General features: G+C 34.6%; 35 protein-coding genes, 2 long non-coding RNA genes and 5 pseudogenes across 67 annotated transcripts; 19 read left to right on the top strand and 23 right to left on the bottom strand.

Moving 5' to 3' along the window:
• Positions 1–1,052: 1,052 nt before the first annotated feature.
• Positions 1,053–1,406, bottom strand: LOC140823970 (LOB domain-containing protein 27-like). Its single transcript, XM_073185576.1, has one exon. It carries the CDS (start codon positions 1,404–1,406, stop codon positions 1,053–1,055), a length of 354 nt encoding a protein of 117 aa, XP_073041677.1.
• Positions 1,407–9,651: 8,245 nt separating this feature from the next.
• Positions 9,652–90,136, bottom strand: LOC140816594 (uncharacterized). Of its 4 annotated transcripts, none has more exons than XM_073175982.1 (5): positions 90,127–90,136; positions 11,230–11,248; positions 10,643–10,895; positions 10,496–10,548; positions 9,652–10,069 (listed from the first exon to the last, which is right to left on the bottom strand). In XM_073175982.1, the coding sequence occupies exons 2-5, from the start codon at positions 11,240–11,242 to the stop codon at positions 9,780–9,782; spliced, it is 609 nt and encodes a 202-aa protein (XP_073032083.1). In that variant the 5' UTR covers positions 11,243–11,248; positions 90,127–90,136; the 3' UTR covers positions 9,652–9,779. The 4 variants fall into 4 exon arrangements, with proteins under 4 accessions (XP_073032083.1, XP_073032073.1, XP_073032065.1 ...); XM_073175972.1 differs by having other exon boundaries at positions 10,643–10,898; XM_073175964.1 differs by lacking the exon at positions 90,127–90,136 and having other exon boundaries at positions 10,643–10,898; positions 11,230–11,398.
• On the top strand, positions 12,478–16,483 carry LOC140816538 (IQ domain-containing protein IQM1-like). Of its 2 annotated transcripts, none has more exons than XM_073175882.1 (9): positions 12,478–12,887; positions 13,788–14,164; positions 14,269–14,383; positions 14,628–14,693; positions 14,870–14,958; positions 15,057–15,144; positions 15,233–15,463; positions 15,564–15,665; positions 15,762–16,483. In XM_073175882.1, the coding sequence occupies exons 2-9, from the start codon at positions 13,791–13,793 to the stop codon at positions 16,146–16,148; spliced, it is 1,452 nt and encodes a 483-aa protein (XP_073031983.1). In that variant the 5' UTR covers positions 12,478–12,887; positions 13,788–13,790; the 3' UTR covers positions 16,149–16,483. The 2 variants fall into 2 exon arrangements, with proteins under 2 accessions (XP_073031983.1, XP_073031974.1); XM_073175873.1 differs by having other exon boundaries at positions 12,479–13,062.
• Positions 17,095–22,597, top strand: LOC140816552 (casein kinase 1-like protein 1). Its single transcript, XM_073175895.1, has 14 exons — positions 17,095–17,437; positions 17,517–17,557; positions 18,911–18,980; positions 19,086–19,234; positions 19,357–19,452; positions 19,543–19,613; positions 20,185–20,246; positions 20,342–20,405; positions 20,482–20,566; positions 20,647–20,773; positions 20,883–20,965; positions 21,041–21,104; positions 21,284–21,426; positions 21,921–22,597. The coding sequence occupies exons 1-14, from the start codon at positions 17,362–17,364 to the stop codon at positions 22,221–22,223; spliced, it is 1,434 nt and encodes a 477-aa protein (XP_073031996.1). The 5' UTR covers positions 17,095–17,361; the 3' UTR covers positions 22,224–22,597.
• On the top strand, positions 22,814–26,002 carry LOC140816500 (uncharacterized). The gene is made up of 2 exons (XM_073175826.1): positions 22,814–22,967; positions 23,505–26,002. The coding sequence occupies exon 2, from the start codon at positions 23,600–23,602 to the stop codon at positions 25,394–25,396; it is 1,797 nt and encodes a 598-aa protein (XP_073031927.1). The 5' UTR covers positions 22,814–22,967; positions 23,505–23,599; the 3' UTR covers positions 25,397–26,002.
• On the bottom strand, positions 26,036–29,597 carry LOC140816482 (uncharacterized). 4 transcript variants are annotated; one of them, XM_073175815.1, is made up of 3 exons: positions 29,474–29,597; positions 28,934–29,042; positions 26,036–28,634 (listed from the first exon to the last, which is right to left on the bottom strand). In XM_073175815.1, the coding sequence occupies exon 3, from the start codon at positions 28,588–28,590 to the stop codon at positions 26,347–26,349; it is 2,244 nt and encodes a 747-aa protein (XP_073031916.1). In that variant the 5' UTR covers positions 28,591–28,634; positions 28,934–29,042; positions 29,474–29,597; the 3' UTR covers positions 26,036–26,346. The 4 variants fall into 4 exon arrangements, with proteins under 4 accessions (XP_073031916.1, XP_073031888.1, XP_073031899.1 ...); XM_073175787.1 differs by having other exon boundaries at positions 26,036–28,731; XM_073175798.1 differs by having other exon boundaries at positions 26,036–28,731; positions 29,470–29,597.
• Positions 31,747–33,883, top strand: LOC140823971 (mechanosensitive ion channel protein 10-like; annotated as a pseudogene).
• On the bottom strand, positions 35,701–37,493 carry LOC140816636 (protein ELF4-LIKE 4-like). 2 transcript variants are annotated; one of them, XM_073176020.1, is made up of 2 exons: positions 37,341–37,493; positions 35,701–36,114 (listed from the first exon to the last, which is right to left on the bottom strand). In XM_073176020.1, the coding sequence occupies exon 2, from the start codon at positions 36,083–36,085 to the stop codon at positions 35,750–35,752; it is 336 nt and encodes a 111-aa protein (XP_073032121.1). In that variant the 5' UTR covers positions 36,086–36,114; positions 37,341–37,493; the 3' UTR covers positions 35,701–35,749. The 2 variants fall into 2 exon arrangements, with proteins under 2 accessions (XP_073032121.1, XP_073032130.1); XM_073176029.1 differs by lacking the exon at positions 37,341–37,493 and adding an exon at positions 37,020–37,321.
• On the bottom strand, positions 40,204–43,490 carry LOC140816626 (bet1-like SNARE 1-1). Its single transcript, XM_073176007.1, has 6 exons — positions 43,369–43,490; positions 43,123–43,207; positions 41,621–41,765; positions 40,785–40,841; positions 40,631–40,690; positions 40,204–40,550 (listed from the first exon to the last, which is right to left on the bottom strand). Exons 2-6 carry the CDS (start codon positions 43,134–43,136, stop codon positions 40,461–40,463), a joined length of 366 nt encoding a protein of 121 aa, XP_073032108.1. The 5' UTR covers positions 43,137–43,207; positions 43,369–43,490; the 3' UTR covers positions 40,204–40,460.
• Positions 49,022–50,310, bottom strand: LOC140816589 (protein OXIDATIVE STRESS 3 LIKE 1-like). The gene is made up of 2 exons (XM_073175950.1): positions 49,941–50,310; positions 49,022–49,710 (listed from the first exon to the last, which is right to left on the bottom strand). Exons 1-2 carry the CDS (start codon positions 50,231–50,233, stop codon positions 49,248–49,250), a joined length of 756 nt encoding a protein of 251 aa, XP_073032051.1. The 5' UTR covers positions 50,234–50,310; the 3' UTR covers positions 49,022–49,247.
• On the top strand, positions 53,900–56,214 carry LOC140816557 (serine/threonine-protein kinase RIPK-like). Its single transcript, XM_073175907.1, has 5 exons — positions 53,900–54,502; positions 54,631–54,766; positions 55,089–55,225; positions 55,331–55,454; positions 55,540–56,214. The coding sequence occupies exons 1-5, from the start codon at positions 54,122–54,124 to the stop codon at positions 56,049–56,051; spliced, it is 1,290 nt and encodes a 429-aa protein (XP_073032008.1). The 5' UTR covers positions 53,900–54,121; the 3' UTR covers positions 56,052–56,214.
• On the top strand, positions 60,836–62,532 carry LOC140816582 (protein NEGATIVE GRAVITROPIC RESPONSE OF ROOTS). Its single transcript, XM_073175937.1, has 5 exons — positions 60,836–60,945; positions 61,024–61,087; positions 61,225–61,766; positions 61,925–62,087; positions 62,215–62,532. Exons 1-5 carry the CDS (start codon positions 60,940–60,942, stop codon positions 62,232–62,234), a joined length of 795 nt encoding a protein of 264 aa, XP_073032038.1. The 5' UTR covers positions 60,836–60,939; the 3' UTR covers positions 62,235–62,532.
• Positions 64,066–66,388, bottom strand: LOC140816468 (uncharacterized; annotated as a pseudogene).
• Positions 66,746–69,425, bottom strand: LOC140816474 (pollen receptor-like kinase 3). The gene is made up of 2 exons (XM_073175774.1): positions 67,830–69,425; positions 66,746–67,589 (listed from the first exon to the last, which is right to left on the bottom strand). Exons 1-2 carry the CDS (start codon positions 69,127–69,129, stop codon positions 67,033–67,035), a joined length of 1,857 nt encoding a protein of 618 aa, XP_073031875.1. The 5' UTR covers positions 69,130–69,425; the 3' UTR covers positions 66,746–67,032.
• LOC140824429 (protein TIFY 10B-like) lies at positions 74,076–75,318 on the top strand. The gene is made up of 5 exons (XM_073186020.1): positions 74,076–74,315; positions 74,398–74,530; positions 74,626–74,858; positions 74,947–75,004; positions 75,089–75,318. Exons 1-5 carry the CDS (start codon positions 74,177–74,179, stop codon positions 75,204–75,206), a joined length of 681 nt encoding a protein of 226 aa, XP_073042121.1. The 5' UTR covers positions 74,076–74,176; the 3' UTR covers positions 75,207–75,318.
• LOC140824430 (ethylene-responsive transcription factor ERF017-like) lies at positions 78,857–79,816 on the bottom strand. The gene has a single exon (XM_073186021.1). The coding sequence runs from the start codon at positions 79,740–79,742 to the stop codon at positions 79,047–79,049; it is 696 nt and encodes a 231-aa protein (XP_073042122.1). The 5' UTR covers positions 79,743–79,816; the 3' UTR covers positions 78,857–79,046.
• On the top strand, positions 81,854–85,240 carry LOC140816645 (20 kDa chaperonin, chloroplastic-like; annotated as a pseudogene).
• LOC140816509 (3-oxoacyl-[acyl-carrier-protein] synthase II, chloroplastic-like) lies at positions 85,390–92,527 on the top strand. 3 transcript variants are annotated; one of them, XM_073175838.1, is made up of 14 exons: positions 85,390–85,894; positions 86,540–86,742; positions 86,821–87,024; positions 87,436–87,546; positions 87,641–87,736; positions 87,861–87,906; positions 87,978–88,057; positions 88,612–88,680; positions 89,033–89,117; positions 90,246–90,400; positions 90,494–90,574; positions 91,130–91,189; positions 91,651–91,808; positions 92,171–92,527. In XM_073175838.1, exons 1-13 carry the CDS (start codon positions 85,663–85,665, stop codon positions 91,765–91,767), a joined length of 1,539 nt encoding a protein of 512 aa, XP_073031939.1. In that variant the 5' UTR covers positions 85,390–85,662; the 3' UTR covers positions 91,768–91,808; positions 92,171–92,527. The 3 variants fall into 3 exon arrangements, with proteins under 3 accessions (XP_073031939.1, XP_073031946.1, XP_073031954.1); XM_073175845.1 differs by having other exon boundaries at positions 85,390–85,846; XM_073175853.1 differs by lacking the exon at positions 85,390–85,894 and adding an exon at positions 86,000–86,201.
• A 510-nt stretch (positions 92,528–93,037) lies between these two features.
• On the bottom strand, positions 93,038–103,589 carry LOC140816662 (uncharacterized). The gene is made up of 18 exons (XM_073176056.1): positions 103,014–103,589; positions 100,830–101,361; positions 100,412–100,672; positions 99,998–100,089; positions 99,194–99,403; positions 98,710–99,114; positions 98,278–98,456; positions 98,085–98,178; positions 97,934–97,990; positions 96,994–97,128; positions 96,808–96,879; positions 96,069–96,182; positions 95,829–95,990; positions 95,611–95,739; positions 95,315–95,416; positions 95,153–95,232; positions 94,331–94,474; positions 93,038–94,227 (listed from the first exon to the last, which is right to left on the bottom strand). The coding sequence occupies exons 1-18, from the start codon at positions 103,500–103,502 to the stop codon at positions 93,624–93,626; spliced, it is 3,861 nt and encodes a 1,286-aa protein (XP_073032157.1). The 5' UTR covers positions 103,503–103,589; the 3' UTR covers positions 93,038–93,623.
• A 1,470-nt stretch (positions 103,590–105,059) lies between these two features.
• On the bottom strand, positions 105,060–105,930 carry LOC140824432 (uncharacterized). Its single transcript, XM_073186022.1, has one exon. It carries the CDS (start codon positions 105,734–105,736, stop codon positions 105,188–105,190), a length of 549 nt encoding a protein of 182 aa, XP_073042123.1. The 5' UTR covers positions 105,737–105,930; the 3' UTR covers positions 105,060–105,187.
• A 392-nt stretch (positions 105,931–106,322) lies between these two features.
• Positions 106,323–109,068, bottom strand: LOC140816672 (peroxiredoxin Q, chloroplastic-like). Its single transcript, XM_073176067.1, has 4 exons — positions 108,705–109,068; positions 108,043–108,180; positions 107,189–107,278; positions 106,323–106,716 (listed from the first exon to the last, which is right to left on the bottom strand). The coding sequence occupies exons 1-4, from the start codon at positions 108,900–108,902 to the stop codon at positions 106,498–106,500; spliced, it is 645 nt and encodes a 214-aa protein (XP_073032168.1). The 5' UTR covers positions 108,903–109,068; the 3' UTR covers positions 106,323–106,497.
• A 1,189-nt stretch (positions 109,069–110,257) lies between these two features.
• On the top strand, positions 110,258–112,222 carry LOC140824433 (protein SMALL AUXIN UP-REGULATED RNA 10-like). The gene is made up of 3 exons (XM_073186023.1): positions 110,258–110,448; positions 110,921–111,507; positions 111,966–112,222. Exons 2-3 carry the CDS (start codon positions 111,042–111,044, stop codon positions 111,992–111,994), a joined length of 495 nt encoding a protein of 164 aa, XP_073042124.1. The 5' UTR covers positions 110,258–110,448; positions 110,921–111,041; the 3' UTR covers positions 111,995–112,222.
• Positions 112,223–114,181: 1,959 nt separating this feature from the next.
• On the bottom strand, positions 114,182–115,004 carry LOC140824434 (auxin-responsive protein SAUR76-like). Its single transcript, XM_073186024.1, has one exon. It carries the CDS (start codon positions 114,808–114,810, stop codon positions 114,439–114,441), a length of 372 nt encoding a protein of 123 aa, XP_073042125.1. The 5' UTR covers positions 114,811–115,004; the 3' UTR covers positions 114,182–114,438.
• Positions 115,005–115,992: 988 nt separating this feature from the next.
• LOC140816679 (sucrose synthase-like) lies at positions 115,993–120,610 on the bottom strand. The gene is made up of 14 exons (XM_073176079.1): positions 120,454–120,610; positions 120,040–120,181; positions 119,697–119,823; positions 119,458–119,609; positions 119,172–119,364; positions 118,722–119,057; positions 118,550–118,645; positions 118,282–118,455; positions 117,859–117,975; positions 117,584–117,750; positions 117,263–117,487; positions 116,595–117,158; positions 116,375–116,513; positions 115,993–116,290 (listed from the first exon to the last, which is right to left on the bottom strand). Exons 2-14 carry the CDS (start codon positions 120,135–120,137, stop codon positions 116,261–116,263), a joined length of 2,418 nt encoding a protein of 805 aa, XP_073032180.1. The 5' UTR covers positions 120,138–120,181; positions 120,454–120,610; the 3' UTR covers positions 115,993–116,260.
• A 2,426-nt stretch (positions 120,611–123,036) lies between these two features.
• LOC140816688 (putative pectinesterase/pectinesterase inhibitor 45) lies at positions 123,037–125,205 on the bottom strand. Its single transcript, XM_073176092.1, has 3 exons — positions 124,119–125,205; positions 123,869–124,029; positions 123,037–123,776 (listed from the first exon to the last, which is right to left on the bottom strand). The coding sequence occupies exons 1-3, from the start codon at positions 125,012–125,014 to the stop codon at positions 123,082–123,084; spliced, it is 1,752 nt and encodes a 583-aa protein (XP_073032193.1). The 5' UTR covers positions 125,015–125,205; the 3' UTR covers positions 123,037–123,081.
• Positions 125,206–125,787: 582 nt separating this feature from the next.
• Positions 125,788–129,326, bottom strand: LOC140816694 (pectinesterase/pectinesterase inhibitor PPE8B-like). Its single transcript, XM_073176104.1, has 3 exons — positions 128,819–129,326; positions 127,538–128,119; positions 125,788–126,589 (listed from the first exon to the last, which is right to left on the bottom strand). Exons 1-3 carry the CDS (start codon positions 129,117–129,119, stop codon positions 125,892–125,894), a joined length of 1,581 nt encoding a protein of 526 aa, XP_073032205.1. The 5' UTR covers positions 129,120–129,326; the 3' UTR covers positions 125,788–125,891.
• A 7,827-nt stretch (positions 129,327–137,153) lies between these two features.
• LOC140816736 (uncharacterized) lies at positions 137,154–138,140 on the top strand. Of its 2 annotated transcripts, XR_012114634.1 has the most exons (3): positions 137,157–137,380; positions 137,468–137,645; positions 137,733–138,140. It is a non-coding gene; the product is annotated as an uncharacterized lncRNA (long non-coding RNA). The 2 variants fall into 2 exon arrangements; XR_012114633.1 differs by having other exon boundaries at positions 137,154–137,645.
• A 3,705-nt stretch (positions 138,141–141,845) lies between these two features.
• On the top strand, positions 141,846–155,192 carry LOC140816727 (alpha-aminoadipic semialdehyde synthase-like; annotated as a pseudogene).
• Positions 148,584–170,240, top strand: LOC140816702 (cycloartenol synthase-like; annotated as a pseudogene).
• On the bottom strand, positions 160,152–160,878 carry LOC140816746 (uncharacterized). Its single transcript, XR_012114635.1, has 3 exons — positions 160,585–160,878; positions 160,295–160,511; positions 160,152–160,177 (listed from the first exon to the last, which is right to left on the bottom strand). It is a non-coding gene; the product is annotated as an uncharacterized lncRNA (long non-coding RNA).
• Positions 170,241–170,780: 540 nt separating the features above from the next.
• Positions 170,781–175,147, bottom strand: LOC140816708 (26S proteasome regulatory subunit RPN13). 4 transcript variants are annotated; one of them, XM_073176129.1, is made up of 14 exons: positions 175,023–175,147; positions 174,496–174,550; positions 173,830–173,922; positions 173,577–173,636; positions 173,398–173,436; positions 173,220–173,294; positions 173,066–173,132; positions 172,814–172,895; positions 172,470–172,585; positions 172,359–172,382; positions 171,726–171,820; positions 171,571–171,648; positions 171,425–171,479; positions 170,781–171,101 (listed from the first exon to the last, which is right to left on the bottom strand). In XM_073176129.1, the coding sequence occupies exons 2-14, from the start codon at positions 174,532–174,534 to the stop codon at positions 170,962–170,964; spliced, it is 963 nt and encodes a 320-aa protein (XP_073032230.1). In that variant the 5' UTR covers positions 174,535–174,550; positions 175,023–175,147; the 3' UTR covers positions 170,781–170,961. The 4 variants fall into 4 exon arrangements, with proteins under 4 accessions (XP_073032230.1, XP_073032238.1, XP_073032243.1 ...); XM_073176137.1 differs by lacking the exon at positions 172,359–172,382 and having other exon boundaries at positions 171,726–171,844; XM_073176142.1 differs by lacking the exons at positions 174,496–174,550; positions 175,023–175,147 and having other exon boundaries at positions 173,385–173,436; positions 173,830–173,909.
• Positions 175,148–178,407: 3,260 nt separating this feature from the next.
• Positions 178,408–186,054, bottom strand: LOC140816753 (auxin response factor 19-like). The gene is made up of 14 exons (XM_073176180.1): positions 185,166–186,054; positions 184,733–184,845; positions 183,656–183,754; positions 183,508–183,564; positions 183,241–183,396; positions 183,076–183,160; positions 182,430–182,520; positions 182,149–182,313; positions 181,916–182,038; positions 181,708–181,783; positions 181,452–181,593; positions 179,332–181,184; positions 179,018–179,208; positions 178,408–178,940 (listed from the first exon to the last, which is right to left on the bottom strand). Exons 1-14 carry the CDS (start codon positions 185,221–185,223, stop codon positions 178,814–178,816), a joined length of 3,336 nt encoding a protein of 1,111 aa, XP_073032281.1. The 5' UTR covers positions 185,224–186,054; the 3' UTR covers positions 178,408–178,813.
• Positions 186,055–201,124: 15,070 nt separating this feature from the next.
• LOC140823972 (protein SMALL AUXIN UP-REGULATED RNA 51-like) lies at positions 201,125–201,628 on the top strand. The gene has a single exon (XM_073185578.1). It carries the CDS (start codon positions 201,125–201,127, stop codon positions 201,626–201,628), a length of 504 nt encoding a protein of 167 aa, XP_073041679.1.
• A 3,826-nt stretch (positions 201,629–205,454) lies between these two features.
• On the top strand, positions 205,455–210,322 carry LOC140816761 (uncharacterized). Of its 2 annotated transcripts, XR_012114637.1 has the most exons (4): positions 205,455–205,780; positions 205,944–206,178; positions 206,421–208,156; positions 208,817–210,322. XR_012114637.1 is itself a non-coding variant. In XM_073176198.1 (3 exons), exons 1-3 carry the CDS (start codon positions 205,682–205,684, stop codon positions 206,768–206,770), a joined length of 684 nt encoding a protein of 227 aa, XP_073032299.1. In that variant the 5' UTR covers positions 205,455–205,681; the 3' UTR covers positions 206,771–208,157. The 2 variants fall into 2 exon arrangements, 1 of the variants encoding a protein (XP_073032299.1); XM_073176198.1 differs by lacking the exon at positions 208,817–210,322 and having other exon boundaries at positions 206,421–208,157.
• On the top strand, positions 210,087–211,084 carry LOC140816771 (large ribosomal subunit protein P3-like). Its single transcript, XM_073176211.1, has 2 exons — positions 210,087–210,362; positions 210,729–211,084. Exons 1-2 carry the CDS (start codon positions 210,165–210,167, stop codon positions 210,900–210,902), a joined length of 372 nt encoding a protein of 123 aa, XP_073032312.1. The 5' UTR covers positions 210,087–210,164; the 3' UTR covers positions 210,903–211,084.
• Positions 211,085–213,199: 2,115 nt separating this feature from the next.
• Positions 213,200–218,268, bottom strand: LOC140816778 (uncharacterized). Of its 6 annotated transcripts, XM_073176259.1 has the most exons (6): positions 218,175–218,268; positions 215,044–216,322; positions 214,760–214,862; positions 214,648–214,687; positions 214,318–214,541; positions 213,200–214,203 (listed from the first exon to the last, which is right to left on the bottom strand). In XM_073176259.1, exons 2-6 carry the CDS (start codon positions 216,062–216,064, stop codon positions 213,483–213,485), a joined length of 2,109 nt encoding a protein of 702 aa, XP_073032360.1. In that variant the 5' UTR covers positions 216,065–216,322; positions 218,175–218,268; the 3' UTR covers positions 213,200–213,482. The 6 variants fall into 6 exon arrangements, with proteins under 6 accessions (XP_073032360.1, XP_073032323.1, XP_073032351.1 ...); XM_073176222.1 differs by having other exon boundaries at positions 214,648–214,862; XM_073176250.1 differs by having other exon boundaries at positions 214,648–214,862; positions 215,044–216,177; positions 218,175–218,230.
• A 2,188-nt stretch (positions 218,269–220,456) lies between these two features.
• LOC140816808 (putative pentatricopeptide repeat-containing protein At2g01510) lies at positions 220,457–223,364 on the top strand. 5 transcript variants are annotated; one of them, XM_073176284.1, is made up of 4 exons: positions 220,457–220,721; positions 220,807–222,760; positions 222,863–222,899; positions 222,949–223,109. In XM_073176284.1, exon 2 carries the CDS (start codon positions 220,972–220,974, stop codon positions 222,751–222,753), a length of 1,782 nt encoding a protein of 593 aa, XP_073032385.1. In that variant the 5' UTR covers positions 220,457–220,721; positions 220,807–220,971; the 3' UTR covers positions 222,754–222,760; positions 222,863–222,899; positions 222,949–223,109. The 5 variants fall into 5 exon arrangements, 4 of the variants coding, with proteins under 4 accessions (XP_073032385.1, XP_073032372.1, XP_073032401.1 ...); XM_073176300.1 differs by having other exon boundaries at positions 220,460–220,721; positions 220,807–220,862; positions 221,008–221,092; positions 221,170–223,109; XR_012114649.1 differs by adding an exon at positions 223,226–223,364 and having other exon boundaries at positions 220,458–220,721; positions 220,807–222,988.
• Positions 223,365–223,909: 545 nt separating this feature from the next.
• On the top strand, positions 223,910–228,462 carry LOC140816832 (uncharacterized). The gene is made up of 5 exons (XM_073176313.1): positions 223,910–224,551; positions 224,865–224,968; positions 225,191–225,367; positions 225,628–227,465; positions 227,797–228,462. Exons 1-5 carry the CDS (start codon positions 224,376–224,378, stop codon positions 227,941–227,943), a joined length of 2,442 nt encoding a protein of 813 aa, XP_073032414.1. The 5' UTR covers positions 223,910–224,375; the 3' UTR covers positions 227,944–228,462.
• A 449-nt stretch (positions 228,463–228,911) lies between these two features.
• On the bottom strand, positions 228,912–233,163 carry LOC140816840 (putative clathrin assembly protein At5g57200). Its single transcript, XM_073176325.1, is given in 16 exon segments — positions 228,912–229,514; positions 229,591–229,715; positions 229,841–229,916; positions 230,014–230,190; positions 230,426–230,506; positions 230,600–230,680; positions 230,882–230,947; positions 231,043–231,108; positions 231,196–231,246; positions 231,338–231,403; positions 231,405–231,431; positions 231,531–231,658; positions 231,737–231,875; positions 232,132–232,229; positions 232,456–232,525; positions 232,633–233,163. Coding segments are annotated over 16 exon segments (1,764 nt in total). The 5' UTR covers positions 232,714–233,163; the 3' UTR covers positions 228,912–229,082.
• A 2,748-nt stretch (positions 233,164–235,911) lies between these two features.
• Positions 235,912–240,217, top strand: LOC140823973 (pathogenesis-related homeodomain protein-like). The gene is given in 12 exon segments (XM_073185579.1): positions 235,912–236,076; positions 236,135–236,400; positions 236,890–237,055; positions 237,327–237,450; positions 237,577–237,689; positions 237,776–238,129; positions 238,470–238,643; positions 238,645–238,689; positions 238,766–238,855; positions 239,030–239,158; positions 239,342–239,575; positions 239,931–240,217. Coding segments are annotated over 12 exon segments (2,094 nt in total). The 5' UTR covers positions 235,912–235,953; the 3' UTR covers positions 240,207–240,217.
• A 1,474-nt stretch (positions 240,218–241,691) lies between these two features.
• On the bottom strand, positions 241,692–248,419 carry LOC140816851 (uncharacterized). Of its 7 annotated transcripts, none has more exons than XM_073176359.1 (7): positions 248,271–248,419; positions 245,426–246,594; positions 244,404–244,464; positions 244,197–244,315; positions 243,154–243,196; positions 242,564–242,611; positions 241,692–242,222 (listed from the first exon to the last, which is right to left on the bottom strand). In XM_073176359.1, the coding sequence occupies exons 2-7, from the start codon at positions 245,515–245,517 to the stop codon at positions 242,148–242,150; spliced, it is 438 nt and encodes a 145-aa protein (XP_073032460.1). In that variant the 5' UTR covers positions 245,518–246,594; positions 248,271–248,419; the 3' UTR covers positions 241,692–242,147. The 7 variants fall into 7 exon arrangements, 3 of the variants coding, with proteins under 3 accessions (XP_073032460.1, XP_073032444.1, XP_073032452.1); XM_073176343.1 differs by having other exon boundaries at positions 241,723–242,222; positions 243,154–243,244; XM_073176351.1 differs by having other exon boundaries at positions 241,723–242,222; positions 243,154–243,244; positions 245,426–246,300; positions 248,271–248,413.
• Positions 248,420–250,719: 2,300 nt separating this feature from the next.
• On the bottom strand, positions 250,720–254,385 carry LOC140816877 (protein CHLOROPLAST IMPORT APPARATUS 2-like). Its single transcript, XM_073176371.1, has 3 exons — positions 252,526–254,385; positions 251,011–251,157; positions 250,720–250,913 (listed from the first exon to the last, which is right to left on the bottom strand). The coding sequence occupies exons 1-3, from the start codon at positions 253,561–253,563 to the stop codon at positions 250,884–250,886; spliced, it is 1,215 nt and encodes a 404-aa protein (XP_073032472.1). The 5' UTR covers positions 253,564–254,385; the 3' UTR covers positions 250,720–250,883.
• Positions 254,386–260,607: the final 6,222 nt, after the last annotated feature.

Consider the following 260,607-nt stretch of genomic DNA (forward strand, 5'->3'; position numbering starts at 1 on the left):
GATAATCTTTAAAAAAAATCTACCGAATCATTCATCAATTTTTAAAGTTTGTTTTTTTATTTTTTTTAAAAAAAAACAAATTTGAATGTTGACATTGTCCTCTTGTCGGTAGGCACAATGAATTAGTTATTTATTTTTTTGGAGAATCTATATATAGAAGTTTATTTGTTGATTCATTTGTTTATATTAAGAGTGAGCTCATGTGAGATCGTCTCACGGATCATAATATGTGAGACGGGTCAATCCTATCTATATTCACAATAAAAAGTAATACACTTAGCATAAAAAGTAATACTTTTTCATTGGTGACCCAAATAAGAGATCCTGTCTCACAAATACGACCTGTGAAATCGTCTCACACAAGTTTTTGTCTTATATTAATGCATCGAGCTCATTATAATATTGAGGAGGAATATTGGATATATACTGAAATCTACTTTCGAAAATAACTAGTTTGGCTAATTGTGATTTCAATTTTTTTAACTTATAATCGATAATATTCCTTTGATATATAACTATATATATTCTTTTGTACAATCTTGTTTATTTCATTTGACAGAGATCAATGTGATGTTTTATATGTCTAATATCTCACGTTAGCAATGACTAACTTCATAGCAGCAATAGTCGATGACGTGCTAAAGTACTAAAATTATAGAAAGAGCTAATTAATTAGATGAAAATGAAATTTGATTAATTGGAGAGAACCAAGATCACAGTCAAACCAAGTAATTATAAGACAAAATCTACAAATTTCTTCAATTTTATTTAATTCAAAATAACAGATACTATTATATGAGAATGATGTTTTTAGTCGACTGACTTGTTAAATTTAGGTTTTGATCTATTAAAATTTTAAATTTTGGTTTCGGTATAATAACTTTTTTATTTTCGATTGTTTTGGTTCAATCAGTTATATGTGATAAATCGACAGTTTTCAATGTCATGACATCATTTTTCGTTGTCAATTAGACAAAAATAGTCTGGTTTTAAAACCCAAATTTAAAAATTTATTAGATTAAAACCAAAATCGAAAATTAGAGAAAATGGTCTCAACCAACTTTGTCTTTCCCCTTGGATTTGTTGAGATCAAGTTGTTCTTGAACCACTTTCATCTCCTTCTGAACCATCTCAATTTCATCCCGGAGCTTTTTCTCTATTGCAAGTGGACCATGGACCGGGTTCTCTCTCCTGATCCTGGCCTCAATCATCATGGTCTCGGCCGTCTTACTTCTCTCATCTTCTGTGACGGACGTCAGTATGTTAATGGTGTTTTGAACCCCAAAAAGCCAGTTCACATTCTCGAAGTCTTCGGCCTTTTCAGCTGGAAAATATGGCGCCAATATACAATCTGCCCCGCACCTCTTCCGTCGGTAGGTACAAGCTGCACATTTTTGATGAGACATTTTGTTAAAATTGATTCAATATTGCATTAACCTGACTCTATATATGGTATTGGGAGTTTGCTTGAATTGGTGATTATTAATTTGTGTTTTACTATCGATATCTATTCACACGATTTTCACATGTAATTCTGGCTAATGGATTTAATTGAAACATCTACATTTTTACTGATTTTGAGTGCATTTATTATCAGACTTTTTTTTAGAAAAATATTTATTATTAGATTTTGATAAAGATTTAATGAAATTCTCAGATACATAATACATTTTCATTTTAAAAAATCTAAATACTTGGAACACTATCAAATAATACTATATTTTCCATGATTTCATGCAAAGATTGACGTATTGCGATGTGAAATAACAAAAAAAAAAAATTGTTCGAATTTCTAAAATGAGATATATGGTTTGTAAGATAATAGAAAGTATTCCATGTGGTTATTTTGATATGAATTTATTTTAAAACTCAGTCGTCTAACGAGAATTTCACATGCTTCATCTATCCTATAAGACTCGAAAACTTATACCGTTAACCTTTGGTTTTGAGAATAAGTTTCTTCTAATTTTTTGTAACTAATTTCTTGAATATTTCAAATATAATACAAGCAAGAAAAATAGTAAAACATGTAACACTATTTGATTTGATTTTTGGTATCGAAAGAAAAATATTTATCCCTATATCCTCTTTCCCTTCTATCAATTTAGAGGAAAAGATTTGATTTGGGAGAGAAATTCAGAGATTTTGAACGAAGCTCACTTGAGGTATATTTCACATCAATCACAATTAAAATTATATTTATATAATAATTTGAAAAATATGTGGATTTGAAATTAACCTAACATATATAGCAAAAACTTGTGTGAGACGGTCTCACAGGTCGTATTTTGTGAGACAGATATCTTTTTTGGGCCATCTATGAAAAAATATTACTTTTTATTATGAATATCGGTAGGGTTGACCCGTCTCACATAGAAAGATTCGTAACACCGTCTCACAAGAGATCTACTCAACATATATTCATCCAAGCAATCAAATTGATTTGAAATCCATAACTTCAAATCCTTCGGTCCAAGTGCACACTTGTCTTTCCAAGGTTGAACGAGGAACATTTTTCAGACGGGACTCGTTCTCGCTTTGTCAGCTTGGTTTTGGTGATTCAAAACTGAAAATTTAGATTTGATTTGTTATGTGGCTAACTAGGGTGATTTTATAAGAAGGGTGTAAGATCCAACAACCCTGGATCTCACTGCCTCGAATGGAACTGAGGTCCACGTGTTCATATATAGATTTTACTATCCCAAATATGTTAGAGTCGTTGTATCTGACATAAAGATAATTTTCTCACGACGAAAAGTGCAAATTTTCCCTTATTATTAATGTTAATGAAAAGTTACTTAGAATAAAATTTTGATTTCCTAGCATTGAGCAGGTGACATATGCAATAAATCGTGGTCGAAGCGATGGAAATTTGGTCACTCTTTTTCAAATGGAATGTATTGTTCAACTCCATCTTATTCACTGCCCCGAATGGGATAGGGATCCACGTGTTCAAATATGGATCTCACTGTCCCAAATATGTTAAAGTTGTTGGATCTGACATAAAGATAATTTTCTCACAACGACAAGTGCAAATTTTCCCTTATTATTAATGTTAATTAAAGTTTCTTAGAATAAAATTTTGATTTTCTAGCATCGAGTGGGGGACATATGCAATAAATCATGGTCGAAGCAATGTAAATTTGGTCACTATTTTTCAAATGGAATGTAATGTTCAACTCCATCTCATTCACTGCCCTGAATGGGACTGGAATCCACGTGTCCAAATATGGATCTCAATGTCCCAAATACGTTAGAGTTGTTGGATCTGACATAAAGAGAATTTTCTGATGATGAAAAGTGCAAATTTTCCCGTATTATTAATGTTAATGAAAAGTTTCTTAGAATAAAATTTTGATTTCCTAGCATTGATTAGGTGACATTTGCAATAAATCTCGGTCGAAACAATGGAAATTTGGTCACTCTTTTACAAACGGAATGTGATGTTCAACTCCATCTTATGTTGCATTTTTTGTTACACCAAATATATGCGATGTAATTGACTCTTAATTGTTATTGTTTGGTAAATAAATCTTCACATAATTGAAATTATTATGCCATGTCTATTTATAAAGCTGAAAATGTAGGACAAAATGAAGCAGATAATTTCATTCGTCTCTAAATAAATAATTTATATATGTCGCACATGACTCATAGTCCATCCGATACTAGGACTATCAAAACTGGCAGGTAGAGCAGGTCGGGGCAGTGCATGCCTCACTTCCAAGTCAAGATTTCACCAACTCAACTAATCTATTTTAGTTGACCGACCTGACAGGACAAACTTGTTAGACAGCTCCATCTGATATCAAGATCCGAGTTTAGGAATTAGAAAAAGTTGTTGATTTCGAGATCAAACAATTACAAATCCTTCCCCAACTCGAAAAAAAAATCCTTTGAAATATCCCTAATTGTTGTGGCATCTATAATTAGTAATTACATATAATCAAATACTTCATTTTTTTTAATATCGAATTCGGATATAATTCCCTAGATTGTTTAATCAGAGTTCATAACTGGATTTTAGATTATAGAACTTAAGGCATATATATAGAGAAAATGGTATTTCAACAAACAAACAAACAAACAAAAAAATTCACGATCGATTAGGTAATCTTGCATAAATCTTTCTAGACAATAAAAATGAAATTTTGTGTAAATTCATATATCCCCCATCTTTGCAATACAAAATATTTTTCTACACAAACCACAATAGTCTATAAATCATTGATATTTCAACCGTCGCTTTTGAATCAAGGAGAAGCTTCGGTTGCGAGATTTCATTCAGCTCAAGATCAAAGGCTAAATGTTGAGATCAACCAAATTTCAAAGCGGACATCAGAAGCAAGAATCTGGGAATGGAGAGTTGGTTATCTTCTTGCAATTTTAATTCGTTATATAGTCAAATCACAGTTTTTTATCTACCATGTTTAAATATTTGACAACTTTGATCCAATTTTTGTGTGAAAAATTATTGTTCATCGAAATTTGGCATCGGACTTACGTACCTATATGATATAAAAATTAGGGATCTTTTCAAAAATAACCAGTTTGGCTAATTGTGATTTCAATCTTTTTAACTTATAATCGATAGTACTCCTTTTACATATAACTCAATTCTTTTGTACAATCTTGCTTATTTCATTTGACGAAGTACAATGTGACATTTTATATGTCTAAGATCTCACGTTAGAAATGACGGACTTCATATCAGCAATATGTGATGACATGCTAAAGTACTAAAATTATAAAAGAGCTAATTAATTAGATGAAAAATGAACTTTGATTAATTGGAGAGAACCAAGATCACAGTCAAACCAAGTTATAAGACAGAATCCACAAATTTCTTCCATTTTTTTTAATTCGAAAAACACATACCATTATATTATTAATATATGAGATAATGATTTTTTTATTCCACTGACTTGTTAAATTTTAGGTTTTGATCTATTAAATTTTTAAATTTTGGTTTTGGTGCACTAATTTTTTATTTTCGATTGTTTTGGTTCAATAAGTGACATGCGATAAATCGGCAATTTTCAATGCCAAGCCTGCAACTCAGTAATTAGACCAAAATAGTCGAGTATTAAAAGATAGTGTACCAAAACCACAATTTGAAAATTTAATAGATAAAAACCTAAAATGGAAAGAGTTAGAGAAAATGGTCTCAACCAACTTTGTCTTTCCCCTTGGATTTATGGAGATCAAGTTGTTCTTGAACCACTTTCATCTCCTCCCGAAGCATCTCAATTTCATCCTGGAGCTTTTTCTCTATTGCAAGTGGACCATGGACCGGGTTCTCTCTCCTGATCCTGGCCTCAATCATCAAGGTCTCGGCCGTCTTACTCCTCTCATCTTCTGTGACGGACGTCAGTATGTTAATGGCGTTTTGAACCCCAAAAAGCCAGTTCACATTCTCGAAGTCTTCTGCCTTTTCAGCTGGAAAATATGGCGCAAATATACAATCTGCGCCGCACCTCTTCCGTCGGTAGGTGCATGCTGCACATTTTTTATGAGACATTTTGTTAAAATTGATTCAATATTGCATTAGCCTGAATCTATATATAGTATTAGGAGTTTGCTTGATTTGGTGATTATTAATTTGTGTTTTACTATCGATATCTGCTCACACGATTTTCACATGTAATTCTGGCTAATGGATTTAAATGAAACATCTACTTTTTTACTGATTTTGAGTGCATTTATTATCAAACTTTTTTTTAGAAAAACATTTATTATTAGATTTTGATAAAGATGAAATTACGTTCTCTTATATATAATACATTTTCATCTTAAAAAATCTAATACTATCAAATAATACTATATTTTCCATGATTTCATGCAAAGATAATTGACGTATTGCATTGTGAAATAACAAGAAAAAATTGTTCGAATTTCTATAATGAGATTTATGGTTTGTAAGATAATAGGAAGTATTTCATGTGGTTACTTTGATATGAATTTATTTCAAAACACAGTCGTCTAACGAGAATTTCACATGCTTCATCTATACTATTGGACTCGAAAACTTATATCGTATAACCTTTAATTGGTTTTGAGAATAAGTTTCTTCTATTTTTTGTAACTAATTTCTTGAATATTTCAATTATAAGACAAGAAAGAAAATTAGTAGAACATGTAACACTATTTGATTTGATTTTTGGCATCGAAAGAAAAATATTTATCCCTATATCCTCTTTCTCTTCTATCAATTTAGAGAAAAAGATTTGATTTGGGAGAAAAATTCAAAGAATTTGAACGAAGCTCACTTGAGGTATATTTCAAATCAATCACAATTAAAATTATATTTATATAATAATTTAAAAAGTATGTGGATTTGAAATTAACCTAACATGTATAGCAAAAACTTATGTGAGACGGTTTCACAGATCGTATTTTGTGAGACGAATCTCTTATTTGGGTCATCTATGAAAAAGTATTACTTTTTATGCTAAGAGTATTACTTTTTATTGTGAATATCGGTAGGGTTGACCGTCTCACATATAAAGATTCGTGAGACTGTCTCACAAGAGACCTACTCAACATATATTCATCCAAGCAATCAAATTGATTTGAAATCCATAACTTCAAATCCTCCGGTCCAAGCACGCACGTATCTTTCCAAGGTTGAACGAAGAACATTTTTCAGATGGGACTCGTTCTCGCTTTGTCGCCTTAGTTTTGGTGATTCAAAACTGAAAATTTAGATTTGATTTGTTATGCGGCTAACTAGGGTGATTTTATAAGAAGAGTGCAAGATCCAACAACCCCGGATCTCACTGCATCGAATGGGACTGAGGTCCACGTGTTCATATATAGATTTTACTGTCTCAAATACGTTAGAGTCGTTGGATCTGACATAAAGATACTTTTCTCACAATAAGTGCATATTTTCTCTTATTATTAATGTTAATGAAAAGTTTCTTAGAATAAAATTTTGATTTGCTAATATTGAGTAGGCGACATATGCAATAAATCGTGGTCGAAGCAATGGAAATTTGGTCACACTTTTTCAAATGGAATGTAATATTCAACTCCATCTTATTCACTGCCCCGAATGGGATTGGGTCCACGTGTTCAGATATGAATCTCACTGCTCCAAATACGTTAGAGTCATTGGATATGACGTAAAGATAATTTTCTCACTACAAGTGCAAATTTTCCCTTATTATTAATGATAATGAAAAGTTTCTTAGATTAAAATTTTGATTTTCTAGCATTGAGTAGGTGACATATGCAATCAATCGTGTTCGAAGCAATGGAAATTTGGTCGATTTTTTTCAAATAGAATGTATTGTTCAGCTCCATCTCATTAACTACCTCGAATGAGACTGGTATCCATGTGTTCATATGAAATTCACTGTCCCAAATACGTTAGAGTTGTTGGATCTGACATAAAGATAATTTTTTTACGACTTATTATTAATGTTAATGAAAAGTTTCTTAGAATAAAATTTTGATTTACTAGCATTGAGTATGTGATATATTCAATAAGTCATGGTTGAAGCAATGGAAATTTGGTCACTCTTTTTCAAATGGAATGTAATGTTCAACTCCATCTTATGTTGCATTTCTTGTTACACCCAATATATGTGATGCAATTGACTCTTAATTTTTATTTTTTGGTAAATAATTTTTCACATAATTGAAATTATTATGCCATGTATATTTATGTAGCAGGAAATGTAGGACAAAATGAAGCAGATAATTTCATTCCTCTCTAAATTTAATAATATATATATATGTCGCACATGACTCATAGTCCATCCGATACTAGGACTATCAAAACTATCAGGCAGATGGAATAGCTCGGGACAGTTCATGCCTCACGTCCAAGTCAAGATTTCGCCAACTCAGCTCATTTATTTTAGTTGGCCGACCTGACGGGACTAACCTGTTAGACGGCTCCATCTGATATCAAGATCCGAGTTTAGGAATTAGAAAAAGTTGTTGATTTCGATATACAATTATTACGAATCACTCTCCAACTCGAAAAAAAGTTCTTTTGATAGCTAATTATTGTGGCATCTATAATTAGCAATTACAGATAATCATATCCTTCATGTTTTTGATATCATTTTCTGATATAATTCCCTATATTGTTTAATCAGAATTCGTCACTAGATTTTAGATTATAGAACATGGCATATATAGAAAATGGTAATGCAACAAAAAATTTCACTATCAATTACGTACTCTTGCATAAATCGATCTAGACAATAAAAATGAAATTTTGTATAAATTCATCCCCCCATCCTTGCAATACAAAAAATTTTTCTACACAAACCACAATAGTCTATAAATTTTTGCCGGAAAAACCATTGTTCGTCTGAATTTGATGGTTTAGCGTAGGAGCTTGCCCCATAAAAATTGGGGATCTTTCAAAATAGAGAGGAAATTATCCTACATCACACAAAAATTACTTTATAAATTACTATTTTCCAAATCATCAAATCCCTTAAAATAATAAATGAAATTTCCAAAAAAAAAATTGTTGTTTTTGAATCCCTTGAACGATTGCTTGCATTACCTTGCATGTTAATTGACTTTAATTATTATTATTATTATTTTAGAGTGTTCGATGATTTGGAAGACAATAATTTTTAAATGAGGCAAAATTCAATGTAAAAATCACCTAATTCCGTCGAAAAGGTTTTATCGACAAAAAAAAGTCCAAAATTGTCGAAAGTTGTTGACCCGTCTCACAGATTAAGATCCGTGAGACGGTCTCACTATGAGACTCACTCTTTGATTAAATAACTGAATAAAATCACAATATGATAAACACAACGGACTAAAAAACCAATTTTATCTTATTATTATTGTTTTCTGATGATGAATTCCGTAACCAATCTGGTTCGATGCGGACCCTGAATTCTTACCGTGTTGCTGCTTCTTGGAGCGTGAAGAATCTGACGAGTCTCGTTGGCTCTTGATACGTGGCCCGTTGACTAATTAAACCAAATGAACACCCGAAAGTCTTATCCATATATTTTTCTCAATAATCATACCATGAACTACTCTAGGTAATTAAAGAATTTTAGAGATACTTTAATTTACTCTTAGCAATAACGTTGTGCTCCTTATAAATTTAATTCTGGTTCATGGAAATGTTGTACTTGCGCAGTTATAATTTAGGAAATCTATGGTATTCTTAATCAATGTCAACAGCAGAAATATACATGCAGTAACTTGTTTCCAGTCGTGAGTCATCTCCATTTATTTTACTTCTCTCACACTTTGATCACGGTTTTATGCCCTTTTTTAAACTGATTTTTGGTGGAAAAATACCCTCTTATATTTCGCTATTGTATTGCATTAATCACGTGGGTACCGTATGCGCTTCGACGGCTCTCTCTGGAAAGAATATCTTAGCTTGATTGTTGTGGTTTCTAATAAATATATAGATTGATTGGAAGTTTGTGATGAATTAAAATGCAGCTATTTAGAAAGAAAAATCGGGTACCAATGAAGTTTTTCAGCAAGGCAAGAAGCATTTGCTGAAGTACATCTAAAAAAGGAAGCACAACTCTCAAATGATGCATCGACAAGGAGAACTTCAAATTCCATCGGATTCCACCAAGGACGGAGTGGATGAAGAGCTCGAGAAAATTACGACTGATCAAAAGTGCTTAAACAGAAGTTTTCATGTTGAGTCAGCAACAACAATGTTTTAGAATAAAATGCAGTTTTTACAAAATGAGGTCTTCACTGCATAAAATGTCAGCAAATAACAGAGAGCTCGAAAAGCTCAAATAAATTCGATTTATTCATCCTTGTTACGGCTTTGAGGCAGAGGATAACTTTTCCAACCCACTTCCTGAAGTTATTGGTAATCCACCTTCTTTCTTTGACGAGGAAACAACATTCCCGGTGTCCCTTTTAGGATGGATTGTTTGAATAAGGGCTTCGATTTCCTCCTTTGCTCGTTCAAACACATTTGGACCTTTGACTTGACTGATTGGGATATTCTCATCAATATCATCACTTCGTCCATGAGTTTCTTTCCGATGGTGGTGTGCTGATTTCTCTGCCTGCTTTAGTGATTCGATATCTTCCTTGGATTTCTCTGCGAGGTTTGGTGAAATGAGAATTCTTTTGTTATGCAGAAACAGAGCATTCTGATGGAAAATACTGATTTTAAACTATTCAAAGTTAGAGTATGAAAGGAAAGATTACAAGAACCCATAGCAATGATTTAGAAACAAGTTCCACGCCCCAAATTCAGAATTATATGAGAGTTTCTCCCAACCGATAACCTCGTATTTTAGGTTGAGGTTGATGTTTGACTTTGTGTGCACTAGTAGAGAACTCGTGCACAATGTAAAAGGTTCCGTAGCGGCTCCAAAAATAAGTAAGTACACGAGTGGTGCTAAAACGCAAGAATTTTTACACCTAATAGACTAATCCTTGGAGTCATGATCATCAAACCTAATGTCTATTCAGGTAGACCCTTGAGTTTCTAAATCTGATGAGAATTTTCACTGATCCATACCTGAACGTAACTCTACCACCTGGCACTTGGAATCATCATCCGCATCACAATGCCTACAAATGATCCCAATTTATTAATAACTGAAGCACGGGTTATCACACTTTCTCGCTGAGAAATCACCTCAAACAAAGGAGAGCATTTCCTCACCTAGTTTCATCATTCAAAGGCGAATGTTGACTTCTCAATCCCTTCTTTGCATGAATTGCTTCTGCTAGAGCCTCAAATTCCTCCTTCGCTCTTTCAAATACATTTGGAGCCTTAACATCACTCATAGATGTATTCTCATCAATGCCATAATTCAATCCATGAGTTTCCTTATGATGATGTTTGTCACTTTGAAAAACTGTCTCCATCTCTTCTTTTAATCTCTCGAATACATTAGGTGCTTTCACATCTTTTCCTGCTAACACGGGATTTTAAAAAAATCAGAATCTGATTAAAAATATCAAGTGTTCTATCCCTGGTACCGAAAATTGAGAAATTCTATTAAAAAAAAAAAGGAGAAGCACATTTCATTTCAAATTACATTGATTTCCCCACTTCCTTCGCGCCCGTGACAATTCTCTACGATGGGGGTATAAATTCCAAGGAAATAAAAATAGTTTATGCACAAAAGGGTTTATTTGCTTCACTTAATTTCTCGGAAACCAACATGATCCGCAATCAACCAATAATTCGTCAGGGAAAATTGATGCAGAAGCACGAATCAGAAGAGATATGAAGAGAGGGAATACCTGATTCAGCCATGGAAGGATTGTTTATATTTCTGTCTCCCAGGTAGCGGACATATATAGGGGTGCGATGGCAGTTTCTGTGATTTGGGGAGAATTAACGATTGCGGGATGCCACCATTGAAAAGGTAGCGTTTGAGCCAAGCAATTGTGCCACGTACTGTCCCCCTCCGTACGCGTGCGTGTTCACACACACACATATATATATATACTAGTAACCGGGCACACGCGTTGCATGTGTCCTGAATATATATGACTAATATATTAAATATTCATGATATTACAACATAATGACATCACAACATAAAGAAAAGAGTTTATTTTTCACTGGTGGCTAGTTTGGAGAAGAAATAATATTATTTTTCACGTTAGCAGTTTCCTTATGACGATTAATATAATATTATTTGTTAAGAAAAAATATAATATAAAAAATGAGAAAGGGTAAAATAAAAAAGAAAATTGGTGTTCTCATAGAGCAGTTATTATTAGAGGCTCAACTATAATAAAATAGTAAATAGTAAATATAAAAATTAAAAAGGTAAAACAGGAAAGAAAGTTGGTGTCCTCATAGAGCGATTATTATTAAGATCTCATACTTAATATAATAGTATAGATATATGTTGAAAAAAATAAAAAGAGAAATTAATGGAAATACAATTTACAAAATATATTTTGCGCCAAAAAATCCGTTTGACATTGTTTTCCTAATAAATAGCGTATAACCGACTGAATAGAAATGTAGAATTTTGAAAAATATTTGTCATGAAAATAAAAATAATATTTTTATCGTAAAAAACAATATTCGAGTTAGATAAAATATATATCACACTTGTTTTCTTTGGAGTTTTTGTGTTTGACAACTACTAATAGTTTGACTTTATTATTCAATTAAGAATTAACTCATATTTTAAAAAAAACTTTTCATGGAATAGAGAAATAAAAGAAGCAAAAAATATAAAATAATAGGCATGTGATGTAATCGATGACACACATAGTACAACCAGACGACGACGAATGCCATGCAACTCACTTGACTTGACCAAGAACGTGTTGGCGCGTTTTCGTGTGTACCATCGCCTTTGACTATTCATTTCCACAACAAACAACCAAAGCTTTGTTCGTTGACCACCCAAAATGCACCTGCCCCCATTTCAAATGTTAAAAAACTAAATACATCACAGACTTCAAAGTTGAAATTTGACTACTATTCATTGGTTGTAATCCCTTGAAATCACATACATGATTTGTAAAATTATAAAAATGCGTTTTATCGGCTATTTGACCTCTAATAAAAGGAAAACCCTTTTTCCCACGGCAAAGTTTTCAGCATATTAGCTAGCTAGTTTTCTTGACAGCTGGGTTCTTTGTGTATGTTCTGATTCTTCATGGAAACTGCGATCTGAAGCACACTTTCTTTGACTGACTAGAAATTTTGCACTCTTTGCTTTTCATATTAATTCCAGGTGATTGTTGAGGGATTTAGCTTAATTCCAAAAGCTAAGCATATACCCATTTCAAGAAAAAGTGTCGAGCTTTGAATTCCATTAATCGGGCTCGTGCTTTGAAATTGAGTGTGAAGCTTTGAAAAGTCCCGACTAGACATTTCCTTTTATTTGGGTACGAGAAAGCAAGCGAAGACCACTGCGAAGCCGTCTTTGAAGGTCCATTAATTAGTCGCCTATTTTTTAAATTCATTTCAAGATTCCCACAATCCCACTTGAAGGCACGCATATTTAAGGAGGCAGGCGGTGGCAGTTTTAGGAACACACACATATATTTCCAGAACATTAAAAAAGAAACTGGGAATTTAATCTGATCCACGGTCTTTCAATTCAGGTGAATTATTTTTAATCTTTATTTAAAAAACCTTTCACTGGTTCGATCGAGTTTCCCCGTTTGTACTTGAGTTTTCAACCCCTAAAATGAGCCACATAGGGGTATTTTATTTTATCTGGTATTATTAGTTGGAAGGATTTATTGCCGTGTGAATAGAATTTAACGAATTTATCGTCAGAAATCACGCCAAGAACGTGACTTTAAGAGTCGGGACTTTTGCTACGTACAAGCTGATTCGATTATGTTTTTGCATGTCTTGGTTTCAATATATGTCTTAATCCCAGATTTAAGGACGCTGTCAATCATCCACTATCAAGCTTTATTCAGCAGTTTGATAATGACGCTGAATTAGACAGGGTTGACACTTTGGAAAAGAGTTGTTATTTTTTATATTTTCAATTACGATGGGGTGGGCAGTTTTTGCTTTTAACATGTTATCGAACCATGTTTCTCCCAAAGTTGAATCGAACCCATGTATCTCCGCACCGAAAAAGGTTTATGCCGCTGCACCACTGGGTGGTTGGTATTCGAAAGAGTTTTTGTCTGCGCCTTTTCCAGAATTTTGTAATCGACTTGGAGTTTTATTACAAACTGCATGAGTAAATTGAAAGCCTTGAAAAAAATTATTACTTTATAAATATATCTATCTGGTTGTTTCAGTTATTTAAGATTTATTGGAACGCAAATTTTCTGCTATCGAAATTGATTTTTCTATCCTAATTCAGGCAATGACATTACGAACGGACAGCTTTGGCAAAGCAGATTCCATAGCCTTCACCATGGCAAAAGGGCGCTACCAGATGAGAAGAAATAATTCTATCAAGTTGAAGAATTGTGAACCTGCAAACCTAGTACTCGAAACCTCACTTTCATTCAAGGATCTAGTTCAAGATATCAAAAAACTGGGATCTGATTGTGTTAATTTGGAAAGTAGCACACAAAAGACACTAAGTCCGTCTTCTTTCCCTGAACCGGCCATAATGTTTTCTCCACACTCCGGTAGCGAGCTTGATGCAGCTGCTGTGAAGCTGCAAAAGGTCTACAAGAGCTATCGGACTCGAAGAAACCTTGCGGATTGTGCAGTTGTTGTAGAGGAGTTGTGGTATGTCCATAGAAACTAATAAAAAAACTCGGCATGGTTATATTCCTGGTTTATCTCTTTGTAATGCTTGATACATGTTAATTGGTAATATTTGACATTTGTAGGTGGAAGGCCTTGGACTTTGCGGCTCTCAAACGGAGCTCTGTTTCATTCTTCAATGTTGAGAAGCCAGAAACGGCTATTTCACGTTGGGCTAGAGCGGGTACCAGAGCAGCCAAGGTACTTGTCCTGAAACTGATTCAACTCTTCAAAATAGTTTTTTCTTTTCTGAAAGTTTATTATATTTTGTGTCTGTTTGCATTCATGGTGTGGGGACTGAATGATTGGGTCACAGTCATAGCATGATGTATAAGCTGTTACAAAGCATCAAATTTCGACTAGGCCAATTGCTGCCCCCTTGCACTAAATATTGGTCTTACAGTATCTAACTCTAAAATAAATATGAAATATCTTTAAATTTCAGGTCGGAAAGGGATTGTCCAAGGATGAGAAGGCTCAGAAACTCGCCCTACAGCATTGGCTTGAAGCAGTAAGCCCTGAAATCCTTTAAGATCATCAGTCCTATAAAATCATCCCTCGAAAACATCCATATGAATTTTTACTTGCTGCAGTCCATGTTTTGGCTACCTTGTATTTATAGTTTTTTGCTTCAGTTTGTTTGGCTTCTGATCTAGTACTCATGCATGCTGCAATAAATTTCTGTAGATTGATCCACGCCATCGATACGGGCACAATCTACATCTCTATTATGATGTCTGGTTCCAAAGTGAGAGTACACAACCTTTCTTCTACTGGTAAGTACTCGTTTGATAAAACTACCTTTCTTGCATGGTACGAGATTTCTGTTTGAATCCCTCAATTAGTCAATTGACATTTGACATGTGACTTGAAGGTTGGACATTGGAGATGGAAAAGAATTAAATCTAGAGAAGTGCTCAAGGACCAATTTGCAACGTCAATGCATCAAATATCTTGGACCAGTAAGTTTCAAACCATCTTTTGTGCGTGTTTTGCATAGCATGACAGGGCTGTTTAATTGATTTGTACTTCAATTCTCGACTTTTTCAGAAAGAGAGAGAATCATACGAGGTTGTGATTGAAAACGGGAAACTTTTGTATAAAGAAAATGGGGCCTTGATCGACACCATTGAGGGCTCGAAATGGATATTTGTTCTGAGCACTACAAGAACTTTGTACGTAGGGCAGAAGAAAAAAGGGTTGTTCCAGCACTCGAGTTTCCTTGCTGGTGGAGCCATTACCGCGGCCGGAAGAATGGTTGCTCATTCTGGTATTCTGGAGGTAAATTATTAACCATTTCAAGGTTGCACAAGATTTTACCATATAATCAACTGGAGTATAATTCTATGCACGAGTCTGATAATGTTTGTTGAATCAACAGGCTATTTGGCCATACAGTGGCCACTATCTCCCCACCGAAGAGAATTTTCAAGAATTCCTAAGCTTCCTCGAGGAACACAATGTCGACCTTGTAAATGTAAAGGTAACAGGAAGTTCACTAAGCTTGTAGTCTCGTATTCTTGATTTCATCAACAATTTTAAACTGCAAAATGAAATCCTCACCCTCGATTTTGTTCAGAGATGTGCAACGGATGACGACCGCCCTCCTCTTGGGAAGGATTCATACGAAGACTCGATTCCAAGACAAGTTTCTGCCGACGATATCACGACGATTAAGGAGAGTCCAAAGAAAGAACAACCAATCCCATCGGCCTACAACTTGGCCAAGCGTATGTCCTGCAAATGGAGCACGGGAGCTGGACCCCGTATCGGATGTGTTCGAGAGTACCCTGCAGAGTTACAATTCCGTGCCCTTGAAAAAGTTAACCTTTCGCCCCGAGTGGCATATGGACCTCCTATCAACGACTATGGTCCAATTCCTTCTCCCCGGCCTAGTCCTAAGTTTCGACTGTCTCCGAGGGTGGCGTACATGGGACTTCCAAGTCCAAGAACCCCTTCTTATTGATCATGCAGCTAACTTATCAAGAAAATGAATCGGCATTTTTTTGCATCTGCATAGATGAACAGATCTCGTGTTTCAAATGTATGTGGTTCAAATGCATGCCAAATCTTTGTTTTTCCTGAAGTTTTGGCTGTGTATATTAGTTGGGGTGTAGGTTTTTATTTATTTATTTATTTATTTTTTTGCAAACTTGCCTTCATCTTAACATTGCCGAAGAATAATGGCAATCCCGTTTATTCATTCGTTTTTATCTGGTTTGACCGGTTCAAATATTGTAATGTTTAATACTCTGTGTTGGAAAATTTGTACCAAATTCATTATGATATGTCAACAATAAATTTTCAAGAAGAAATAATAAATTCATGCCTCAAGAAAGATTGACTTATATAAAATTTATTTAGGGAGTAATCATAGAACAGAAGGATCTAAACAACCAAGTAAAACAATTACAATTGTTATTATGTTACATGATATAAAATTATAATAAGTTTATTTATATTAAAACGAGTAGTCTAACCTTGAGTAGCATAAAACAAGTTTATATAAAATCACGTGACATATCGAGTTTCGCCAGGTTGGACAAAGACAACACGTGAACGTGAATTCGAACCTTGAACACGCTTGTTGAAACGCGTGATATACACGCAGGTTTTTCTTTTTCGCGGATAATTTTGAACTTTCAACGGCTTGCAAGTTTGCAGCCTTCAATATACGCTGCGGTAAGAGAATTTGCGCGCTGCCAAAATCCATTTTTGTTGTAGTTAATATTGTGGGTGTTCAACCGAAATGGATTTTTATCCATTTTATCCGAAGTTTGAACACCCACAATATTCACTACAACAAAAATAGATTTTCGCAGCGTGCAAATTCTCTTACCGCAGCGTATATTGAAGACTGCAAACTTGCAAGTCGTTGAAAGTTCAAAATTATCTGCGGTTGTGATCGAAGCTAGAAAGAAAACTTTATCACACACACACAACACACAGTAGGTGCTTCTTTCTTCCGTTTCCCCCCTCACCGGCTTTGAAACCTAACCCTACTTATGGCAGTGATGAGGAACAAACCAATAATTTGTTGTCAGTTTGTTTAATTATTCCAATTCGAAAAAGGAGTCAGAAAATCTTGGTTACCTTCTCTAGTGGGTCGATCAGAAGTCAGATTGCGAATGAATTTCATGTAGCTGGAGGAAAACTTAAAAATTAGGGTTCTCAATCATATGGAGCCGCGAGTGGGGAATAAGTATCGACTCGGTCGGAAAATAGGCAGCGGATCTTTTGGGGAGATATACCTAGGTGTAGTTTCTAAGATTTTGTTTTCAAAAGTTTCTGTCTTTGGTTCGTTGTTGATCGATTGTTTCTTTGTCTGACGCAGGGACGAATTTTCAGACTAATGAGGAGGTGGCAATTAAGCTCGTGAGTTCTTAAAATTTTTAAGTCGAAATTTATTTATTTTTGTTAAAGTAAAAGCTAGAGGTGAGTTTGGAATCATGGTGTTTAATTGCTTTTGTGAGTCGTAATCTGCTTAATTTATTGTGCAATTTCTAACATGTTATAGATAATTAAGATTATATTTCAAGGAAATTTTCAGAGAACATGTTCTGGCTCACATTTCCTCTTGGTTTCCTTTTAGTGTTTTTCCTAGGGAATCTGATATGCAAACATTTCGTTGGAAATTCATATTCTCTAAAATTGAGCAGGAAAAGATATTATTATTGAGATCTCTGTCATTCTTTTGGCAATTTTGTTCCTGAAAACTATCATATATTCTTAATAATATCTTTTTTGAGTAAAATTTTTCGTTTTTTTCCCGGGTGTTGACACCCAATACATCAAGCTAATGTGTAAAACATAATCATATATTTTCTTTGGAATGGCAAAGAAAATTATGCTCTGGAATGGCATGTGGTTCGTGATTTCATCTTATTGAAGAATTTAGTTGGGCTTAGTACAATTTTCTCTGTGTTATGAGTTTCAGATTTATCGTACATGGTCTTTCTATTTTCTACCGGGCACTAGTTTGGTGTGAACCCATAGGAGTTTTTTTATCAAACTGGTTTGAGCTAAACTAACAACATACCCTTGATCCCAAATTCCCAATATACATATTGCTATACGTGTAGATCCACCGACTTTAGTATCCAGGGATCATGTTCTATTTGAAACTAGCTAGAATTTATTTACCCATAGATCATTTTGTGCAGGCGCAAAAGCTTTTTGCTTTAGAAATTAATCGTCATACCATATTTCCCAAAAGAAATGTATATATATATATATATATATATATATGTGTGTGTGTGTGTGTGTGTTATGCTGCAAGTATAAGTTATAAAAAGCGTATAGGTTAACTCCTGAGTTGAACAAACTGTTTATTGTGTCTAATTAAGATTTTATATGTTGATGGCGGATAATGAAAAGTGTTTCTTAGTTCTTTTCAATAGTAGTAATTCAACTATATTCTGTGCAAGCACATTTGCGTAGGGGAAAAGATTGAGTGTGTCTCTTGAAATCTTGATCATTATGGGCCTGTTGACTCAATAAGTGTATGTCAGAAATGGGATATGCATAGCTATTGTTGGTTTGTTGAGAATAAACGAATAAAATGTGATACCAATCTTTCAACTATTTGTTCTTAAGAAAACCATTTACACTGTTTGTTTTAAGTTGCCTTATTCCCACTTGTTTTCCTTTTTGTCATTGTTTTTTAAGGAGTGGTTGTATATCTTGAAATCTCTCTTTTTGATGAGATCTGTTTTCTGACATCTGCAGGAAAATGTGAAGACAAAACATCCTCAATTGCTCTATGAGTCAAAGTTGTACAGAATTCTACAGGGCGGAAGTATTGCTTTATTAACAATTTTCTTATTGTTGTTGCTCGAATCGTGGCCTTCTCTCACTGACTATATTTGATGGTTCTAACTCCATGATATTCATCAATTTTCAGCCGGGATACCAAATGTAAAATGGTTTGGCGTGGAAGGTGATTACAATGTTTTAGTTATGGACTTGCTTGGACCCAGCCTTGAGGATCTATTCAATTTTTGTAGTAGGAAACTTTCTCTGAAGACTGTTCTCATGCTTGCAGATCAAATGGTTAATCCTTTATTACATGTTGTTTTGGACCACATTACTAATTTATGAATAAATTAAGATTTTTAGCAATGTTTTAATAAAATTGTTGACCTGTAATAAGTTATGTCATATATTAATGTCAGATCAATCGCATTGAGTTTGTCCATTCTAAGTCATTCCTACATCGGGATATCAAACCAGATAATTTCCTCATGGGGTTGGGACGACGTGCAAATCAGGCAACTGCTTGCATCTATTCTTCATTTTATTTGGACATTTCTATTAGAACATATGTCTGATGTATTATGCTAATTTGACAATGATGTCAGGTATACGTCATTGATTTTGGTCTGGCTAAGAAATACAGAGACAGTTCAACCCACCAACATATTCCTTACAGGTTAGATGAAAATCAGTTTCTTTTTGTTGGTAACTTTTGCGAAAATGCCACTTGTTGCATCTGTGCTGCAAATTTGAAAAGGTTGATATTCCTTTTCTGTTTCGCTTTCACATTGTGTTAAGTTGGTTTTAGAGGATTTTTAGCTCTTTGAGATATCTTGAGGCACATAGATCCATCGTCCTACATGATTTGTTGGCCCTTGAATTGATGTTGTACGCTAATCACCAGCTCATATTCCAACATTTTTTTATACGTAGAAATTATACTCAAAACTGCAAAGTGAAAATTACTTGGCCAAATTTGTTTACTACAATTGTTTTCATTGATTAAATTTTCCTCCTTCAGTGTCTTATCGACCGAACATACCAATAATTGCACAAAAATGTATTCTGACGCTAATCTAGAAAATAGATACATGTGATACAAATCAACTTGTTTGCTTCTCAGTTTTCATTTGCATGCCATGTCATATGCAATTCTATGATGGATATTGTTTTCTGAAATCTGTATTTCTGAATATTTGATTGTTTTTCAATCTTTATATTTTGAGTTACATCAATCTTGACTGCAGGGAGAACAAAAACTTAACTGGAACTGCACGATATGCCAGCATGAATACTCACCTGGGCATTGGTAAGTGATTTTTTTCTACCCTTTTATCTTTTTGATTCATAAATTCGTGTTATTCAAATTTCCCACTTGTTGAATTTTTGTTCATGTGCTCTTAGAACAAAGTAGGAGAGATGATTTGGAATCACTTGGATATGTCCTTATGTACTTTTTGAGAGGAACGTAAGTATTACTTAAAATCGTGTCATCTTGGTTCTTAAATTGCACTGAGCTATTCTGTGACATATGTACTGCATAGTCTTCCTTGGCAGGGATTAAAAGCTGGCACTAAGAAGCAGAAGTATGAAAAAATTAGCGAGAAAAAGGTTTCAACTTCTATTGAGGTAATTTGCGATGAACATTATAGTCGATGCACTCTTAAATAGTTATATGCCGGTTTAACAATTGAGTTACTTTTGTCCAGTCGCTTTGTCGGGGTTATCCAACTGAGTTTGCATCTTATTTTCATTATTGTCGTGCACTGCGTTTTGAGGACAAACCTGATTATGCATATCTGAAGAGAATATTCCGTGATCTTTTCATTCGTGAAGGTTGGAATATCCTCTCTTAAAAAGTTTTGCCTTTACTCAACTTATTGACTATGTTTCCAGTTGTGCTACTTAGAAAGCTGATATTAGGTTACTCTTCCATTTTTTGCAGGTTTTCAATTTGATTATGTTTTTGATTGGACTATCTTGAAGTATCAGCAATCACAGATGGCTGCTCCTCCAACCCGAGCTCTTGTAGGTGAAAGAGGCTGAGATTTCATTGAGTCAGTGATTTCCATTTTATGACTTTTTGATGTATTCTTGTTTCAGGGGCCAAGTGCTGGAACGAGCTTTGGACTCCCCCCTGCAATTCCTAATGTTGAACGTCACCTAGGTTTATATACTTGGATTTGTCCTTTTGTCATCTTTCTTTGACTTCGATCATCGTGATGGATTGATTGATCTTAGACAGTTTTAAGTTCGAAACAATTTACCCTTTCTGCATATTGTTTATTATTCACCTTTCTTTTGGTATACGACTATATGTTGCATCCACGTCATGGGTTGCTGTAGGTGAGGAGGAGGGGAGACAAGGTGCCACCACTTCTTCAGCAGATCCTGCTAGAAGGAGAAGTTCTGGACAGATTATTAATGCTGGAAGCTTGTCCAGACAGAAGAGCCCAGTGGCAAATGATTCAACAAGCAAGGATGCTATGGTATAAATTCACTTCCCACGATTGAGCTGTAGATTACAGCTCTGTTCTTGTTATTGTACTTGTAGAGGGCTATAGGCGTTGCAGGCCAGGTAGAATACCTGGTGTTGAACTTTGGAAATGCATCTAGAGTTCTTTGTTTTGTTTATTCATCATCTTTTTGGCACTTTTTTTAATGTGTTCGATATATTTTCTTTATACTTTGTACAGCAGTGTTAAACAATTTGAAGATATGCTGGGTATACCACTTTTGGGGTTTAAGCAGCCGAGTCTAGTATTTATGATGGACCAATGAAATTTGTACCAATTCTCCAACTTATCCTGATTCTAACATGTCAATTTCCTGGTTCATAGCTTGAGTAATGAATGATTGCATCATGTATATAAATTTAGATAGTCATGCATTTTCAAATTTCTGTCATATCACCTAGTCATGCTGTCTTATATTAGTCTAACTTTTATCACCTAGTCATGCTGACTTCTTGGGTGGTTTACAGTTGTCAAGCTCCACTTTCTTCGGAAGGTCCAGTGGATCACTGAGACGGGGAGCTATATCCGGAAGCCGAGACACTTTCGCTATGGGAAATGAATCTGATCCTCCCCGTTCTCGTACCCCTGAGGCTAGTACAGCCCCTGTAAACAAAATATCAATTGGCCAGAGAAGTTCACCCCTTGTTATGCCATCTGAACCAAAATATGCTTCGTATGGGAGGAATAATTATGACTCTGCAATAAAGGGTATGGAGAGCCTGCGTTTTGAGGATGAAGGAAGGGATGATGATGATAGAAATCATCATTGATGTAATCTATCAATATCGAATGGTGTGATAGTCACGAGGTAAATTTTAAGACATGGTGATTCTCCTAGGAACAGAGTTCAAAAATCTCAAGGCTGTCCATATTTGTGCTTGTGAGGATATATAGAGCTGATATACACATGAGAGAAATGCACAACAGAGTTTTTAGTTTATTGCATTTGGGTGTTACTGGAGTTGTAAAATCGACCACTGTAAATTTATTTTTTCCTTTCACAAAATTAATCCAGATAAATGGTATGATATAAGTTTCGAATGTAACCTTATTTTAGATATTCGACAAGGAGGGGGTGCGTTATGTACTTCCTCCTCGTCTCGTGATGGACTTGATTTTATGTGGAGCTTGTCTTTGCTGCTTCGATAGGCTACAAAATCCTTGATTTTGAGGTGCTCGAAAATCCTTTTCTCTACTTGGTGTTGCAAAACAAATCTCATGTGTATGAATTAATAAATATAAAAAATAAATAAATACATCAATAATATATTGAAATAAAATATAATTAAATCTTCATATAATATTGGTACTAGTATTCATTATTATTATTATTTAAAATATATTTTTTTTTAAAAGATAATTGAGAATTTCAGATGAGCCCTTTTATCTAATCACCACCCGGCGGCGGACATAACAATTCGATAGATTCCATAAACCCTAACTGCTTCCTGGAAACAGAGAGTACACAACATCGGACGTCAGTCACTTGAAGGTTCGATTTCGATTATATGAAAGTAAGTCTTGAAATCCATAGGATAAGGGCTGCTGGTCTCTCTTCTTCTACCTTGTTTTTACCATTTCTATTTTGAAAGTCGTGGGGAGGGATTAAGTAAATCTCGAGCTGCAAATGTGGAAATGAAGAGTTTTTTGCTTAGTTTTCTCAATACCTTAACCTCAATTGTTTTTATATTCCTTATATTTATCATTTGAACTGGAAATTTTATCACTTTGTGAAGCTCGTATGTTGATTACTTGATCATTTGCCGTGGTATTGACTGAGTTCTAAATGAATCTGATGAGAAAATTTCATTTTCTTTCCAAGGAGGAAAGTATTATTTCATGGTGTTTTTGTGCTGGAGCTATTTATTTGTTTCTCTATAGCTAATTGAATGCGAAAAGATTGGACGAGGAAATAGTTTGTGTGTGTGTGTGTGTGTGTGGGAATTTTCCTGCTATTGTAGAATATCATCGTTATTTGCATTTGTTTTGATACCGCTGATTCTTTTTTCTTTTTTTTACTTTTCGCCTGAAATATAATTTTTTGACTGCAGATCGATTTTCCTTATTTTATGCTCTCCACAAAAGAAAATTTTGGATTAACAATGCTGTAAAAATTGATTAGATTTGGATTAATTGAGGAGCAAGAATGGCTTACACAGTTGCACCACATACATCAATGACTGAGTCTCATAATTCGCAAGGACTGAAATCATCCTCTTGTCAAGCAGATCTCAATTATGGAACTAGCTATCATTCACGTATGAGTGCTCGGATTCCAATTAGTTGTCCAGTTAAGTGTAATGACAAAACTCTATCTCATATGAGGCAGAATGAAATCTATGGCTCTGGAGCAACTGCTTCTCTATTGACATTTAGAGGGAAGCAAACTAGTGTCTCTCTGGAAGGAGTGAGCAAAGGAAACCAAAAAGAGGGGAGCTTGAATGGATATAAGATGGGCGTCGAGACAAAATTCAATGGGAAAAACAATTCTAGTCAACATTCTTATTCTTCAAAGTTTTATTCAGATGGACCTTATGTTAAAAATGATGAAATCACTAACAATGAGATTCTTCAGAGTTTCTGCTATCGTGGGAAATTTCTTGATGCAACAAGGCTATTAGATGTGATGACACGTAGAAACCAAATTCCAGATTTTCCTTCCTGCATAAAGTTGATTAGGGGCCTAATCAATGTGGAGCAGACAGACAAAGCTGCTAAGGTTCTTCAACTCATGGTTATGTCTGGCGGGGTTCCTGATATTATCACACACAACTTGCTTATTGGTGGTTTGTGTAGAAAGGGGCAGCTTATTGCTGCTATTGATGTCTTGGAGGACATGAGCTTGAGTGGTTGCCCTCCTGATGTTATTACTTTTAACACAATAATAAGAAGCATGTTTGATCGTGGTAAGATTGGTCAGGCCATCCAATTCTGGAAGGACCAGCTCAGTAAGGGTTGCCCTCCTTATGTAATAACCTGCACAATCCTCATTGAGTTGGTGTGCAAATATAGTGGTGTTGCACGTGCTTTGGAAACTGTGGAAGATCTGATAGTTGAGGGATGTTATCCTGATCTGGTGACATATAATTCAATGATCAATTTTTCCTGTAAACAAGGGAAATATGAAGATGCCATGTTGGTTGTCCAGAATATGTTGTCACATGGAATGGTACCCAATTCGGTAACTTACAACACTATTCTCCATTCACTTTGTACCTATGGATGTTGGGATGAAGTGGATGAGATCCTACGATTTATGAATGATCCATCAAACCGTCCTACAGTTGTGACATATAATATTTTAATAAATGGTTTGTGCAAGCATGGCCTTCTAACTCGTGCCATTGACTTTTTTGATCAGATGGTTTTACATGATTTATCTCCCGATATAGTCACCTATAATACACTTTTACGTGCTCTTTGCAAGGAGAGAATGATGGATGAAGTTATTGAAACTCTTTACTGCTTGGGAAATACTACATGTCCACCAACTTTAATTACTTACAATATTGTAATTGATGGATTGGCGAGGGAAGGGTTCATGGAGAAAGCAATGGAAGTTTACAGTAACATGGTACGATGTAAGCTTGATCCCGACGATGTTACCTATCGATGCCTACTTTGGGGGTTCTGTCGATCAGATTTGGTTGAAGAAGCTGTACAATTGCTTAGGGTGATGGATGATAACAAGCACATAGTAAGAGACAACTGCTACAGATTCATTATTCATAGATTGTGTCAGCAGAAGAAAGTGGATACGGCCATTGAAGTTATACATATGTTTACTTCAAGTAGAAGGAAGAATGATCCTGATGTCTATTCCTATATAATTCTAGGAGTACGTTCAGCCGGCATGGCTGATGAAGCTACAGAATTGCGGCAGAAGCTGATAGAGCAGAAGCTTTTGGAAGAACAACCCTTGTTGGATCAAACAAATGGATGAATGATTTGAACATCAAGTCAATATGGGTTGGGAAAACTAAGTGATCTTTTCAAGCCCGAATCCAAAATAACCTGCTTTTGTCTGATTTCGAATTTGGATAACCTTGTCTTAAACTCGGATTGCTTAATCAAGCCAAGTTGAGCTGTTGGTTGTGTTCATGGTATGATCTGCATTGTTAAGGAGATCGTGTTCTTTCCCAGTTCCAAAACAAGAATGTAGATGAACGATGAGTTGCTGATTTTGCGTGAGACAAATTTTGCCGTGTTAGGAATTGTCTTCTTGATCGTAGCATAAGAAAATGAGAAAGGTTGATTTAGAAACAGGGCAACTAATTATTCATTGGATAAATTGATTTTGTTATACGTGTATACTTCAGCTGCCCTTGATTCCAAATTATACGTCTCATTTCCTGGGAAAGACATTTTTCCTAGTTTCAGATTACTTGATTTTGAAATCAATCATAGGTGATGGGCAAAAAAAAATTAATATATGTATATCTAGCAGATTTAGTTCTCCACAGAAATGTTTTGCTTTAGAGCGATAAAGTTATATTTTGAAACTAAGCTTATGGATGCTTGATTAACTAAATAATATCATAATTTTTCACAGGAGCATTTCATGCGAAAGCTGAAGGTAAATTGCCTGCCACTCTCTTTTTGGGAATCTTGGCAGCTGCTTGGCTCGGCCAAAAAAAATAATCTTTAACCTTCCAAACATTGTCTATTTCACAAGAATCATCACTACTGTGATTCTCAGTTGCAATAACATGTAAAAAGAAGAGCATATTCCAGAACGGAACATGCTCAAGACAAACTTTCCATTTTCAGAAATCTGCATATGCATATACCTAGCGGTTCATCCTATAACCTCGGTATTGGGTCATAACCCTGACTAACGTCAGGGATTTGCTATGTCCCAATGATTGGAGAAACCGACTACAAAAAATTGCATCAATTTCCTTTCTTCCCACTAAATTTCATTTTTCTAGGAGATCTCCGGAGTTTTAGAGACTCGCCGTCTGTACCCTCGAAATAATCTTTTGGAGTACTCTTACCCTCGGATATCATAGGTTCACTCCTTTGTTTAGCTGATTCAGCAGAAGAACCATTAACTCCGTGTTCTAAGTCTTCTCGTTCCATCGTTGCTTTGCCAGGGTAATATAAGTTCTCGGGATTCAGTGGTAGGGAAGCAGGATCAAGTTCAAAAGAGCCTTCTGGCACTCCCGCTGTTTCATGGCCAGTCATTTTGAAACAGGGAACACGATGAGAGAACCTGTAAAGTTCCTTCGGCCCTACATAAAATGATTTGCTTTGACTAGTTCTCTGGAAAAGGCTCACAAACCCTCTAATTTTATCCAAGTGACAAACTTCTATGCCGGAACCTGCAACAAAATCTGAGAGCACCTCCACAATTTCGTATTTGAACTCGTGCTTATCCGGCACTGAATTCCAGGTTATACTCCAGTCCTTGAAAATAAGCCAAGTTTCCCCCTCTCCTGGGTGTATCACAAAAGAACCTCTCTTCTGCCCTCTTTTACAACACATTTTATGTGATAATGAAAGAAGGCACCTAGTTTCTTCAGTTCTTCCAAGCTCAAAACGGCCACAACCAGCAGGTAACCCCTCATCTACCCATTTCTTGTCAGATTCATCTTTGGGATCAGCTTCAAACCATGTAAACCTCAATCCAAATGGAGACTTTAGTATCTTCTTCACCTTGGCGTAGAACCTTGGCATGCCATCTACTGTATCATAACAAGCCCATATTTGATCAACAGCAAAAAGACTTTCATCTCTATCTTTATCAAAATCACCAAATTCCGGATCAGGAACTTCATACATGCCTCCATCTGAATTAACGGTATAATACGAATCTTTGCCAGAATCACTTTTGATTTCAGCTGCATCAGCACCAGTTTTTCCTCTTAAATCACCATCACTTCCATTGTATATGACATGCTGCCTTTTACTACTTGATCTCGGAGGGGAAAGGACTCGAGGTCCAGAATCCATCTCAGTTGCAGTATTATCACAACCTACCCCAGCAGCCATATTTCTTGCATCAGCTCCTCTCAACTCATCTAAACTTTCACCAGATTCTGCAGCCCTCTTCCTGCCCCTATTATCTAAATCTTTAGCACCTGCATCCACATTGGACGTTTTGCCTTCCATATGACCATTTGACAAATTCACTGTACAGAAACCTCTTGCTTTAGCTTTTGAATCCCTACTGCTTCTGGCAACACTTTCTGTCTTGGCAGCCCCAGAACAACTTCGTTTCTGGATCCCTTGTTCTTGTTGAACTGGTTTCATGTTGATCCCTTGTTCTTGTTGAACTGGTTTCATGTTGGCATTATCATGTGTATCAGTAAATGATGATGGATTTCTATTTTCATTTTGAGTGTCCATCTTAAAGTCGGCCTGATTCTCTTTTACTGTAAAAGCAGCTGGTTGACTGAAGCTGGGTTTTGAAGTCATGGGTTGAGCATCGTGCTGGCCCTGTTTGGATTCTGATGAAACACCCTCAGCACTCTCTTCATAAGCCATGAAATGCACTAAGCATTTCTGGCAGCGCAAAAGCCTGTTCACAAACTGTATCTGATATTGGTATTTTATTCTGCAGAATGGACATGCCGTCCAGAATGCATCCAGTCTTGCAGAGGAACTGGACTGTGCTGCTTGATTCCGATTCAAATTGCCACGAACACTGTTCTGAGATCTAGGTTTGATGGGAAATTGAGATTTTTTTTTATTTTTGTTCACAGTAGGTACATTTGCTGGAGCATATCTAGAGGAAACTTTAATCTTTTTGTCGTACAAAGACTTCTTTACAGGATCTGAAAGTACAGCATTGGCTTCACAAATCAACTTGAAAGCAGACTCCGCACCTGGAAATCTGTTCTTGTCAGGGTGGAGAAAGAGGGCAAGTCGTCGGTATTGCTTTTTGATGGTCAACTGATCGGCCAAACAATCAACTTTGAGAATCGCATACCAGTCTTTGTCAGACCCCAATAACCTTTTTTCAGATGAACAGTGAACATCACAAATGGTTATGAGCTGCATAATATTCTCGAGTTCAGGATAAATACTTTGTGCTCTCTTTGCCATCTTTTGAGCCCCTTCAAAGTCATTATTCTCCAACTTCTTCTCAGCAATATCCTTGGCCCGAATGGCCTCATCTTTGTTGCATTCCATGGCTGTATGGAAGCAGGAGTAGAAATGCCGAGTAATCAAGTTACCTAAGCAAAATAAATTAAATTAGATTGTTCCCTTGCTAACCCCAAACAACTTTGCTCTTCTTGTCGTAGGCTACAAACATTCCGATCTATGCAAACTCTGCAACCAAATTGCAAACATTTTAAGCATAAAATTTAATTTTATAAGCCTAAAGTTATAGTTTGAGCAAGCACGTCTTTATTGCATTATATATAAAAAAAAGCCAATCAATCACCACCAGACATTAAACATAATTAAGAGTTGCATTCAGATGCCTCAATAAGAGAGAAACTTGGAAGTTTCATGCAACCAATTACTCTACCTGCCTTGAGACACACATAGCTGCTTCACAGAGTCAATTTCCCCTCCCAGAGAAGAATGATGTGGTCCTGGAACCACCAATGTCCAAAACTTCACATTGATTCAAAAACCTGAAACAGCGACAAGAAGGGTCAATCAACATTAAATAATTAGGATGTAGAACACAGAGCATTTTGTCCCTTGGGGGACATCCGATAAAATTGGAACAATACAGAGAACACAAGCATTTCCACTCGTATCTAACCAGAGAGAAAGAGAGAGATGCTACAACGCAAAAACTCCAGATGCCAAATAGTACAGTCTCAACAAAAAAGGGAAAATTAGCAACAATCCTACTCAAGAATATTTTCCTCTTTTTTCTTTTTTGGAAAACCCACATAAATAACAAAACTCATTCATTTTTACAAACTCTCAGGCTAAAAAAGCCAACGTGTAGAAAGTCGAACACTTTTTCCCTAAAAATACTCCCAGAACGTCCCTTTTTTAGTTTAATCACTTGTAACTGAAAGGCAAACGATCAAGAAATCAAAGAGATACGCACCTTCCTTTCTGTCAGTCAATTCAGAGAGAGGAATGGAAAGCTGGAGAGGAACGATTCCAATAAATAAGTATTCGAACGAAATTCGCAGGCGAAAGAGAGGGAAGTCCAAAATTTGAGTGATGCGGAAGAAGTAGGGAAACATGGGTTTTTATTCAACAGCTTACGACTACAATATAATGGGCCATGGCCCAGGTTTCAATCTCAATGGGCCTTTTTATATAAAATAAATTTGTTACGAATTGCACGTTGATTGGGCTTTCAAATTTTTTTAAAGAGAAATAAATAAATTTTTGGTGCTTGGGCCTCAAACTACTATTTAATCTATGTTATTTATTTATTTTATATTTATTATTATTAAATTTATATTTTAATCGAATTGAAAAATATTTAGAGACATGTATATAAGATTTTAATATAATATGATATATACGAAAATTGAATTTTATATTATTTTTATTTTTATTAACTTTAATTTTCTAACCTAATTTATTCTTGAGTTAATGGATCAATGACCATTAATGTTGAACATTAATCACGATTTAAATTCTATAACCATTATTTCTCAATTTAATTTTTTTGAAACTCACAAAAGTTCCACTTTATTATATGGTTGTTTGGAGTATTTGTAATTTGGCAAGGGTTTAAAATTGAAATGTTTGATATTTCTTGAAATTACATTTGAGATCATAGTTTTGGCATCTAATTTCTCTCAAAGAACTATATACGGGTAAGTGCAAAAGGGATAAAGAGTAATTCATTTAATTTACTTGTTTGGTTGTTGTTTTCTTTTTATTTTTCAAGTGCTATGTCACCTATTTTTTTCCATATTATGTTCACTATGTATTTTATCCATATTATGTTCACTATGTATTTTATGATATCTATTTAGTGAGATATTACTATGATAGTATATTTGGGATCAAACTATAAATTTGAATTGACACTTAGGGTGTGTTTGGTTGAGTTGATTAAATAAGAATAGATTAATAGTCAAATATTTATCGTTAAAATTTTAAGTTATTTTAATAATCATTTTGATCCGGTTTAAGATCCAATTTTATGGATAACTATTTGATTAATAAAATTGGATCTTAAAACGGGTCAAAATGATTATTAAAACATCTTAAAATTTTAACGATAAATATTTGACTATTAATCTATACTTAGTTAATCCACTCAACCAAACACACCCCTAATGTATTATATATACTAGTAAAAGATGCATATGCATTGCATGTGCTATTATTATTTTTAATTTGATCAAATAATACTAAATAATTAACACGAAATTATTTTCGATTTAGAAAAGTTGTTCGATTTAAAAGAGAAGTTTTATTTTGAATTTTTTCTATTTAAAATATGGAGTGACTTGAAAAGGTTTTAAGTATAGTAAGAAGGGTAATTATGGAATTAAATATTTTGGTGTCATCAAAGGTAGTTATTCTAAGGGACTCACACTTATATAATAGTATAGATATTCTGCATTTCATATTAATCTAAATTGTTTTTTTTCCTCGTTATTTTCTTAAAATTTTGCGACGGTAATGCTCTCATTATTTATGTTTTTGAAGTATTTTTAATAAGGCTCTCATTATTTATGTTTTCGAAGTATTTTTCGCTGTCGATTCCAATTTATTGCCAGTCCATTCAAATATTTTTTCTAATTCAGTTTATCGTTTAGTTAATATTTATAACTTAAAAACAAATTTTATCATTGATTGAACATGTTTAAAATACACTAGAGCAGGGGAAAGAAAACAAATATTGAAACACTTTATTTTCCAAATTTACTTATTTGGGACATTAGAGATATCTGATTTAGAGAGACTCCAAAATGAAAAGTCTATGATTGGATTCATGAACTATGTTGTTAAATCCTATGAACTTTAATTCACTCCTGGTAAATGATGATCCAAATGAGAATTGTTTATAATTTAATATATACTAGTGCTTGCAAATCGGTAGCTGCCTTACTTCCTCACTTTCTTCGACCACAGACAGGCAGGCAGCGCGTTCAGAATCATTTCTCATATCTTGCGCCGCCACCCCGTTCTTGTACTCGAAGCTGAAAACCAATTCTAAATTAAGATTATGATAACTCCGACTCGAGCCCGGATCATTTATCATTTCCCGGTTGTGGGAGTACCTGTTGGTGCTGAAATCTGTGCACCATTTCAAGACTAGGAGATTATAAAGCGCAAGCACAACGGCAGCCTTTCCGGCCACGACTAGGCCATAGTACAAAATTGGCATGTTTGATCGTGACAAGGAAAATGGTGGTGGCGGCATTAGAAGAGGGCGGTCTCCCATGGCAACTATTTCCCCGGAAGTTCGGTTTTGTTTATTCTATGAAACAGAGGATTTAATCATCTTATGCTAGACTACTTATAATAGTAGTGAGAATAGAAAGAAATGATCGAAAAACTCCTAAGCTCAATAAGAGTAGGAAGTTCCGAGGCAACTTTAACATTTGACTCTAAATTATTATTGATATGAAGATAAGCTTTGGATGGTTACTCATAATTTTGATAAACCAATTATATTTTCAACCAAATATTGAATAAGTGGTTCCGAGAATCCAAAAGGTGAGTATTTTATGTGCTGCGAACTGTGAGTGCCGATAGAGACAAATTGGAGTTGATACGGCTGAGTTAGAGAAAGGGATGAAGATAATATCTGTCGTTTCTTCTCTCAATTACACCATAGGTAGAGGTTGTAAATTGATTTGTTATGCTATATCTAGCAATCTTTGAATTATCTGCTGAACAACCTGATTTCTTATATTCAGGTCCATTCTCCCCGACGCAGCTTGACTTCTATTTCGTAAGTTCCAACCCGATACTACATAAATAAATATGGTTTCACTCTGTAAGCATCAAATCTAATTATGTTGATATTGAGAGTTGTCAAAACAGGTAAGCCCGCCACGGTGGCGGGTTAAAAGGGGGAGGTGATTAATGTGGATAAACTTTACAACATTAGGCGCGAGAAGGTGTCGCTTGGACAATGGGAGGGTTGATTAAAGTTATGAGGAATTCAGGATTGACAACTATCTTGATGACAGTGTTGATGAAGAACAGGGAGAACAGAGAGAATTTATGAGTGAGGTTGAGGCAAAGACTGCAGCTAAGGGAATATTTAGAAATGTTGTAAAACATTGTCTGAAGGAAAGCATATAATGAACGGAAATGCTTAGCAGTCTCCCTAAACGATGCCAGAACAGCTATCGAGGAGCTTAATAAGATTGCTTCAGGAATTATACTTCTTGTGAAATTATAGTCTGGTTACTTCTGATGGAAATCACAACCAACAAAGTCTTGGTTTTTGTTACATCTCAGATGTTACTTGTTGTTTTCGTGTTTGGTAACACTGCTAAAATAGTTTTGAAGCCATGATATTCGTATTTGTGATGCACCCTTTTGATGTCGGTGATCGCTGTGAGTTGATGGCATGCATGAACCTCTCTTTGGATATGTATACATATGCAAAGACATTTCGGTCCATTTAAAGCCATCATATATTTTCTTTCTTGAAAATTTCGCAGATGGTGGCTGATGAGATGAACGTTTTGACCACAATCTTTCTGAAACCTGAGAATGTAAAGATATACTATCCTAATTCAGTATTGGCCACCAAACCAATCAGCAATTTCAATCGAAGTCCAGAAATGGGTGATTCAGTGGACTTCAGTAGAGAAAATAGCAGATGTGAAGGCTAAAATAGAAGCGTATGTTGTCTCAATCTTTTCACCTATGATATATTGTTTTTTCGCCAGTGAATGTAGCTTCAAACAACATTAAGTCAATTCCACAGAACACGTTACTCAATTGTTGACAAGACAATATGAGTTGTACCTTCAGTTCTGATTCTAACTATGATCTTGTTTCTTAATTTTGTTTTGTTCTTCTGTTGCGTATTTCGATGCCCCACATCAGTCACCTAATTGTTTGTGCCTTTGATCATCAGATACTTGGAGAGTAAGTCTCAACAGTGGCGTCCCAATCACAGCGTGCAGCTTACAGAAATTGTTGATGTTCACAAGATGAACATGGCAGTAGTATGTGTTAATCATACTATGAACTTTCAAAATTCCGGAGAAAGAGGCAATCGCAAATCTGATCTCGTTTTCGAACTTAAGAGAATACTCGAGGAGCTCGGTATTATGTACAGACTTCTCCCTCAGGAAGTACAGATCAGCTATGTCTGAGCAGCAACGGCAACACCAGACTTGATTGATACAGGGATGAATTTTGATAGTTGGATACTGACTATGGTCTATATTCTTATTTACCTTTCACTTTTCTTTCTCATTCTTCACATTTTGAACCTGTCCGTATATTTTAACTTCATGAAACAGTTTTTGACCATATTGACGCATTTGCTGCCACTCGAAAAGTAGCATACTAATAAATAACATGGAGTTGGGTATTATTTCATTGTACAATTTTTGTTATTGTTTTACATCTATTTGGTCGTTGCATGTATTGGCGCTTCTTTGGACTTATTTAAATAATGCACCCAAAGAATCCAGGCAAGAAAAAAGACAATGAAGAATTGAAGAAGTCTACTAAAAGAACCAGGAGACCATCTCCTGAAATTGTGATTAGAGTTGTTCTAAGCCTGAGGTTAAGGCCAAATAATGAGATTTCTCACACTTTCTTTTCTGACTTTTATTTCCATCTCTTTGGATTATTCCTTGTGGTTTATGCTTTGAATATGTTTTTCTTACTATCAAATCATCTGTGCTGTTTAATTTGTTGTTTGATAATTTATTAAAATTATGGGAGATATCTAACTTAGTTTGGATGGTTTTTAGAAATTTGGATTTTTCAACAAATTAGAATAATAAACATATGTATATATAAATTTTACCAACAAAGGTAAAACAATGAAAGAGGGAATGAATGAATAAGGACAAACGACCATCTTATCATCCCCCAAGTGTAAACTCAGTGGTCCCCCTACCAATCAATTGACACTGAAAAATGTAGTCTAGGAGCATCATCAACGTCCCGGGAGCCACTCCATATCCACAAGGAAAAAAAAAAGAAAAAAAAAGTTATCATTTATTGCATAAATATTTAAAAAGTACTACATAACATCGTGATTTTAATTCATTTTAATTTATATAGTATTTTATTAGAATGATGAAACTTACACCATTATTTTATAGTAATCTAAAAATTGATATCTGAAATTGGGAATTTTTTTATTAGGAAATGCAAGGAGCCAAATAAGTAAAGAAAGGATAAGCATGTACTGAATAAAACTGAGTTACATTTTAAAAAGGTTCCCTTGTAAAGTTGCTTCGGGTCACTTTCATCTGCATCTTTCCGTCTCTTAGAACTGTATGCTTTTGTTATTTCTTGATTTATTCTCCTCAATCCACTCAGATTTTTTTAAAAAAATTGAATATTTGGAGGAGAATGCTTCAATCGTACAAAATGTAGGCCATGCAACATGGTGTTGCAGAGAAATACAAGGATATTCCTTGAAAAAGCAGGTATTTTAACTTGTATCCTGATTTCAATTTAAACTGGAGTAATTTCTATGTATAATAAACAAATAAATGTCTGAGATTCTGTTCCTGTGAGTGGGAGAGAGACTGGAAACTGAAAAGATACTCCAAAGCTGCAGCTTTCTTTGAATTGTGTTCAGAGGGGTTTCTTGTCGTATTTGTTAATTTCCAACACATACAAAATGCCTCTAACTGAATGATTCCTCCAACCAAATGATCAATAAATTTATGCTAAGCAGATTTACACAATGATGAATCCTTTTATACATTTAAAATTAGAATGGATGAACAAACAAATCGAAGGTGTGAAAACTTTATCCACCGCTTCCCTTTAGCAAAATTGAGCTTTTGAGTTCTGAACAAAGAATACTCAGTTGGAAAGGAAGGCCAAATGGGTGTCAATAAAGTTGGTATCTCGAGGAGAAATTATATTAAAGAACAGACACACAGAAAATTTGTAAACTTGCATAAATGAATGGCTAAAAGCCCACAAATCTGGCGTTACATGAGATTTACCAGCTCTTTGAAGCAGGAATTAGAATAAGCAAGTGAATAACAAATCAATAGACCAGGGAAAATGAGAAGAAAATACAAATATCTTAATTGAATTAGATGAGGAGTTGCACAATTACAATGTGGGAGTAACAATTAAAAAACTAGAGAAAATTCAACTTACATAATTGACAATTTTTTGTCTCTCCACGATGCAAAAAGAATCAAGAACGGAAGAGGACCTTATCCTTCCGTTCCTTTGTTCATCAAGAAGGCCTAAGCCTTTTGTGTCCACCAGATTTAAAAACACCACTTGAATCTCCTTCAGATGAGGCATCCACGGATTTCGTAAAGGAACTCGACAGGTCGGCGTAAAGATCGACCACCCTTCTGATATTATTGTTCAGTTCTTTAATCAATCCCACATTTCTGCTCAAATTGTCAGGTATCTTGGACTCGTGATTCTGATTAATCTCATTGATTAGTAGCCTATTCTGATCTAATATGTTTTGAACTTGGACAAAACTCTTTTGAAAAGTCTGCAAGATCTTGCCGTCCAACTGTGGCACATTACCGAGGCCAGAGAATGTCTCCCCCTCCATCTTTCGATCCAATCAAAGCAAAAACAATGCTGCATAGGAGAAAAATAAAAGGGAAAACAAACAATGAATTTAATAGTGTTGCATTTTAATAATGGTATTTTAAGGAAACCCCATCATATATTCTTACCTGAACTTGCTTATGTTAGCAAAAAGTACAGACAAACATGTAAGGTTTCGAATTTTTTAAAGATAAATTTGGGCAAAAGAGACAAGATCTGAACTTGATATCATCACGCACACATTCTCTATGATGGGTTCTTCTTTTCAGGAAAGAATCAAGAAACAAACTTAGATTTCTGATATCATACAGTTGACCATTTCATTATACCCTAAGAACTGATGTGCAATAATCACTATAATTATAACCATAATTGTTCTCAATATCAATTAGAATCTTGATTATTAGTTCAATTATTATTTTATGAGGTATGATGAGATGTGAAAAAGCAGATCCCATTGCCATAAAAGGAACCTTTTTACGATGTGTACCAAAAAAAACCCATCCAAATTTTAAGCCCAGAATTTCAGAAAAGGACCCAGAAACCATTGAACTTAATCATAACCAAGTAAAAAATATGTTGGAACAAATCCAGTTTAATATTAGCCATCGCAATTCTTGAAGCAATTTCTGCAGTAGTCATAAAGAAAAAGGATTTTTAACCACTTGAAGTAACCTATGGGTTGTGATATAAAATTCTGAAAAAGCAGAAAACAAGGACGAAATGGGGAATTCAAATGTTGGAACCGTACACCAAAAGATTGCAGTTGCAGAGGGGATTATATAGATAATATAAAATAAAATTCTAAAATGGAAAAAAACCAGAAAAAGGAACAAAGTAGCTGAAACCCATCAAACAGAACAATAAATCGAACCAAAGAACAGCATAAAGATCTGAAATTGAGGGACGAAAATTCAACAAGAATAAAATCTCACTCTTTTTCACACAGGCAGGCAACCAACCAAAACAACAAATATTAAGAACATATCGAACTCCCAAGCATCAAGGGTCGGGATGATGAAGATTTCAGACAACCCAAGAACCTCGGAGCTCGAAAAATCTCAGATTTTAATTTTAAAGACCACTACGTGATCAGTCCACTTTCAAGAATCTTGTGGGGATGATGAATACTTGGACACAACAGGAAAACTTATACATCACTCGTATAAACATATATATTATATATATAAATACATGTATGTATCGGTATTATACATTTATTTAATTTCACAGAGTGTGTGTATCTGTTTACGCACCTGGAAAAGCTGGGAACATTTTGGATTGAAAGAAAGAGAAGACAGAGATGGCAAGACTTGGGGAAAGATCCGCGATTTAATCGAATTTCGCAGCAAGAGAGAGAAGATGTAGATTTAACAGTCGCCCTTCTTCCAACCCCTTGTTTCACATTTATTTATTATTTCAATTTTATATTTATACTACATTTTTTGGGTCGTGGAAAACATAAATAAATAATATAATATGTTAATATATATAAGGTTAATGATATTAGATAATATGTATATATTTTATAGAGTATGACTTTTGTAAGACGGTCTCATGAATTTTTTTCTGTGAGACGGGTCAAATCTACCGATATTCACAATAAAAAATATTACTCTTAGCATAAAAAGTAATACTTTTCATAGATGACCCAAATACAATATCTGTCTTACAAAATATGACTCGTGAGATCGTCTCACACAAGTTTTTGCTTATTTTTAATAACTAGGTAAAGTACTTTAGAATTTGAAAACAAAATTAATATGTTGCTCAGTTGAAATAAAATATAATGATATCGTATCATTTTGGATGAGATAAAACAGATTTGTATTAAAAAATTGTGTGAGACAGTCTCACAGTCGTATTTTGTGAGACGCATCACTTAATTGAGTCATCTATAAAAAAAATATTATTTTTTATGCTAAGAGTATTAGTTTTTATTGTGAATATCGATAGGATTGATCTGTCTTACAGATAAAGATTCGTGAGATCGTCTCACAAAAAACTTACTCATATTTTAATTCCATAAGTCCCCTTATATAGTTGGCAATTTATTTTTCTTCATTCAGTTTTTATCTTACATTATTTCCTAGTTATTATTGGGTAATAATGAGATACTTCAATCTCTCAAAGTGAGAATGAATGACATATATGTCTTAAAACCAAAGTTGCAAGTTTCATGCGAACTTGCTGTAATGAATGTCCACCAAATTGATATACGATCATCCATCTTTTGCCTCACGAATTTTTCATTCATATATTATTTATTTATTAATGAAACTCAAAAAAAAATGCAAAAATCCATAGAACAGATTCACACAGTTGTCCTTGTTAAAATATGCGACGAGCAAATTTAGTGCAAACAGCTTCAGATTGGGAATTTATGGGCAATGAATAGTTAATTAAATTTCACTTAAGTACAGACAGCCTGATACAGCTACCGAGTCGTTTATTTTATATTAATATTAATTAAGTAATCAGCCCACACAAAATTAAGAACATTGATCATATAAGTAGGGGAGTCACATGTTAATTGAGGGTGATTAATTGCCTTCTGAATTGAAAAAACCCTCTTAATATTTCAAAATATTTTTAAGATAAAAATTACCACACAACAAGAAATTTACTTGCAAATATAATTCACTAAAAATGGACAAAAAATAATATTAAAAACACTTTAATTATATAACATTTTTTTATGTCTTTTCTTCTCTTTTATGATAATTTAAACCTTATATAGTGTAGATAGACGTGGTAATACAATTGTTGATAGAGTAGGTTTTTTGTGAGACGGTCTCACGAACCTTTTATCTGTGAGACGGGTCAATTATACTGATATTCACATTAAAAAATAATACTCTTAGGCTGCGTTTGGTTTGAAGGATAAAATAAACTAATGATTAGTAAGAAAATGATTGTGGTAGGAATGCAATATATGATGTTATGTTTGGTATGATTTTTAAGTGTAGGATAATTTTGATTTTTTTGATGAAAAGACAAAATTGTCCTTTCTTATTTTTTTTTTCTTCTTCCACTCCGGACGGCGACGACGACGGCGGTCCGTCGGCGGCCGGTGGTGGCGGCGACAGTCGGTGGCAGCGGCGGTCCGGCGACAGGCGGTTCGGCGACGGCGGTGGGTCGGCGACGGCGACGGCGGTCGGTGGTCGGTGGCGGCGGTCGTGGCGGGAAGTGGTGGTGAGTTTGGATATAAGAGAAGGGTAAAATTGAAAAATAGGAAGGATTAAGAGTTGGATAAATGATCCTAGGGGGTGAGAATGTATTATTTTAACCTATCTAATATAACATAATCATTCATAAGAGGGATAGACTTGGTTAAATAATCATCCGTCAAACATATGACTAAGTGGGTTAAAAAAAATAAACTCACCTAATCACTCCAACCAAACGCCCCCTTGGCATAAAAAGTAATCACACAAGTTTTATCTTGTTGATAAGGGTTTCTCTCCAATATTTTCATAGGATATGCAGCCTGAAGATAAAAGAAGTCGTGTTAACAAATTCGAAATCGAGACAAGATATAAATGCTTGTCTTAAAACGAATTTACAAAGCACATGATTCTATTATTTTAACCCCAAATATTATTACTCTTGAATTTTGGAAAAAAGAAAAAAAATCCAGGTGTACTGGGGGAAACCAGATTCCCAAGCTTGCTAATTGGCCGGAAAGATGGGACCCAATGTCCGACGACAGATTCTTAATGCTACTAACGTCATCCTAGTAGGCTTCACCTACCCCCCAACTTTATTATTATTTACACTTACATCGCATACACGCCTCCAAATTTAGATATTATTCTTATCCAATTCCAATTAATAATTTCCAACTTTTTTCTTTTTTGACGACAATTTTACTAATGAAAATAATAATAATAATAATGTGATGGCAAAATAACATTTTTAACCCGATACTCTGTATATCTATATACCCGATAAGTAAATAAATAATTAAAGAAATTAGGAGTTTAATTAGATTGAAACTCACCCATTTTTATAAATATAATATAATATAATAAATAAATAAATAATCATTTTGGCTCAATAAAGTTGGTATTATGGTTTATGAAAGAAACACGGAGATTTCCGATTGAACTCAAGGTGTCCAAATAAAGATATATATAAATATACTGAGCCCGTCAATACCAAACTCGGCCCATATTTCAGTTGGAGTTAACAATTAAACCAATATATATGAAACAAGAAAGTAGGTGTTGCAACTGCACATTTTATACAAAAGATACCATGTAATTCCATTATATCTGCAGAAACTTGTAAATACTGTTTTGATGTTTAACAAATTGAATATTCCACAAGTTTGCTGATCCTCCCTCATTGGCCATCACAGGAAGTAACATCATTCACCTCGTAAGATAATATATGAGGAGGAAAATGACCACAAAAGATGCTACGAGTGTGAACATACTCCGACTTGATTTCTTCTCAAACACCTAAGCCAAGAGGAAGGAACATTCACATGCAAAGAGCGAAAAAAGGGGGAAATGATATTGAAAAAAGTAGAGGTAAATACCATCTTAAATTTATCCATGGTCCCAGATAGAACTCCTCTTGAGGTATCCATGTCGTTGCCCTAAATCAAAAGTTCGAATTAGGAGCGAATAACTGATGTTCGTAATATCAAGTAAAATTTCAAGTTGTGGGATCGGTCACAACGATATACACACCATTCTGTCAAGCATACGGTTATGAGTCTCGACTTCTTCGTTGATATCACCTGACAGCTGTTCATGTAATTCACTGTTAATACTGGGACAGTAATGCATAAGATGATAATTTAGTACAAACCATGTAATATAAATCATGCATTGAAACAAGTTGAACAAATTCATGATGCGGACTCAAATATCATCGAATGTTGCGGAAACACATGAAAGAATGCAAATTCTGGCTAAAGAATGACTTTCATACGTATTAAAACCTATTTATCCAAGCTAACTGTTGCTGTTTCAAACAAATGTTTCAAGGATATCAGTAGCAAAATAATTCCTTTTATTTTATTCTATGTGCTGATGATAACATAGGTTAAAGTTAAATGCTTCAAACTTTCTATTACAGAAGTTTTTTTCAAGAAAATAATTATTCGCCTCAACATCAAGTTTCTACGTGTAGGATAAGAGAAAATACGTGATTGAGAGGATACAAATGGAAGCTGTTGAATCTGACACCAAAAGCAAAACTGCAAAAAAGCATTCACATGCGCTGTCATCCAAGAAAATTCACTTGGGCACAACTACAAGTTTTTGGAAACACAGTCACTCAACATGCACAAGAAACAATGCTACAAATGAGCGGGCATAACTACTCTTATCTATGATAGTTAAACTTCAATGCAAACATATACCCAGCGCCTTCACATCATCTGATCATCATAAGAGGAGTAAAAGCCTTAACTTCGTATATATCAATATGTGAAAGCACTATTCCTGAAATTACCATTTGCCAAAATCTGGAATGATGTCAACCTTAAAGTAGAAGACATACAATCAAAGAATCAGCATACCCTTTTCAATATAGCAACTCGATCTTGCAGTCCATCAATTGCTCTTTCATTCTCTTGCTCATCAATTTCATGAGAGTAAGATGATGAAGACCTTATACCTCCTTCCTCAATACCATCAAAAAGAGCAGTTCTTGTATTGCGATCCCTAAACCCAAAATAAAATTTTAGTTACCAAGTTTAAAATAAGGATATCACTGAGCCAGTAGTTCCTTAAACTTTAAAAAGATTACTGATGATATCAGGATGTTCTACACGCAATCTTTAATTTTATTACGAGGGGAACTCAATTCAGTAGCTTACATTTCTACACTTGTTACATCGATATTCCAGTATCTAATAGTGTATACATTGTAGGCACAAATGCATTTAATCATATGTACTGGCAACACTATACAATAGCAATTTACCAGTGTATCAGGAAGTTACAGTTGCAAGTTCCTAGAGGGAATAGCCATATAACACCTAAAATGCGAATTATACGGCGAGCTTTTTACAGAATAACAGCATACAAGCAATCTTTCAATATCTGTTGTTTCCTTGCCCATACTGATTACTGATTGTGGATGAGAAATAGTAGAACTACCAATTGTACCACTGACAAGAATCATTTTACTGAAGAGAAGTTAGGCAGCTTAGCAGCACCATCTTGTGCAATTTCATCAAGCAATTTATAAACATCAATTGGAAAGCAACGCCAAAACCAACCTCATCTACAACGGCTAGTTCACTCTCCATACACAAAAGAAAATATTACTGAATTTGCCGGTATTATTTTTTTTTCTTTTTTCTTTTTTCGTTTATAGTTAACTTCTTATTTTTAATAGGTAATAGGTAATACAATCTTATATCTTATAAGTTGTCTTAGGAGTTCATAATATGTAAAATCTAATTTTAAAATATAAGTTGTTAATATGATTCGATAAAATTAAATAAAACAATGGAGCTTACACATATTAATATAGGATTCTTTCATCATAATTCCCAAAAGAACAAATAATGCAAATGAGTATTTTTGCATGTATTTTGGAATCTGCATCATCGGAGTGGCAAAGTATATCGGGGATAATAAATTTTGTTGGGATATTTTGTTATATAATTTAATATATGCTATAAAAAATCACAAAAAATATGTGGAGGTGACCCAATCTTTTCTTTCTAAATAGCTGACTTTGATATCTTACAAACTCTTTTAATTTTTTTTATCAAACCCTTTTTCAAGGCCCTTCAGACCAGCTAACCTCAGCCGAAAACCCTCTTCTTAATAACAAAGAGACTATCTTCTGTGGGGGCTTAATACTTCACACCCTACAGACTACAGTGTCAACAGTTAACCATTTAAATCAAAACAAAACTTGATCAAAACCACATGCAAGGCTCTTCGTTCTGAAAACATCAATTCATATATCAGTACTATTTTCTGACCAGCTCAACAATTTGGAAGAATTAGACAAGGGCAAGAAAATACGAAACTAAAGGACAGAAATAGGAAAAAAACGACAGGCCTTCTTGAATTCATAATTTCGGAGATTGAAACGTCTGGAGACGACTCTCTGGACGAAAAATCAAAGCGCAGATCGGAACCGTGTCCTGATAAACAAATTAAAGGCAGCAGACAAAAATCACATTAGTTTGAAAACGCAACCGATCGATAACGTAGGAAATCTGAATTGAATTAATTTTCAGTGAATCAAATGAATCAAGAATCACAAAAAAAGGGTTCAGTCAGGACAGTAGAAATTCCAACTTACAATTTTGAATCTGAAGAAAAGAAATCGACGATAGTTAGGTTTCCCTTAATCAGCAAATTGAGGAATATAAAATGAAACCTGACTTTGGAACTTTTGTTTGGGCGAACAATAAATTTAATTTTAAAAATAAAATAGGAAGACGAAAATTGCCTTTTTTAGTGGGCCGTGTAATTGAAAATTTCTTGGGCTCATTATGGAGTTATTGGCCTGCAATTCAACTGTTGGGTCAGCCAGAGGGTTTGCAAGTTCTGGAAATTTATTTCTTGTGATTTTTTTTTTCTCAAGTAAAGTTGAAAAATATTTGTTTGTGTTAACAATAATTTTTTGGCTCGATATGATAAGCCCGTTGAATTTTTCACCAGAAACTCAATTAAATTGGTTCTAGTTCTATAGGAAATATTAAAGAGAGGTATATCATTTATTCTAATTTGTATGATGTGGGACAAGGTTTAGTTCTGGAATTCGATTTTTTTTAAGACAAAAATTATGTGAAACGATCTCACGGGTCTTATTTTATTATACAGATCTCTTATTTGAATCATCCATGAAAAAATATTATATTAATAATTGTTAAACCGTTAACCACCATTGGTGGGAAAACTAGAAATCTATTGAATTGAATCAATCAAAACCGTCAATACACTAGCTTCTATATATAGAAGCTGGAACAAGTGAAAAGCGTGTTAAATCCTAAGACTAAAATGCGATTTACATGACATTGATGTATGGACTTGGGCCGATACTCTTGGGCCAATACATTGGGCCATTGGGCCAATACATCATACTAACACGCCCCCTTCAAGCTTGGAACGGGTTCTGAACACCAAGCTTGGACAGTAGAAAGCTGTGTTGATCAGCACCCAAGCCTTTGGTGAAGAGGTCAGCAAGCTGATTGGAGGAAGAAACATATGCAGTCTTAAAGCAACCAGCTTTGATCTTGTCTCGGATGAGGTGGCAATCAATGTCTATGTGCTTCGTACGTTCATGGAACATGGGATTTGCAGCGATGTGTAATGCGGCATTATTATCACAATACATCATAGCAGTCTTGGCGAACAATATCCCCATATCCGATAACAGTCCTTGTATCCAAATTAGTTCGCATGAAGTGGTAGCCATGGCACGATATTCCGCTTCAGCTGAGGAGCGTGATACGGTGCTTTGTTTCTTGGTACGCCATGACACCAGTGAATCACCCAACTTAATGCAGAAGCCTGTGAGTGATCGACGAGTCATGGGGCATGATGCCCAATCCGAATCACAATAGGCCGATAACTGCAAGGCACTGTGAGCGGAAAGAAGTACTCCCATTCCAGGAGAACCTTTGATGTACTTAACAACCCGTATGGCAGCATCCATATGTGATTGTTTAGGAGAATGCATAAACTAACTCAAGTGTTGTACTGCATAACATATATCAGGCCGAGTGATGGTGAGATATATCAACCGGCCGACCAATCGTTTATAAGAGCTTGGATCAACGAGTAGGCTGTCTGAAGCATTACCAGATTGAGAAGAAAGTGAGAGATCAAAGTCATGAGAAGTAAGCTTCTGATGTTGTTCGGTTGGGGTGTCAAAAGGCTTTGCACCCAGAATTCCTGTATCCGTAAGAAGATCCAACGCGTATTTTCGTTGATTGAGAAAAATACCATTGGTAGAACGTGCTACCTCAATCCCTAAGAAATACTTCAAAAGGCCAAGATCACGAAGCTCAAGTTTGGAGTGTAAGAATTTCTTTAAAACAGCAATGGCATTATGATCATTTCCAGTGATTACAATATCATCAACGTAAACCACTAAAAGAGTAGTGGTGTGCGTAGTATGCTGAATGAACAAGGAATGATCATGATGAGATTGCAAGAAGCCTGCTTCAATCATTACAGCAGCAAATTTTTGATTCCATTGTCTAGAGGCTTGCTTAAGTCCATACAAGGATTTGCGAAGGCGACACACTTTGTTTTCCCCTTGAACATGGTAACCAAGGGGTAAATGCATAAAGATCTCCTCATCTAAATCTCCTTGAAGAAAAGCATTAGCAACATCCATTTGAAACAAACTCCAACCCCGGATGGCTGCCACGCTGAAGAAGCAACGGATGGTAGTAATTTTTGCTGTGGGGGAGAAAGTGTCATGGAAATCAACCCCAGCTTGTTGTGTATAGCCTTTTGCGACTAACCGAGCTTTAAACTTATCCACATTCCCATTGGGCAGAAACTTCAGTTTATAGACCCAACGGCACCCGATCGGCTTAGCATAAGGAGGTAGATTAACCACATCCCAAGTATGGTTAGAATCCAAGGCTGCCAGTTCTAAAGCCATCGCACGCTGCCACCTAGGATCTGTGATTGCCTCATGGTAAAATCGTGGTTCGGTGATAGAAGAAAGAGCCGTTAGGAAACTCTGATGAGATGGAGAAAAAGTGGCGTAATTGATATGATTTGAGATGGGATATCGGCAATAAGTAGCAGAGGAATGAGATATAGTAGGACAAGAAAAATCCTTTGTCCAAGGAGGTGGTTGAGCAATTCGGGATGATCTCCTCAAAGGAATGGGAGGAGATGTATGTACTGGTGTTGAGGATACTTCATCTATGGACTGGAATAGACGAGGCATTAGGATCAGCTGGCAAGTCATGATCGTCCAGTAGGGAAGAATCAAGAAATGAGGGGGATTGCGGAAAAATGGGATTGGTTTGAGACTTGACAGCGAATGGAAAATGAGTCTCGTGAAAGACAACATCTCTTGAGATAAAAAAACGTTTGGTATCAAGATCCATTACTTTGTACCCTTTTTGGAGAATGGAATAACCCAAAAACACACGAGCATTGGCTCTAGGAGAAAATTTGTGAGAAGTATGCAAAGAAGTAGCATAACAAAGGCATCCAAAAACCTTCAAATGGTCATAGGAAGGTGTTTTGCCAAAAATAACTTCAAAAGGCGTTTTATTAGTGAGAAGTGGACTGGGAGTGCGATTTATAAGGTATACGGAGGTAAGGATACAATCTCCCCAAAACTGAAGTGGAATAGATGATTGGAAGTGTAAGGCTCGGGCCAAATCAAGGATGTGACGATGTTTTCTTTCCACCACTCCATTTTGTTGAGGAGTGTATGGGCAGGAACTCTGATGTATGATCCCAAGGGACAGAAACAGGGAGCCACACTCAAGTTTAAAAAAATAAGAGGCATTATCAGTTCTAATTGTTTTGACTTTCGAAGAGAATTGGGTTGCAACCATGGCAAAGAACTGGTTCAGAAGTCTTAGAATGTCTAATTTAGATTGCATAAGGTATGCCCAAGTCCCTCTAGAATAATCATCTACTACTGTCAAGAAGTATTTCTCTCCACTATAGGTTGGTATTCTAAAAGGACCCCAAATATCCATGTGAACTAATTCAAATAGAGAAGAAGTTTTGGATAAACTCAATTTAGGGAAACTCAACCTTGTTTGTTTAGACTTAGGGCAAATTCCACAATGAGACATATCAATATTTTTTGACAAAAAAGGCAACAAATACATTCTAGAGATGGACATGTGTCCAAGTCTTTGATGCCACAAATCATGAGTAATAGATGTGCACGAAATGAACTTGTTACATTGAGGTAGACTAGGAATTGTATGGTGTGTAACTTGGGCTTCAGAAGGCTGGGAGATTGTTGTTGATAAATGGTAAAGTCCATGTCTTTCCCTACCAGTCCAAATTATCTTCCCACTTTTGCGGTCCTGAAATGTACAACAATGAGGATAGAATGTGACACAACAATTATTGGATTCAGTGAATTTGGAAACGGATAGGAGGTTAAAACGAAAGTTGGGAACATATAGCACATCAGGGAGGACAATGTCTTTTAGAACATTCACTGACCCTTTCGCACTAACTAAAAGCTGAACACCATTTGGCAATCTCACAGAACTAGGGGAAGAGCACAATGAAGTGGTACCACGCAGCAATGAAAAATTACCAGTCATGTGCTCATTTGCCCCGGTATCAATGATCCAATTCTCCTGAGCATTTTCATTGAATTGTCCAGCCATGTTCACTACATTTGTGTTTATCCCCTGCATAGATTTAGTAGTTGTGTTAGCACGGGATGAAGATAAGGTGGTACCTTCCAACAATTTCAGTATCTCAGCATATTGGTCCGGGGTGAAGATTGATCCACCCCTTGCAGCAGTCGTTGAGGATGGTTCAGGAATGTGTCCAGCAACAGTGGCACCTTCTCCAATAGCATTGTGAGCCGTTGGCCTCATCTTGGTCTTATCAAACCCCCTATTGCTATTGAAACGTGCTGAACTGCCTGTGCCTTGCTGTGGCTTAAACAGCCTGTGACCTGGAGGGAAACCTACCAACTTAAAACAATGGGCCTTGGTATGACCATTCCAACCACAATGATCGCATATAAGCACTTCCCTCTTTTTGTCATCACCCCTCCCTTGTCTGGTGTAAAAAACGGAAGCTGGTTGATCAACTGAGGATAACATGCGATGGGACTCCTCTTGAGACAATAATGAAAACGCTTGGCTAACTGTTGGTAGAGGCATCATCATCAAAATTTGGCTTCTAACATGCATATAACTATCATTGAGTCCCATCAGAAACTGTAATAACCTATGTTGCTGATCATGCTCGACATACTTTCTAGCAGTAGCACACTCACATGAAGGCAATACAACTAATGAACTATATTCATCCCACAGCTGCTTCAATCTACAAAAATACACTGAAATTGTGTCGTTCCCTTGGCTTAATCTTCCCATTTCTCTGTGAAGAGAAAAAATTCGCGATCCATTTACCTTATCAAACTGATCCTTCAAATCTGACCACACCACAGAGGCATCACTCGAATACACAATGCCTCCAAAAATATTTTTTGAAACAGAATTCATTATCCAAGACAAAACGAGGGCATTACATCGTTCCCACTGATTGAAGGTGGTACTGCCAACAGCTGGTCGTGTACAAGTTCCGTCGATAAACGCAGTCTTATTCTTAGCACGAAGACCGATTAACATAGCACGGCTCCAGATTCCGTAATTCTCGACCCCTGTCAATTGCTCACTAACAATAGTCATACCTGGAGTATCCGATGAGTGTAAGAACAAAGGATCATTGAAATTGTTGTTTGACGCCATGGATCTGTTGCTTCGAAGGAAAAAAAAATGAAATGCTCAACAATCTCAATTGATTGAGCTAAAACTCAGCTGCTGCGCAAATCTTCAATCAGATGCTCAACAAATGCTCAACGATCTCAATCGCTTGAGCTCTGTACGACACTTGGACTATGGCCAGGAAGAATGGCGTAGGCTCTGATACCATGTTAAACCGTTAACCACCATTGGTGGGAAAACTAGAAATCTATTGAATTGAATCAATCAAAACCGTCAATACACTAGCTTCTATATAGAAGCTGGAACAAGTGAAAAGCGTGTTAAATCCTAAGACTAAAATGCGATTTACATGACATTGATGTATGGACTTGGGCCGATACTCTTGGGCCAATACATTGGGCCATTGGGCCAATACATCATACTAACAATAATATTACTTTTTACGGTTAATATCGGTAAAGATCGTCTCACAGATAAAGATTTGTGAGACAATCTTATAAGACACATACTTTTTTTAATTACATTCGAATTATGCACAAAAAAAGAAAATAGAAATCTTCTAATAACTTATTCCAGTATTACGTTACGATTTTGCCCAAGCTGAATGCTTAAAATGTAACTAAAACGGACAGGGGCAGAAGCATGTCAGAACAAAACAAGAACATACAAATTTCTCCACCTCCAAGGATATGTATCGCGATGTCAGAGTTAACAGGGTGACAAATGCAAAAGAAAACTCCACGTAGCAGTTTTGTTTGCCTCTGTTATTGATCTATGAGCCAGGAATGCTAGGACTTGAAGCATCAGTGGCAGCACCTTGCAGATCCGACAAGGAAAACGATCTCCAAGAAGAAAACTTATCAGCAGGAGGTGACGATGGCAGCTCACTACATATAGTTCTTCTCGCATTCGGTGGTAGAGGAGGAAGGCTGAAACCAAGGGATGATGAAGTGGAGTTTGAAGTTTCACAATTACTGCTCTCACCGCAGATGGAAATTGCTGCCAGAGCTAACATACTCCTAGAATTGTTGGGTCTTTTTGATATCCCACCACGGCTGTTCCTTGTGGGATTTGAAGTCCTCTCCCACAAGTGTTTATGTGCCATTAAGTTCTTATGTTTCCTAGTGTATGCATTTTCCGGTTTCGTAATGTCGTTCATAGAGGAGCAAAATGCAGAATCTGATAGACTGGTAAAAGATTTCGATTTGCCACTGTAGAACTTTGATATGCTTTTCCTGTATTAAATAAATTACACAGAGCCCATCAGCAACTAGCCGCATAAAGCAAAAACAGTATAAACCGATCGATCGACATCTTCACGCAATTCGCTAACATACCCAACACCACTCTCCCAAAACAATATAAATCCATAAATCCGAAAAAATACCTCTCAATCCAAATTCAAAGGAATAAATTTATTTCCAAATTAAATAAAAAGAGACCTATTACGAAAAAAAAAACATACTTTACAGGTAGAACCTGCTCCAAAGCATCTAAAGCCCATTCTTGATTATATTTACTCTGCACCTCTTCCCCTTCTCCACCCCCTCTCCCTCCAGAAGATTCCTCGTCGCTATTCTTTCCAATTGATGACGTGGACGACGAAGACAGCAAAGCACTCCGATCCTCCTCCTCCACCAGGGAAAAATCCGACGAGTTATAGATCGAAGCTGAGCAGGTCATGTTTCGGTTTACAAAACCCGGCCTCTCCATCGATTTATCCGAGCCAGAGTTGTTCCGCTCCAACGCAATCGACATCGCCGCGAAGGAATCTCTGTACGTATAGGTGTGGAGAGAAGACTGATGGCCGCCTTCGAATAAAAGATATTATCTTTTCCAAATTATTTATTCGAAATGATGTTTTCGAGTTTCATCTCAGCCGTTCATTGTAAATTGATCCCATCGAAATGTGACGTGTACTGTTTTTAGGAATATTCCTTTCGGATTTTTTGTCAAAGTACTCATTTTGGATAAATCTATACGATATTATCTTTGCTCTATCCATTATCATATCCATTAATCATATAATCACAAAATAAACCATATTATTTACAATTTAAAAAAATTAAAAATCATTATAAAATATATTAAATCTAAAAAATAAAAAATATACTGCTTGAATAATAATTTTAACTTATTATAAGAAAAATAATGCTAATTAATCCATAAAATTATACATTTTAATACAATCTTTGAATTTTTTTAACATAAATAAATATAGTCCCTAAAAAATTATTTTTTTATAACATACACTGTGGGTACATGATTACTGATACTAGCCATTAGGTAGCCCCGCACCTGGTCATTCGTATATCTTGATTTTTAGTATAATTAATTTTTTTTTTTCCTACAAATTTTATCTTATAATATAATTTATCCTATATTTTCTGGATTTAAGATATAGATAATAATATGTTATTTATAAATTGATTATTATTTTAATGAATAACACGTCTATTGTGAAACAATATTATGAATCTGTTTTCGTTAGACGGATCAAATCTGATTCATACTTAAAGTGAAAAATAATATTTCTAATATAAAAATTAATATTTTCATGAGTTAGATCGGATTGGATAATTGTTTCGTAACATTAACACGTGAGACTGTGTCACATGAATTTTTGTGTTTATTAAAATAAAATAAATTTGTGTTATTTTTATTAGATGAAAGAAAGGGTATTCTTGATACTAATTCCTTTTAGAAAAATTTGAAAGTGGTTTCAAGTTAATTATATTACGATTGATATTAAAAACATATATTATTGCATATGATATAAGCAAATTTACAAGCCAAAATTAGAAAATTGAATTGTTTTTTTGTAGCATATACATGAAAGATTTTGATAAATTCAAGATAAAGATTGTGTGAAGGTAAAACATTTGTGTACGAGAGTCAATATGGAATAAATATTTCTCCTTAAATTAAAAACATTAATATAATTAATTATTATGATAATAGTCAAAATGGTATTATAAGTTTGTCTATATTTTGTACTTCAGTGATATAAATATTCAAATTTAGGTTTTGATCGTGTAAGTTAGGTCATATTTCGGTTTTTAGTTATTTTATGTGGAGTGCTCACATGATGCTAGATGTATCATCATTTATCGATGTTACATCAATATTTTCTGGATTTATGTCGTCACTCCATGAAGAAAGACTAAAAATCAAAACATAACGTAATTCATATGATCAAAACTCAAAATTAAATATTTTTAAGACCGAAACCCAAAATGAATAAATTTTCCGGATCATTGTGGTTATCTTTCTTTATCATAATATACGATACTGTTTGAATTAATTAATACACCCCTTTAAACATTTATACCGAAAACCTAATGAAAAAAACATAAACTCGATACTTTGTCTTATTTTTAAGAACAATATTTAGAAGGCAAAAATTTGTGTGAGACGGTCTCACGAGTCGTATTTTGTGAGACGAATCTTTATTTGAATAATTCATGAAAAAGTATTACTTTTTATGCTAAGAGTATTACTTTTTATTGTGAATATGGGTAGGGTTGATCCGTCTCACGGATTGTGATCCGTGAGACGGTCTCACATGAGACCTACTCTATTTAGAAACCTAATTCGCTGGATGATTTTGAATAGAATCTTATCTTTTTTTTAAAAAAAAATAATCAGTAATTGTTGAAAGGACAATCATAAATTAAAAACTGGAATATGTATAGTCAAGCAGTCAAATTAAATAGTGGATTTACGGTATTTAAGACATGGTGATAATTACTTCTTAGCCAAGCAATAATGATGATTAATCTACGAAGGTTCTTTACAAAATTTAATACATCGCAATTAAGTAAGTAATTAACATAGCCTCTAAGGATGTCCACTATATGAGTGTTTTGACCAATTATCAAGAATTTAAGTATTTTTATTAACGAATAAAGTTTGTCCAGTATGATTTTATATAACTAACGTGATTTGTAAACTTTTGTGTTTAACGTTAATCTTGGATTTTTCTCAGTACGCACCGAAAAGTAACGACTACAACTTCTTACATCATAAAAATGAAAGTAATTAACACATTTGGTTAGTTTTCTTCATTTTCTTGTGTGAATACTGAATAAGGTCCTTCGGGTGATTCTAAAATCAAAATTTTACGAAGGATATGATAGATATACATCCGGCGTGAAATCGCACCGCTTCGGACATATATTGCTCCCTAATCTGAAGTAATTCATTACAAAATTAAAATTTTATACATGAGAAATAATATTTTTACCCAAAAATGGTTGTGAGATCTTCTTACATTTTGTTAGACATATTTGCGATCGATATAACTCATGAAAAAAATATTAGTTTTACGGTGAATTTAGATCAAGTCTCCCTATCTTACATATATAATTACATGCAATTGTGTCACAAAAACCTTACTCAGTATTGTTTCGACCGAACAAGGGAAGATACAATTTACGTAATTTAGTTAATTTGTTCGAAAAAGTCGAGTGAAACTTCTGAATGATTTGGTCAAATTCCATGATAGTTACCGTAAAATTAAAGTCGTGTGGTTAGATTGATTTGTTGCTCCTAATTTTCGACTTTTACGAATTCAAAAAGAAAACTAATAGATTTGCTGTCAATTTGTTTGGTAACGATGCGACTGGGAAGAAAAATTAACATTATCAGATTAATTCTAAAAATTATATTTTTCAATTGCCATGTCTTCGGAAAGTTCCTCACCTGACCTTGCAATTTGCTACACTTGACCAAATCATGATTAACGTGTGAAGGAAGACAAACAGTTTTCTTTACATATTTTTTTATGATCCATTGTTTCAACGCTATGTACTACTAATTCCCACTCCTTCACCAAAATTGTTAACTTTAGTTCCATCTATATTTCAAATATCTTGATGGTATTTTAAAATCCAGTTCCATATATTACAAATCAATCTTCGCAAATTCACGCGCGAGTCCAAAATAAACATCGACAAAAGATGATATATTGATATGTTGCTCACTCATCGTACTCATCAATGAGATAACGACATTCATATATTATGTATATAGATTTTGATTGTGGATTGATTATCTTGTATTAAAACATGCTGACATGGAGTAACATAATTTCAAATGTAAGCATAGAATGAACCTATTTTTCGACATTAAAAAACTTGAGAGTACGTAGTAGAATGAATCGCCAATATCAGGCATCTGCGAGAACATGCACGCACTGTTTGCAAATCAACTACGTGTAGCAATTTCTTCTCAAATTACATTGAGAGTGTGTTGAACAATCTGTTCAATTCTCCGCGTGGCGAAACACGCAAGAGAAATGGCCCAGATTATACCATAATCGTTAGTTAATAGACAGCTTTTTCTTTATTATTATTATTATTTAATTAGGATCTACTTGGTAAATTTAATTTATATATACAGTGGAAGGAAGATATAATATAAACGGTGGTATGTTGTGTGCCAAGTTTGAATTAGTATAATATAAAAGGAGTTGTAACCCATTAACCCATTATATCTCCTTTGTTTTCATTTCATTTCATCATATAAACCTTCCAAAGTTGTAATTTTTTTCTTTGCCTTTAGAATTACACTCAACCACACATACCAGAAATCGATCTTGATCCAATTTCCAGATCACTCACTGCACGTACGGTCTTTTTCTGAATGATGGCTGTCAAGAAGAAGATGACATGGCAAGAATATTTCCCGAGTTGTTTCAAGCCGGAGAGCCCGAGGCCGGATAAGAAGAAACCGATCTCGAAGTCATCTTCATTTCATAGGATCTCATTAGCGGACTTGAGTGGATCCACCCTTTCGGAGGATCTCTCTACATCTTTGGCGGGCTCTAACATTCATGCGTTTACTTTACAAGAGCTGAGGGTGATCACACAGAACTTTTCATCGAGTAATTTTCTTGGTGAAGGCGGGTTCGGGCCGGTGCACAAGGGTTTCATCGATGACAAGCTGAGGCCCGGTTTGGAGGCTCAGCCCGTGGCGGTCAAGCTCCTGGATTTAGATGGCGCACAAGGCCATAGAGAGTGGCTGGTAAGATGCACGAAAGCGAAACCAAATGCAATTTAAATTTGATGTATTGTATTTTAGTTTATTTTTAGATAGCATTTGTATTTATTATGTATAAATGATTTATGTTATTTTTGGAATCTGATGCAAAGACGGAAGTGATATTTCTTGGTCAACTAAGACATCCACATCTGGTGAAGTTGATTGGTTATTGCTGTGAAGAAGAACACAGGCTGCTGGTATATGAATATTTGCCTCGTGGAAGCCTGGAAAACCAACTCTTTAGAAGTAAGTGCGGTTATATATATATATATATATATATATATATATATATATATATATATATATATATATATATATATATATATATATATATCCTTTTGAAAATATTGTATTTCTAAATATTTTGTCAATAGATCGAAATTTTCATGTAATAAAATTATAAAATCAGGTAAATTTCTTCAAAATTTAAATCAAGTTTTGTGTATTAATTAATGATCAGAGCTACTGGCGCAGATCACCAATCACGTACGCAAACATTTTTGTTCAAAAGCTTCACTCTCTGAACATGAATAATATTAAAGTGTGTATTAATTTTATCTGTACGCAGGATATGCAGTCACACTTCCATGGTCAGCAAGATTGAAAATTGCTCTTGGAGCCGCAAAAGGACTAGCTTTTCTCCATGAAGCCAAAAAGCCCATCATATACCGTGATTTTAAGGCTTCGAACATTTTGCTAGACTCGGTGAGTCGATTTTCTGCTTTATATACATTTCTATATTATAAATTTCTGTAAAAAAACAATATGATGCTCGTATATATGAATCTAACATTCCAAACTCTGTTCCAGGACTACACCGCAAAGCTCTCGGATTTCGGGCTTGCAACGGATGGTCCCGAAGGCGATAACTCGCACGTTTCCACCCGTGTTATGGGCACACAAGGTTATGCTGCACCCGAATACATCATGACTGGTAATTTACATTTTATGGCTTGTACACACGATCCAACAAAATTAAAGTATATACAGAAAATAAGTTGCTATGATGTTTTGTGTAGGTCATTTGACAGCAGCAAGTGATGTATACAGTTTTGGAGTGGCGTTGTTGGAGCTTCTCACGGGTCGAAAATCAGTAGATAAAAGCCGTCCTTCGAGAGAACAGAACCTCGCGGCCTGGGCAAGGCCGTTGCTCAAAAACCCTCGAAGACTAAGCCGCCTAATGGATCCGAGACTTGAAGGTCAGTACTCCGAAACCGGCACACAAAAGGCTGCGGCATTGGCTTACGAATGCTTGAGATATCGGCCTAAACTCAGGCCCACAATGAGTGAGGTGATCAAAGTTTTGGAGCCATTGACGAATCTTGATGACATTCAAGTGGGGACATTTGTTTTTGCAGTGTCAACGGACAGCTATTCACATAATTGTTCGAATGAGAGTGATTCGGAGGTGGAGAAGAAAAAGGAGAATGGCCAGTATCATCGTAGGCACAAACTGCATCAGGAACATAAGAAAAGGATCAGATCTCCTAAGTCTCCCCTTGTCTTCGCAGGAGGAGATCATTCAAATTAGTACATAATATTCTTTGATCACGTTGTATTTCCTTTCAAATTATCTCAGAATCTCATGGGATTCTGGAAAACAAACCGGGTGTCGTGAAATTCAAATATATATTCAATCTGTATATAAAGACAGGGAGGAATAATTGCCTATAAATTCATTCGGCCACACACAATTTTTAGGCCGATCTAGTTTGAGCACACAGTTGCCTCTGGGGGTATAGGTCCGTGTGGTAAGGGCATGGAGTGAAGGATATTTTAATTCATGTTAGTGAAGGATTGAGTCTCGACTCCCTTTTTAATGGAGATTTTCTACTGCCAATCTCTCATCTCGGTACCTGCTGTTGGTGCATAACTCTGATTTATCCTCCTTCACGTCGAGGGCTTGGGACGGCTATTGTGGGGCCCTCAGGGGTGGGGTTCAACCTTTTTTTAGTTTGAGCACACAGTTTTTGTTTTGATAAATCAAAAGAATTTGTATTCATTTGTTTATTTGCTTCCCAATTGAAATGAAGAGATCAAAGAAACAGAAAAGAGATTCCATCAAGATGTAATACACACACATATGTATCAATAATAGGGTTCATTTCATCCTACCTTGTGAGGCACTGTCCCCATGAGGTGATCAAAGCTCAGATTTACACACACATACACCTACATGAAGTGAATCAAAGGCCTAAATTTAATCACCATGTAAAATCAATGGCTGAGATCCTGTGAGGACACTGCTCCCACAGGTAGCATCGACATTACCCAATAATAGATAGTATGTATTGTAACTTTGTTCTTGACTTGGTTGTTTGGGTTGTCGGAAAAGTGAACCATTTCGAATCCCTTGTTTTGGATGGTGGTAGTTTTGACTTAGTGAATTCACGCTGTCCAAGTTTGTGCCTAAAGGTTATTTTGATATTAAAAACCAAAATTTATTCCAAATCGATCGTGTGAATAAGTGTAAATTATATTATAATTAAAAGTTTGCGTGCCCCACAGAGTTGGTGGATCGATTATTTGCATTTGTTAAACTTGGTCCTTCGAAAATTAAACGGCTTACCCTTATTAGAAAAATATTAATTTTAAACCCAACACCAATCCATATATATTTAAATTTTAATGATCATGATTAAATTAAACACAAGTGGCTGAGGCTTTTGGGCACTTACAGCGACAGGAAACATATGCATTAATTAAAAAAATATATTCACATTTGGCTGATTAATTAACCATAAATAACTATTTTAAAGCGTGTTTTTTTTATTTATTAAAAAAAATACATTTTGGGTATCCAATAAAATATTTATTTCAAATAATTATCATGAAGTTTGACAAAATCAACATAACATAATTAGTTATTTAAATCCAGTTCAAATTAAATTGGCCTCAATTAATAATATGTAAGCTTTCGTTGTAGCTCTAGTTTGACTCATCACGTTGCCTCCCCACAAAACGAATACTTCTTCTAAAACTTTGTATGATAATATATTACAGATTAAGCCTTAGGAAGGATTCTTGTAGACACAAAGATTTGACACTTGACCTTAATTCCCTCTCTTGGAAAACAACAAGAAGTTGTTAGATTAATTAGATTGGTACAAAAAATTAGGTCGACTCACGCGTATTTACAGATCGGATATTTCTCTTAAGTTATATTTGGATTGATGGATTTCAAATGTATTTTCGTATAGTTAGAGAAGAAATGTCATAAACTTCAAATTCACTCACGTCTGTTTATATAGTATTTCATGTTAATTATGATAAATTTCAAATTTACATAATTATAGATACATTTGAAATTCATTTTGTTTTGTGTAACTAATGTAAAATAAGCAATATATGAATTTAATTAATCTATTTTTTCATTATTAATTAACAGTAAAACTATAACCGAAACCATGCATTTCATATCGATTGATCTAAATGCAACCTAATTTCTCGATTACCACGACATTGGAGATTTCCACATATATATATTTTTTTGTATTTTTAAATTTAATTAGCGTCGATTTTAAAATAGATGTAAAAATTTATTTGATATGATATATCCTTCTCCACGACTGGATTTAGATTTCTTATCTATCAATATTTGCAAACGATCATTCTTAATTTTAACTGAGGATAGTAAGTAATGCATTATTCATGAGAACAATGGGAAACTGGATGGATTTTAATCAGACAAGCAAGCAAATATATTTATATGAAAATGATTTGACGTCATTTCTTTTGATTTCCTGATTTAGACAGCATTATTGATGGACAAGTTTACATAAATTCCAAACATGATATAACAGGGAAAGATGGATCAGACATAACCAAAAAATAAATCCAATAATCACATTATTATTTTATTTTTCTATCGAAATCATATTTTTTTTTAATCAGAAAGTTGACATATGATTATAGAACTGATACATGTACACTACTCCTGCTTCAAATTGGAAGATGGTATTTTCCGTAAACTTTTTTGTGATGAACACTTTGAACCTAAGGCACTAGTGTAGATTTATAAAGCGACAGCAATGGCGTGATTTGTGATTTTTTTATTTTATTTTAGACATAAAAATGCTAACATATTGAAAACCCGGCCCGACATTAATTTTAGTATTAAATATCATTATAAAAAATGTATGACAAAATAGTCATGACTTTGATTCTTAAAGTGAATATTTACACAAAAATTGAAATAATATATAGTTTGAAGATCAGAATATTCTACACATCTCCACGATTTATTTGTTGGCCGAACTACAAACCAGGCCCATTGGTAATTTCTATCATGGCTAGGGTCATTCATATATTATATAGCTTTTATAAAAGTGATTTTTTTATAAAAAAAAAACTTAAAAGTTGTTTTACGAACAAATACGTTTTAGACAACTATTTTATAAAAATAATTTTACATTTAAAAAATAATATATTTTAATTTTCATCGTTGCCTTCGTTTTTTAAAAACATTTAAAAAAAAAAAACAACTCTCAGTTACACTTTTAAAACATTTTTTCAAAAACGTTTTACAAAAATTATAACGAAATTCTCTTAAAGTAATTTTAAACAAAAGTGGACCGTCTCACGGATCTTAATCAGTGGGACGAGTCAATTCTATCTATATTCACAATAAAAGTAATACTCTTAGCATAAAAAAAATATTTTTTTATGGATGACCCAAATAAGATATGATAATATGTGGACGCCACGGGTCAAACTCTTGATGAAATATATAATTTTATGTAATTATGAATATGCAAGTTTCACTTAATTTAATTTTAAGGGGATTTTAAATAATTACGACACGTATATATATAATAATAATAATATTAAAGATATTTTTGGAGATTGGGAAAATGGGGGTAGGTGGATTGGGGACAGAATTTGAACATGTGGAGTGTTTGCTTTGCTAAGGTTGTATGTATTGTTTCGTTTGTTGGATTCTGCAAAAGTCGAGCGAGCATTACAAAACAATTAATAGGATTTCTCATTTTACATCTTTCAAATCATACATTTTCATTTTAGAACCGGCTAGAAATTGTTGTTAATTAAAATGCATGCTTGAGATATGATTTTATGTCGATTTATATATCTAAGGTAAAAACTTGTTTGAGACGGTCTCACGCGTCGTATTTTGTGAGACAGATCTCTTATTTGGGTTATTAATGAAAAAATATTACTTTTTATTGTGAATATCAGTCAAGTTGACCTCCATCTCTCGCAAATAAATATTCGTGAGATCGTCTCACAGGAGATATACTCTATATCTAATGACTTAACCGAGTAAATTATTTTTTCAAAGGCAAATTATTTTCTAGAATAGTGATCTAGCTCGGAGAAACAAATCAATCGCCGACATCATATGATCTTCTCTCAAATAGTCAATTTATTCTATTTATAGGTTTCGTTTGGGCAGCCAACTTATAAGACTCCTTGTATATATGTAGCAGGTTTAGTGCCCATAATTATATACCTATCTGCAACCTTGTATTGTCCTTCCTTCTCAAATGCTATCCCGAATCCCGATTTCCCATTTCACGACTATATTTTTTCTATGTATTCAAAATATATGTATTAATATATATATATATATATATATATAATATATAAAAAAATATGAATTGTTCATCTGCTTCCTCAAAATAACAGATAAGCAAGAAAGTGGGACTGGTGTAACATAGTTTTCAGTCCCCATTTCAGAACATGGTTAGGTAATAATGAGTACAGAATTTCTCTGCTAAAATTGGATGATTCAACCCAGAAAAAATTATATGATTAGGACACGCCCAATCTCGCCACCCCATTTACTTTCAATCATGTCAGCAGCTTACAAACATCAAATCGTGAGTTAGTTGGACACTACTTTTGGAATAATATTCAAATATAGATCCAATGGATCATTAGGCTTGGTAGATATCATGTATATGGTTCGTCCAGCACATGACACGTACGTTATGTTAAATAAGCGATAATGATTTATCTATTTAACATTATACGTATTGAATAGATAAAAGCATTATTCATATGGATAACATGAACAAATTTCATAAAAAGACAACATCAATTGGATCTACCCTCGAGTATTATCCCAAGAATAGGGTTGAATAAATCTGGATCATGTTACCAAAATATTTGATCAATTTACCTCTCTAAAAAATTATTGATCAATTTCAAATTATTGTTTTCATAAAGTTTAGATAAAATCTTATCATTTTTTTGATATACTATTTAATTTGATGGCGTATTCCCGTTGAAGCTCTACCCCACCAACACCTTTTCCGTATATAAAACGTACGAAGCTCACTTTACTCATAGCCAAGGTATTTGAGCAGAATGCAGAATATCTCTCCAAATATAACTTGAACTATATATACCCATCATTCTCAAGTTCTTGAAAGAGTTCTTGTAGTTCTCGTGGACAAATGAAGGTATCTTTGATTCTAATTTGTTTCTTGGTGAATCAGTCTTTTTCATGGATTGATATATAGTTGTGTTTATTGATTTAGATCTTCGGTTTGCTGAGAAACAAAGGGGACCGTCATCAAACCAATCGAGAATCAGGGACGAATCGTAAGTTTTTGTTAAACAAGAAAGCAAAATAAATGTCAAGTGTTCTTCGAATCAGGCTTCAATGCATACCATTTCAAATAATTAATGAACATTGAAAAATGTGTTATTTAAACTATTCCAATGTCTCGTCAACACAGATCATATGATACATCAACCGTGCAGAGAAGAATTCAGTGATTGGCCAAATGCTTTACTTGCTATTGGGACTTTTGGAAATAACAATCTTAAAGATTCAGACAAGTCTAAGATTCAAGGGAGCTTAACTTTACCCAGAAGTCCAGGTCACCTGGAACATATTACACCAGAAGATTCCCGAGAAACTGATAAAGATTTGAGAACAATACTCAATCAACATATTTCCACGGATTCCAGTTTTTCTGGGGAGTTGAAAAGGCATTATGTATCGCTGGAGAAATTCTTGGAAGGTGACAAGATTATCAACCAGTCGATGAATATCGTGCCAGAAAATGAAAATTATCGCCTCCATCGAACGTCGAGCTCAGATCATGACAGGGAAGGAAACAGTATTAGGTTGGAAAACAAAAGAAACGACATTCGTAAAAGGTCGTTGTCTTTTCTTCTTAAGAAGGCATTCCTATGTAGAGGTGGATCTGTGCTCACACCCCGTTTGAGGGATCCAATTACAGGGACTGGATTGGCTAATTCAAGAATGGATAAGGTACATTCTAAAACTAAATAATAAGCCAATGTTCACAGAAAAACCAAAACACATTCTAGCATCATAATCTTGCACTATTAATTCTCTTCCAGATTTTAAGTGTCTACTCTGTTTGAAGTACAAAAAAACTGGTCAATCTTTTTCCTATCTACGAACAGATTTTAAGGGCCATCCTGAATAGAAGGGTCTACCCTCAAAGGCCTATTCCAAAGGCAAAGCCAAAGAAATACCTAAATATGCACGGGGAAGATAATGATAGTGATGATGAAGAGCCAAAAGAGGCCACTGATGGAAGCAAATGGGTCAAAACAGATAGAGAATGTAAGCATACCACATGTTTTTTGCGAAGGATATTGTGAAAAATACATATGAACTATAAATTATTACATTTTCAGTCCTTTCATATCTTGCTGCTGTAAGTTAATTCCACGGTTTCTATGGATTGTAGATATTATTCTGGAGATGTAATCTGTGTTATCTCGTACTATAAGGAACATTCGGGATACCATCTGGAAATGCAATTTGTGTTGTCTCCACCAATAAGGGGTTACCAAGATGCTTCAACATTATCTATTTATTCTACAGCTGTACTACACACTAAAATGGTGAATTGTATTTTATTCTCATGAACGATGACATTGAGGTGTTTCACATAGGAATAAGATACAATTCACACCGTACTTGAATGTAAATAAGATATCATTTGAATTTCCGTCACAGTTTCAGAAGTTGATGTATAGTCCTCTAGGGGACACACGTATTTCTTGTCATGAAGCAAACGAGTGTTTCTATTTACCATGCTTGCCTTATTCTTTGATCTGTATTTCTTCATAGTCAACAACAATTAAGAACACTTCGGATTCATCTCATCAAGTTTCATCGCATTAGTACCTAGAGAAATAAATATTAACCACATAACTAACTTCATTGTTCCTAGTCCATTCTTGTAATGTAACTAACTTCATTGTTCCTAGTCCATTCTAAGTAATTTCTTCTTGCATCTGTTCCCAACTCTAAAGGAAACAAACCGACCAAGAAAATCTAATGCCCAATGCAGTAGAGTTTACAATCTTGATTCCTAGTCGAATACAATTACGGTTTTTTCATCCAACTGATATAGTTGAAATTTATGTTTCGGCAACTTGCATGCAATTCCATTCAGGAAGCATTACTTAGAATTTGTTTGACGTGAATCATCAGTTATACTACATCAATAAATTTTAACCAAGTAGATCAAGAAATGGTAACCAATCCACTGCATAACAAAACATCAATGGTAACTCTATGCCATCTGTAATTGCCGCCAAGCACTGCATTGCGTCATGCTTTAAAGAATCGTAAAATAGTTGCAAAGTTATCTATTTCTTTTGTTTTCAATTATTTACAAATCTATTAAAAAGGTTTATACTTGCAAGATAAAAGATACACAAATAACATCATGCATCCAAGGCATAGGACAAGGGTTTAGATTATACAAGTACACTATTATGCATCCAAGGTTTATACTTGCAAGATAAAAGATGCACAAATCGATTATCCTAGCTTTTGAACTGGAGAAAAAATAAGTTGGAAATGACGGCCCTTTTGTTGCTAATTTAACTTTACTTTTTTTCTAAAAAAAAAATTACAAAATAATTGCTTAGAAATTTAAGAAAGGGGGATGATTTTTGTGAGATGCAAAAATCCCGCATTTGTTGCACGGATAAGTAGAAATTGAGATCACTCATGGCCGTTTGCTTCGATGCGAAAATAAGTTGGAAATGACGGCCCTTTTGTTGCTAATTTTTCCGTATTTTAAGAAGAAAAAAATTGGTGTGTTCTTGAAGAGGAATAATGACATGAAACCAAAAACTTAATTTAGGGCTTAACTTCTATTTTGTCAGATTTGATAGTTTAATTGATGCCTTTAACTTTATTCCAGATACAGATTGCTTCGCTTGTTTATGAATACTAGAACCGTTTCATCAAAAAGCTAGGCTAAGAAAAGTGTTTTTTTTTATAAAAAAAAAGAGATCTGCTTTTATAATTTTATGTGTTTGGATAGGCTTCTTAGTGATGTACAAAACACTTCATTAAGCTGAAATTTCAAATTTAGAGCTTTTAAAGATTTTTTCAAGTTAAAAAACACTTATTCCATTAAATTTTATGAATTAACAAAATGTTTTTTTTATCCATTTATCTAAACACAAACCTGAATCACTTTTAAAAGTTCAACTTAGAAAAGCACTTTTTGAAGCAAAATAATTTTGTAACCAAACACACTCTAAGGTTGTGTTTGCATGGGTTTGTATGAAATCACTTAAAATAAACTCTTTACAAATACTACTTATACCAAACGTGTGTCAAGTACAAATAGCATTTTCAGTTATGTCCAGTCCCCATTCGAAAAAGAACAAGAAACCCGCAACAACTTGGAGAAAATTTATAACTATAGATGACATGATAATGTCGTAATCATTCTTATTTCACCCTGCCAAGAACTCAAGACTGGAACACTCTCTTCACAAATCCTTGCACGGAGCTGCCCATTCCAGCTCCCACCGCTTCAGCCAGATACTTAACCTGCAAGTTCGCAAGTCTCTAATCGCGTTGGGATGAAATTTTCATATCATGGAAATTCAGTGATAGATCATTTCATTGGCATACCGCATATCTATTAGCAACTTATGTACATGTAAAAAGTACAAGTGACCAAAGAAGCAATGAAAGACAAAATGGTTACCTCCTGAACAGTGTTTTTCATATCAAATGCATCTTTAATTCGTCCATCTAAGAAAGCCCATGTATTCTGAAAATCTACATACGTAGCATGACAAGTGAGCAAGTCTTTTACACAAAAAAGAGAGGAACAACACTACTTATATGATATTATCTGCCAATCAAGCTGTACTAATGTAGCTATGCTGATAGTGCATTAACATGTTAGGCCCACGTGGTAAGCTTCTTGACAGCTGGGCCTCTACACGGCAAAATGCATCTCAACGAGAAAAGGGAATTGTATTGACAAAGAAAAAAGTATAATGAACCACATTGTGCAACAAGAAAGCTTGATCGAGTGCATAGAATGTTCATGCCAAGTACAACATGGAATTAACACGTGAGAACAGAAGGAAAAAAATATCACAAGCTTCAGCAAGACCCGAAAAATATAATCTCAATCAAGCAAGGAAAAAAAATCAAATCACAATGCTAACCTGGGGAAGTATCGGTAAGCATGTATAATTCAGTTGTGGAGTATATCCCACCAAGGATCGTGCGCTTCACATACCGATCAATGTCGACAGCCTTATCCCCAGCAGCATGCCAAATTTCATCAACAAGCATTGCTCGCTGCTTGAAGCTCGCAGAAATATTCAAGGGTTGTGCCTACAATTCATCTTATAAAGGATTTACTTGGACAAGCATCTCGATGAAAGCCTAAGCTTGGAGAGACAACAATGTTCACCTGTATGCTAAGTGCTTGGGGCCATTTTGAAATATAGGGAGCCTGCATCTCTAATCGAATTCTGACGAGCTTTGAAACACGCTGACTGAGAGTTAAGCTTTCCAATTCGGCGTCTGTCCTCAACTATGTTAATTAGCCTTTGCAGACAATCATCCATGAAAAACTGAAGCAAATAAATAAAAGAGCATTGATCAACCAGTGTATATAAAAGCCTGTCCACAGAACACGTGTGTCTCCATGACTAAGAACTATGAACATTGAATATATATAAATATTACAGATCCAGTATCCTGGTAACAAATCCATTCTGTTTTGGTGTTGATCTAACACAAAATTAAACATAAATATAAAGGTTAAAAAAGCAGACCTCTACTAAAGAAGCTTCTTTCCGAGGAAAAGAACCGACAATAGAAGGTGACACAGCAACATCTCTTGCTCCAGCGATCATGGCCGCATCAGTCCATCCTAATCTAATCTGCTAAAACATCGCAAGTCACTATTACAATTTGCATAAAGTAGTTTCGCTTACGCTCTCACTCCAACTCTCCCAAGAAAAAGGACTATTTTAAAGACTCAGGAAAAAGCTTTAAAACATTGCGCTTCGTTAGGCCGCGTTGATATAAAATATTAAAATCAGAGATGGCAATGAATACAATTCCATTCATAAACAGTTATTTCGGTCCAAAGTTAATTTAATGCACTAAAATCACCACCCAAAATAATCCACTCACAAAACACACAATTAACAAAGAAAAAAGAAAAAGAAAGAAGAATCGAAGGAAAGGAATGGACCACGTGGCCAAGGGAGGCATGAAGAACACGAGCCTGCTCATCCTGCCAGTGATCTTTAGGACTCGAAGGTTTCCTCGCACCACTCTCCCGCGCGCCGGCCGACGTCGATGATGATGTGAATGGGTTAGGGTTTTGATTGGGAACGGTTTCAGATCCTGCTGCAGTAGAAAACAGCGTTGGATTTGTGAGTATAGGTGCTGAATTTTGAAAGCGGTTGATCCGCTGACCAAACGCCGGAAGCAGCCGTTTCGCCACCGCGAATCGATTCATTTCTGTACAGTATCAGTATGAATGGGAAATAATCAAGCAGAAATTTTGGTGAACTTGGATGGCCACTCCAATCTCAGCCCAGAAGTCAGAAGCCAGCAACCAAAAATATATAACAAGATTATCTTTATTTATAAATAAAAAATAAAATTAAGAAAACTGTAAAATTTTATGTATACCAATGAATTATGTTGTAAAATTATAATCATAGTCTATATAAATTTTTTATTTTATTTTATTATATATATATATATATATATATATATATATATATATATATATATATATATCATTGGCTAAATAAATATATATTTATCATTTTCATTTGCAAGTCATCATTACAAAGTGGAAAAACAACCAAAACTGGAAAGCAATCAGCGCAAAAATGATGGCAACAATGGCAAACATGTCGAACTCCCTAAAGTTCACATTGATCAATTAAAAGCCAAATCAAGCTACAATTACAATATTCACAAAATGAATGTCCATTCTATTTTCTGTGCTTTCTTTAAAATAAAATTAAAAAATCTACAAAAATGGGGTTCAACCACCAATCCTATAGATTGCTTTCCTAATCTAGAAAAATCATTAACATTTCTACACAAAAAACTACATTTACCGTGGATAACTTAGGAACATTCTATCAGTTAATTATCGTCGGATCATGTAAGAAGTTTCATCTGAATCTCGTATATGTTGTAGACATTTCGCAGTGTGTTCGATCCATCCCGGTGAGACGACCAATCTGGAGGAAAAAAAGCCTCAAACTTGTACCTCTCCTATATTCCTTGCAGCTTCCCTCATTTCAATCCTCTTGGTATGATCATTTTCTGTGCATGCTGCTGCAATGTACAGCATCTTCTCCATCTGGTCGACTGAATTTGATGTATTTCCAATCTCAGGGTAGATCAATTCCCTGATTCTGTCCTCAGAAATGGCTTGATTCACCCATTGCACCACATCAGTACCACCCTTTGGATTGTACTGAGAAGGAAATTTCCCTGTCATAATTTCGAGAATAACGATTCCTAGACAGTAGACGTCGCTTTTGGGGGATACTTGTTGATATTGTACGGCCTCAGGGGAGTTGTAGGCAAAGAGGGCTTGCGCAGATTGGGTGTTGCTGATTAAAGCATTCAGCCCGTAATCTGTTAGCAGCGGCTCGTAACTGGATGACAGAAGTATGTTGTTGGACTTCAGATTCCCGTGTGGCAAGTCCTGGTTTGCGAATTCCGTGTGAAGGAATTCTAGCCCCTCAGCTATTCCCTTGATTATTCTCAGTCGCGTTGGCCAATTCAGCTCGTCGCTGCTACGATTGCCTGAAATTTGACACTCGAATGTTAAAGCATTTTCATGTCAGAAAACGGCAAGGGTTCGTGGAAAGATGTGAACAATACAAGAAATGGTGAATAACATATTTAGTTTATGCTTATTGATGTCACAATTTATTCAAAATCTGGGAATATCTTTTGCTGGATTTCGGGTTAAATTAGAAGCATATATTTCAGGGAGACCTATGATCAAAATTCGAGAATGAACCATATATTAAAAGGCATTACCATGCAACAGAAACATCAAGCTGCCTTTGGGGACAAATTCAGACACTAAAAGTTTCTCTTCTTTCCTGTAATGATACGCCAATGGTGGTAAAATATTGGGGTGCCTCGGACTTCCAAGCTTTCTGATCTCCGCGTCAAATTCGTCTCTACTGAACTTATTCATTTCTCTCAATCGTTTCACCACAACAGACAATCCGTTGGCCATTACGGCTTTGTATGCTGACCCCATGCCACCATTTCCAAGAACCTCTGCCGAAGCCTTCATCAAATCAGACAATCCGAATATCCCTCTCTCGTCATTAATCACCACAAGATCGCTTGCAGATTTCCCACTATGTGAGTGTATTCTGGAGGAACGGCCACTGGAGGTATCCGTGTTTCTTCCTTTCCGGCTAGAGCTCAGACTCCTGATATTGCTGATGGGTGTGTGGATCTGCACTTCTTCATCGAGATTCTCTTTTCCAAGGACCCTGAAATTGTTGTCCTTTCTCCGGGCTCTGAAAATGACTGTCACTAACAAAAGAGCAGCCACTATGCCCAAGATGATCCATTTGGCACTTGAGCCCGATTCTTTGGATTCACCAGTGGCCAATGAATCTTGAACTTTGCATTGCTTCGAAACTACAGCGCCACAGAGGTCGGGATTTCCTTCAAAGGCCGTGGCTTTAAATTTTGACATGCTTTGAGGGACCTCCCCTTGTAGTTTGTTGTAGGACAGATCAAGTATCTGCAAGGATTTTTGTGCTAATTCAGGGACAGGCCCTGAAAACTCATTGTTATTTAGCGTTAGAGCTATGAGAGACTCCAGTTTTCCTAAAGAATCGGGGATTTTACCCGATAACTTGTTTCGCGCAAGCTCCACTTTCTTGAGATTCCCGGATTTTATAAAGAAATCTGAAGCTATCTCCCCAGAAAACTCATTCCCTGCCAAGAAAATCGCCTTCAATTTATTCAGTCGATTGAATTGAGGCATTGGACCTGAGAAACTATTGTTCTCCAAACTGATAGCTCGAAGCTCTTGAAGATTCCACAAAGATCCAAGATCAATATTCCCAGCATCACCCGAGAGACCAAGATTCATAAGAAACAAACCCGATACACTCGTATGACCAGCCTCGCTACAATCTACTCCGAGCCATTTTTTCTTATTGTCACACGGATTGGTCCCTTTGATCCAGGTCGAATCCAGGGCGGAAGAATTCTTCAACTTCTTTTTGAATTCGATGAGGTAGTCATCATCATCTATAGCAAAAGAAACAGAGAAGACGAGAAACGAAACGAGGAGGCGAACAGCGGCCATTTCAGTGGGAAGATATGGGGAAAACGCTGTAGGCACCTCCGGGCTTGATGACACAGCTGATCTTTGAAGAGACCGCAAAATTTCGAGCCCTGAATTTTGAGGGGGTCTCTGATTTGTGTGGCTTTGTTTGGTTTGAACTTGGAATGGTAGTGTGTCATGATTCTGTGATGTAGTGTACTGATGGTTCGAGTTGAATAAAGATTGGTGATGGAAAATTTTAGTTAGTTTTCTATGAGAAACAAATGTCGAGGATTTTTCAGGTGGAAAAGAGAGGTGAATCTAGGCTTGACATGAGACATTTCCGGTGTATCGTCCATTCTTGCAAAAAAAATATAACATGTAAAATCAAGTACAAATTTCTCTAGAGTACATGGTTTCGTATGGCATATATTTAATAGTTTTGATTATGAGCTAAAAGTGGAGAACGCACATTGTTTAAACTAGATTCATTCCCATTTGAATCTATGTATGCACCTAGAGTTGATCTTCACGTGTGTCATGACCATGTTCGGGACACATATCGTGTATCAAGAATGTTAGTTGAAATAACGATTAGAATATGAATTTTGAAATATACATCATTTGATTATGTCCATAGCGATGAATAATGATATAAACAAGAAGAGAGATTCGAATTTGAAAAGTCCAAATATTTATATGGCTCTACTTTTTTTAGCAACACATTAATGTCCTGCATGATCTTTTTATGGATAATAATGGATATATGAACAAATATTTAAAAATTACAAACCCATCACAAATTTTGTTTGAGTAGTGATACTCATTCGAAATATAGGATTCGATTTCATTAGGTGAGATTTGCCTCGTACCTACTCTGGACCTGAAACCATAGAGGAGATCGTTAGAAGAGGGCCGTGAACATGTCCCGATGTAGTCTTTCCGACGCTCAAGTCAGGTACAAAGGACAAAAATGAGAGAGCGGCTAAAGATGTTGTTGAAGGTCAATATAATGAATGAATCAATTAAGTTCTCAAACTGATATTTATAGGAGAGCACACAATATTCATTATGAGCCTCCTACCTTGGTTAGGAATGGTCAGGGATCCAAAGTCTTGTTTGGATTTGATCTTAATATGTATATTCAAAGGACATCAAGTAGATGATATACTATTTGAACTCAATTACACTAGATAATTAACTCGATATAGTGTGTGTCTTTGAATGAAAATAATTATAACTGATTCATAAATATTTTATCGATATAATAATTTTATTTTTAAATACATCAGATAATTATCGATTTTTTTAAAAGCATAAACAACGTGAAACAAAAACACTAAATTTTATTTGAATAAAGTGATGCCACCTGTTCCTCGACTAGTAGTGGAGCTAATGGGTCGGATAGTCCGATCATTCCGGTAAGTAGCTAGGATGGCAATTTCCCAATGAATTCAAGGTCTCGTGAGGAAAATCCGGAAAAAAGACAGGAATTGTAGTACCGAGCGCTTGTCGTTTTACCAAAAGATATAGCTATCAAGCAGGGACAATTATTGCACCCAACAATCTCCTTTCCAAGGATTTTACTTCTTGCAATCAATGGAAATCGAACTCGTGACATTGACTCTGATACCAATTGTAGGACCGAGCGCTTGCCGTTTTACCAAAAGTTATAGCTTGAGGTAATGGTGCAACTCAAATCTTTTAAACCGCACTGCAGCTCAAGAACCACGATTCGATCGCTCTACCAAACAGGGACAATTATTGCACCCAACAAGAATCTCTGCTTTTTTCGCGCTCGGAGATTTCTATTTGAACTTCTAAGATGATTCAGGACGAATATGAGAGTACTATGTTTATCCTCAAACTCGTCCTAATAAAAATAAGACAAAAACTTATGTGAGACGATCTTACGGGTCGTATTTTGTGGGACGGATCTCTTATTTGGGTCATCCATGAAAAATTATTTTTTATTGTGAATATCGGTAGAATTGGTCCGTCTCACAGATAAAAATTCGTGAAACTATCTCACAAGAGACCTACTCTAAAAATAATTATTATTATTATTGTTAGCAATATTAAAAATAATTAAAATAAGTTCGTGTTAGGGAAATCCTCGAATCCGTCCCGTCACCGTCCCATTAATATTTTTGAAACAAAAATGAATATCTGTTTTCACAAGTCCGGAATCCACCAAACCCGAAAAAATAGGGATGAGAGTTATGTGGGATGGGATAAAATTCGATGATGGATATAAAAATGACAAAAATTCGACTCCCATTCTATTGTCATATCTACGGGTGATCACGGTGCGGTTTTGCGATTTTTTTAAAATTAAAATCGAATTACCATATGCGATCGGTTAATATTTTAAAAAAATAATCGCGGTTTTACATATAGAATTAGTTTTACGGTTTTGAGCGGTTTCAGACGGTTGCGGTCGGTTGACGGTTTTTTTTAATGAAAATAATTAAAACATATATTCTATTTTTTTTAAAACAACAACTATAATGTCTTCAAATATAAAATATAGTTCAAATCAAACAAAAATTTTGTTATAAAAGAATAAATAATCTAATAAAAAGACTAATATGAAGAATAATGAAGATGAAGATAAGTTTTTTTTGTAAGAGTAATAATTTTGAAGAGATTTGAAATAGAATGAATGATGATTTCTTTAATTGAATATGTTGTTTACGAATTATTATAATCCTAAGCCAAATATTATGACAAACATTTCAGGCGGTACGGTTCTTGGCAAAAAAAATAACCGCATCGTATATATGCGATGCGGTTTGTGATTATTATTTTTAATCGCGATTTTTATAAAATATTAAGAAAATAAAATGGTATAATACGATTCAGACGGTTAATAAAAAAATTTGATCATTCTTCCTCATCTCTATAAGTAGTTTTGGAGAAAGACCAAGTCCAAGAAATTAGGTAAGAATTTTATTCATACATGATAATGAAGTCAAATTTATTTTAGCAATTGAACTTTTCAACAATCCTTTTTAAACGTGATGATTTAGAATATTGTGGACTTGGGCTAGGTTTTTCGTGGAAAGAGTCGACTGACCCTTCGAGTCAGATTTGACCCAAAAACCAAAAAAATAAAAATATGTCAAAAAATAATTTAAAATTGAAACTAAAATCAAAAGAAGATTCTGTAAGAGATTTTGTATGATATGAACCAAAAAACGTAGTATATATTAGATATTAGATATTAATGTTGTCTCAAATATTATTACATATAATATGAATTAATAAAATAACAAATAACTAAAAATAACTCAGAGATAATTATACACAAATATAAATATTTGTGCGATACTCGTGACAAAATAGTCACTAGAAGAACATATCGAGTTTACAAAACCAACACTAGTAATTTTATAAAAAAAAAAAATTATCTTCCCTTACAACTTAAGAAATCAAATAACATTTTAAAAACAACAATAACATAACCAAAAGAATACAAAAACTATGTGCCAAAAACTGGAACAAGAAAAAAAAATATTCAATCAACACTTCAAAAGTATTGTTTTCAGATGTCTCCAACAACCACGACAACATAATTGTAAATAACTATATTAGTCAAACGACGACGGTCTAATACTTAATTCTTCTCAGCTTTGTGAATATTTATCTTTATCTCTCCGCTTTTGTGCGTAGCATATGATTCTCAAATTTATAGACATGTTTTTCCCTATAATTGTTTATTGATAGATACCTACAAATCATACTAAAATAGAGTTTATGACAGAGATAAACAATTTTAAATATATCAAATTACATATAGAGTTGATCCTTATAAACGTCTAGAAAGACAAAAGTTTTAATCAAATATTTAACAAAATCTTATCAATTAAAAAAAAGATAATTCAATGAATAAATTATATCTTGACACACAAGAATTTTTTTTTGCTTTCATTATCAAATGAGGATTTAAGTCACTAATAATTTTTCCATCAATGTAGTTTTATCAACAAGTCATTTGGTATGTATTTCTTTTCCGAAAGTGTCACACTTCATTCATGTACAATTAATCCACTGGATAATATAAAGTCAGTTAATAATCTATTTTAAAAAAAAAAGAGTTAATAAACCAACAACTATGTTAACTATGGAACGAAGGATATATAGCTTTCAGATTTATTACTAATTAAGAAATATATCTAAAAATGTAATTTGAAATTTTTTATATTCATATATAGAAAAAAGTACTAGACGTTCTGTTAACATAACGTGACTTCAAGGGGAAGCTAGATTAGTAAGGTTGGTGTGCACTAATCCAGAGCTCTTGTATTTGAATTTTTCTGTCTCGGTTTTTTTAGTTGAGCATGCTACACGAAATTTGTCTACTTTAGTTACTTGATCACCGTGATTTGTAGACTAATGAGTTGGCTCGTAAATGTAGCGAATACACACAAAAAAAAAATAACGGTAATAGAAAATAAATAAATAAGTAACAAAAGAGCGACCAGAAATTAAAATGTACGGCTATTGCTCACATTTTAGAGTAGGGTCTTATGTGAGACCGTCCCACGGATCCTAATCTGTGAGACGGGCCAACCATACCGATATTCACAATAAAAAGTAATTTCTTAGCATAAAAAATAATATTTTTTCATGGATAATCAAAATAAAATATCCGCCTCACAAATACAACTCATAAAACCATCTCATACAAGTTTTTATCCACGTTTTATTGTCCTATAAACAAATTATTTGTCGTTTATGCTTTTAAATGTAGTAACGAATATCAACTTTTAGATGTTTGGTAAAAATCGAGACAGCAGCACGCATGCCTCTCAGAAGAAAAAAGAAAAAAAAGAAGACAAACACATGTTTTAAAAGGGTGATATCCGATCCATTAACAATACCTTAGGTCAACAGGGTCGGTCGGTGGGTCGGCCAACCCATAATAATAAGTCCACATATTCCTCGTGCCTAAAATATAATCCACCTTTTTATATATAATAATAAAGCCCTATTTTTGTAACACACCATTCATTGTCTGAAAACAATTCAAATTTCAATTTAATTTCTTTGAAGATTAGTCACCAATTTGTCTTCCGGAAGAAAAATGGGCTCGCCGGAATTATTGGACTCCGGGAAGAGGTCTAATTTCACTCAGACGTGTAGCTTGTTGAGCCAGTACTTGAAAGAGGGGGGTAATTTTGAAGACCTAGGTCTGGTGTTGTCCACGAGGTCAGAGCACAAAGGTACGGTATCGTTTCCTTTTTCTGTTGGGGCTCCTAGATTTGCTGTTGTATGTCTTAGATTTGTTTCTTTTTCGGCTAACAGGGATTCCAACTAGAACGATGGATTTGTTGCCCATGATCGAGAAATCAGATCAGAGTTCGGGTGCTGCAAAGCCTGATTCGTATCCCCTCAATGGCGGAAGGACAGAAATCATAAAGAAATCTCATGATCTCAGGTAAATTCTATATTACTATTCTACCCCAACCCCAACTCCTCTTGCGTTGGCCTAGGGAATTGTCATCTTACACAGCTTTGTTCGAATCGTAACAGTGGTATGAAATCCGGGGCTGATCAAAGTGCCCAGATGACCATATTCTACGCCGGTCAGGTGTTTGTGTTTGACGATTTGCCGGCGGACAAGGCGAACCGGATCATTATGTTAGCCAGAACCGCCGCCTTATCACCTCCGAACACAGCTCAGAGACCGGCGGAACCCGCCGCCAGCTTCCCCGAGTTTACTTCAGCTCGAGAACTATGCACTCCTCACCAGCTTCTTGGTTCTGGTATGCTCATTTCCCTCATCTCCGTTTCAATTTTTCCACAAAAGGTTGATGTTTAGTTGACCGATCAGTTTTACTTACGGCGTTGTAGATTTACCAATCAAGAGGAAAAATTCTTTGGCCAGATTCTTGGAGAGGAGGAAAGACAGGTGAATTGGTATTTTCCAATAATTATTTAACTTCAACTTATTTGTGTATTGGCTGTCGTTAATTTTGGGGTATGAAATTTACAGAATTGTTGCTACTGAACCGTACGGAGCAAGAAAACCGACTACTGTGCCATCTAAAAGAGAAGCATGGCTGGAATTGGCTCCTCAGTGTTCTTCACCAAACATTCAGCGCCGCCATTGAAATTTTTCGTCTTTCAATTTAGAAAATATTGTATAATTTTTGTATTTTTTTGGAATGGGTAAGTTTTGTGATTGATGTTACCTGCTCATTTAATTAATTAGTTAATTATTGTAATTTTTATAGTGTCTCTTATTCATGTATAAAAACCGCATAACATTGTTTACTTTTTATCATAAGCTTTTCTGTTATTAAAAAAAATCACTCCAACAAAGTTTATAGATTCAAAAAATTTCCCTTAGTAAATAAATTTTTACGCATTCAATTTTAATATAAAAATTAATTGAACCTATATTTGATATCTTGAACAACGGATGGTGGAAAAGGTGTTGGGATATTTCTGCGATTTTCCACGATGATGCGACATCTTCGGCTAGTACAGCCCGCTCCCTAATGATGCCAACATAAAAACGCGTTTTTTAGTATATTTGAATGCATATGAAAAAATAAATGGAAAAAAAACGAAACCAAGCGAGTTGACAAAAAATATATCGCATTAAAGGCGCGAGTTTTCGGATTTAGATCAAATTGGGGTGGACACATAACATGACCCGAAATAGTATGTCGGTTCAAGTCATATCGAGTTGGCAAAAACTTATGTGAGACGGTCTCACGAGTCGTATTTGTGAGACAAATATCTTATTTGGATCAACCATAAAAAAAATATTTTTTTTTATGCTAAGAGTATTATTTTTTAATGTTACCAAATATTAGAAATAATTATAATGTACTATTGATATATACATTGACAAAATAAGTTAATTAAAATTGATTTATTAAAGTTTATAAAAACTTTCAATTTTACTTATTTATTATTTCATACAATGTTTCAAGATAAGAATAGTACAAAAAATTATAAAAATATCAAGAAGCATTGTGATATTCACAGGAAATTTAAGGTCCGCTCCCAGTAAGTGTCACTAGTACAGACGCAGAGTTTTGAAATGATCCTGAGCCTGAAATCACGAAAAAGACCGTTAAGAGGAGGGGGCCAGGAGGGTGTCCTGGCGTAGCCCTTCCGACGCTCAAGTCAGTGACTGAGGATATAAGGGGGAGCAGCTAATGGTGCTGCTGAAAACAATATAGTGAATGAATTAACTGAACACTCAAACCTGTTATTTATAGGAGAATACCTAGGCCCTTGATGGGCTTGTTTTCCACTTGGGCTAGGGATGAGCCAAAGATAATGGGGCCCTTGATGAGCCTGTCTTCCATGGGGTATCACCAGTCTCTCCCTCCCAAGTCGAACTGAATCGTAGGTTCAGAGTTCGATTAGCTGTGTTGTCCTTGGTTCATCGACGATGAGGACTTACCGTACTACAAAAATTTATTCAGCTTGTCGTTAACGAACGATGTTTGCCGCTGCGAACGGGGATCGACCTGACCGGGCAGGTCTGGTGATACCCCATGGAAGACAGGTCCATCAAGGACCCCATTATCATATTAATATCATAAGTTTAAATTTTTAAACATACAATAATTATTTTTTGAATAATTTAGACAATTAATTGTGCTACTAAATTAAAAAATTTAAAAAAATGAAATAATTATCATATTTAGATTAAAAATTTATTATCACTTGTTTAAATGAAAATATTTTTATTATGATGATATGTTTTGACCTTTTAATTTAATTTTATTATTTATTATTATGTATTTAAATTAAAATATTTTTATTACGATTATATGTTTTGAATTTTTTTAATTTTATTTTGTTAAATAATAAAATAATAATGATAAAAAAATCGGGTTGACAAGTTGATCTTATTAGTCGGTTGGTTTGGATTCAAGTTTAGAGTTTTTGGGTCGGGTTCGAGTTGTGAATTTTTTTGTAATCCTTGCTACAACTAAACTTGAACTCATTCGACTCATCCAAATTTACACCCCTAATTATTCACAAGTTTTCGATCGCATATGGTCTTATATAATTTTTTTTGAATTGACTTAATTTAGGAAATTATATATTCTCTGCTATATTTTGTTCCATATATGGTTTCATGTTTTGGCTGACTTCATACTGTTTATATAGTAAATATATTACTTTAAACATTAAATTTAATTCATGTACATTTCGTTTTTTAAAATAAGATATTTTTTGAAAATATATTACGAACAAATTCATAAACATTTCATTGAATAACTCTTCATTTTAAATAAAATGCTATTAGCCTTCGTTTTTTTTAACAAGTTATCGTAAGTTATTATTACTCTAATGAATGATTTTCAAATTTTATTTTCACACACACACACACCCCTAAAAATAAAAGATATGTTTTAATAACATATCCAATTTTTTCCCCTTTAAATTCGTGTCTTGAATGCAAAATTTTGTCAGAGCAAATGAAGACATAATCTGAAAAATACAATTTAACAACTAAAATTTGAAGTCTCGTCCCAAACGTAATAAAATTAAAAAAGGGAAAGACAAAAGTAATAATAATAATAATAATAATATAATAATAATAATAATAATAATAATAATAATAATAATAATAATAATAATAATATTTATTAGTAATAAAAAAAAGTGAGATGATTGGGGACGCATATTGTTGGACTCAAAAGTAATTGAACCTGGAAAACTATTATTATTATTATTTGGAAATTAATATACAGTTTATTTTATTTTACGGAATATTATTACTTTTTACTGTAAATTTCGTATCTGTGAAAATCTGTGTACGATATATTATAAATATAGTGCTTATATTTAAAACGAGAAACAAAATTTGGGGTGCGTACTTTAATTTAATTTTCCACAGTAAAAATATGTGTTATAGAGATCACATCAGATATATGTTTTATACAAATTACAAAATTTGTAATGAGTTGATGGAACAATGTCACGAGCGACAAAGAGAAAATGCTCTGTATTTATCCTATAATTAATGATATTTTGCAACTTTTGTGAAGTGAAAGTAGTTGATCCACTTGGGTTGGTATTTTTAGATTTTGCTTCAAGCCAATACAACTCATTGGTCCATACTGTTTGGTTGGATGGATGGATCTGCGTAAATAAATATTAACTCTATTTTATTTTTTAAACTCTATTTTATTTTTTAAAAAATAAATAATATTTATACCCAGCAATAATTTTGGTTAATAAAAATAATTTACATGTGAATTAATAATAATTTAATTTTTCAATAAAAAGAATCATAATTCCTATTTTACAAATGCAAAATAAAAACAATATATATATATCTATATATATATAATTCATTTGATTTATATATAAATATGGATTAAAATATAATTATAAAAAATAATAAAATACTGACCTGTAATTTTGATGTATTAAACTTAATAATATAGTATAGATTCAAAAACCTACAAATAGAAAAAAACGGAGATTGTAATTTGAAATTGGCCACGTCGAATAGACAATTTCAGTTGTATGATTGCATCTTGCTTGACAAAATAGAATACCAAATAGAAAATAAATAATACGTAATTTCTATTTCCTGTCTAGGTATATCAGTGTCACTGAAAATCTCGACTCCACTTACGTGCGTTCTCGTTTTCATATTTATTTCAAGTTTGTGTAGGAATTTTGTTATATCACGTGCATTCAAGAATATTTATAAAGGCACGTGATGTTTAAAAAAGTAAAACAATATTTATTATGTAAAAGATCGAGATTTATAGAACTAACTCACAAAGCCATGAGGGAAACAATACATGAACATCCGAAATTAACCTAAAGTAAACGAATAATAGAATAAATGAGTCGATGGTTGCCCGAACATTGGTCCATCGACTTAATAAAAATAAAATATAAATGAAATTTTTGATCAGTGATTCCAGCAACTAAAATAGCCAGATTTCCTGAAATGTGTGGTTTTAAAAATTCCACAGAAATGAACTCTCGGAAGATATTTCTTCCGTATTGTTTGCCCAACAATCAACGTCGGGCAAAGGTGGCACAAAAAATTCACCCGAGAAATCTCCATATCCCGGGAATACCCCGAAATCGTGGACGTTATTCTCGTGACCCATGGCTAAAAACTGGTTCAAGAATGCATTGTCCAGGGGCATATCCGCAAATTCGTTTTCCGGCGGAGCTGTCCCATATGACACCGATGGGCATGGGGACTCTGCATGAGGAAAAGGTATTAACTCAGACGATGACTGCGTGTCCGAATTCTCGACCCGGCCAGCGGCGCGTGGGCCCTGGTCTCCGGAATTGGCGTACCGTGCCGCCGCCTCCTGGATCTCTCCCGGTGTCATGGACATGCCGTTGGTGATCTCCGGCGGGTTATCGGGGAAATTGAACTTCACGTTCTTGCCGCGGAGGCAGAAGAGAGCGGCGTCGAATGCACGAGCCGCCTTCTCCGCCGTGTCGTAGGAACCCAACCAGATCCTCTCCCTGCTGTTGGGCAACCTGATCTCCGACACAAACTTACCCCACTTCCGCAGCCTCACACCCTTATACTTGCTCGAAGCAGAAGCAGATGCAGAAGAAGAAGCAGAAGCAGAAGCAGAAGCAGAAGCAGAAGCTTCAGTGCTCTCTGAAGTAAAACTCGTTGATTTTGCCATATTAAGTAAACGATAATATATAAGTCGTCCGATATCCCTGCAGGTGTTTCTTTGCTGATGGGTTTTGGGTGCTGGGAAGAAACGGCGGCCCGCGTATAAATATATGTAGATAACGAGTACTGTGTAGCAAACTAGTGGTGGGGTCAAAATAAAGACTCCGTGTTGATTGAGATTGACAAAAAGAAAACAATACAAACATTGAATTAAATATTAATAACCAAGGGAATCTGGTTGTTTGTCCTTAGGAGCTACGCGCTGCGGATAAGAGCACGTTGGACTCGAGCTCCAATTCAGATGGATCCACGAAGCACGCTCTAATTTCCTTGTATTCATTTTAAAGTTCATTCTCTAAAATATAATTGATAATATATATAATAGTTTGCATCAGGAACATCACCATCCTACCATATTAGATGACGTACGTTGCCTTGACTCACTTAAGCGCACATTCTCCACACCAAGTATACGGACGTACGTCTCCCTTTGGTTGGCACGTCTTCGCCATTCGTGAAATTGATCCGAGTGCTTGGGATCTTGCAAGCCGCTTTTCAGTCATTATCAATTCAATCTGTTATCATAATTGGCGATCTAACATAGGCGTTGAGGAAGCTACTGAAAATTGACAACAAATATTTGTCTGTAAATAGACATCACATCATGTTTTTCAAACAAGAGCAGCTTGAATCGTCATCAATTACATGCGATTGAGGTTGTTTTCACCGCGTCTGCCTGCCGAGTGTTCCATTCAAACGAGACGGGGTTAACTATTATGATTTTCAAGTGTCTGCGCTGCCAGTCTACCTGATTGCTTTTAATTTTGAAACCTCATTTCAACTACTTACTAAATTAAATCCCTTAATTCACTTTTAAGTTCAAAATATATAAATTCAACTTTCCAAAACTGTATGTATAATAATCGAGATCAACGATTTTAATGTGTTCATTATGGGATATTTACAGATCAAATTTGAGGAAGTTTCCAATTTTTTCTCTCAATCATCAAACAGTTAATATAATAAATAGAATAAGATATAAAAAAAATAAAACAAGTCATAGAAGTTTTTTGTGAAAAGTAAAAAGATTGAAACATATATTTTATTATATATTATAATAAATGTGACAACTAAAGAGTACAAAGAGAGTGGATATATATTCTGAAATATATATGTGTTTCAAATACAAACTAAATCACTTTTGAAAATTTGAGTCGAACTTAAAAAATCGAACCCCTCGAATAATTGATCATTGTTCATCAAATGACAAATTGTTTATTTTCTCGTTGCTTTCATTGTTTTGGATGAAGTATTTTTTCATTGTATTAGGTGTGGCTTTGATATAACATTTTTTTTTTGTTTCTACAAATTTGTTGACATCCTCATGATTAAATGTTTTAAAAACGAATATTTATTTTCTATCATAACTATAAGTTATATGAATTGGAGCTTTATTATAAAATTATTTGAAAAATTAATTTGTAAATATTAATAGCTCAATTATGTGTTTTTAGCATTCATTCATCGAAATCTTAAAAATTGTTGGAATAATATAATATAATAAACAATATTTTATCGTTATGTGAAACGAATTGAATAAAATATCATGCTAATACATATACAAACTCATTTGGACACCCTTCGATATGGAATCTAGACACTCGACTCAATTACCTTACTCCAGTTACGATATTGAGAGAAAGTCGTTTATGTATTTAACTTTCAACATATACGGTACACAAACCATAAATTTTTCCTTTTTGACACAAACTTATGTGAGACAGTCTCATGGATCGTATTTTGTGATATAGATTTTTTATTTGGATCATCCATAAAAAAATATTACGTTTTCTGCTAAGAGTATTATTTTTTATTATGAATATCAATAGAGTTGATCCGTCTCATAGATAAAGTGTGAGACTATTTCACAAGAGACTTAGTTTTTTTTTTTGTTATTTATTTCCTCATGATTGAAAAATTCAGATGAAATAATCTAGATTGACATAAAATCTTCTATTAAATCTAATAGGATCAATATGGTATCTTGAAATAAACTTAATTTAAAATATATTTCTGAAAGGAAATGCCTGATTAAAAACCTAATCCTGCCAAATCGAAGTGGGCCTTTGGGTGTCAAACCAGCCTCGGTGCTGCTGCTCACTCACAGGCGACGGCTTCAAGCATAATTCTAGAATCCTTTACTCTTCGGCCTTTAGCTAAGAACTTTCTAGGGTTTCGTTATCCTCATTGCCAACAATTCTTTCATTTTGATACCAGCCCACCATTTCACTTTATCAAAGATTTCATTTCAGGTCTAATATTATTGTTTTTCCTTCTTCATTTTGTTGTGTACCATGACTTGATGAGTCTTGGTTTATACGTGTCAGATTTTCTGATTTTGGAGTTTATGAGAAAGCAAGAAATGGCGACTACACAGCTGACTTCCGCTACATCTTCTATCTCAGCCAAAGGGTTCACCTCATTTGAAGGGCTCAGAGCTTCAAATGCAGTGAGAATCCCATCTTTTTCATCTCTCCAGCGAAATGGTCTCTTTTCGAAGCCACACCGTGGCCTTGTTATTAATGGTGCCACTACCGTTGCCCGAAGGTATAGTATATTTTCGACGTTCACGCCTTTTCATGCCGTCTATAATGTTATTTCAGTTTCGTATTTTAAGGGGGCAAATAAAAAGTTATGTTCTTGGACTGCTGGTGCTGAGTGTTTTCATTCTAAATTTGACAATGTAGCCAGTTAATTTTTATTTGAGTGTTGTGATCCCAAGGAACTTTCATTTACCCTTATGATTCCAGTAGCACAAGGAATGTTGGAAAAATATTTAAAATAAAATTTCTACATCATTTAATTACTTAATTGATTGTGTTGATCTTTGGATGGTGGAATATGAGTTGCCCTTGTATGTAAAATGATCATCTCGCAACTTGTCGACTTAAATTTTTTTTTACTGCTGCTTAAGTAATATGTTTGCTGCATTTTGTTGAAACTTGAAATCTTTTAGAATTTGACTTCTCTGTCCATTGGTAATCAATGGTTTATAGCGATCTAAGTTTGCAGCAGACCCTTATTTTCTATCCATTATTTTATCTTTTCTAGTGAGTGACAGCAATACAGCATCTGAATTTGTTTGCCTATGTTTCTGATACAACTGAGTTTGTTTGTTTGTTGTTTTTTTTGCGTTAATCTGTCTATGCTTCTTGACCTACTCTTCAACCGCCCAGTATACAACTCTCAAGCCATTGGGAGACACGGGTGTTGGTGAAAATCAAGTCATAAAGGAAAAGACTTCAGGTGGTACCTTACTACCAACCACTGCCCAACCAAAACCTTAAGGAGCCGAGGTAGTTGCAGTTGGAACAGGTCTCATGATAGAGAAGAAACCAGTTGTCATTAGTCGAAAGGTAATGTTAAAGTTAGATTCTATTTTGGTGGTTATGATTTATTCGGATTACTTTGATGCACTGCCTTGTACGGATGTTTCCCATCTCAGACTGGCTCCCAAGTTGTGTACTCAAAGTATGCTGGGACGGGAGTGGAGTTGAATGAATCAAATCATCTCATTTTGAAGGAAGACGACATTGTTGGTATTCTTGAAACCGATGATGTAAAAGATTTAAAGTCTCAGAATGACAGAGTTGTCATTAAGGTTATCTTCCCTGTCTATTTTTGCTATGTCGACTTCAAGAATCTTGATAAATTTATTTACGCTGCCTTTCTCACAAGTGTGCTGAAAATTGAATCAAAATGGACCCATCAATTTGTTCTGGGACTGAGACCTATTTTTTTACTTGTCAAATTAGCGAAATGGACAAGTTATCGATAATCATGTGGACATCAACTCAGTGTACATGTATATGATGCTGAACGTGTGCCATATTGTGGTTATCAACTCGGTTTGCATGTGTATGGTGCTGAATGTGTGTGATATCTTTTGTTCTTTCATAGGTTGCCGTGGCTGAAGAGAAAACGGCAGGTGGTATGTACCTAACAGATGCAAGCAAGGAGAAACCTTCAATTGGCACGGTAGGTTTATATTTTTGCAAAATATGTGGGAAAGTCTCTGGTACATACTATTTTCCTTATATGTCCAAATCTTGGATTTGGCATCTGCTGTGTGCAATGTTCTCTTTGCCATCCTGGCTGTCAATAGTTATTTTCTTGAACTACAGGTTGTTGCAGTTGGGCCTGGTTCCCTGGATAATGAAGGCAATAATATGCCATTGTCAATTATCCCGGGAAATTCAGTTCTGTACTCCAAATATGCCGGTAATGATTTTAAGGGTAGTGATGGTTCCGACTACATAGCACTACGGTCTTCGGATGTGATGGCTATCCTTTCCTAATTGGCCAATTCCCTTATCTTGGTATCTTAATTTCCGGTAAAAATATAGATGAGAACACTGTTGTGAATGCGAGTTTTTTTTTTGTAGCTCAATGAGTTTAGGCTTGGTGTTTTTCTTGATTTATTGATGAATAGTGATGTGGGTGAGGGGGTTTGAGGTCTTATGGTTTCTGGAATTCCGAAGCATGTTTTGATTTTTGATTCCTAAGCTCCAACTCTTTCTAAAGTTCCAGTTTAAAAAGAACGTATTCTTAAATTGTCACTTGAATTGAGTGGGAACGATTGTAAATGCATTTGCGTGTGTGAAATTCAAAGTTCTTTTTTTTTAGTCCAAACTTCTTTTTTGAAAAAAAACATATATTTGAAAGTGTGATTCTTTCCTCAAATCAATAAGAGACAAGACTATGAGAACTTCAAGGTTTTGAAGAAATAAGCAAGACTCTGTTGTTGATGAAGCCCAAGTAATGGAAAATTTGAATTGAAGTTGCTATCAAATTCGTCGCGCTCATAATTGAACTATAATAGTACGTAGCGTTGATAATATCCAGCCTTGAGAAATCAAGATTTTGTAATGAACAACACATGTAGTGGCCAGGGCTTCAAGGAAGATGCATTATTACACTGTCAAAAGAAAATGGCATACCTCTGAAGAAATACAGGATTCTAATGCTCTCTGCAAGGTTATCAGCCACGGGTGCATGTCATTAATATTGTATGAAGGGACGCTGCCAAGCAGTTTGAGAAGGGAATGCTCTGTTAGCATTACCCCGTGCATCTCCAGGTCCTTCAGGTTTCTCTATCTCAACTGGTTGTAAACAAAGCAGTGAATTACCTTTCTCGCCCAAACTGGCACTCCTACCAACCTCCCTGTATGGGGCAGTGAAATATCATATCAATTAAATGCTTGACCTTTTCAGTTTTCACCACTCCACCAAAGTACACACAAGTACCTGGTAAATCAAAAGTAATGGCTCGAAATAAGAATTAAATAATATTTAATTACGATTTCAAAAGTCAACATTTCTCGATTGGTTTCTTACGTTATTCCACTTTATTGGACCCTTATTTATTATGTCTTGAAATATATGTAACTCTATTCAATAAAGTTATGAGATTCAAACTCAAACTTTGGTCCCTCTTTGATCAATAATTAATTATAACCAATGGAAAGATTGTGTAAGTTATCAACCATTTTTTATGGTGAAGGATCGCTGAGCTGCTCATTTATATATTATATATATATATATATATATATATATGTGTGTGTGTGTGTGTGTGTGTGTGTGTGTGGGCTGAGGAAAAAGACCGAGTGACATTACAATATATACAGATGTCGCATCCTATTCCATTTCCTCAGATTTCTCTCTCTCCGCTCAGATTCAATCAATTGAAACTGGCTTTCTCGTTAATTTCACCCACGGTAATGTGAGGCCGCGGATGGATGGACAAACTCCACTCTAGCTGATTTGAATTTTATTTGCGAGGAAATCGATTGTTGTTGGGTTTCGTATCTGTGGTTGTAGATACGGATATACGTGTGTTTGTACTGTGTGAAGGTGAGCTGTTGAGGATGGTGGCTGCTTCATCGGCGGTGTGTTCGTGTATAATGGCGGCATGCATGTCAGTTGCTTCTGAAAATGACTCTTCCGTTTCGATGATCTCTACGGCGCCGCATTCGCGTCTCAGCAGATGGGCGTCCCGTAAGAGGAAGATGGTCCTCGCCAAGTGCGCGCCGCAGTTCTATGGCATTCGAGGTATCATGACTTCTTGCTTAGCTTTCGAGCCCTGCGATTCCCATTCCGGTGAGTTTTATGTTATGTTATATTTTGCCTGGGTGTGTAGATTGGCTGTTGATGCGGTGCGTAATATTTGTTTAGGCGGCTATTTTTTTAATTTAATTTAATTAATTTAGGTGAGTCGATTGATTACTTTCAATTTTAATTTAGGCGTGCTGGTGATTGGTTTCATTAGATTAATGTTTTTCTTGCCCTTTTTTCCCTGTAAACTTGTTCACAATCGCAAGTAAGTCTGTAACTTCCTAGGACTTGGTAATTCGTGGAATCTTCATAGCACGAGGAAACTGATTGAATCGTTGTTTTTCAATGATATGTGAGTACTTTTGATCGTTCGATTTTCAAATCACAAACGCCCGACCCATGCTTTTCTTGTACTTCGTTTTCTGAATGTGGGTAATTCGTGTAGCTTTGTCTAGTTTTTCTATGGTCGGTGAGGTTGGGTAAGGTTAGGTTTGTCGCTATTCAATTTTAATGGTTGTTACTTACCGAACTGACGAGGTACCAAAAGGTATTTCATATTGTTTGGCCTGATATATGAGAATCATGCATGTGACAAAAATTTCCTGTGGATTTCAATTTATTTCATAATTTTGATACCTTTGATTGGTCCCACGGTAGATTATTGATCTTTTTTTGTTATGTAAATTATAGAAGTAATGGCTGTAGCCATGCAACCTGCCAATGAAGTTGTGCCCAACAAGAAGCCTTCAACCAAGCATAGGCGAGTGGTAGTGACAGGTTTGGGTTTGGAGACACCACTTGGTAATGACCCAGATGTGTTCTACAATAACCTGCTTGAGGGTGTCAGCGGCGTTAGTGAGATAGAAGCTTTTGATTGTTCCCAGTTTCCAACAGTATGGTTTTATCGTGATCTCATCTTTAGTCTTCTGGGTTCGCCATATATCTTTTGACTGTATGCATTTTAACTGCAGAAAATTGCTGGAGAGATCAAGGATTTCTCCACAGATGGCTGGGTTGCACCTAAACTTTCCAAAAGAATGGACAAGTTCATGCTTTACATGCTAACAGCGGGAAAGAAAGCCTTGGCTGATGGAGGAATTACGGAAGATGTCATGGATGAAATAAATAAAGCAAGGTGTGGCGTATTGATTGGCTCTGCCATGGGTGGGATGAAGGTGAGCCTATAGTGTTGCTTTGGACAAATATGAAATTAGTGGAGGAATGGAGTTCTGCATTTGCAGCCACAGATTTGATGATTCTGCTTTCATGCTTTTACTCGTTACTCAGATTTCTTCAGAATTTAACTTATGTTCATATAACACATGGCTCCTTTTTCTTTTGAAATTTGTTTCCAATCCATGCGTGACAGCTCATATGCCTTGAATGAATATGAGATTGTTTGTAGCGATCACCTAGATCATATCTGGTTTATGTTGGAAGTCTTACAGTGGGTTGAAGCATGCACTGTATGATTCTATATACTCCGAAATATGCAATACATTTTTTAATTGTTTTAATGCAATCAAGAAAATTTTGGCTCTCGACTCCAACATACTATCTTCGTTGTTCCTTTTTGTATTGGGCAGGTTTTTAATGATGCAATTGAAGCTTTGCGGATCTCATACAGGAAGATGAATCCATTTTGTGTACCTTTTGCAACCACAAACATGGGTTCTGCCATGCTCGCTATGGATCTGGTCAAACGAGTTTTTTTTCCTGTTTACTACAATTGCAAGTTCAGCTAGTGATGTGTATGCTGGTATTCTAAGCCTAATTTACTATGTATTGCAGGGATGGATGGGCCCTAATTACTCAATATCCACTGCCTGTGCAACAAGCAATTTCTGCATACTGAATGCTGCTAATCACATCATCCGGGGTGAAGCTGTAAGTCTATTTGGGGTTTTTCAAGCTTTGAAAATGAAGCTTCATATTCTGTTCTTGGAAAATCAGCTAAAAAAATATCACTCATAAATGCTCCAGCTGTTTGCTGAAACTTGTTCTTTTACAGGACATGATGCTTTGTGGTGGTTCAGATGCGGCGATAATACCAATCGGTAACATTCTTTTGATTTGCATTTTTCAAACTCTTGTTTCTTCAGTTTCTTGATCATAAACTTTGGTGCAGGATTGGGAGGCTTTGTTGCCTGCAGAGCACTGTCTCAGAGGAACACTGATCCTTCTAAAGCCTCACGTCCCTGGGATAGTGTAATTTCCTAAATATTTGTTCTTAACCATATGTGCTGGAATTTGGCGTGGAAAACTGCTGACAATGATGAATCTATCGTGTTAAGTTTTATGTTTCTCTTTCAAATATGTTCCTTTGTTCCATACTTTGTTACTTTTGCTACAGCCTGCCAAGTGAAAGCTGATGACTTCGTTAATTCATATATTTCATTAACTAATTATTTATTAATCACAAATGTTTTAATGCTGGTTTTTATATATATGGACATTCATCAACCAGTGCACATGAAAATCTTACAGCTATCAGTAACAAGAATTGTAAGAATTATAGCTTGAAAACGATTATTTAAACAATTATTCATACTTGAGAACTGGACCTGCTTGTCTGCGTGATTTAAATGTTCCTCAATGATAAAACAGTTTATTTTCTTACATTAACAAGAATGGAAAAGTTATCCTATTCATGTAAATCCATCGGTCTTCTGACTACTAGCGATGAAAAGGGAACTAGAAAAAGCCTTCTAGTTCTTTATGTGGTGTATTGATTTACCGATAACTCCTTTTATCTTGGACAGAATCGTGATGGATTTGTTATGGGAGAAGGGGCTGGAGTATTGCTTCTCGAAGAACTTGAGCATGCTAAGGTATCCGGAAACTCCAATCTTGTAAAAAATTCGGGGCTTTGTATTCACTGCAAAAACTGTAGTTGCGAATTTTGTTTTTGAAACTTTAGGATATGTTTGGTTTTGTTTCGATGATTTCAGAGATGATTTGTTGTTTTGAAAATTTATCAGGGGAATGAAGTGTGTTTAGTGTTATTATTTTTTTTTTGGCAAAAAAAAAAAAAGAATTTCGGCTATTGGTATTTTTAAAAGTGCGTGGTTTTTCGGTGGTGGTTTACAATTCTGTGTTTTTGTTTAAATGATAACGATGAGAAATTTTTTCCTGAAAATGAAAATAAGTTCCCTTAGATTTCAATCATTTTCGAATGATCAGAAAAGAGGTGCCACTATCTATGCTGAGTTTCTTGGTGGAAGCTTCACATGTGATGCTTATCATATGACCGAGCCTCATCCAGAAGGTACCTTTGTAATCAATTTTATGCCCTTCATATTCTTGTGTAATGTGTGGAGATGTCAAGTTTCTTAGCGTGTGTTATTGGGATTATATTTCATATTTAATTAGAAAGAGGTAGGTACTAATATTTGTGAAGTGCTGAAGATAAAATGATAGTATTTTCATTTAAATACTTGACAGATTTACCCAAATTGAGCCCAACGTTTTCACTAAACTATGTTTATTATGCTCTCAATCCAATCTCACAGAAAGAGAACAATTAATAAACGAACAAAAATTGATGCTCTTTGTTACTCGATTTTCTCAAGTCTTATGATAAGTGTGAGGAAATATTCATGCAAATATGTTATATGTCATAAATCGAAAAGGGAATAAATCCACTCATTCCTTGCTTTTTCTCTAGCTACCAGTGAAAGACAACAGTTAACACTGACAGTGTCTGGAATTTAATTGTAATCTTCAAATGAATGACATCCAGGCACTACCTTCTGAGACTATCACCCTTGACTGGGCTCCTAGCCTTCGTAAAGTTCATTGTTAGAACCAAACCCATTAAATTAAAGGACGATTGCTAGAACTTGCAACATAGTTTGACTAGTTTGTGAAACAATCAAACATGGCAAAATTTTATAATTTTGCTGCACGTTGATGTCAACATTGAACTTGGGTTGAACAATTGTTTCATTGATTAGTTCATAGCTGACTATGGTTTTCATTATTTCATTGGACCTAGGTTGTTCAGCAAGTACTCAAGCCTGGTTTCTATGCCTATGTGTTGCATCTTTCTTAATGATACAGTTTAGACTTATTCGCCTCGTAACTTTACTACTCCATGATGTTTGATGGAGAACTTGACCTTTTCCCTCGCATGAACTGATGCTAGATTTTTGTTTTATCTATTAATTAAGGGATTGAGCTCTTTTTCCCGTTAGGCTTTCGTGCTTATTTTTAGTATTGTATCATTGCTTAATTGAAACATAATTTGGACTTGTTGGCTTAGTGATAAAGCAGGAATTGTTATATTTCTGTGCAAAGACAAGATTCCATTGTTTAAACCTGCAAACAAGTATACCTTTCTGTTGTTATTAAACTCTGATATAATTTGGGCTTCTCAATCCTGTTTTATGAGTAGGAACTGGTGTCATTCTGTGCATAGAGAAGGCTCTAGCTCAGTCAGGAATACCTAGGGAAGATGTGAATTATATAAATGCGCATGCGACATCTACTCCAGCTGGTGATCTCAAGGAGTATCAAGCCCTCATTCATTGCTTTGGCCATAATCCTGAGGTTTTTAAATGAAAATTAGTTCGCTTTCATCCCAGTCATAATTTTTATGAAAGTTTTTGTGTGCAACTCACACCTACATTTGCTTATATGCAGTTGAGGGTGAACTCGACAAAATCAATGGTCGGGCACCTTCTTGGAGCAGCTGGTGCTGTGGAGGCTATTGCAACTGTAAAGGTGCATTGCAGATTTATATAATTTGCCGATCTAGGAAATTGTAGTGCGAGCATATTTTATTTGATTGAGTTATTTGAGTGAAATATCTTAGGATCTCTCTCTATTAGGAATAACTTCGACATGAAGTAGCAAAATTCTTTACCCACTGGATTAACAGCTGAAGTCATGGATATCTGGTGTAACATATGGAATGATAGAAGTGAAAGTACAGTGGACATTTTCATCCTTTCTATATCTATTCTAAGCTACGTAGACTTGTCAAAATAAGTGGCATGGATTTCCTACTGGATGGTTTATCCTTTCACTTGTTTCAACTTTCAACTAAGCTCCTTGGTTCTCATTTACTAATGCGTGTAGCAATGCAGTTAGATTTTTAATCGGTATCTGTAATAGATACTTCATCCATTTTTTTAAATCGAAAAATAGAACAAAGTTCCTTTTTTATGTCCTTGTAACCATTATGTACCCTCATAGCAAGGGTGTGAGTTTTTGATGAATGTTATTGATGTTTACATGGAACAGTAATCCGTTATTGAAGTGAGCTTTATTCTACAGGCGATTCGGACTGGCTGGGTTCATCCAAATATAAATCTTGAAAATCCAGATGATGGGGTGGTAATGTTTCTTTCATTGCATGCTTTCTTAGTAGTTCTACCTGTGAATGGGATAATGATTAACAATTGCAAACCTTGTCAGTTGTTCACTTGGCTGACAAATATTTTAGCGTCAGCTATTAGATGTATCCAATGTTCAATTTCTGTTGTCATTATGATAGTAGCTATGACACTTTATTGAAGACGAGCATCTGGAAAAATAACTCTTGACCCTAAATATATTGAAGTAGATGAAAGCATGCATACTAAGTGGCTGGGCTATGAGACCAGTCAGGCATTTCTAATGAATTCTTTTACTTCCAATGCGAGTGACCAAGATGCTCGCTTTCTATTTAAGATTTGTTTCACACATGGGTATAGTATTGATCGACCAATAATGTGTTTTCGCAAGCTAATTCTGCTGAGGCAATTTGTTTACTAAGGATGTATAGTGTATTGATGAAGAACCACATATTGATCCAGGATACAAATGTGCTGGTGGGACCAACCAAAGAAAAACTGGACATTAAGGTGGCATTGTCCAATTCATTTGGGTTTGGAGGCCAGAACTCATCGATATTATTTTCACCATACAAGTAGATTTTGCCATGCTTGTGTTGGACGAGCAAATTATGCCGGAGGTATGTAATTGTGTTCAATTGAACAAGCCTTTCTAGATAATACTAAAGTCTTGAACGTCATGTCTTTGCAACAACTGCTAAAACGTCAGAAATAACTTAGGTTGTGGATTTTGTGAGCTCAACATAAAACTTTATCGAAATAAACAGAAAGCTAGATGCATCACACTTTTTTGTGCTGTGGCAAAATGGTTAGTTTTGTGGATTTCTTAACGTTTATCAGGCCCTTCAGTGACATGGGTGTTACAGCAATTTCATATAGTGTTTCGTAGTCAATCTATTACGAAGTCCTGATTTTATTGCACTTATTGTCACCTTTCTTACAATTCAAACGGTTTTGATGTCTCTGCAATGGCTTTTTTTAGTAATCGCACATCAAAGGGATTATGGCAGCGGCAAAGAAAAGGAGTGGCCTTTGAAATGCATTGGCAATCAATCAAATCTCTATAATTTCGCTGAGATTGTTGTTGTGATACTCTTTTCATCTATGCCGGAGATCTAATATGATCTCTATGTAATCCCTAACCCTTGTTTTTAGATCCAATATTTTGGATGTTCAAACGGTACGATGATCCGGATCTGTACATGTGAAATTTTGATTGATTTTTATGTAGCAAGTCACTGTGAACATGTATTGCTGCGCGCCTTCGTATATGCTTGTTCCAAGGCTGCTTACTTTCTAGGCATGAATGCTGAAGTTTCTTTAAATGCTTTTTGCGTTATCCAATTGTCGGGACTTTATACACGTGGATGAGGTTTTAATCAATTTCTCTTGCCAATGTCTGGCTAGCCAGTATTAGCATGTGGCAGAAAAGTTGTTTGTTCACTTCTCAGGAATGCTGATAGGTTATACACAGAGGCTTATCCGTCGATTGGAGATGATAACAGAACATTCACATTAAAAAATTTGTTAAAGAATAAATAAAAGATCGTTATTCATGACTAATATCCATGAACCAGAGAGAATCGTGATCTATAGAAGAGGTTTAGTAGAAATTTAGACACGTGGTCTTGTAAAAGTTATCGATCTATAAAGTTAAATCAAGAAAGTAATCAATCTATAAAGTTAAATAACCGAGATAATCAATATTTAATAATATACTTGTGTATCTACATTTCTATACTATGTTGTCATGTATGAGATGTCTATTAAAATTATTTTAGGATCATATTTAATTTTTTATAAATGAAAAAAATCTCTATAAGATCATAAAAATAACGAAAGGAAAAAAGAAAAAAAATATGTGATGGTTATTTAATTTAAGGTAAGAAACATAGCAGAATGGATAAATACCGAAAAAGAAGGGAAAAATGAAAAACAAAAATAAAATGTCTGAGCCCGGTTCGAACCGGGGACCTCTAGTGTGTGAGATTTTGGGCCTTGTTTTTAATTATATATAAATATATTTCAATCTCCAATGCGAAAAGGAAACATTTCAAGCGGGCAACACCACGTAAATAGAGGTACCCGTGCCGCGAGACATTGTCCCCCGATTGGAAATAATCATTGCAGCTTCGTTCGTATGCAAATGCACAGGGCGGACAATATCCACAATGGCGTCGAGAGTCTAGACTAGTTTCTGTCCACGGCTCGATGACGTTTGAGTTTCATCATAAAAAGAAAATCCATTGCGCCAAGCTCACAAGACTTGCGATAACATTTGGCATACATGCACACCCAAAGGTATAAATCCCCCAAAAAAGAGTGGCCAAACATAATTCTCATGGTGCTGACATTTTATATCATCGGAATTGACATGACGGGCCAGGCTCGGTACGGTTACTATCTAATGTCCAATGCTATGCCTATTGCTCCTTTCAAGCTTTCTTCTGATTGCCTTTCCTTTTGCCCTTATTGAACACAGTTCTTCTAATGGAAAGCGCATTAACAACACTTCTGCCTTCTAGCTTCTTGGTTAACTTAACTACACTTGCCATTCCTTTCCTGGCAGCTGCCCGATGCTCGGGTCTTCGGCTCACCATTTTACGGTCAAGTGGCCAGTATGCGTAAGGTTCCAGCTTGTCCTTCCTCTTTAAATCACCACCTGCCTTTTTGCTGGCATACTCCTTACCCGTGTATGACCACCCAGAATCCAATGTCTTCCTCCGCTTTTGAGCTTTGCTCGAGCTTCCAGACAAAAGACTTCCAGCTTCACTCCTACCATCTACCTCAATGTCAGAGGACAACCCTCGTTTCTGTTCCCTATTTCCCTCTTCTTTCTTTCCATTCTCGTGAATGATTAGACGCCCTTCAGAGTCTATGTCTGGTTCACCATCTGACTCAGACTTCTTCTCCACTACCTTAGATGATCTAAGAGCAGACCTTGTCTTTTGACGATCAAGCAAGTCAAGGGGATCTTCATCTAATTGGTCGAAAAAGTCTTCTTGCAAGCTCTTTGATGCTTTACGTTTTCTCTTGGATCTGATCAAGTTATGTTGCTTGTCAAACTCAAAACAAATCCAGACCATTGGTCCTATATAATTATGCGTTAGATAAAGAATGATACAAATATCCACCAACTTACTGAAAAGAAGCTTTGGATTGCAACATTGATGAATACCCACTCTGACGACTGGAGAAACTTCTTTTATCAGCAAATTCATCACCACTGCTCCCTGTTTCCTCGTCAAAATCAGAAAATATTTTTGTATGATTCCATCCACTTTTCCTGCACACATGGTTAATGAAATAATAAATGAGAACGTAAATAAATGGTGACAGTGTGAACCAACAGAATGCTTAATTCCTTTTTCAAGTGAAATTTAAAGGTTTTTGTAGCCAGTCATCTTAGCAACTAATTACGTATTTGTTCCAAGTAGAAAATCTCAGCGTTGACAAAGAAAATCATCTTTGAAAAATGTGGGGTAATTATTTATCTCCCCGAGTCGACTCCTATTCTCCTGTGATAGCAGATGAAGAATGACGCCATACTTGACAAGTAAAAGGTGCAAACTAAGCTCACAAACTGAGATGGCAAATGCAGATTCATTATCATGAGGTCCATGATCACGGGCAATTTCCAAAAAAATCTATAACCATTTTTACAGACCAATAGATTATTAGAGAGTTTGTATGAGAAGCAAAAACAACAACAATAGCTATTATTTCCTTTGAAGGGTTGGGATCCACAGAAATTAAATTTCCAAAATTACTTCTATTCTTCAGATCCCAAGGAAGATGCAGTGTTATATCTCCTGGACATTGACATATATCATAAGTATAAAATGATTTGTCCAAATTTCAGGATAATTAAGACCATGTTTTCTGTTGACATAGGAAACAAAAAATTCAAACATGTTACTGTATGTTCTTCCAACTATTCATGCGCATAATTTATAAACCATACCTGGATGAAGTTGCTTTCGATACAATGGACCTGCTTTCTATAGTTTTAGCAGCTCTTGTCCTCTCTTTTCGTTCCTTGAGCTGCATTTAGGAAAATGGAGTATGCATAAAACTACAAGCCCCAGATAGAAAAGATTATTTTTTTCCCGGAAATCTTGACAACCTTTTTTATGTTAGTGAGAAGTTTCATATGCTCTTCAGGCATGACTTCCTTCACGGCATCCAGTCCACATTTCTTGACAAGCATTTCAAGGAGTAATTTAACCTACACAAATGCATAAAGCTAGAAACTAAAACATAATACATAGCTACATGCATGAAAATGCCAAAGCAAAAGGGAGCAAATCCCAAAACTTAATTTCAGTCCATTGCACCCATTAGCATTTCTTGGATTGGAAGCATAAATTCTAATTCAGGACCTCAAATACTAAGTAATGGACCAACGAGCAAAAACTTTACCTTAGCTTTGAAATGGTTTCTAGTGCTATCTTGCCAGTTCAGCATACCTTCAACCATGCTTCGCAAGTGTGTCTGCAAGCCTTCAGCCTGTGACTTGGCCACCAATACCTTCAGCAACCCTAAATTAGCCTGAAAAAAAAGACAAATATTCAGAACCAAAGGCACCAAATTGCAAGTGGATAATTTGTTTGGAAAAATCGATCACAAATGAGGTGGACCTTAACTATTTCTTTGTTTTTCCTTTGCAGGAGGAGAAATGTAGCAGGAAGAACATTGTACGTGGCAGATATAAGATCAGAGAACTCATAAGCCAAGCGAGCTAATCCCTTCATAGAAGCACTGATCATATGAGGGGTCTCACCGGCAAGGCCCCCAGCAACCTACAACCAAGAAAATTAAGAAGATTACAGAAATGAAGATAGTCAATTACACATCTCCCAAACTTCATATTTTCGTACCATGCTAAAGAATTTGTATAATTGATCCTTTTTGCCACCCCTATCTTCATCACCACATGCCTGACCAATCTGGACTAGAATGTCATAAGCTCTATTTCTTGTTTTCTTATTAGCCTAGCAAAATAAATAAATAAATAAAAACTCAGTTTGCACTGTCAGCACCCCAGTATCAAATTAGACCTCACTAAATGCACATCATATCAATTTAAGTACAATGAAGTTTTAACAGCCGCTTTGTAGCAATTGCCAAAAGAGATTCCACAAAATAAAAATAGAACTTCCACATGCTACTCTGTCACTGCTGTTTGGTAGGATTTTAGTTCTACTAAAAAACATCGCAATTACAGTAAAGGACTACCAAGGATTGAGTAGACCAAAGTTGAAAAAACGACACAATCCAATCATGAAAGGGCTAGGAAATCTCATATATATGAAATCTGTCGCCTTCAAGCTATGGTTAAAGCTGAAAATAATTTGCTCAATGCAGGCCTAGGGAAGAATATCTCACAAAGACCAAAAAAAATTATATTTACTGCGTCATCAAGAAAATCACAATATTTTTTCCCTTTCTTCCTTCTTCCATTTTTATAAGAGCAGCTGATGTGAAAATCACTTCTCGCGGCTAAAATTTTAGGAATAATGAACATGTGGAGTTAGTCGCTTCTTTGATGTCAAGTCATTGTTAGATATCAATAAAAACTTGGTACAAAGAGGCCATTTAAAAAACAATGGGATGTACCTCTTTCAATGCGAGTATGATTTCAGTGAGGAAAGAACTAGTAATGTCCTGCCTTCTCTGTTCAAATCCATCCTGTTGGTAGGCATGCAAAACATGTGAAATACACGAAAGAAAGTCTCCATACAGTACAGATTAGCTTCTGATGTAAGCAGAAGCATAACATAACATCACCACTGTCCCATTTACCTTAGAAGCATGGATGATCAAGAAGTATAAACAGTCAAGTCTGTAACGTTTAGCTGAAAAATGACAAGAGGGCAGCACTTCAATCATCAAACTCAATAACTCTTCATGCCTTCTTGAAATAAAGTCATCGGAGAACTGTCGGTAGATATCACTTGTGTCAGTATCCAGAAACACAGATGATAATTCATATAAAAGTCCCAATCAAGAAACCTTGTGGAGGCTCATCTGATACGATTTTAAGAAAACACGCAGCAGCATACTCATTGGCTTTAACTTGTAGTAGGTATATTGGATGCCAATTTGATAACATAACAAACAAGCTGCGGGTCAGTGAGAAACCAGTGGGGTCTCAGATAATGATACCAATATCACCAGCCACAATTGAATTTAATATGCTACTACAATATTAATATTTTTGAAGTACATATATACATCATAGTTGTTTGCACACATCAGACACTAATACATAAAACTGCTACACATGATTTCTGGAAGACGCTCTATAAATCAGTTCCATAAAATGAACACTGATACATCAGAGTTGATTTACGGAATAAAAAAAACATGGCTGATGGAACCTTGAACAAAATAACACAAAATACTGCAACAATTTATTAATATCGATAATATATCCATTAAAAGTTCTAATGTCTCTGTTTCGCCTCCATAGGTAATGGAAAACAACTTTTTGGTGCAGGTTAGAAAATCTTGATTTTGCTTCCATACCAGCATTATTACAAAACAGGTAAATAATTATCATATATTTTTTTTTATAGAAAACTAAACTTTATTATAATAATAGAGATGGTTTACAATAGAAGCGGATGAGCAATCCGCAAAATGCGTTACAAGGGAGATCGAAAAAACACTACCACTCTATCATCATGAAACAATTATCATATTTAAGTTACTGGTGGTACATGTTAGCTAAATACACTACCTTCAATACCAAAGAAAGGACTCTGTAGGCCTTTTTCTGAACGAAGCCATCACAGTCCTGAAATATAGCAGCACTTTGATTTACACACACTTTTAAAATAAAAAGATATTCTTATCCAACACATGCACGAACAACAGGAATGCAAACAAACCTTCAATGCAGGTTGAGTGGCAACAAAGAGAAGATCGATTTCGTTGGCATCTAAGCCAGGCAAAAGTGAAGCTGCAAGGTCAAACAACTGTGCCCTATACACATCAATATATAGCAACATTCTAATTTATTACCTGATGCACAAAATGATCAAGAAAGGAATTGAAAATTAATAATAGATCAGAGTAGGCCACCTGGCTACAGACAGGGACTTTTCGTCAGATGCGCTGTCAACCTGCATAAAATTGGAATCTTTGGAGTTCCCTGACTTGCCAGCCTCTCGGGTAACCTTTAGAAGCTTCTGCATGGTAGTCTTGAAAAACCTCGTGACCACTTCTTTATCACATATTGAAGCAAGTTCACCAATTGTGCTCTGTAAGAAAGTCATAACTTTTAAAATACCAAAAAAAAGCCAGTTCGGCAGAGGTCAAAATTTCTTAAAATTTGAAGTCAATGATCCGTTATAATAATTCCTCATTTAAAAGCTTCGAAGCATCAGCTGCTGAATATTCGTACCATAACTATATCATCAATAATCTAATTCCTCATCATTCAACTTCACCTATTGATATTCTACGAAATCAAGTAGGTTTTCACAAGAAAAATATGTAAACAGATCAGATTACCTGCAACACACCACCATTAGCATTAGAAGATTTAAAGTAGACTCCAGAAAGAACAGACAACAACTCACGAGCAGAGGAACGCAACACACTCAAGTTGGCCCTTGCAACATGTGAAGTGTACAAGGCAATGGCCCGTTCCTCTGCTACGCTGATTTCATTGTTCGAACTTAAATCTTTTCCTTCCAAAATTCTCTTATTCTGCTGAATTAAAATCTGCAAGCTGGAGCATATAATCCCAGAAATGTCCGGTTCTTCACGAAGAACAGTGCATACTGCTTCCTCAAGACCCTTGAAACTTTCAGCCGTATCCACAGGGTAGTTGCAAAACGATGGTAGCAGCGACCACAAAGAGTACACAATTCCATCAACAGTCCTAGCTGAATAAATCTTTCCTTCTTGCTCAAGCTGAAATTAAAATTGCACTTTTGGTACAAACTAAAATTACAATATACAGTTATAGGATCACACTGAAAGACATCAATACCAAGGAAGATTTCCGCTTCATTGCTGTAACCATTGGTAAGATTGTCTCAGTAAAAAACTTTAGATTAGCCCCAACTGTGTACTGTTTCAAAATTGGAAAAAGCCAAAGATTGGCCTCAGATAGCTCTTGGACTTCCAATTGAAAAGGTACCAGACTCAGAAAAGTCTCAGGCCCCATGGCACAAAGAGCTGATCCAACACACTCATGCAACTGCCAAAAAATAGTATACAGATTTAAAATATCAGAAAGCGAGTGGGTAAGGAGATAAACAAGTAGCATCCATGTCCAGAAAATGTAAAGACATAATTAATTTTATGCAACAGGGTACCACCTTTGCTACTTAAAATTACAGTGTTTCCATACTTTCACAAACAAGAACATCTATCAAAAATGTTTCAAATATGGTCATGTAGCACATAATAATGCAAACATTCTGGAACAAACCACCGAACCCCGATGCACAAAACAGACACATATGGTAATCTAACCTAAAATAATATTAGTTCCTGAGTGTTGAGGTATTTCTGAACAAAAAACAAACTTTAGGCAGCTTGCTACATGAGCATCATAGATTCTCAACGTAGCAAGTGACAGACTCCAGATCTCGGACACAGGAATGGCGGGCCACTACCCAATTACAAACATGTAGCAACAGACAAAGAGAATGTAAAGATGGCTGAGAGAATCTTTCAACAACAAATAATCAAACAAGTTGTTCTCATAATCATGGCTGTACAAGTAACTACAATCGGTAAATCCCAGAAACACCAAAAACACATGAATGCTTTGAATCCAAAAAACGACCTGTTTCCTGAAAGGAAAGTCCCCATCCGGCAACTTCTGCATGTCTGCTAAACTCTTCAGTGTTTCCTTTAAGAACAAGAAAGAATCTTTACCTGCAAAGTGATTAGTGTGCCCAAAAATTTAGATTAAATAGATTTCCCCACCTACGGACACCACAGCAATTTTTTAAAAAAACCTCCCTCGTGATGCTTGAGGAAAGATGTAAGGAAAACATTCTTGCCACATAAAATGAATTGAGAAAATAACACGTTGGGAAAACATAAAGCATATTTGCTTGCATCAGTAAAACCCACAAAGTTGCGCATGCATGTGAAAAATCAACAAATCTTCAAGGCATCATGAAACAAGTAGGTTTCATTGCTTAGATATCTTAACAAACATGGTCAGAATGGACAGATAAACAAGAGCCACTACCTAATTTGTCAAATATAGATGAGACAATTTGAAATGACTTGTCCCAGACTTCAGCATAATGATAACTGAGCACACTTTCAATTGTTACACAGACTTTTTCAATGACAGTCGGACCAGACTTCCTAGAGATGACATTGATATTGGCTGTGATCTGATCGACACCCTGCTGGATCAAGTTTTCATCAATGCATGCATGTATTAAGCTCTTAAACGTTGTCACTGCTGCAACCAAGGCCTCCTCATGTTCAGAAGCCAAAACATCTGAAAAATCCCAAACAATGGAAGTGCATTCTTAAGCAACAATGGTCATAGTTAATAACCAAAAGAAAATACAGATAAAATTAGAATGGTTTAGCGGTTTCCCATTCATGCTATAATATAGATGTTTTTAATGAAAAACACGACCAATAAAAATAACCTTTTAGTGCATTGAATACAACTGGAAGCTTAACCACACAAATTTGTCTGTTCAGCAAATAAACTCTTTTCATCCCAGTTTCCAGTAAGCGAGCAGTGAATGTCATGTCATCAGCAGATGACTCATTGCTAGAGAGCGAAGTAGCTAGTGAGCATAAAAGATCAAGTAGGACTTCTCCAGAAACTTCACCAGTAGAACTCAGACAGAGAGCATTCAGACAATTGGTTATGCGACTGGTAACCATAGGTTGTCTCAGATCCAAGAGAGACTTGAAATACTTTAAGACGATGTTTGAGGACTTTGATGACATATATGGAAGACAGGATTTAAGAGCATCCAGAACATAAAGGACCTCCTGTGCTCCTTTGGACCCTTCTGAAGTATTGGTCTTTGATCCGCCAGCAAGAAGAAGAAATCTCTCAAAGATATTTGTGATTCCTTCGCTTGCAGGTGTCAACAGTGGTGCAAGCCCGGGCGCTAACCGAAAATACTCTAAGACATCATGCAGACACGACTGTGATTGCTTTCTAACCTGTATTTCACCATCCAAACAGACAATCGATAAGATCTTGTGTTTATATTAAAATATTTTCATCCTTTACAATTCACTGATGCAACAAATATTTGAAATTGTGTTTGATAATAAAAATAAAATGAAAATAATCGTTTCATTATTTATAGCAAAATAACACAAACTTTTAACAAGATAAAAACTGATCGAGGATAAGTTAGCCATGTATAATCTTTTTGGATGCTTCATATTGAGCTACAATAAAAAGTTCACATGGTGCAAGACAACTAATTAATATTTATAAAAACACACTGTTGTTGAACTAATAATAATAACAGATAGTTTCATTAAAAAACAATAATAATAACAGATAATTGTCCTCACCATAAAGTGATCTACAACACGACCTAAATAGTGAATTTTCATTGCAGTATGAAATAAGTTCAACAAAATAAAAACTCCATATAATGATGTTCTTACGGTTATAAACCGATCAATTACATCTTTTTCATTTAATAACATTTTGGCCATTTCCTACAAAGAAAATTGTATTAAAATTTTGATTAAAGCATTGTTTACCATAAGAAAGCACTCACAAAATTTGACATGATCATCATAGCCATAAGGAATACTCAGACGACGATTCATTCTTTATTCAAAGCAAACAAAAGGCAAGATAAATGCCCAGCTGGTACAGAAATGTCATTTAAAAACTTGATAAGAAATTCAATAAGAGATTAAATTTCCAACTTAGAAGAAAAGGAATCCATCCTCAAAATATCACAATTCAAAATCAGGCATTCTTACTAGATTTAAAGTACAGTCTTGACTTGTTACACTAACAGTGAACAGACTAGAAAATCGATCGATCAGCCATTGATACTGTGTCAAATCCAAAATATTAGCCAGTCAATAAAAACTCAATTTCACCTTTCACCCCTCAAAAAAAGCTGCAGGTACTGCATCAATAAATTCCAGCATTCCACATTGAATAATTAAATAAAGAATATGATAAAGACAATAAAAGAACATGAATTTTACTTACTTAGTACTTAAAGGACTCGTCGTCGTTAAATGGAACATAGAATGCCACAACAAAAATAGGACTAATCAATAACCCACTGGGACCACGACAAACAGCTCACAGTTATTAAAAGTGCAAGAAGCGCTAAAGCTTCCTAGTATTGTAGAGCCTAGGCACAGGGCGCAAGGCAGGGAGCATGTTTTATTGAAGTCTCCCGCCTTAAATACAGATATGCTAGAATCTGAATATCTTAAAAAATTTCGCCCAATATAATGCAATATGCACTCAACAAATTAATAAAAGCAACCAAACAAAATTCATTAGAATATATGTGAAAATAAATGTTCATTATCTTGCACTTCATCGTGGATTTACAATCTCTACGCTGAAGGCGTTATTAAAATTGGTCTTCTGAAGCACACAAAAACTTGGGTTTTATGGTTCCCTTTTCTACCAAATCTCTAAATCCCTGTCATTAACTAATTTGCACCCATTGATCCAGCGGGAGATTCAAACAAGATTTTAAAATTTTCAATTGAACTGCATAGTATCCTCTTATTCGCACCAAAAACAGAATCGCCTACAACGCAATTTTTTTATGAGCAAAAATGAGAATACCCGTAAGTGCTAGAAACGAAAATTTACTGACCTTAGGCCGATCGTCGGTAATGTAACCAATAAGGACACCATACAAAAGCGCCACGTCGGCCCACTCAACCTTTTCCCTCACGATCAACAACCTTGAGACGCATTTCAACCCCGGCACGACACCGTTAACCCCCACAGATTTTACTCTGAGGATCCGAACCATAAGCTCAGACAAATAACCGTACTTCATCTTGAGAACAACAGAGGGCATTTCTTTTAGCACGATGGACAGAATCGTGGTTAGAGAGTCAAGGATATGTCCAGGGGGTTCGTGTTCGGAAGAGGATATGCGATCAAGGGAGGAGCACGTGGCACCAAAGTAAGCGATGTGTGTGGTGGGGAGATTCTGGTCTCTGAGTTCTTGTGACATGGCGCCGACGGCGGCGCATATGTGGAGATGGTACTCGTTGGCGGGGTCGTTGAATTGAGAAAGAACGTCATTGCAGAAATCTTCTGAAGGATGCGCCGCCTCCATTTCCAAACCTTCCATGGTCGCCGGGGTAGGAGAGAACAAGAGAGAGTGGATGAATGTGGCCGTGGTGGATATTAGGGTTTTAGCTCTTCTCTTACATCATGTAGGAATGAAGTAGTAAATACTTTCAGTTAGGTCAATTACAACCTCCCCCCCTAAACAAGTCTCCGAAAATCGCATTTACATCCTTGAATGACAATTTCCATTGCAAATCCATCTTCTATCAATTTATCTAGCTAATAAATATTAGTTGCTCGTGTACTATTTTAATCTTTATATTTTCGTCTCTAAAGATTCGGTTTAATAATTTTGATCGCTGAACTTTAATATTAATAAAAAAAATTATATATTTTTAAAATTATATATATGTGAGAACAATAATTTGAAGCAAATTTTACAAAATTTATGTAATATGATTTGATAGAATACAATTTATAATTCAAAACATATGTATTATATTATTTTAAAAGTAAACAAAATTAATATAAATACACTTGAATAAAAAATATACATTTCAAGCTATGAAAATATTATGCTTTCTATAATTTCTATATTTGAAAATGATCTATTACATAAGATTCTCATTACAAATCTTAACAAATTTGTATCGTGTTAATAGATTTATTTTATTTTGCCAATATTTGATGTATAGTATCTATTATTTATATTTAAGTTTAAGAACTTTTGAGTAACTCTGTTAGAGAACACAAAAATATTTAATTCCATAATTATCTTTTTTATCCTACTAAAAATATTCTCAAATCACTCCATATTTTACATACAAAATTATTTAAACAAAACTATTTTTTAAATCGAAAAATTCTTCTAAATTCAAAATAATTTTGTGTTAATTGTTTATTATTATTAGATCAAATTAATATAATAATAATAATAACATATAAAATATGTATGCATCTTTTATTAATATATATTAATCTCTAACTTTCTACAATAACTATATTTTGTCTGTCATGACAGAACAATTTTCCCCACAGCACCATTTTTTTTTAAAAAAATACAATAGAATAAAAATTCAAACATTAACTTAGAATAAAAAAATTTGCTCAAACCTCATTATGTTTCACACCAAAATTTATTATAGATAAACAAATATATTATACTAAGTTAAAATTATATGCACACATTGAATGCTTATCAATAAATGTATGATAGAAACATTACACGACAAACATAATTACAAGACAAAAAAATATGTGCTTATTTATGGTCTTTGCGCTGATAATTTTGGTTCCCACTATCACACCTTTGATCCATAAAGTTTATGCTAAACGACATGAAAATAAATGAAGCAAAAACACTCGTTTCACATCCTACATATAAACAAAACTTTATCGTCAAGCTACTACATAATATTTACAACAAATGATTTTTTTATCACAAAAAAATTATTTTTATTCTAAATATAAATGGGATCAATTTGTATACAAGAAAACTTGTTTTTACTTATAAATACATTGAATTTTGATCCCAATATTCTCATGGCTGCTAGGAATTCAAGTGTTCGACTATTTTGTAAAAAAAATGATTGAAAAAGAATTTGTGAAATATGAAAGATATGTTAAATTGGCTGAGAACGATCATTCATGTTTATGCAACTAGGAAGGATTCAAGAAAACATTGTATTTACAAGATTCAAATTTTTTTGAATACATGCAACTATTAGCTAATTAACTCAAATCTCCTCATCGATCGGTGGCACATACCCGGCCACGGCCATCCCACAACCGTACCACACTGCCGTTGAACGCAGCCAAATCCTGGCAACGGTACCACCCCATGTCCCTCATTCTAATCTTCATCTTTCCCTCCCAATCCATGTCGCTCCACCGCCGAAACTTCTCTCTCTCCGCCGCGACACCATCGTCATCCTCGACTCCACCTTCCCGAAAATCATCGTTTCTGTAGTACAGGACAAACTTCCCTTTCGTGCTATTCTCTGTTTCCAAAGACGAGATACAATTCGTCCCACCTTGAGTGGAAACTAATTCAGCAGCCTCGTCTGCTACTGCAAGCTCCTCCAGTCCCCTATCGAGCAGTGACGTCGATGCAGCATCTTTGGTCCGGCCACGTTGCTCTGGCCTCGGAGGTGAAGAAGGCCCGATCCTCCAGAAGCTGAAGGCGGCCGTAACGGCGGCGACCCACGCCGCCAACATTTTGTTGACCGCCGTGAAGAAGCCGTAGCTCAAGTAATTCAGGGCTAGCGGCTCAACCGGAGAATCCAACGCATTCATTATTGTTTGTTCGTGGCCTCTCTTTGTTCCTGTCTTGTTCGATAAACCTGTGGCTGCTCGAGTGGATGGTGGGGTTTAATAGGGGAGGAAGGGCAAAGCTGAGCCGTTGGATTAAAACGACGCCAGAGAATCCGAGATTAGATGCCGAGAATCGAGAAAATAGATGCTAATTGCAAAGGTAGATCCCTTTTATGTACTGGAATTTTTATGAAAATAATTGGACGCGTGGCAGACATATATTGGTTATTGGGGGTACTACCATTTCAACTTGATGACCACATGAATTTGTAGCTTATGGTCGAAACCAAAGCAACAATTAAGAAAAATGTCGCTAAATGTACAATTAAACTATATATTTCACTAAATCTAAAAAGAAGAAATGAAGTTTATATAATTGAAATAGTAAATATTATATGGTATCTTAGAAAAAACTGAAATATATCTTTTAAAATAACCAACTTTGAAATATTTATAGAACTATGATATGTGTGGTTGAGATAATATATGAATAAAATAGGAAGAAGAAAGATAATTATAGTGGTATTTATCGCTGTCTAACAACCCAGATCAAAAGAAAGAAAAAGGATTCAGCTCAGAATCTACACTTTCAACAGAAGCCAACTTCATAGTTTACAAGATCTTCGGATCAGAGTTTCAATCATCAGTTTACAGCACAAAACTTATTCACTAGAAAATTGTGATCCCACATCCAGAACACGATATTTAAAAACAAACTGCAGAAGTTTGATCTCAAATCAGCATCAAATGGATTTAAGAAACTTCAAGGTCTCATCAATGTGCTTTTCGGGTTGGAACTGATTGTTGTAGACCATTCGGCACACTCCATTCTGGTCGAGGACATATGTTTGTCTTCCGGGCAGAGCACCAAATAAGTCCGAGGGGACGCCCCACTCTTTTCTAACCTTATTTCCTTCATCACTCAATAGGGTGAATGGAAGTTTGTACTTGCTGGCAAATTGCTACATCGCAGGAGGAGCAAAAATGTTAATCACAGAAGGTTGGATTTCTTCTGGATTTATCATCAAAATTATGAACCAAAAAGTTGGACCAATCAAGAAAGTTCGATAAGTTGCTTTGTACAAAAATATATAACTATATAAGTAACATGATAAGTAATTCGTAGCAAATAAAAACTAACATTCACAAACATGTTACATTCTTTAAATTTCACTATCAGATTCATGTTAAACTGGAAGAAAAACAAATGGATATAAAAACATCCAGTTTATGGAATGCTATCATTAATAAAGCTGTGCATATTCACGCGTGAACAAAGAAAAAACAATTTCTTCATCCTGATTCTGAATACCATAAACTGCAAAATATCAAGTGGTTGGTGGTTACTGCTTTTATGGGAAGGATTCAAAACACACGGAAACAGAAGCTCTCGCAACAAGTGTAGCTATATACAAGAAAGGTAAAGGCTGGTACCTTGTGGGATGCTGCATCATCCCCACTAATCCCAACAACCTCTGCTCCAGCTTTTTTAAATTTTTCATACGAGTCCCTAAAGGCACATGCCTGCAAATAATGTTGAAACATCAAACGGCACTTATTATTTTTCAAAAGATTAATGTGCTGCATGCTTCACAATAGGGATATGTTTTTTGATCACTTAAACTTTGACATAAGTCTAAGGAGCGCTGAGTATATTAAAGCAAAATTTATAAATAACAAGATCAAAGAGGCAAATATCTAATCAACAAGGAGCAAAAGTTTCGTATTCGTTGTTAATTTAATCATTGCCAATCAAGGTATCGTAAAGGTACAAAATCCCAACTATCGGTATGCTAAAGTTTAAGAAGATTGGGTCCAAATTCATTTTATTTTTCAAAATTTAAATTGCTTTGAAACTAAGAACTAGTCTGCACTGTTGGTAAGCTACTTAAAGCAAAATTTATGCCAGTTTCTTGTTCTCTGTTACACTATAAATTCAACAGGAATAAACAAACACCGATCAAAAGAAGGAAAGCCATGTTAACAACTAACAATTTTTTGCACCTAACTATAGAAAACTGAATAAACAACACTTTCCTTGAGCCCAAAATGTGAATAATGAAGTACTAGGAAACCTAAAATTTCCAATCATGAGAATCCAACTTACATGAGCACCACAACAAATCTCGTGTTGAATAAAGGTGACATGATTTTTTCTCAGGGGTCGTGCTGTGTGAGATTTGTTCAACACATTACAAACATATAGAACAATTACAAACATATATAAACAAAAACATGAAGAAACGGTAGTGATATTTCAGATTATGATCAGGGAAACAAGTGTCTACCTGTTTGGTGCAACCAGGGGTTTCATCAGCAGGATAGAAGTAAACAACTACAGGCTTCCCTTTGAATTTAGAAAGACTTACAGTCTTCCCATCTTGGTCTTTCAGAGTAAACGGAGGTGCCAATGAGCCTTCTGAAACCTTCAAGAAACGCCATAAACAAGCCCAGAAATTGAAACATCACCACATCTCAGAATTTCATTTCTCCCACTCATCAAAAGAAAAATGCCACATTTCTAGCAGGGTTATCAAAAATTCCAAAAATCATAATTCTAGAATATTCTTTTCTAGTTTTTGAGAGGATACTTTTTAATTGAAACCTCAGCAACGAGTTGTTTTTGTCAACATTCAAAATAAACAATGTCTATATCTTCAATCATTCAAACAAATATTCACACCACTTACAAGTTCTAAAAAATCATAATCACATTAGAATACTATACTAAACATATTTACATATACATCAAAAAATCACATGAATTTAACCACAAAACTACTCACGAAAATAATAGAAAGTCCAACCAATTAAAGTAAAAATACCTGCTCAGTTTTGGTTCTTGCATCAAACTGAGCTACAATCAAATAACCTATCGTAGACTTGTGTGTGTGTATTGCTATTAGATGGGCCAAGAACTTAAAAAAAGAAGTGATCTTGGTAAATGTACCTTAGCCAAAATGGAAGTTCTCGCATAAGAATGAGATGGGACTGAAAGATGAGTCACATTGGAGAGCTTGAGGCCATGAAACTGAGAATGCGAAGACTTTGAAAGGAGGGATAAATTCTGACACAATGTAGCTTTTGGGGTTTTAGCATGGAGTAAAGATGGAAGAGTCTGACTCGTATGGAGTGAAATCGAAGCCATGTGTTACTGTTGCAACCAGAAGTAGTGTATATGTATGATGTATCAAGAATTACACTATTCGTACGAAGAATTTGGTTTCGAGAAAGATAATGAAGAGGGAAGCATGTGGTGAGAATGGTGTTCGGTGGGTGAGAAAAGGGGATGACGATGTGTTTTTTGCGTGGACAATTGCTGACCCAACATGGGAGCTTTTTAATCATTATTTCTCTTTAAAAAAAAATAATTTCTCTTTCTTTTATATTTTAAAAAATAATAATTTTCGGTTTTCTAATTGAACATACATCTTACATTTGAATCCTAAATTTTTTATCAAAATCGAAACATAAATTAAATCGTGTTTTTGTTAATATATTATTTATTATTTCATTTTTTGGGACACAAATTGCTAAATTTTTCTAACTCCTATTTAATTTTTTACTTAAATTAAAATAAAATAATATGAAAAATAACATGTTTAAAAATGGTTAAACATAAGCTTCAATTTTTTACAATCACTTTTATTATATTTTTATTTATTAATTTTTTTTCAAATATTTGATTAATTTGTATACAAACAAAGATAATCTAATTTTGTTTTTATTATTATATAACTTTTTATTTTAAAACTATGAATGCTATAATTATTATTAGTTTATTTCATATGATTTATTGTTCTTCTTTTTATAAATATTATAATATTTTTATTTAAATTATTAGATATATTACAGTTGATATTCTTATTTAAATAAGTTATTTAAACTCTAGATTTATTTAAGATCATTATAATCAGAAGAACATCATTTTTAACAGTAACATGCATCATGCAATTGGATATACATATACAATTCTAATCTAATTAATTGGTCAAGTTGGCACATGAAAGTAGCATCCATTGTTGAAATCGCCTTAATTTATTAATGTATATTATATTATATAATGTGAAGGTTTACTTTCTTTAGAATTTCATGCACATTATTCCTCATCGATCTTTATATATGGACACAAAAAATATATTGAATTTATTTAAATTTATAGATCTAAAATCAGCTCGAATCGTATAATTTAAAGATCGAGTCGACATCGATTTTATATTTGATTTCAAAATTTTGATTCATGGCAAAGCCATACTCTATGATGAGTTTTTCTCTTTTATGCATATAGTAATTAAGACAATAATAATATAATTTGAGTCATTAACGATATAGAGTGGAAAAGGAAATTATACATATATGGGTTGGAACGAGAAGGTAGGTGAAGTGCAAGGCAGAGAGACATTCACTGCGACAAGAAATGAGACATATATTTCATAAAAAGGTAAAAGAATTGAATCCCACCATTTAAATTTTTGCACATGGAAATTATTATTGTCCTAATAATAAATATTGTAAGATTTTCGATTCTCTTTTTTAAAGGGAAAATCGTAGGAAAAAGAGGTTTCCATTTCTAACACACGCACACATATGTTGAGCCCACCCACCCACTCCTCCTCCCCAAGTAGAAAGGCATGATATTTTAGTTATGTTTTTCGCTTTTCTCATCATCGTTTCCTGCTGACCTCCGCCACCTGGTACGTACGTCGACCTCCGCCACCTACGGCCCATTTCTTCGTCGATTTCGATATATATATATATAGCATGCATCATTTAATTCATGTATTCGGATTATTTCCTTCTTGCATGTTCTGATTATAACGTAACGAAAAACATCAGATGTAATTTGTGTGTTATGATCTTCGTCTTTCACAGATTATTGACCCCTTCAATATTATTTGATGGTGCCTTTATCGATTTCGTCATTTAATTATTGATCAAGTTGGAATGATATATTTACATGTAGAAGATTCCCGATTCCATCTTAATTCATGACCATTAATTGCTGCATACAAATCTTGAAATACGAATATATTTATTTATTTATTTCTAAACTAATCATATCTCCACGTGAGAGATGATATATATTCACATCGATATATATAATGATATGATTCACCGACTTTCTAAAACTTGGTAACGTGATATGTTTGGATCTATAAATTGCAGTGGAGGAGGATCTGATGAGACGTACTCTCTCGCCCAAAAAGAATCGATCGGAGATTCTTGGATTTCATCACTGCCATTATTATTGTAGCTAGCTACTTCTCATCAATAAAGCTTGGAACCAATGGATCAAGACAATGGAGGAAGCAATAAGGTGACAGGGATCAGGCAAATCGTTAGGCTGAAAGGGTTCCTCCAAAAATGGCAAAATGTCACACTTGGCCCCAAAGATCAACACAATCACCAAGTCTATGGTGGCGGCATTTCACCGGCGATCACACGAAGGTTGATAGGTTCCAACGTGTATTGCGAGTCGGACGAGGATAGCTGCCACAGCCCTGAACCGCCGCCGGATGTCCCAAAGGGTTACCTGGCGGTGTACGTGGGACTGGAGCTCCGGAGGTTTATCATCCCAACAAGTTATCTCGGGGATCCGCTGTTTAAGGTGTTGTTAGAAAAGGTCGAGGAGGAGTTTGGATTCGATCACAGTGGCGGGCTCACGATCCCCTGTGAAATCGAGACGTTTAAGTATCTTCTTCAATGCATGGAAAATCACCGGAAAGAGCAACTTGACTGCAATATTAATGCAGGTTACGTTCTATATATTCTTTTTTGCTCCATTCATTTTTTTTTTTTTTGCCTTATTCAATGATCATTCAACACGATCGATCGATCGATTTTTCCCTTAAAGATCCGATCGACAAGAAATTTAAAATAAATACAATCGGATCGATCGTATAATCGTGACCTTCCAATATAATTTGGAGAAGTTTTTGTTACATATTGATGTAGTTTCGTCTACTATTATATGCATAAAAAGATAAAAAAAGTTAGATCGGTCGGTTCGATCCATATATATAATGAGAAACAAGATTTTCGACATAAAAAGTTACATTTTTTATTAGTCGCGTCGAATAAAGTATGAGATATGTCTCAAAAAAATCAAGAGAGTTTTTGTGAAAATTGTTGTTTTTGGGTTGGTGTGTTTATTTGTTACATCTTAAGTTTAATATATATAATTAAACTTGGAAATGTGGCAATTTTGCAGCTGAAAAGTCGTTACCAGTTGAGGAGTGAAAGGATGTTCTCTATAACAAGTTGAGATTTAGTTTTGAGGTCTCTTTGTAAGAAATTAATTTGGCATTACTTTTTTTATTTTATTTTATTTTTGGGAAGACGAAATTAGGTAGATGGGGTTGTTTAATTTATTTTGATGATCGGGTGTTCGTGTCTCTGTCAAACGTAATTTTTTATTGCAACTTAATGGACATGATACTTACTGCACATGGAAAATAGATTACCCATTTATATTAGTACCATTCAGAGGAAGCCCGTATAATGCGGACAAAGCCCAATCTCTCAAATGTTAAAATTAAACTTTTTCAGAGACAAACTACATGAAAGCCCGTTAGTCTAATCGATTTCTCATACTAATAATCTATTTTCTTTTTGACAGGCTAACTAATAATCTTTTTCATGTACTCTTATGATATAGTCTTGCGTATTAATTTTGTGAGACGGATCTACTATTCAATTCGAATCATTAAAAAAAATAACTTTTTTATTATACATATAAATCAGATAAATCCATGAGACCGTATAATAAATTCATCCAGAAGTTATTTAAAATGAGTGAAAATCATTTTAAATTAAGGAAATTGAAGACGATTATTCGAATATTGTTAAAACCGCACGAATTGGGGGAGCTTGAACTTGACTGAAGTGATCCGCCAGGTAGCAAAAGGCAGATCAGTCAGGAGCATACACATGGACCGGTCTTTAGACCGACATACCCCATGATAATTAACTCATAATATATTTTTGCTTTGCAAATTAATTCCATTAGACATGTTTGGTTCTTGAGATATAATAATAAATTTGAGTCGAATATTAGATAAAATTGTTGTGAAAAAGTAAAAATTTATGGTAAAAAGTAAAAATCTAAAACTCTCAAAATTTACCAAACTACACACTTTATAATATTTTTCTCTCTACTCAATTGTGATTTTTCTTCACAAATGAGAGATCTATTTATAGGAAATCTTTACAAATAATCCAAAAATCATTACCTACATCATCACACACTAATTTTTAATATTTACAACTCTTATTTTCAACATTCAAATATTCAACATTCAAATATTCAATACACACATTTTAAATATTATTTTTCAACATTTAAATATATAATTTTCAACAAAAATCAATTTCTTATAAAAATGTTGTTTAGGTGATAGACGGTCGTACATCGTTGAGTAGCAACTATGATAAAAGATATGAGTTTTGAGTTCAAAATAGATACAGATGAAGTGTTACAGAAATATAGTGATGAACAACAATAAAAATAATTATATATATAAACTTTTAAAAAAAAAGCTTAGGGGCTAGACGAAAGGTGATTGTTCACCTGTTGCTCCGAGTTTTTTAAACATTGGATTAAATAAATATGTGTTATTAATCAATGCAATATCGTTTTTGGCATCAGATGGTGCCGTAATACATATCTTTATTTACGTTGAAAGTACATAACTCGAAATTATTAATAAATGTCGCCTTCCAATTATTAATAAGCTCTTGTTTAATATTCTAGATAAGCTGATTAACAGCTCTAATTCAATCATTAGTAATCTGAAGCAGTAAAAATATATACAAAATTCATTTGTCTTATATACTCAAATTAATTAATAAAATTAGGTCCCACGGAAGTTATTTGTTTTGACTTGTAAGTCGTAAAAAAAAAATATGAAAACCAGAAGCTTTAAATACAATTTATTATATGCAAACTTTAAAATACGGACAACTTGCGCTGGTGGACTACTGAATTACAAATTACACTTGAATTAGAACTATACTAAATTATCCTAGTACTTTATTTCGAAAAATTATTTCAAAAATATATTTAGAATAATGATGTGATTCCAAGTGTAGTTTATAATCGAATATATAATCTCATGAGTGGGTCTCTTGTGAGACGGTCTCACGAATCTTTATCTGTGATACATGTCAACTCTACCGATATTCACGATAAAAATAATACTCTTCCATAAAAAGTAATAATTTTTCAAGGATGACCCAAATAAGAGATTTATCTCACAAAATACGACTCGTGAGACCTTCTCACACAAGTTTTTACCTAATCTCATTGTACATATAACATAACTCTTTATAATTTTTTTTTTTAAAAAAAAAACAGAGAAAGAAAGGTTAAAAGAATAATAAATGACACTAATTTAATTGCAAGCATTAATTAGCCCTTTCTTAATTGAAGATCAGCCTACCGCACGATCACTCTTATATCTCATCTAAAAACATAATATACGGCACTAATCAGCACATCATTATTAACAATCCTTATATTAATGATAATAATAATATTAATGATAATAATAAATAGAATTATAAACTAGACACCCTACTGTGGGGATAACCACACACAATCGCTACCTCCTCCGTCATTATTTAATTTTAATCTTTTCCAGATATCACCGACTGTGATTGCATCGCCGCCGTCTCCGTCGTCATCAGGAGTAGAAATCCACGAGCTCGTTCAAAGAATCCGGCCGAGGATCGGCATTTTCCAGAATCCACAGGAGGTGCTCGAATAGCACCACCTCGCAATCGACGGCGATGGATTCGTCGTGGCGTCCGGATCCCCGGTCCACGAGCTGACGGAAGAGAGGATTTTCCATGACGTCGGAGGTGATGAGATACTTCCGCCGCGACTTCCCCACGTAGACGGCGTGGAGATCCTTGGACACGGCGGATGATTCGTCGTCGGAGGAATTGCAGGTGGCGGCCGCGATGGAGCTGGCCTTGGCGCCTTGCCCGAGCTTGAAGGATTGCATTTTCTTAAGCACGGACCTGATTTTGGTGAGCTTGCTCCCCTTCGCCATTATTGATTAATTAGCTAGAAAATAAAAGGAAAGAAGAGTTCGGGTTTGAGAAATTGAGAACGAAAGTTCGTTATATGAAGGGGGAGAGGGGTCAGCAACGTTGCTGCAATTTCAAATTTTATTTTCCATGCATAATTCAATATCATATTTAACTAATATAATTTTGATTAAGTTGTTTTTTATTATATCTTAAAATAAAATTACATATGATGTCATAATCTAGACAGCAATTATAAATGTAGATGACAGCATCTCACCAAATTAATTATTTAATTAAGAACTCCATGATTTTATGTTATTTTTAAATGGATATTATTTAAAGATTAACATATATTTAATTATGGGTCCCATCTACAGCTCATATATATTATACATATATATTTAATAAAGGTGAAGCTGGTTATGTATATATTACGAAGAAACAGACATTGTTTGGTGAAAGTGACAGACATGCGGCGGGACCACTACAGAAATTTTACATTTAATGTAGTTGACCAACATAGTAAAATAATAAAATATAAGTAAAACACGTCACCGAATATTTGGCTACGTTAAAACTCGTTGCTGAGTTACGTCGCAAAAATTCCTTTCAGCAAAATAGCAAAATGTAAGTAAAACACATCGCCGAATATTTAACGATGCCAAAATTGGTCGCTGAGTTACGTTGTTCATTTATTGATATGTTTATCCTCAACTTTAGATTTATTATTTTAATTAATTATTTGTCTGTCCTTAATTCATGTTAATACCAGTAGGATAGGTATATGTCATGCTTTTCCGAGTTCACACAACTCAGACTATATGGTTTTCGTTAGCAACCATCCCTCATTCTTTCCCTGTCTTGTGAAAATTATTATTTAAATCAGCCTTGTTTGAAGAAAAACGTACGTATACATAAATAATATATACTGTAAAAATAATTTTCAAGTATATTAAAGGGAGAAAAGGAATTAACTTCCATAGCTCCACCTTTTAATACCACGAGTACTGTATCTTGTTGACTTGAAAATTCTCCAAAAACAAAATTTTAGTAATTAATCATATGCTAGCTTGTTATTTTAAAATTACAAAAAATTAAGTAATAGAAAAACGTAAATAATTTCGTAAAAATACGAGATTAAAGTGACAATGATAGGTGCATCAAGACATGGAAATAAATCTATCTATACTACAACAATAAAGTAAATTAATGGTTATTTTTATTCATACATAGGACTCACAAACTCCTCCAAATTACGTACAACATTTTCAGTGATGTGACCACCAAAATTCATATAGCCATAATTTGGGACAAAAATAAACCGAAAAAAGTAGTATTCAATGCATCAAATTCGAAAGTCTCCACTCCCCAAAGACCAAGAAATTGCTACAGTTTATTTTGTTTTTGCCAAAAAAAAAATATATATACTTCATTTGGTTACACCCCAAATTATAGAGGATTCCTCTTCACTCACTCAACAGCCAGTGGAACTGCTTCAGCCTGAACACAAAAACAAGGCAATCTATATCCTTCAGCATTCGAGGCAAAACATTTTCTTATTTTTGTATAGATTATCAAACCTACCAGCTTGCGATATTTAAGCGCATAAAACATTTCAAGGTATCGTCTGATCTCCATGCGATCCAGCTTCGAAACATACTTCCAGAACCCATAAACACCGGCCAAAGTCAGTAACCTGTCAGAATAAATCTGCCAAGTATACCTAAACACCACAAGTTTCATAGGATCGATCAGAAAGTGTATCACAGAACGTTATATTGTGCAAGATTTAACAGATTCTTACTTCTCCTGGATACGTTTCAGGCCGCCATTCGATATGGTCTCCCAGTGAGAATGATCTTTCTTACATTTTTCGAAGAAATCGACGAGTAGTTCAGAAACTTGTTCACCCTTGTAAGGATCGATGTGGAAGCCAGACTTTCCATGGACGATTATCTCAGCTGGCCCTCCGTAGGATGTTGCAAATGTCGGCAACCCGCAAGTCATGGCCTCCACGACAGTCAAACCGAAGGCCTCGTAGAATGCTGGTTGCACGAAGATGCCTTTCTTGTCAGCGATGCAACGGTAGAGTTCACCGTTCCTGACACGGTTCATTTGAGAAGAAATCCATCTGAATTGGCCATTCAGGCTGTATGTTTCTATCAAACTGTACATCTTTTTCATCTCAGCTTGTTCTTCCAAATCTTTCGACTCCTTTCGCCTGTCGCCACCCACGATAACGAGGTTAGCCAATTGCCTGAGTTTTGGGTTCTTGGCATATAGTTCCACAAGTCCTGTCAAATTCTTGACCCTGTCAAGCCTAGCCATGGAGAATATGATGGGCTTGTTCTTGTCTTTCAGCGAACATCTGTCAGTCAAATAGGCATTATACAAAATGAGCGTTTACGAAAAATACCAACATGGATGGATTCAGGATTTCGGTTTTAATGGGTGTAAAGATGGAAAACTCACAAATGTTCTTCATTCTCAACGTTGCTATAAAGAAGTTCCTCGATTTCAGGTTGAAGGGCAGTTAGTCTTTTTTCCTTTTCGGTATAAGAGAAGTAGAGGTTCATATCCGCACCAGGAGAGACGATGTTGAATTTGGGGTCGAACACGTCAATCCCATGTACGACTCGGTACAATCCAGGCATAGTGAACGCCATATGGCTTTCGTACTGTCCCACTGTGTCCTTGCTGAAAACACGAAATCGAGAAAAAAATTTAGGCTAAAAACCAAATACTTGTTTTTTTTTACATATATATTTGACCAATTGCTGATTATACACAAACCTTCCTGCTATTTCTTGAAACGTGCTAGTGATTATGAAGTCTGTATGATTCATTGCATACAAATCAGCTGTAAACTGGCACGAAAAGTGATACTTTTCATCGTAGTTTTTCAGGTAAATGTCAGAATCAGGATACTTGGTTTTCTCTAGTGCGTGAGCAATGGTGCACTATCCACAAAAAAAGTTTAAAAACAAGATCAAGGAATCAGTCTCCTGCGAGTAAAAAGAAAACTAATTAGTACTATTTGATATTTATACATAGTATAAGGTATGCACCTGAGTCACTCCCAACTTGTGGGCAAGCAAAGAGGCTGCAAGGTTTCCCTCACTGTAATTTCCAATAATAAGATCTGGTTTGGCCTGTAACTCTGCTGTGATTTCTTTAGCAACATCCTAAGAACGAGGCACGGAAAGTTTATCACTAGTGAACGAAGTTTCAAGAATGTAAGAGAAGTAAGGAAATGGTGTTTTTACAATCTATATCCCAAAAATGTGAAGATGTTGGAGGGAGTAGATGCTGATATCGATAGGTCTTTCTTCAAAATTAAATTGCATGTTTATAGATGTATTTACAATCTATATCCCAGAAACGATACGACAGTCATATATATGATTGTATTTTAGTGGTTAATTGATTTAGTAAACTTTTGATTGTAATTTCCCAGGTTTATACTCGTTTGGTAATATATTTTATCTGACCTCGGTGAATGTTTCCATGTATGGCCACACCTCAAACCGGGATATCCATTTCCGGACAATACCCTTTTCAGTTCTAAATGGTACACGGAGTATATGTGAGTGCTCGGCCCCAAAAACTTTCTCAAGTCGCTGAGCACAAGTGGTTCCTACTGCATCTGGTAGCAACCGAGTCACCTAACGGCGTTACAAGATCAAGCATAAGATTCAAATTCCATGTTATGCATGACATAGAAAAAGAGGAGAGAGAGAGAGAGAGAGATTAACTCACTATGAGAATTCGTGGAGTTATATCGAGTCCTTGCTCCTTTATACGTTTGATCATCTCCCGCTCCAAAGCAGGAACTTGATCCAAAATGTAGACCACCTGCAAAACAATGAAGGGCGGTTCAGAATTTACAGGATTGAATATGAATTGTGATGAAAATCTGGACGCTCCGTACCTGTCCTCCGGTATCAGGGTATCCCAAGACGTTTTCTTGTGCAAAGTAACCGTGAGGAGAAAGAATAACGACATTGAAAACCATAGGAATTCTGCCAAGGAATTTCTCCAGGGTGCATGAGTCCGGAGCCTCGAGAAGGTCTAAAAGCATAGAGATCATCTCTGATACTCGTTCTGCGTTATCACCCCATCCCCTCTCCAATCCAATCTCATGGAATTTGTGTTCGAAATTCGAGTATGATGTCTCAGGAATTAGTGTAGACAGGTACTCCTCGGCCTTTCTCAGAACAGCTTGTAGAGAACTAAGGTTCTTGATTCTGTCATTAAGCATCATTGCCTGTACAAGAAAGTGTAATCATCAGATTCAAACTAAAGCATGGTTCCAGTCCTTTAAGCATATCATTATTTGTGATATCCACGATTGAATATCGGAATATGGTATCATATTCACCTTGCCCTTGTAGTGATGCTTTCGGAGGAAATCTAGAAGAGGGGACATGCTCTCCTTGTCATGGAACATTTTTGCAGAGAGGTGTCTATTGAGGAATTCAACTCCATTTCCAATGGATTTGGTGAGAGTCGGCTTTGGAAAAGATGCAGTAAATGGCTCAAAGTCCAACTCAAGTACAAAGTTACCATTTGATCTGCACCACAGAAGACCAATATTGCTGAAAATTTGAATAAAAGTGATCAAAAAGCACGGTAAACAAGTTCATTTCTTGGATTCGGAAACCTACGTTCCATTAACGAGCTCTTCCTTAAAGTGCAGGTATTCTGGTACAGTTAGTTCCTCCACGACCAGTGAGTTCACATTGACTCTTAAGTATTCCCAAACACCAGGCCTTAGCCGAATAGCGAGTGCAACCCATGGAGGCAACACAACTGCTTCCTAGCGGAGTAAACAAGCGACACATTTTTGAGATGGGAATCAGGACTTTGATAAGAAAAAAATGTTAATGGATGGTTCAGATTTTACCTGCGTAAACTTGAGAACTTCTTTGAAGGCATGATCCCGCAGCTTTGCCTCATCAGTTTCGCATATTGATTCGAACTCAGCTAAGAGTTGGTGAGGTTTTAATATCCCCTTACCATGGTCTTCAACCCTGCAACAAACAACGATCAATATCAGACAAAATTAAATATCAAGGCGATCCAATCTCCCATTACAGATGGTGATACGGTAGCTCATATATTTTAAACTGTACAACATCCTATGTGGCAAACATTTTGCTCATGGCAGTGGGGGCAATTAGTAGCAGTGAACAAAATCAAATCAAGATTAAAACTAGTAGCACTTGATTGAACAATGAAGTAAATACCTAGACAGAAACAGCAAAATATCGTTCCGATGAGCCGCAAGAGTGGCGTCCAAACGTTCACGTAGGCTGTGAACTCGGGTCAGAACACGTTCCGCCATCGAAGATGATTAGCGATTTAGCAAATTCTTGGATATCTTTTCAACTGTAGAACGATAAAATATTCAGATATTTCGGTTGTGTAGGCCTAAAAGTGTATATATAGCTGGTTAAAATTGACCAGCATTTTTTAATGACCAGCCACAGTATTAATTAAATCTACAATCCCTTGAAATTAAAAATCTAACGCATCTCACGTAAGACAGTACGTGGAGAAGCAAGAGTATTACATGACAAAATCATATCAAATTTTAACTATGAATTCTTTAGTCTTTCTGCAAGAATTCAGAAGAGAAAGAAAAACCTTCAATATTTTACCTTAAAATGAACAAAAACCTTAGCAATAAGAGCCAATCAGAGCTCAGGATCAAGAAAACAATACAAAGAAAGTGAAAAGAAACAGCAAAGTCACAATATAGAGAAAGCAAAATGAATGAGTTCTGCCTATGATGATGGAGAATGCAAGCCAAGCTCCCCCCCTTAAATATGCAACAAAAAAGAAACCCATATTCCGAAACCACTTTTTCAAGAAAACCAGACACCGAAATGGGATATACTCATTGGTGGTTTTGGAAAGATGGTGGTGAAAGGTAATGTAGACAGGGGACCCCCCTTGGATCAATTTCTTCAAAGATTAAAAAAAACAGTTCTTCCTCAACTTTCCACCGGTTGTCATTAAAAAGTAAATGCATGCAATAAATGTTTTTATGAAGTTTTAACAGTGAGGTTGAGTTATCCAATCCATCAATTTTCTGTAAACATGGATTTATCCACTTCGCACTTTTTCTACCATCCTTCGGATTATGCACATCATCGTGTATAAATAAATATCTCAATTTATTATTGTATTTTATAAATGCTTAACGATAATATAATACGTTTAAGTAGACATGTGCAGCACAAATAGCGCTCATTCATTAAAACCAAGAGAACTGTTTAAAAATTTTAATGGGTCGGTGCTGCTTTTTCACAATGTTTCCTTGCTCTTGAGGACTGCTTAAAAACATTAAATTACTGATATTTTTGACATTAATAAATAATATTTTTTTCATGGATTGGATCGAAAATTCGTCTCCCGAAATTGATATGTGTGACGAAAAAAATCCATGACATGCAATTCAATGAATAAAATTAAATTATTATCACGGTGCTTAATTAGGTATAAGGGTTTCCATTTTACCAACAGTTTGTAAATTAAATATAATCTCGGACCATATTTTAATTAAAAAACAAAATGTTTGAAATTTACAAAAAAAATATGTAATAATCATTAATCACAATCCTCAAGACAGATCCATAAATTTAATATACGAAAAGTTGCGTCAGTTCAGTGCTTTCTACTAAATTTGATTCCTATGCAATCCGCCTACAGCTGTTTCCATGTTATCGCCCACGACAAATGAAAAATTTGAAGATCTTGAAAATTCAATTGTTATAAAGAACATAATATTAAGCATAAAAAAATTTAACATATAATAACTGGAAAGGGAAAATATATTTATTTATTTATTGTACTCTACGGTACCGTTTGGTTCGCTATATTATTTATCCATATTTGATTATAGACAACCGAATACACACATATATAGTTTTGTTAAGTTGTCTGCCAACCATGTCAACCTCTATTCTCTTTCACGTATCAAATCAAATTCTTCCATCAACGCGCACAACTTTTATGTATTCGGACGCAATTCATCAAATTAAAGCCAGTTTTTTTCTTTATTATTTTTTTAAAAATAATAGTAGTAGTTGCATCCTGTTTGGGAAAGCATAAAATTAGTTTTCTGCCATTCATAAAAGTGAAATACAAAGTGAGGAAAAAAACAAGAAATAAAAGAATAAATGATAAGAAGCATAAAAGTAAATAAAAAAGAGGATAAATGATAACAAGAATTGTAAATAAAAGTGAAATACAAATCTGTATGTTGTGTTCTCGTATTGACAACACCAGAGCACATAACTAATATCTGGTACACACAATATATTAATTTCATGTACGTTTATGATCAACAGCTCTTTCAATTAGTATGTCCTAAAAGATAATATTATATGATGGTTTTGTTATATGTTAAACAAACGTTAGATCGATTATTTTTGTATCTAATTAATGCAAAGATTGATTACTAATAAAAATATTTAAAATACACACATTTATAATGTCAAAGAATCACGTATTTTTTGACCAATATTGAACAAAATATTTGATCGTCCACGAAAGAAATGAATCCTGATCCCAAATATAAAATATACACGAGATTTATAGGTATTTGAAGAAAGAAAGAAGAACGAACTAGATCAGAAAATTAGGTTACTTTCAGATATTGTAAAAGCTAAAAAGGATATACCCAATTCTCTGCGTAAGGTTGACGTTTCAATTAAAGTTATTTGGACAAGCTACTATTTTGAATAGTAGAATGATTAAATATTCTGCAAATGAGTTTCTTTCTTTTTCTAATAAAATAAAATATATGCAAATCACTAACCAAACTACACAGATTTTAATGATAAGTTTAGGCAAAGCATATATTCAGTTAATTGCACATCAAATAATAATTATATATGTATCCCATATCTTTACGAAGTTACTATCCAAGTTTAGGCACAGCATATATTTAGTTAATTGCACATCATAAATCGCACGTTCAAAGAGCAAAGGGTCAATTACAAGTTAAAATTAAATTTGTCATTAATCCGATCAAATAATATTTTTAAAATCGTCTATTTTTTGTTTATATTAAATTATTTATTAGAATTCATGATTTGCATGTTGTTAAATATTATGGTTTAATCTACAAAAATGTAACTCTTGAGTTTCTATAATTAATCTAACTTTTCCAATAACCATATCAAATATTAGTTGATATATATATATATATGTGTTAGAATGCGCGTGCATGGGTAGATGTTGCAGTGTTTCCTCTAAATCAATCACTTTAGATGAATATCTCAAGTAGACATGCCAAAACGAACCGGGAAACTTGCACTGTTGAGCCAGCTCTCACCCTGTAAAAACGGACCAACAGTAAACTTCATGGCGTCTTCCTTCTTGATAACTTTGTAGCCTGGCCATTTAACTCTTCCTGATGTATTCGAACCGGCGCCCTTGTTGTTAAACTCCGCGTAGTAAAGGGTCTTGAGTGCGAAATCTCCATTCCACTCCATCCATCCTTCAGGTTGAATCAAATCGCCAATCTCCGATTCCATAATAACCGTCCTCGAGTATTCTTTCCAGGGCCTGCCAAGATAGCTCTTGAATTTCCCCTTCTCGGACTTGAGCTTTTCGTCCGCCAAGATACGACAGTTTTGGAGCACAATCCCTGTTGTTTGCCTCTTATCTAGCCTGCCTTGAGCTGTGACAATGTTTTGTTGGTTTTCCATCGGTTTTCTGACGTAGATCATGCAGTTTTGGAAAACAGAGGCTGCGTCACCGAATATGAAATCCACGGTCCCGGTGATGTAGCAGCTTCGGTAAAATTGTCTGTGTGTTTGAGCATATAAGGTGTCCTGGAATCCTTCCATTCGGCAGTTGATGAAAATCGAACGATCAGCTTGAACTCTTAAAGCCACTGCTTGGTGCTTTTCGGGACCTGCGGTGTTCCTGAATCCAATGGATTGGGCCATAAATCCTTCCCCTAGAGCAGCTGTAAATTAATGAATAAGAAAATGGACGAGATTAATTTTCTTGGACCCCTGATTTATACCGTTGTAAAATGATTCTTGCTGATTAAAATACCAAAAGTAGCAGTCTGAAAAGTTGGTACTCCGTCTACAAAATTCTTGCTTCCGGTGATAATGCTCTTTTGAGATCCATCGCCATACATTGTGACATTTACCATTTCCTTGGTGACGATCACGTTTTCTTGGTAGATACCTTCTTTAACATAAATCACATAACTGCATTTTCAAGGAAATTGGAAACTATGTATAATATATAAGGCATGTGAATATATCAAAAAAACAAAGAAAAATACACGAAAGCATACCGTCCGGTATATTCCTGAGGAATTGCGTTCAGTGCTGCGGAAATGGTCGTAAAGTTTCCACTGCCATCTTTTGCCACTGTCAAGTTGGGAGTAATTTTTGCAGTGTCATCTTTCAACATTCTTTGATGATCCTGATTGATCCAAGATGGGAATCCATCATCATACACAGTTAATAAATTTCGTTTCACATCAGGAAGTTGGAACATCGAAGAAATAGAGGACAATTGAGATACAATAGCAAGAGCATTGCTGCCAAGTTCCTTTGATATCTTCAAAAAGTTCTGAAACTTAGCCTTTTCGTCCCCCTCAGGAAATCCATCGATACACGTTTGCTGATACGACAGAACGGCACTCAACCAGTTGTTAAGGTCAGGCGTCCTAGATGATAACTTGGTCAAATCTTTCCCTTCAATGCTTGATATTGAGCTATTCAGTTCCTCCTTTGCATCATTTAGGAGCACTAAACAATCATCAAATGCTGCTTTTTTAAGAGGGTCATTGAATTTGAGACTCGAGGCTTTTTTTATAACTTTATCAATCTCCTCCGAGGCAACAGCAAACGAGGCTTTTAAGATATCTTTAGGCTGGATAGTGGCATTGTTCTTGACTGCTTTTAAAAGGCTATTTTCGCATGTTTGCTTGTAATCCGTCCCTTCACAGGCTGATTTTACGGCCTTTTCAGCCGTGGTAACTTGTTTTGGAGAAGAAGGGGTTCCGTGATTTTGGTTCGAACTTGAATCTTGATTTCTCTCGTACATAACAGCACAGACAGCAGCAGCAGCCAAGAGAAGCACACCAACGCTTGAAGCAATGGCAATTGTAATTCTCCTCCTAATCTTTTGCTGTCTCTCTTGTTTCCTGCGTTGCGAAATCTGATCAAAATCTTGGAATGCCATTTTTCAGGTACAGAATTTCTCTGCCTTGGCTACATACAATTCAATAAGCCAAGGCAGGATTTTGTTGTTATTAATGCGTTTAATAGTGAATGTTTTAAAATTTTCCCGATGTTTTTGTTGGATTTTTTTTTTTGTTGGATATGAATGAAACGCCATAGAAGTGTGATGCTCGGGTAAATGAGATCTGGATTAGAGAGATTTCAGGATATTTCAATAAAAATTGTTCACTTCTGTTTTTGGTTAACACAACGAATGATGGACAAACTTCTCTCTCTAAATACACTTTTATCTTTTGTTTGCGTACGATTATGAGCCTCTAATTCGTGCATATAGATATAGTGCTTCTATTTTGGCTCAAATCTTACGTGCAAGAACAATAGAATATATAGATATATAGTATACAAATATTACTGCTTCATATTCAAGAAACCTTAACGAAAGTTCAATAAATTGACCACCTCGATCGATCATAGCTCACCTCGACTCGTATTACGTATAGTTCGAACTATAATGTATTAAGCTCAAGTATTATCTAAAATACTATTTTATTCTGAATTTATTATAATTTACATATTTAATGATTAATCTTTGCATAATACGTCAAACTCGAGCGGGTAGATGCTTGAGAAAAACGAGTTGTTGAGCTCGAATTACTTGAAAACTATTGAAGTCAAGCTCGATCTCGAAAATATATATTATCGAGTCTGAACTTAGATCGTATATATCATGAGACATAAATAAAAAATTCAAGCACCAACAAGACGTGGATAGTATACGTGCCAAATGGACTACAAATACTTTATAAATAAATTTGTCTGCAACTATTAACTCAATACATTTATGATGTCTTTCTCCAACACATCCAAAATTTGTAATATCAGAACCTTAGACCGGATGTATACCTTACTCCGGTCGAAGGCAGCCAGGTATTTCCCAGTAGAAACTGAGACACCGTGAAATTATTGGGCTGACTCGAGTCGTTAAAAATATGGTAACCGGGCCATTTAACCCGAGCCCCTAAACCGGACCCCGGTCCATAGTTCATATACTCACCATAGTACAAACTATTCAGGGCAAAATCCCCATTCCATTCAAGCCATCCCTCCGGCTTAATGGCTTCGCTAATATAAGATTGCATGATAACTGTTCGCGAATATAATTTCCACGGTCGGCCTAGGTAGGTCGAGGTCGAGTTTAACGAGTTTAGGACATCTCCTTCGGCCGAAATATTACAAAATTGGATCGAAATTCCCGTGTTCTCGACCGGTTCCTTCCGGCCTTGGGCCGTGATGGTGTTCTTTTGATTCGGGAGGCCTTTCCTGGCCCGGATTATTGAGTTCTGGATGACAATTGTGGCATCTCCGAAGATGAAATCTACTGTACCTGTGATCTGACAGTCTCGGTAGAACTGCCGTTGAGCATGAGCGTACAATGTGTCTTGATATCCCCTGATACCGCAGCGGTACAATACTGAGAGGTCGGAATCGGACCTGAAGGCCACCGCTTGGTGCTTCTCCGGGCCGGCCGTGTTCTGAAATGTTATGTCCCGTGCTATAAATCTCTGTCCTTTCACAGCTGCATTTATCATACCATGAAACATGAAATCAGAAAATAGTGTCCAAAACTTGATACAAGGTTGAATGCTTCTATTCGTGTCAAGTTTCAATCTTTATGCATGATAAATGAACGTCATTTACATAAAAAAACACATAAAATTTTTAAAGTCACCCACGGCGGTAATTAGCAAGAGATGATTGGTTCATCTAACTTAAGATTTTTAACATCATTTAAAATATTTACTTTTATATCATGAAAACACGTCATTGCTATCATTCGATGCATACAGTCTAAACTAATAACTTGTAAACTATGTTATCGAAATAAACCATGATGGACAATCTTGTGTGAGAAAACTCGTTCAAAAAGATGTTACATGTTAATAGAGATAATTGAACTTTTGACATGAAAACTTTATCCAACCTATTAAAACGGATGTTGATTTTTTTTTTTAAATAATTGATGTGCTAGCTCCAAGCTGCAACTTAGGCTTGTATGGGCTCGTGGGTCCATAATATAACGTTTTCTAATCAAATTATGAAAAGCAATGCTTAAATATTGGTCTCTAGAATCAGACATGATCGCGATACATTAAATGCACAAATTATAATTAACCAACGTGCCATGGGACATGCATCACATCCCGTAGATGTCAATGCTACCGATCTTTTTTCTAGATAATAATAATTTGTTATATAGCCCGGTACGTTATTAAATGGTACATGTAGCTAAACAATTTCAAATTCCTACCAATAAAACTTAAAATTTCACCACGCATTAAATGGAGCAAATAATTATAGATTAAGAAAATCGACCCCCATTGGGGAACCCCATATATTGTGCATGAGTCAAACCATTTTGTTTTTATGAAAAAAACCATGACTTCATGCAATATTTACAAATTAACATATACTATAAATTTGTAAAATAAAATAAAATGTATAGGATAAAGAAATATATTCTTACCAAATGTAGCAGAGTGATACGTTGTCCATCCATCAATAAAGTTGTGATTACCGGTGATAACAGTAACATCGATGCCATCTCCGACTATCATTACGTTCCATTTCTTCTTACTGATCTCCACATACTCATTATAAACACCTTTCTTGATGTATATCACGTATCTCTTTGTACTATATTCAGGCGCTGCAGCAACAGCATCCTTGATGGTCACGAAATTCCCGGTCCCATCGGCGGCAACCACCGCATCCGCCCCGGCACCATTGGCTGTTTGGAGGAGTTTACGGTCATGGGATTTGACCCAAGATGGGAATGATGGATCAATGCCTCTAAGTTTCCTTCCGCCGCCACCAGTACTTCTGCCACCGGCGTTGCTACCTTTAGGCGGAGAGTTGGGGGTTGGCTTCACCGTTGAAAGAATGTCATATACTAGCGACGTAACTTGGTCGAGGCTTCCAGCGACTAGATTTTTTACAATTCCATTAGTGCCATCAAACCCTTCTCGGCAAGTTTCTTGATTTGTCATGGCTCCACTCAACCATGTTTTCATGTCAGCTCCCAAGTTTCCAGTGGCATTACCCTTGCCTGCAGGGTTTTTAATTATAATTACTTTTATACGGAGAGTAAATATATATTTCTAAATGTAAGATGGATAATTCCTAGGATCCTAAACTTGCATTTGTCTTTAGCTATTCCCTAATTAATAGAACCCACAGAGGGTATAAATGCATGTGGCACATTAAATCTGAACCATGACAAAGTAATACAAAATTACATGAAATAATTTCAAGGTGGCCATGTTGATGTGAGCATGAAACTCATAGAAGTGCCTCGTAACAATAGAATGGAACCCACATGTTGGTACGTCGCTCAAAATCCGAATACCCAAAAACCGAGTACGGTAAGTTTGGTTTATCGGATGGATTTTTTCGCTAGTAAAAGCCAACCTAGCCGCCGACAACACTTCCCTAGCTAATCAATCAATTTTCTTGGTTTATATTGTCTTCTCCTAGCTTCCTATGAAATTTTATAATTAATATTTATTTTTTGATGTCGTAATTATTTTGCTTAAAAAAATAATTAAATTGACCAGGTTTTGAAAAAAAGGCTTTACCCGGCGGGGTTGACATATATCCCACGTAACATGAATATAATTCATTGTGTTGTTTTGATTTGCGTTTTTTAGATTGAAGCAAGCTCCAATATGTTTTCTGGTACTTTATGATGATCTTATAAACAAGTAGTAAATAAAAAAAAAATAACAAGAGAGTTGAAGATGGTTACTATTTGGGTTTTCAGAAGCGGAAAGGGTCCAGCTCAGCTGATCCAAAGAGAAGTCCATCAAGTCCTGGCAATCGGAGACGGCATTGGACAGCCGGAAATCACCGAATGCACCGGCGAACTCCGACAAAATGGATGTCACCTGCCGAATCAAGTCGATCGCAAACGTCACCGAACTCGCGATCTCCGATGCCGGAACGTAGAACAGCTCCGACTCCACGTGATCCGACCTCCCAAAACCAGCTAAAGTACATAGAGTCACCACAAACAAAATCTTGGACAAAGCCGCACTTCTCATTTGCATATGGTGCAGGAAGTTAAGTTATACGAATGCGAAAGTGCGCGTGATTAAGCATGAATCAATGGGGTAGTGGAGGCGATGCTTGAAGGGAGGAAGCGAGATTCAAGGATCAAACTTGAGTGGAAGTGAAGAAGGAGTGTGGCTTTAAATAAGGGTTGATCATGATTCATGGGGTTCGATTAGAATCGCCATTTGTTTATGATTATAGCTAGTAAGGTGGGGGGCTAGTGGTTGGGAGCATTAAAGGACGGGGTTTAATTTTCACTTTGAATCAGCTTTCTTTCACAACTGTATAAAAATATATATAATTGTAAGTTAAATTTAATTATATTTTAAAAAATCAAGGATGATTTTTTAACCTTTAATTATAACCAATTAATTCTTCGTGTTATATTTAAGGTACTATTCCAATGATAAACCACAAAATTGATGTATTCTTACGTTAATATCTTAAGGATAACATCTCAATTTCCGAATATCTAACTGATAGATTCTATACAACATAAAACATAGCATCCTCCATGTCTGGTCGAATATCGGGATGGTTCCTATACCATATTTTAGCTTCCAGATTTTATTTTTACTATGTACGTTGAGACCATGTTTTGGGATGGAGTGGGCAGTACTGTCGGTGCCAAGTAGGACACAGTTTCGGTTTGGGAAGGACTATTCACTATTCCGAGTGTTACGGAAAATTGGCTTTCAGTCCTCAACCGTCAATGTTTTTTGTGTTCAGTCCTTGAGTACTTTTTTAGTTCTACATTTCCATATGAAGTGTACCACATTTTGTATGAAATAGTACCACAATTTTGTGGGTAGGGAGTGAACTCAAAGAAATGTTTTGATTGGAGAATTTTCAAAATCCCCTTACAATCAAAGGATTAATATTTTACTTTTTGCAAAATAGATATCGCAATCTCCTTTAATTTTTTTAAAAAAAGCGTGTCGTTTACAAATGGATTTGAGTTTGAAAAAGAAAAATATAGTTATTCTTTTCTTATTATTTTTATTGTTATTTAAAAAAAATTGACCATATATAGTTATCTGACGGTGATCTATTCTTTCAAAATAAAAAATAAAAAAAATAGAATAAGGACAAGAAAGTTATATTATTCAAAATCCATCAAATTTTAAAATACAAAACGCAAAATAATCTGTTCTGAGATACATATTGAGTAGGTCTCATGTGAGACCGTTTCACGGATCATAATCTGTGAGACGGATCAACTAAATCTACCCATATTCACAATAAAAAGTAATACTCTAAGCATAAAAAGTAATACATTTCCATGGATTATCCAAATAAAGATCCGTCTTACAAAATACGACCCGTGAGACTGTCTCACACAAGTTTTTGCCTATATATTTATCACATTCATCCAAGTTTATGTAAACATAATATTTCATTTCTAAGTTAGCCAACATATATAGCTCGAATCATAGCTTTAGAATTCCTCACCTTTTTCTTTTTCTTTTTCTTTTTCTTTCTCCTCTATTTATAGCATTTCTTTTTATTTTACTTTAGACATGTTAACCAAAAGATTCCGTTATGCTTGCCACATGAATTATATTGCCTTTTTAAAATTAATAAAAAAAAAGGTTCATTAACAAACTTGTTTTAATAATAGAATAGTGATATTAAGTGTCCGTTTGAAAAAAATATTCTAAATGTGAAAAAACATAAAGTATGTGTTTGGACAAAATTTTTATGAAATTGTTTTTTTAAAAAAATTGTTCTCTAAGTATAGTTTTTAAAGAATAGTTGAAAATGATTTTTTTTTGTTGATGATGTTTTTAGAATAGTAGATAAAGTTATTGAAGCACCTTTAACTGTAAAGTTTTTAGAGAATAGTTGTCCAAACACATATTAATCTTAAAAAAAATTATTTTTTCTTTGTGAAAAACACTTTTATAAAAAAAATTATAGGTATTTTCCAAACAGATATATTTCTAAAATTTGCAACGAAATGAAATATTGACGATGATTATCAAATAACTCCACCTTTCCATTTTTTTTACACTGGAATCCAGGTTTTCCATTAATTTGAACGAAAAAGGCGAAATACGAATGCTCAAATAACAGGAATAATAACGAAGTGTCCTCCAAACTTGATTACAGATAAATTCGATAAGGTTCTGTTTTAATTTCGTAGCGGAAAATCTTTGTATCTATGAAAATATTTTTGGAATAATTTGTTGATTTTTTATAATCTTCTTCATTTTTTACGTTGATTCCTATATTTCAACGTGATAAATTTCGAACTAAAACAAAATTAGGGGTTTATTTGAAATTCAAGTTATAAACCAACTCTTCAAATCAAAATTCTTCGATCCAAAACGTAATTTAAATAAATAAATCACTTTTATAAACAAAATAATAACAAAATTAAAACTCAAATTTTACTAAAATACATAAAAGAAAAACATTATAAAAGTTTTTCGACTCAAATTATAGAATCAAAGCAATAAATGTTGTATTATTACGTATCACTAATTAATTAAACTAATTAAAAGAAATAGATCGGACAAAGAATCACATGCAACGCGGAATCATGAAAAAGGTCTCTTTTATGAACTGAACATTAAAGGCTACGAGGGCCCAAAAAACGCGTTTTGCACCTTTTTTTCGGGTAAAATAGTAGTAGTCGTGTCCATCCAATGACGCTTTCGATGGAACGTATATAAATATGTTTTATATAAATATTTTTTTCAGAAAATCATGAAGATAGTAGTACTTAAAAATTCTTTTATTCAAAAACTTATAATAATTACATAGTGAGGTACTAGGCGTATAAAATATTATAATAAATAAATTGTTCTCGCGTGTTATATGATTCATATATAGATTGAAAAATAATATTTTTAAGATAAAAAATAGTAGTTTTCATGGATCAAATCGAATAGGAGATATTTTACACAAAATTGATATTTGAGACCGTCTTTTATTATATATATATATATATATATATATATATAATGATTGTGAGTGGTGTTGTGTGTCTATACGCACACAACACCACTCACAATCATGTGGTGCACAAATAACTAAACATAAGTTAGATATTAATGATTATTACTACACACACACAAATTATTGAAATGGGAGGAAAGATATGGTGTAGGAGATGATTTAATTTAAAAAGACCGGGTCAATACCAACACAATCTTGTTTATTTGCTTTACGTTTTTGGTCTCCAGAAATGAGTTTTTGAATCTCTCTTACCATATATACATTTTAAATTTTTCTGTCTTAAATATTTTTTTGTGAGAAAAATCTAGATTATATTACACAATAAAGGTACAAAAATTTAAAAATGACTTCTTTATATCAATTTTTTTTGTTATGGGTGATATATTTATTTAAAAAATTAAAATTATAGATAAATATAATATTTTTATAATTATATGTTAGTTATAGATTAGATACAAATTTATTAAAATATGTTATTATGATATTTTTATTAATTAAAAAGCGAACTATTTTTATAATTCGAGAAGAGAGTATTTTTTATAGCCAAAAACTTGTGTAAGACGGTCTCACGGGTCGTATTTTGTGAGACGTATCTCTTATTTGGACCATCCATGAAAAAATATTACTTTTTATGCTAAGAGTGTTACTTTTTATTGTGAATATCGGTAGGGTTAACCTATCTCACCAATAAAGATTCGTAAGACCGTCTCACAAGAGACCTATCCTATTTTATATTAAAAAAGCATATCATGATACCAAAATTAGTTATTTTAAGTTTCACAACTTTGATAATACCCGCTTTGTTTGAATAATATGATAATTGAATAGTATATAATTGAATGATAATAAATTAAAAGATATGGATAAATTGTACATTTCATAAATATATGGGTGTTTGGTATGATTTTAAATTTTAATATGGTGGATTAATTTTTTAAATTATCATTAAGTGACCAAAATATCCCATTGTTGAGTTGTAATTTCTTAATTTTGGTCATAACAAACAATATCTAAATGTTATAGGATCTAACATTTATTTAATATATTTACAAATTGTTGGGGGCAATAATAGTCCTTGTTTGGTAGAGCGATCAAACCGTGGTGTTTGAGCTGCTGTGCGGTTTAAAAGATTTGAGTTGCACCATTGCTACTAGCTATAGCTTTTGATAAAGCGGCAAACACTCAGTCCTACAATTGGTATCAGAGCCAAGGTCACGAGTTCGATTCTCATTGATTGCAAGGAGTGCAATTATTGTGAGATAGATTGTTGGGTTCAATAATTGTCCTTCGGCAAGCGCTCGGTCCTACACAAATGTTGGAATCGGAGCTCAAGTAGTCCAACCACATTGTTTGCAACCACATCTTCAAGATTGTATCAAAGTTCAAATGGACTAGTGTGGGGACCCGGACACTAATCAAGTTCTTAATAATCATTGGGACTAATTAATCAATTATAAAACATGGTCTAAATTTTTTTAAAAAAATGCGGAACGTAGTGAAATCAAGCTAATATACATATCCGTATAGAATACAATACAAGTCCTGTACTGCATGCATTCAACTAAACTAAAGTTTAAACAGCTAATGTCAAGTGTCCAACCCTATCTCTAATCCAAGTCCGGAGCCTCCACTCTAATCACGATCTTTCCTCATCTCCTGGACCCTAATCCTGTCCCACCTGTTGTCATGTACACATACAGACAAGACAACAGCCGGATAATTCGGTGAGAATATAATCCTAGTATAAATCAACGAAACATGCAATCATATAAACAAATATAAAGCATATAATCAGGTAACAGTAATATGTATCAAAATCTGAAACATAATTACAATTCTATAATTCAGACTAGACTCAATCCTAGTCTAGGGATCCCGGTTTCAAATGTGGTATTCATATATCGAATTCCGTAATAGAAGGAACTTTGTTCCTATTACTCGATATAACCAAATATGGTGTTCCTATATCGAATTCCGTAATAGAAGAATTCCAATCCTATTTACTCGATATAACCAAGCATCTGGTGTCCTGACCTAACCGTCATGGACTGTAGCTCTATCACTAATATCCTTATCTTGAGACATCGTGCAATGTGCCCGTGGCGATCCCGCCACTGTCAGGTACTTCTGTCCCAAGATTTCTATACTATCCTGTGACATCGTGCAATGTGCCCGTGGCGATCCCACCGCTATCAGGCACTTCTGTCACAAGATTACTCGTCTAATACCTGCTATCTATAACTCAAGAGAACAAGTATATCAGTCAAATCAGTGCAAATATCAATGCAATAAGGTAAAGTATGTGATTTAGGGAAACTCAAGTCTAAACCGACTCAAGTCGATCTCCCAGTACCACATTGACTTATACCTTTCTTTCGTCGGTTCTTGCTCAGTCGAAATCCCGAATTCACAGTCTGTATGGTAATGACAATATCAATAATCTCATGTCAATATACTTTTCAAATCAGTAACAATCTGATCAATCTGTTAGAGTAGATGCCCTGCAAGCCATCGGTTGGCTAGGGAATTTATTGACTCAAGTGTAATAAACAGTCTTTATTTTAATATAATTTATTTTTTTAATGGTTTCGTTATACTTTATCTGTATACCCATGCAAGTAGCATAGATAAAGTCCTTGATTATGCTTTAATACAAATGAATCGTAATTCGATGTTGAAACTCATTTGTAAGCACTGCATATTCTAAATTCGTTCCTAGTCGATTCAGCCGCCTAAAACATGGATAAAGGTCGCTTGAGCTCGAGACTAGCATCTGTGATGTTGTGTACTGCGTTTCTCGGTAAGGGCATAGAGATGTCCAAACATACAGATGGGTAGTCATATGATGATTATACCGAACAACCCTCTCTCGGACTTTCCAAGTGGTTATCATTCATCGAGAGGATAAGTCCGTGGTTATGATTGTACACCATTAGTCCTTACGACCCGGGACAACACTGAGGCTCTATATGCTAGGGTTGTGCTTTGACTCGTTTACCGGCTCCAGGAGAGTCATCAGGTGGCGAGGTTGGGTACAGTTGCGACACATATAGGAGCCAGTGCATTGTAGTCGGGGATTCACCGCTCACCTACGGGTGTGAATATCCTATGTGATCTAATTAAATAATAGTGCATGGAATCTCTGGCCAGAGTATGAGATGTACATTAGAGAAGGAGTTCTCTAATAGTACACGCGATGCCACTATTATAGTTATCACATAGTTATCGAATTAATATGCAACCCTCGATGAACCAATGGTTGCAGATTCGATCGGGATATATGAGATGAAGGGACCGTACTGTACGTTAATCATAATCGACTGGTTCTTGCAGGCACTATCAGTGATACCTAGGGGATCATGGGGCGATGCTACTAGACGCTCTTACCATGATCCGATGGGTGCAATCAGAAATCAGTTCTGACATTCTTGATCAAGGTGTTGATGAAAAGAATGGGGCTAACTAGGGTAAGCCCGAATAAAGGATTATGTCCTGAATCACAAAGAGTTGTGAACCCACGGCTAGCTGTATCCCTGAACCATTGAGGGTCACACAAGTACTGGATCGTTTGTTCCCGTTGAGAGAATAAATTCAAGGAGTTGAATTTATATTATGATATAGTAAATTCAAGGAGTTGAATTTATGATAATTAAATTTTGAGAAAATAAATTCAAAGAGTTGAATTTATGATATAGTAAATTCAAGAAGTTGAGTTTATGAAATTTGGAGAGAATAAATTCAAGTAGTTGGATTTATAAAATTTGAGGATGTAATTTATTAAACTCAAATGTTGGATTTATTAAATATTAAATTTTGGAAGTAATGTAAATTCAAGTAGTTGAATTTATAATTTAAATAATAAATTCAAATGTTGAATTTATAATGTATTTAATTTATTAAGCTCAAAAGTTTAGTTGATTAATTAATAAATTAAATATGGTGGATAATATGTTTAATGGGCTTGTAGGGGTACAAGTCCAACATATTAAATAATTAAAGTTTTAATGGACTTTGATTAAATTAATTAAACTAGTTGGACTAGCCCAATTAATTAAATCAAGTCCGTTAATGTTAATTATGTAATTAGGGTTTAATTTAAATATAAATAGCACATGCAAACATCTAAACCCTAGCCACCACCACCAAATTCACGTGAATAGCCTCCACCACAATTCTAAAAGTGATTCTCGGCAATCACAATTCAAAAATTCCTCCAAATTCTTTTGGCAATTTTTCAAAGAAAAGAATTTTGAATTATCTCTCAAAGTTCAATCTCTATGCAAAAGTTCTTCTAAATTTCTAGTGCAATTTAGAAGAGGAACAAATCTTCTAGTCGTGGACCTAATTAGAAGAATCGAAGAAAGTTCGTAGGGATTCATCAAGAGCTAATCCGTTCATACCGGATTAGTTGGAGCCAAGTGATTTAATTCACAAAGGTATAATTTTCAACTCCCTATGAATGTTTTGTTAAAATCATACGAGCGTCCAAACAAATTTTGATTGTCAAAATAAATAAAAATTTTAAAACTTCCGCTGCGTTTGGGCGTGTAGAAAACCAGATCCAACACAATCTTGATTTAATTCAAAATCAACGACATAACAGTGCAATTTCAGTGTTTTTGGGATGAACTTGACTTCACAAAGTCCAAAATATCATACATGCCACTTATTGACCAATCATATAATAAAACAAGATAATTAATTAGCTAGAATGTCTACAGAAAATAGTGTTTAATCTCCTCTCTCATGTTATCAATTTTACAGAATAATCCGTCATTATTTTTGACAAAATGCCAACGGATAATTGAATATAGTATATATAATTAAAATTTTCAAAACAATTATAATTTAATTTTGATTTCATAAATCTGATATTTAAAATTTTAGTAAATCTCTAGAAGTTGATGTAAATATGAGAATTTTTTTTTAAAAAAATACAATGTGTATTATATTGTGGAAATTCTTATACCAAATATTGCAATTTAAACCTAATACTAATAGTCCGCGACAGTAAGTTTCCGTAACGGTCACCTTCTCTTCATAATTTATTGGTCACGTATGAAAATGTGTCGATTTTGTTACCATAAATAGGATAAAATCCGCGTTTCACAAGCAATTCAAATTTATTGAGAGACGCTCCTTTTCTTTCGATTAATATAAATTCTTCGGTGTCTGAGTTCTAGTCTTCTTCGCACAGGCATCTGCATTTGCGGACGAATACACTCAAGATTCTTGAGGCAATAAAAATTTGATAAGAGGTTTTACTTTTCAAGAAAGGCGATAGAAACAAGAGGTTGGTTTTTCTTTTCTGGTTCTTGATCACGTCTGTCGATTTTGTCACCATAATTAGGATAAAATCTCAATTATTGTGTTTCACAAGCAATTCAAATTTATCGAGAGACGCTCTTCTTCCTTCGATCAATAAATTCTTCGGTGTCTGAGTTCTAGTCTTCTTGGCACAAGCATCTGCATTTGCGGAGGAATACACTCAAGATTCTTGAGGCAATAGAAATTTGATAAGAGGTTTTACGTTTCAAGAAAGGCGATAAAAACAAGAGGTTGGTTTTTCTTTTCTGGTTCTTGATCACGTCTGTATATTTTGTCACCATAATTAGGATAAAATCTCTATTATTGTGTTTCACAAGCAATTCAAATTTATTGAGAGACGCTCTTCTTCCTTCGATCAATACATTCTTCGGTGTCTGAGTTCTAGTCTTCTTGGCACAAGCATCTGCATTTGCGGAGGAATACACTCAAGATTCTTGAGGCAATAGAAATTTGATAAGAGGTTTTACTTTTCAAGAAAGGCGATAGAAACAAGAGGTTGGTTTTTCTTTTCTGGTTCTTGATCACGTCTTTTTTCTCTCTTTTTGTTTGAGTAGGGGGTTTAATAGCAATCTTCGAAACAGATCAAACCGATCAACCAACCCAATGTGGATTCTTGGGCCAGATTTCTTTATCTTGGCTCCTTTTGGTTGATTTATTGAAATTTATTTTGGTTTCTGAAGTTTTCGAAGTCTAGCATTTATATGGCCAGCATTGATGGTTCTTTAGTTTCGCTCTCCTCATGGAACATGATTTTTCAAACTTGTTCGACTCTACTGGGTAACTTAATTGCAAATATTTGTGACATGGGCTTTTACCTTTTTTTTCTCTTTCACATAGCTAATGTGGAGAAACTGAAGGAAAAATGGTAATCAGTAGAAGAATGTATCTTTCCAAAGAATATAGGCTAATCAGGGAGAAATTGTGCAATCGTAAATTAAGGGATCATGAGTAGAATTAGCCTAGAAACAGGTCTATCAATTCTGTATAAATTAGACGGCTTAGTGTTGTGTAAAAAACAAGAAAACACATTATATTTCTCAGAAATATACTTACTCATTTCATGATATGGCTTCAATGATTTCTCTTGTGTTTCTTCTTGTGCGTTCAACAGCTAATTATATTTTTTACTGTCTCACATGGTGCACGAGAAATTTTTCAGCTTCTTCCCCACACTTTTGTGGATCCAACTAGGCTTCCTGAATTATTTGACATGGTAATTTCTATGAATGTTCACTTCAGACAGGTTGGTTTTATTATGCAAATGTGTTTTCAGTTGCTGATATGAAGAGTTCTCATCTTAATAACTCACTACTTCTAATTGCTTCTATTCAGTGCACAAAATCAACTTGTCAGGAAATTAACTTTATTTTGATCAAACTAAACTAATATGTCCTAGGATTGGATGTCTTGATGTGATCTTTTTATGTCAAAGCATCTGGTCTGTTTATATCCCAGAGGGGACAAAAATGGTTTTTGTGAGTCAAAATAAAATCTTTCTGTAGACATTCTTATTTTTAATACTTCTCCTCGTATTTCATTGTGGAGCAAATTGTTCTGTACCACTATCTCATGCTTGAATGTGGTCAGTTTTTGTTTAGTTTTATTTTTGGTTTCATAAGGTCCATGCAGAGAGATCTAAATCCTAGTCACACTAGAAGTGCATATAGCGATTGTCAAATAAAATTCTCTTAGTTAACTAAATTAACATAATGATGTTAAAATAAAACCCCTAAATTTGCTATTAAGTTAAATATCAATTTTTTTTTGCTAACATTTAAATTCTTTGCGAATTTTGTTTAGCTTTCTCTTTTTTTAAAATATAAATAATAAATAGTTAATTTATATCATAATAGATTATTTGAAAATTAATATTGATGATTAATATTTTCATGTTATTATACATAGTTAATTTATATCATAATAGATCATTTGAAAATTAATATTGATGATTAATATTTTCATGTTATATAAAATTTTAAAATAATATCAATCAAATAAATATGTGTAGTAAAACAAATATACATAACATTCAGTTTAAAAATATCATATATAAATAATTTAATTTCTAACAAATCATAATAAATTAGCACTATAATTCATAATTATTATAAGGAATGTCTTAAATAAAAAAATTATAAGGTTATCTCATAAATTTAATACAAAAGTATAAAGTACTTTTCATTCTTTTTAATTTTTCATTAATTTCTTTTTATATGAATAAAGTTGAAATAACTCAAAATAATCAAATTAGCAAATAAAATATTTTAAAAATTTGCAAAAGAGCATATAAAATCTGCATTCTCTCAATATCCATTTAATCGGGAAAAACCATAAGAAAAATGACATTTTCTCGCATAATTTTATAACACTTGTAGAAAAGTATAAGCTTGAGATATATATTGAGACATTAATTAATATCAAAATGTATTAAATTAAAAATATAAAAAAGTATCATACTAATGTATTTGTAATATTTTTCGTCAATTCAACTAAAATAATGAAATAAAATTATTCTCATTTTCCATCTCAATTCTTAAATCAGAAAATTAAAAATTCACCAAAATAAATAAATGAAATATTAATTAAGTAATGATGTGTAAAAGTGTAACTAAGAAAATTCACAAATCATATTAATGTGTTTGTAATCGTTCATTCAACTAAAATAATGAAATAAAGTTATTTTTATTTTCAATATCAATCTTTAGATAGAAAATTGAAAAGTCACATAAATAAATAAATAAAACATTAATGAAATAATAGTGAGTGAAAGGGTAGATAAGTAAAACATTAATGTAGTAATGGTGAGTGAAAGGATAACTATGTAAATTCACAATTCAAACTCACATATTTATAGATAGTATAGATAATTTAAATTTTCAGATTGAGAAGAAATCTGATGTAGTAATGATTTTATGGCTTATGGGTTTTCTGTTTTAACCAATTAACCTATTTAAGTTATCAAAATAATCTCTTTCTGTTCCTCATTCTGATCATGGGTGAAGCCAAATAAATTTACATACTACCTTTGTTGTGTTATCATCAGGCTGACTACTATGCACATACGGAAAACAATCGACCTATGTTTAACAAAAAGATAGCCCCATTTGTTCTTTAGGAGCACGTATTATTGAGCTTTATTTAGGTGCTGACCCCTCTGCGTGTTTATGAAAGACGTCTTGCTTGCTTGCTTGCTTGCTTTTAGGTATCTCTAGTTAAACAATCTCAGAAATATGCTTTGGATTTGATCTCATTGTTCCAAATTTCCAAAATGTGCAGTCTATTTACCTTTGAAACATACAACATATAACCTTTTTGTTTAGTTTTTACCTCCTTTTTATGACTCTTTATGGTGAGTTCATCAGTCATCACCACAGAAATTGGCAGTTCATGAGCGTCATTGGCAACACGTGACTCTACTTATCTTAAATTTAATTGACACACTTTTGGGCTATTGCATCCAGCAGAAATTTTGTATACATCAAACCATGTAAATCAATTATGCAATTTGTGGTGAATGAGTTCTGTGGACAGACTCATGGACTTCTTCATTACCAGTTCGGACTTCTCGCTTTGCTGCAATATCTGTCTTACCAATATCATCACCTCACCAGAATGGATTTGTTTAATGTTTTGATTGTTTTTTACGTTCATCTGGTCTGTTGCTTTCTTGTCCTCCATCACGTAACACGTAAAATCATGGTCTTAAGGCGGTCAAGGAAACTCTCTCTAGATCTCTTTTAATCTTGCTATAATTTGTGGAGGACATGAACCTTAACTGCTCTCCTCGTCTTATTCCAACTGACCACCAGTCTTTTAATGCATTTTTTTATAAAAAAAATCTTTTAATGCAGTTTCCAGAGGCTAGTCTTTGTTTAATGTTAATCTAATTTCAATACTGTTAGATGCGTAATTGAGCTATTTTCTTTGCTCTGGCAGTCAATTTTATGTTTTGGGATAAAAAAATACCCTCGATTGTTGACTACCGTGCAGCTGCAAGATCCGATGAAGAATGATTGCCCACTTGTTGGGATATTAGATATAAGTTATGTTATAGAAGGTTCCATTGAATTTATCAGCCAAACTACATTCATCCACTCACCTTTCTTTAGGTACTTTTGCGTTTTCCGTATAAATATCGAAACTGAATCACTTAATCTTTTCTAATGGGCGACATAAATCAGCCATGTTAAATGGTTTCCTTCTTGCCAGATATTTAGGGAACTAAAGTTCTACCGCATTTCTAATAGGATGGTTTTTCCCGCATGACCATCACAAGATGCAATGATGAAATTTCTCTTAGTTCTTTCAGCTATCTTTTTATAATTGGTAAAAAATGTTTTTTTAGATATGATCCCGTCAATAACTCTTACCTTCGTGACATGGCAGGTAGTGGCGTGATCTGCTCAGCTGAGTTTGCAAGAGAGGTAAGTGAAATACGATCTTTTTGATATGTCAATGTCATGTGTGAGTATTAATCTTTGATGGAAAGAATATGATGTGTAACATTGATTTCTAATCATTATCATGTTTTTTTATTTCAATAAAGGCTTCCCAACACTTTGGAGATATTTTATCTGAATTTGTTGAGGTCATAGCTTCTTCAAAATATTTTGAAGAGTTGCCTATGCACTTAAGGAGAGCTTGTATAGTCCATGGTGGATCACTTACTTCTCTATTTGAATACATACCTAGAATTCATAACTCTAATCTTGAGTAAGTTATAATATACACCATCTTTCATTAATTTGTTTATTTACCTCAATGTGCAGTCTCGGCTTGAATTTTTAATGAATGGTCTAAACTTGAAAGAAATCTTAAGAGCGCAGCAAAATAAAAAAAAAATCTGGTCTTTTCTTGAGTTTGCTGTCATGTTAAGAGCACGATGAGTATGAAAATCGAGTCAAACTCAGTCATTTCTCCAGTTCATCTTGGGTCTTACTTATTGGCTATTTTTTCCAGTGAAAGAATTAGCTATTTTGTTGGTCCGATAATCAATGATTTTTCATATTTTTTTGTTTGATGATTAATTAGGTTTTTGGTTAGTATCCACCTTACTTGACTGAAATCACATCATTCAAGATGGTAAACGATTTTTGTCTCTAACATTCAGCTTTTTTGGTTTTTCCTTTTTCCTGTGACGGGGATCCATCAAGAAATCTACCAATATCCAGTCCGAAAAGATGAAGCGTACTGCATCAGTATTTTTCTTTATTTCAGCATTGCTTGAATTTACCAGTAAAGACAACTTCATTCTTTAAGTTGTGATTTACTTTTAATTACCAACACTGCTGCTCACATGATTCTGTAGATTTCTTTGAGTGACCATTTGTTCGATGCATTCCTAATAAATGAAGCTTTGGATGTAATTGAAGCAGCCAGGTGTCTCTTTCAAATTGGTGAAATTTGATGTAGGTCAGAGCACAAAGGCTATGTCTTACTCAGAACTTGAAGTAAGTAATGCCTTGAGTAAATCATATTCCTGGATAAGGGAAGTTTGTGTGAATTGCTCACATGAAAGATTCTGTATACCAGTACTAGTCTTTCCATTTATCATTCTCTTGTTCTTTGTGTATTTAAGTAGTAATAATAGTGGTGGAAGTAAATATCATAATACCCTGGAAGTAACAAACTAATGACAAACCCCTAAATTACTAGTAGCAATGCTTAAAGACGGTTTCCTATGCTCCTGGATTTTTCAGTCTTACAGCCTTTGCCTTTTCCAGTATCATTTTATTTACCAGACAACGTAGAAATTTTCAAATTATCAGGTGGATGCGCTAGCAAGTAGCCACAAGGGAATAAAATGTGATTAGCGTATATTTTCTTCTTCTGTGGCATCAGATTGTTCTCAGGTCAAAGGTCATATGAGTTTCATCAGTTCATAAAATGACGTATGCCTTTTTATCCAAATGCAGTTGTTCAGTTTGCTTATTGTTGATAATTATTTACTTTTTTAAACAGCTTAGAGCAGGTGATAAAGTGCTTCTAGATAAAGTCATTGATTCTTTGGCTTCCTTGCTAATCCAAGTAAGAGTCATGTTGACTGCATAAACAATGTTGTGACACCTAAGGTTGAGAAATGCAAAGAGATGAATCTAGAGAAGGACAATGATATAAAAACTGAAGCTGTCATCCTGATATTAGGTGCTGAGTTTGTCGACCAGCTGCAGAATTTCTCACGTCAGTTGGTAGCAGTTCATCAGATAAGTGGTTAAAATCACGTATCGCAGATGATTTTCAAGAGAATGCCTGTGTTAAAGTTATCTTGGCATCTATTTTCCTTGAAGATGCACAAGAGGTTAACCAGACATTCAAACTTTTCAATTGTCCTTACGCTGTGTCTCTACCTAAAAATGATTATGGGTAATTTAAACGAAAAAACTAGCTTATTACATGGATTCCAGATAGCTGAGGGAATTCCAAATGCAACAGCAGTTCAGCTCGATGCGTGGAATCAGGAGAGTCTCTGTAATTACATCTCTCTGGTAAACCTTCTGCACCATTTGCTTGCAATCAAGCAGACCATTTTTTTCCCTTGAAGATAGTCCAAACACTGAGGATATAGATGATGGCGTTAAGATGTTTCTTGGCAACTGCTAACCTTGGACTTTAAGATGCTATTACCATGATACACCTATTTTCTCCCTTTCTTAGTGGTTTTTGAAACTTGTAAATGGTTGGTAAACATCATGATTTTGTTTAGCGTACTTGACTGCCAGTTTGGGTTTTTGAAACTTGTAAATGGTTGGTAAAACATCATGATTTTGTTTAGCGTACTTGAATGCCAGTTTGGGTTTTAATTAGAATATTAATGAGTTACAGCTTCATGGTGATATGCAGGTTGATGTTGTCATCAGTTTACTGCCTGCCAGTTTTCACAGCAACGTAGCTAGTACATGTCTTCAGGTATAGATGCTACTTTCATCGACACAATTAGAAAGATATACCGCTACACGTGAGAGGAACCTGACACTGTAATAGGGGTGAAGATTGGTTTGCTTGTTTATGGCTGGTTTAGGCAATTGAATTATGGTCTTCAAAAGTTGATTGATTAAAAGTTGTTCCTGAAGTTTCTGTTTTCCAAATAACTGTGATAATCTGTATCAGAGATTTATGAACAACTTCTTAAACATCCTCAATAATCTAAATCATCTAAAAACCTTGACGTTGGAGTAGTGGAAGGATTAATGCAAAAGAAAAGGGTGAATCAGTATTTGGTTTGTAGGTACAACAAAATCAAAAAATCTCTCCCCCAAATGGGACATAAAGTCATATAGAAAATTTTCATAGAAAAATACGGTGTTATAACTGCTAGACCTCTTGCAGCGTACTAGTTCCTCGCTGTAATTAATGAAAACTATGTATTACAATGTTCATATTTTTTATGATATGAAGCACTATGGATTTTACATGATCATTATTTTCTCTAAAAAGACAAACCTGCATGTGATGCGTGACATGAATCTCTGCTGATTCAGGAAAAATGCCTAGTCAAAGAGAGCTCCAGTGATAAATAATTTTTTGGATCCAACTTCCAGTGCCTCACTTTGTTTCTTTTTATTTCCATCAACCTCACACATTTTTAAATGTATAATATAATTCCATTTCTCCCTTTTCAGCTAGGAAACATCTTGTCACTGCTAGCTATGTTGATGGTTTCATGTTCAAATCTCCAGTGTTTCATTTTGGTATTTGATATTCTACCTTGCTCATGTAATGTGAAGTCATACTTCCTTTTTCAGCGTAGGAAACATCTTGTCACTGTTAGCTATGTTGACGATTCCATGTCCAAGCTTGATGAAATGTCTAAAGTTCTGGTGTTACTTTTCTATGTGAGATGAGCTTCATGCTGGAATTGGTAACTCTTTTGGCAGTGGACAGTAGTAATAAGCTGTCATCTATCTAAATTTTTTTTTGTTATCATAAATCACATTGCTTCGTCGTACAGACCACATGATAGCAATGAAAATGATCAATCAAGCACATGCACGAGGGGGGAGATAAAGTCTCACTTCTTAGTGGTGGTTTTCCATCTCCAGATGCTACTAATAATCCAATGGGTTACAAATTAGGTATACTTTTACATCTAATTTTAACTTTTTGGAAACACTACATGGCAAGAAATAGGTTGTTACCCTGTGCAATTGACCTAAAATCTGCAATACCTGAATGACATGTGTCAATTTCCTTCCAATCACCAAGGCCTTTGGGCAGCACATAAATATAATGTAAGGCCTATTTTTGACCATGCTATTTTCAGTTGGAGTCCAGCAGGAGCAATCCGATCTGGACACAATCCAACCATGTACAAACATCATGGAGAAATAGAGCATGTTGATGGTGTGTTCACACTAGCATGATACTACAACCTTACTGACAAAAGAATTAAGGTTGCACTTAGATTGAAGAATTTGAAGTTATGATTTTAAATCTATGACTGTTGGATGAATATATATGTTGGTGGATTTCAAATCTGTACGTTGCTAATCCATGCTGATATAATGGTAATTATGATAGATTTAAAATACATCCCAGATATGTCTTTCAAATCCTTATTTCCAAATCAAATCCCTTCATTCAAGTGCAACCTAAGCGATTTAGATCATCTAAAATTAGTTAGCTGTTGAATATATTTGTTTGCACTATACATTCATACATGATTCTGGTGTAAAATATTTTTGAACTTTCATTTTTTGTTAGTTTCAACCGTTCGTTTCACAAGTTTTTTTTTGTTGAATCTCTCTCCTTTATTTTTATAATTTGTAAAAATGAGTTCTTCCATTCAATACAGCATTACATGGTCCACAATATTTTTTTCTTGTTTTACAGAATTTGTTATCTAAATCTACCACAAACCAGTCATTGGCCTGCTTATGATGTTAGTCCATGGCTCCACGCATGCAGGGGACAACCTCTACGATTCAGCTACAAAGCTTAGAATACAAGGTTTTCCAGCATTGCGTTGGAATGCCTTCAAAACCGGAACTCCTTGGTTTATGGAGACCTTTATGGGATGGGAACGAAGCATTAACTGTCTTCCATGGAACCCTCCAATATGAAGGCATGATGGTGTTTTGTTCTTAATGTTCAATTTCACATCATTGGTGGTTAAGTTAACAGCATATCTGACATCATTTTCAGTTCTGAAATAGAACTAAAAAAAGCACACATTTTTAAATGTACAAATTCCTCCATTTTCAGCTAGGAAACATTTTGTCTCACTGCTAGCTATGTTGATGATTTCATGTTCAAATCTCTAGTGTTTCATTTTGCTATTTGATATTCTACCTTGCTCTTGTAATGTGAAGTCATACGTCCTTTTTCAGCGTAGGAAACATCTTGTCACTGCTAGCTATGTTGACGATTACATGTCCAAGCTTGATGAAAGGTCTAAAATTTCTGGTGTTACTTTTCTATGTGAGATGGGCTTCATGTTGGAATCGGTAACTTTTTTTGGCAGTGGATGGTAGTAATAAGCTGTCATCAATCTAAATTTTTTCTTGTTATCATAAATCACATTGCTTCATCGTACAGACCACATGATATCAATGAACATGGTCAATCAAGCACATGCACGAGGGGGGAGATAAAGTCTCACTTCTTACTATGGTGGTTTTCCATCACCAGATGCTGCTAATAATCCAATGGGTTACAAATTTAGGTCTACTTTTACATCTAATTTTAACTTTTTGGAAACACTACATGGCAAGAAATAGGTTGTTACCCTGTGCAATTGACCTAAAATCTGCAATACCTGAATGACATGTGTCAATTTCTTTCCAATCACCAAGGCCTTTGGGCAGCGGATAAATATAATGTAAAGCCTATTTTTGACCATGCTATTTTCAGTTGGAGTCCAGCAGGAGCAATCCGATCTGGACACAATCCAGCCACGTACAAACATCATGGAGAAATAAAGCATGTTGATGGTGAGTTCACACTAGCATTATACTACAGCCCTCTTGCTACTTACTGACAAAAGAATTAAGGTTGCACTTAGATTGAAGAATTTGAAGTTATGAATTTTAAATCTATAATTGTTTGGATGAATATATGTTGGTGGATTTCAAATCTGTACGTTGCTAATCCATGCTGATATAATGGTAATTATGATAGATTTCAAATCTGTACATTGCTAATCTATGCTGATATAATGGTAATTATGATAGATTTAAAATACATCCCAGATATGTCTTTCAGATCCATATTTCCAAATCAAATCCCTTCATTCAAGTGCAACCTAAGCGATTTAGATCATCTAAAATTAGTTAGCTATTGAATATATTTGTTTGCACTATACATTCATACATGATTCTGGTGTAAAATATTTTTGAACTTTCATTTTTTGTTAGTTTCAACCGTTCGTTTCACAATTTTCTTTTTTGTTGTATCTCTCTCCTTTATTTTTATAATTTGTAAAAATGAGTTCTTCCATTCAATACAGCATTACATGGTCCACAATAATTTTTTCTTGTTTTACAGAATTTGTATCTAAATCTACCCCAAACCAGTCATTCGCTTGTTTATGATGTTAGGCCATGGCTCCACGCATGCAGGGGACAACCTCTACGATTCAGCTACAAAGCTTAGAATATCAGGTTTTCCAGCATTTGCGTTGGAATGCCTTCAAAATCGGAACTCCTTGGTTTATGGAGACCTTTATGGGATAGGAACGAAGCATTAACTGCCTTCCGTGGAACCCTCCAATATGAAGGCATGATGGTGTTTTTGTTCTTCATGTTCAATTTCACATCATTGGTGGTTAAGTTAACAGCATATCTAGACATCATTTTCAGTAATGAAATAGAACCAAAAAAAGCACACATTTTAAATGTATAACATAATTCCATTCCTCCCTTTTCAGCTAAGAAACATCTTGTCGCACTGCTAGCTATGTTGATGATTTCATGTTCAAATCTCCAGTGTTTCACTTTGATATTTGATATTCTACTTGCTCATGTAATATGAAGTCATACGTCCTTTTTCAGCGTAGGAAACATCTTGTCACTGCTAGCTATGTTGACGATTCCATGTCCAAGCTTGATGAAAGGTCTAAAATTTCTGGTATTTCATGCTGGAATTGGCAACTCTTTTTGGCAGTGGAGGGTAGTAATAAGCTGTCATCAATCTAAATTTTTTCTTGTTATCATAAATCACATTTCTTCGTCGTACAGATCACATGATAGCAATGAAAATGATCAATCAAGCACAAGCACGAGGGGGGAGATAAAGTCTCACTTCTTACTGTGATGGTTTTCCATCTCCAGATGCTGCTAATAATCCAATGGGTTACAAATTTAGGTATACTTTTGTTAGGATAGGAGTTTATTTGAACTCTATTTCTTCTTCCCTATCTTATCTTTAGTCCCTATCTTATCTTTTCTTTAAATTGTTAGTTGTTGGGTTTATCGGGTTTATCCCTAGTTCTTTGCTAGTAGTTAGGTTTTATCCTTTCTCAAATGTATTATTTATGCTACGTTTGTTATTCAATGGAATAGAATGTTTTTATTCCCTAAAACTTACATGGTATCAGAGCCAGGTTACGTTAACCTCTCATGGCCGCCAACAACGGAATAAATTTTGGCTCGTTTGGGCTAACCTCTGAATCAGAGGCAACATCGGGAATTTCTGCCTCATCCTTGCCTCACGACATGACATCCACCTCGATTCAAATTACTGTCCATCGCCTAAATGGGCAGAACTTCTTGGAGTGGTCACAGTCCGTCAAGCTTGCAATTGATGGACGTGGAAAACTGGGGTATTTGACTGGAGAAGCAGAGAAACCTGCTGAGACAGAGCCAACATACAAAACATGGAGATCAGAAAATTCTCTTGTGATGGCATGGCTTCTCAACTCCATGGACATCTCAATCGCCAGACCCCATATGTTCATGAAGACCGCGAAAGATGTATGGGACTCTGTAAAAGAGACATACTCAGACTCCGAGAATTCATCTCAGATATTTGAGTTGAAGGCAAGGCTTTGGAATCTGAAACAAGGTGACCGTGAGGTAACCATTTACTATAATGAAATGGCGGCTTTGTGGCAGGAGCTGGATCAACACTATGATGATGTCTGGGCCAGCAAGGATGACTATGCGAGACAAAAGAAGAGGGAGGAGAATGATCGGGTCTATATGTTTCTGGCTGGAATGAATCAAAATCTCGATGAAGTTAAAGGACGAATACTTGGAAGAAAACCACTTCCGTCGATCAGAGAAGTTTTCTCTGAAATTCGTCAAGAAGAGAGCAGGAAGAAAGTGATGCATAACCAGGCCGAGAACAATATTGGCCCGATAAGTGATAACTCAGCCTTGGTATCTCGGGACTCAGACTCAACTCCGAATACTGATAAGAAGAAGAAGCCCTGGTGTGACCACTGCCAGAAATCCTGGCATACTCGAGAAACTTGCTGGAAGCTTCACGGAAAACCACCTGGTTGGAAGAAACGATCTGAGAAGGAAAGGGCGCTACAAACCATGACTGAGGCCTCTCAAGGAACTCCAATCACCTCTGGACAGCTTCCATTCACTCAGGACCAAGTAGACAAACTTGTTAGGTTACTTCGAACCTCAAATCCAGCCCCTTCCTCCACAAACTGTTCTATCACTCAAAATGGTAAACGTCCTATTGTTTCTCTCATGTGTCCTAAACCCAAATGTACCTGGATCATAGATTCAGGTGCAACTGATCACATGACTGGTTCGTCTCCTTTTTTCTCCACTTACAAACCGTGTGCAGGTAATAGAAGAGTGAGTATTGCTGATGGATCCTTCAACCCGATTGCAGGGATAGGAGAAATCAAACTCACACCATCTATTACCCTTTCAAATGTCCTCCATGTTCCTAAATTGTCTTGTAATCTTATATCTGTTAGCAAACTAAGTCAAGACCTTAAATGTCAAGCTAAATTCTCTAAGTCTCATTGTATTTTTTAGGAGGTGGACTCGGGGAAGATGATTGGCAATGCTAGGGAATATGGTGGACTCTACTTTCTTGATGAGGAAATCGACTCTTGTAAAGTTGCTCAAGCATTCTCTGGTTTGGAGACTACCTCTATTGATCTGAATAATAAAGTTTATTTATGGCATTACCGTTTAGGACACCCTAGTTTCTTTTATTTGCAAAAATTGTTTCCTAAGTTGTTTCTGAATAAAAATCTTTCATTGTTTAAATGTGAAATTTGTGCTCTCGCTAAGCATCATAGATCTATGTATCAACCAAAAATGTATCAACCTAGTAGACCCTTCTCACTAATCCATAGTGATGTTTGGGGTCCCTCTAGTGTTACAGGTCTTCTTGGAAAAAAATGGTTTGTCACGTTCATAGATGATCACACACGTGCTTGTTGGGTTTTTCTATTGAAAGAGAAATCTGAAGTAGAACAAATGTTTAAAATCTTTCACAACATGATTGTCAATCAATTTCAAACAAGTATCCAAATAATAAGAAATGACAATGGAGGGGAATATTTTAAAGAAACCTTAGGCAAATATTTTAAAGAGCACGGTATCATCCAACAGAGCTCTTGCACTAATACTCCACAACAGAATGGTGTGGCTGAGAGAAAAAATAGGCACATATTAGAAGTCACCAGAGCACTTATGTTCTCTAATCAGGTCCCGAAATATTTGTGGAGCGAAGCAGTTCTAACAGCAGTCTACTTAATTAATAGATTACCATCTAAAATCCTCAACTTTAAAACTCCTCTAGGTATTCTCAAAGACATTTTTCCAAACTCGAAATTGTTCTCTTCTTCTCTACCTTTACGTATGTTTGGATGTACTGTTTTTGTGAGAAACCTAGATCGAAACATGGGTAAATTAGATCCTAGGGCTAAAAAATGTGTTTTTATTGGCTATGGTTCCAATCAAAAAGGTTACAAATGTCTTGATCCAACTTCAAAAAAACTATATGTATCTTGTGATGTTTCGTTTTTTGAAGAAATTCCGTTTTTTGGGACTCATCTTCAGGGGGAGATAAGGACTAGTGAAGATGATGGTTTAGGTTTTTTATCGCCCCTTTCGGTCTCTAACAATCAGAGCATAAATGAAAATACTAAAGATCCTAATATTTCTGTTGAATTAACTTCCAAGAATAAAGAAACCATCCCTGGATTATATGAGGACTCGATTGTAGTACCAGCAAGTCCTGAAATTGGGGGAAACATTGACCACTTAAATGTGGATCATTCAAAAATTTTGCATAATAAAAATTCTTTCCCTACTAGCCCAAGTATTCCTCAATCTTCACCAATTGATAAAGGTAGTACTCAAAGAGGAGAATTCTATGAGCATGTCTACCAGCGAAGAGCTCCACATCAAGAAGGGAGAGACATCATATCTCAACTTGACCATGAGTCCAACTCAGAGCCATCTTCTGAAGGTAAGTCCCCTACCCCTCTGGATCTCCCAATTGCTATACGAAAAGAAAGAAGATCATGTGCCAAATACCCTATATCAAACTTTGTCTCCTATTCTAGACTGTCTCCACAATTCTCCAGTTTTTCAGGTAATATCTCATATACCACGAGATATTCAAGAAGCCTTAGAAAGTCCTGAATGGAAGAAAGCTGTACACGAGGAACTTGGTGCACTTGAGAAAAATCAGACTTGGGTTCTTGAGGAGCTGCCTGTGGGGAAGTCTACCGTTGGGTGTAAATGGGTTTTTACACCGAAATTTAATGCAATGGGGACACTTGAAAGATACAAGGAACGCCTTGTGGCCAAGGGCTTCACACAAACATACGGCATCGATTACTCGGAGACCTTTGCACCCGTTGCGATGATGAACACTATCCAGGTGCTGCTGTCCATTGCTGTAAATCTGGACTGGCCTCTTCAACAACTTGACGTGAAAAACGCTTTCCTAAATGGAGTGTTAGCGGAGGAAGTGTTCATGGATCCTCCTCCTGGATTTGAAGGTACATGTGGTAAGAAAGTATGTAGATTGAAGAAGGCTCTATACGGCCTAAAGCAATCCCCAAGAGCCTGGTTTGAAAGATTTACCAAATTTGTGTTGAAACAAGGCTATGTGCAGGGGCAATCCGATCACACCTTGTTCACAAAGTTCTCGGGATCGAAAGTCTCGGTTTTGATTGTTTATGTGGATGACATTATCCTCACAGGTGATGATATTGAAGAGATGAGTTCGTTGAAGGAGAAACTATCGAAGGAATTCGAGATCAAAGATCTAGGTGGTCTTCGGTATTTTCTAGCTATGGAGTTTGCTCGGTCAAGCAAGGGGCTGGCTGTTTCTCAACGCAAATACATCATGGATTTGCTAAAAGAGACATGCATGAGTGATTGTAAACCAGCTGAGACTCCAATAGATGCAAATAAAAAACTCGGGGAGACCACCACTAAGAATGCCGCAGATATGCATCAGTATCAGAGACTTGTAGGTAAATTGATTTATCTATCTCACACTCGGCCAGACATAGCATTTGCTGTGAGCCTTGTAAGCCAGTTTATGCACGCTCCATCTAGAGACCATCATGAAGCTGTTAACAGAATCCTAAGGTACCTAAAAGGGTGCCCAGGGAAGGGCTTATGGTTCAAAAAGAGTGAGAGCAAGAAGTTGGAGGCTTATACAGATGCTGATTGGGCTGGATCCATCTCCGACAGGAAATCAACTTCGGGCTACTGTACTTTCTTGTGGGGGAACCTTGTCACATGGAGGAGTAAGAAACAGAATGTTGTAGCGCGTAGCAGTGCCGAGGCCGAGTTTAGAGCTATGGCTAATGGGATATGTGAAGCTATTTGGGTCCATCGAGTGTTACAGGACCTGAGGATTGAGGCTACTCTTCCAATTAGACTGTATTGTGACAATAAGGCAGCGATTAGCATAGCTCATAATCCAGTCCAGCATGATCGGACTAAACACATTGAAGTGGACCGACACTTCATAAAACAGAAGCTAGATAATGGGCTGGTCTGTACTCCGTATGTCTTATCAACCGAGCAAACCGCGGATATCTTCACCAAGGGGTTGTTTAAGCCAATGTTTGAGAGGTGTATAAGCAAGTTGGGCATGATAGACATTTATGCACCAACTTGAGGGGGAGTGTTAGGATAGGAGTTTATTTGAACTCTATTTCTTCTTCCCTATCTTATCTTTAGTCCCTATCTTAACTTTTCTTTAAATTGTTAGTTGTTGGGTTTATCGGGTTTATCCCTAGTTCTTTGCTAGTAGTTAGGTTTTATCCTTTCTCAAATGTATTATTTATGCTACGTTTGTTATTCAATGGAATAGAATGTTTTTATTCCCTAAAACTTACAACTTTTACATCTAATTTTAACTTTTTGGAAACACTACATGGCAAGAAATAGGTTGTTACCCTGTGCAATTGACCTAAATTCTGCAATACCTGATTGACATGTGTCAATTTCCTTCCAATCACCAAGGCCTTTGGGCAGCGGATAAATATAATTTAAAGCCTATTTTTGACCATGCTATTTTCAGTTGGAGTCCAGCAGGAGCAATCCGATCTGGACACAATCCAACCACGTACAAACATCATGGAGAAATAAAGCATGTTGATGGGGTGAGTTCACACTAGCATGATACTACAACCTTACTAACAAAAGAATTAAGGTTGCACTTAGATCGAAGAATTTGATGTTATGAATTTTAAATCTATGATTGTTTGGATGAATATATGTTGGTGGATTTCAAATCTGTACATTGCTAATCCATGCTGATATAATTGTAATTATGATAGATTTCAAATCTGTACATTGCTAATCCATGCTGATATAATGGTAATTATGATAGATTTAAAATACATCCCAGATATGTCTTTCAGATCCATATTTCCAAATCAAATCCCTTCATTCAAGTGCAACCTAAGCGATTTAGATCATCTAAAATTAGTTAGTTGTTGAATATATTTGTTTGCACTATACATTCATACATGATTCTGGTGTAAAATATTTTTGAACTTTCATTTTTCGTTAGGTTCAACCATTCGTTTCACAATTTTCTTTTTTGTTGTATCTCTCTCCTTTATTTTTATAATTTGTAAAAATGAGTTCTTCCATTCAATACAGCATTACATGGTCCACAATAATTTTTTCTTGTTTTACAGAATTTGTTATTTAAATCTACCCCAAACCAGTCATTCGCGTGTTTATGATGTTAGTCCATGACTCCACGCATGCAGGGGACAACCTCTACGATTCAGCTACAAAGTTTAGAATACCAGGTTTTCCAGCATTTCCGTTGGAATGCCTTCAAAACCGGAATTCCTTAGTTTATGGAGAGCTTTATGGGATACGAACGAAGCATTAACTGCCTTCCGTGGAACCCTCCAATATAAAGGCATGATGGTGTTTTGTTCTTGTTCAATTTCACATCATTGGTGGTTAAGTTAACAGCATATCTTGACATCATTTTCAGTAATGAAATATAACCAAAAAAAGCACACATTTTTAAATGTATAATATGATTTCATTCCTCCCTTTTCAGCTAGGAAACATCTTGTCTCAATGCTTGCTATGTTGATGATTTCATGTTCAAATCTCCTGTGTTTCATTTTGCTATTTGATATTCTACCTTGCTCATGTAATGTGAAGTCATACATCCTTTTTCAGCGTAGGAAACATCTTGTCACTGCTAGCTATGTTGACGATTCCATGTCCAAGCTTGATGAAAGGTCTAAAATTTCTGGTGTTACGTTTCTATGTGAGATGGGCTTCATGCTGGAATCGGTAACTCTTTTTAGCAGTGGATGGTAGTAATAAGTTGTCATCAATCTAAATTTTTTCTTGTTATCATGAGTCCAGCAGGAGCAATCCGATCTGGACACAATCCAGCCATGTACAAACATCATGGAGAAATAAAGCATGTTGATGGTGAGTTCACACTAGCATTATACTACAACCCTCTCGCTACTTACTGACAAAAGAATTAAGGTTGCACTTAGATTGAAGAATTTGAAGTTATGAATTGTAAATCTATGATTGTTTCGATGAATATATGTTGGTGGATTTCAAATTTGTACATTGCTAATCCATGCTGATATAATGGTAATTATGATAGATTTAAAATACATCCCAGATATGTCTTTCAAATCCATATTTCCAAATCAAATCCCTTCATTCAAGTGCAACCTAAGCGATTTAGATCATCTAAAATTAGTTAGTTGTTGAATATATTTGTTTGCACTATACATTCATACATGATTCTTGTGTAAAATATTTTTGAACTTTCATTTTTTGTTAGTTTCAACCATTCGTTTCACAAGTTTCTTTTTTGTTGAATCTCTCTCCTTTATTTTTATAATTTGTAAAAATGAGTTCTTCCATTCAATACAGCATTACATGGTCCACAATAATTTTTCTTGTTTTACAAAATTTGTAAAAATGAGTTATTTGAATTGCCCGACAAACTCAAATTGCCACTCAATAGCCAAAATTGAGAAGTGGAAGACTTACTTGCCATTTCCCCTGCCTTCCTAATTTGAGTTGAGATTGTGGGTTTATGCCTTGGTATAGGTTTTGGAGAAATAATGGGGACACTAGCAAGAATGGGCTTGTTTTCTACCGAAGCAACCCCCATATTAGAAAATGAGATTAGACCCACTTACAGAAGCTCTATGCTGGAACTTCTTAATATTTGAAATAAAAGTAGGCGCGAAAGAGATTGAAGAGAGGATCATGGCTTTAGGTCTTTGCAAAGAAAGAGATACAGCATTGAAGACAGCTAAAACTATTGTGCAAGTCTTGTCCCATATATGTCATCAGAGAGGTTGTATACTATTTACAGATATGTGATGCTGGCTCTAAAATAGGCTTTCTGATATATACTTTGGCCTTTCTTTACACCTTAGATGGTCTCTATATGTGAATGATTTTTGTTTTAACGTAGATTTCTGGGATTCCTTGAGGGGGCTGAAATACCCATTTTCTGCAAATGTGCATTTGATTTCACCTGCCTCCGCATGGAAGAAAGGTTGGCATGTTCAGTCACAGAACAGGTAATTTGAAGAACGTGATTCATTGAATAGATTTGTAAGTTTGTAGCTGAAAATTATATCATACTATCACTACTGTTTGAGTCCAGGATATGGTACTTTTGCACCATGAAATAGGTAGATTTCCCAAATGGCCGGCCTTCTGAAAACCACAGAGTAACTCTATTGGAATTTGGAAGGACTAATAAGGAGAAGGAGAAGTCATATACTACAATGGCTTTAACTGTGGGAATCCTAGCAGCCATTGGAGCTCTGGTATTTACTCGTTTTTACTTTTTCTGATCTTTATATGAAACCACAAGTTATTTCAATCAAATCATCAAAAAATGTTATCTTAGAGAGTAGGGTTATGCTTTCAAGTTGGTGGAGAAGAATGATTAACTAAGATAGAGTTTCATGTATATCCTCTAAGTATCTTTCAGATATGTTTGTACAAAAGATTCTCCACTTCATAACTAGAATCAGGTTTGCAAGGGACATTGAATCATACTATCTAAATTTCCATTAGCTTCTTATAAAGAAAACTCAAAATTTCGAACCAAACAGATCTTGAGTAAGTTTGAACATGATATAACCAGTATACAACATAAAGGGAATGGAGACTAGGTCCGGTTATGGGTGAGCAGAACCAAACTATACTGAATCAAACCAGAAACTAGACTATACTGCCGCCAGCAGTCAGAAAAATAATTAAAAAATTTAAACTTAGTTTTTTCGTAAAAATATTTATATTACTTTGTTAGCATAATAACATTAATATTATGATGATGAATCTTTATTAATTGCATATCTATATGATATTATATTTTGTGCTTAAACATTATTTAATTGCACATTTTATATAAAAATGATTATATTCCTTGATTATCTATAAAAAAATTACTTATAAAATTCAACCGCCTAGGGGCTGCCTGGGCACCGCCTGGGCGGCCGAGGCGGTAGGCGATCATCGACCGCCCCACCACCGCCTCCCGTCATTTACAACCTTGCAATTAGTATTATCACTCATCTGAAAACGTGATTAACGCGGTATCTAAAACGTTATATGATCGATACATTTTTGTCCTACTTTTATTTTCTTTAAACTAAAATTGATAATAAGTAAGAGATTATTTAAGATCAAACATATTTTTAAAAATAAATAATAAATAAAGCAAGACACAAATATAGATAGTAGCCCGTACTATATTACTCTGTTTTTGTTGATTTTTTATTTAATTTACTAAAATACTTTTGTTGATATTTCATTACGAAATCTACATGATTACATCTTTTAGTTATCTCATAATAATATCAGTTCCTTTAATATTTTTTCCCCTCAGACTATATTAATTTCTACGTTTTATTTCCATGTAGCGAAACAAGTCATTTGAAAGATCATTCTTACAAATTACGCGAGTAATTGATCATAGGCAAAAACTTGTATGAGACGGTCTAACGGATCGTATTTGTGAGACGGATCTCTTATTTGGGTCACCCATGAAAAAGTACTACTTTTTATGCTAAGAGAATTACTTTTTATTGTGAATATGGATAGGGTTGACCCGTCTCACAGATTATGATCCGTGAGACGGTCTCACATGAGACTCACTCTTGGCCATAAATTTTCATTTACAGATGCAGATTAGACACAGAAATACACAATTGAATTTGGGGAACGTTATTTGGAAAGTAATATAGATGATTGGATTTCTTGGCATATCAAGATAAGTCGATCCTCAAACCAAGTCATTGCAATACCTCAGAAAAAAAAAACCGAAGTTTTACAACTTAATGTAGGAACGTTATGTTATGGGCCAGATTGGATGGCTTCTTCCATCGTCTTTTTCATATTGTACTGTAACGTTGCAGGGTCACAATCTAGTGGCGTTTCGCCTGCAGACAGATAACATGGCACTAAAAACAGCTACTTTATATGTAATAATGCTACAGCACTCAAGTGAGTATCAAATTTCTAACAGAGGATCACGACACTATTTTCAATAAATTTCTATTGTAGCCCATCCAAGTTCTACCTTTTGCTCGTATAAAGCAATTTTCATTGTGGAGCAATAATTATAGATTTTTTAATCTAAAGAAAAATAGAAATTTCCACTTGTGCATAGAAAGAGCATACTCTGTGTGGCGTACTTAGGAAAAATAAGAAAAGATTCAGCCAATATACACTGTGATTGTACATAAGATTCAGTACATGTGTTTCTCCATATAATTGATGAAGACGATGCAACCAAGAGCTAGCTTGTGGTGGTTTTAGACAATATTTCTCCAAGTTTCCAATTCAATCCGGTACAAATATACTGCAAATGAATCGAATTTATGGTTTCGATGACATCCGTAAAAATTGTGAATCCAGTAAAGACCCATCTTCATGAAACCAAGGTGCAGCCATGCCGGCATCAGTAGGATACATTTAGTCTAATGAGCCACTTCTAGTGGATACAACTGCTAGGAGGGTCGTCTTCTGGAATCTGAAAGATAAAATGCAGACATGTAACACCCCAGATTTGACGACTGTCCTCACTGTATCAAGACGGGTCTTTCCAGCGTGCTTATGTCCTCACTCACACGCACCCTAAGAAACTTCCCAGGAGGTCACCCATCCCAAAATTGCCCCAAGTCAAGCACGCTTAACTTTGGAGTTCTTATGTGATGAGCTACTGAAAAGAAAATGCACCTTCGTGATATGAGTAGTACCAATCAAATCTTTTAAGCCCTCTTCAACTGTACAGTCCATTACATTGAACAGTCTCGGAATCCCTCTCATTCCTGTGTGGGTCGGTTCATTCATGTTCCCTCTACCTAGAAGCCTGCCAGGAGCCGCTCCTTGTCCGTGCAACTGATGGCACCGGCGATCACCCCCCGTCCTCTTCGGCCCCGGGCCTCACATGCCCACCAGCTTCCGCTTGGTTCGTCCCCGAACCACACCGTACTAAGAGAGGTCGGCTCTGATACCACTTGTAACGCCCCAGATTTGACGACTGTGCTCACTGTATCAAGACGGGTCTTTCCAGCGTGCTTATGTCCTCACTCACACGCACCCTGAGAAACTTCCCAGGAGGTCACCCATCCCAAAATTGCCCCAAGTCAAGCACGCTTAACTTTGGAGTTCTTATGTGATGAGCTACCGAAAAGAAGATGCACCTTCGTGATATGAGTAGTACCAATCAAATATTTTAAGCCCTCTTCAACTGTACAGTCCATTACATTGAACAGTCTCGGAATCCCTCTCATTCCCGTATGGGTCGGTTCATTCATGTTCCCTCCACCTAGAAGCCTGCCAGGTGCCGCTCATTGTCTGTGCAACTGATGGCACCGGCGATCACCCCCCGCTCTCTTCGGCCCCGGGCCTCACAAGACATATATTAGGTTCATAATGACCATGGTGTGTTTATGGGTCAAGAAATTACCTAGTACTATGTTTGATCTCAATCAAAAAATTTAAATGAAAATCATGCTCCCACAAAGTATTTGCATGGAGGTCATAGTCATATATCCACATTAATTTAATACAAAACTTCCAGCAAAAGATTCAGAGCATGCCTATTTATTTATCCCACTTGTCATTCATCTCCTATTTAAAAATAAATGATTGATAGTATTCTCAAAATAAACTTAAAAACTAGTTCGTTCAAAAGTGTTATCTTTCCAAATAAATGACACGAGATTGAAATAAAATGCGCACACATGATATCTGAAATGGCTGTCATGTCCTCTCTCTAAATGCACGTGACATCGAGAACATCTAAATTCAACCAATGTACAGTATTCTCTTTGAGAAGTTTATCACTGCACAAGAGTCGAGAGGGTTTTCAGTTGTAAAGAATATCATCCTTAAAAACCAAGTGAATGTTTAAAATTTCTCTTGTTTGCAAGTGTACAATTAATACTGATGGCAACACTTACTGGAAGCTGATGGTGGACTGTCCAAAAACATTTGAAGCGATATTGGGCACATTAGAGATGTATTTCATATTGCTATGAACCACATTTGCCATCTGTGATGATTTCGATGAAGTTGAAAATGGATTCTTAGCATTCATTACATTATTGCTGGGGGTAGCTGAGCCGAAAGAGAAGGAACTTTGCACAGCTTGATGAGGAAATTGGTTGATAGAGGTTCCTAACGCCAAAGAAACAAAATAGCCTCAGTCGGTGCACTACTTTACCAAGATAAAACTGCTCCAAATTGGTACCTGAACTGTTCAAAGGCGTGGTGATAGCCGGAAACACACTAAATGGCTGACTGGTGTTCTACGAGGGACTTGCTTGGCCAAGGACATAATTAGGCGTACCAGTAGAACCAAAGGTAGCATGACAACAAAGAATTTGGAAGTAAGTCAAAATACCTACAATCGATAGACAGTAAAAAAGTACAAAGGATAATAACAAACTGACAGGAGGCCTCATTCCGGATCGTGTATTCAGCGATGCATTCAGTTGACTAAAACTTGATACTGAACGAGAAACACTCCTGCTGTTACCAAGAGCATTTGTGCAATTCTGTTTTTGATGAAAGGAAATATTTGGATGTAAATCATCATAATTTTTTGTGTTTTATATACATATATATGTTGTATGTTGGATTTAGTTCAAGAGATATTTCGGATATTGTCTTGGTAGTGTGGTGTTTATCCAATCATCCTTACTTATATTAGTGTCATGTAATGTCCCAGATGACAACTGTCCTTCACTATATCAAGATGAGTCTTTTCAGCATGTTTATGTCCTCACTCACTTGCACCTAGAAAACTTCCAAGAGAGTCACTCATCCCAAAATTGCCTCAAGTCAAGCACACTTAACATTGAAGTTCTTATGTGATGAACTCACGCAAAGAAAACACATATCAAAATCTTTTAAACACTTCTCAACTGCACAGTCTCATATCTGAACAATTTTGAAATATTCGGTGTGAGATCAGTTTATTCATGTTCCTTTCGCCTAGAAATCTGTCAAGAGTCGCTCATTGTCCGTGCAACTTCATGGTGATGATTACCCTCACCCTCTTCGGCCCTAGGCGTCACATGTCCACCAGCTTCCGCTTAGTTCATCCTTCAATCACGTCGTACTAAGAGAGTTCAGTTCTTATACCACCCATGTGGTGCCCGAAACCTCGCCACGTAATCATACAATATGTGACGTAATATGATAAAACAAAAAAATTGATAACGTAATAATATAATGCATATATGATGAAATAATACAATCAACACACTGTTTACAGCAGTATATCAGAGACTATATAATAATTACACAACTCGAATATGACAATGAACTATATTGTCTCTATCCACTATCCACTATGCGACTTCTTTGAGTAGATAGACCTAGTCTTTTACACATATCATATCTCAGCACTAGTCTTCTAATATGTCCAACAAAAACAACCCCTGAAGAGTGAGCATACACAAAAAGCATCATCATAATACATAATAGTTATATTAACAACAACATAAAATATAACTAAAATCATAACAAGAATACTCCATTCTTGTTTTTGTACAACCAAGCCATCAACAATATGAACAACATCTGTGAGAACCTGAAATTCCAATAGTAGCAGCAGCTAGCAAATTTCAACAGGCTAACAATTCCAGCAACAACTCATATTTCAGAGATGGTATTTTCCAGCAGATAAAATCCAGCAGCAGAAGAGTTCAGTAGCGAGATTCCAACAGATAGCTACTGATTCTGCTCAGGACTTGTAACTGAATCATTTAACATGGAATAAAGGCTGTTAATGGCATATTATGGTCATTAATTGGAAGGTTAACAGTCAGATTTTGGCCTATAAATAGCACCCTCAATCTCTAAAATTGTTGTTACCAAAATCTTGAGTTATCACTTGAAATTAGAGCTAAGAGAATGCATATTTCGAAGCTGTAAAATCCAGTAGCGGGACAAGCAGATTTCCAGACTTCAACCGAAATTCTTTAAGCAAATTACAGTAAGTGAGCTTATGTATAAATGTCTTGAAAATCGTTTGATAATTCATGTTTGAAGCAAAGTAATTGTATTTTGATCTCTGATTTTTGAAGCACTGAAACTTAGTAAATTAATGGTACGAATATATATTCTGAACATAACTGATTACTGATTACCGGCCTCACCCCTTAGATGAGAGAACATATAGGGGACTGATATCAGTTTAGCCATGAACTTCACGAACGTGCTCAGTGCTTACTTGTTAAATTTTTGATTACCGATTGCTGAATACAGATTACTGATTTCGGAATACTGAATACTGATTTCTGTTATGAAAATAAGAATTTCTGTATATTATTCATATTACTCTTTCTGTATGAAAATGATTTCGAAAACTGAGATTTATTCCCGCCCTCGTTTACTGAGTGACAACCATATCACTCACCCACCAAATCCATCTCAGATAAGAGCGAGGAAGAATTGTTAGAAGAAGAACAACAACATCAGTTCTGGGGCTGGTGAAGAAGATTGTTATTATTCTCAGTTTTGATTTATGTAATTAGATTTTGCTGCATCTGTTAAGACAACATTATGTTTAATTTTACATTTCCGCTGTAAAACATCTGTCATTGAGTTTGTATCAGACAATGATTATTATGAATAAAAGACTGGTTTCTAAATTTTGTACTTTTGAGGCTTGTTGGTTTCGAATGTAAATTTGAGAGGAATACATATTCTGAACATTACTGAGTACTGGCCTCACCCCTTAGAGGAGAGAACATATAGAGGACTGATATCAGTTTAGCCATGAACTTTACGAACGTGCTCAGTGCTTACTTGTTAAATTTCTGATTACCGATTACTGAATACAGATTACTGATTTCAGAATACTGAATACTGATTTTTATTATGAAAATAAGAATTTTTGTATATTATTCATATTATTGTTTATGTATGAAAATGATTTCGAAAACTGAGAGTTATTCCCGCCCCCGCTTACTGAGTGACAACCATATCACTCACCCACCAAATCCATCTCAGATAAGAGCGAGGAAAAATTGTTAGAAAAATAAGAACAACATGAGTTCTGGGGCTGGTGAAGAAGACTGTTAATTTTCTCAGTTCTGATTTATGTAATTAAATTCCGCTATATCTGTTAAGACAGTATTATGTTCGGTTTTACATTTCCGCCGTAAAACATTTGAGTTTATATCAGACATTGAGATATTCAGTATTTATGAATAAAAAGACTGGTTTCTGAATTTAGTACTTCTGAGGCTTGTTGCTTTCAAATGTAAATTGGAGAGCAACGCCGGTGTCGACCAATCCCCGTCCCGGGGCGTGACAACATCAATATCATATTACAACAACAAACAAATCAACGATATGTCGCACCCTTACTTTGGCGACGACAATATCGTCAGTACATCTCTCTCCTATTAATGCGACAACGACATCAATGATATGTCACACCCCCACACCGACGACAGCAATATCGTCAATACGTCATTCCCCTACTACTGCGACAAACAGCATCAACGATATGTCGCACGCCTACTCCGGCGACAACAATATCGTCAAGAAGTCTCTCAATAAACGGCAGATAATAACATCAACAATAATAAATAACAACAAATTTAATATCAAATCATTCATTCTCGGTAATTTACCACCGTTCAACACAATAGTATTCTTCAATACTAAACAATAACATTATATGCTCGTATGTCAACACGTACCTGATAATCGAGTATATATAAAATATGGTTGTTTATTTAATCCTGAGACTTGTGATGATATATCTAAATAATCCAACAACAATTATAATATCATTGTCACTGTATCAACACAATCATAATAGTCTCAATATATAACATCAAATAGCTCAACAATAATTAATTCAATAAAATATAAAACTCGATTATAAATCTCACCGTTCAACAATTAATATTCTGGTGTATTTAATTCACAATACTAACATCAAATACACCATAATCAATTAACTTCAATTAATATATTATATTATAACATCCACTAAACTAGGAAAACTTCATGTTCCACTAAACTAAAACTTCATATCAACATGTAGTATATACTTCGTATACTCCGAATATATAATCAGAATTAATAACAACTCACAAACAACTCATCAATTTCAATTCAACGATTAAGATACATAATTATAATAAATTGAGGATAATTCAAAATAACATTAATATAATACTTTTCTTCTTCGTTAAAATCGTACACTCTCCAACAATATTCAATTTCGGTATGATTTAACAATTTATCAGATTTATTCCAGAAATCGACAAATTTCAAACATCACAAAAAATTATAAATTTATACATCAAATCGAAGATCCCGTGTCAACGATCACATAACTAAAGTCAGTTCGTCAATTGGATAAACCGATAAATCGCAAAGTCGAAAAGAAAATCGACAAACTGGTTTTTCTCGGTTTCTTTCTTTCAGTTGGTTGCTACTACTGTCGAGGAAGCTGAAATGAAATACACTGACATATTTTTTATAATATATTTAATATTTTCAATGTTGATATATATATATGTTCGGACGAGTCAAACGATCAAATTTATCAGAATTAAAAAAACAGAACTTTTATATTTTTTAGCTTTCTACGTGATCTTCACAAATTTCAAATCATTTAGATTTTATATGATTAAAATATGACATATTTTATTATTTTAACATAGTTAATTATTTAATAAAATCATTTACTAAATCAATTTACTTACAACGTTACATTACTTTGTAAACACGCAAGCCTCAAATTTTTATTTTTTATTTTTACTTTGTATATGAATACGGAAAGTGGGATTAATCTGACGCGACATGATTAAATTAAAGTAACATAATTACGCCACAATAATTAAGAAAATTAAAGAAATTAAAAACACAAAAAATTAATACTCTAACCAGGATCAATATCAGACATCCATGAATTTCACGCCTCACAAAATATATTATAAATAAAATGATTATTAATTAAAATAAACCTAATGGGAATCAAATCTGATATTGGACACACGTGAAATGGCATTAATCTAGCTATTTGGTTTTTGTTTGTTTTCCAACTTAAAAAACAAAAACGACACTATTATATGTTTCTATTTCTCTTTATAATATATATATATATATATATGTTTTTTAATGATAAAATTTTTTAGATGGTAAAAAAAGTATGAATTAAAAATATAAATTTATATTATATATTATTTTCTACAAACAACATATATGCAAAAATTCTTATTCGATAATTATAAATGTAATGAATATCAATTAATCACCAGTAATAATACTGTTTCGGCACCACAATCTTTAAATGATTGTCAAATATCAATAATTGTGATCGAGACATTGTCCGACTTAAATCTTTCAAATTATATTGGCCTTTAAAATGACTTTGCATCTATATTTTTAAGAATCTTAGAGTTAAAGATAGATATAAAAAAAAAAAAGAATGTGGAGACTTAAACTTTCGGAAGGGGATGATCATCCATGGCTAACTAGCACGAATAATCACACCGGTAGACAATTCTGGGAATATGATCCAAATCATGGAACGGATGAAGAACGAGTTCTTGTTGAAAGTGCTCGTAAGGAGTTCTATGATAACCGGTATGAGATCAAACACAGTTCTGATCTTCTTATGCGAATTCAGGTGACAAACTAAAGTCTATTGTTAACTCTTAACAACAAACTTGTATCGATGTAGAATTCGAAACTCCTCGGTTCTTAATCCTTTTGATGATTTTGATTGAAGTTTGCTAAGAATAATCCATGCAAGATAGAGTTACCACAAGTGAAAGTACAAGAAGAAATAACTGAGGAAGTAGTGGTAAATACATTGAGGAAAGCTTTAAGATTTTACTCTACGCTTCAAGTTGAGGATGGGCACTGGCCTAGTGACTATGGTGGTCCTTTGTTTCTTCTTCCTGGCCTGGTAAGAATTTATCAACTTTAATGATGGTGGTTAGAATAAAGAAGTTTTCGAATTCCCTGAAGAACTTACGTTTTCGAGAATTAATGCCACATCACAGGTTATAGTCTTGTACATAATGGAAGCTTTGAGCACAATCTTGCCAGAGGAACATCAGAGAGAGCTACGTCGTTATCTGTATAATCATCAGGTAATATCGCTTAATTCTAGCTCTATATCACCAAGAAACATCAATAATTCTTTGCCGGCTTTATGTATACAGAATGCTGATGGAGGGTGGGCCTTGCACATAGAAGGACGTAGCACCATGTTTTGCACGGTCCTCAATTACGTTGCATTGAGACTTTTGGGAGAAGGTGTAAACTGTGGGGATGGAGCAATGGACAAGGCCCGGACTTGGATTCTTGATCGTGGTGGTGCCACCTTCATCCCCTCGTGGGGAAAGTTTTGGCTCTCGGTTCTTGGCGTGTACGAGTGGGATGGTCATAATCCTCTACCCCCAGAACTATGGCTTTTACCTTACGTTCTTCCTATACATCCAGGTTGATTCATGCTGTATTTTGGTGTATGTATTTACTGTGTCGATTTCATTTGATTTGGGAAATTAACTGAGAATCACTATTGATGCAGGAAGAATGTGGTGTCACTGTAGGATGGTTTACTTGCCAATGTCATATTTATATGGGAAGAGATTTGTAGGGAAAATTGATGTCACTGTGCTCTCACTTAGAAAAGAACTCTTTACACAAGATTATCATCGGATTAACTGGGATTCAACCAGAAATCAATGTGCTAAGGTACTAATTTTTGTGGCTTTATAAGATTTTTGAAGTTTTTAGAAGACAGATTTAGATATCTGCCTTGTCTTGTATTCCCCCACCTCACTGCTCTAGTGTAAACCTTCTGCTACTTGTGACTTTGGTATTAATCGAGAAATCTTGTCGGGATAGTACTTGGTCATGAATGTGCAATTTATTTTTCTTGCAGGAGGATTTATACTTTCCACACCCACTTTTACAAGATATTATATGGAAAAGTCTAAATGAGATTGCTGAACCTCTACTTATGCATTGGCCCTTCTCTAAAATAAGACAAAGAGCACTAAGCACGGCAATAGAACACATTCATTATGAGGATGAAAACACCAATTATCTATGCATTGGACCAGTAAATAAGGTACTAATCTCCAGTTTTTTTGTTGTTCCGGACCGTGTCAAGTCCTCTGCTGCATTATTCTTGAACCAAATATAACATCTCCGTCTTATGTAATTTTACTTGAAATACACCTGTCTTGACGATAACCACACAAAAAACACAGGTACTAAACATGCTTTGTTGTTGGGTGGACGATCCAAATTCAAAGTCAGTCAAATTTCACCTCTCGAGAATCAAGGATTATCTATGGATGGCTGAAGATGGCATGAAAATGAAGGTCTGTTTAGCCGATCGCTTCACCAAAATCTAAGCTTTCTTCATCAAGACATACTCATGAGTAAATGAAATTCCAGGGATACAATGGGTCTCAGCTGTGGGATGTTGCTTTTGCCGTTCAAGCGGTGTTAGGAACCAACCTTCCCCATGAATATGGATTGATGCTAAAAAAAGCAAATGAATTCATCAAAATGTCACAGGTAAATATCATGACACTTAAGTTGGTTTACGTATAACTGTTTGCCCGTCCGATATAGTGTGTACCAAATCCATTTTTCTATTTTGCTTGTTGAAGATCAAAGAAGACAGTTTGGGAAATTTTAGCTCTTGGTATCGGCATAGCCGTAAAGGAGGGTGGGGATTTTCTACATGCAGATAATGGATGGCAAGTATCAGATTGTACAGCAGCAGGACTCGAGGTGCTTTCATTAATATCGGAAGAATTTGCAATAAACTAAGTGGAGTTTGATGATTATTTGTTCTTGTACTAGCAGGCAGCCATTTTATTGTCACAGCTTCCATCCGAGATTGCTGGACAAGCAATAGATCCAAATAAACTTTATGATGCAGTTGATTTGATCTTATCCCTGCAGGTGGTATCCCTTTATTACAATCGTATAAACATAATCTGAACACGTTGGAGTTTCATAAAGCCCTCAAACTTAATCCTATCTTCGACTATTTTGGGCCTAACAAATTCTGGCATAGGTTCGTAATAATGGTTTTTATAGAATTGATCCAAAATATCGAAATCAAACTGATAAGCATTCTCATAATTTAATCCATTCTAATTTTCAGACATGCATGGTTACTCAGAATCCTTTTTTTTTAACCTCAAAGTGTTGCTACAGAATCATAATGGAGGTTTTGCATCGTATGAACTAACAAGATCTTATTCTTGGTTGGAGGTAATTATTTAAACTAATGAAAGTCCTATTCAGGTTTAATCAATTCGTGTATTTATGTACTTGATGAAAGCACTTGTGTATTAACAGATGATTAATCCAGCAGAGACATTTGGAGATATCATAATCGATCATCAGTAAGATCAAAGAATATATAATTTGTTTTCTGATTTGGAACTGTGAATCGGGCAGATCTTTATTTGAATTCAAAACAACCCGGTCTGAATCGAGTCTTTTGAGTCTTGGATGATCCCTGTCTTTTGAGTCTTGGATGATCCCTATCTACGTTTTGCGTAAAAATATTTTACCATTTTGGTTTCGGACCGATAAAGATCCAGACTTAAATGTGGTCTCGATGCAGGTATGTCGAGTGCACATCTGCAGCTATTCAAAGCTTGAAGACCTTCAACAAACTTTATCCAGGATACAGGAGAAATGCTATAGATTCTTGCATCGAAAAAGCCCTTAAATTCATCGAAAACACACAGTTAAGCGACGGGTCATGGTATGGATCTTGGGGAGTATGTTTCACTTATGGGACATGGTTTGGAGTAACAGGGCTTGTCAAAGGTGGCAAGAATATGACAACAGTTTGTGTATAAGAAAAGCTTGTGATTTTCTGCTGTCCAAGCAACTTCCTTCCGGTGGTTGGGGAGAAAGCTACCTATCAAGCCAAGATAAGGTACAAAATTTTGAAAAACATACGTTTTTTGAAACATCTAACTGAGACATACATAAATGACTGAAAACATGCATTGCGTACTTCTTTTTGGTGTTAACCTATAAACTTCAGATTTCGTCAACTCTCTTCTCTATCGTTTCTCTATTTGATATGAAATTTCAGGAATCCCGCAGTCACTCTAATCACGTTTAACGACTTTGAATATGGTTAAACTAACACACTTCCCACAAGCTGCATGATAACAGGTATACACAAATATTGGAAAAGGCAAATCACACCTAGTAAACACTGCCTGGGCTATGCTTGCACTGCTCGAAGCTGGTCAAGTAAGTCTCGTTCAATTCATAAAAGACTGGTAACAAGTCATAATGAAATGTCAAATAGGAACTAATATGTAAATATGATGACTATGACTAGGCTGATCGAGATCTCAACCCACTTCACCGCGCAGCTAAGGTACTGATTAATTCCCAAATGGAGAATGGAGACTTTCCACAGCAGGTAATCTGTAGTTTTTGAGATTTGGAGAATCGCTTAAGGTTTTCTCTACGCTATTACACAAGTTTCAGTTACGCATACTGAGTATAACGTCCATCGTTGTGAATTTCACAGGAAATCAGTGGTGTGTTCAATAGGAACTGTATGATAAGCTACTCCGCCTACAGAAATATCTTCCCGATCTGGGCTCTTGGAGTGTACCTTAACAAGGTGTTTCGTCATCATGAAGACAATGTGTGTGCTTCAAGACATAGATAAAGAGCTAATGATTACGAGTAGGTATCTCGTAATGCACTTTTGACACAAAAAATAATATTTTTATGGATTATATTGGGTTGATTCAAAATCAATTTGTAGGTGATTACTTTCCATGTGTCATCAAATAAGTCACACAACGTGTAGCTTCTTGAATATGTACATAAAAAAAATTCTTACCGCCGAATTAAAATTATTTATTAACTTTTTTAAAAAAGGAAAGTGATTTCAATACTTGTCCTTGTGCAGGAGCTGCCCTGCGTCCCTTGTAATCTATCTACATAAAGAATCTCTCAAATCTTCTATTACATTAATCAATATTACATAAGTAGCGACATGAATTATAACTTGTGAGTTTGTCAACTACTTTCATTATAACTGGGGCTGAATGTCTCATGTGGGTTTTTTATTTAACATGGATGGACTACTGTTTTTGTGCTTCATGACTATATGACCAAATTTGATGCTTGCCACATCTATATTAATTCTTAAGAGTTGAAAAGAATGTGGAGACTTGAACTTTCTCAAGGGGATGATCATCCAAAGTTAAAGAGCACAAATAATCACACCGGTAGACAGCTGTGGGAATACGATCCAAATTATGGAATTGATGTAGAACGAGCTCTTGTTGAAAATGCTCGAAAGAGTTCTATGACAATATATACCAGACCAAGCATGCGAATTCAGGTGCAATAAACTTCATTATTTGGCTCGCAATTAATAACAAACGTGTCTCCATGTAGATAATCAAAGTGATCATTTTCTGAATTTTAATATACTTGTCCAGACAATTATAAAAGAAACCTCATTTGAGTCGTTTCTCTATAATTTCAAAAAAGGTAATGTACATAACGCAAACGGCAAGAGCTAAAGTACAATGGAACCAATTAACAGAATCAACCGATATAATAGTTTCTATTGACCTTCATCCATTGAATCGTTGTGGGGACGAGATTTTAAATCACTGCCACCTTGACTTGATTCTTCAGATTCTGAAATATTTCTTGGAACAGAATCCTCGAGTGCTTCAAGAAAGGATGGTACAGTAAACTTGTCTGCAAGTGGGTAAAGCTACAGTTAGCTATATCATTAATATGCAGAACTTTCTACTACAAATGGCACATAACAAAATCAATATTTAACTAGCGCACTCGTACTGAAATCTCGATAGCAAGAATAGAGAACACTGATAAAGTCAATTAAACCAATTATATATATATATATATATATATATATATATTATATCGATAACTTCTCTCTCAAGAGACTCAATACTAACAAGTACCAACACACACGTACGAAGTTCATCACTGACCCCTTGTTAAGATCGAGCAACCCACCAGTTCAAGTAACAATGACAAAAGTTCTCATCACTTACATTTGCTTGGGTCTATTCCAAATTGAGTGAGATCTACTTGTCCAGTACGCAGAACCTACAGCAAAAAAAGGAAAAAATTATGTTCCAACAAACACTTATGAAGCGGCATAAAAACATATGCGAGAAACAGTAGACAATAGGCTTACGTATGTGAATGAATCAAGTTGTTGACGAAATGGGGGGCTTTGTAGCAAGTCTAATAACTCCTCAGCAGTCCATTGCCCCTGCAAGTATTCAGGAGTCAGTAAATCATGAGCAGATAAAGAACTTCGTAACTCAGAGAATCAACAAGATATTTCACCTCGGGTAGGTGTGATGCCAGTTGTTGATCTAAAGGCAACTCCTGAATCAACGGATAAATAAGTTCCGGCTTCAAAATGTCACCCAACCCCAACCCTGAAAAGCACGAAAATGAAAACACTTCAAGTAAGAGATGCCTAAATTATGAAAACAACCAGTTGGAAGCGACAACGGCAAAATATTAGTAGAACTGAAGGCAGGAGCAGAATGTTATTCCATGATTAGTCAATATACCTCTAAAAATTAACAATTTCTTCAAAGAACATTCACTTTAACATGATCCAAAGACTTTAAAACATATAAAATAGACTCTTGGAAAAGTATTTGCTAGAAACTGCAGTCCTTCACGTATTAAGGAATTTCGGTCTGAAGCTATTGAGATTCTTCAGCCTCAGTGGCCCACTGAATTTAAAAAGTTAATGCAATTTGATTTGTAACAAAGGGTCACAAGCTAAACTGCCAAATACTGTGCATGCCAAGCACAATTGGTAGTTTAAGACTACAAGGGCTCAAGCCTCAAATGTTGCAAATGTGTGCAATACAAACCACAAATAGATTTGCCCAGTCAGACTACCAGCTTCGTGATTATTTCACCCAATAATGAAAACTGCAGGAATCAGAATATATTTCATACCTGCATCTGGATCTCCAGCTTCATCTGCATCAGAAATTTAGTCTAATCAATTATCAATTAACTTGATCTTAAAGAACTTGAGTCACCTTAATTCCCCAGAACCTAAATTACCTGTAGATCCAATATTACTTAGTATTCTCTGCAGATCTGCCAGCTTTACTGGTCCTGCAGAGGTTACGTCACTGGTTGCCTCTGAAACCATGCTTGGACCAACCATATTTCCAGCCCTAGTGAAAGCAAAAAAGAGAGTAAGATTACAGCATCCTCCAACAATTTTATGTATAGCTGTCGCTATGACGAAATTTATTTCGTCTTCTTGGATTTCGTTCCAAACAAACCAGAAACCCTGACCAAAAAAATATTTAATGATTGATTTCTAATCATAGTCTTATCTAATCAAGATCTCATCAATGTTCCAAATTGAATAACAAGTTTCTTCATGTTTACAGAAGTACCTAGACGAAATATCATCCTCAACCATATCTTCTGAGCTTTGCATAGGAACGGAGACATCAGGCTCCTCTTCACCAGGTAACTCTATTAAACAACAAACACATAGTTAAACTTGACTCGATCGCAAGTCTCACACCTAAAAATCCACCATCAAAATCATAAAAAATAATAATATAATGATGATGATGATAAATAAACCCAAAACAATGATATTTCGGTATCCAGGTACCGACTGGGGGAATGTTGTCAAATACCTAGAGGCTGATTCAGGTATAAATTTACAGAGCTGCACAACTGTGTGTCATTCTCAGCTTTCGGCTCCTACAACCAATGAAACATTAAATTGTACCAGATAATTTGAACGTGTCCTAACTCCTAACACCACAAAAAAACCACCTCACAACTGACCTGCATCCAAAAGAAAGACTTCCTGTCATCAGTATGAAACTTCAGGATAAAAACCCTCCCTGAAGATTGATTGACCTGACCAATAGAAACAAAGCAAAAGATGGATGCAAGTCACACAAAAAAGGATAATTCTCATTGCCAAATCTGCAAAAGTCTATGAAATACCAAATAGCTGTACCTTTTCAAAAACAGCTTCCTCAGGAAAGACGATTTGGTCCTATGTTTATCTTTTGTTAAAGAATAACTATGGACGACAGGCCACAGCAGTTGATAGAGTAGATGAAGATGAGCAAATATTAAAGAAAAAACATCAAATACAGTTGCTTATTGTCCCAATGAACACATGACATAGGATACATCTTCAACAATATTTAGAGATCTATCGATCCATTGAAAATGCACAAGCCCTTCTCCACCCTGCTCAAGGCACATTAAGAATTTCGCATTGAGAAGAAATGAATTTAATTAATCCATGATCAACGAAATTAACTCCAATATAAATGAAACTATCTATTGATTTTCGGAGAAGCATTTAAAAAAGAGAAGATACGAGGATGAGAAGAAATCAACACAGAGATAATTTGATAATACTTCGTTCAGACGTCCGTACCCTTCCGATACGAATAAGTCCTTTCCGGGTATCAGGAATCACGCGATTTCCATCCATAAGCATTTTCCCAGCGCGGAATTCCAGCAAAACTTCCTGGAAAATGGAACATAAGAATCTATCATTTTAAAGCATGCCTTGAAAAAAAAAAGAAGAAGGAAAAGTACACATTACTTTATGCGTACACACTATGCGAGATTAACAAAATTTTCAACATGGTTTTCACTTCAAAATTTATAAAATACCTTGCTGTGAAGATGTAATCCTCGAATTCCTATAAAGATTGCCACAATCTTGTCTCGTTAGTGATTTGCTAATTTACTTAGGTACACTCTCTTACTCATTAGTGGAAGCAATCTACATGTCTACATCAGACCATGAGTTTAAAAATACTTTCTGTTACATGGACTAAACAGCTATGAACTAGCACGTGTTAACAGATTTCCAATAAACCTGGTACATATTTAAAAGTAATTCGAGAATAAATGCAGATTGGATAAAATGGGAATACTGGTTGATTCTAAAATAAATGAATATTGTCCTGTCTAGACATTTGGGCCCAATATAGCTCGTCCCAATCAGTATTTGAACATTTCCATCTCATAAATCTATATATCTTTAAAATATTAAATTAAATAAATCAACAGAATTCACATAGTTTAAGCATACCTGAACATGAGGAAAGACTTCGGTTAAGGAAGAATGCATCCTTGTATCCCAATAACTGTTCCACCCCAAGATGCACAATTTTTAATCAAGTAGGAGTCACTGTTACAAATGGCGTGGTTGAACGTAAAGGGATTCAAACCCTCACGAAGCCTACCAGTTTCCATTTACAATCCATCCCCAAACAACAAATTTTAATGCCGCGAAAACACGCGATTAAAAACCGACAGGTTCCAATTTAAAAAAACAAAACAAAAAAAAAACAAAAACAAAACACTACGTTCCAAACACAAGTAGATTTTTCTCAAGAAGACAAAAACAATTTAATCATTCAGAAGGGAGAAAAAAAAAACTCTTTTTCACTCAATATCATACACAACCATAAAATTAATAAACCCTGGGGCATTCTGATGAGTGCAATACAATGATTTCACTAAATGCTACTGGATTAGATAATATCCAAGAAAACAAAACTGAATGATCAAATACAAGATCCCGTGAAATAAAGTATGTCGTACATATATACGTACTTGTAATTGAGTTTAGAAACCAAAATTTCTTCAGTTTGGTCGCTTCAGCTCCGTCGGAGAGAGGAGAGAAGGAGCAACAATTGGGATTTCGAGCTGTCAACGTCGTAGACTGGGATGGGTTTACATATAGATACATACAATTGGGCTTCCATAAAAGCCCAATTAGTGTTCATTTCTTTGTTTTTTGCCCAGTCCCCTATTTGTAGGCCCAATTGATTACTAACAAGTCGTATGTGATAGATTAAGGGAATCGAACTGGTTAAGCGATCAAATGTTACATTTTGGATAACTTGTCATTATTTCCATTGTTATTAAAATATTTTTATCTATAAAAATAAAAATTTTATGTTTATAAATTTTAAATTAACTTATTTAAAGAGAGAAGATTTGCATAAACATACCCTATTTAAGTAGTTGACTACAAAAAATATGAATATAATATTGTATGAACATTTGGTAATATGCGTGGCATTCTGACCAAACTTTTACCTATTTTCGATACTGAATTTGCTTTATTCGCTCGAAGCAGAAATTTGAGTTGCTGGAAAGTGATAACCTGAAGCTGTCGCGCTATTTCTTGTGGAATTTTTCGTCTAGCTATTTTCTGTATCAGGCTTACTTTATTTTTATGTTATTTATATTGTTATTTTTCTGTATTTTTTGATTGAAAAATCTTGTGTGCCTGTAAACATCAAGACAATCAAAATTTCACACCAAAGTTCACCTCGCTTTTATTACCCTACTTGTTCATCCAAACATAAAAACACATCGTATTACTGCATTTTTGTATACCAATTGAATTATGAGATTTAACTTGTTTTTGTTGCTTGTAAGACATCGTGTATGTGTTCTGGCTCTCTAGTTAAAAGCTGCTGCTCATGCTGTTGGAGAAGTGGATTTAGAGAACAAGTTTGCCTACGCCAGTGAAAGCCTAAGGTCGGCCAGTGAGACGATGGGGATAATGGTCGTATTTGCCCAATTGACACATCGTATATCTGAAGATCATGTACAGTCCATTGTAGTTTTACGTTTTGCGAGTTTAGTTTATTTTCTCATCACTTTGTCTTTCTTTTTATTTTTTTGCCTTTTTCAAGAATTTAGTTTTCGATCAAATATTGTATGAATGATAATCTATAAGGTCGCACGTGAAAGGAAATTTCATTAAAATACTCTCCGAGTTCACTGATATTGATCATGGCAAGGGTAAATTTTGCAAGTTATCATGTGAATGTAAAGAATTTCATTTACTTGAAAACAATATTGTTTTATTATGAAATTTAAAGAAAATATGATATGAAGAGGTAAAAGTAGAAATTGTTGAGCATTTCCAAAAGATGGTCTCACGTTTTGTGAGGGTACAGGAGAACAGGGTTTCCCTTGGTAGGAAATGGAATCGGGTCCAATACTAATTTCTCATTGGGAATAATTTTTTCTCATTTGAATCTCTTGACCAGGTGGTGCAAGATTTTGAAATTTCGAACAAACAGTAAGCTTTGGGGGTGAGTGAAACAATAAGAAGTACCTCCATCCCTTGGGAATAGCGAAACCTTAGTACATAAAATCAGCAATCATGCATGAATCTCCCATTTAACACAACATCTTGTGTAGGCAATGAATGCAGTTCCTTAAGCCAGCTCGATCGATATTTCGTCGTTTCACATTCATGCAAGAAAAATGAAGCTGGCTCGCCTAGGAAACCCAACGGGTGAGTGTTTGTTTAGTCATACGATCTAAGGCAACCTTTTCAAGGTGCTCCGTCCAGCCAGTGAAGAGGAAGTCGAGTGTTCCTCCGACCACCTGGTTTTTCCCGGAGGGCAAGGTGCCGGAGCTTGATGCTCTCGTGAAAAAAAAAAACACATTGGAAAAAGGCCAGGAATGCAAAGAAAATTAAGAGTGAAAAGAGGGATGAATAAAATAATTCCATGCTTGAATTTGCTAATTAATTAAGGGTTTCTTGGATTTAAAAGAATTATGTTTTCAACATTGATGATGAGTTTTTATGTATATAGACAGACAGCTCTAATATAATTTATTTATAATTGAGTATTTTATACCATAAATTTTTATATACATCTAATAGCACAAGTTAAATGGAATTTACTACACACGCACATATCATGGAATAACAATGTAAAGTGTTGTCGTAACTGTTACTGATTTTATGTGGGATTTGGATCTTCTACTGTGTTGAAAACACAACACCAATTATTGTTGTGTACTTTTTACACGAGATGTCCACTAGATGATATCGTGTAAAAAATACACGGCACTAAATGATGTGTTTTCAACACAGTTGATCCAAATCTTTTTAGGTGGGGTTAATGTTATTAGGCTTTCTTACACAGTTGATCTCGGAAACTTGAATTTGACCGAGAGAATTTTTACAAATTCACCATTGAAGTAAAATTTAGAAGCCGAATCAGTGGTTGCTAAAACACGCGAGTGCGACTCAACTCAAATCTAACTAGATTGTAAATGATCAATTCAAAATATTATTTAATTCAGATCATGAACAATACAAAAATTTCCCTACAAATCGACTTCACCGTTGTAGGCTCATCCCTTGGATTGAGATGAATCTTACCTCAAAAAAGGTTTAATCCAATCATATCTAACTCTTATGCATATAAATTTGATTGTTGTTTCTATTTTTTGAAATAGTAATTTCGATATCAAAGTATGCACCTAAATTATTGACTTTGCAACCCAATTGAGATGTCATGTTGTTTATCAGCCGCGGCTGCCTTTTTATTTAGGGCATGTCATATGTATCACTGCACCACAAATGGAGTGCCGGAAGGACGAGTTTTTTTATTACATTTACAGATGAATTGTGTATATTGGCTGATGGAATGTCCATTGTATTGTATTCACTCTTTTTATTGACAAATTTAAATATTTTGCCGATACATTATATCAATAATACCAGATGAAAAGAGAACCGCGCCAAGATTAGATATTTGTTGCATGACTGGCCAACCAATCTTGCTACCTATTATGGTAGCTAACAAAAATAATATCTTCGTCCCATAAACATTCAGTATGATAGTATGTTGTTGGGACCTGAGGAATCCTCGTACAATGTAACTTGTAATTTCTGCTTTCAGAACCTTGATCGGAAATTACGTGGCCGAATTCTTGGCGGTGTAGACTATGCTGCAAATGATGAGTAACACAGGTCCAAGATCCTGAATCAAATTTCATATTAGATGTATCGCTCAGGTCCAAAAGTTCTTGAATTGGGTTGAGTCGTGATGGAAGCCATTTGTTTGAGCTTCTTTCTTCTTTTTCTTGTTTTTTTCCTCCTATTGTATTCACTCTTTTTATTGATGGAAGGCATTCCTGTTTTTTGTTTGTCGGAACACAGGAAAAAGAAGTCTCCAAAGACATCATAACAAAACTATATATACCAAGCATACAGATTTCAAGCTCTTCTCTACAGTACAGGTTTTTACAGGTGAGATACACAGGCAATTTAGCCCCAAAACAAAAAGAACAAAAATTATCCTAATGAGCAATATTTCCAAAAGTTGTATGCTCGCTCTAGACTTCTAGACTTGTTCTAAAACCACATAACAGATTCAAGCCGAACTCAAGGATTTTCTGCCAGCCATATGATCATTTCAGCACCTGTCGACCGTGGAGTGGCTGCTCTATTTGTTGTATTGATCTTTTTTTTTAAAATAAGGAAATGGCAGAGTTTGGGTGGTGAAATTTTGACTATCTGCCATTGATAAGCTTCCATAGAGGAACAAGAAATTATTACAGAGTATTACCAATATCCAGCTAGTTTACACGTTATCGGAGCTGCTACAAGCTTGATTGAGGACATTGTTCCCAAAATCTCCATCCAAACTCATTTGCTGGACTTCTTGAGGTGAAAGAATCTTGATGCAACGCACGCAGTTCACGAATTCTCTGAATGAAAACTGGTATTTAGAGGTACAAAAAATGCATATTGATAACGCAAAAGGAGAGAAGTGATAAAAACTTACTCCCATGGGTCGTCTCCTACTAGTAAGACGTCGTTCTCATGATCCATGTAGACAAGTTTCCAGCCTATTCTCTGTCGGTCCTCGAGTTGTCCCTCTATACCAAATCGACGAGCTAGATCTTGTTTAAGATCATCATAACCCGAGTAACGCATAATATCAATTGATCTTCCAACAGCTCCGCGTTTGTAAACCTTTCAAGAAATAATTTTCCAACTTTTGTGAACCAGAAAAAAACTTAGTACAAACGTGTATTTGATAATGTGTTTTTTTTTTGTGGTAATATAGATGGGCTACATCAATAGTAAAACACCAACCTTTGTATACGTCCTCATCCTTGGTATCTGCGGTGGGGCCCAGGTGCCTCTATTCATGAAACTACCTTCATTTATTGTTGAATCTATTGAATTGAATGCGATATCAGGAACTCCAAATGACTGGGAAACCATTGATGATGAAAGTTCCGGTTGAGATTCTTTAGGATTCTCATAGACAGAAAGCATGCCTCCGCCAGATGACAAATTAGTCGAGAAATCTTTTCCAGATCCCACCATGTCCTTTGTTATCAATGTATCAGACATCATAGGCATCTCTAGCTGACTATCAATGTTACTACCAAACGGAACATTGTTCCTTGGACCATCCTGAACTTCCCCATCATGGCTTGCATCTCTAAACAACATCGACTGAGTATTGAAACACATGGCATTGCTGTTTTGATGTAGCTGGACATCATTCTGAGAAAGAACCGACGTTGCTGATGATGAACTATCCAAGTAATCCACCTGCGTACCAGCAGCATTGATATATGCCTGTGACGCAAATAATCCATGACTTTGACTTTTAGGCACATTCAACGACGGCTTAACATCAGATTTTGGATGTAAATCTTTAAGTAAGTTTCCATTAGATGACATAGTATCAAGACCACTTATATTAAACAGTGTGGCAGAAGACTGTGCAATCTCATCCCCCATCATCGAACGGTAGTTTCTGCCATTCATGATGGAGTGAGCAGCATTCTGAGAGTTGTTCGTGGATGGTGAAGTAGAACAAGATGGAATTTCCTCAGTAACTGCAGATTGGCCAGCACCAGCGGCAACAGTCAACATATTGCTGCTACCGGCCGAAAGCTGATTGTTCATTGGGTTTAAAGAAATCCCGACATGCCCGGAAACCTCTGATAGTATTCCTGACTGTTGTTGCGATAAAAGCTTTGGTTGCTGAGGTGGTTGGACGCCAAACCTAAGATTGGATTGGCTATTAGTTCCCACCATCTGTTGAGTAACAACATGTGACTGAGGTACGTTGGGTGTAGCTTGAGAAACGTCTAACATTTGGCTTGTCGGCATCGACCTAGGTATGTCGAATAGCTGTTTATGCTTATCTTGCAGCTGTGTAATTTGAGAAGGCAGTTGCATCACAGATTGCTGTGCTAACAGTGATTGTTGTTGCTGATGAAGCCTCTGTAGAAGTTGAAGCTGTATTTGATTCTCTGATGTATTCGACGGTTGGCTCACATGATCCATAGGCTGAGTGACCACCAGATTTGGCTGCTGTGTGTGACTCATAATCAGCTGCTGCTGTTGCATCTGAGTTGGATTTTGAGAAAGATTTATTTGAAGCTGGTGATTAAGAAGAGATTGCTGCTGCTGCTGCTGCTGCTGCTGCAGCACATGTGGCACTTGGACAGGACTCTGTGACTGCAAAATTTGAGGCTGAACTTGGTTTGTAGGTAAAGCTTGACTGATCATGTTTTGTCTCTGGGACGGTGAAGCGTCTGCCAACTGTGATTGAGGCTGAATAATCGAACCTAAAGGGTTCAATGCGGAGGACGGGATTGGCAGCTTGTGAAGCTGGTCGAGCTGTTGTACGGATTGGGTTGGTCTCGAGGTACTATACTGTATGTTATTTGGCTGAGAAATTTGATTCGTGGGAACACCTGTTAGGCATGCTATATCCGTACCAGCAAGGTTTTGTACGACAGAACTGGATAGTGAATTCATATAATTTGGTTGAATGGAATTAGATAGTGAAGAATTCTGCTGCATGTTCATCCACTGAACTAAGCTAAGGCCTGGGAGAGCTTGGGGATCTTTCATACCAAAGTCATCACCAAGCCATGGCATCGTCCGTCTGAATATGTTATCTAGATCTGAAGAATCGTCATCTGCACAGAGAAAAAATTCTTATATCACAGACAAGTTGAAATTTTATTCGATTTGACATGAAAGAAGCAAAATTCGATAAGTCAGGAACTTGAAGTGAAAAGCAACAGAAGGAAACTGCAAACACATATAATCACAGCAAATTAACTCAGTGGTAGAGTAGTTGGTTTCTCAAGCCTTGTCCCCAGGTTGAAATAACATCAGATTCTTAAATGTGGGCAAATGCATTAAAGAGTTAAGAACCAATATAATTTCCAGTCTCATTTTACCTGGCATTCCTGGTTGCCTTGGGCGCTTTGAACGGAAGAACGGTGGGGTAGGGCATATAAAAAATGGAGCAGTTACAGGCTCAATCTCCCAAATAGACACACGACTGCGCCTTTCCCCTGCAGTTGACTCATCCCAGCCAACCTGCTCATGGAAAGTAAACTGATAATCCAATGTGCATCCACATAAAACATGGGAAAAATTTAAAGATAGAATCAAAGACTTAATTTGTAAAGGAATATTGCTTTAGGAGTTAACCTGTAAGTTACGCCATTGAGAGTTTTTCCACCTGACTGGATCCAGGTCACTAATGCCAGTAATTGTACCCATATATCTGCAAAATATTAGAAGTTTTGAGAATCATATGAATTCACTAGTGATTTCACTGGCGCCAAATCACGGAGATGGCATTTCTTAAATAATCAGATGTCATGCAAATGTAACCAAGAAAATTTGTTGCCGCTACCTTCTTGTTCCTGATTCTTCAGTTTCAAACATCATGCGGAAGCGCATGCCAAGAGATATTTGGTTGCTGCAAACTGATTTGTAATACTTGGCTAAAGGGATGACAAATTCTGACGGGCTAGCTCTGCCAAAGTTTGGAGATAAAGTAAGCAACATCAACTACAGCTTCATATTTTCACAAAGCAGGGCCAGTTTCAAGATACAATATTGCAATAATAAGGATCCATTGATGACCTTGGATTGTAAAAAACTGTGAACGGACTGTTGTTTGCAGCAGCATGGGCAGCTGCTGCTAGAATTCCGATATGCATACTATCACTTGACAACACAGATGATGATAAGTTTGTCGGTTGCCTGTTAGCTCGTCTGGTGCCCAGAAGCAGCTGCTGCTTTTCGTCCCTGTTTGTAACCATGCTTATCACTCCACAAGATAGTTGATTTGACAATTTGATGTTTTAGAATTTACCAAAGGTAAAGAAAAAATGGTTATGAAACTTGCAACGTTAGTGCGTTACCTAATAAATAAGACTGAGTCACCAGCAAATAGCCTCTTTCCACTAACGAAAAGGCTCCATCCGGTCGTAAGCAAATGTCGCTTTGGTTGTCCTATATCGCAACGTCAAATAGAAACAATCACCAATCTCTTCTTTCCATCTCTCCCAAGAAGCAACTATACAATTTTTACTCAAGCCTCCAAAATGTATAATCCTAAAATCAATCTCAATACTTGACTTTAAAAAATGAAACGAAAGGCGAGTACAGAAATATCCATCTTGAGATATTGCTCCAAAAATCATCCCATAGACACGATCCCACTACAGAAATTTAGCTTTATTACACCTTAATAAGGAGTCGATGATATGGTGCTTACAAACTGAATAACATTTCACATACATGCAGAGCGTGTGTTAGATTACTAATTTATTTTAAACAAACAAATACACAAAGACAAACACAATGAGGGGCCTGAAGCCACATGACAGTTCCCAAATAAGCGGCAGATCTAGGAATTCTGGGAGAGATGGCCTCAATAGAATTAGGGGCCAAATTTTGAATGCATTGAAAATTAAACAAATAATTTTTATTATTTTCCTATTTCTGTTTAGGAGCCTCTGCACCATGCCCCCTCACTTGATCCACCCTTTTTCCAAGTGAACTTACCCCGGTAAATATGGCGAAATGTCCAAACATTATCATGCAAGTCCCGAGCCACAAGTTCTTGTGCTGGTGGTTGCATTGTGAAGTCCTAAAACAAGAAAAGTACCTTACCAAGTGAGGAATAATTCAGAGTCGATCTCAAAAATACCAAGGATTTATTATACTTACAAGACGAGGAAAAATCTTTTCTGCAGCACGACGAGGAACAGAAAAACCTCCGTGAGTGCTTGTATCACTTGCCGTCAATGTTTTACAAAAAAAATCCGTTAGGGGTTTATTTGCTTTCGTCGACAGATCTGATCTCAATAAAGCTTCTCTATCAAACTGCAAGATATAATGCCCAAAATGTTGGTCATTAGAACATAAAATTGAGGCATCAATTGCAGAAAGCAATCAATCTAAGCTACATTTTATTCAACCGAGGCAGAAGATTACCGAAGATACTGGTTGAAGTGTCATTTGGGCATAAACTTCATCCGTTTCTGTATCAGCCTAAAGAGTTCAAACAATAATTAAAATTATTATATCTTACACAATTGTGATCTAAAGGATAAATAGAAGCTATAAGAAGAGACGAGCATACATGCAAAGTGACGCTGTGAAGGAGGCATAGCAGTTTGGACGGAAGATGTGGGTAGTTTGGGATTTGTGCATCCATGTCCTTTTTCATGGATGCGGCAACCTGAAAGCGAAATATTCTTTTTATCAGCATTAAAAATAAAAAAAAATCAGTTTCCATGAGAGATCTTATGGAACCAATATGATACAACTTCAAATCTTTGAAGAATGCCCCTTCAACTTCAAATTTCTCTTTCAGAAAAAGATGAATTTTCAACCTTCGTTCCATAAAAATCTTAGGATCCAAGATCTTTAACTCAATATAGTACATAGCATGTCAAATCAACCTTCGTTCCATAAAAATCTTAGGATCCAAGATTTTCAACCTTCGTTCCATAAGTAACGGTTCCCCATAAATTTCCTCCACTTTACGCAAAAATTTCTAGCGGAGTCATTTCCTAACATTCTATATATGAGGTTTGTGCCCGTATTATATTGTAGTCATGTTCAGTATCCAACACTGCTGATCAAAAAGAATTGAGCAAATCTTGAAGAGTAAATATACCAAATACAACCTATAAACTTCATGCCCAATACAACAAATATTTGCTGCACAGTGAGAAGTGTAATTTTTTAGACATGAATGATCCTTTTTTTTAGAGGCAACAATGTTCCACCAAAAAAGAGAGGGGTAAGAAAAATCCCCTCCCACCACCAACCCACCCAGCACATCTGCGCATATTAGCAAGGTCCACTCTGTATTGTCCCTTTTCCTATATCTATTAACTGCCTCCTACCCTTTTCAACCTCAACCTACACCCAATTCAAATCCCAACATCTTGTTCCACAATTTATTATTCTAAACTACAGCTCACAATAGCGAGGAGATTCCACAGTACACCTAACAGATTATTAAATAGAAGAATAGTACACACAACTACAATACAAATATAACATGTTAATAAAATAATAATGAAGAGTGAAGCCATCAATCATGGCATCCTTGCATGTGAGCAAATTATACAAGTCAGCAACTGATAAAGAAGGTGGGGTGGGGATGGCGCCATCAGTTAAAATTTTACAAGAAAAGAATTATATTAACCTGTTCACTGTGACCTTGAGGAAAGTAGACGACGTGGGTCCCAGCTGCCGGCAAGTTCACCAGAGGGCCGGCGCACGCTTGCCATAGCTCTGGATTTATGCTCTTCTTCTCGCCTGCTTCCACAAGTGCCACAAATTTACTTCTTTTTTTCAAAGAAGTGAAGCAAAAAAACAAATCTGGAACTAAATTTGTTTGATAAAAATCAAGTCGCACCCAAAGTAAAGTTGAATTAAATTCTTTGATGAGAATAATTTGATCCCACAAAATCGAATGGATAAAGCAAAGGCCTCGCTTAATTTGTTCGTTATGATCTACGATGTTTACAATTTACAATGGTCGTCTATAATGTACAGCTTCTTTTCATCAAGAAAATGCATAGGAAAATGAATTGGAGATGTGTACAAATGGCAAGAAATAGGCGCAAGAGAGTGACCATCAACGGAGGAGTTGGCGTTAACCGACTGACTTCCGGCGGCGGCTGGCATCTTCATATTTCTTCCCTTAGTCTCCCGCCTCCAGAAATTACACCCCTTTTTTCCCACCTCAAATAAATGGACGGATTGCCTCACCGGCGTCTCATGTAGCCGGAGAATAATCTCGAAATGAATAACTATATTATCTCCAACTAAACGGAAAAAGGCAGAAAAAATATATTCCAACTCTTGGAGCTGGATCAAAAAGGTAAAAACCTTTCTTGTATCCTTCGATTCGTAGTACGGAACATAAAGACTCCCCCCAGCAAAAAAAAAAGTGTAAACGGATAAAGGGAAAACAGGTCAACGACGGCCGTCGACGGCGAAAAATGCCGGCGAAAAGAGGGGAAACAGCAGACGGAGAAGGGGGGGAAAATTATAAGGAAGGGGAGACAAGAGGAGCTTTGGAAAAGGAGAGGATGTTGAGGATAGCACAGACCAAATGCTGCAACTTCACTTTTTAAATGCCCCCTTTTCCACACTACACCTCCCAAAGACACACACAGACACACGATCCCTCACTCTCTCTGTATCTATCGCGTATATATGTGTATATTTCGCTTTCTTCTCAAAATCCCTAGTGCAAATTCAAGATTTCACCTCTTTTTTCGCTAATTTCTCTCTCGTTCCAATGCTCCACTTTTTCTTGCCCTCTGTCTCTTTCCACTCAAAGTTCTCACCTTTCCACCCTTTTTTAAGGTGGGTTATTCGTAAATATTAATAAAATCCTGAGAAAGTTTTATGCATTTGTTGTAAGAACGTGTCTCTCTCTTTCTTCCTCGTGTAGCTACCTAGCTAAGCTCCCCCACCCCCTCTCTCTATTCTGTTCTGGGGAAGGAGGGAGTCTGACTGTCGTTGACCGGTGAAATTAATTTCAGTGCTCAAATATCGTTTCATACATTATTAGTATTTCATGCTAATTATTTTACCACGTAATAATAACGCTATTGAACATAAATATATTAATATTTTAAATATATTTAAATACATTATGATAAGAATTTTTTTTATAATTCTCATAATATTTTCTGACAATTCGGTTATAAATACCAAATTTTATTTTCTCTTTTATAATTCAATTTCAAAAATTAATAACTTTATTTAAAATAAAACAAAAATTAATTTATTCTTTAATTTTTTTTATGAAACACACAACGCTCGATGATCTGGTTATTATATACTAAAGATGATACATAACGAGCTATTGAGTATGCAATTGTGTGCTTACGGTTAGTGAAGTCGCTAATTTTGTTTAATAACTAGCTATTTTTATATTTAGGTCTTTTGTGAGATATTTTTACGGATTTTTATAATTAGTACGGATCAATTCTACTCATATTTACCATAATAAATATCTTTTTTTATGATGATACAGATAAGATATATATCTCACAAAATTGATTCTTGAGACTGTTTCATAAAATTTTGTGTAAAATTAAATGTGTGAAGAGTATTTTTTAAATCAATGGAATGGAAGTACTTATGGGAAACTCTTCTTTTATTAAAGGTATAGATAGATACAAGGTATCGAAATAGATACATCCATTATGTGTTTAAAACGTATACGAAAATCATATGGCTTGTTAGCATGAGCACATGCACATTAATTAATTTCTACTTTTTTTATAATAAAAAAACAAAAAAAAAAACAAACTTTTGCAATATATATCTGAATTAAAATTCTGGATGTGGTCCTTTTTTATTTCAATAAATGTGACTGGTTTCTTTCTAAGTCGCATAAATGGGCATGTATGTTCTTCCACCAAGATCATGTAATATTAATATATATATATATATATATATATATATATATATATATATATATATATATATATATATATATATATATATATATATATAGTTTTGAACGCATTCTTAAGAAATGTGCTTTTTTCTATTCTTGTGATTTTTCCTAATATGTGTGACATACAGTAGTTGATTAAGTTTTGCAACGAGCAGAAGTCGTGATAAAAGGTTGCGGTCTCGACATGTCTATAGAATCGAGACGATGAAAGAATTAATATTATTTTTAAACTTTTTCGATGGTGAGACAATTAAGCACTTGTCTATGATTCAGACAAAAATAAATTTAATTATCGAGTAATTAAGCACGATCGTCAGAATTTTCCATTACATTCATAAGTACTGTAATAATGGTGAAAGTGTTATAAGCTGTTTGAAGAAAGAAACAGATATAGTTGAAGAGTTACAATTAAAATAAGTATGTTTTAGCAGTAAAGATTAAAAAACAATGACGATATAAAAAATATTTTGCGTCATTCTCTGTAATATTATTATTAATTAATTAGTTGTAATTTTTTTTTAACTTTTTATGATTAATATATGTGATATGATAAATTTCAGTCAGCGGGTTACAGATAGTTACACGAAAGTACTACAAAAGATTTCTTCGTGGCTTGTTCAAATGTATCTTCTTGCAATGAACCGTTTGGTTTTAAACATATATAATATTAGATGACAAAAACTAGAGTTGTTATTTTACAAAATTTATTTATGCATAAATTTTGCAAATATTTAGAATTAGATTATTGTTCTAGTATTTTAATGTAATCATTTTAACCAAAAGTATATTGGATATCTAGGCACGGCATGTGATCATTGTTTTTAAGTCTTTCGTGAGATGGTCACACGAATCTTTATCTATGAGACATGTCAATCATGTTCATATTTATAATAATAAGTAATATTTTGACATACAAAGTAATATATTTTTCGTGAGTGACTCGAACAAGATATCTGTTTCATAAATTGATTCGTGAGACCGTCTTACAATTTTTGTTTTTTTTTTTTATATGTGTTATTGAAATAGCAATTATATTCCAAGAAATGAGCAAAACAAAAACAAATAATGAGGATACTCATGATGTTTAAACATGCTTGGAAACATAATTACTTGCAAATCATGACTATAATGGACGAAAAATATCTTTTGAATATAATATGACTAGCTCATGAATCATAATTAAATGCATTGACCTCTACAAGTAATATACTCACACACACATATATATATATATGTATGTATATATTATACAACGATTTTGTGTCTTTTTATTTTCTCAATTACTTGGTTTTAAAAACATTTACGATTACATAGAATTGGTAGTAGTTTTATCTTCAGACATCTGGTGTTGTATTTTGGTCGAAATGGTTGCTTTACAGCGTAAATGGAAGGGAAAACATCAATGACAGTTTGATAACTGTCTTTTTGTAATATTTGTTTCAGTTTTAATAGGATATTTTTTATTTTATTTTTATTTTTTATAATTTTAATACTTTTTTCCGTAATGTTGACGACATATCATTGCTATATGCGGTGTCAAGTCAGCATTCATGAGAAAAAAATATCAAACTCGCTCTATATCATAGTATCTGTTCATCCTAAACTCATCGGCTTCCATTTGCACCTTCTGTATTCTATTATGGTAAGATGATACACACTAGCTAACAGTCCGCCTGATGCTACATCATAGGCATGTTGGGAGCGTTCAAACAAACATGAAACGTAATCGTTCATGGCTCAAATTGGATACGTAATTATTGGAATAATTGTTATAGTGGCCAAGTGGTAAGGCAATGAGTTTTGGTCTAGCTATTGGAAGTTCGAATCTTTCCTTCCTGAGGATTTTTTTACTAAAAATTAAAATATATATGAATAACACTGAAAGTTGATAAAAGATATATATAACTAAAACAGAAAAAAAAAAAAATTAAACATATTGGACTAAATCTACACTTTCCCTTATTGACATTTTCCATCTAAACAGACACCATTGGAAAAAATGACCAAAAAAACTATATTTTTGGCATATTATACCCTATATAACAACATTTAGCTTAATGTGAATATGTATGTTATTTTATGTATCCTTCCGATAAGCGGATGAATTTTTGGATCGCATTAATTGCTTTGAAGTTGTGAATATTAAGTTGATTATCAAGTATTGATTACAGATTGGTACAAGATTTGTGAAATTAGTAAATTGGTGTCATATACCAAGAGATCGAAATAACTAAACCTTTTATAATATAGTGACAGATATAGATATTTAAATAATATAAATTAATTATGCAATAGATAAACATATATCTTATCTCATTATTTAAATAAATTTAACTCGTATTTTAACTAATTTATAGTTGAATGGATGAAACTTTATTTAAACTTACAATTATACTTTTATTATATAACTTTATTGATAAAAAATTTCTAAAATAGTTTTTATAGTTGAATGGATGAAACTTTATTTAAACTTACAATTATACGTAATCGTTCACGGCTCAAATTCTAAAATAGTTTTTAAAATCTCCAATCATACTTTTATCTATATTTTAAAATTCATTATTGTCATTATCTCTATTTTGAAAAGTTTGATAGTTTATGAATATGAAAAAATCATGAATTTAAAAATATCAAAAATTCTAATGTTTAAAAAAATAATTTCAACAATAGAGATATATAGCTAAATATTTAGTAACTAATATGAATTTATAAAGTCAAAACAAATTTTCATACACGGATGCTAATATCGTGGTCGCCGCCCGCCGTTATTCCTGCAGAAATGGTTGGTCGGCGCCGCGGACATTTTTGGTTTGCGTGCTAGGCCCGCCGATCGAGGCGCTGACCAGCGGCCGATTTACATGTTGAAACCCACCCATATATATAATATAATATAATATAATATAGTATAATATAATAATAATAATAATAATAATAATACATTATTGAGAAACATATAATAATAAATCATAAACGCATCAGTGATAAACTTAAGGCTAATTTCGATCAATATTTATAAAATGTTTTCATAAAATAAAATTTATAAATTTTTTATAAAATAATTTGAAAAATAAATTTCGTTATTATAATAATATATTTTGAATTTCGTTATTACTTTCAATTCTAAAAACATCAAAACACGTCTAGTTGGTTTTTTAAAAGCTATACTTAAATAATTTTTTTAAAATATATTTTCAAAAAATATGTTACGAAAATATGTTCGAACATATATTTTAATTTTTTTCCTTCATAAAATACTACAAAAAGTTTTTAAATACTTATTCAAACGAAACCTAAGTGTCTCAATATATTCATAAAATTTATCTTGTTCTCTCAATTAAATAAATATTATCTATGATATATCTAAATATATTTCTATTATTTTGTGTATTTATGTTAAATTAGTTTTACCGACCAGATACTTATAGTTAAAATTTTAAAATCACGAGAAAGAAAACATTCTTTTGTTTTTAAGACAAAAACGTCGTTTTAAATATGATTAGTATGTATCTATTACTATTATAATAAACAGAAACAATAAATAGTGTCAATTTTTTTTTGTCTTTTTTTATATCAGTAATTTTTTTCATATATTACCCTTATTTGAATATATTAATTTAAAATTATACTATAATTTTTAATTTATTAATTTTCATAATTATGATATTTTCATTAATTGAATATAAATATCTCACATGTGTGTCGATATACTTAGTACACAATCTATTACTAATATTAAGAATCTCTATAATAGAGAAAAAAATAGTATCTTAATCTGTTTTTTGCTCTTCTAATTTTTTCTTTATGTTATACTAATATTACATTTTTTTTGTTTTTATTTTTATTTTTAATTTCAACAGACACTTTTTAATTTTTATTTTTTTAATTTTAACAATTCAAATTACATTTTAGTTTTTTGATAATTTATCAAATTTCACTTTAATCTCTCGATAATTATAAAAATATTATAGACACACGCAGCACGTAGGTAAAGTAGCTAAGTATAAAGTAAAGAGGAGAGCTGATCATCAAAAGTAAAATATTAATTATTTCATTTTATTATTTTCTTGGAGATTGGATTTATAGATTGGGAATTGGGATGAGTCCAAATTCCAATCCAACTGGTGTCTTGACGGCTCAAATTTTTTTATGTATATTATTTTTATTTCATTAAATTCCACATTATTATTTGATAACTGTTTTGATCATAAACAGTTCCATTTTCAGATTTTGTATTCGTGGAATTTATTTCAGTTATATTTTATACATACTAAATTTATATTTATCTTTATACAGTTATTAAATGAATTCGTGGAACCTCGAGTTAGCAATGTTTTTTTTTCCCTTTTAAAAAATAGACTTAAATAAGCATATAGTATATATATATATAAATTCGCTCAGCTGCTCACAGTTGTTGACAATTTATTTTTCAAAATATAACGACTATCCATTTTAAAATAATAACACTGCGAATTTTATTTATATATTTATAAATTCGCTCAGCTGCTCACAGTTGTTGACAATTTATTTTTCAAAATATAACGACTATCCATTTTAAAATAATAACACTACAAATTTTATAATCCGTAGTGTTATTATTTTAAAATCGATAGTCGTTATATTTTGATATATATATATATATATATATATATATATATATATATATATATATATATATATATATATATATATATATATATATATATTCCTTACATTTGTAAAATTTAAATAAATACAAATTGTGAGTATTTACTGAAGGACTTCATGTTCAAATAAATACTTGATATTATATAGGAGAAATAAAGGAGCTAAATGCGAGCATGCAAGATGAGATATATATATATATATATATATATATATATATATATATATATATATATATATATATATATTCCTTACATTTGTAAAATTTAAATAAATACAAATTGTGAGTATTTACTGAAGGACTTCATGTTCAAATAAATACTTGATATTATATAGGAGAAATAAAGGAGCTAAATGCGAGCATGCAAGATGACCCACAATAATTAAATCGTACGCAGCAATGTCACATGCAGACGTTGAATTCGAAGCCCTATAAATTATTATTTTTAAACTGCAAATCCCATTGGGAATTAAATATTTAAGTCAATAAGTAACACACACATATATAAAATAATGCAAGAATGGTGTGTTTCAGATATAATATTGTAATATCTAACCTAACATAGAATGAAATATTTATGTAAATAAACTAAGACACGACTAATTATGCACAAATGTTCATACTTGTGTAGTATCTCATGACAAAATATTCATCGGAATATATATTTCTAAACACAATGATTGTGTAAAGTGCGTGCAGCCTAAATTTCTAAAAACAAAAATAATCGAATAACAATGGACGCAAACTATGTGAACTGGAATTCAGTTTAATGAGTAACACTCTAGCAAAACTTTGGTTAGGTGTTATATTACAGACTTCACGGCAATACAACAACACAATGAGACTCAACTCCTTGATTTCTTTGTAGCAACACACAAGTTTATGTTATCACGCGCCATCTACAACATCTATTTTTTGATATTTATAGTGTTTTTGACCTATTGAATAAATAACTACAAAACAAAGAAAATATAGTTATTTAAAAATAAACTTTTAAAAACATAAGATTATATATAGAGTTATTATTAATCTATTCATTAATATCTTTAGTCTGGAAATGCAAATTTTATTACTTGAGTATTTTGAAAAATACAGTCTTTCCATATATTTCGCCAGACCTTTAATTTAGAGTCCCAAAAAATATTTATATTGCTCATAGCCAAATATACCAAATATACACGAAGGGTTCTTAATTGCCACCATGTGCATCTGAATAAAAAACAAATAAAAATTTTAAAAAAATTATTGTACTTAATTATAATATATACATAGTAATATTAATAATAAAAAAAAGTTGTGGCTCAAAATCTTCCGACGGTGCATGTTTGGTCGATGGATTCTGTCATTGATGAATGATTACCTATATGCATGTTCGCGATTAGCTTATGATGAATTAATCAAGCAACGCTACAAAAATCCAACCCATCGTATAGTTTTTATTCTTAGATATAAGTTGATTAAACTATCATTTACCCTTATTTTATTATAAACTACACATCAATCTTAGCATTTGGTCATTAAAAACATCCAATGTTTCAAAATTAAACTCCTGCTCAATCGAGCTCCAACACCTATCTTTTTCGAGTCAAACTCGAGTTGAATATTGATATTTAAATTCGGCTCGATTACACCAAACATGAACTATAGTTGATCGTTTCGTTTTAGTTTCCCGTGGATCGCAACAAGTAAGCGCCATCCATATTCTTCTTTTACTTATATTCAACGGTTTCACTTTCTTTTTCTTTTTTCTCATTTTCCTACTTGAAGTTATATTCCATTTGACATGCATATATTATAATAATTATAAAATATACCAAATAGTATATATGTCACGGCATCATTTTTAAATTTTCCGTACCAAATAAAAACGACATTAATCAAAACCAATGACCACATCAAATAGAGAACTTTAGGGACCAAACTTGAAGTCTATATTTATTTACAATATTGTATAGCAACAAAACACTATGCTCCAATGTTTTCTTGATTGTTGCAAGGCTTACAAACAACCAAAAGATAAAAGGATTATAGAGGTAGTAATGATACGGAATCGTCTATATTTTTATGAAAATTGAGATATATGTTAATAATTAAAAAATATAAATATTTCGACCATAAGATATTCAGAAAATGGTAAAATGCATGCATTATGTGGGGTCAGCTCATTGATTTTGTCTCTGCCAAGGTGGGGGACATGGTGTCTCCTGATGATTCTTGAGAGCCTATGGTTAACCGCCACGCGTACTGGTGCTGTATCGTTGACCAAATTTGGCGAAGAATCACTAACTCATTTTCGTAGAAGTTGCCATCTGACATGAAAGTATAATTTTTAGTTTTAAGATAATTTATTGAAGTCCTAAATTCAGTTGATTAATACAGATAAATTAAAATTATGATCACTTATGAAAAACATTAATTTTTTTTATTAAAAATATTACTTATTATTATAAATATAAGTCAGATTAACATATCTCACGAATATCACAAGATATCTACTAGATAACAAAAACTATTTAAGAATGAATTTTAGATTTTAAATTATACCCTATCAGATGGTACGCATATATATATTTCATACCAAAAAGGTAAGCACTCGCATGTAAATGATATTGTATGGGAAAGGATCCTCTGCTACGGGTCTCATAGCACAATCAAACATTCTATTTTATTGTTTTTATATTCTCATTTTTTATTTTTATTTTTATTTTTAAAAAACATTTTCTCCTTTATTATTTTGTCAATTTTTCTTTTGTCATTTTCCTTGTTCGATAGGTTCAGTCATGTTTAAATTTTTATATTTTGTTGGAACTTGGCTTCTTTCTTATAACTCTAAATTGTATTTAAAAGTTAAAATTTTATTTTTTGAACAAATATGTGATTAATTGGTTTATAACCAAAAATGAAATTTGAACTTTTAGTAAAATGTTAAATTCTAAATAATTTTTTAGTGATATAAGAAATAAGCCGATTTCAAAAAAAAAAAAAAATTAAAAAGATTGAACCGATCGAACAAAGAAAAATGATATAAGAAAATTAAAAAAAAAAACCATTTTTTCAAACTTAAATGTTTATAAAATAATAAAAAATATATGTTTATCAAAGTTTCAAGAAGTCACAATTCAATTAAATTAAAAAAAATAAAAGTTTTTGATGGATCAAAAAGATCGCTTTTCAAATAGTTGCCTTGTTAGCTAGTTATCAATTATGTTTATTATATTTTGGTTAAAAAAGTGATGTTTTACGTAAATCCAAATGTATTGGCCGACATCACAATCTTCGGATGGCCCATCCAGATATTAATACCAAAGCAGAAATTAAAGTTAAAGCCACTTTTGCTGAGCAAAATCTTTTGAAATAATGGAGAAATCAATTAAGTGCAACCCAAAGATATATACGACTTTGAATTTATCCTCTGCACTATAATATTATTGAAGATGGAAAATGCCTAATTCTCACCACCCATTCGCTATTGGACACGCAAGATTCATACATCTTAATTATAATATATATTTATATTCTACAAACACTGATTCTTTTTTTTTCTCCTGGGTGGAATATACATATATCATATTGATTATATTTGAAGCAAGGATGTATCTATTTTAGACCAATTATCAGTTGTAGTTCATCCCAAATGTATTATTTATATAATATTTATGTAAGTTTTTTCTTAACCACCTAAAGCCAACTTTTTACACACCAAAAGTCCAGTTCATCCACTTCATTTTAGGACATGACTTCATTAAAAAGTACAATGTAATAACATTTTTTTTTATCTCATGTGTGTGTATATATATAATATCACATATTTTAATAATATATAATTTATGAGTACGTTTTCGTGAGACATATTGATTTGGTCCATACGTAGTATAAAAAAGTTGTTTTTTCACGAAGTTAAGACAATATCATTTTTGTGATAATTTATTACATCAAGTTCAAGCTTACCCTAAACTATAATACCTCAGAAAAATTTCAAGTACTTAAACAACAGTTTCACGAACCAAATAACGGAGATAAGGTGTTTGTAGATTATGAGAAAATCTTTCAGCATATAATAACTTAGGTCATCGTAAAATAAATCGATAGCTAACATTTGAAATAATGTCACACAATTTATTTTAAAGAATTCATTTACAGAACAAATTCTGTAGGAGATAATTCGAAAATAATAATAATAAAATCAATATTTTATGTGTAAATTTTGTAACACGTACTTGAAGGAACCCGAATGAGTTCCCCCAGTCTCCAGATCAATCAACATAACAAAAGTGGGGTTTCCAGTGAATACACACATCGATCCAAGCTACCTGACATGCCCAAAATCCAAGAGAAACAAAGCCACACAAATATAAAATCACACGAAAATTATATCATAAATGAAAAAAAGGGCCGATTTTGGATTGACATTGTCATTAAATGCAAAAACATTTGCCACCTCAATGTGTTTTTTCCTTGATGGTATCCCCACAAGCCAGCTAAATAGAGATAACTCAACCCAATAATTGTGAGACAAACCCTTCCCCTAGTAGGGTACCTTTCATTTTACTATCACCTTGTATCTGATCACGACTTTGATTTTAATTATCCGTTGAAAAGGACAATACTATCATTACACTATATGATAAAGTGTATAGCTACTTTATGTTTGACAATCATTACTGTCAGAACCACATGGATCATGTCAAAGAAGTTATCAGAAGTAAGGTATTACATTCACCTTACCCTAATTAACAGGTGGACACTAAAAGCAAAGTAATCATATGATTTCCTCCTATAAATAGCAGATTTGTATTTCATTTGTGGACATATTCTGATTCTGAATTTTTGAACATCCACGTATATCCACTCACATATACAGCTTTTCTTCATCATATTTCACCTGCCGACTTAAGCATCGGAGTGATCACATCGGACACCCCCTCTGACGCCCATTCACGAGTTCATTTCCTTTTTCGCATGTTACGTTTGAAGCCATACTCCTTGCTCATTTTCCTTCAATCCAACTCTTATCAGATCCGGTGGATTGCTCTGACCTTACTCACCCAATTCACCGGATCGCATCAATCCGTGTCCCGATTTACTACCTAAAGTTTTTTATATTGGCTCAAAATAGTCTTCAATGTTAACTCGACCGTCAATAATTAACAGTTTGAACATGTGAACGTCACATACTATATTTTGTTCCATTATTTGGAGAGATGAATCAAAACAAAAATTAAAATATCATATCGCTATTATTATTAAAATAAAATAAATAAATCCGTATTCCTTTATGCTAAGAGATGATGACATTGGTGGACCAAAGTTAATTTAATGCTATCGAATTGATCATGTGGAATGTCACAACTTATTAATAGTCATCTTTAATAAAATTATGTATTAAAGATTATGAAGATATAAATGAATATCAATATCATTATATATAAAGACCAATTAGGAATTTGGATCAAATTTCTCAATAATCTATTGGGGTCTCACTTTTTTTTCCATCTGAAAAGTATTTGTCATGTGGGCTATCAGGGTCGTCGTCCTCTATCTAAAATGATATTTTTTTCCCTTCTAAATTTGGCTTTTTGCAAAGAAACTAAACTTACGGAATCTCGAGGAAGAAGTTAAAAAGACTACTATAAACACTTATAATTTGATCGACTTCGAGATTTAATTATAACAAATTTCGTCTAAACTTAATTGATAAGTCGACCCACGAATTATCGAATTTATTTTTCAATTTTATTATATTTTCTAATAAAGAAGATATATTAAAGTACTGACTAAAAATCGCGTTTTAAATTATACTGAGATAAAGGTAGAATCGTCTTTATTTAGGTCCACACGAGAGACGTCGTTTTCAACTATTTAAAAACCGAAACTGCAAGCGAGAAATTCTTTTCTTGGTTTCAAGTATTTTTAGTTTGTAACCTTAGTGATCTTTACGATTAGAAAACTTGGGCTGGACTTATTTCTGGGCTTAAAAGTCAACATTTCGATTGAATATAAAATAGTGGAGCCCATTATAATAAACGAAGATGCAAAATCATTGAAAAAACACCAAGCGAAGTGAAGTCATACTAGAACTTTGAAATATAAAAAATATCAAACATCTTCTTCAAAAGCATGGGTCCACATACATTTTATAGAGTATGTATCTTGTGAGACGGTCCCACGAATCTTTATTTGTGAGACGGGTCAGCCCTACTGATATTTATAATAAAAAGTAATACTCTTAACATAAAAAGTAATATTTTTTCATGGATGACTCAAATAAGATATCCGTCTCACAAAATATGACCCGTGAGACCGTCTCACACAAGGTTTTGCTCATTTTATATTTTGCCACGTCTCTTTCACTAAATTCATTTTGACATTAACACTCATTGTTTGTAGATATCAGTTTCACACATTCTTCTTTATTCTTATTTTATATTTAATAAATAAATTTATAAGTTTATTTAAAATCTTTAAATGATTATTACGAGAAAAATATATTAATTGAAAAGAAAATTACATTATATATATTATAGATAAATGAAATAATCTGTAAAAATTAATTAGTATTTATAGATTATTATTTTTTAATTTTATTTTAAAAAAACCGTTAACCAGTCTTCGGTATTTTATGGTTTTTTTTTTAATATAAATTCAGATTTACTAAAATAGATGTAATTTAATTTTTTAAAAATTAGCTGTTGGTAACATTTAATTTTTTAAAATTCTTTTTAAAAAATGATATTAAAAAGGGAATGAGAGGAGGCCATGTGGGTGGTCTATAACCTGTCGACCCACATCACGTCCTCCCGTTGCGCATGCAAAGCACAACTTTTTTGGTGTATGGCGCGTGCATGCACACCAGACAGCAAGTCTATTTATTTATTTTAATTTGAACGTGTTTAATTGTTTGAATATAAGTCCACCTTTATATGAAGATCGGAATAAAATGTCAACCCACATTCAATATTGTTTTGTATTTTGAAAATCATTCAATAGTTTAGTAACTTAAAATGCAGATCATTAAAGAATCCTTGCACTTAATTTGTAGTAAGAGTCCTATTCCAATGTAGCCGAACTAGCCAGCACCTGGTGAATAACCCTCGAACAAAAATGGCAAAAAGCCGGTGGCAGCTCTGTATCTCTGATGAATCTGCATACCCTTCAATGAAACAGGAGTTCTTGCGGGAAATTTACACATTATAAGACGAAAAGTCGAGAAGTTACCTTAAGAATTTGTTCACTTCTTCTCGTGAGGTTCTTCCCGATGACACACACAGTTCCACCGGAATCACAGGAGTTTGATATAACTTGCTGTGGTGCATTAATTCTTGTACCCATTCTACCACCAAGTCTACAACTGATATATATAGCTGTAATGGCACTGAGAAACGACGCATGTTAATGGTAGATAATATCAACTCTTTTAACTTTTAAGGATCATGTTTCTTTTATCTGAAGGAGCAGCAGATAATAATAATGCTTTGAAGGCCTGAAGGGCAAAAACATATGAAAATTTTTTAACTACAAGACAACTTTTATTACACTTAAGATTATATGCATTCCACACCTTGACTCGAAAGTTTTCATAAACGGGATATATGCCCGCACTGCATGGCTGTGCGTTTTGTCAATAATTGTTACCGAATCATCATGATGTAAATACTTCTCCACAAAATCATTTCCCAGTCGAAACTCTGGAAGCCTATGCCATGCACATAAAGATATGTAGTTAACTACAACATAAACAATCTCAGCATACCGAACTCAGCTTCAGCTTCATGTAAGTCCTCGCTCGGTCCATTCGTTTCGTCACCATTCATACTTCCAACATAAACTAATATCAATCACAATGATTGATATTAAAATAATAATATAAATTATCCAGTATATATAAATAAAGCTAAATAATTAGAAACTAATATGAGTTTCTAAAATTAAACAAATTATCCTACACGGATGCTAATATATTTAGGAATCGTTTCGTTCGTGTGATATGATAAATAATTGATATATAATAAGAGTGATTTTAAAATAAAAGGTAAGTATAAATAACACATTGTGATAAATTATATGATTTTTTACATGATTTTAAATTGTTTGATTAATACTATGATTACTAAAATACCCTCATCATATATTAATTAGTAATATATTCTTAAAATGATTAAATAAATAAATAAAATTTCTAATATTTTAAAAATTATAACTATATTAATTATTAATTTTTCACTAATTTCAATTTCCGAAACAACTAAAAAATCAATTAATATTATAGAAAAATAAGTAAAATTTATATAAATACGCATTTATTGTGATAATTAAAACAGTAATACAATTTTGAATATTAAATAACGTTAATAACAATCATAATATCACTATTAAAAATAATAATATAATAATAATAATTAAATTAGTTATAATATTAGTCAAATTAAAATTTATATTTAAATATTACTTAATTTATAATTATTTTAAACTTTAAGATATTAAGGAAATATTTAAATTAAACAAACACCATGATTATATATATAACCAATAACAAGAAGATAATAATGCATATAGCTAAAAGAGTATCACAATATTAATCATGCACATCAAACACACATCAAACAATGTATATAATGCAAGCTGAACGAGCCTATCACAATATAAATATTAATGATTACTTTTACACATTATCGAATTAGACAACACAACAAGTTTTATGATCGAACAATATGATTGCATGGAAAACCGAACACAGTCATAATAAACAATTAACAAATCGGTGTTACGTAATTTTGATTTATAATTTAAAGATTGTATTTTAATCGAAAGAAATGATATATACGTATAGCTTTTCATAAGATTTTCTACACAAATTTATTGTTTTTCATAACAACTTTATGATAACAAGTGATATTATCTGTAAAACTATAAGATAAGGTTGAGATGATAGTTTTTTGTTAGTTATGACGATAAAATTTGGTCAATCTAACGAATGAAGTAAGAGACAAATACATAAATACAAAGGAGGTGAATGTCAATCAATCGTACAATAAATAGAATAGTTCGAGAAGATTAAATAGACAAATTTTAATAACTTTGGTCATATAATTCACAATCTTTTCTTTTCTTTTTTTTTTTCGAAAGAGGTCGTCATATTCACAATCTTAAAGAAAAGAGAAATCCTCTAAATTTTAAAATTTTAGTATTTTTTTGATGCAAAATGCTTAGATTTATCTACTTATCTGTATGAACTAATCACGAATTATATATCTTTTAATTTATCAGTTCAATATATTTCGCAAATTCTGTAAATATAAAATCTATTTAGATTCCTGTGTCAAAGGTGTGGCTGATATTATATGGTAATCCGGGAGAGACTCGAATTCTGCAACAACTATAAGTAACCCTTCGCTACTTTTCAAATCTCTCTGCTTTGTACCCTTAAAAATCTCTGCGTACCAAGCGTGCTTCTCTCCAAAAAGGATACTTCAACAATGGCATCCGCCATCAAGAAAGTCAACATGATCGCCAAAATCGTGCGGCTGAGGCAAGTCGTCTGCCGCTGGAAAGCCAAGAGCCTCATGCGCCTCACATCGCGTTACGTCTTCTCGGATTCCGACGACCCCAACGCCTCGAACTGCCAAACTCCCTCCGGTTCCGTCGCTGTCTACGTCGGCCAGGAGCGTCTGAGGTTCGTGATACCCACCCACTACCTGAACCTGCCCGTTTTCGGGGCCCTCCTCCACCAGGCGGAAGAGGAGTTCGGGTTCCAGACTAACGGTGGTTTGGTTCTGCCCTGCGAACCGAGTTTTTTTGAAGAAATCTTGCGTTATCTTGAGGAGGACGAAAAGAAGTTCTGCAGTTTTGAGCTGGACGACTTCTTGAAAATGGTTTCTGAAGCGGGGTTCGAATCTTTAGACAGGCCGCGTTGTAAAGAATCTTCCGCGTCGGGTTCCTGCCATGAATTCACTCCATTGCTGCAGAAGACTAGGGTTTGAATATACGGTGTCCCAATGCAAATTATGATATTAATGATGACAAATAGTTTTTAGATAGTCTGCTAATTAGTTTTTAGGGTCTTAATTAGATTAACCATATTTTTTCCTTGGAATTCACCCTTTTTTATTTGCTTGTTTTTTTTTAAAAATTTTAATTTTGGAAATATATCCCATTTTTTTTAAGTTGGTGATTGAAATTTAAATTTTCATACGCCATTATTCTATATACTTTTATTAGGTTTAATTTATTAATCTACCATCATTCCGTCCTACGATGTCATTGACTGTTTCGTTATTTCCTGCATTTTCTTGTGTTATAATTCATGATTTATGAAAATCTTATTTACTTTTTTCTTAAAATTTGGATTTTTGTTACCATTTATTTTCCCTGGGGACATGTAAATGAGAAAATTATTAACTTAAACATATAATATTTATGCTAAATCTGATTACACTGGATGTTTGCAAGTTTCGTAAACTGATAAATGGAATTTTCTATTTTTTAGGAAAAAAGACACTCGTCAGTTGAAGAAATTCATGATAAATGTTAATTAAGGTTGCATGAAAAATAATCATTCGCTATAAATAAAAATATTGTCAATTCTCAGAAAATAAATAATATTTATATTTTGAAACAGATCGAAGAAATCATTGATTATATATTGTCAACACATACTAGTCGAGGTTACGTTTCGTATCAAAATTTTATTTTCTTGAAAAACACATATATACATACGTTGAATTTAAGGTTCACAATTGTGTTTGAATCTTTGTACGCCATCGTCGATAAATGTCATTATCCTAAAGCAGAGGCATCGCCCATTTAATTTCTAATAATTATTGTTGTTTTTTGTCTCAAAATTTATTTTTGTTTATCTTATAAAATTTCAAATTTTAACAAAGTATCATTTAATGTTTTATAATTTTAATAATTTTTCATAACAAAATATTGATATTACACTACACACGCTAGCACAACATCAAATTGCTCGATTTACATGCCACGATTAGAGGGCCTTAGTTATTAACACTGCCTTTTGCTTTTGTTTATATGTTTATAAATGTATTCATGTTCAAACATAATAACATGATTCTGAATGCGAAAAAGAATGCTACGTCCAACCATTAAATATGAAGAACACCTTGAACACTTCATTCGAATGCCTTCAAGTTGTTTGAGAGTTTTCTAAGCAGTTTAAACCTCATAATTGACGATGTTGTATAATTTTTGGTTTGTATTTAGGGATCACAAACACCACTATTTATATATGTTCTTTAAACATCATAAAAAAATCGAGATTTGGCGAATCTTAGTTTATTTTCATTCGGAATATATTTACCATATTAATATACACAATATTCTTTATTTTTATTCTTTTAAATAAGAGACGTATTTCATATTTTTCTTAACGAAATATGTCGAATACGTCGAACATAAGTAAATTATTTTAAATTTAAATAAAATAATATCACATATCATAATGATTTTGGGACCCTCATAACTTTTAAGACCGTTGAGTTGATTTTTTAATTGGCTGGAGCAATTTAACAAAATTATACGTGCGATAGAAATTACTCTCAGCATAATTATTTTATGACACAGGCAACCGTTGATTTCCACTAATTATTCAGTATAATTATTAAGCCACTTTGATAATATCGGTATCACTGTAATTTTATGCTAATTTTTATTCAAAAATAGTATTTCTTTGCAGGCGATGCATGCATATATATTAAAATTTTATGTTAAATAATATTTTTTTGAATTTGAGAGATTATATTCAAATTTAAAACTTTAAAAATATTTTTTATAAAAAAATTTATGTTGAGTAGTATGCTTTTTTTACCTTAAAAGTTCAATATACATAAAGATAAAATTAAAAGTTCAAAATATAGATATTTGAGGAAAAAAGGTATTTTTGGTTTATCAAAATATATCATGATACAAAAGTTAATCACTTTTTAGTGTGTGTGTGTGTGTATATATATATATATATATATATATATATATATATATATATATATATATATATATATATATATATATATATATATATATATATCCCAAATCTTCTTTGGCTTCATCTGTTTGCATTTGTTTTAATTTTCTTCGATTCCTCTCGCACATATTATGCATGATGATGAGTCATTTTCTCGGTAAAATTGACAAGTGACCTCTAATATTAAGGATGACAATAAGCTGGTTCAGGGTGAGTTTGATCAAACTCGAGACTCAACCCACTTCATCTTAGACCCGTCCCTTCCTATCCCATGAACTTGGCGGGTCGTTGGATTCGTGGACCTAATAATTATTTTTTTTATATTTGAAAAGTTTTAAAAAGTTTAAAAATTAATTAATCATTAAATTTATTTTCAATTTTATATTAATAATATTTAATAAAAAAAGCACAAATTAAAATATATCAATAGGGACGAGTCCGATTAAACCAAGGACTCTCTTGGGACCTATTTGGTGTGTTATTAACCCGCTCCGTCGGAACATAATTAGTACGAGATCGGATTTAGACTCGATCCATTGTCGCCCCTAAGAATATCAACTCAAAATTAAATAAATAAATATTATATTATTATCTAGGATCTGTACGAAGAAGCCGTCAAAGTTTATATATCCCGGCCATCCACTAGTTGACCCTTCGTCCATACAATCGAATTCAAAATTCAGGTCCAATCGATCCTCCAATGCTTCCAATGGGAAAGACCATAACATCAGGATGGATTAAAATTATTTAAAACACAACACATTTAAAATTCAAGAATCATCAATTCGTATCATAAGTTCATAACATAATCAAACTTTTATATCAAGGCACACTTGCAAGTTGCACGCCCTAATGGTATCTTGGCTAGCTCCACCTCGTATTATCATTTTTTTTTTAATGAAGATTGATATCTAAGTCTTTATTTTTCGATCCGTACTGAATAAATATCCAAGTTAATGCAGTCGCATGCAAACCACACTAATAAGGTAAATCATACTGAGAAAATCATGTGCGACAGACTCGTATGAGAAAAAACGTTGCTAGTGGATACGTATCTGCAGATACATTTGCTATGAGTCAAAAATTTTGATTTTGTGGCTAACGAATTCCTTTAAAATGGTACTTAACTTTCTAACATTCCTACAACATTTATTTTAAAAAACGACATCCACCTGCTTAAAACACATGATTCAACTCGTTGGACAATGCTATTTTAACAAATCGATTGCGATGAGAATGTCATTTTTCAAAATCTTCTGAAGAAAGTGTGCAGCTAAGACTTCTAAGCTTCGCCCAAAAGATTTCAATTTCTCAAATCTTTTGGGTACCTTAGGAATGAAAATGGGTTGGGCCAAATCTTGACCCAAATCTATAACGTTTTTTCATTCCATCCACGAACAAGTCATATTGCCTTATTTTGAACTACCACTGCTCCCTTTTAAATGTACAGTTATTTTACTTCTCATTACATTTACTCTTGATACTTGTCTCGACTTAATGCTAAAAATGTCGATTTTCTTTCATTAACATGTCAGCATTTCGAATGACTTCTTGTGTAGTAGATATCGTTAGAAAATTGAGGGAAAAACACTAATCAAATTCTCAAGTCTAACGTAAATGTAAAAAAATACGTTGTAAATCGATTAACTTGAAGCATATCGACTGATCTGCAGTATATCTGATATCAAGATTCAAAATTTTAAAAGAAAATATTGAGTTTGAGACCAAATATAATATAACTACTCCTGAAAAAAAAAGAAAACAGCAAGGATTACATAATTCTAATTCGCGGTGTATTAATTTTTAAATTTTTTAACTGTTGTGGTCGGATATGAGTTTGATTGAAAATGCTATAATACGATTAACGAGCCCATTTTCTTCTCCCAGGTTGTGGATGTCTCTGGAAGAAAGAATCAAATAACTATGTATCTTCTCTCTCCTGTATATATTAGCAACATCCAATTCCCTTCGATCCATATGTCATCGATCAATCTCCGGTATTTCGTAAGTGATTAGGGTTTTGGATAAACTGTGGGAACAAAGGAAGGAAACGATGGTGGGTTCTTTTCCGTCGAAGATGAAGAGGAAAGACCTAGAAGATGCGACTGATGATTTTTCTCTCTGTTCTCCTGCAAGAAAAATCCGCAGGCTGGTAATTTTTTATATTCTTTTGTGTATCGTTTGATTCAGTTTCTTTCGCGCCTGTTTCACCATCGTATGTGTGTTATTATCGAAATATTCGATCAATATGTATGGATGCACTTGAAATTCGTTTAATTCTGGAGTGTTTTTTTTTATTATCAATTTTCTCATAGGATGCTGAATTGGGTCCGATTTTAGAGGAGCGTGAGATTCCGATGCAGTTTGAGGAATCCGTGCCTGAGAAACAGAGTTATTTTAGCAATTTAAGGGTTTTGAAAATTGAAGAATTGCCGATCGAGAATGAAGAGAGGGCCATTGTCTTGTTTAAGCCTGTGGACTCTCCGCTGCACCAGTTGTCATCCAGATTCTCGGTGTCGGTTGATCCTCACATTATTTCCGGGATCAAAAGTGAGTAAAAACAAACACACAGGCTTCTTTGTATTGATCAGAGTTGTGAAATCTTGCCGTTTGATTTGTTTTTGCATTTTCCGTAATGTCTGGGTGACTGGTTAGTGGAAATTCGTGCATGGGTTTGAGGATTTTTAATTGGATTTGAGTGTATTTTTCAGGTTTTGAATTTCTTTCTCTTTTTCATTTGGCAATGCGTGACTACGAAACTGAGCTTCTAACCTACTATATATATTTTGCAGATCAAGTTAGGCAGTCAAGCGAATCAAGCCCTTGGCGAATAGCTAATGATAGAGCAGGGTCCGAGGATAGCAACTTACACTCACATAATGGGTGCTTAGCTGTTGTACCTTGGGTTCCATCATCACTTCCTTCCATGCGGGGAGCAGAATTCGGTCAGCAAACTGATACTTCTGAGATGATGGAAGCTGAAGCAACCGAGGAAATGGATGTCGAAGACGATGTAGGTGTGGATCAAGAGAATATGCATGTACCTGGTGCAGCAAATCACTTGCACCAATGGCAGCAGCAGCACTGCATGATTTCCCAGCTGCCCCACAACCCATCGACTCCAGATGTTTGGTACCAGTAACCGGGCTTCACTATGGTGTAGTTAACCTTTCGGTGTTCGAGCTGGTTGTTTTCAATTGCATCTCGTGCTCCAGCTGGGTAAAGGTTTTAGCAATAGCTAGGATGTATATGTTAACGGGGCTTGTATTCAAAGAGGCTTCTGGAGATGGTATATTTGACACTAGAGCAAGCAGCTATGATTAGTTTCTCATTTTTGAGCTGGTGCTTTGTATTGAACCTGTTCATATTGGTTCCGTTTCTCCTGCCTTCACAAAAGTGATCTATTTCATGCATTCAATGTGTTAACTAGTAGGTGTGTCTTAAACAATAGTATTTTGTTGCATCTGCTCATCACAGCTCGCAAGTATGTTAATAGAACGTGTCATGGCACATTAAAAGCACATAACAAATAATGTTAATGGTGTGTCCAAAACCTGATTTATTTATTTCTTTATTTGAACCAAGCAAACTAGATTTTACTTGCATCATCCTGAATTGTGAATAGAGATAGATGTGGAGGAGTCTTCCCCCTTACCACTAAGTGGATTGGTGGAGGGCCGACCCATGGGGGTCGCCTACCTTGTTCAATGATCGTTTGGATCATTTCTGGGTGTCGTTATTTTCCTCTATATGCAACACAAGTATGGGTATATGCCATCTGGTCACCTAGCAATATATTACCAGATATCGAGTCACACACGGGATTTATTTCTGTGCATACACACATATGGGTTTGTTAGGAGCTTCTGAATTTTAGATCAGGCATTTCCCTTCATGTACTCTCTTGACAGGTACGCCCCGACTGTCTTTACTGCTTTTTAATTTTATTGAAGCTGTACATGAATCTTGGCCTCTAAATCTTTTCGCCTTCTCATGCACGAAAGCGTCGTGTTCATGTATTATCTTGTTATTTTCCAACGCTGTAATTCTCGAAAATTTATTCATGCAATACAACTCGATTGACCCATGTGCTTAAAATAGAATTAATGCACAGTTAAATATACTTGTAAACAAACTGTTAAGCAGTTCACTTACCTTTCTGCTCCCGTTGATCAAACTTGCATTTTAGGTGCTGATCGATGTGAAGAAATGTACATAGAGATTTTGCAGTGGAACTCAAATGTGATTTTATTTTAGCGAGTGTTGAGTCAGTATTATTTAAGTGATACAGGAATGAAGATTGCTTATGGAGAATAGAGTTTATATCACCCAAACCAAGTAGTTGATGACCAAGACACGGCGATGATGAAAGATTCAAATGATATATGACTGGGGCTCCGGCCTTTTGTTTTGCATGAGAAGAATAGAGTCCAGTGTAACCAAGGATAATTCGCGGACACCGAGCAGAAGCACAAGTTTCTGTGCCAGCAAATCATCCCTGGCTACATACCACTCTCTACATCTTCAGGCAAGTATTCTCGACCTCTTTTTTGACCTTAGATATATCCTATCTACAACACAGTTTTGAAATAGTACAACTAAATGATGGTGGGGGAGATGAAATGCCTGAGAGTGGAGAAGATACTCTTCTCCCAAACTAAGTGATGTTCTGCATCATATTCGTGATCCTAAATCCAACAACTCGCACCTTGAATTACAAGTTTTTCTCATCCCCTTGGTTGGTTGTCCATGTGGCAGAGTATGTTGACTCTTACAAAAGGTGCTTCCTGGGATTATTGTTGTTTTTGACCCTTCTTTCCTATGTTATTTTTAGGTATTGTTATGTGGTTATAGGTCTTTGTTATTTTAATGATGTCTCCTGGTCTTTTTAAGAGTCAGATTTAGCATTATAGATCTTAGCTATTTTTCAGTTCTGATAACTGTTATGAATGTTGTAATGGCTCTTGTTCAATAGAAATATATATCAATTTTAAATTAGTATTCCACCCATCAGTCTTTACTTATAAAAAAGAACGAATAATTATGGTGGAATATGAGATCTTATACTATTCTTCTCCAATTTAATCTTTTGAGATGTCAACATGTAATATGACTATTTTTGGCATCCAATACAACATAGGCTTGTCATTTTGTTTTGTTTTGTTTTGTTTTGTTTTTTCTTTTTTAGGAATAAAATCTGATGTTTTGCGAAGAGAGGTATGGGAGACTTGGGAAATGGATGAGGAATGTTTTACGGTTTGACTATCACTCATGCATTCCAACACCTTTCTTTATATTCCCTATGATTGGACTCTTTCAAGGGCTGTTCAACTTGCGAAAGTGTGAACGGTGAGTCAAAATTTGAAATCAAATAGTAAGAAATGGAATCATTTCCAAATTTTCATTACAAATAATAATGTTTTCCCTTCCGATTCTTGAAATAATCACGAGAGTTGGAGCTGTAGCTGGAGTTGGAGCTAAGATCTAAACTATTTGATAATACATTTGTATGTTGTTTATTGCGTTATATGTATATTTACACGTGTAACTAACCAATATTGATGATGACATATTCGATGGAGAAAACTAACCAAAAACGAGAAAAAAATATTTGAAATTGTGAATTTGGGCTCAACTCTATATTAAAAGGTAGCTCATAGCTAAGGATTGTTTAATTCTATATTTGTAGCTTCTAAGATAAGAGACATTTAACACGTTCATTACGCTAACGAATGAAGCGTGAAATTTACAAAACATTAACGAATAGTTCATATGACCGTCCAACATATGACGATGTGCGTGAGCTTTGATATCATATTCAAGAGAAATATGTGTCAAAGTTCATATATATAATTCGCAATGACTTAATCTAGCTTATGTGACACATTTGACATAATGAATCGTGAAATTTACAAAATATTAACGAATAGTTCATATGACCGTCCAACATATGACGATGTGCATGAGTTTTGATATCATATTCAAGAAAAATATTTGTCAAAGTTCATATATATAATTCGCAATGACTTAATTCAGTTTATTTGACACATTTGACAAAAATATATGTATGCACTAAACAAATAGAATAATGAGATTTACTTGATTTGATTATCTGCCCCACCTTTTATCTTTGATGGTTTCCTAATATCAAATAAGTAAACCGAATTGAAAACCAAAACCATGGCGAACATGGTCGATGCAAACTTCTAAGACAGGAATGGATACAAGTTCAATGGAAAAATCCGGTTCGTCTGGGCAGCGGATCCAAATTCTTAGCGTTCGGATTCAAACCATTTTGATTTTTCCTAAAACCCAGGCCCATTAACAAATCCAATTCGTATTTATTTTAGAGTGGCCCAACCCCAGCAAGTAATTTCGTAATTACGACTTCACATTATGGGCATAAATGTATTTTCATCATCTTCCCTTGACTCCCCCGCATAAAGCCATTAAAATTGCTAGGGTTTTATTTTAGTTTCATAGTCGAGCAGCTTTAGCACCGAAGCACGGTCGCCGATCACCTTAGGGGAAGAGAAATGGGAGTGTTTACGTTCGTGTGTAGAGAATCCGGCTCCGAGTGGTCGGCTAAGCAGCTCAACGGCGATCTGGAGGCTTCGGCCGATTGCACTTTCGCTCTCCAACGTAAGCTCGTTCAAGCCGCCGTCGCAGTTGACTCCTCCGGCGGTGTCCAATCTTCATTCTCCTACGTAACTCCTTCCTCCGCGGTTTTCCAGGTTACCTATTTTTTATTAATGAAAGTGTGTTTGTTTTTGGTTTTCTTTGTTTATTTACCTGCTGCGTTTCTCTTGCATTCTTATTATTTGTGATTAATTATGCGACTTAATTATGCTATTCATTTTATATTACATGTAATTTTGAGTGATCGACCGCTCATAACATTCTGCTGTATTATTTGTTTGATACATTTCACATATCAAGGAAAAGAGGGAGTTTGTGTATTCTTCCTTGAAGGTTTGATTGTGTGCATATTTCTTTCGGACACAAGCGTTAGGGAGTTTACCTTATATGATACGATATTTGTTACCTTTAGCAGTAATATGTGGTTTAATTATCTAATTGCCGATCTTTGGGAAATGCAGGTGATTGTAGGTGGTGGTGGAGGTGGCGGTGCATTCATTGGTGGAGGTGGAGGTGGACCTGCGGCTGCTGCTGCTTCTGGTGGTGGCGCAGCTGCTGAGGCACCTCCAGCCGAGGAAAAGAAAGAAGAGAAGGAGGAGAGTGATGATGACATGGGATTCTCACTTTTTGATTAGGTTTCTTCTCCTTTCAGTGACTGCTATATAGCCTGCTGTTATTGTTGCTTAGTTTTCGATGACCTACTTTGTTAAAAACTAAAGTTCTGTTTTTGGATTATAGGTTTTGGATTATTAAGAATTGCAATGAATTGTTTTTACATTCACTTCAGTCGAAGTTCAATATACATTTTGTTCGTTTCTGTTGGCTTAATTCTCATTACTTTATACATTTTTTCTGCCATTTTTCTTGATTGGAATTGGAGTTGTCGCATCCCTAATTGTGAACCCATTAAAGGCCTTAAAAGTTAAAACACCATCTGCAGTTCAAGTATTCGGCTCTCTGTGGTAGGTCATGTTTGTTCAATTCTAAGCTTATGGCAATCAATTCCTTTCACTCAATATAGAATTCAGTTACACATTCAATATGGAACGGAGAAACCTCAGAACGACGGCTCACTGAGCCTAAGTATATCAAAATTAAGCACCTGCTGGAAGAGTTGATTCCATTAAACACGTGCTATCCTGGATTGATGTGACCAAAGGGTAGTAGAGGTAACTTCCACGTAGGTAGCAACTTATCATTTTGTAGCTTGTGTTGTATTGAATTTAGCGGTCTGTTGCTTATGTCAGATCTCTATTTCACGATATGCTATTGGACATGAGATTTTTCGAGGTGATCACTGATAAGGCCGTAAAAATGAGGTTCTAATTCGTGTCAAAGATTATAAACACTATTTGTGAGTACAATGGATTTCTGCTATTTTACCAGTTAACAATAAATCACATTTGAAAGAGAGATCTGGCGAAAGATATATGACACTACATCTTACACAATACATGAACATCTAAATGGTACATCACAAAGTATTTCAGTGTACATTTTCTGAACTTTATGTACAATAGATTGATGAAAAGAAATGTATATTAAAGTTGTGGGAAAATGAAGTCAAAGAATGAATTTAACATAAAACAGAACGCTGAATAAAATTCGATCCTCCAATGTTAATTAATGCATGGGATAAAAAGCAAACATAGAATTGTGAGAACAACGTGAGACGATTTGTCTTTGGCATGAAAATCAATTACCTGTGAATGACCAGCCCAGGTAAGTGTCCGACTAACCTAGACCTTCAAGTGGAACTTTTTAAAGTCGGATCAATAAGAAAATTACTTATTCGCCACTCGTGAAAACATTTTCCAGAGCAAGATTCTAAATTTTTAGCAAGATAAACTATAAAAATTGCTTGACTTACAAATATAATTTCAAAAAAGAAGAGAAATACTATCAAAATTTGAAGCTTCAATTCTTTTTAAAAAGAAAAAATGTAACAGAAGCAAACATATAAAAATGACGATGGTGTTGAATATTGATCCCCAAAACTAAAAAAAAAATAGTAATCAAGATTGCAAAAGCAGTCACCTCACATGTCAGATATCATAAAATCTCCGTAAAAATTTGTTTTATTTGCTCCCAGTACTATTAATTTCACATTATCCATCACTTCTTTTACACTCAATAGAATTATCCAAGAACATAAAATTATTGCAACTCTGCTGCACACCAAAATAAATAGCTTCGACATATCAGCGTTTACAGTCCACAACCCGTGATTCTTTCACCAAGAGAGAGAATATATGATTTTAAGGCTACTGAGGTTGTATATGTTTGACAAAGAGAGCTGTGTATTGATACATAGGAACTGTGAAGTTGCGACAAAAATAGGGAGAAATTTCCATCTCCAAAGGTGGCTGGCTGATTATGGGCAATTTACTCGTAGGAAATGAATGAAAACATCTAAGAAAATGTACAGTTGTGCACATAATTTAAAAATTGTGGGGGCTTGAAGTTGAGTGCCGCAGCCATTGATGGGCGGCTCATGCCGCAATCTGGAGACACAAATATCATACCAACCAGGCAATTGATTATATTTATGGAGCAATTTGACTTCATGGCGTTGGCAGTTCAAAATATAGCGCGAATTCCAGGAGAATGAATATTGAAGGGTGGTAGGTCGAACAAACCATATATATATATATATATATATATATATATATATATATATATATATATATATATATATATATATATATATATTATTCTATATTTTCACATTTATATACATACAGATAGATATAGCATAGGTTAATTTTTTTAAAAAAAATTACCGCTTCCCTATAATATATTTAGCATATATTTTCATTACATACAACATTTATGCTGATATTTCAAGATACAAGAATAACATTTGCTTTAAACTGCAACTAAAAACCACCTTTGAACAATAATTTATTTTCTTTGTTACATCCACCGCAAAATCCTGGTTCCAAATACCGATTGCATTTCATTCTTCTGTTTTAAAAGCAACATCTACTTCTGGTATGTATGAGAAGAAAATTTATAATAAATGTTGATGATCTCTTAGCAAACTCTCTACAAATCCACTATTTTGCATTCTCTTTTGAACTATTTCTCAGTTGCATGCAGCAGAGGCAACAGGCAGGGAAGCGAGTATAATATTTCTAAAAAAAATGTATTGAGTATATAAAGTAGGGCCACTGAGATTACTTTTCTCTTTTGAAATAGCCCATAGACTAAGACTAAAGTCCTGACTGCATATGCGGCTGGATTTTATTCTCCCGTTGCTTGACCAGATCTGCATATTTTTCAGCTGAACTAACAGCAAATTCAGTCAGTGAGGTTATAGAAACCGACATTCCAGCATACAGAACTCTTGAAGCAAATTCAGCCATTTTTTTTGCTGTCACTTCTTCATCTTCAAAATGATCTGCCTCCACCACCTCCATTTTGTTCCCTACAATTGCCCCTCCAAACTTCTTGGAGCCTCCTAAATGACGACACGAATCTACCTGAAGTTGTGCGCACAACGAGCCTAGACCTGCTGCAAAAAAATCGAGTCCGTTAAGCACCGATGATTCATGTATGGTGTCCAAAACTTCGGACCATTGAATGCATGTTCCAAATATTGGTGGAGCCCCTAAAGATATTTGAGACGAGAATGGTTGTTTTTCTGAATTTTTATTTACGCGAATGCAACACAAGAGCCATCCTGCTAATGCATGAACATATGATCGTTGAGAAACGACCCACATGTCAAAGCAGGATCGCCAGTTTCTGAGCTCTTCCTCAAGGTTAGCAGCTGATTGATGTAAATTATGCCACTCGGATGGTGGCATTATTTTGTATTTCTCGTTTCTTGCAGGTTTTGAAGGTGTTCTAACAAGTAATATCTTGGCTTCATCTATTGTTCGTTTTTGCAGTTGATGGCATTCTGCCATGACCTCCCACATCCTTGCTAACCTGTCAATATTTTGTCCAAAAATACACTCATTAAAAGCAAAAAAAGGGCCTTAACATTACAAAGGGCATGACACTTTGCACGAAACAGAGAAAAAGGTGTTTTTATAAATTTACCCGCAAACTAATTCCGTTATCTGAGGCTCGAGCTCTTCATCCCGCAAAGTTTCAATTCGTTTTGAGACTGCTTCAACTGAATGTACTGAAATTTTCATTCGAGTTTGCAAATCTCTTATGGCATCTCTTGTTTTGTCTACAAAACAACGGTCTTCTCCTTTCATTTCTAGATTCCTGAGCTGTGCACATTTCTTTTCATAAGCCATCCGCACACGTGCACCCTCCTGTTTTGGTTCAAAAGGAGTATAATATTGACATATATTAGATGCTTTCAAATTTCGATTATTTTTAGTAATAGAGGAAGTAGTTCTTTGTGTTTTGGGGACATACTCTAACTTCTTGGTAAAGTTTCTTTTCCCAAGCATATAACCTGTTGAGTGTAGATTGATGACTCTCAGAAAACATACAGGACTCCTCAGATAAGTCGCTGCTACTTTCATACCTTTCATCGTATTTTGAAGTCAAAGTATCATCTAAATTTTTTGGCAATGATAAGCGAGATGAAGTTGACCTAAAGAAAGCAACTGGATTCAACATTTTCAAAGCTGCAACAGAAACTTATCCATTAATAAGAGATTAAGAGCAGTTAAATTATAACGTCATCAAAGGGCATTGTTTTGAGCCAAAAGACTGAATGGACTTCAATCACCATTACTCAATCACAATATGCTGCTTCGTCATTTTATAACCTGAATACACATTAACAATTTGTTGTCATAGTCAAACCTGTGAGATCATTTGCAGATGATGAATACTTGGCTCTGCTGGTTTCCAAAATGGAAGACACCTCCTTAGCTGCCTTACACAAAGCCATGAACTGATCTTCAAGATCTTTCATTACTTCTGACATACTTGTTGGCCTCCTGTCAACATAAGCTGTAAATCCATGCGTTTCCTCTTTCAATTCACAACCAGCAACCATGTTTTCTTTGGTACTAATTCGACCTATATTTTGAAATTTTGCTACTTCAATGCTTTGATTTTCATTGGATTGCGATCCTTGTATAGGTTTATTTATTTCAAGTTCTTCAGTAACTTCAGCATCGGCTTTGTCTCTGTTGTCACTCTCATTGACCTTACATCTTTCCTTTACTTTCTTGCTGGTCGAATTGTCAATGCCCTCTTGTACAGTTTCCTCTTCTAATTCTGGTATGCCTTCCTCTTCTTGAACTTGCCATAGCTTCTTATTTTCATCCTCAATATTTGTCTGATCAAAAATATTTTTGGAGGGATAGCTACAGTAATCTAGTGAAGAAAAGGGGTTCCAAAAGAAATCCCATTGAGACGTTTGAGATAATGGGGGATAATAGTCTGGTCTACTGTTGGGCGAGTAATGAAAAGATGAAGAATTAATGGGAGAGGATTGGAACTCAAAAATGCCCTCCATTCCGAAGTGATGAACCGGGGAGTAAGCTTTGACTCTGAAAGTTTCTGGTGACTGAGGAGGCATCTCTTCAACAGAAACTGAAGGATTTCCACTGGACTGAAAGTAACTTACATTGCAAGATGATTTGGGTTCAGATTTAAACGGTGTAATAGATATAACACCAGGTATTGTCTCATAAGGTTCATCTCCCTCAACATATTCTCGAAGGGCCACTGAAACTCGTTTCATGCAATGTACATAAGCAATGTGTCCTGAGGCAAATTTCAATCTTTGTTCGACAGCTTGCTTAATGAACTTTTTTCGATCTTTACAAAGCTGAACAGCCTCTTCGTCATCCAACTTCGATAGAGAACATCCCATCTTTCTGCAGCTTATTACTTCTCGCTCAAGACTCCGTGTAACTTCTTCAGATTTGAATCAAAATTGAGCAGCTATTTTGTTGTCTTCACCAGATGCATAAATAATTCTACTATCTATTCAGGAGGAAATAAGTCAAATCTATGTCTAACCGTGAAATCCAGGAAGACTCAATGTGATACAAAAACGCAATTCAACTGCACCAAAATATTTCAGGCAAACGTTATATGAAAATCTTCCACTTTAACAGATAAACTGCACCTGCTACACGTAACATCATATTAAGATTAGCAATGTTCCATGATTTTCATTTGTCAGAAGCTGGAAATTATATTAGTCTAAAGTAAGAATTGACTTATTATACATGAGAATGGAGCAGGTCCCTCATACTTCTGTGAGGGATGATGAGTTTTTCAAGGTTTTGATGTGAGCGCCATACTTGCCTACACAAACGTAAAATAGAAGGAAAAATATATGCAGGTTTTGATGTGAGCACCATACTTGCCTACACAAACGAAAAATAGAGCGAGAAAAAGAAGGAAAAATGTCAATTTTAGTCATATATGTATTAACTATGTTTTAATAATCAATTTTAGTCATTTTTCTTAAAATCATGTAATTAAATTGCTCATATCATTGTTAAATTTAATAATTACATTGTTAAACACATGTGAATGTCACAAAGAATTTTTTTAACATATTATCATAAAAATTTAACAATAATATATAGTTATTTAATTACATGATTTTTTAAGAAAAATGACTAAAAGTGATTGTTAAAACATAGTTACAAGACCATAATTAATTTAATAAAAGTACAGAACTAAAAATGTCGCACCTCAATACATACAAAACTAAAATTGATATTTTTGAAAAAGAAATTCGGATACTTCGCCTGCAAATCTTCTTCTGATTTTTTTGGGATTTGACATCTTGTTTTTGACTATTTTGGTACCAAGATTAGTGGTTTTGATAACTGTTTCTCTTTTTATTTGCTTGTGTTTGATGAGATTAGCAAACTTGTGTTTGAGTTTATTGTTGGATTCTACGTATTCTAGATGATGATTAATTGTCGACACTTTTCTGGAGAAGAATTTTATGCATCCGTTAAATTTGATAGTGGATGATTTAAATGGTCTATGATTCCGTGGTTTTTACTCGATTTTAGAGTTTTCCACGCTAAATATTATGAAAGATCATATGTTTTGCTTGTGTTGAATCTCAAGGAAAACATTGATGAGCAGCAATTCACAATTTTTTGTAATATATATAAAATGGAAAAATTCAATCTATTTATCTGCCTTGACAGAGTTGGAAATTAAATATACAAAGGAAACTGATAGATCAATAAGGTGACTATTCACTTAAATGTGAATTTATCAACTAAAATCTTAATAATAATAATAAAAAAGCCAGGAGGCTGACCTGCGAACTCTATCGTCTAAAACCGTTTTTAAAGGGAAAATTCCCTGCAATGGCATGATTAACCATCCATTCATTCATGCAGGTACTCCGGAGAAGTATATTAGTGTAAGATCAATTTATAGCAAGCAAATTGCTTAAAACAGATGGGAAAAATAATTTCTTGAAGCACCATTTAGCAGTGAAAAATTAAGACAAATATAGGAGCCAAACTCCTGGACCGATAATGAAGCATCCAATAAAATATCAAAAGTAAATTACATGAACAATTCTGTGAATTCCAAAACATGAAAAGAACTTGTTGATTCCTGAACAAAACGTCATGCAATCACCAGACAAAGAAAAGAAAAATATGCATATCAATGTCGCATTAATCTAAATGCGAAATGGTGAGAACCCTATAAGAAACACAATCAGAGATCCAGAGAAAAAGAACTCAACGATTTCTTACAGCGCCTATAATGCATTAACTTCCAAAATACTCAAATACAAACCAAGCTTCGGTATCCGTACGATGGAGAATAAAAAACATATAAAGAATGATCAAATAAAAAGAGGATAAACAAACAAACTGAACCCTGTTCGAACGAATTACAGTTCATGATTTCCCTCTCTTCTGACGAACTAACTGAACAAAACAACAACTCTAGAATTACGCGACAATGTGAATGAATTCATAAAATATTCGTACCTGAAAGCAGAACAAAATTGCTCTTTCCCGATCACAACTGTGTTGTGAGAGAGACGTTAAGGGAGAAGCAACGGTCGAAAAATTATTTAAAAAGAGAATTAAAAGAGAAATGGGAATACGAGGCAGCCCTAGGATTGTGGAGTGTTTTACGTTATTGCCCTTGTTGTTTCGAACAACAATCGATTCGACATGGATTTCGGGTCAAACTATTGAGATTCTCAATTTATCAGAATAAAAGAGGATATTTGGGCTAATGATTTTTATCAAACTTCATTTTTTTTTAATGTTTGATCAAAATTATTTTGCTAACTACCCTATCAAAAGACGGTACGGTCGACTTTAAAAAAAAATATAGCATTTTCAATGAGAATCCATCTATTTTTAAACACAAAAATTATTGTAAGATTGTCCGATTGATTAATTTATTAGATGTATACTCGATTCAATTCAATCCAACTCATGAAAAAATATTATTTTTATATAAAAAATATTATTTTTATATAAAAGATAGACCATTCGTATTTTTTCTTGGAAAAATCAAATCATATGAATAAAATGAAGATTCAAAGTTTAAAGAAAAATCCGGGGAAAAAAACGGTGATAGCATATGTTGTTTTTAATAAATCGGAAATTATTTAAGAAACTATATTAATGGACAAGATTGAATTACAAGTTTCAACAATGAAATAAATTAAAAATGAGGATAGACAAATCAACATTTTCAAGCCACGTTTTCAAATATACAAGTGTGATAAATATATGATAATCTGAACGTATAAACTCCATGACTGGATCATTACAAACAAGATGTTAATTTTGTGGAGTTTGAAACGAAGCTGTTTGATTTGTGGACTTTGCTTCAATATTTCAGATGTTTGTTCATGATTTGCATGCCTTGATGGTTTTGGCAATCTAAATCATATATTGGATGAGTGAACTTCTTGAAAGCATCTCAAGGGTTAGTAAGCCCCGATATGAGGGGTTTCCTATTTTGATTTCCATCTTTTTCATGGTTCGCCGGAACGGGCGTTTCGGAACCGGAACGGATGCAACCTTGACGAGGTTCCGGGGTGTATAGGTTGATGGCTTGTATAGACGTTTCATATACCGAAAACGGGGATTTAACGGCGGAACGGAACGGGACACGCGGAACGGTATGGAACGGAAGAGATTTGTAGGTTGATGGCTCGTAGATAAATGTTTGTTTTCATCAACTTATATTTCATTTCTCATTATTATTTTATTATCACATGATATGAGTAATTTAATAAGCTTAATATTAATTTAACTATGAACATTGGAAAGCAAAACACATCGGTTGATGTGAGATGGTGAATCTTGAGTCTTCTTCCCGGTGCATACATCAATGAAATACTAATAAAGAAGAGAGCGCAAGTCAACTATTTCTATTGAGAAATTTTCATTACAAAGTGTGAAAAAAAAACTAAGTTAATTATAAAATATTTCTATTTTAATTGATGTTAAATAATTTGTAACATCACTTTATATAAGATTTGGTGCTTATTATTAGTTCATCCCTCTAAATTGATTCAAATTTGTGCGAACTTATATATATCCAATCGAAAATATTTTAAAGTTTTAATTAATTAAATAAAAATAATTTTTAATAGTATATTTAATTTTTGATATGGTTGGAAATATTTTAAATATAATGACGATATAAATTGTTAATAAAATTTTAAGTTCTTATTTACATCAAATAATCAATTTAAATGATATTTATTTTAATTTCATATTTCTAAATATTTTCCAAAATTTTAATTTTTATATATTTATAATATTTTTTTAAAATACCCGTTCCGCGAAATTTCATTGTAACTAGAACGATAGCATCCGTTCCGATCTCCGCGACCGCGACAACGAACCATGATTTGTATAGCTGCAACAAGAACAAAAATAGTATATTTAATTTTTGATATGATTGGAAATATTTTAAATATAATGACGATATAAATTGGGTTCAATAAAATGTTAATAAAATTTTAAAAATATTTAATTTCTTATTTACATCAAATAATCTATTTAAATGATATTTATTTTAATTTTAATATTTCTAAATATTTTCTAAAATTTTTAATTTTTATATATTTATAATATATTTTAAAAATATCCATTTCACAACCGTTCCGTGAAATTTCATTATAACTTGAACGATAACCTCCGTTCCGATCTAGGCGACCCCGACAACAAATCATGATCTTTTTTTGTTTTTGGAAACTCCCATACTGAAACATGAGAGGCATTGATCAACTCTATGATCATCTGTCTTCCCATTCAGCTTTTATCCTTGTAATCCGAGTTTTCTCTGGCATACATTCAGACTCTTTGATTATTCTAGCGTTCCAGCATCGATTTTTTGTTAATTGTGACCATTTTTGTTCATTGATCATATGCAAAGTATCAGCGTTTTTGGTTAAATCTTGCTCCGTGATATATCGAGCTGCATAATATATAGTACGTACCTATGGTATCTACTTTTGACTTCGAGCTGTATTTGACAGTGTGCACGCCACCAGTGACCAAAGGGTTGGTATCTTAATTTCTTCTTTATAATTTAAAGTTTGCTACTGCATTGCATTCTCTTGACATATTTTATCCTTTTGAAACGCAGAGAGAAATCCAGATCAGACCTTGCATATGGGAATGGAAAGCTTTTGACTTCATCGTGTATGTTTTACAACATTTTGCCATTCAGACGTCTCTGATTGCTATTTTTCATCCTTCCCACCCCAAGAAAATTTATTTCTTGCAATAGAATTTCTAGTACAATCTAGAAATGTTGCAGGAGATAATTGGTTCTCTTCTGCACCAGTGCGCCAACACGAAGAACTTTCGACAAGGGATTTTGCTTCATGCTGCTGCTGTTAAGATAGGGATGAAATCAGATCTTATAATCGGTAACGATATCGTCAACTTTTACGCAAAATGTGGGTGCATGATTTCGGCTCACCAAATATTTGATGAAATGTCGCAGAAAAATTTGGTCACTTGGTCTGCCTTGATATCTGGTTATGTCCAATCAAAAAGATCCTATTTAGCAATTCGGGTTTTCAGTCGGATGCAGGAATATTTCAAGCCCAATGAATTTGTTTTGTCTAGTGTCCTTGGTTCTTGTTCTGTCATTCAGGAACTAAAGCTTGGGAAACAAATACATGCGCATGCAGTAAAGTTAGGCTACGACGCTGTTAGTTTTGTTCTTAATTCACTAATTTCGATGTATATGAGATGCTTTATGTGGAACGAAGCCTTGTTAATTTTTGATTGTGGTAGTGTTTCCGGTTCTTTATCCTTGGTTTCTTACAATGTAGCGATCACCGGGCTAGTGGAAAATGAGCAGGGAGAGAAGGGTTTTGAGATATTTAAGCTTATGCGTCAGCGGGGTCTGGTTCCTGACCATTTTACTTTTGCGGGATTACTAGGACCTGTTGATCGTACGTACTATAATCTTTCTAATTGTATGCAATTACATTGTGCAATAGTAAAACTTGGACTTGATTATTTGGCCTTTACTGGAAATATTTTGATTGCCATGTACTCAAAATTTGATTTTTTGGAAGAAGCTGAGAAGGTCTTTTGGTCAGTTGAGGATAAAGATGTTATTTCTTGGAATACATCCATCACTGCTTGTTGTCGTCACGAGGATAATTCAAGGGCTTTGAGTTTCTTCAGGGATATGGTTGCGGAAAATGATGCAAGGCCGGATCTTTTCACTTATGCCAGCGTGCTTTCTGCCATTGCTGGACTGGCGTCCATGAGACATGGGAAGGAGATTCATTCTCATTTAATTAGGACATGGCCAGATTGGGATGTTGGCGTTGGAAACGCTCTTATCAACATGTATGCAAAAAGTGGTTCCATTGGTTCTGCTCAAGCTATTTTCGAAAGAATGGAATGTCGTAATCTTGTCTCATGGAACAGCATTATCACTGCTTTTGCAAATCATGGGCTAGCTGAAAACGTGATCACGTTGTTCATGGAGATGATGAGAATGAGATTGAAGCCAGATTCGGTAACTTTTCTTGGACTTCTGACATCTTGCAATCATTCCGGGCTTGCCGAAGAGGGCCTATATCTCTTCGACTCCATGAGCAAGTTTTACGGCATAACCCCTAATAGCGAACATCTCTGTTGCCTTGTTGATCTACTGGGACGAGCGGGGAGAGTGAGTGAAGCCGAAGAGTACATTCAAAAACATCATAGCGGCCATGATGATGTTGTTTTAGGCAGCTTACTATCAGCATGTCGATTGCATGGAGATGTCCTTAGAGGAGAACAAACTGCTGCTAGGCTTCTCGAACTTGATCACATCACCACGTCACCTTACGTTTTACTATCCAACTTATATGCATCAGATAGAAAGTGGGATGGTGTAGCAGGGGCTAGAAAAATGTTGAGAGGAAGTGGATTAAAGAAAGAGGCTGCCCATAGTATCGTTGAAGTCAAGGGCTCATTTGAGAAGTTTGTAATTGGAGATTTTTCTCATTCAAGAATGGATGAAATACTGAGCTTACTAAGAACGTTGAGTTGGCGGGTGGATGAAGATTTGCTGTGTTGCTGATATTAGGGTGTCAGAATGGTGTTGAATTGGTTTGATGGGCTTTCGATTCGAGGGGAGGGAAGTGGCGTCCTCACGTGATTCAGTGCCGGTGAAGAATTCGAGCTCGAAGGCGGAGGTTGAACTTGAAAAACAAGAGCTCAGTCCGAGTCTTAATTGCACTCAACTGTCAATCTTATAGTTTCGTGCCCAGAATAGTAGGCAATTGATCCAGTGGGGATCAGATAAGTCGATCAATGTATGTATAGTTTTATGAAAATTAGCAAAAGTTCTCCAATTTTTTTTTAAGAATTTACTTGAGGGTATTTAAACATGTACGTTTTGCCAAATTTTGAGAAGCCATAAATTGCTTTATCATATGATTTCTTGTCAAAATTCCACAAATGCAAATTTTTTACCCCTCTTTTATTCATTTGATTCTGCTAATTACGATATATGCATCTCCGACATAATGTTAACTGTCGTTTTCGTGTAGGTCAATCAAATCCAACCATCAACCGCAACAAAAAAATTTAAAGTATTGGAGACAAATTAAGGTGGCCTCCTTATAAAATGTGAGATCGTAACCATCATGGTATCAAATTTATAAAAGAGGTGGGACCATAAAAACAGATTTGAAGGAATTTTTTTTTTATTTTTTTTATTTTGACTATAGATTCGAAGGAATCAATGTTCGATAAAATTATTAGTTTTATAAGAGTAAGTTTCATATAAGTTCACCCAATCTATTTTAAAAATAATATTTTTAACATAAATAATATTTTTTTAATGATTTTAATTGATTCATGGAACCATCTTTACAACTTTCATATGAATTTTTTGCGTATAAAACATAATAAATGATTTTAAATAATATAATTTTTTTTATTTTTTGAGAAAAGAAATATCATGTACTTGAGTGGGTCTCATATGAAATCGTCTCACGGATACTAATCTGCGAGACGGGTCAGTCTTACTTATGTTCACAATAAAAAATAATACTTTTAGCATAAAAAATTATATTTTTTCACAGATAATTCAAATAAGAGATCTGTCTCACATATTTGATCCGTGAGACCATCTCACACAAGTTTTTAGCATGTACTTTTGTGTGAACTAATTTATACTAATTGGATTACCAGAATAGCATATATAAATGATCCGAACAAGCATATTCTCTTCTCTTCTCTCTCTCTCTCAAATTCCAGTCCCGAATTGACGAGGCATCCCACCTTCCATTCATCGCTTTAGATTTTGGGTCCTTTGATCTTTTTGTTCAACGCATTATTTCTTTTTCGCGCATCTAACCCTAGATGAATTTTTGGGATTTTTTCTCTTCAATTCATTTTTCTTTGAGCAGCCATTTTTTTTATTTTCCTTCAAACGGGTTTCCATCAAATCCGATTTTTGGTGATGATGATCTCGATGGGTTTGGGGCGATTGCGTTCCGTAGGATCCTAGAAGTTCTCAGTTAATTGTCATTTGTCAGTTTCTGAGCAGAAGATTGCATTTTTCGAAACACAAGTTTTTGGGACTCCATAATTTTGCTATTAAAAGATGGTTTGAGGGGGTTTGTGATCAAAGGCTGTGAGAGTTGGGCTGAACTGAAGGTGAAAGGGGGATAAAATTGGAGGGTTGAATCACACATGTCACCGGTTCCAATTGAGACTACTACGCCTGAAACGGCATCGTGTTCTGGAGGTTTGCGTCGTTTTGGAGATTTTAGAGGGATCCGATGGCGCATAGATTTGGGGATTTTACCTTCTTCCTTCTCCGCATCGATAGAAGATCTTCGCCGGGATACCGCCAATTCTCGTAGGAGGTGAATACGATTACCTCGAATATGCAAAAGACAAAATTTAAATAATCATCGATTGTATATGCATTAAATAATCATCGATTGGAAAATTCATTAGCTTTCCTGGTTTCAGTAAGCAAAATCCGGCTGACACCATTGTGCTTTTTATTAAATTTTATATATTTTCTTGGCTAATTTTGGATTTTGGTGTTCACAATAATTTGTGTTGCGGAGGCGAGTCCTTGGTTTTAGAAAATTATTTTGGTTGCAAGAGTACTCCAGTTTTTGTTCCCTTCATAAATTTTCAATATTGTAAATATGATTTAACGTTCAACAGGTATGCTTCTTTGAGGAGAAAACTTCTAGTTGATCCGCATGTGGCAAAGGATGGGGGTATTTCTCCTGATCTTGTCATGGACAATCCTTTGTCACAAAACCCAGGTACGATTTCATTCTTATTCTCAAGTACATAAATTGTCACTCTATTATCATTTAACGGATTAATTTGACTTATAAGAATTCTCGATTTGGTTCTTCTCTCTGAATTTTCGACTCTTTCTATATTTCAGTTTTTTATACTTGCATTATTTCAGAACCTTTATGATTAATTATTAAGTTTAAAAAAATGTGTTTTAATTAATGTTATTCATGTTTTCATTACAGACAGCATGTGGGGTCGTTTCTTTAGAAACGCTGAACTAGAGAGAATGCTTGATCAAGATTTGACACGCTTATACCCTGAAAGAGGTAGCTACTTTCAGACAAGTGCATGCCAAGGCATGCTAAGACGGATATTATTACTTTGGTGCCTAAAAAATCCAGAGTATGGCTACAGACAAGGTAGAGCAAATAGTTTTATTTGTATATTATTCTTGCTTCTGTTTCATCTGTTTCAGTCACACACATTTATATTCTAGTAAAATGTTCCAAGGAAACAATGGGAAGCTTAGCATTTGACAGCAAAGGTGTCTGCCTATTATATGGAGCTATTGTGGGGATGTATAACTGACTATTTGGCATTGATTTTTGTGATGGATTTCTAAATATGTTCTGTTTATCAATCATTTATATTTATAGATTCTGTGTATCTTCATATGTAGGTATGCATGAACTCTTGGCTCCCCTGATGTATGTTCTTCATGTTGATTTGGCACGCCTCTTAGAAGTGAGAAAGCTTTATGAAGACCAATTTGCTGACAAATTTGATGGCTTAACATTTCATGAAAATGACATAACATATAATTTTGACTTCAAGAAATTCTCGGAATCGATGGGACATAAAAATGGGTTAGAAAACAGTTCTGTGAAAGCTAACGGCCTGAGTGAACTTGATCCAGAGATAGAAAGTATTGTTTTACTAAGCGATGCTTATGGAGCTGAAGGTGAACTTGGTGTTGTGTTATCTGAGAAATTTATGGAACATGATGCCTATTCTATGTTTGATGCTTTGATGAGTGGGGCTGGTGGTGCAGTTGCCATGACCAAATTTTTCTCTCCTCCTTTTGTGAATTCCCATACTGGCTTTCCCCCTGTAATTGAAGCTTCCGCTGCACTGTATCATTTACTATCCATAGCCGATTCATCTCTTCACAGCCACCTTGTTGAACTAGGAGTAGAACCCCAATATTTTGCACTAAGATGGCTACGTGTATTATTTGGTCGTGAATTTTCCTTGGAAAACCTTTTGGTGGTCTGGGATGAAATTTTTTCTCGTGAAAACACCAAGCTGAGCAAAGCAGCTGGTCTTGATGTTGAGTCCAATAGTGGAGTTCTCAACTCGCATAGGGGAGCATTCATTTCTGCTTTTGCAGTTTCAATGGTACTTAATTTAAGGTCTTCGTTGCTTGCTACTGAGAATGCGACTGCCTGCCTTCAGAAATTGTTGAATTTTCCTGATGACATAACTCTTGTCAAACTGATAGCAAAGGCAGTGTCGTTGCAAGCGCTGGCACTAGATTCGGATCTAAATTCCCTGCAGATTCAACACGACTTATATAGCATTAGGACGTCAGTAGTTGCTCGGGGCCATAGTCTTTCTCTGGATTTAAGTTCTCCAAGAACTCCTTGGAAGATGGTTCATGAGAGCTACTGGGAAGAGAAATGGAGAGTTTTGCACAAGGAAGAAGAAAGCAAGAAAAATGGCTCGAGTCATCAAGAAGTCATGAAAAGCAAAAAAGGTTGGTCTGAGAGAGTAAGATTGCACCTACCCAGAACCGAATCGGACCCTTCTCCTTCAATAGATTGTGAAACTATGAAAAGTTTGATGCCGTCTGTAAAGAGAAGTTTGTTGGAGGATCTGGCCAGAGAGCTAGGATCAGATGAAGAGAAAGAATATGTCGGAAGTGATGAAGCAGTCCACGAGAATCAAGTGGGGAATAAAGGACAAAATGCTACTGATCAAAAGCTTAGCAGTGCATTGAGCGGTGCTGCAAGTGAAGGAAATTCTTCTGACTACTTTGAACCACAAAGTATTCATGGAGAAAGTGACGAGGAAAACGAACAGGATAGAAGTAGTGTTGCATCAAACTCGTCTGTTGATGAAAATGATGCTAAGACCAACGATCCTGAGTCAGGTGGAACGAACTCCCCTCTTCGGGTCCCAGATCCTCCTATTGGTCACTCTCCAAGTTTTAAGCAAAATGAGGACTCCATGGAAAAATCAGCTATGGGGGCAAAACAAGTAAAGCTTCTATCTGGTAAATTTCCATGGTTACGGAAGTTCGGAAGAAATGCCAATGGGGGAACATTTAAGAGACCAACACCGCCTGAAGTTGCGAAAGCTAGTGACAGTGTAAGTAGTGGTCACGAACAAGATGCTAAATTTATTATGGCTGATGGATACGATGGCTCATGTAGCACCAGCCACGGAGATACAGTCGACCAGGATGTGATGGTTAGCTTGAGGAATCTTGGTCAATCCATACTCGAGAACATCCAGGTATCAAATGAATTTTGTCTTTTGCAAGTTTAGTTTGGACATTGTTAATATTTTCGTTTCATAATGAAGTTGGCTTTCTAAAAACAGTTTGCGGTCTTGGTTAACCAGTTAGTTTCTCCTTGACTTGTAGCCTATATGGCATCAATGTCCCAAGTCTAGAATGAGGTATCGGGTACGAGACCCAATTATAACAAACCTTTTTTTCGACGGAAAAAAATAGTTTCTCCATGAAGTTTAGAATTGCCGTGTTTTATTTTCTAAACCTGGACTTCAGATTCAATCTTTCCTCGAGCATCAGGGCATTTTTAACTGGTTTCATCTGGTCCTGCAGATGATTGAATCTGGCCTCCAACTGAATCGGGATCAGCTGGGATCGCCAGAGAATTTAAACAATGGTTTTTCTAGCGAAGGACGAGTCACAGCCACGGTTGCACTCAATGAGCTTCGAAAAATCAGCAATCTTTTATCTCATATGTGAGGTATTTTGAACGTGTACGCATTATGTGTAGTTCCTTCACCCTTGTTGACCAAAATAAAGTCTTCTGGGCATCATATAAATTTGGTTTATTGTAAATACACGTTTCGTCAAATTCAAATTAATATCACTCGTAAGAAAGCAATAGAAGATTAGTACAAACATGCACGATGGTGGCTCGGTCTCTGCAAATGACCATTTTTTTCATAAATACATAAGCCAAAAATTTCAACCCGAAAGAATCTGTTCTTGATTTTGTTCTGTACCATAGATAGGACATTTGAGTTTCTGTTAGAACAAACTTTCAATGCTTTCTATGCTTGAGACCATCATCTCTTGGTTAGAAGGTTTTGTGATATCTGATTTCTCAACCCATTACTTTTTCTGTTGACTGTAGATGATTTTTTATCAAGCTATTTTCAACCTGTGTAGGACTATGTATAAACTCGTAGCATTTTCTATTTTTCTTGATAGCAGGTCTCCACCTTTGTAAATCTATCAGTGCTTGAGCCAGTTTTTGCATATTCAGTCAATTATAATTGAAGATTTTGTTTATGTATCACAAGATTAATTGAATTTTGTGATAACCTGTTATTCATCCACACACCCCCAAAAAAAACACATGAGAAATACTATAAACGAACAGAAAATAAGATTGGACAATCAAGAAAGAACATGCAGTATCTTTACCGCAAAAAACTTGAATAGCATACAAGTGTCATGTGTTCTTCGGGCCTTTTGATCATACGTCCTACGAAGAATCAAATGACGAGAATGATATTTTTGGAAAATTAACGGCAAATTATTTTTTTTTTCGCGGAAAAAAAAGCATGTATGCAACAAAGGCTTTGGAATGTTGATACCGCAGATATCCTCTAATGAACAATATAATAATATTTTATGCAATCTGGTTAAAGATATTTTGTAACACAAATTTGACCCTAGTTAGTGGCATTCACATTATACCTATATAATTCAATAATAATTGGCTCTTAGTTTATATAATCAGATCATGTGGTATGCAAGGTACAATAAAAACACAAGAATGAATGTATGCATACTTTCTTGATTTTTAACTTCCACAAACCATCTTCCCCCAAAAAAATCAAATAATATAAAAAAACCCAATAAAGTCTCGATCTCTATATCAACATATGGCTTCCATTATGCTGCAACGTACTCTGCGGGTAGCTAAAGGGATCGCCAAATGGATTCGAAGTTCCCATTTGCTGCGGCTGCTGATAATACTGCGCTGCATACCCGTTATGCGGCACCATAGTCATATTATTTTGGTGCTGGTGCTGGTGCTGGTGCTGGTACTGCTGCATCATTTGCTGTTGATTCATCATCATCATATGTTCTTGCTGAGACATCAGTGCCATCTGCACATTTGCCGGAGGCGCAATGCTGTTTGACATGGCGAAAGGATCGTGTAATTGATCGAATGCTACATTCTGTGCGGCCATTTCGTACCCGTAGCCTGTGCTGTAACCTGAGTTGTGCAGTTCTAGTTGCCTCCTGGACGAGTTATCTTCGTACAAGCTGTCGAGTAACAGCTTGTCGAACCCTCCAGCCTGTGATAGAAGTAGGATTAATCTAGTTTATAAATATAATTCAATTTCTTGAATGCATGCAATTAAAGCAATATACCATTTTGGTTTCAGGTGGTCGGGGTTTATTAATGTTGCTTGGAGCTGTGACTAAAGCCAATTCCCATCCCGAACTCTTTCCTATTTCCATTAACGCATTACTATTCGTATACAGATGATCACTCCCTGAAATTTTAAAAATAAATGTACTGCATGACAATACAAGTGAAGAACATGTATATAACATCTAGAAGAAAGCGTATCAGAAGATTTAAAAGCCTACAAGCAAAACAGCGGTAATTATTGGTTACCAGGTTGAAATATTGCGAGCGCCAATGCATTCCTTTGTTCTAATTCAATGGCCTTTGGATTTATTTCATTCAAACCCTGCAAAAGTTTTGCACAAATTTAAGACGCTAGAAAATTTTAAGCCCCCCTCAAGTCCTGTAGCCTTCAAATGTAACATTGAAGGGGAAAACCATACCAGTAGATCAACAGGTTCTTGGGTTAATTGTAGTGGTTCAATTTCTTCTTCAACCTTAGCCTCCGGTTCTTCTAGTATTTCGACAATCTCTTGTTTGTTCTCAACTTCTTCGACTTGTTTTTCGATTGGAGCTGCTTCTTCGAGCTCTTCTGCCTCTTCTTCTGTCTCACGATATTCCTGGCGCATGGTCACACTAATTATAATTGTTGTTTATTCGAAAACCAGAAAATGGCATGAAAAGAGTACAATCTGAGGTTGATGTTTTAAATGTTACACGAGATTGAGTATCTAACAGCAACAGTACATGCTCTGAAAAAACATTTGCTACTACTTCTCTCAAATTTTCTTTGTGGAGCGAGTGTCAGAAATTGAGTGATGAATAGGATAGAAATGGAAGTGATGTTAATCTCACCAGTCTCTTGTGAGACAAAGAACCTGTCTGAGGTGCTTCCTTTATGTATTCCTCCATAGTTGCAAGAAATGAAGGTGGAGGCTGTTCATTGATTAAAAATATTCATCAAACGAAACTGTTATGGAATTACCAATGATTCTTGACTTTTAAATCCATCTTTTCAAGGAAAAAGACCTGTCTTAAAATGGGGAACTGAAAAGTTCGAGCAAGATCCAAATTTCTGCAGGACCCGTAAAAGTTGGCTAGATTTTCTGCCTACACAGAACCAGAGATCAACAGCAAGGGATCATGAATGAGATGAATTTGAATGTCGTCGGGCAGATATTATTGTAGATGTTAAAGAGCTGATGCTTCTCAAATGGCAAAAAAATAATAATGATAACTTTGCAACTTTTGGAACCATATCCCTCGACTGAATTCAGGGGTCCGACCAGGGAAAAGAAAGTAGAAACAGACCTGTTGTCCAGCTCTTTTGTATATATTAAGAGCTCTAACTGCATTATGTTTAGGCATTTCGAAAAACTGCATGAAAAACAAGTTGTTTTTCTCACTTTTACGCTAAACAATCTTGAACACATTGAATATTTTGGATTGTGAGAGACATATATGATCAGTACCATGTCAACAAGATTAATAATCCCATCATTAATGGCACAATATATCTTGAAGCTCTCTTTCAAAACCTGCAGGAACCCAGGATTAGTTAATTCATTCACGAACATATGCACTGTTTTCTTTGTAAAACATATAATATTTGCATAGATTCATACCAAGGCTAATGCATATTGGATGAGGAAATTGTGACAGGCTGCTCCTTCAGGCTGAAATTTTTTTCAGAACCACCAGAGATTTAACGCCCCACGTAAATTTGAGGTGAAATCAATGTGGGAGGACTCGTTGCAGCAATATTACCTGGCAACCGACAAGTCGATACAAAAGTTGTTGCAATGCAGGTAGCTGATCAAGCAACTCTTCAGTGTTCAAGAGTACGTGTCTTGCTATAAGCCTGATAGTGCAACAATAACAATAATGAATAAAATGCTTAATTTGAAATCGTTGACAAAATTGTGAACTGTGTTGATGATAGAAATGATTATCGATAGACCTTAGTTACTCCAGGAGCTGATTTTGAGACTCTATCAGACTCTATATCGTAGTTTAAAGCTCTAAAACACTCCAGTCGCTCCTCAAGGAAGAGCGAATACGTTCGAACCCAAGCAGAACAATCCCAAGCTGCATAAAAAATCAATCCAAATGTTAAGAAAAGGTAGTTGGATTCTCCCAATTGAGACATTCTAAACATCAATATACCTAGAGGACTAGAGTCATCTTTGAAGTTGGATATTTGAAACAAATGTCCCCTTTTGGAGTAATGCAGTAATTCTTCTCTGAAGCTTTGATCTCCCTCTCTTAGCGTCCGGTGAATAACTATCAAAGTCTTTATAGCCACCTGAAATATGCACCAAGGTCATTAGCCTAAGCATGGTTTGCTCTCGAATCACATTCACAGAGACTCGGCATCATGTAATCGGAATTATATCTTAAGAACACATCTGTATTCGTTGTTATCCGTAAATTGCATCACTAAGAGTTGGAAAAAGTTGAGTGAAATCTTAAGTTTTGGAAACATGGATTCTTGTTGGACAAATTAAAGCAGGAAATCAGTAGCAGTAGTGAAGAAAGCTAAATGAGTTGTGAAACTTCACAATCCAATTTCTCGTCTTTCCCAATCTTCTTGAAAGTGCATGGATGCAGTAGGCAACATCAGCTCTGGGCCGTGATATAGATACTGCGGCGAATATCCCTGAGGCAAATAACTTAAGAAGTAAATCACCAAAAAAAACACAAAGAGAAGAAATATATATCGAGAAAGCATACAATATATACTTTCTTGATGGACAACAAGAAAGGTATTTTAATTTCTTAGGGAGATAAATTCATGATATGGGCACGACATTGACTGCGAAATTTCATCCGTAGAATGAAAAAGACAAAATTTTAGAACAAAACATTAAACAAAATGCACTCACTTCTGACATGCCGTTCCTTTGGAGGATATTCAACATGATTAGTTGCCTTGACAATTGCAATATCCAAATCCTAGGCCAAACCAATAAAACTTATCACGATACATGAAAACAAAGCAAGGAAATTTACGTGGAAAAACTCATCGTGAAGAAATCCCTGAAATAAAAATGCGCACGCACCTTGAATTCACTATTGACCTTGGCGAGGCCAACCGTGGTCGAGTCCTTGAGGGCTCCATAGGCTTTTCTAAAGCTTTCCATCAATAATGACTCAATGCAAGAAAAATTAATCAAATATTTCCATTAAAATATATGTGCTGAATTGTGTACCGATATATATAGAAGAAATGAAGAGATCAAGAAAGATATATAGAGAGGAAAAGAGGGTTCGATGTGTTCTTCCTCTCTTGTTCTCATACCTTATACTAATTTCAATATAATAACAAAAAAAAAAGCCATCAGATTCTGCGTCTCTCTCTTCCTTCTTTCTCTCCTATTCTCTATCTTTGGTAAGTTTGACTGTAATAATATATTTTCTGTATGCATGTAAGTATATGTACTTAATTATACGAAGATATGAGCAGCAGGTATATTGAATGACAGCTGTTTGTTTGTTAGTTGCATGCAGGTCATAGGATATTCTCCAATCATTGCAAATTTTGATTATATCCAACGTTAGCATTTGGAGATTAAATACAGTTGTCAAGTTTGCCAATGAGGTGGCAAAAGAAAAGTTTGCCGATGAGGTGGCAAAGCCACAAGACATATAGATATTTATGTGTTCATCATAAAAACAGATTATTTGTATATAACATTATCTTACACGTCAATTTTGTAAGACGGATCTCTAACTAAACCGTGGAAAATATTATTTTTTTATATTCAAGATATATCATTTTTTTGTGTTACGAAAAAATATTGTATTTTAGTCAAAAATATTATTTTTTTATGTTAAAAATGTTACTCTGATTTCCTAACTTCTGCGAGTGGAACTGCAACGGCTTTTCTGGTAGTGCTAATTTTCCTATCTTCTGGAAGCGGAACAGCAAGCCTTTCATTCGGTGCTGATTTTCCTCACTTCTGGAAGTGGAACCGCGATGGCTTTTCCGACGGTGTTGATTTTCGTCACCTTATCAGGAGTTGAACTGTGACGACTTTTCCAACGGTGTATTTTATCTAACTCCTTTGGGTAGTGACATGATGATATTACCGGAGTCCTACTAACTTAAGCCAACTCCTTGCTTAGTGATGCGGTGTAGTGCTTTTTAGACAACCCCCTCGATCAGCTGGCGTCTTTTGGACAACTTCTTGGTTTTAGTGTCTACTGGACAACCATTTAGGGTAGTGTTTTCAAAACTAATCTTTTGGAGTAGCGTATTTTTATCTAACCCTTTGGGGTAGCGCCTACTAGCCCATTAATTCTGAGCTATCGCTTTCTAGCCAACTTGCATTCTAAGCTTAGAACTTGTCTTGCTTGGCTAACATCGTCCTCTGGTCCAATGTGAAGCACATATATATTCAGTAGCGTTGCTTGCATTACCATAGGCAAACCCCCTCATTTATCACGGTGATGAAGCCACAAATGTGTTCGCCATCTTCCAAAGTTCACAACTCTCCTTATCTTGGTTGTGTTCACATAATTCATAACAAATATAGAAATCAGGGTACATCAAATATCATCAAAGTGTTGGTTTCAGAAAACACGTACTATCTAATATTTGTTTTTTCACTCGTAAAACTAATTGGATTGTTGCGAGCGGAACTCTAATTGGGTGCACATTGCACATTGGAAGAGGCTATTTGTTACCAAGCCATCTTATTGAGAATAATAAGAGGGTCTACTCCCCGCTCGAGCCATCTTATTGTTACGCTCTCCCCAACCATCCTCGACGGTCTACTCCCTCAAATCTAGGTATTTCTATCCGTCATAGGCATGCCTTATCTCATCATCCCCGTAATTTTTCTCCTCCTCATACGAATTGCCCCCTTACAGGATTCACGTACTTCTTCCTTTACTTCCCTGCCCAACTCTTCTATATGATTTTCTCGATCTTCCAGCATTTTCCCGAACACCTTCTGCGACTCAGTTATCTTTGTCTGGGATTCAGCAATCATAGCTACTGTTTTAGTCAGAGAACTAATATCCTCTTGCATATCCTTCACCGTCTTCTAGAGGATTTCTACCTTCGATTCTGAGCGTCTCGTAGCCATTTCTTATCCCGACAGATGGGACCAATTTGTTAGCTGGTTTCTTTTGATTAGAGTTAAGAAAAACAGCAAAACAGATAATCAATCCTCGGAGATATCTCTGTAATCTTCTAGCAGTGCTATTTGCTAGTGCAACCACAACTAATAATTAAGAATGAAGTGATTTCCTTCCTCTCTCCTCCTAATAAGAATGGGCCTCTTGGGTCTTTTAGAACATGCAAACTTTATATGGGACTTGAATTTCTAAGGGAACCTCTTGAGTTTACTGCCTATACAAACTTTATATTTAGTGTTGAATGATTTTCCAGGGCTAACCCGCCGAAAACCCGTCATTTTACGTACGGTCCGACCGACCATCTCGACGGGCTGAAAATCTCATATCCAATTCATTCCAAGGTAGGTTGCCAGTTAGACAGGCTGACCACAAAAAAAAAAACATTATAATTAATTAAAATTTTTATTTCATAAACAAATATTTATAATATATAAATGTGTAATTTCTTATTATTAATTTTATGTACATTTTATATGAAGTAATGAATATAAAAAAATTCACAATTTTCACAACAAAAAAAAAAATTATTATATCACCGTAAATATCTAAGCCAACGAGTCAATCTAAACCCGCCCCGAATTGGCCCGTCTGAACCCGTAGGGGTGTCAATTTGGGTGGGTTCGAGTCGGGTCGATCAATAGTACTATTCAACCCGAATTCAAGCCAACCCGAAAACTCTCAACTCGAACCTGAACCCGGATCAACTTGATTAACTCATCAATCCGTATAACCCGATTTTGAATATTTTAAAGAAAATTAAATAAAATTCAAAAAATAATAATGACAAATGCTCCTTCATATATATAATTTAAATTTGAAATTCTAATTGTAGAAAAATAAAATATATTTACTAAATCAAATAAACAATTATTTAAAAAATAAAAAAAATGTTCAAAATAAATATTAAATTATGAAAATTTATGATATAAATATATAATAAATATTTTTCAAACATAAAAATATATTAAAAAAATTAGACAATATTTATTAATTATATATATTTTTTAAAAAAATTAAATTTTCGGGTCAATTAACCCAATCCAATCCAACCAGATCATTTTTTCTGGTCAGTTATCGAGTCGAATCCAATCTGACCTGAATTCGAAAACCTCAAACCCACACCTTATTTTTTTTTTGTTGAACCATATCGAGTTGATGGATCATATCGGATTTTGATAGTAATAAGTGCATAAGCTGACCTATGGTTTTAAACAAAAAATTCAACTTAGCCCACATAAATGGTCGCAAAACAGGTCCACCCCCGACGGGCGCAACACAGCCCTAACGGCTTAAGTGGAGAAAATGTGAATGTGAGTGTCAAGAAGAAGTTGTTTTTGGTAAAAGCAGTGTGTGTGTATAAGGCCAAATCCTCCAAGAGAAGAAGTTGTTTTTGGTAAAAGCAGTGTGTGTGTGTACAAGGCCAAATCCTCCAAGAAGCGACCTTCCATGAGTGATCTGAAAGTTAAAATTGCAACATTTAGAAGAAAAGAGAGTGTTAAGTCAGATAATAAAGACGCAAGGTCTCAAAAATTTAAGCGAGGGAGGAATGGGAAGAAGGGAAATAATCATTTGGGGCTTGACGAAGCTTCTCGATTGCAGAGGAGGACGAGATACCTCTTAATAAAGATAAAGCTGGAGCAGAATCTTATTGATGCTTATTCTGCAGAAGGTTGGAAAGGTCAGAGGTATAAAAATCTATGTCCTGTGATCTTTTGAGAAAATGCCTACTTGCAGATTCTAACTTCTCGATTGTTTTTGTGCTTTTGATGCATTTTATCACAATAAAGCTTGTCATCTTATAGGAGGCTAACCAATCTACATAAAATGTGCATCAAAGTTGTTGCATTTGGTGTGTACACTAGGCATTTGACGTGGTAGATAAGGGCAGCATTTCAGTCTCTCGGTGATTCTGGTACCCGACAATTTTTATGTCCAGCCTAGAATGAATTATTTTGAGTTACCGTAGGTAGTATATAGAGAATACGGTGTACAGTTTTTCTACAAAGTTCAATCTCTAACTTTAAAATTTGTTCTCTCTTCGAAAATGTTTGGTGTTTGGTGTTTGAGTTAACCCCTAGGGCAATATTATGACAAACTGTGGAGTATCAGTTACTCCTAGTTCGTGAAACATCATGATTTGCACACTGCTAAAATGTGTGGACATTTTTCTCCAGCCGAGAGAAGATTAAACCAGAAACGGAATTACAAAGAGCCAAGAAGCAAATATTGAAATGCAAGCTGGGAATACGTGAAGTTATTCATCAGTTGGATTTGCTTAGTTCTGTTGGATGCATTAATAATTCAAAAGTTGCTCCTGATGGATCAGTTCATCATGAACATGTAAGTTTTTTTCCTATGTGTAATTTGTAAGGGGGTTTCGTCTAGTGTTTGATTTTCAACTACCCATGCGTTGACAAGCTAATCGGAATAGTGCAAACATGACTTTGATTAGTGGTTTACCATCTATAGCTCTGAATATCATTTGAAGAGAAATTTCATGCTAGTGTTCCTTGAAATTGGCTTCTTTTTAATGATATGATGGTCAGAATGAAGCTATTTTATTTATTCTTCAGTTAAAATTAGGAATTCAATATTCTTGTTTCAAATTCAGATAATATGTTCCAAATGCGAGTTGCGAGATGCTCTACCAGACAACGACATTATACTATGTGATGGGACATGCAATCGTGCTTTTCACCAAAAATGTCTTGATCCTCCTTTGTCAACTGAAAATAGTGAGCCTGTTTACCCTTATTTTATCATTTTAGTGGGGATCAAGTCTTCACTTTAAGGAATATCACATATATGGAATCATTCAATGTTCTTTGTGTACTCGTGTAATGAAGTCATTGATTTTCCAGTTCCTCCAGAAGATGAAGGATGGTTTTGCAGATTTTGTGAGAGTAAGATGGAAATATTGGAAGCCACAAATGCTCACCTTGGTACCAACTTTTCTATGGACAGTAATTGGCAGGTTGGTTGTTTGAAAAAAGAGATGAAATTCATTTTCATGATTCCAGTTCATAATTTGATAGGATAGCATCATTTGAATCATAACAGGACGTGTTCAAAGAAGAAGCTGCATTACCTGATGGTGGAAATTCTGTTGTATGTCATGAAGAAGAATGGCCATCGGATGACTCTGAAGACGATGACTATGATCCTGAAAATCCGGAAAGGATTGAATACTGTTATGGTGACAGTATGTCTGGGTCTGGTGATGATGATTCTGGATATAATTCCAGCTTTCCTGGGTCGCTTGAGGATGAAGCACTTCTTTCCCCTGGAAGATATGAAGATGCAAAGGATGATTCTCTAGAGTTAAACGGGCTAGACTCAGATGAGATTAACGCTGGTGAAATTTTATGCCGTCCCAGACAGCGTGCAGCTGTAGACTATACAAAATTATATGATGTGAGGCTTTAAAATTTATTTAACATTTTCTCGAGAGAAACTATTGCAATGAGAAAAATAACATGTGCCAGCACCTAAAACATCGAATAAGCCATTTTTCATAAGCTTTTATATCAATAATCTGTGGTGTGGTATAATTTTCTTTTTGTATCACATAACAGTCATGAAAGGCACTTGGTGCGAAGTAATTCCTATACACATGAATACCTATTGATCGAACTTTCTTGACTTGATGACTTTGGGTCGGAGGTCCTCCCCGTCCCAACATTTGGTATCCCCAGGAGGGCTCCTAATTCTTTGCTTGAATGTGTTTTCACATAGTTGAATTTCCTGTCTTTAGGAAATGTTTGGAAATAATGCTCTTGAAAATGAACAAATTAGTGAAGATGAAGACTGGGGTCCCACAAAAGGAAAGCGGAAACGAAAGGAGGCTGATGCTGCAAGCACCCTCATGACTCTAGGAGAAACCAATGAAAACATTTTAGAAGAAGTGAAAGAGACCCCATTCAGGCAAGAAGGGTAAAAGATCCATTTTCAGACTCCCACATAATGCCGTCGAGGTATCATACATTGATTTTAATCTTGTCCACACTATTCAAATCATGTGCCAATTCTGTTTCTAATGTGTTGTTGCAGAAGCTTCGACTCGTATTCGCCGAGAATGAACTTCCAGTCAGAGCTGTAAGAGAGGGTCTTTCCAAGCAGCTAGGCCTAGAATTTGAGAAGGTGACCGTATGGTTAAGCCTACCTTTGTCTTATTAGAATCTAAGAGTGTTAGGATAAGAAGAGCCTACTCGTTGACTCTTCAATTGGAAACAGAAATCGTAAGCAATTAGACCATTTTTGTTGAGCATGATTTCCCCACAAGCTTAGATGGCATTTTTATTTTACCATTTGTAGGTCAATAAATGGTTCAAGAATGCGCGCTACATGGCACTAAAAGTCAGAAAGGCAAGGCAGTTCCTGATTGAATTTGCTATAAATATTTCATGTTCTGTTATCTTCCGTTATTTTTTCATAACTTCTTTCATTTGAAATCTTCATGTCCATAGCAGTATGCCTTTGCGGTCCATTAAGACCTTGTACAACAGTTCATTTCTTTTGAAAACCTTTAATATCTCATATATTCTCTAATTTGCATTGCATCATTGATTCATTACTCAGTGTGCACAGTTCTCATTAGTTTGAAGTTGAATTTGTTAACAATCAAACATAGCAGGCAGAAATATCTACACTTTCTGGGGATGCCGGTTCATTGAAAAGAAAACTCTGTTTGAAACTGCGTCGGATGAAAATGCTGATCAAATGGCACCAGAGGATAACCTGACATCACAAACTATTAAGACCTTTAAAAAATATACTAGAAGAAGGAACAACTACTTGCTGACGAATTCTTTAATGAAAAAGAAGAGGAAACGGTCGTTGAAATCCCCAGACATGAGAAAGGTAATATGTTGTATTAACTTTTCGCTCTTACTTTATGCTGGCTTTCATCAAATATGTTCTAGGACAACCACCCTTTATGTTCACGAGCATTACCAGCAGCGCCTGATTTGCCCATTGACTTCTGCATTCCACCCGTGTTTAAACTTCGTAAAACCATAAAGTACCAATGCTCTGTTTGTGTTACATTTGCTTGTTGGGGTTCAATAAATTGAAGAAAATTAGCATATATGCGATATTGACATGATATAAGATTTGTGTGAAGCCGTTCTTTGGTATTCTTTGAACTTTCTAAGATAATTATATGAATGCATATTTATCTTCATTTTGTGTACTGAACTTTATTTCATGCAATCAGAAGATACAAGTAGATTTTGGTGATGATGAGAGCCTAAAACATCTAAGGGAGAAAGCAAAACAGGCTAAGAAGAGACTGAACAGCAAGAATAGGGTTGATTTGCTAGAAGCAGAAGCTGACATGGAAAGACTTTGTCAAATTAAGAACAGAGTGGAGAAACTCCGGCAATCTTTACTTCAATTTCCATGCCAAATGTTTAGCAAAACCAATGCAACTACTTCAAGTGATTCATCTGTTATTTACATACCTGTAGCTGAAGTAAGGGAGAAAAGGTGACATTTTGTTTATCTTGCTAATATCTCCTTTGATTTTATAATTTCTTGCTTCTTACCCAAGGTTGTAAATGGCGGGAGGCGGTGGCGGGGCGGTCGGTGACCGCCTACCGCCTAGGCGGTGCCCAGGCGGTGGGATTTTTTAAAGTAATTTTTTATAGATAATCATGCAATATTATCATTTTTATGTAAAATGTACAATGAAATAATGTTTAAGCACAAAATATAATATCATCTGGATAATGTGCAATTAATAAAGATTTATCATTATATTAATGTTATTATGCTAACGAAGTAATATATTTTTTTTAACCAAAAAACTAAGTTTAAATTTTCAAAGTTTCAATCAATTATCATCATTAGAACAAGTAGTAGATTAAACATAACTAATCTTCCAAATCATCTACATATGCACCATCTACTACATCCATTATCCTCTGATCATCAGACTCAATCAACATTTTCTTCATTCTCCTCCTCCGATGTTTCTAAATATTCATTAAGTTCTCTAATGGGGATGTTCCTTGCACTCCTCCTTGGATGTAGCACTTCATCCGCTCCCGAGGCCTCCACTACCATTCTCCAAGTAAGACCTTTAAATAGTCCTAATATTTAAAATTAGTTGACTTTGACTTGGTTTTTAAAATTGTTGACTAAATTTTAAAAAGTGTTAGGTTTTTAAAATTGTTGACTACTGCCTCGCCCGCCTGCTCGCCGCCTCGCCCGCCTCGACCGCCTGTTCGTCGCCTCGCCCGCCTCGACCCGCCTACTCGCCTCCTCGACCCGCCTCGACACCCCTCAACCCGTCTCATGCATAGGCGGTGCGGTTGAGGGCCGCCTACAGCCTAGTCACCGCCTAGGCGGCCGCCTCGACCGCCATTTAGAACACTGTTCTTACCTTAACCTTACCTCTCTGCCATTAGAGAAATAGAATGCCTTTTTTGGTGTATGTATACATAGGTCAGGTATAGTAAGATGACCAAGTTTTGCGGTGACTTCAAACAAACGATTAGCATTAAGTTTCCCTTGTAATTAATGCTATCATCGTGAAATGGGGGAAACAGGAAAAGAAAAGAAAAAAGATTTGTATAAATAGCTACCATTATTTACTCTATAGGTAATGGTTATTTGGTTCTTGAGATATTGACATATGACGGTGTGTTCTCCCATGTTATATTCGACTTGCCTGCTATGGCTAAATACCAATGAACCCAACCGATGAAAACATTGCCTCAAATGAGCCTTAACGCCCATGTGGTAAAACATGAGTCGAAGTTGAGATTATTTTAACATGTAAGACGCAAAAATTGAGGGTATTTCCGACATGGTGTCAAAACTCCAGCCCGAGTTAAATAACTTAATGATATTAAAAAAATCGGGCTTGTAATCAAATCATTCAAAAAATCTCGAACTTGAACTGAAAAATTACTACTTATGATTTCTAGCACAATTAAAGTTTTTGTCCCCTTTTGTTTTGTGTCAATCACGAATATCACTCATAATTCAACTAGTTCTAATGCAACACCAGGTAACATTAATGTCCAATCAACTGCATTGAACTTGGGGACGGAAGAAAACACTATTTTACCATGACCACCTAGACCATCGCTTTGGCACTTATGTTGCCTCATAATTTAACTCTGGAACACCCTCCTTTGTCACCGTCGTGATGAAATGAGTGCACGTAGGTAATTAAAAAAGGAGGGTGAGTGTTGGGGAGATTAAAATAGGGCTGCACCAGGTTGGTGACATATCTAAAAACCAACAAACATAACAAAGCATGATATGGAGCCCAACACAGAAGACAGAGAACATTATTCTTTCAATCTTAAAAATTATATCATTTACAGCATCAGCCCGTTGTAGTGGATCCGAAGCTTAGATTTTTTATCGTTCAGATGCATGTAAAATAATTTCTCCCCAGAATTTAGTTTCCTTGTCACGATCATGAAAGGTCCTGAGAACCATTACTCTTTGAACAATTCAACTTGCGCCTTTTTGCAGCTAGCCGAGGTCTCAACTGCATATCACGTTATGATGATGTTAGTAACTTAGAAAACAGAAAAGTTATTGCCTTCTTGGCAACTGTAATTAACAGGATCTCTTCTCCAAAACCAGAAATCAAAGGGATATACGGCAAATAGAAGTAGTAAATGAGGTTTGTAGGATTAAGATTCCAAATCCGACATCAGGAATAAAGGAGAGCAACTGTTCAGTTGAAGTTCATTTGAACAGGTACAATTAGCACCAAACTTGAATCAAAATACACCAGAAATTATTAATATGAGCAAAACCATGATTTGTGCTAGCAAAAAGGGATAAAGAAAATGTAACAAGCCATGAAAGGGTAACTTCACACACCACTTCTATGTACTTCAACTGTTTCATGACTTCTTCTGTGTCAAGCTCCTGAAATCAAAAGAGATGAGTACACAATGAAACCGCTTTAAAAATGTGTAAAATAGATGTAAATCAAACATCGTGAACTATCTCCAAAGTAATAAACATTTTTCGGGCGCACGTTAACTTCGGAGGAAAACAATGATACTGAATGAGCTTCACCATTTGCAAGCACTTCTTAGGTGGCATTAAAAATGTGTGGGAAATTATGGAAAACAAGAACTATTAGCATCTGTTCTCCCGCACTGATTTTAGCATCCAAGATTTTCATTGTCACATTTGGGGCACAAACTTGAAATGAAAGGAATTCATTTCTACATATAAAAAGACCACCAAGTTTTGAACATGTTACAACAGATCAATTTCTGAACATTTATGGCAGGAATAAATAAAATTTGAAAGGCAGCACCTTCTGTTACCAATACTCCTTTGAGATTTTGGTTTGCCATTGGGTGTTTTAAGACATCATTCTTACATCTTAAGAGAAAATGAAGTAGGCCTTCTGGAGAATGACACAGAACTATGTTACTGCAAAAGGAAAAAAGAAATACCTGGGGTACAGCACAATCTGCATGAGCTGGATCCCAATGAATACTACAAAAGCATTCCCAATTATCAGTTTGAACTTCAAAAAGAGGGGCCCTGCATGTGTCAGCAGAGAAGGTAAATATTTGCTTTTGTGTGTGTGTTTGGGTGTACAAGACATACACACATTTAAAAATAATTTACTGTTCAGAATATAATGTTGTGAATTTACACGGTAGATGCATTGATAAAGTCAATTAGCCTGCGTTAATCGTATGTTGAATTGATTGATTTGAATTATATGCATACCTAGGCACAACATAGAACTTTCCATGATCAAATAGTTCAATTCTGACACCAACAAATAAAAGTAATTTGTTTGAACGACAATATCAATGTTATACAACTAAACCAGATGGATAATGTGAAATAGGCAACATCTCGACTATAAAACGTCATTAAATTTGAGAAAGCATGCCAACAACCCATGGAAGAGAGTCTATTAGTCACCAATGTATTGGAGTGTTGAGAAGGGGCGGCATTGGGCCTGTGTGTCAGATACCCCCCTTCTCAACCCTCTAATATACTGGTGACTAAGAGACTCTCTTCAAATGGAGTGAAGCCAGCACCGCGGTACACGGCATACAGGGGAACAAGATCAAACCAAGTAGCGAGGAAGCCGGCCAATCCATCATGTAGGCACAGAAAAGATAGCAAACTAGCTCATCAGTACAGCTAATTGTTTCTTAATGGCATAAACCTCTCCTCTTTGAGGGACAGGCATGGGTGCAACCCATGTCAAATAAAAAAAATCCCACACCCCAATGTTGTAATCAAAGAATTGAGAAAGCTTGATTCTATTAAAGTTTCTATCCCAATAAAATGTCATGATTCTTCCACTACTCCTATGACTTAATTTTTTGCTCTCTATCCAAGAGATTCAATTATTGATTCCAAAATCTCGGAGGATTCTTTAATGAGGTAAAACAATTTTGTCAATTCCCCATCAACATCCAAAACACGAAGTTTATGCTCATAATAATTCGGAAGTGAAATCAAAAGTATTTACCTGCGCCATTTTCCACACATGGTTCCATCAACACCATGTCCAACGCCTTCAATCATCTCCCGACACTGAAGCCAATTGCCAATAGAACTGAGCTTCAAAGGTTGGGTCCATTTCCATTCCTGGATAAAACCATGAAATTTACCATTTAATACTTCTCCTAAACATGAGGCCAACTTAATACAAAAGCATCATCCTCTAAAAATTTACCCATGAGCAATCATCTCCAAGAGGATCAATTTCTATCGGGACACCATTAAGATCACATTTACTGCAGCATTTGTGAACATCAATTACATACAAGGTTAGCTAGTAGTTGGTCTGAGAATTTAATAATAAGCTGAAAAGCAGGAAAGGGCATTAAAATACAAGGAATAGAACCTATTAAATTGAAAACCCAACTAATTGGACCAGTGCAAAAAATCTGGGACGTGATATAAGTCGGAAAGATTACAAGACATAAATACAGAAGTAGTCGCTGATCGAGAAACTAAATTAGATGAGCAAAGGCTGCAGGCAACCTTCATTAAAAATAAACTCATCATGAAATGTATTGCCATAGAGATCACTTGACTTGGTTATTCTGAACTAAGATTTATACTACTATCCTATATCTCCATACTGTGAAAATATAGAGCCATAATGAATAGAGATGGAATTTCAATATGTACCAATGGTAGAAAGAGCACATTAAAAAAATACCAAAACTAAAATATAAAGACAAATATTGCATTACAAGGAAGAAACTGCAAAAAAATATGGTGCAATGGTTTTAGTATTGTGACTAACCATTATAGGCAGTGGGATAATATGCTCTTCCAACTGAGTATGATTACAGGATAACACTGTTATTTTTTATGACGTGTACAAAACAACTCCTTACGAAAACCCAAAACACTGTATCTATGGATGATAAAGAAAAGTTGGACTTCGAAGAATCACCAAATGATCTAGGGCAGATGAGAAAATGGTGTTATATAGGCGAGTTAACCAAATAATAATTATCTTATATGGAGAAGCAGATTTAGAGGTTATTATAATTTTGAAAAACATATTACCCACATGTGCCTAAGAAAGATACACAAAAACGTCAGGGCTATCTATCAATCTCACATCATCCATTTGATGATCCCATCAGAGACACTTGCACAGAAATTTCATGCAGAGAAAAATTAGCAAAGGATTAATATTCCAACTCAATTTAAAGGACTGCAAATAAATTAGGAACCTACCCATCAATGGGACCAGACCAATCAGGAACACTTGCTTGAAATTCATCACCAATTCGCACACTCGACATATGTGGCTCAGTATCTCTGAACATGAACTCCAGGGATCCTAGTTCACCTACTGATGCTGAAATGCATTTTTTCCAATCTCCGTGCTGGTATTCAAATTACCAGAAGATTTCTCCTTCAGTATTTTGTGCTTCTTTTTCAAGCAAGAGTTGCAAAGCCATTCACCAGCAGGTATTCTTGCAGCACGAGGTTCGCAGCAAGTAATATGAAAGGCATCTTCACAATTATCACAAATTAACAAGTTCTTCGAAGTTTCCAAATGCCCACAGACTTTGCATGTATTTGAACAGCATCTGCTGCCAGAGATACCAGTATTTTCAGCATCTGCTTTATTATGTCTTGTCCAAACTTTCTCAAGCAGTCCCAGACTTCTTAGAATTGAAATGCATATATCTCTTTCTGAAATATCTGGCACCTTCTCAGTTACCAAAGCACCAGAAGAAGAGCACTCGCCTGCATCCTCCACATCAATTTTCAAGTAAGCCGATCCAACTTCCAGATTTGACTTTGAAGATGAACAATTATTGCCACAAACGACATTCAAAGCTATGTCCACATCACTTATCAAGGCCTCTTCAGAACTTGCCCGTTCCCCAGTTGGACACTCATTAAAGTCTATTGTGTTATCTTGATTACATTCAACTGCACACACAACAGGAGGCCGTGCGGATTCTATCCTTAGTTCAGAAATTTTCTCTTGGGGAAGCCCAGCAGGAGCAGCATCAGAACTGATGGAAGAGCGGCAACCATCGCTACACTTAGCACCAGAAGTTGGTTGGATTATGCAACTAGAGCTCTTATTCTGCTTCCTACGATGATATACAAAATACGGCTCAAATTTTTGGGACATTGGACTGTAGGTGGATTGCTGGAAACAATTTACTACACAGTTTAAGGAACATGAACATTCGTCGATTTTTCTCCCCACATGAAAAGGTTTTCCACAGCCTTTGATATTATACTCTCCACACATTGAACAATTTGCAAACTTCTAGTCCTCGGAATTTAATCATGTGCGAGTCCAGGTTTCATGAAGACGGGCGCATAAGAAGCAATTTGACAATTTCCATGTAACAGATGGAAATTTGCATCATCATTCACAACTGAACCACAAAAAAAGATTTAGAAATTCAGGCACCCGAAAAAAATTTATAAGTAGGTTTTTAGTGGACAAGTTCTATCGAATAGATGGTAAGAAAGTATTAGTCAAATAATAAAATCCAGGTACTAAAGATATCATATCATGACTAAAGCAAAGTGCATACAAGATGCTATATTTGATGACTTCCTGTTAAAGGTACCTTCATAAACAGTATATCATACACTATTCACCTTACTAAGAACTAATAAGGCAACACACGATTTTCTGTTTTTTTCTCATTGCATTGACACCTTAGTCCTCGGATTTATTGTACCAAAATCTACATTTTGCTTTGGCAACTAACTCTTTGTCATTAGATTAACACTATCAAGCATATGATACAAAAGAAAATATATATGAATCCCACAAACTCCATTCGAGAGAAATTGTTGACTCTTTATTCCACCACAAATACCAAAAAAAAATTGCAACAAAATGTAAAGCTTTGGACATCTTAAAAAAAAAACACAAAACGCGTATTAGAAAAAAGAAGAGAGCCATTTACTCGAGAGAAACCGCCTAAGATTACCTTGATCAGCCTCCCTTTCCCTGAAGTATCTAGCATCCAGTCATATTTAGAAGAGCAAAAGACATAGAACTCCCAGCCTTGAGATCTCAAGCTTGTAGGGGAAATTCAATATATATCTTAACACAGAGAATCACAGTGATAAACAAGAGGTCATTTTTTAAGAAACCAATCCGGTTCACAAAAATCACAGAAAAGTGATCGGCGATCAATCTTTATTACTAGGACGACAATACCTCTGCCTTAACTCTCATCAAAGACCTGCCTTCAGAGCGGTATGTCTCTATGTTCTTTCATGTTGTTGAATAAACCCTTGATTAGCCCCATGAATTTCTCCTAAACATATTATGTGTGACATATTCTAATATGTATCACTGTTGTTTGACTTATTTCTAATATCTTTTAATGAAATTTAACAAAAAAACAGGTAGATGAACAAAAGTATCCTGTAACATGAGTTGTACTTATCTCTTAACTAATGCTAATCTGTGATTAAGCGGAAACCTATCTATCCAGTTTGGACTGAAAGATCAAATTTAAGATGGGATCCAAAATTATTTCTTTATAGAACACAGACTATCCTGATAAAGAAATCTAAGTTTGTTTTTGGTTTATTGGGGATCATATTATCTCCCTTTTCTTGCACACATTTTACATAAAATTAGTCTAGATTATCTTTGTGTTCTAATCTTTTCCTTTTACATTATATCACCAACCAATGTCAAGAAACTCTCGCAATGAAACAATGCTTGTGACCCATCTCTTATCAGATTAATTAATCTCACAAACAGTTTCTCTTTTCACAGAAATCACAGATTAATTCTGATCTCATTTTCCATTTAGGTTTTTCCGGTAAAACATTGCTAGCTTTTTCAAAAATAAGCAACTATTCTATAACAAAAACGAGCAATCATAAACAAATTAAACAAAAATTCACCCTTAACGCGAATTTTGCACATGCTGTTCAAGTATACCAGATAATCAACAATCAAAACGCTGCCAGGATCAAACAAATAACTACTTCAAAACTACTCCCACGTGATTTCCAAAAGAGCACAACGCAAAATTGAAGAATGAAAGAACAGTACCAAAATATTGAAATTCTATTATACTTTTAATCCGCCATTGCAACAGTTAATGAGAAGGGTCTTGTCTCCAACAAATTTTAAAGGGTTGGGGGTTTTCTTTCTTGGAGAATGATGGACAAATGGGGGAGAAGGGAGAACGCTGCAACTGTGTACCATATACAACGGTATTTATATATGCGAGCAGATGTAAAATTCAATTAAATTATTCCAAAGGCAAAAAAAAATCTCTCTATCTTTTCCTTTTTTCAAGTACAAACTTTTTATTATTATCATCACTGAATTTTAAAATAAGATTTCGACAGAGTTCATAGTTTCTTGTTAAGTACTTTCATGGATTATGCAAAACATGGATTTACAAACTAGTTTGTTCAAACCATGCAATATCATGACTTGACTTCAATTAAAAAAATTATTACTCATAATAGGTAATCATTTTTATCGAAAATAGAAAGTTGTTTCGTTACGGATGATTTTCAAATGAAATTTAATATGATCGCGATGACAATAATAAAAAAATATTATCTGACGATTTCCAGATGCATCATGTACATTCATAAAATTAAAATATTCGATATTTATGTTGTGACTAACTTTTAAAATTCTTTTTATTATGGTTTAATAAATTCGAGAGTAAATATGATCCAAATAGATCTTGAGGTATTCAAGTTGGTAAAGTGAGTAGACGTTTAATCAATAGTATAGATTTCGATTTCTCTTACCATTACATTCATCTGTCGCACAGAGTTTGCTCAATGCATTTTAACTGACTAACCTGGTTTGCAGCTTTGTAGGTTATCGTGTTAGCTAAGTTATTTATTCAATGCGCAACGAAAGATAATGGTTACAGATTACATCTTCTTAAAAAGAAATAGGATCCAATGAATATCTCAAGTATAGCTCTTCCAAATTCACATTTTTTATTGCTTCGTAAAAATGGTGAAGTGATGGCGATATTTAGTCACATGATCTTGTTTCACAATTTAATAGGTATTGATGGGTTTGAGATTACGTAAACGAAACGAATCTAGTTGAATATAACGGCAAATCAAGGTTCGAATTCGGCTCGAATTAGTTTTATTCGAGTTGGAGCTCAATTCGAAGCTCAAATTTTTTTAAAAAATTTGCTCGACTTCGGTAGAAATTAAAGCTATAGCTTAAGTTCGACTTGAAATATTCGAACATATTCGCAAATTAAAAAAAAATACATAAACCGTCGGGTTTGCGTGCTTATTGTTCTACCAACACTCAACCTGTTAAAAATTCATCTTACATTTGTAAGTATCATACAAAAATTATAGGATATAAATACACACATATATGGCAAAAATTTCCGCCCTATATTACACAATTATGTCAGCCTTTTGTAATGGATTAAATAAACGGGCTCGGAATTGGTCATAACTCATACGTAGTAGCCCAAGTGTACATGATACTTGGGCGCAAATCGGGCAAGAAAGCCCGGATTATGAGTCCGTTTGGTATCAAAAGTTTTTTGATTAAAAAAGTGCTTTTTTAAGTTGGCTTTTAAAAGTGATTTTTTAAGTAAAAGTTATGTTAATATTGTGTTTGGATGAATAGATAAAAAGCACTTTTTAAATTAATAAATGTGTTTGGATACATATCATTAAAGTGCTTTTTTAATGTTATTAAAAAAGCTAGTGAAAAAAGCTCTAAATTAGGACTTTTAAAAAAGCTCTAATTTCAACTTAAATAAGTGCTTTTTTAAGCACTAGAAGCCCACCCAAACAAATTAAAAATTAAAAAAGCACTTTTTTTTAAAAAAAGCACTTTTTTAATTGTAGCTTCTTATACCAAACGGGCTCTATGTTTAAACTTCCCCAGATTTCCAAACGCTGTGTATAAGCTTAAACCCCAAAATAAGTATCTAGGGTTGCATTGAAGACTTGGTGTTAAATTTTGAGATACATGTTTCTTTTAAATGTAGGCTTTGATGTTTTGATTTTTAAAAAATTCAAACGACATTTAGTGTTTTTTTTTTTTACTAAAACCACAATTTTTCGATTAAAAACTCATTGACTTGATGACATTATCTCTCTTGATTATGTGAAAAATAATAGATTAAAGCTCGTTTCACTCTCACGGGTAATAGAGATTCAAACTTTCCACTATCGTCCAATTTGGGATTAAAAATGACAAAAAAAAAAACTATTCTTTTTAGAAATAGTAAAAAAATTCTAAACATTTAAGTGAATATCATTTTTTTGAAATTGAGTATTAAAAATTTAGAAGTCCTAAAACATTGAATGTTCCACAAACACTAACAAAAACTACCTTAGGTTTTATTAGACAGGTATTTCCTCATGGATCAATTTAATTTAACAGATCTTCGACTCAATTTAACTCATAAAAAATGTTTTTTTTATATCGAAAGTGTTAATTTTCACTTAGTATACAGCTCGGGTCAATTAATTTTATAGATGACTCTTTATTGTTATCGAATTATGTAAAAAAGTTGAGGAATTCTAATTACCTTTTGAGAACACATATTTAAGATAAAATGCAAATGAACACATATATATTTTCCACCATTAACTCCTCTTGACACTTCTTTATTCATGCCCCATTGTAATCAAGAAAAAAAAACCCAAAAAAAGTAAAAAAAAAAACTATCAAAATTCAAGAATCCACTCCTCTCACGAATCGTCCCTGCGACAAAAACAATAAAACACTTGAGATAAATTCGTGGGAAATTATATTAAATTAATTAATCAAGAAAAAGTGTCCAAATTCTTTTATTTATTACCTTCATCCTGGGCCGTCGATCAGCGTTGACTTTTCTGACCTGATACCTGATTTTCTTAGAAAAGAGACGCGTCCGCCGTTTTTCTTTGTAACGTAGCACGATGGCATCCCTTTCACCTCCGAACAAATCTATCTGCGCCAGCCTCGCCTGTATTTTGAATTAATTAACATTTTTTCAAAAGTCTATTAAAATAAATTATAATATATTTGGATTTAGTTTATCCTACCATGAAAATGGTAACCTAAGATAAAACCCAGCGGTCGGAAAATGATTTGAACATGGGTTCACAAAAAGAACGACGAATACGGTTTATGTCAGTTTTAAGCTGTAGTTCACCCCAAAAATATATACAAAAAACTGTGTGATACGATATCACAAATCGTATTTTGTAAGACAGATCTCTAATTTTGGGTCATCCATAAAAAAGTATTACTTTTTATGCTAAGAGTATTAATTTTTATTGTAAATATCGATAGAATTGATCAGTCTCACAGATAAATATTCGTGAGACCGTCTCACAAAATACATATATATATATATATATATATATATATATATATATAGTTTATTACTTGCTCCTTAAAACTCATCTTTCGAAAAACCCAAAGTCAAATTCACCTCCTTAATTATATGGTACAATTTCACTTATGAATACAATATAATGAGTTTTTTTGTATATATATTATACACACAATTTATGAGTAAGTATATGAGAAGATCTCACATATTTATATTTGTGATATGGGTTCAGCGGTCTATATCTAAAATAAAAAACAATATTTTTCATGAGTCGTGTAGAATAAAAGATCTATCTAAAAAAATTGAATTATGAGACTGATTTCATAGGTGTTTTATGACAATTTATTACATTAAGTTCAAGTTTACCTCAATTCTAATTTTTGGATCGTCCATAATAAAATACATAAACTACATGTAATAACCAAATTACACCTCGAGGCATTTTCTCTTTCTTTATCAAGAAAAAGACAAGATAGCACTTGTGAAATTATTTGTTCGAAAATTTCTCTAATTGAACTTAGCGAGATGATTCTGTCTCATCTTGGGGTGCGAAGGAACCATGAAGTCGCATAATAGTAAAAAAAGTAAGGTTCGAGTTCGTTCGAATTACGTATATTCGAAAATTAAAATATTTTGACTCGAAGTTGACTCGAAATAAAATGATAACTTGTGCTCGAAATATTCGAACATATTCATGAACTATTCAATTTATTGCTCAAATATCAAAGTTCAAGAACTTTGTTCGAAATATCCAAAATATTCTAGATGCATATATATTTATTATATAATTATATTATATTAATAAAATAAAGTTAACAAGCGACTCGTCAATTATCAAACAAAATAATTTTGACTCGAATTTAATAAGTTCGAATTCGGATCAAATATTTATCGAGCAGATTTGAAAAACTCATGAACATCATCTATCCGTTCACCCCTAGACTCATCAACCCATTACCCAAAGTTTAAAACTAAGCATCAACGGTATCTACGTACCTGAACATCACTTCTTTCTGATTCTGTCGCCAAAGTGTCGCCGGAAAAGGGCGAGCCCTTATCAGACCACTCGCTCAAAACATCGTCGTAGTTCAATTTTAGGAGCAGCCCTCCATTTGACCGAGGAATTGGCCCCTCATCAGCACCACCATCACTAGATATATCAGCCGCTGAAATTGAATTCTTCTTCCCTGATTCTAAATTCTTGATTGACAACATTTTCTTCGCCTTCCTTTTCTTCTTCTCCACTGGAGATTTCACGACCTTTGGAGTTAAATCAAGCATGTTTACAGCAGGAAATCTCCACCAATCTCCCCCCTCATCCACATTTTTCATTGCCTTCAACTCCCTTCTCATTCCAAAACCGAAACCGAAACCGAAACCGAATCCTAATCCTACCGGATAGCCATAACAAAAAGTGTTCATTTGAGTAGCATTCAAAGTATTGGATTCATCAATCAAGTCATTGCTCGTGCTCAAATTCCCCATGATACTATCAATACCCTCCTCGGTTTCCTCATCTAGTATAGATTCTGCGTCGAAGTCTTCTAGACCATCTTCGAATGTACTCGACTGGGAATTGATCTCCCCAGGACTTTGACAAGGCTTTTCAAATAAACTAACACATTTCAGCTCGATAGGAGAACGGGGTCTTTCTTGTATTGGAGGATGCAGCAAAAAACACGAGTTGTCGACTATCCTCAAAGGCGTGAGCAAATCCGAGGGCTCTAACAACATGGAGTTCTTGCTTTTTTTATCGTGCGGGTCCGTGAATTTGCAAGGTTTCGTGAGGTGTTTGGTGGAAAATATATTGGGATAGGCAGTGGAGAGGATTGCTGCCGCTTCATCGTACTTCTGGTTGGGCCTTTTCCGTGGAGTACGAGGTTTCCGTGTGGAGATTGCGCACGGGGAATTGCTGGACTCGGAGAGGGTGGAGGATGGAGATGATGAATGTGAAGCCCAAGAAGTCGATGGGGATTTGATGATTTCGATGTTCAATCTATATGCTCTCCCACCTCCACTTATACAAGAAGACATTCGTAGATACTATGTAACAGCTTTTCAAAAAGAGTGGAAAATTGAACTAAATCAAGATCTCGATTACTGAGAAAGCAACTCAAATAATTCGAGAGCTTAACCCTGAGAGGCTTGAGATGGTAGACTGAGAACCCAATAATCTAAGGGGAGATCGAAAAATTAAGGCCCTGATTGGAAAACGCTATGGATAGAGCAAATAAGATGTCAGACAAGGAATTTGAGAATTTTAAAAGAAAAATAAAAGGGACTCGAAGTGGTAAAATGGCTCAACGAGAAGAACCTTAAACCCTGGAAAAGTACTATATTTTCACTACAAACCAGACTTTGGCACTAATTAAAAAAAGTCAGAAAAGCCAAAATCTTTAGCACTCGGAAGAAAGTAGCATTCTTGGACATAAAATATCTCACGAAATTCCGAAAGAAAAATCCCAGAAAAGGCAGGAATCCTCTATCAAAACACTCCGACCACAAAAACAGAGCATGTACCCCGGACAGGAACGTTTAGAAGCAGAGTATATACGGGCTACAGTCGAACGAGAATTTGCGAGGAATTTTGAGGTGGGATTTCGCTTATGAAGCTAGGAGGATTGAATCAGACCGCAAAAAGGATTTGTTATTTAAGTATTTTGGGTAGGTAGAGTGAGTCACGGGAGGAAGCAGAGCAGATAAAAGGTTAGACTATGGGATGAATTCTGTAAATATAGCAGAAGAACACACACCATGCCTGTTACAAAACACACACGCAAACTCTCTCTCTGATTAAATGAAGAGAGAGAGCGGGAGAGATCGACCGGCGAGATTAGAACAGAGAAAGGGACAATAGAGTCTGCAGTTGTTTGGTGGTGGACCGCTTTCTTAATTCTCCTTTTTAACAGTCTGCCGTTTAAGTACGATGGTTAATTATCTCAACTAATTAATTTATATGTAGTAAAATACCCCTATCTTATATTCCTATTATTTTTCATTAGCTTCCGTAATTCCACGGTCCCAATTTTTTATACACGATATTTTTAAAACCATCTCTAAATATTTAATTTTAAAATATATATTATGCTTAAAAAAAGTTCCGAAAAAATAGATATTTTTATTGTCGTGCTTTTAACTAATATGTAATTTGTTTTCTTAGAGGACTAGCTTGGTAAGCCTCAATTAAGCTCTTTTACTACAAATTTTTTTTTGAGACCGTCTCATTAGTTAATTTTGTGAGACATATATTCTATTTAGGTTACCCATGAAAAAACATTTCGTTTTTGCCCAAAAAATTTATTTTTATTGTAATATAAACAAAGTTGATTCGTCTCATGAATAAATATCTGTAATACCGTCTCACAATATTACGAATTTTAGTTATACATATTTATGTGAATGTTAGGTCTACTATGAGACAGATCGACACAGTCTATATATAATGAATAGTAATATTTTTTTCATTAGTCTAGCCGATGATCTTTCTCTCAAAAGTGATCCTATATGAAATTGGCTGATAAGCATGCACGGCGTTAATTTCATTAATCTATTTCAAAGTCTCAATTAATTAGAGTAGAGTACATGAATCATAATCATTTGGCTACAACCGCATAAACTGACTGTTAACACACACACACACACACACACACATATATATATATATATATATATATATATATATATATATATATATATATATATATATATATATATAATATTCCATATATTAATTTACTAGGTATTATCTCGAAGTGAAAATGTATTCCATTCAAAATAACCATATGGTGGTAAAATTCAACCTATCTAAAAGGCTATGTTTGGTCAGGAAAATCATATTATTAAATGATTAGTACGTAAATGATTAAAAAAATTATTGACATAGAAATATAATATATGATGATAAAATAGTATTGTGATTGATATGATTTTTTTATCGTGAAATAAATTAAGAATATTTTTTTGGACAAAATTTGTGCTATATTAAAATTACTTTTTGTAGAGAAATGATACAATTGGAAAAAATAGTATGATTAGAATATTAAATCTTATAATTTATTGAAAGATTAAGATGTCATTCATTACAACATGAAAGAAAAGTGATTATTAATAAGATAGGGCCAGATAATTTATTTTCTTTCAATCAATATGACTTAGTCTTTTGCATAATGGTTTGAGTAGAGTTAAACCGATTAAACCAACCACGGTCTAAATCGATATCTTGTATCAAATGGGGCTTTAACAGTATTATTCTAATCGTAGATCTAATGACTCGTGATTTGTCAATAAACATTATGATATTAATTATACATATATGTTGAGATATGGATAATCGGATACATGATTTGTGCTGCTTGAATTATCCAATGTTTGACTAAACGCGATTAATTTGGTATTAATTAAAGCGTATATAATCCATATACTTCTTAACAATAAAGGGGCATGGGTGTATTTTCATTATCGAGCTCAGTTTATCATCAGAGTAAAGTCTCTCTTATCTGACAACGTGGCGGAAGGCTATTGGCTGCGTGGGATTTGGAAGGGTTGACGTGTGATGGACTTTATTGGTTCGTGGATTTTCACGAGCATCTAGAAAATACGGTGGATGCAATGATTTACAAGGTTTTTGGTGTGTTGTGCAATTGTGTGGCACCGAGTGGTCATACGTTGGGCAATTTGGGTTCATTAGATATGGTGATTACAATAAGCAAAGATCGTGCTTTGCTTTCATCTTGACAAAAATATCGAATGGCCATTTGGATGCTTGTTCAGAAAAAAATATCAGTCTTGGTTCTAGGAGTTCTCTCCAAAATTTCCATTTTTAACAAAGAGAGGCCTAAATTATACGGGATAACTAGTAAAATAAATTGGGCAAATCTTTTATATATATTAACAAAAAAAACAATGGCATTCGCATGTATATTTTAATATACTCAAAGGCAAAAACTTGTGTGAGACGGTCTCACGGATCGTATTTTGTGAGACGGATATCTGATTTGGGTCATTTATGAAAAAATATTACTTTTTATGCTAAGAGTATTACTTTTTATTATGAGGCAAAAACTTGTGTGAGACGGTCCAACGGTCGTTTATTTGTGAGACGAATATCTTATTTGGGTCATACACGAAAAATTATTACTTTTTATGCTAAGAGTATTACTTTTTATTGTGAATATCGGTAGGATTTACCCGTCTCACAGATAAAGATTCGTGAGACCGTCTCACAAGAGACCTATTCTTATTATGAATATCGATAAGGTTGATCCGTCTTACAGATAAAGATTCGTGAGACAATTATTTTAATACACCAAAATCGTATATATTATATTATATATATATATATATATATATATATATATATATATATATATATATATATATATATATATATATATATAAGCCCAACTAACAAAATAGACCGGAATAAACAAGGCTCTAGGGAGGCAATCTGAAAATACGAGCTATAACCGCACGTCCGCACAATAGATGGAATTAAGAGAATAAGATTAATATATTTAATAGGCTATCTTATGGAATATATATTATAAGAAATTATTAGAGAGACAAAATTTGAAGATTTATGTAAGGACGGATGTAGCTTGGGTTAGTGCCTATCACAATTTTTTTTTTATTATCTGCGTGAGTTCTTTTTTTAACTTAGTCCACTAAAGCTCAACTTTCTACGCCAAAAGCTCAGCTCGTCTCTTTATTTATAGTACACAACTTCATTTTTTGGGAAAACTGTATTTTTTGTTTTGTAAGTTCGTTGTTTTTCGATTTTGGTCATTTATGTTATCAAATTTTTGTGTTAGTCTTGAATTTTTTTTTGCAATTCTTTATTTTTCATTGGAAGTATCGATGTAGTATTATATATATCAATATTACATCAATACTGCATTGTTTTTTTGTCAGTGTCAAGCAAAATAAATGAATAAAATTGTCAACAAAAAAGATAGTAGACTATATTTAATTTGACAATATAGAAAACCAAAATCACGAAGAGACAAACATATATATATATATATATATATATATATATATATATATATATATATATGACAAAAAGCAATTTTCTCATTTTTTATGAATAATATAATATAATGATATATATATATATATATTATATTTTTCAATATATTATATATTACAAGCTCATCCCAACTCTAATTCACGTATCCGTTTTTGCATTCATATATCCACAAGCTAGCACAATAGTTTGTAAATCATGATAGTCAAAAAAAAAGTTATATATGACAAATTAGCTCGAAAATATGTTAAAAAACGAACTCATAACAATTTATCAAGAAATATTAACAACGAAATCTAAGCAATAGTCATCTAAAGGTTATTAAAAGATGAAATATAAAAATCAGAAGGTCAAACTGCAAATATAACAAACTCTTGAATCCTTCATATTTTTTGAAGAATATAAAATGTCACAAGAACAAAGAGAGGTTTGGCTTTGCTGAGGGGTTTAAGTTTCCAACAACTAAGATATTTTCAAAATATCTCGGTCTCAACATCCTTGGATTTTAATAATTTTGACAATATTAATCAAACACTTGTATCATAAATTTCCATACTTTTTTTAAAAAAAAAATATAGTAAAGAATATGTGTTTGGCCCGATAAACATTTTAGTTTGTTAATTTTCATATCTAAAACATCGATAAAAGAAAGGAACAACATAATCTTTATTTTGATAATTAAGAAATTACAAATTACAATCATAAGTAAGAAATGGTATTTTTTTTATATTATTGACAATAATGTTTAAAGAATTAAGATTGAGATTGTATGGAGAGGTTGTAAATGTATATTTTTTATTTAAAAAATAAGATAATAAAATAATTAAGATTAATTTAAAGTTTGTTCAATAATTGTGTCATTTAAAATTCATTATATTTGTGCTAATAATGTGTAATAAGTTATGTATGTATTTAATATTTGATATAATTTTTATTATTAACAATAAAATTATAATCAAAATATATAGATTTTATCTCTCAAACGCAATCCAAGATTTCATGTATGGACCGCTTGTCGAATTTGGCCACTGTCGAGATTTCAAACCCACTCAATCTTGGCCACAAAAGTAGTTGTTTCAAACATTACCTTATCATCTTCGGGGAATTACGGTAGCCTTTGATTTTGGATAATCCCAAAAGTAAAGGTTCGAGATTGCATGTGATTCACATAACTCATATACCCTAGCGATAACAATAACAATAATAAAGTGGGTCTCATGTGAGACCGTCTCACGGATCATCCTATCGATATTCACAATAAAAAGTAATATTCTTAGCATAAAAAGTAATATTTTTTCATGGATGACCCTAAATAAGAGATCTGTCTCACATTACGATATGTGAGATCGTCTCAGACAAGTTTTTGTCAAAATAATAATAATAATCATAATAATAATAATAATAAAACGATGTATGGCACGAACACTCGCATTTATTAAAAGTGCAGTTAACTCAATGAATTCATTTTTTAAAGCATTATAAAATCCGCCATCTATTTGCATATTGATAAAAATATTTGAAAAATAATTTTCGAAATTACACACAATCTTTTGTGTATATTACTTCAAACTTATCATAATTATCATTGTATTAGCATAAGTTAGTAAACTGATAAATTTGAAATCTACCTGAAATTAATTCATCCAAACCATCAAATAGATATCAAACAACGGATTTGAAATACATGACTTCAAATCCTTTGATTCAAATAACATCAATACATAGATAATATTACACAAAAACTTATGTGAGACAGTTTCACTGATCAATTGAGCTGAGACATGTTATATCAAAAATATTATTTTTTATTACAAAAATGAGAAGATATGATATGTTTCATGGATAAAGATACGTGAGATCGTCTCGTAAGATACCTACTCATAATATTTTATAAGAGATACATAAGTGACATCAAATTTGAAGGAAGAAGAGGGAATAAGACCTACTTTCAATCTATACAAATCTCTACCTTTTACTAGGCACAAAATTAAAATTATAATTAATTGGTGTACACATTAAACACTTACTGTAAGGGCATTGAAAGATATTAATTTACATTGATTGTTCCAACAATTAACGACGCCGAATGGTAAGGATAAAATTTCCACGGGGTAGTTAGCACTTAGCAATTGCCTACCACACTAATAATTAATATCGACGATATGTTATAACTTATAAGAATACATGACATTTATTTAAGAGTATACATAAAAACTTTAGATCTTCTTGCGATGATACCCATACTCGTTTATTTATTATTGGGTTTGTCTCCAACAACGGGTCAATCCGATCTTTAGATAGAATGAAAAATAATACTATGGACATTAAAAATAATATTTTTTAAACGCATCGAATCAAGAAAGAGTACATCTCATAAAATTAATCCATAAAAACAGTATCACATGATGATACTCACTATAATTATGTGATCTTTTTCCGAGGCATGATGTCGACTAGAGCAAAGTTTCCAACCTAGGGCGAACCTGAAAACATGAACGAGTTAATAATAAGCGTGTCTCTTGTGAGATAGTCTCACGAATATTTATCTGTGAGACAGGGTCAATCCTACCGATATTCACAATAAAAAATAACACTATTAGCATATTTTTTCATGGATAACCCAAATAAGATATCCATCTCATAAAATACGACTCGTGAGATCGTTTTACACAAGTTTTTTCCATTAATAAAAGATAGATAAATTCAAATTAAACTCGATATATGATAAAGTATGTTAGTAGCTTGAGGAAAAGGCAAAAATGCAAAAAAAAAAAAAAAAAAAAAAAAATTAGAATTTTGTGCAATTGGTAAAATATTTGTCCTTTTAAGTTTAATTAAAGATTACTTAAAAGGAGGAATATGGGCAAACGCGTCCAATTGTAATTATTTGCTATATTGTTGTTTTTGTTTTACATTGCATGGGCTATTCTGTACATCTCGATAATCGTGGATCGATAAAATTTGCCAGGGCTTCTTTTACGTTGATTTATTTGGTAAAAAATAAATAAAAAAGTAGAGATTATATTAAAATAAAACCGTAAATTATTTATCCA

This window comes from Primulina eburnea, chromosome 2 (genome assembly GCF_022965805.1).
Source record: "Primulina eburnea isolate SZY01 chromosome 2, ASM2296580v1, whole genome shotgun sequence".
Lineage (NCBI taxonomy): Eukaryota > Viridiplantae > Streptophyta > Magnoliopsida > Lamiales > Gesneriaceae > Primulina > Primulina eburnea.

Excerpts from the sequence above, each read along its gene's own strand:
- LOC140823970 (XM_073185576.1), bottom strand. The coding sequence starts at position 1,406 with ATGTCTCATCAAAAATGTGCAGCTTGTACCTACCGACGGAAGAGGTGC.
- LOC140816594 (XM_073175972.1), bottom strand. Across the intron at positions 10,549-10,642 it reads CCTTTGAATGATGAAACTAG|GCATTGTGATGCGGATGATG; the intron begins GTGAGGAAATGC and ends GATCATTTGTAG. Across the intron at positions 10,070-10,495 it reads GGTGGTAGAGTTACGTTCAG|AGAAATCCAAGGAAGATATC; the intron begins GTATGGATCAGT and ends CAAACCTCGCAG.
- LOC140816538 (XM_073175882.1), top strand. The coding sequence starts at position 13,791 with ATGACATTACGAACGGACAGCTTTGGCAAAGCAGATTCCATAGCCTTC. Across the intron at positions 14,384-14,627 it reads CGGGTACCAGAGCAGCCAAG|GTCGGAAAGGGATTGTCCAA; the intron begins GTACTTGTCCTG and ends TTTAAATTTCAG. Across the intron at positions 15,145-15,232 it reads GCATCAAATATCTTGGACCA|AAAGAGAGAGAATCATACGA; the intron begins GTAAGTTTCAAA and ends CGACTTTTTCAG.
- LOC140816552 (XM_073175895.1), top strand. The coding sequence starts at position 17,362 with ATGGAGCCGCGAGTGGGGAATAAGTATCGACTCGGTCGGAAAATAGGC. Across the intron at positions 18,981-19,085 it reads CAGAATTCTACAGGGCGGAA|CCGGGATACCAAATGTAAAA; the intron begins GTATTGCTTTAT and ends ATCAATTTTCAG. Across the intron at positions 20,406-20,481 it reads ATGTACTTTTTGAGAGGAAC|TCTTCCTTGGCAGGGATTAA; the intron begins GTAAGTATTACT and ends TGTACTGCATAG.
- LOC140816500 (XM_073175826.1), top strand. The coding sequence starts at position 23,600 with ATGGCTTACACAGTTGCACCACATACATCAATGACTGAGTCTCATAAT.
- LOC140816482 (XM_073175806.1), bottom strand. The coding sequence starts at position 28,590 with ATGGAATGCAACAAAGATGAGGCCATTCGGGCCAAGGATATTGCTGAG.
- LOC140816636 (XM_073176020.1), bottom strand. The coding sequence starts at position 36,085 with ATGGAGGGGGAGACATTCTCTGGCCTCGGTAATGTGCCACAGTTGGAC.
- LOC140816626 (XM_073176007.1), bottom strand. Across the intron at positions 40,842-41,620 it reads GAGTTGCTATATTGAAAAGG|CTGTCAGGTGATATCAACGA; the intron begins GTATGCTGATTC and ends TTACATGAACAG. Across the intron at positions 40,691-40,784 it reads ACCGTATGCTTGACAGAATG|GGCAACGACATGGATACCTC; the intron begins GTGTGTATATCG and ends CTTTTGATTTAG.
- LOC140816589 (XM_073175950.1), bottom strand. The coding sequence starts at position 50,233 with ATGTCGATTGCGTTGGAGCGGAACAACTCTGGCTCGGATAAATCGATG. Across the intron at positions 49,711-49,940 it reads GAGCAGGTTCTACCTGTAAA|GAAAAGCATATCAAAGTTCT; the intron begins GTATGTTTTTTT and ends TATTTAATACAG.
- LOC140816557 (XM_073175907.1), top strand. The coding sequence starts at position 54,122 with ATGATGGCTGTCAAGAAGAAGATGACATGGCAAGAATATTTCCCGAGT. Across the intron at positions 54,503-54,630 it reads AAGGCCATAGAGAGTGGCTG|ACGGAAGTGATATTTCTTGG; the intron begins GTAAGATGCACG and ends TCTGATGCAAAG. Across the intron at positions 55,455-55,539 it reads ACCCGAATACATCATGACTG|GTCATTTGACAGCAGCAAGT; the intron begins GTAATTTACATT and ends TGTTTTGTGTAG.
- LOC140816582 (XM_073175937.1), top strand. Across the intron at positions 61,088-61,224 it reads TCGAGAATCAGGGACGAATC|ATCATATGATACATCAACCG; the intron begins GTAAGTTTTTGT and ends TCGTCAACACAG. Across the intron at positions 62,088-62,214 it reads GGTCAAAACAGATAGAGAAT|ATATTATTCTGGAGATGTAA; the intron begins GTAAGCATACCA and ends TATGGATTGTAG.
- LOC140816474 (XM_073175774.1), bottom strand. The coding sequence starts at position 69,129 with ATGGCCGCTGTTCGCCTCCTCGTTTCGTTTCTCGTCTTCTCTGTTTCT. Across the intron at positions 67,590-67,829 it reads CTTGATGTTTCTGTTGCATG|GCAATCGTAGCAGCGACGAG; the intron begins GTAATGCCTTTT and ends GTCAAATTTCAG.
- LOC140824429 (XM_073186020.1), top strand. The coding sequence starts at position 74,177 with ATGGGCTCGCCGGAATTATTGGACTCCGGGAAGAGGTCTAATTTCACT. Across the intron at positions 74,316-74,397 it reads CACGAGGTCAGAGCACAAAG|GGATTCCAACTAGAACGATG; the intron begins GTACGGTATCGT and ends TTCGGCTAACAG. Across the intron at positions 74,531-74,625 it reads AAGAAATCTCATGATCTCAG|TGGTATGAAATCCGGGGCTG; the intron begins GTAAATTCTATA and ends GAATCGTAACAG.
- LOC140824430 (XM_073186021.1), bottom strand. The coding sequence starts at position 79,742 with ATGGCAAAATCAACGAGTTTTACTTCAGAGAGCACTGAAGCTTCTGCT.
- LOC140816509 (XM_073175838.1), top strand. The coding sequence starts at position 85,663 with ATGGTGGCTGCTTCATCGGCGGTGTGTTCGTGTATAATGGCGGCATGC. Across the intron at positions 87,737-87,860 it reads ACATCATCCGGGGTGAAGCT|GACATGATGCTTTGTGGTGG; the intron begins GTAAGTCTATTT and ends GTTCTTTTACAG. Across the intron at positions 90,401-90,493 it reads GCTTTGGCCATAATCCTGAG|TTGAGGGTGAACTCGACAAA; the intron begins GTTTTTAAATGA and ends GCTTATATGCAG.
- LOC140816662 (XM_073176056.1), bottom strand. The coding sequence starts at position 103,502 with ATGGAAGGTTTGGAAATGGAGGCGGCGCATCCTTCAGAAGATTTCTGC. Across the intron at positions 98,457-98,709 it reads CTAATGGTGGTGTGTTGCAG|AGCACAATTGGTGAACTTGC; the intron begins GTAATCTGATCT and ends ACTTTCTTACAG. Across the intron at positions 95,991-96,068 it reads TATACAAATTCTTTAGCATG|GTTGCTGGGGGCCTTGCCGG; the intron begins GTACGAAAATAT and ends TCTTGGTTGTAG.
- LOC140824432 (XM_073186022.1), bottom strand. The coding sequence starts at position 105,736 with ATGAATGCGTTGGATTCTCCGGTTGAGCCGCTAGCCCTGAATTACTTG.
- LOC140816672 (XM_073176067.1), bottom strand. The coding sequence starts at position 108,902 with ATGGCTTCGATTTCACTCCATACGAGTCAGACTCTTCCATCTTTACTC. Across the intron at positions 108,181-108,704 it reads GAACTTCCATTTTGGCTAAG|GTTTCAGAAGGCTCATTGGC; the intron begins GTACATTTACCA and ends CGTTTCTTGAAG. Across the intron at positions 106,717-107,188 it reads ATGATGCAGCATCCCACAAG|CAATTTGCCAGCAAGTACAA; the intron begins GTACCAGCCTTT and ends CCTGCGATGTAG.
- LOC140824433 (XM_073186023.1), top strand. The coding sequence starts at position 111,042 with ATGGATCAAGACAATGGAGGAAGCAATAAGGTGACAGGGATCAGGCAA. Across the intron at positions 111,508-111,965 it reads TGACTGCAATATTAATGCAG|CTGAAAAGTCGTTACCAGTT; the intron begins GTTACGTTCTAT and ends GCAATTTTGCAG.
- LOC140824434 (XM_073186024.1), bottom strand. The coding sequence starts at position 114,810 with ATGGCGAAGGGGAGCAAGCTCACCAAAATCAGGTCCGTGCTTAAGAAA.
- LOC140816679 (XM_073176079.1), bottom strand. The coding sequence starts at position 120,137 with ATGGCGGAACGTGTTCTGACCCGAGTTCACAGCCTACGTGAACGTTTG. Across the intron at positions 117,976-118,281 it reads ACATGGAAACATTCACCGAG|GATGTTGCTAAAGAAATCAC; the intron begins GTCAGATAAAAT and ends CCTCGTTCTTAG. Across the intron at positions 117,751-117,858 it reads ACAAGTTGGGAGTGACTCAG|TGCACCATTGCTCACGCACT; the intron begins GTGCATACCTTA and ends TTTTGTGGATAG.
- LOC140816688 (XM_073176092.1), bottom strand. The coding sequence starts at position 125,014 with ATGGCATTCCAAGATTTTGATCAGATTTCGCAACGCAGGAAACAAGAG. Across the intron at positions 124,030-124,118 it reads CCTCAGGAATATACCGGACG|TTATGTGATTTATGTTAAAG; the intron begins GTATGCTTTCGT and ends TTGAAAATGCAG. Across the intron at positions 123,777-123,868 it reads TTTTCAGACTGCTACTTTTG|CTGCTCTAGGGGAAGGATTT; the intron begins GTATTTTAATCA and ends ATTAATTTACAG.
- LOC140816694 (XM_073176104.1), bottom strand. The coding sequence starts at position 129,119 with ATGCAAATGAGAAGTGCGGCTTTGTCCAAGATTTTGTTTGTGGTGACT. Across the intron at positions 128,120-128,818 it reads CGCTTCTGAAAACCCAAATA|GCAAGGGTAATGCCACTGGA; the intron begins GTAACCATCTTC and ends AAAACCCTGCAG. Across the intron at positions 126,590-127,537 it reads GTATCACTCTGCTACATTTG|CTGTGAAAGGACAGAGATTT; the intron begins GTAAGAATATAT and ends TGATAAATGCAG.
- LOC140816708 (XM_073176137.1), bottom strand. The coding sequence starts at position 174,534 with ATGCATTCTTCCTTAACCGAAGTCTTTCCTCATGTTCAG. Across the intron at positions 173,133-173,219 it reads AGTCTTTCTTTTGGATGCAG|GAGCCGAAAGCTGAGAATGA; the intron begins GTCAGTTGTGAG and ends CATTGGTTGTAG. Across the intron at positions 171,649-171,725 it reads TGGCATCACACCTACCCGAG|GGGCAATGGACTGCTGAGGA; the intron begins GTGAAATATCTT and ends GAATACTTGCAG.
- LOC140816753 (XM_073176180.1), bottom strand. The coding sequence starts at position 185,223 with ATGAAGATGCCAGCCGCCGCCGGAAGTCAGTCGGTTAACGCCAACTCC. Across the intron at positions 183,161-183,240 it reads AAAAGATTTTTCCTCGTCTT|GACTTCACAATGCAACCACC; the intron begins GTAAGTATAATA and ends TTCTTGTTTTAG. Across the intron at positions 182,314-182,429 it reads GACTCAGTCTTATTTATTAG|GGACGAAAAGCAGCAGCTGC; the intron begins GTAACGCACTAA and ends GGTTACAAACAG.
- LOC140823972 (XM_073185578.1), top strand. The coding sequence starts at position 201,125 with ATGGCATCCGCCATCAAGAAAGTCAACATGATCGCCAAAATCGTGCGG.
- LOC140816761 (XM_073176198.1), top strand. The coding sequence starts at position 205,682 with ATGGTGGGTTCTTTTCCGTCGAAGATGAAGAGGAAAGACCTAGAAGAT. Across the intron at positions 205,781-205,943 it reads CAAGAAAAATCCGCAGGCTG|GATGCTGAATTGGGTCCGAT; the intron begins GTAATTTTTTAT and ends ATTTTCTCATAG. Across the intron at positions 206,179-206,420 it reads CATTATTTCCGGGATCAAAA|ATCAAGTTAGGCAGTCAAGC; the intron begins GTGAGTAAAAAC and ends TATATTTTGCAG.
- LOC140816771 (XM_073176211.1), top strand. The coding sequence starts at position 210,165 with ATGGGAGTGTTTACGTTCGTGTGTAGAGAATCCGGCTCCGAGTGGTCG. Across the intron at positions 210,363-210,728 it reads CTTCCTCCGCGGTTTTCCAG|GTGATTGTAGGTGGTGGTGG; the intron begins GTTACCTATTTT and ends TGGGAAATGCAG.
- LOC140816778 (XM_073176222.1), bottom strand. The coding sequence starts at position 216,064 with ATGGGATGTTCTCTATCGAAGTTGGATGACGAAGAGGCTGTTCAGCTT. Across the intron at positions 214,863-215,043 it reads ATCTGCAAATGATCTCACAG|CTTTGAAAATGTTGAATCCA; the intron begins GTTTGACTATGA and ends TTTCTGTTGCAG. Across the intron at positions 214,542-214,647 it reads AACTTTACCAAGAAGTTAGA|GAGGGTGCACGTGTGCGGAT; the intron begins GTATGTCCCCAA and ends GAACCAAAACAG.
- LOC140816808 (XM_073176284.1), top strand. The coding sequence starts at position 220,972 with ATGTTGCAGGAGATAATTGGTTCTCTTCTGCACCAGTGCGCCAACACG.
- LOC140816832 (XM_073176313.1), top strand. The coding sequence starts at position 224,376 with ATGTCACCGGTTCCAATTGAGACTACTACGCCTGAAACGGCATCGTGT. Across the intron at positions 224,552-224,864 it reads ACCGCCAATTCTCGTAGGAG|GTATGCTTCTTTGAGGAGAA; the intron begins GTGAATACGATT and ends AACGTTCAACAG. Across the intron at positions 225,368-225,627 it reads AGAGTATGGCTACAGACAAG|GTATGCATGAACTCTTGGCT; the intron begins GTAGAGCAAATA and ends CTTCATATGTAG.
- LOC140816851 (XM_073176343.1), bottom strand. The coding sequence starts at position 245,517 with ATGTTCAGAGATACTGAGCCACATATGTCGAGTGTGCGAATTGGTGAT. Across the intron at positions 244,316-244,403 it reads TTGGAGATGATTGCTCATGG|GAATGGAAATGGACCCAACC; the intron begins GTAAATTTTTAG and ends GGTTTTATCCAG. Across the intron at positions 243,245-244,196 it reads ATGTGTGGAAAATGGCGCAG|GGCCCCTCTTTTTGAAGTTC; the intron begins GTAAATACTTTT and ends TGACACATGCAG.
- LOC140816877 (XM_073176371.1), bottom strand. The coding sequence starts at position 253,563 with ATGTCTTCTTGTATAAGTGGAGGTGGGAGAGCATATAGATTGAACATC. Across the intron at positions 251,158-252,525 it reads CAGAAAGAAGTGATGTTCAG|GCGAGGCTGGCGCAGATAGA; the intron begins GTACGTAGATAC and ends TTCAAAATACAG. Across the intron at positions 250,914-251,010 it reads ATCGACGGCCCAGGATGAAG|GGACGATTCGTGAGAGGAGT; the intron begins GTAATAAATAAA and ends TTTTTGTCGCAG.